The following is a 264,220-nucleotide window of genomic DNA, read 5'->3' as shown; positions in this document are numbered from 1 at the left end:
GCATGGTCAAGACTCTGAGAAGGATGCTTGTGTCACTGATGTGTGTGATTGATACTGTGATTTTCGGGGGGACAAGAGAAGGCTATTGGAAAGAGGCATTAAATGGGCATTGCGTGACTCTACTCTTTGGCACAATGTAGCATTATTATATTTTCTCATGAATGGCAGTGTCCAGTGGTTTACGTGCAGCAAATTAAATGTTAATTTGAGATTTCCAATTAATTTTCAACTATATATAATAGCATACCTCTCAAAATAGTAACACAATGATCAAACAATACAGCTGTACAAGGATGAAAAATACTACAGTAATTAATTAGTATCTTAATGACAAAATATTGCCACTACAGATGATGAGCGAATGTATTGAAAGTCAAATTTGTGGACTTCACCACAGTTTTCCCCAAAATTTGATTCACAGCTGATAAAATTGAATTGTACTAGAAATTGCACGAAAAATATACGTGGAGGAAAGGAGAGAGAGACCCGCTTACCATAAGAGCTTATACTTTACGGAAGAGAGAGAGGACCCCACGGACCATAAGAGCTTACAGTCTACAGACAGGCGAGAGATAGAGGACCCCTCTGACCATAAGAGCTTATAGTCTACAGGGGAGAGAGAGAGGACCCAACTGACCATAAGAGCTTAGACTGTATAGAGGAGAGGACCCCGCTGACTATAGGAGCTTACACTCTAAAGCAGAGAGAGACAGGACCTCATTGACCATAGGAGCCTATCCTCTATAGGAGGGAGAGAGAGAGGACCCCGCTGACAATAAAAGCTTACACTCTACCGGAGAGAGAGGGCCCCACTGACCATAAGAGCTTACAGTACACTCTACAGGAGTCCATATGGACAGAAAAATAAAAGAGTAAAAGCTCTGGAAAGTAAGGGATGAAAAAATGGAAACACAAAAACGGAAATTGGCCACGGCGTGAAGGGGTTAAATATGCAAATAGCCTCTTCAGAAGGAAGATGACTCGATCCCTGGTGCCATCTATTGGATGTCCCAATCCTAAAAATCAATATCGACCTTTTAAGGAGTCTTGCCACATTACTTAGGATAAGAAGAAACATTACTTCTTAGTAAAGAATCAGAAGCCTCGTTAGATGGTAGTATACCCCCTCTCGCCTATCTCGCATTGACTCAAAGAATTTGCCCCTATGATGGAGAAACTGCTTATTACATGGAAATCTTCTCCATATTTTTTGAAGCTGCCCTAAAATCAAAGGTCTTTGGAAACAAGTATCGATATATATTGGTTCTCTTCTTAAGAAGCGCTTCCAATTAACTCCACATGCCACTCTTCTCTTAATTGACCTGGAAGAGTTCGATCCTTCAATACTATTTGTTATCATTCATATTTTCCTGGTGGTTAGGAATTCCCTGGCATTGTATTGGAAAAGAATAGACGTACCAAAATTTTCAGACATTTTGGAAAAAGTATCATTACACTACTCATTAGAGTCATGCTTTGCTATTATTAACGGTAACTTAAAAAAAACTCTAAGAAATGGGATAAATGGAAATCAATTTCCGCTATTGCCTAAACCTAAGACATATTTTGGCGTTCAAACTGATTCTTGACACTTAGAGTCAATGTCTGGCTGATAGACATTACTTGCCGATCTGGTCAACACATAATTTTTGTATATTTTTTTTCCTGGTTTTCCTCAATATACTGGTCATTAAGAACTACCAAATCATAGCTTTAATTCCGTATTCAAATGTGATTGAATTGGGTATCTTTGACGTTTTCTACTTTTTATTGTCATCTTCCTCCTCTTTCGCTTCCCTTCGCCCCCTCCAATTTTAAGTCATGTGGCTCATTAAAAAGTCGATATTGACTTTTAGGATTGCTTAGGCTGCTTTCACACATCAGTTTTTTGCTGTCAGTCACAATCCGGCGAATTTTGAAAAAACGGATCTAGCAAAAGTTGCCACTGGTTCCGATTTTTTCTCATAGACGGATTAGTGATGGATTGTGATGGATGGCCTCATGTTTAATCCATTTTTCGCCGGATCCGTCAAAAATTGTTTATCCGGTGGCCAGAGAAAACGGACATAGTAATGTTTTTTGTGTCCGTCGAAAAACCAGAATGGAAGACTATGGCGCCGGATCTGTCAAATGACGTAATTCGGCGACGGAATCTGTTTTTTATTAACTGGGCATGCTCCAATTTTTTTAGGATCCAATCAGCTGGATCAGCTAGTCAGATCCGGCAAAGAAACGGATCCATTGCATCAGTTTTTCACAATCTGCGACGGATTTGTTTTTTTCAAAATTTGACGGAATGTGACTGATGGCAAAAAACTGATGTGTGAAAGCAGAATAATTCCAAAAGGAGACTCTAGAGGTCAAGAGCTCTTCTCCTCTAAAGAGGCAATTTGCATAAAAATTTGTACAGAAACCCATCTACAGTACATTGGAAGTTGTTGGGACAGTAAATAAATACTAAACTTTCTTTCGAAGATGCCAAGACATGATACCGTATTGCCGATTGGGCATTTTAATTTTTGCTCTTGACTCCCTTCTTTTTTACGTACACCCTTTGACTACAGATATGATATCTTTATAATTCCCCTTTCTTCTCGAGTCAGTCAGTGGTTCCCATTAGCTGTAACTTTCTATGTCTCATGTCTGTAAAATTCATATAATGGCACAGATCGTTCTCTTTCTTTTGCTCTCTTGACACATTCAGGTCTATTTAAAAGTTTTCCTTTGAAACTCGCTTGACTCCTACTATACTTCACATTTCATTTATCCCCAATTTATATTTCTCATAGGTGATCTACAAAACAATGCCATTTCGTTCATGAATCTTTTATCCAACTTGTTAGACCTGACGATCCAGATACAAGAATATCCAATAATGGAAAAAATATATTTTCTCGAAATATATAAAAAAATATTTAAATTCTCTCTATTCTATACACTGAACAGCGGGCTGTGAGAAATGGCAATCTATCTCATTGCCAGACTTGTTTGAAGCTGTAGTCTTTAGAGGTTTTTTTTTTGTCTGTTGGAAAGGGCTGAAGTCCTGCTGTGGTACTTTCGCTGTCACAAGTGCCAGAAAAATCAATTGTCACTCTAGCATTGTGTGAGCATATTTGATCTTGCGGTCATGTGGCACATTCTTAAATCCAGTAACGATAGGACAGAGATGGCCAGTTTTATATCTAGTAAAGCAAAGCTGTGTTTTATAAAGGAAGTTGTTTTGAAGGTGGTGAGATAAACGGATCGATAAATAGATAGGTAGTAACATATACAAACAGAAGTAAAGAAAGATGGAGAGATAGAAGAAAAGAGCAAATCCATTCTCAGGACCCTGGCCCAGCCGGTAGGTAAGTATTCAGTGCCTGATGGATGGAAGTCTTCTGTACCGCCTCCTATCTCTGACATCTCCGGTTCTTCTTTTGATTAGCTGGCTGGGTGGGTTGTTGTCTTTCATCCTCAATCATAATGACACGCCAGACAAGCTAATAAAAAGAGTAGCCCGGCATGCTGCCAGGTAAGAGGTGGTTTGCAGGGCTTCTCTCCAGTGTCCATGGAACACTGACCTGATCCATTGTACGAGGGTCCTACAGATTTATTCCCTTATGTCTGATAGATGCAAAGAAGGATAGCACATGAGATAGAACTTTGATCTATTTCCTAATTCCTAACTATTCAACAACATCTGAGAGAATCCCGTAAAAAATAAAGGCCACCTGGACTCCTGAATGCCCTCCTACTGCAGAAAACAGTATCTCCGAAAGGTTTCTTTAAGCTGACCAAAGTGTTGGCCAAAGTGTTTAGGATTAACTGCTTAGGTGGATCCTCAAAGCCTCAGGTCACATTGGTGAGTCAAGCAGGAAGGCATATGGGAAGCCAGTGCTTGCCACAGGATAGATGCAGTGGAACCCAGCAGGGATAGAAGCAAGTTAAAGCACAGTGTTCACAAAAGATGGAGTATACCAAACGAAAGCCTTGAGAGTCAATCTTAAGACACAGGTGTGTCCTAATGGGCCTTAAATAAGATTAGGAAGATGACGTCACTGAGCTACACTGGGCAACCTACAAAACTGGATGTGGAGCACAACAGATGGCACAGGATCAAGGTGAAGGAAGCAGGGCCCAGGATACCTGGAACAGGTGTGTAACACAACGATTTGTTCAGCAGCCAGCTATCCTTTCTAACTCCCAATGTTTGCCTAAATGGGGAGAAAGGAGATAGTCATTGCCAGACACTGCTGACAAAGACTTATCTTCTCTGAAAGTAAATGGTTTGGGCACTAAAATGGCAATTGCTCGATACTTCTCTCTCCAACATTATCTGTCCATCAAGGAAGAGCCAGAAGGTCTCCATACATAGCAGATGGTTGGCCGGTATTGTTGAAATTGTCACAATTGGTTGATTTTCGTCTAATGTGTATGGAGACTTTTGGTCCTTTATCGTAAGTAGCTGCCAGTTTTGTTGAAATTGTCACAATTGGTTGATTTTCGTCTAATGTGTATGGAGACTTTTGGTCCTTTATCGTAAGTAGCTGCCAGTTTTGTTGAAATTGTCACAATTGGTTGATTTTTCTCTAATGTGTATGGAGACTTTTGGACCTTTATCGTAAGTAGCTGCCAGTTTTGTTGAAATTGTCGCAATTGGTTAATTTTGTCTAATGTGTACGGAGACTTTTGGTCCCTTATCGTAAGTAGCTGCCAGTTTTGTTGAAATTGTCGCAATTGGTTGATTTTTCTCTAATGTGTATGGAGACTTTTGGACCTTTATCGTAAGTAGCTGCCAGTTTTGTTGAAATTGTCGCAATTGGTTAATTTTGTCTAATGTGTACGGAGACTTTTGGTCCCTTATCGTAAGTAGCTGCCAGTTTTGTTGAAATTGTCGCAATTGGTTGATTTTCGTCTAATGTGTATGGAGACTTTTGGACCTTTATCGTAAGTAGCCAAACTTTTGGCAACTAACACTCGGAGCACATACTTTGCCCGACCCCGAGCTACGCCATCATAGTATAGCCTTTTATATAGCTAAGGAAACCATATTATGAGTCGTCTATACATCTTTAAAAATATAACCCAAGTCAAGTGCATAAGGGCTGATATTGAAATGACCTTCAAATTATTTATTGTGGCTATAAAGAGCCGGCCATTGTGTGAAACGGTTGTGCGCACTGTGGCGGTTAGAGCAAACATATGTCACTTCCGAAATTCGCCACGGGCGACAATAATATCTAAACAGGATACAATGTATCTCTTCACCTGCTTCCAGCTGTCGGAAGCATAAATTACCGGCGCTGTTTATGTGTGTGCAGCATTTTCTTAGGAGCACGTTAATGCAAAGTGGAATAAAAATGATATATTATTGTATTCGCTGAGCACATTAAAGTAGTAAATTAAGTTACCATGGATATTAGCTACAACGGGGAATAAAAAAGCATTCTGTTTTTGTAATTTCATTTCTAAAATACGGCTTTATGTTTTCTATTCATTCTTCACCAAATACTATGTAATTGATTAGCACTTCAAACCTCGCCTAATATGTCTAATAGCAAAACCACAGGCAAGTGTCTCGATCTTGGAGCTAATGTAATAGAAAGGTATTAATTAAAAACCAGTAAAATAATTCAGGTATGAGATCTTTTATCCGCTATGCTTCAGAGCTGAGGCTTTGGGATAAAGGTTTTTTTTTTTACTAGAATTTGGAAGCTGTTTCTACAATCTGCTAAAGCTCATTTACAGCTACTCTTGAGATACAGCCAGGTTTTCTTCTAAAAATGTATAGTTTTACCGGGAAAATTAATTGCTTCTTGAGTATAATCGGTTGAGTTCAAAAAGAGGTGAGGGAGTCAGTCCCACAATCCACAAATATTAATATACGGTGAGTAAACCATTTTTTTTTTTCAATCTGTGACTCCTTTTCGATCAGGCCAGACTTGGATACGGACAACTGGCTCTTCGACGCTATTCACACACACCAGCCTTTCTCAATATTTCAACAAAAAACTGCAACAACAACTTTAAAGTTAGACTTTTAAAACAAATCTGTCAACACTTTTTTTTGTTATGTAATCAGAGAGCATCATGATGTACAGGCAGAGAGCCTGATTTCAGGGATGTGTCACTTACTGGGCTGCTTGTTGAAGTGTTGATAGAATCCCTGTTTTCTCTGCTGTACATCCAGCAGTGGTCAGAATGCTGAGCTGTATATAACCCCGCCCACACCCCTGATTGGTTCATTCCTGTGTATACTGTCAGCAAGCTGCCAATCAGTGGTGTAGGCGGAGTTACACAGATTAGCCTGACTTCCTGGCATGTGACACTTAGTCCTGTAATGATAATCTCCAGCTGATAAAACACTGATTATATTGAAACTACAGCACATAGTCTAATAAGTAACATGTCTGGAATCAGGCTATCTGCCCCTATATTAATCTGCTCTGAGATTAAATAGCAAACTCCTGATGACAGATTTCTTTAATTAGCCAACAATGTCATCTATAACCAGGCTGCAGGTAGACCCTTCCGTTCAAATAGCAACACGGTATGATAACAACCAATGGCACCCATGACCTTGAGCTAAGCCTGTCATATCTATAGCTATTATCTCTGAATATGACTAAATTATATCTAAATGTCTAAATTACTAAATGTTCTGGCATGCCATTTCTTGTAAAACAACAAGGCATACTCCCCAATTTCACACCTCTGATTGTCAGCCCAACTGACTCTGTTACTCTGTTACTCCTCCTCACCACTTGTTCCAAGACACTTACTGCCTCTTCTATTGTAGCCTCCATCTCAGAGAGTATGCTTCTTAGACAAATTGGATCGATTTAATTTACTCTTTAACCCCTTTCCGACATCGGCGTCATAGTACACTGGTGTCAGACTCCCTCCCTTTGATGTGGACTCCGGCGCTGAGCCCACAACTTTTCCAGCACATGTCAGCCGTTCTAAACATCCTATGCCTATCTTCTGACCACATTCTCCTCCTGCTCTCCAGCCTAGGTTTCCTGCTCATTGGTCACCACCTGTTTTGGCATCTGGTAGTCACTCTAGGACACATGCATTTACTCTTAGTATCTTAGTGTGACAGCACAAACACAAGTTTATACTCCCCAGCCAAAGTCCAGCCAATCCAAGATACTTGAAGGACTTGGCTCATTGCATGGGAAATAAAGTTCTTTACGTTCAGCCATTCTAAGTCAAATTTCTGAGTTGTCTTTTATGTTACTGACTTGGTTTTACACACCTGTCCCAGGTATCCCTGTCTCCACCTCCTTCCTCTGGGTTGGCTGTCCTCTGTTGTGCTCCACATCAGGTTTTATAAGTGTTGTGGATCAATGACATCATCTCTCTAGATCCAATTAAGGGCTATTTAGAAACCCACATGTGTCTTGGGAATAGGACTCCTAGTCCTATGTTTGGTGTGCACCACCATCTTTGCTGTTGTGTTTTATGCTTGTTCTCGCATTCATCACTTCTGGGTGTTACTTCATTCGTCCTGCTAATTCTGAGATTCATGGTGAGTCTTTTCAGTGCTTGCTACCCACATGCCTTCCTGCTTGCTGCATCAACGACTGGAGCTTGTGTGCCCACCTGGACTAAAGTCTTAGATGATCCACTTCACATGGTGTGTCTTTTATCTAAATCTTGATTCCTGTTTGCTACTTGCCCAGACCATGCCTACTAATTTAGAAGAACTCCGCTTGCCTTGACCTCTTTGGCTGTCAACTGTTTCAAGAGAACGCCAACCTTAGCCGGTCTGACAAAATGTAATTGTTCTCCTTTTGGATTTATCTGGCTTATGGTTCGTATTTACAACGGTAATGGTGAAATGTGTCACACTCAAATATAGAGCTAAAGGAACCATCAGTTTGTGATTTTATCCAGTTGAAGCCATTTCTTTTCTTGCGCCATTTCACGGTGTATCAAAAGACACGATAAGGAAAGAACTATTTTGCAAAGCCATCAAATCTTCCAGCGCTTCGCCTGTACCTCTTAGAGCAAAGCTCCGAACTCTTGATAGATTTGCCACAATCTACAGCATCAACTTTTGATTAAGTTTCCAGTAATAATTATATGTTTTTGGTTTAATTCCAGCGGAGAATATAATGGGACTCGTTCCGACAAGACACAGGAAATTGTCCCAATAGAGACTCATTTGGAATCGGTCCACTCGCAATTACCACTGTGCAGTGCTGTGCAAGATTAAAAGCGCAGACAGTGTAATTTCCACCTTGTGTCCTGGGTTCTGCAGAGTTTCTACTCATCCAGGCTGTCCATCTGGGGAGCAAACAGCATGTACACTTTGATGAGAAACCCTGGCCAACCGACCAGCTGTGAAAAAAAATAGATTACACTTGTCATTTTTTTTTCCTCCGAGGTAATTTGCTGGGAGTAAAAAATATAATTTCTTTGAAGGTGTGTAGTTAAAAAGGAATCCTGGGGATGCATTTGATTTATATTTAAAAGTCCAACATACATTTTATTTGCCGAGGCTAATTTCTATAAGAAGTATGTGGCTTTTAAGGCAGTATCATACCTAGAATGCGGCATGATAAAAGCCAACGCTCTTTGAAACTCGGCACACACAAAAAAAAATAAAGGATTATTAAGTAAATGGGATTCTCCATGTGTGGGATACGCAGCGTGATGCCATAATAGATGTTTGACACACGGCTCTACAAACTGGATTGTGTGCTCTGCTTATTAAAGCTCAGTCGTCTGAAATACTTTGATAATGTTGAATAATACAAAGTGAGGAAGGAGGATGGCACCTTTCAGGCTGGGTTGCCTTGTCGGACTAGCAGGGGGGAGGCTGAGAAACTAGTGAGATCTGAGGCTTTGTATGAGGTCAGTAGAGCACAGAAGGTAGTCCGTCATTGCAAAGCTCATGGGAATCCGGTGTGACTATTGTAAAACTTCTCGTTCTGCAGTTAGAGCTCACTTTCCCTACAGTAAGTTAAGTTCTATGTTCAGGTCAATGAGTTTGCTGTTTATAACCTGTTGGAGGCAAATAACATGGAGGTTGACCAAGGCATGTAGATGTATTAATGCTTTACATACTGTTCACAATGCTGTCGTAACACCATATCTTGTCAACTAGACATGAGCGAATATATTCAAGTGAAATTGAATTCTACTCGACTTTCCCAAAAATCTGCATTCGACAAAATACAGATTTATTCGTAATTTCAGCAAAAGAGTGAGCGACTTTTTTTCTGAACTGTAAAGTGCCATCTAAACGTAGAACAGAAAAAAAATTTAAATACTAGCCATAAACTTACTTCTCCGGCTCCTTTGCTCCTCACCGTCACCCATCCATTCCTTGTAACACTTTCCAATTGCAGTTGCTCGTGTTTAGTTCCCTAAGCCTCTTATGCTAGGCCTGGGATTCCAGGGTTGCCCAAAAAACACCTCATAGGTAATTCAACGTGAACAGAGGTAATCCGAAGATGAGACAAAGATCGGATGGGTGACAAGTGAGGAGCGCAATTGCCAAAGAGGTGAATGGTTAGGTGAGTATAAATATATTTTTACATTTTTTTAGTATTATTATGATATTATTTTTATTATGCCCCAGGTTTGGATATACTAAGGGACATTTAAGTTGTTCAGAATAACTTCTCCACTATTCGAATTTCGGGAGCCGGAGAAAATTTGAGCAAACAGGAACATTCGAATTTTGCCTCGAATTTTGCCTTTGCCTCTATTGACAACTCTACTGGCATATCTGGGAAACTTCCATGAAAATAAGGAGAGCTTCCAGGTTCCTGGAAGAACTAACAAATCAGATGACCACCTAAACCCCCTAGAAACCTCTTGGACACAAAAATTTCCATTTGTTTTCTTGTGTCTGTTGTCTATTGCACTTTAAAGATGTTATGACCAACAGTGAATAAGCATTCACTGAGCATTTAGGGTTTTCCTGGAAAGTCAATCTCAATTAATATGGTTCTTTTCATCTCAATTTAGTCCAGGTGTTTTGGTGATATATTATATAGAGAGGGGACAGTCAGTCAATGTATGTGGGTTGGGGAGTCAGGATTCATAATTTATTTCTAAAATCTAATTTTTATTTTTTATATATTGTTTATGAAGATCATTAAAAAAAATCACAATATCAGAGAAAATTATCATGAAGGGAATTTTGAAATCAATTTTGCTTTTGGCTTCACTACCTTAATTTTCGCTGCATTTATCAGCGTGACAGTGTTTACTACGTTTGCTGGATCTTTAGATCCAATTTCACTCCAACCCCCTTCAATACTCGAGTAAAAAATTCAACCTTTTGGTGACTTTTTAAAAGTTGAAAAGTAAAAATCTGACTCAAGCCCATTTGCATAGCTAACCATACCCATGTTGCCTGACACATCTTACGCCCCTTGGGAATTTTGACAAAAGGGGTCATGACTACTAACTTCATACCGTATATAATGTTGAGATTTTTAGTAGGGAAGGAGTCAGCACTTAGTAGATCTGGTTTACTGCATTTTTCAAGGCTTTTTTCCTATTGGCTGGTCCAAACAAGATATATAGTACTCCCCAGGAGGGGCTAATCCTTCAGCAAGTGATCCAGCCTGCCTCATGTGCTGTTGGTGCTGATACTTCTGTGTTATGACTGTCGGTGCTCTCTTCATTGCTGGGTTGCAGTCCTGTCTAGCTTCCCAAGATGCCAGCTGGCTCCAGCGAGTGTTGGCTGACATGAGCTCCTGCTGCACATGCCGATATTCCATGCTGACCTTCCCACACCTCTTGCTCGACATAGTCTCTCATTCTCCCCCCCAGAATGGTCATTGTTTAGGATGCAGGGCTCCATCCTCTGAGACTGGTAATGTGTGCACCAATATAGCTGCAATGACCACGCCACGTTCAATTAGCAGAATTAATATCCCTAGTAAAGTCAAACATTTTATAGTTTTTTTTCCATAACCCAGTCCTGGTCGGGTCTGCTTGCAAATAAGACTCCCATTTTGTTGAACCCGGGGTGGAGTTGTGTTCAGACACAGACATCTTGAGCGTGATGATCATTGCCTGTTTCTCTCGAATTGATCCTGACATATTTATTTTGGATATACAGGCTGGCAAAGAACAAGTCCTTTACCTGCTTAGTGCCGGAAAAAAACTTTGCATAGACTTGTCCAAGTTTCTTGAGGCAGTTTGCTGCACCATTGGGCTTACAAATATGGTTTAAGCCACATGCACAACCAAAAATGGTCTCTTGTCATCACGGTAAACATTTTTACAGTTTTATCGATTATTTGTCAATCAAAATCAAAATTTTTCTACAAAAAAAGTTTGTCTCCAGAGATAAAACCTGTAGTGAACCCCCCAGCATCACCCCAAATTTGTGTTTTTACTTCGTAATTTAGATGATAGAGTCACTCTCGTTAAATCGTGGCAGGGAGTTTAGATTTGGGAAGTGACAGTTTTAAAAAATGGCAAGAGGGCTGGTAAAATCGGAAAATATTCTAACGAAATTTACATCTTTTTGATACCCAAAAACTAGCACAAAAGTCTTGTGTGTCCCTCTTTATCACTTGCCGCCCTCATGAGCAAAAAGAGAACTACCAGATCCATTTTAGATTCCGCCACGAAATTGAAGCCAAAAACTATGGGTCCAAATGAGAAATCATTCTCAAACTTTTGGAGCATCCAACGGTTCACAAATACAATATATGACAAAGCTATCCTCATGGCCAAACACTCTACACTAAAGCCTGAAAGTGTAAGTGTAGAATTTTCAATTAGTTATCTGTAAATGCTAGAGATTCTCATACTTTTGGTGTAAAGATTTCTTTTATAATGAAATTTACAATCCAGATATGACTCAAGCTCAGGTGAATATATATGGATCCAAAACTTCTAAAGTTAGACTTTCTTTTTACAACTCTCGCACCTTCGCATATCACTGCTGGCCTGTGAATTTAATATCATCACCACCATATTGGTTTGTGCCACTTTTCCTTATCTCTTCTCCTCCCTTTCATACATTCTCAGCTAAGCGAGACAGTTTTGGCAATGGCAGAAGATAATTATGCTGCTAACTTGTTATGTTGTTATAATACCATGTAGAGGGAGAAGTCTCAGAGCACAGCGCTTTTCGTTAAGGGTCATAGTTTTAAGCTTCCTTAACAGAGTACACGGAATAAACGTATCTGCACATTCCTCGCCTGCCATGGTAATGTGCTACACTGAAGCGCAGTCCTGCAGGCTTTTTTATTAACGTCAAATATGCTTCCAGCAGACATGCAAGATTCACCTCGGAAAAATCCTTGGAAATATCTAAGAAGTGGCAGAGGAAAGTTCACAGGTAAAGTACATCTGATGGCTTAAAAACAACTGGTAAATACAAGAATTTCCGTTTTATGAAGGCTAACTATACACCTACTATCAGGCAAAATGGTGTCATTCTGGCTGGGGTGATCCCTGTCAGATCCAGACCGAAGTCTGAGGAGGAAGGAAAGATGGACATGGAGCTGCGCCTGCAACCCATGCGGCAGCATCCTAAGAAAGGACAAGAAAGGAAATGTGCTGTAGTGAGTGAGAAAAGAAGTCATAGCAACAGGAGTGAAACATCAGTGGGAGACCAGCTAGAAGCAGGCTGCCTCCATCTGAAGCGCAGATCCGGTGGCCGGAACACCGAGGGAGTAATAAACTCTACGCTTTGCTTCAGAGACTGGCAGGGCAGTCAATTCCAAGTTGGCTGTCCGACCTAAACACCTAAGCAGATACGGTGGCAAATGTGGAGGAGGGGCATCTCTAGGGTCCCTATAAAATAGCCTCAGGCCATCACCGTCATACGGGTTTTGTCCTATCCATATGGGGGACAGAGAGAGAGAAGTAACAACAGTGAGGACCTTATGGTAGCTTATGCAAGTAGGGACCTACTACGTTACTGTGCACAAGGGGAAGGCTACTGATTTCCACCTGAATAAGGGGACTCTGGAATTGCTATCAGACCGCATCAGACCGGCCGGACCCTGCCTACCCTGTCATCCGGCACTCTGGACTGTGGATGCTGAAGCCTTCAGTAAAGGTAAAGAGACTGCACCCATTGTGTCCTCATTATTCACCATGCCTTACATCCTCCACCATCATCATCTACACTTCTGGGAAGCCCTGGGGATATACTTCACCTGTGGGAAGGTATACCATCTAGCTGCCATAACATCACCCCAGCGGACCCCTGAGCAGCGTCGGTCACCCTGACCGAATACCACAGGTGGCGTCATGAACACTACCGTTATCTACGAACTCTGCCTTTTATTGGGCGCCCCTCATAGGGCCACGGTCCGGGTCGGGCCACCGTGACATCCTCGCTGAGGGAACTGAAGGACCCGGTACCGAGTACCCCATTGCCCTTACGTGGGGGCAATCCATCTCTATGTCTGATACTAAAGATATAGAGTACATACATACCCACATTTACTTTATAAATTCATTACAACATCACAGCATGTTAAGGATTTGCTCACATTCGTACAGCGCTCCTTGCTGAGCACTGCGTTGGGGTTTCCATGTTAATCGCCAAATAATGGGATTCATAGAGATCCTCCAATGAATTCTTTCTGTAAAATGACTACCAATAATTGCAATATGCCATGTAGAGGTAACAGTGTGGTTTATTTTCAACTCATTTCGAAGTGTACTACTGGGGTGAACCCATGAGGGGAGGAGTTAGGTGGGCAAAATGTTCCTTTTGTTAGTGAGATAGGCAAGAATATTGAGAAGCAGAAGGACCTATGGTCCAAATGTATCTGACCGGCACTGAAACAGGTGTTTGTATGCAAAGAGGGGAGACCATATATTGGATCGAAAGCTCTGAAGGTACTTAGGACTAAGTGGCATATGGATTCCTTATCTCAGATAAGTGGGGGCCCACAGCAACAGCTATTTATACTAGATAAGAAGTGGTAAACAGAGATAAATCATGTAAAGAAGCCCCTGAAAGGGAAGATTAGCCCTTTGAATACTGCCTACCACCAAGTTTCACAATATGCCACAACATACGGTTTACACAGAAATCACAATACTTGGATGGAACACACTGTACATCTGGTATCCCATGGAGATGGCCACTCTGTGGGATATCACACTATGTCAAGCGGCAGCATGTAGTCTGCAGAGGCGTATCGCCAAAATAACAGCTGCACATACTCCCAGCCAGGATCCCCATTTTCAAGTAGCGTGGTGGCTGTACGACAATGACTGCTGCACCGCCAGTTACATTGCAAAAGCTCTAAAACCTCTATTTTGGAAGTCTACTAGTGTTATAGCTCATACAACCACACTAAATGAGCAGTACCACTTTATTTTATACATTTATACTCGGATAAAACCCTATTGAGCTTGAATTGTTCCCACAGCCTTTTCTAAGTATGTACATTGAGGCAGATGAAGAAGACAGACATTGCCGAAGCAAAGACCAAAAAGAGTCCAAAAACGAAATCCGGAAGGAAATCCTGATGCAGTGCTCAGCATGAACCCAGTCTATCAAAACCCTCAACATGCTGAAATCCACATCACAGCCACTTACCGTATAGACATATCCAAACAGAGTATTTCTCTATCTTTTTTCTCTCAGAGTTCATCATATTTATCCACTCATCTTAGGATATGTCAAACCAGAATAGAGGTAAGAATGGACACATCAAAGCATATATACCCCATATATGTACATATTCAATTTGTGAAAATGTCATAGCTTGGTTTCGGGACTACATCTGGTGACCCTTTGCTGGGTTGTCTTTTTTCCTTCTCTAGTGCACAGCTCAATTCGTCTCTGTCCAAATGCACATTTTTTTTGTCCTTCCTGTTTGACTGTGAGTCCTCCTTCCCAGCACCTTGTCACTTTCTTTTATGTTTTGGGGTCTGGGAGTTTTTTCATTTAGTCTTTTTATTATTTGTTTCTCTGTTTTTATCCCTGCCTATCCCTTGTGAATATGTTTATTTTCTTACCTTGGGTTCTCATACAGTATCTCCTTACACATTCTCATTTCCTTTCGTAGGATTTGGGTTGTGGCCGCCCCATGGCCCTCCCTTTCTAGCTCCTCATGAGGTACGAGAAATCCTTTGACGGCATTTTAGGGTGCCATGTCCGAGGAGGTGCTTTTTGGTTGTCTGGTAAGGGACTTTCTTAGCCTGTACAAGGACAGGTTGTCTCTTTTTGTACGATGCCAAAATTCCTTAAGAGGTGCCCAACATGAATTTGGAGCATCCTATTAGTGGTCTACGCTTCCATGCGCCTCACCTGAAATGCTACTCCAGTCAAACAGTCAAAGACTGTAGTAACATTTTTGGTGTAAGAAATGCCAACATTTTGTGGAATTTAACAAGCAGGTGGGTGTAGTCGCACCCAGTCCCATCTGGTTCCTTCCCAGCGCCACCTATTTTGGTGGCGCTGCTTCAAATAAACACCAAAAGTTGCAACATTTTTCTGGCTTAAAAGCTTTTATGAACTGTTGTTTCTATGGTTGTTTAGTACTGCTGAGACTTGATGTACTATTTGGCTTAGGCTCAAATATTTAAGTATCAGAAAGGAGAATATTGCTTAAAGGGGTTGTCCACTACTAGGACAACCCCTTCTTGAACTAAATATGTGGCCTCAATAAAATAAAAAAAAACCTATACTCCCCTTCCGTGCAGGCTATCGGTGCCAAACATTTAGTTCAAGAAGGGGGTGTCCTAGTAGAGGACTACCCCATTAAGGCCTTATGAGCCTTTGATATTTTAGTCCTGTTTAGTTCTATCTTTTCCTTTATATAGCTTTATTATTCATGAGCATCTCTCTTTTTTCTAAGTTTCTTTGTATTTGATATGCACCGACTTACAGCATCATAAAGTAAGTATAAACTGGACAATATACAGTATGTAAAAGTCCTCTAATGGCTCCCTGCCCCCATATAAAAGGCTTTTTTTTATATAACAACGCACTTACCTTATTGTAAATGCGGTTTGAACAGCATGTCGGTATAGAAGGTTCATTTAAAAATATAACTTTGCTTTTGGTTGTTAGTTGAGAAGTTTGGCTCCTTGTTTCCTCCCTACCGAGTGAATACATTGAGAGGTTTTGCCATAAGTTTTAATTAGGAATTGAATACATTTTGTACTTTTATTTTTGCACGTTTGGCTGTAAAATGAGTTTGAAGAAAAGATCATGCTGATTTTCCTACTAAAATATTTCTACTTACGCTGCTCGAGCTCAATTTTGCTTAAAACAAAAATGATGTACGTAAGAAAAATGTTGGCATTAATGTATATAATCTGATCATCCCGGTGTATTCAATAGACAAGATGGTGCTCAATTAACCTGACACTTGTCATCTGTGGCTCACCTGTGCTAGAAAGAGACAGGTTTGGAGGATCTGCAAAAAATACATAATAATAATAATAATAATAATAATATTACAGAAGTCCAGCTTCTTTATAGTCTGCCAGACATGCAATTGTGATTGGATTCAACTACTAAGATCTGATTGGTCGGATGTTCTTACTGATGACCAATCACATTCCGGCAAGGCTCCTCACCAGACTCTATCCCTCCCCTGAGCAAACCAAAAAAAGGAAAATGGACTAGAAATTCGGATTTTTACTATAGAATTATTTATACAGGTTAGGAAATTGTATCGCAAGGCAATGTCTGTCATATCTGTTAAACATGGGTAATTACAGAGAGACTATAATAAGGTTGTGGCATCAAGACAATACTTTTTTTGGCCTTTTTAGGATTTGCATAGAAGGGTATTTTCAGTTTGGACCTTTCTTTACCACTCCGAAGAGAAAGCTGTTTGGAAGATGGTTCTAATGTCTTTTTTCTATATTACTGGCAACTAAGTTGATTTCATGTTTAAACTTTTCTTCTTTGATTCTTCTCAAACTGTATGAACGTATAGTATGTGCCTAAGGCTGCGTTCACCTTTGCGTTGTTGGGTGCAGCGTCGTCGACGCAACCAACAACACAAAACACAACGCTGCGTTTTTTTGACGCATGCGTTGCCATAAACTAGTAATGTTCTTGAATTTTGGCGCAGGGAAAACGCTACAAGTAGCGTCTTCCGCGCCCTGTCTGGTGTGTCAAATGGATGCATGCGTCGTAAAACACAATACAACGCATACCGACGCATGTCCATGCGCCCCCATGTTAAAGATAGGGGCGCATGACGCATGCGTCGACTACGCTGCGCCCAACAACGCAAATGTGAACGTAGCCTAAGGAGGTCCCCAAATGGTGTTAGGTCACTTGAAATTTGCAATTCTTGTAGTACCCAAAGGTCTCCAACTCTTTACTTGAATTGCTAATACAAAATGAAGATCCTGTAGTAATTGCTCTGCCAAAATAAATTCAAGCTTGAGGAGGCTAATTTGCATATTCCAGGTGCCTTCTGGGAAAAGCGAAGTCTCCCTAAGCTAGAAGATCGTTGGGTACAGCCGGGACCAGCTGCTTGGAAAGCATCGCCAAACCAGGGATTCAAGCTTGAGGAGGCTAATTTGCATATTTCAGGTGCCTTCTGGGAAAAGCGAAGTCTCCCTAAGCTAGAAGATCGTTGGCTACAGCCGGGACCAGCTGCTTGGAAAGCATCGCCAAACCAGGGATTCAAGCTTGAGGAGGCTAATTTGCATATTCCAGGTGCCTTCTGGGAAAAGCGAAGTCTCCCTAAGCTAGAAGATCGTTGGGTACTGCCGGGACCAGCTGCTTGGAAAGCATCGCCAAACCAGGGATTCAAGCTTGAGGAGGCTAATTTGCATATTCCAGGTGCCTTCTGGGAAAAGCGAAGTCTCCCTAAGCTAGAAGATCGTTGGGTACAGCCGGGACCAGCTGCTTGGAAAGCATCGCCAAACCAGGGATTCAAGCTTGAGGAGGCTAATTTGCATATTCCAGGTGCCTTCTGGGAAAAGCGAAGTCTCCCTAAGCTAGAAGATCGTTGGGTACAGCCGGGACCAGCTGCTTGGAAAGCATCGCCAAACCAGGGATTCAAGCTTGAGGAGGCTAATTTGCATATTCCAGGTGCCTTCTGGGAAAAGCGAAGTCTCCCTAAGCTAGAAGATCGTTGGGTACAGCCGGGACCAGCTGCTTGGAAAGCATCGCCAAACCAGGGATTCAAGCTTGAGGAGGCTAATTTGCATATTCCAGGTGCCTTCTGGGAAAAGCGAAGTCTCCCTAAGCTAGAAGATCGTTGGGTACAGCCGGGACCAGCTGCTTGGAAAGCATCGCCAAACCAGGGATTCAAGCTTGAGGAGGCTAATTTGCATATTCCAGGTGCCTTCTGGGAAAAGCGAAGTCTCCCTAAGCTAGAAGATCGTTGGGTACAGCCGGGACCAGCTGCTTGGAAAGCATCGCCAAACCAGGGATTCAAGCTTGAGGAGGCTAATTTGCATATTCCAGGTGCCTTCTGGGAAAAGCGAAGTCTCCCTAAGCTAGAAGATCGTTGGGTACAGCCGGGACCAGCTGCTTGGAAAGCATCGCCAAACCAGGAATTCAAGCTTGAGGAGGCTAATTTGCATATTCCAGGTGCCTTCTGGGAAAAGCGAAGTCTCCCTAAGCTAGAAGATCGTTGGGTACAGCCGGGACCAGCTGCTTGGAAAGCATCGCCAAACCAGGGATTCAAGCTTGAGGAGGCTAATTTGCATATTCCAGGTGCCTTCTGGGAAAAGCGAAGTCTCCCTAAGCTAGAAGATCGTTGGGTACAGCCGGGACCAGCTGCTTGGAAAGCATCACCAAACCGGGGATTCAAGCATGAGGAGGCTAATTTGCATATTCAGGTGCCTCTTGGGAAAAGCGAAGTCTCCCTAAGCTAGAAGATCGTTGGGTACAGCCGGGACCAGCTGCTTGGAAAGCATCACCAAACCGGGGATTCAAGCTTGAGGAGGCTAATTTGCATATTCCAGGTGCCTTCTGGGAAAAGCGAAGTCTCCCTAAGCTAGAAGATCGTTGGGTACAGCCGGGACCAGCTGCTTGGAAAGCATCACCAAACCGGGGATTCAAGCTTGAGGAGGCTAATTTGCATATTCCAGGTGCCTTCTGGGAAAAGCGAAGTCTCCCTAAGCTAGAAGATCGTTGGGTACAGCCGGGACCAGCTGCTTGGAAAGCATCGCCAAACCGGGGATTCAAGCTTGAGGAGGCTAATTTGCATATTCCAGGTGCCTTCTGGGAAAAGCGAAGTCTCCCTAAGCTAGAAGATCGTTGGGTACAGCCGGGTCCAGCTGCTTGGAAAGCATCGCCAAACCGGGGATTCAAGCTTGAGGAGGCTAACTTGCATATTCCAGGTGCCTTCTGGGAAAAGCGAAGTCTCCCTAAGCTAGAAGATCGTTGGGTACAGCCGGGACCAGCTGCTTGGAAAGCATCGCCAAACCGGGGATTCAAGCTTGAGGAGGCTAACTTGCATATTCCAGGTGCCTTCTGGGAAAAGCGAAGTCTCCCTAAGCTAGAAGATCGTTGGGTACAGCCGGGACCAGCTGCTTGGAAAGCATCACCAAACCGGGGATTCAAGCTTGAGGAGGCTAATTTGCATATTCCAGGTGCCTTCTGGGAAAAGCGAAGTCTCCCTAAGCTAGAAGATCGTTGGGTACAGCCGGGACCAGCTGCTTGGAAAGCATCGCCAAACCGGGGATTCAAGCTTGAGGAGGCTAATTTGCATATTCCAGGTGCCTTCTGGGAAAAGCGAAGTCTCCCTAAGCTAGAAGATCGTTGGGTACAGCCGGGACCAGCTGCTTGGAAAGCATCGCCAAACCGGGGATTCAAGCTTGAGGAGGCTAATTTGCATATTCCAGGTGCCTTCTGGGAAAAGCGAGGTCTCCCTAAGCTAGAAGATCGTTGGGTACAGCCGGGACCAGCTGCTTGGAAAGCATCACCAAACCGGGGATTCAAGCTTGAGGAGGCTAATTTGCATATTCCAGGTGCCTTCTGGGAAAAGCGAGGTCTCCCTAAGCTAGAAGATCGTTGGGTACAGCCGGGACCAGCTGCTTGGAAAGCATCGCCAAACCGGGGATTCAAGCTTGAGGAGGCTAATTTGCATATTCCAGGTGCCTTCTGGGAAAAGCGAGGTCTCCCTAAGCTAGAAGATCGTTGGGTACAGCCGGGACCAGCTGCTTGGAAAGCATCGCCAAACCGGGGATTCAAGCTTGAGGAGGCTAATTTGCATATTCCAGGTGCCTTCTGGGAAAAGCGAGGTCTCCCTAAGCTAGAAGATCGTTGGGTACAGCCGGGACCAGCTGCTTGGAAAGCATCGCCAAACCGGGGATTCAAGCTTGAGGAGGCTAATTTGCATATTCCAGGTGCCTTCTGGGAAAAGCGAAGTCTCCCTAAGCCAGAAGATCGTTGGGTACAGCCGGGACCAGCTGCTTGGAAAGCATCACCAAACCGGGGATTCAAGCTTGAGGAGGCTAATTTGCATATTCCAGGTGCCTTCTGGGAAAAGCGAAGTCTCCCTAAGCTAGAAGATCGTTGGGTACAGCCGGGACCAGCTGCTTGGAAAGCATCACCAAACCGGGGATTCAAGCTTGAGGAGGCTAATTTGCATATTCCAGGTGCCTTCTGGGAAAAGCGAAGTCTCCCTAAGCTAGAAGATCGTTGGGTACAGCCGGGACCAGCTGCTTGGAAAGCATCACCAAACCGGGGATTCAAGCTTGAGGAGGCTAATTTGCATATTCCAGGTGCCTTCTGGGAAAAGCGAAGTCTCCCTAAGCTAGAAGATCGTTGGGTACAGCCGGGACCAGCTGCTTGGAAAGCATCACCAAACCGGGGATTCAAGCTTGAGGAGGCTAATTTGCATATTCCAGGTGCCTTCTGGGAAAAGCGAAGTCTCCCTAAGCTAGAAGATCGTTGGGTACAGCCGGGACCAGCTGCTTGGAAAGCATCACCAAACCGGGGATTCAAGCTTGAGGAGGCTAATTTGCATATTCCAGGTGCCTTCTGGGAAAAGCGAAGTCTCCCTAAGCTAGAAGATCGTTGGGTACAGCCGGGACCAGCTGCTTGGAAAGCATCACCAAACCGGGGATTCAAGCTTGAGGAGGCTAATTTGCATATTCCAGGTGCCTTCTGGGAAAAGCGAAGTCTCCCTAAGCTAGAAGATCGTTGGGTACAGCCGGGACCAGCTGCTTGGAAAGCATCACCAAACCGGGGATTCAAGCTTGAGGAGGCTAATTTGCATATTCCAGGTGCCTTCTGGGAAAAGCGAAGTCTCCCTAAGCTAGAAGATCGTTGGGTACAGCCGGGACCAGCTGCTTGGAAAGCATCACCAAACCGGGGATTCAAGCTTGAGGAGGCTAGTTTGCATATTCCAGGTGCCTTCTGGGAAAAGCGAAGTCTCCCTAAGCTAGAAGATCGTTGGGTACAGCCGGGACCAGCTGCTTGGAAAGCATCACCAAACCGGGGATTCAAGCTTGAGGAGGCTAGTTTGCATATTCCAGGTGCCTTCTGGGAAAAGCGAAGTCTCCCTAAGCTAGAAGACCGTTGGGTACAGCCGGGACCAGCTGCTTGGAAAGCATCACCAAAGCGGGGATTCAAGCTTGAGGAGGCTAGTTTGCATATTCCAGGTGCCTTCTGGGAAAAGCGAAGTCTCCCTAAGCTAGAAGATCGTTGGGTACAGCCGGGACCAGCTGCTTGGAAAGCATCACCAAAGCGGGGATTCAAGCTTGAGGAGGCTAGTTTGCATATTCCAGGTGCCTTCTGGGAAAAGCGAAGTCTCCCTAAGCTAGAAGATCGTTGGGTACAGCCGGGACCAGCTGCTTGGAAAGCATCACCAAAGCGGGGATTCAAGCTTGAGGAGGCTAGTTTGCATATTCCAGGTGCCTTCTGGGAAAAGCGAAGTCTCCCTAAGCTAGAAGATCGTTGGGTACAGCCGGGACCAGCTGCTTGGAAAGCATCACCAAAGCGAGGATTCAAGCTTGAGGAGGCTAGTTTGCATATTCCAGGTGCCTTCTGGGAAAAGCGAAGTCTCCCTAAGCTAGAAGATCGTTGGGTACAGCCGGGACCAGCTGCTTGGAAGGCATCACCAAACCGGGGATTCAAGCTTGAGGAGGCTAGTTTGCATATTCCAGGTGCCTTCTGGGAAAAGCGAAGTCTCCCTAAGCTAGAAGATCGTTGGGTACAGCCGGGACCAGCTGCTTGGAAGGCATCACCAAACCGGGGATTCAAGCTTGAGGAGGCTAGTTTGCATATTCCAGGTGCCTTCTGGGAAAAGCGAAGTCTCCCTAAGCTAGAAGATCGTTGGGTACAGCCGGGACCAGCTGCTTGGAAAGCATCACCAAAGCGAGGATTCAAGCTTGAGGAGGCTAGTTTGCATATTCCAGGTGCCTTCTGGGAAAAGCGAAGTCTTCCTAAGCTAGAAGATCGTTGGGTACAGCCGGGACCAGCTGCTTGGAAGGCATCACCAAACCGGGGATTCAAGCTTGAGGAGGCTAGTTTGCATATTCCAGGTGCCTTCTGGGAAAAGCGAAGTCTCCCTAAGCTAGAAGATCGTTGGGTACAGCCGGGACCAGCTGCTTGGAAAGCATCACCAAACCGGGGATTCAAGCTTGAGGAGGCTAGTTTGCATATTCCAGGTGCCTTCTGGGAAAAGCGAAGTCTCCCTAAGCTAGAAGATCGTTGGGTACAGCCGGGACCAGCTGCTTGGAAAGCATCACCAAACCGGGGATTCAAGCTTGAGGAGGCTAGTTTGCATATTCCAGGTGCCTTCTGGGAAAAGCGAAGTCTCCCTAAGCTAGAAGGTCGTTGGGTACAGCCGGGACCAGCTGCTTGGAAAGCATCACCAAACCGGGGATTCAAGCTTGAGGAGGCTAATTTGCATATTCCAGGTGCCTTCTGGGAAAAGCGAAGTCTCCCTAAGCTAGAAGATCGTTGGGTACAGCCGGGACCAGCTGCTTGGAAAGCATCACCAAACCGGGGATTCAAGCTTGAGGAGGCTAATTTGCATATTCCAGGTGCCTTCTGGGAAAAGCGAGGTCTCCCTAAGCTAGAAGATCGTTGGGTACAGCCGGGACCAGCTGCTTGGAAAGCATCACCAAACCGGGGATTCAAGCTTGAGGAGGCTAATTTGCATATTCCAGGTGCCTTCTGGGAAAAGCGAAGTCTCCCTAAGCTAGAAGATCGTTGGGTACAGCCGGGACCAGCTGCTTGGAAAGCATCACGAAACCGGGGATTCAAGCTTGAGGAGGCTAATTTGCATATTCCAGGTGCCTTCTGGGAAAAGCGAAGTCTCCCTAAGCTAGAAGATCGTTGGGTACAGCCGGGACCAGCTGCTTGGAAAGCATCACCAAACCGGGGATTCAAGCTTGAGGAGGCTAATTTGCATATTCCAGGTGCCTTCTGGGAAAAGCGAAGTCTCCCTAAGCTAGAAGATCGTTGGGTACAGCCGGGACCAGCTGCTTGGAAAGCATCACCAAACCGGGGATTCAAGCTTGAGGAGGCTAATTTGCATATTCCAGGTGCCTTCTGGGAAAAGCGAAGTCTCCCTAAGCTAGAAGATCGTTGGGTACAGCCGGGACCAGCTGCTTGGAAAGCATCACCAAACCGGGGATTCAAGCTTGAGGAGGCTAATTTGCATATTCCAGGTGCCTTCTGGGAAAAGCGAAGTCTCCCTAAGCTAGAAGATCGTTGGGTACAGCCGGGACCAGCTGCTTGGAAAGCATCACCAAACCGGGGATTCAAGCTTGAGGAGGCTAATTTGCATATTCCAGGTGCCTTCTGGGAAAAGCGAAGTCTCCCTAAGCTAGAAGATCGTTGGGTACAGCCGGGACCAGCTGCTTGGAAAGCATCACCAAACCGGGGATTCAAGCTTGAGGAGGCTAATTTGCATATTCCAGGTGCCTTCTGGGAAAAGCGGAGTCTCCCTAAGCTAGAAGATCGTTGGGTACAGCCGGGACCAGCTGCTTGGATAGCATCACCAAACCGGGGATTCAAGCTTGAGGAGGCTAATTTGCATATTCCAGGTGCCTTCTGGGAAAAGCGAAGTCTCCCTAAGCTAGAAGATCGTTGGGTACAGCCGGGACCAGCTGCTTGGAAAGCATCACCAAACCGGGGATTCAAGCTTGAGGAGGCTAATTTGCATATTCCAGGTGCCTTCTGGGAAAAGCGAAGTCTCCCTAAGCTAGAAGATCGTTGGGTACAGCCGGGACCAGCTGCTTGGATAGCATCACCAAACCGGGGATTCAAGCTTGAGGAGGCTAATTTGCATATTCCAGGTGCCTTCTGGGAAAAGCGAAGTCTCCCTAAGCTAGAAGATCGTTGGGTACAGCCGGGACCAGCTGCTTGGAAAGCATCACCAAACCGGGGATTCAAGCTTGAGGAGGCTAATTTGCATATTCCAGGTGCCTTCTGGGAAAAGCGAAGTCTCCCTAAGCTAGAAGATCGTTGGGTACAGCCGGGACCAGCTGCTTGGAAAGCATCACCAAACCGGGGATTCAAGCTTGAGGAGGCTAATTTGCATATTCCAGGTGCCTTCTGGGAAAAGCGAAGTCTCCCTAAGCTAGAAGATCGTTGGGTACAGCCGGGACCAGCTGCTTGGAAAGCATCACCAAACCGGGGATTCAAGCTTGAGGAGGCTAATTTGCATATTCCAGGTGCCTTCTGGGAAAAGCGAAGTCTCCCTAAGCTAGAAGATCGTTGGGTACAGCCGGGACCAGCTGCTTGGAAAGCATCACGAAACCGGGGATTCAAGCTTGAGGAGGCTAATTTGCATATTCCAGGTGCCTTCTGGGAAAAGCGAAGTCTCCCTAAGCTAGAAGATCGTTGGGTACAGCCGGGACCAGCTGCTTGGAAATCATCACCAAACCGGGGATTCAAGCTTGAGGAGGCTAATTTGCATATTCCAGGTGCCTTCTGGGAAAAGCGAAGTCTCCCTAAGCTAGAAGATCGTTGGGTACAGCCGGGACCAGCTGCTTGGAAAGCATCACCAAACGAATTTTTGCCTGTAGGATATTTTTGCAAGAGAGCTTGGCTGAGTAGATTACACAAGAAGGAAAACACACAGCAAGTCAGCAGGATCTAGGAGCAACATGGCAGATGTGACAACCTACATGGTGAGCTGCAGCATGTGCTACATGTTCACAGATCGACCAGAAGAAGAATTAAATTTCACCTGTCAGAAGTGTAGACTAGTGGCCCTTTTAGAAGAAAAGGTGCGGGGTCTGGAAGAAAGAATAGCAACTTTGAAACTCATCAAAGAGAATGAAGACTTTCTAGACAGAACAGAAGCATCTCTACTGGTCACAGAAGGTGAAAAAAGTGTCAGAGAACCTCCAAAAGCAGATGAGTGGAAGCATGTGACCAAAAGAAGCAAGAAGACCATGGAGAAATCACCAACCACACAACTGAAGAACCGATATCAAATCTTTGTAGAGGATGAAGATGGCACACCTAAGGATGAAGCAATACCAGCAAGCAAAAAAGAAAAGGGCACACAGCAACAAGTGACAACAAAAAGTACAGCCAAGAAGCAACGAAGAGTGGTGGTGGGAGACTCACTACTGAGAGGCACAGAAGCAGCCATCTGCAGACCGGACATAACTGCAAGAGAAGTATGCTGCCTTCCAGGTGCGATGATCAAGGATGTGACCGATAGGATACCAAAGCTCTTCAGCTCCAAGGACGTCCACCCATTTCTTCTGATACATGTTGGCACCAATGACACAGCAAGGAAGGACCTACCGACAATCTACAAAGACTTTGAAGAGTTGGGGAAGAAAGTAAAGGAACTGGATGCACAGGTAGTTTTTTCTTCTATCCTTCCAGTAGACGGGCATGGCACCAGGAGATGGAACAGGATCCTTGATGCAAACAACTGGCTAAGACGATGGTGCAGACAACAAGGATTCGGATTCCTGGACCACGGTGTGAATTACTGGTACGATGGACTCCTCGCCAGAGACGGACTACACCTCAACAAACCTGGGAAACACACATTCGCCAGAAGACTCGCTACACTCATCAGGAGGGCGTTAAACTAGAAGAAGAGGGGACGGGAAGAAAAACATTAGACTTGAACAAAGAAGACCCAGGAAAACATACTCAGATGGGAGGTAAGAACATTTCTAAAACAATCCACAGCGAGGAGATTGGAACAAAACAAAATCCTCTAAACTGCATGCTCGCAAACGCCAGAAGCCTGACAAACAAGATGGAAGAACTAGAAACAGAAATATCTACAGGTAACTTTGACATAGTGGGAATAACCGAGACATGGTTAGATGAAAGCTATGACTGGGCAGTTAACTTACAGGGTTACAGTCTGTTTAGAAAGGATCGTAAAAATCGGAGAGGAGGAGGGGTTTGTCTCTATGTAAAGCCTTGTCTAAAGTCCACTTTAAGGGAGGATATTAGCGAAGGAAATGAGGATGTCGAGTCCATATGGGTCGAAATTCATGGAGGGAAAAATGGTAACAAAATTCTCATTGGGGTCTGTTACAAACCCCCAAATATAACAGAAACCATGGAAAGTCTACTTCTAAAGCAGATAGATGAAGCTGCAACCCATAATGAGGTCCTGGTTATGGGGGACTTTAACTACCCGGATATTAACTGGGAAACAGAAACCTGTGAAACCCATAAAGGCAACAGGTTTCTGCTAATAACCAAGAAAAATTATCTTTCACAATTGGTGCAGAATCCAACCAGAGGAGCAGCACTTTTAGACCTAATACTATCTAATAGACCTGACAGAATAACAAATCTGCAGGTGGTTGGGCATCTAGGAAATAGCGACCACAATATTGTGCAGTTTCACCTGTCTTTCACTAGGGGGACTTGTCAGGGAGTCACAAAAACACTGAACTTTACAGATAATAAATGGGAAATGTTTAAGAACATCCTAAATAGGCACTGTAAGCGGTTTATACCTTGTGGGAATAAAAGGACTAGAAATAGGAAAAACCCAATGTGGCTAAACAAAGAAGTAAGACAGGCAATTAACAGTAAAAAGAAAGCATTTGCACTACTAAAGCAAGATGGCACCATTGAAGCTCTAAAAAACTATAGGGAGAAAAATACTTTATCTAAAAAATTAATTAAAGCTGCCAAAAAGGAAACAGAGAAGCACATTGCTAAGGAGAGTAAAACTAATCCCAAACTGTTCTTCAACTATATCAATAGTAAAAGAATAAAAACTGAAAATGTAGACCCCTTAAAAAATAGTGAGGAAAGAATGGTTGTAGATGACGAGGAAAAAGCTAACATATTAAACACCTTCTTCTCCACGGTATTCACGGTGGAAAATGAAATGCTAGGTGAAATCCCAAGAAACAATGAAAACCCTATATTAAGGGTCACCAATCTAACCCAAGAAGAGGTGCGAAACCGGCTAAATAAGATTAAAATAGATAAATCTCCAGGTCCGGATGGCATACACCCACGAGTACTAAGAGAACTAAGTAATGTAATAGATAAACCATTATTTCTTATTTTTAGGGACTCTATAGCGACAGGGTCTGTTCCGCAGGACTGGCGCATAGCAAATGTGGTGCCAATATTCAAAAAGGGCTCTAAAAGTGAACCTGGAAATTATAGGCCAGTAAGTCTAACCTCTATTGTTGGTAAAATATTTGAAGGGTTTCTGAGGGATGTTATTCTGGATTATCTCAATGAGAATAACTCTTTAACTCCATATCAGCATGGGTTTAAGAGAAATCGCTCCTGTCAAACCAATCTAATCAGTTTTTATGAAGAGGTAAGCTATAGGCTGGACCACGGTGAGTCATTGGACGTGGTATATCTCGATTTTTCCAAAGCGTTTGATACTGTGCCGCACAAGAGGTTGGTACACAAAATGAGAATGCTTGGTCTGGGGGAAAATGTGTGTAAATGGGTTAGTAACTGGCTTAGTGATAGAAAGCAGAGGGTGGTTATAAATGGTATAGTCTCTAACTGGGTCGCTGTGACAAGTGGGGTACCGCAGGGGTCAGTATTGGGACCTGTTCTCTTCAACATATTCATTAATGATCTGGTAGAAGGTTTACACAGTAAAATATCGATATTTGCAGATGATACAAAACTATGTAAAGCAGATAATACAAGAGAAGATAGTATTCTGCTACAGATGGATCTGGATAAGTTGGAAACTTGGGCTGAAAGGTGGCAGATGAGGTTTAACAATGATAAATGTAAGGTTATACACATGGGAAGAAGGAATCAATATCACCATTACACACTGAATGGGAAACCACTGGGTAAATCTGACATGGAGAAGGACTTGGGGATCCTAGTTAATGATAAACTTACCTGGAGCAGCCAGTGCCAGGCAGCAGCTGCCAAAGCAAACAGGATCATGGGGTGCATTAAAAGAGGTCTGGATACACATGATGAGAGCATTATACTGCCTCTGTACAAATCCCTAGTTAGACCGCACATGGAGTACTGTGTCCAGTTTTGGGCACCGGTGCTCAGGAAGGATATAATGGAACTAGAGAGAGTACAAAGGAGGGCAACAAAATTAATAAAGGGGATGGGAGAACTACAATACCCAGATAGATTAGCGAAATTAGGATTATTTAGTCTAGAAAAAAGACGACTGAGGGGCGATCTAATAACCATGTATAAGTATATAAGGGGACAATACAAATATCTCGCTGAGGATCTGTTTATACCAAGGAAGGTGACGGGCACAAGGGGGCATTCTTTGCGTCTGGAGGAGAGAAGGTTTTTCCACCAACATAGAAGAGGATTCTTTACTGTTAGGGCAGTGAGAATCTGGAATTGCTTGCCTGAGGAGGTGGTGATGGCGAACTCAGTCGAGGGGTTCAAGAGAGGCCTGGATGTCTTCCTGGAGCAGAACAATATTATATCATACAATTATTAGGTTCTGTAGAAGGACGTAGATCTGGGGATTTATTATGATGGAATATAGGCTGAACTGGATGGACAAATGTCTTTTTTCAGCCTTACTAACTATGTTACTATGTTACTATGTTATTCTGGAATGCTGTAGATAAGCCCCTGATGAATCCTAAAAGATGAGAAAAAGAGGTTAGATTATACTCACCTGGGCGGCGGTCCGGGGCCTCCCATCTTCATAGGATAATGTCCTCTTCTGGTCTTCACGCTGCGGCTCCGGCGCAGGCGTACTTTGTCTGCCCTGTTGAGGGCAAAGTACTGCAGTGCACAGGCGCCGGGAAAGGTCAGAGAGGCCCGGCGCCTGCGCACTGCAGTACTTTGCTCTGCCCTCAAAAGGGCAGACAAAGTACACCTGCGCCAAAGCGCAGTGTGAAGACCAGAAGAGGACGTCATCTGATGAAGATAGGAGGCACCAGACCGGACCGCGACACCCATCGGACCGGACCAGCAGCGAGAACGCCCCTGGGTGAGTATAATCTAACCTCTTTTTCTCATCTTTTAGGATACATCGGGGGCTTATCTACAGCATTCCAGAATGCTGTACATAAGCCCTTGATGCTGGTGGGCTTACCTCACCTTCGATTTTTGGGGGTGACAGGTTCCCTTTAAGTACTCGAATGGCAGCTCAGGAAAACAAATTTAAAAGCATAGAGTCCCAGTATGGAAAGGCCTTTCAGGACTTAAGTGCTCAGATGGTGACACGTGTGGCCTTACCCCCTGGGCAACCGCAGGCAGTCAGTCCATCTAAGCTGCCACTATTTTGATACAATGGCGATCACAACAAATTTTGTGGTTTTGTAAATCTGTGTATGTTGTATTTTGATGTGCATGCCAACTGCTTTCATACCGATCGATATAAGGATGTATGCAATGTATCATCATGTTATTTACATCACGAGCCCTCACCTGGGCAAATCCAATGATCGAGCCACGTGATCCACGTCTAAATGTATTCGATGATTTTTTGGCTGCTATGGCATTAATGTTTGATGACCCTAACCACCACGCACCTGCTGAGACCACCTTATTGTCTTTACGCCAGGGTAAACGTTCAGTTATTGAATATGCCACTGATTTTAGAAGGCTAGCCGTGGATACTAATTGGGATTGTTATGCTCAATTGCCTATTTTCAGGAGAGGTCTGTATAGCGTTATAAAGGATGAGCTAGCCCGTTCTGAGTCACCACAAGAGCTAGAAATGTTTATTCAACATTGTGTACGCATAGACATTCACCTTACTGAGCATAGACAGGAGAACCTGGAGGTATTAAATTGTATGTCTAACTTTTCCCTTTCTCCCAAGGAACCTGCAAATAAAACAACTCGGGAGACAGAAGTGGTGCCTATGCAGATTGACTCGGCGCAGAGGCATGAGAGTAATGAACGCCGGGAGCGCCGCCTGTGGGAAAGTCTATGCTTCTATTGCGGCCAATCTGACCACTTCCTAAGCAACTGTCCCAAGCGGCCTAACAAAGTGTTAGCAGCGGTAGGGGAATATATTAACTGTGACGATGACTCAGATGTCTCTGAATTTAGCCTGCCCTTGAATGCTATATTCCATTCTCTCTCTATGACTACTCATTCCAGGGAGCAGAAGGAAAAGAAGTCTCACTGTTCACTCCCTATTAAGATGTTATGTTCTGGACAGTGGATCTCTAGTGCAGCCATGATTGACTCTGGCGCAGGGGGAAATTTTATAGATATTGCATTTGCCAAGGAACACGGTATAGAAATTATGTATAGAGCCTCTCCAATCGCCATGGAGATGGTGGATGGGTCACCTTTAATCTCTGGGCCTGTTGATCAGGAGACCATACATCTTGCCATTTTGTTGGAGCCAGATGACCGTCAGCAGCAGCTTTCTTTTTTATTAATCTCTTCTCCTCATTTTCCTGTGATTCTATGCATTCCTTGGCTGCATTCACAGAATCCAACTATCAACTGGGAGACCAAAGAAATTACATTTCCAAAAAGGAGCGATTCAGCAACAACAGAAACTGCTCCGAAGTCCCTTGATTCGGACCCTCCTGAACCGGTATTCACTTTACCCTCTGTGTATAAGGAATTCTCTGACATCTGTAATAAGAAGAAAGCAGATGAGCTTCCTCCACATAGGCATTATGATTGTCCTATTGAATTGCTTCCAGGGGCAGCTATTCCTTTTAGCAACGCACAGGTGCATCTCACAAAATTAGAATATCATCAAAAAGTTAATTTTTTCAGTTCTTCAATATAAAAAGTGAAATTCATGTATTTACTTACTGTCAGTCAACTACCTGTGTTAGTATCCTTACATTTTTAGAACAGTTGTGGTCTAACAAGCTGATATTTGTGCCACCTGAGTCTAGCTGAGTAAAAAAGCAGTTTGAGCTGTTGCATGAGGTATCAGTGCTCCCAGCACACCAGGCCTACACCAGTCCCTCATCCACCTTGTCTTAATTTAAATTCAAAGCGCTAAACACTGGCTCAGACCCTGATACCTCATGCATGGCCTATGGCTGACTGCTGCTGTGCCATTATCAAATTTCTACAGTGGGTCAATTGATGCAACTTTTCCTGGTGTCTGCCCCTAATTTTGGGAACTGTTTGGACTCCAAGTTGGGTCTCCTTCATGTGTGTTGCCTAAATTTGGCAGACCTCTCAGAGCAACAGGCCTACACCTGTTACTCATCCACCTGCTACTGATCAATGTTTCAACTAGAAATGCTGGTCCAAGCCATGTCCCATGTATCCATGCTGCGCAATTATACTATTTGTACTCTGGATCAATTGATGCCACTTTTCCTGGTGTCTGCCCCTAATTTGAGCTGTTTGTCAAGCTTTTTGGACCCTCTTAACGTGTTGTATATACGTTTGGTTTAGTCTCCCATTGAACTCAGTGGCATTCAGGAATGTTCGGCGCACCGTTTAACAAAAGGTTTGCACATCTCTATTAATCGCATCCTACTCTGGGCTGATTTGCATTCCAAATTCAGCCATTCAAGTGAATGAGTATAACCATCATGAACCCACTGCACCACGGGCCGGGCTTACCCTGGAGAGGCATGGCTAAGCGGCTACCTGGTTTTCACTAGAGCCACTGATGGTTGAGTTAGGCTTGAACTGCAGGTAGCCACCAGTTACCACTCCAGCACAGTCCCCAGTACTGCAGTAGCTGACTCCTAGGGTCAGGATCGTAGACACAGACTCTGATTCACTGGCAGGACAGGATTCGGAATCACTTGAAGAATGGATATCGGAGACTGTTCAGACAGAACAGAATGAGGTTCAGACAGAACAGGATGTTCAGATGGAATGGACTCAGGGCTTAGACAAGACAGGTTCTGGAATGCTAGCAGAAGATACAGTTGCAGGTTCAGACAGGATGGGTTCAGGACTCAGGTTCAGATTCTGGTAGAACAAGCTTAGGAACAGGTTCAGGTTCAGACAGGACTGGCTTTGGAACAGGTTTAGACAGGACGGTTCAGGATCAGTGACCTGGCAACAGACTTATGGGGACAAACACTAACTAGAAACTAAAGTTGCCCAGGTACCTCCCTAAAGGGGAGGGTGTCTTAAGTACCTGATGCCTTCCAGCTTTAGGGTGGGGACATTTCCGGAGTGTGCACACTGCCTCTTTAAGAAGCCGGGAGCACGCATGCCCTAAGCGTGCTGGCGGGAGACCTGCCCGATGTGCTCAGGCCCTGGGAGCAGGAAGCCGTGGCAGGGAACAGAGCAGAAGGAACAACAGAGTGGCTAAGGTGTTGACCACATCGTCATCCCTGCCGGGAGGACAAGGTGAAGTCAAGCAGGGACGCTGACATTACAATGAGTCCATGAAAATACCAAACAGCATATGAAGGCTTTCCTAAAAAGCAAGGATCCCCATTATTATGGAGAACATATGGATTCTGACAATGATGTTAAAGATGAATAAAAACATGGTGCCTTTTTTCTGATCATGTAGTTTACCACAAAATCCAAAATGTGTTACATACAGATTTTGATGCAGTCTTGTCTCAAACATGCTAGGGATTACACCTATTACATTGCAAACAGTGATATACAAATCCATATTTTATACATGATGATTTTGCATAAGCTTCAATATGACCAAATCGACAGTTGTAAAATACGCCATGTGAGAATCGATCATAATAGCGAGATAACCATAACCTGACAACCCTCTATTTAAAGAGGACCTATCATTAGATTAAAAGCAGCCAGTTTTTGTACTTATTTTATTCCCGCTGTCTGTTGTCCCTGTCTCCTTAAAGGGACTGTCAGCACAGAATACCTGTTCAAACCAAGTACAGTCACTCAGTGCATTATGGGGTAGCCGAACATTTAAGTACATCTTTCAACCTGCTTGTTTTCCATGTATTTCCACCCTCCCTTGCTTTATTGGGCCAACTGATGGATGGAGATAGATGAAAAAGTCGGTCAGAAGCTGCACTTAAATGATTGGCCCCACCTTGATGAACCGATTTGTATCTACACTAAACCAGCCCTCATGGACATGACCCCAGTAATACAGACATGAAAAAGTCACTTAAGGAACATTAGCAAACAAAATAACACTTGTTTTTTTATGTCATTTGAAGTTAATGAAGATATATATGCATTTATCCATGTAAACATATATCTGCTGGATGATAATGCTATGGTAATAAATAGTGTATTGCCTGTTTTTCTTATAAAATGTTATTATAAAAAATCCTGTTTAATAATTGTGGGTCGGGATTGTTCAAAAGACAGGTACACAAGTAATAGCTGTACATTCATCATTTACAGACTTGTGTCTTCAGCAGAACAAAAAATCACCATGTTTACAGCTCTGCAATTTCCAAAGGCATCTTGAGGATTCAGTAGTTGGTAATTATGCAGAAAACTTAATTAGTAGGATGCTGCTAATTAGTAATAAGATGGTGTTCACTGGAGATATAGCTGTAGGAGAAAGAAAGAAAATAATGAAATGATGCCATTTTTATCATGTATTCAATTAATTTTGATGAAGCTTGAAAATAGCTTTATTATTAACTAACTAATTAACACACAGTGTGTACTCTCTCATAATGACAAACCCTTATATACAGAGAATGCTTGAATCTACTGCACCCATAGAATGGTGCACAGAACTCCTGTACAGGTCTTTTAATGATTGTGCACATTGCATGATAACATTTCCAGTGTGCGATGTAATTTAAAGGGGCTTACTCTCTAAATACAGTAATGAGCTGTTCATAAAATAGAAGATAAATGTAGGGTTGCAGAGAGTACAACCACTGGGACCCTCACTTGTCGCAAGAACAAGGAGTCGTAGTGCACATGTATGACCAATGTGTCATTCGCTTCCATGGGATTGAAATGTTTTACCTTTGGTTCTCAGATATCAAACACTTTGTTGCCATTTGCTTTGTATCCAGAATTGAGGGTTAGGCCGGTGTCGCACTTGAAACTTGCATCAATACTCGGCACTGCCACCGGCACTCGAGACCGGAGTCTGCGGCTGCATGTATTTCTATGCAGCTGAATGCTCCGGTCCCGAGTGCCGGTGGCAGTGCCGGGTATTGATGAGAGGTTCTCGCATTACATTTGCAAGTGTGACGCCTGCCTTAAACATCGAATTTTATATTCAGTAGGTCAGAGGCTGTCATATAGTCGTGATCAAACATTTTGAGACAGATACAATTTTTACTTTACACAAACTTTGCTGCTTCAGTGTTTAGATCTTTCCATCAGATGTTTCTATGATTACTGATATACAATTATGAGCATTTCATAAGTTGTAACACTTTTATTGGCAAATACATCAAGTTTATGAAAAGACTATATTTACATAGTTGGCCCTGACTTTCAGACTTCTGCAATCTGTCCTGGTATGCTGGATATCCGCTTCTGGGCCAAATCCTGGCTGATGGCAACTCATTCTTGTCTAATCAGTACTTGGAATTTTTCATTTTCTGTGTTTTTTTTTTGGCCATCTGCTTTTTGTGGATTGACCAAATGTTCTCAATTGGGATTGATCCCATCTAAGAATCCTCCAAAAGCAACTTGTCCCAACGATCCAGGAGCAATTTGGTGATGAACAATGCTTATTCCTTCATGATGGAACACCATGTCACAAGGTAAAAGTCATCGCTATGTAGCTTGGTGAACAAATCATTGAAATATTGGGTCCATGACCAGGAAACTCCCAGATCTCAATCCCATTGAGATCGTGGGGTGAAATCCCCCAAAAAGGGTTTAGAGACGAAAAAAAACACAGAAATTGGGATAAGCTGCAAGCACCCATTAGGCAAGAATAAGTTACCACTGGTCAAGATTTAGCCCAGAAGCTTGAAAAATAAGGGTCACCACTGTAAATAATGGATTTTTCCAGAAACTTGAAGTATTTGTCAATGAAAGCTTAAAAACTTGTGAAATGCTTATAATTGTACTTAAGAAAAAATAGAAACATCTGACTAAAATGTCTAAAACCATTTAGGCAGAGAACTTTATGAGAGCCAAAGTTTGTGTCAGTCTCAATACATTTGGCCTTGACTGTACATTACACAAATGTCTTACCTTTACTAGATGAGCACTGGGAGCCCTCTACAGAGTCAATGTAATTTCTGCCTAGCCACTGCTCATATGTTTTCTTCTCTCTGACAGGGACAATCTTTTGGGTAGAGTCTTTAAAGATTAGATCCATTTTATTATATTTTGAAGAGTTAAACATTTTAAAAACAGAACTACTGTCACTCCCATAATAATCCTGTAATAAAAATAAAACCATCAGACAAAGTAATAAAGTCAGTAGTTAAGATGTATTCTGATGTTGAATATTTAAACCAGACCTTCCACTGGATTTTTTTTTAAATTTAAACCGAGTATCTTCTCCAAAAGATGCAGCTCCATTGATACTGGAACATTTTTTTTTCTTTGCCCCTCCGTTCCAGTTTTATGCCTTGCGGAAATAAAGAAGCAACTCTTCCCTTCAACCAACTGGGCGTATACCACAGAACTTCTCTTTGTGCGTTTTTTTTTTTCCTCCTGTGATGCTGGCCAATCAAAACATGACTCTGCCCACAGAGTTCTGTAGTAAATGCCCAGTTGGTTGAGGGGTGAATTTGCATCTTTATTACCAAGAGCCTAACTTTTAGCAGAGAAGAAAAGGAAAACTGTTCCAGAGTCATCAGAGCAGCATCAATTGGAGGAGATGCTCTGTTTAAAATGTAAAAAAATCCTGTAAACGGTCCCTTTGAACAGCAAAAATTGACTCATCTTTTGTCAAGGAAAGTGTCACCAACTGTTATCAAATATTCTAACCACTCCAATCAGCAAATTGTGAGTTTCCATCTAACAACCTGGGTACATTTTACAAGAATAACTTACAAGAATTACAAAATATAGTTCTGGTGACAATCCATACCTGAGCCTTGTCCAGAAGGCCAAACAATGCATGTATATTCATCTGTGGATGTACCATAACCGCATGTGCCGGGACCTGAGCCCAGTTACAGTCCGCATACTGAGTCACCTCTGCCCTGGCACCATTCAGGCACAGCAACTGGAAATCAGAAGAATTTAACTTGGATGCCCATTTTTTATCATTGTTTCCTAAAAATAAAAGTGTATCATTAATTGAACTGTGTCAACAGAAAATTACCTATTTTTTTAAATTAGGTTTTATTTTATACATACTTATACAAATTTTTTAGATTTTTTTTCTTTAATTTTCCATATCACTGTCCAAATATAAAAAAAAATCATAGCTGTTCCAATTTTCTGATGACTTTCTGTATAATTTTCTCTATGACTTATGCTATATTTCCTGTTCTGTACAGAAAACTTTTCATTTTTTCAATAGTATCAGCATCATGACAGACAGGATTTCCATGAGATGTAATACCTTTATATACAGCGGATAACATGGTATTCACCATTCACTATAAGCGATGTGGTGATATTTCAGCTCACCTCTACCTCTCCCTTCACAATGACCTTTGCCCAGATTAGATCATGTTTAGAGGAGAAGCTCAAAAATCTTCTATATAAAAGTTAGGATATGAGTCAGTATATTGCTGCATATATCCGCGTGCCCAGCGTGCAATAGAAATCTGAAATTAGGTCTACGGGTCTAAGAAAAATACAAGATTTTGTATATTTTTCTTAAAAGAGATAGCAATATGAGATATCTAAATTGAAAAAAAAATAATTTAAAACCCTGTCTTAATAAATCATATTCTTATTAAAGGGGTTGTACTAAGTTTGGAAGTTATCTTCTATCCATAGGAGAGGGAATAATTTTGAGATTGCTGGGAGTCTAACCACTGATACCCTCACCAATCTCGAGAACCAGGGCTCTGAGGAGGCCCATGTGAATGGTGCGGTGTTCAATCATGTGCACCTCTGCGCCATTCATTTCTAATGGGAGTGCTGAATACTAGCCAAACACTGCACTCAGCTAACTCTGGCGGTTCCATAGAGAAAGAATGGAGCCGAGGTGTGCATGACCGACCACAGCTCCATTCACAGGAAGCCCCAGTTCTCAGAATCAGTAGGCATCCCAGTAGTTTGGACCTACAGCAATCAGGAATTTACCCCTATCCCATGCGTAGGCAATAACATGAACTTGATTGCACAAGGGTATACTGTGAGTTTTAAATTTGTGTCAGTAAACTAAGGAAATATGTAAGTAACTAAATCATCACTTGTGATCACCTCTCCATGATAATAACTTACATCTTGATCTATGGTATATGCAGTTATGATTTAATAGTGACCCCTGATGAAGCTGTGAACACAGCGATACGCGTTGGACCTCTAGCTCACATGCTTTATCCCTCAGGGTCGAATGGCTGATTTACTCGTGTTTATTTTTGCCTTTTTGAGTTGATGTTGTACCTTGCAGGTATTCTTTGCATAATTTGTATTATCTGTCCAGCACTTTTTTTTGGTATGTGTTATTGACATGCAGTTCTCTTCTGAGTTATTTTCCATTATTGTTTTATATATCATCCTACAATATACGTGGGGTAACAGGCTTTATTGCTGTCATGTGTGAGCTACCTCCTTGTCTAATGTCTAATACCACAGGTGGCAAAACGTGTTGATACACATACTACTGTGTGTTTTTAAGTATTTTAATGATTATTTGTGTCTTTTCTATTAACTTTTTGTGAATTAAGCATTCTTTGACATATTAAAGGGACTCTGTCACCTGAATTTGGCGGGACTGGTTTTGGGTCATATGGGCGGAGTTTTCGGGTGTTTGATTCACCCTTTCCATACCCGCTGGCTGCATGCTGGCTGCAATATTGGATTGAAGTTCATTCTCTGTCCTCCATAGTACACACCTGCGCAAAGCAATCTTGCCTTGTGCAGGCATGTACTATGGAGGACAGAGAATGAACTTCAATCAAATATTGCAGCCAGCATGCAGCCAGCGGGTAAGGAAAGGGTGAATCAAACACCGGAAAACTCCGCCCATATGACCCAAAACCAGTCCTGCCAAATTCAGGTGACAGGTTCCCTTTAAGAGGTACAGTTACTAATTTTGTGCATACACTTTTTTCTTATTTTGTTATATTGTAGTTTATTGTACATTTTTATTAACACATTTTTATTATTTATGTGCGACTACCAGCCTACTGTTGTGTACATGATTTAATAGTGTGTGATTGTAGAAAAAACAACTACAATTCTAGAGAAATTTACAGATACATTTGTAATTTTTAGGCTCTGCTGCATTTTTATGGATATGCACCACTTTCAGGTGATCTTGGAACAAGTGATCCCTGACACTTCCCAGTAATTACATTGGACGCCAGGTACAGGTGAGATGATATATACCCTATTTATAGCACTCATTTTGAAGTAAAGGTGCCATGCAACCTGAAAAATAAGAGTAAAAAAATGCCCCACACCATGGATGATCTCTCATCTATAAAAGTCTTTCTTAATTTAGTCACCAAGGAGATATTGGAGATCAAGACTACACAGAATAGACACAATCTATCTACACATCAGATGTCAGCACTGTTCTCCCTTGAGAAGTATCCTCTTATTACTATCAAACCCTCACACAAATAAGGTAATATAGTAATTATGGACACAGATCACTGTTGTGACATGTGTCTTACCCTTCTAGGGGATCAATCTGCATATGGCATACTACCCAGAAATCCAGTGCCATCATCGACTGAGGAGAGGACTTGTCCTGACTTCTTCTTGAAGCAAGGAGGAACAACCTCACTGACGAAGAAGAATTTGACTACATGATCCCCAAACATCCAGCTCTGGCCACCTTCTACGCCCTTCCAATGTTACATAAGATCTCATCCTAAATCAAAGGTAGACCCACAGAATAAGGCATACATAGTGTGGGACATAGGGTGGGGATTTTTGTCTTTGCCTTTCTCTCCTACATTAGGGACACTATGGAACTCCTTAATAGGCTGGAAGGTGACCCAGTTGAGGAAGGGGTGTAGCTGGCGGGCTTTGATGTTGAGGCGCTCTATTCATCGATCTCCCATAACAAGGGGATCGAGGAGTGTGAATATTTTATATCTGCCTAAGAGATCGACAGTTTTGTACACATAACAACTTTGTACTTAAAGGGGTTGTCCTCTACTAGGACAACCTATTCTTGATCTAAAGGTTTGGTCCCAATAAAATAAAAAAGTTTATACTCACCTCCCATGCCAGTACCATTCCAGCGGTGTCCGCTCTCGCTCTCCCCAAGGCTCCCGTGCTGTTGTTGGGACGCATGACCCCAGCGCCCAATTAGTGCTGGCATCACTGTCCCCACCTTTTGACGAACCGAACATGAAAAGGAAGTTTGGGCTGCAGCTGATCTCTGACTTCTTTTTCATGTTCAATTCGACAGAAAGCGAAGATAGTAACACCAGCGCTGATTGTGTCCTGGGCTCATGTATCACAACAACCACATGGGAGCCTCGGGTAGAGAGCGATTGCTGACACTGCGGGAACAGCGCCGGTACTGGGGGTGAGTATAAGCTTTTTTATTTTATTGGGGCCAAGCATTGGGTATGAGAAGGGGCTGCAGAAGTAGTGGATAACTTCTTTAAACTCCTCAATTTTGTCCTCATTAACAACTTTTTTGCTTTTGTCGGGATGGTCCACCATCAGTTCAGGGGCACAGCTATGGGGATCCCCCATGCTCCCAGTTATGCTAATTTGTTCCTGGGTTGGTGGGAAGACACTGAAGATACTAACAGCTATACTACACATATTGTTTTATGGTCCAGATTAATTGACAATGTTTTTTTCTGTGGTGTGGTCCACGTGACAGCTTCCTTGAATTTGTACAAACTCTCAATGCTAACTCCATTAGGTTATAGTTTAGCTGTGAGACTGATGCACTTAAGATACCCTTTCTTGATCTAATGATCACAAAGGCAAAGAGTGGATTACTCTACACCAATATATATCAGAAATCAACATCGACCAATACACTCCTTAGGTGGGATAGTCATCACCCACATTCACTTAAAAGGGGCATCCCAAAAGGCCAATACTTTGGGTTAAGACCAAATTGTTATGATAAAAGGGGCTTGGGATCTAAAAGTCTTGGTATCTAAGACAAAGGCTTTTAATGAGGGGCTAGCGAGACCGTGTACATATAGAGAAACTTACCATCATTCCTACCTCAAGCAAAAAAGAGAAGAACTCCTTATACCTAGGGCAAAAACTGGGACACAAAACAGAAGCATCCACTCAATCACTACCTATGATAATGAGGCCCCATCGAGTTAGGGACATCCTTGAAAATTATTGGGACATACTGAAGATAGATAAAGATATCTGTGACCACAATGCGACATGATCATCCCCTATGATCACATTTCACTAGAAAATTGATCCATTGGGTATCTCGTTGTTCATTGTCATTTCATTCCACCACCTAAAGTAGAACATGGCTCCCTCTTAGACCAGGGGATTGTGACAAAATGTAGCAGTTGTGTGGTATGTCCACATTTAGAGACAGGCAACACCTTCTCCAGTGAAGTTACGCAGGAATGTTTCTCCATCAAGGACTTAATTTATCGTAAAACTAAGGGAGTTCTCTATAAACCTACCTGTGAAAAGGAATACATTGGGAAGACAATACAGGAATTTTGGAGGAGAGTGGTAGAACATTTGGGGGATATTCAAAATAATATAGATACACCCATTGCTAGACACATCAATCAAGAACACGGTGGTAATATTAGGGCCATCAAATTTATAGACATTGAGAGAGGGCACAACTTTGACAAGCTCTTATTTCAGTGGGAGATGAAATGGATCTTTCGTCTCAGTACCTCAATCCCCATGGATTCAATCAGCAGCTTAATTTTTGCTGTTTTTTTTAGTACATTTATCAATATTCACTGTCCTCATTCATTTATTTTTATCCTGCCATTGCCACCTTGTCTTTTTGTCTTTCCCTATACCCTATATGTCCTCTGAATCCCAGGATACACTATTATTGGGCAAAGTAAGTGTTTTGTTTAATTTCTTTTTTTCTGTATTATTTTTTGATCTTATGCTATCTGCTAAATCCCTGCTAAACCATTATTGAGCTTTTTACGTATACAGTTAAATCCTCAGGTATCTTATGGCCATGACAGAGTCATTACTCAACTTACAAAGCTGGACTATGAAACCAAGTGTTTGGTACAACATTATTTAGTGGTTGGCAACATTCATTGCTATGACACATTTTCCCTCTTTCACGGCCCCTAACGATCGCGTCAATACTCTGGCCACGCCCAGATTTTGGGGGTTTTCCATGTAACCTATGATGAGACAGGAGAGGGGCGATATTCAGAGCTAACCCAGCTATTGGATAATGCGTCACCGAGCGAGTCATAGTCACACGTTCCCATGGACACGCGGTGCTCTCATGTTATTCTGAATTCATCATCCTATAGTACAGCGTGGCACTGAGCGCGTCATAGTGACGCTTTCCTCTGGCCTCATGTGATCTGGAGACACGTGATCCCTGATACTTCCAACAGTCACGTTCTGCTATACCTTTCTGCACCTTGTCTATGTTTGGTCACATTCAATATATTGTGTTCCTATTGCAGACATACCCATTTTTAAATAGTTAATAAAAGTTAGGTTTCATATTCTGCTTTATACATATTTTCTCTCCTAGCTTTTGAGAGGTTAACATCAGAAAGACAAAGGTAATAGCAGCGCCAGATCATCAACTTACATTTCCTGCAGAGCAGCGGCTGGGAATTCAAAGTTTCTTATTGATCACTAAATTTATTAACATAAGGCTAAGTTGTCACGAGCATTTAAAAAATGGACCCCTTTCCTCATTTGTTATCTGTATGCAATCCGTTTTATATATCAGCAATATTTTCCAGATCAAATATAGTTCCAATGTTGAAGAATTGCAATGTATCCAAAAAAATTGGATACTATACAATTGATCCATATGAAATTTGATAATTTTTCGCACCCATTGTCTTGAACAGGCAAGTGTCATCTGACACACAGAAGAAACTAGTGCATGTTGTGACATTTTTCACATGAAGATTCATTCAGCGAAAAAAAAAAAAAGCTCATTTGCGCTGCCCCATTGAACAATCGAAGTGCGGTCCGTGTGCTCCTTGTTTGTTTACAGCCAAATTTGGACTGAAAATACGGTTGTGTAAACTTGGCCTTGTTCAGATATAAGTAGCAAGCAGACATACCGGATGTGAGCCTATGATAGAGGCGATGGAGGAGGGAAGAGCTTTGTCTCTAGCTCCTATCTCCTGCACCTTTTCATATATTGTTATGAATGGAAATTGCCATCTGTTATCTCTATGTAACAATCTGTCTTCACTGAATGCAGATTTACCTCGGGAATTGGGAAATCTGAGAATAAATGATCAGTTCTGGAGGAGAAAGAAGCAGATTTCTCTGATGAGATAAATTACAAAATTGCTTATTTTTATGAGTATTATATAATTATGAAATAAAAATTTAAACAGCGGTTACCGTTTAAAAGCATGAGTTTGGAGCTGAAAAAATATAATTGTTTGCAATTTGACTTAATTAAAAATGTATACGTCGTATAGCTGTTACAGGCTTTTTGTTTGCCTGCATATTCAACTTTGATTTGGTTTGTGGTCATAAGCCAGTTGTAAACAGCTATAAAATAGGACAGATATGAAAAGTTTTATAACAGTTAGAAACTCTCCCATTGGAGTGACAACGAGAAGTTCACAGACGAATTCTCAGTTAACTCTTAATGCAGTCAGTAACAGAAAGTGCAACACAAAGGCCATAGAAAATAAAGGGAACCTGTCATCAGAAATAACGCTGTTAACCTTCAGATATACAGTTAATCTGAAGGTTAACAGAGTTATTATTATGCCCTCCTCCTGCATGCAGCTGAATGCAGCAGGGAAAAAATTATCTTTATTCTCCCTGCCAGCATTCGGTATCCAGTCATGGGGGCGGCGGCAGCGCGGGTTTAATCATCACTTTGAATATACAGAGCGGCTGCTGTATCCACACCCCTGGCCCAGACTTACAGCCGGCCGCAATATAGAGCCAGTGTCAGGGCATCCATGACTGAACACCGAATGCTGGTGGTGAGAAAAAAGATACATTTTCTTCTAGCTGAATTCGGCTGCGTGCAGGTGGCGGACAACATGATAACGCTACTAACCTGCAGATTCACCCCATATCTGCACGTTAACAGTGTTATTTATGGTAACAGGTTCCCTTTAAATGGTGCCAGGTTTTTATTTCAATGAAGCACAATTATAAAAATTAATTTTAGCCAAAATGTATGCATTTAAGTAAGAAAAACAATTGTTTCCAGAGATGGACTAAGCTAATTATTTTATCATTTCAACTCCAGGTAAATTGTTTAATAAACCTGATTGAGTTGAGCTGCCCTAATTGGAGGGTATGGAGCTATATACTTTTCTTGCACTGGGGACCCTGGTGCATCTCTTGGACAGTGATAATAACATTATGTTAGAGATTTCAGAGTTAAACAATTTGTGAATCTTGTAAGTCTCCGATCAGGAACTTGGCTGTTTCTTAGCATTCTAGTGATGTTTGGGGCTTGGAAATTTCATTAAGGCAAAAATTGGCAAATAGGCCCGAGTGCAGTAACTATGGTCAGAAAGGCTAGCATGCTGTACTCATCCACTACTAATAACTATAATGTCAGACTTGGAGACAGTTGCAAGACATACCGTCAGTATTCTCAAAAACCGTGCTATGCTTCACAAATGCCACTTCTCCTTTCTCAACCAGACACCTGCAGTAACATAGAAAAGAATATCAAACTAATATTCAGCATTTGTTACAAGAACATAGTCATATTTACAAGTGCTTCTCACAAAAATTAGATAATCAAAAAGTTAATTTTATTTCTGTTCTTCAATACAAAAAGTGAAAATCATATATTATATAGAGTCATTTACAAACAGAGTGATCTATTTCAAGTGTTTATTTCTGTTAAAGTCTTTATCTCAGTAAATTAGAATAATTAACAAAAAAACATCTGCAAAGGCTTCCTAAGCATTTAAAAAGATCCTTTAGTCTGTTTCAGTAGGCTCCACAATCATGGGGAAGACTGCTGACTTGACAGATGTCCAGAAGGCAGTCATTGACACACTCCACAAGGAGGGTAAGCCACAAATGGTCATTGCTAAAGAAGCTGGCTGTTCACAGAGTGCTGTATCCATGCATATTAATGGAAAGTTGAGTGGAAGTAAAAAGTGTGGTAGAGTAAGGATACAGCAGCCACGTAGGATGCAGTAACGGAACGTAGTCAGAGCAAGGGTTATCAGGGAATGTAAATTCTACAGTGGATACTCCACGCAAGAAGAAGTAGAGGGAAATTTTCTGAATACAAATTACTGCAACTTGGAACACGGTAGTAAAACAAGCAACTGAGACAATACGTTCAGAGGAAAAAGACTTATCAATCCGACGCAGTCCTCAGTGTATTCCCTATGTGCAAATGGTGGCGCCAAGGCAATGGTGCTGTGGAAATTCGGCATTGTCCTGGAGAGGATGGCATCTTGGGTCCTGTTGTGGGTGATGTTTCCTCATGGTCCTGATGCCGGCTTTGGGTCCGGAAGGAGAAGGAATACACAAGGCAATATCTCTGTCCTGCACAGCGGTTTCCCCTATGTGGGGTCTGTTTAGAACTTTAACAGGATAAAGTTCACAATGGGTGTTATGACTCTCTGGTCTGTGTGGGCGCGAGGCTATGTCCCACACACGGGCCCTTTGTCTCACTGTCAGCGGTGTCAACGGTGTCAGCGGTGTCAGCGATATCGGTACATAGCTCTGATGACAGTCTCCATTTATTGCCCTCTGGCCTTCAAGTTCTAGGCCTGCTCTCTCACAGATACTCTGTGTTAGGAGCACCTACACTGACCTCTTGCGCACTGCACATACCCGTCGTAACTGTCAGATTACGTGCTCGCTGCAATTCCCTCAGCTTAGCCACGCCCCCTTATCTCAACTGCCGGGAACAGTCCAGGGCCTTAAGCTTTCCCCCTTGCAACATAAGTGACAGCCCCAACAGTTCCGGACCCGTCACAGAGGAAGCACGCCTAGCTGGGTTCTTCTCCTTACATTAGAAAAATGTGCGCAAGCAACCAGGATATCCACAGCCTAGAAAGTATTGTTCAGAAAAGACCATTCAAAAATTTGGGGGAGATTCATAACGCATGGACTGCTGCTGGAGTCATAGCTTCAAAAGCCACCACACACATACATATTCATGACAAGGGCTACAAGTGTCACATTCCTTGTGTCAAGCCACTCATGACCAATAGACAATGCCAGAAGCATCTTACCTGGGCCAAGAAGAAAAAGAAAGTAAATTTTGCATTTCATTTAGAAATCAAGGTCCTAGAGTCTGGAGGAAGAGTGGAGAGGCACACAATCCAAGCTGCTTGAGGTCTAATGTGAAGTTTCCACAATCAGTGATGGTTTGGAGAGCCATGTCATCTACTGCTGTAGGTCCACTGTGTTTTCTCAAGACCAAAGTTAGCACAGCTGTCTACCAGGAAATGTTAGAGCACTTCATGTGTTGTGATAGGCAATTCAGTATCACAATGGACATAGCGGTCAGAGCACATACAGTGACCTGACAATAACCCAAAATAATAGAACGAGCTCTGAGACGTGGGAACTCTGCAGACCGCAATCCCTAATCCTCTCCAAACAACACTAGAGGCAGCCGTGGATTGCGCCTAACTCTACCTATGCAACTCGGCACAGCCTGAAAAACTAACTAGCCTGAAGATAGAAAATAAGCCTACCTTGCCTCAGAGAAATACCCCAAAGGAAAAGGCAGCCCCCCACATATAATGACTGTGAGTTAAGATGAAAAGACAAACGTAGGGATGAAATAGATTCAGCAAAGTGAGGCCCGACTTTCTTAACAGAGCGAGGATAGGAAAGATAACTTTGCGGTCTACACAAAACCCTAAATAAAACCACGCAAAGGGGGCAAAAAGACCCTCCGTACCGAACTAACGGCACGGAGGTACACCCTTTGCGTCCCAGAGCTTCCAGCAAAACAATTAGACAAGCTGGACAGAAAAAATAGCAAACAAATAGCAAAGAAGAACTTAGCTATGCAGAGCAGCAGGCCACAGGAATGATCCAGGGAAAAACAAGTCCAACACTGGAACATTGACAGGAAGCATGGATCAAAGCATTAGGTGGAGTTAAGTAGAGAAGCACCTAACGACCTCACCAGATCACCTGAGGGAGGAAACTCAGAAGCCGCAGTACCACTTTCCTCCACAAACGGAAGCTCCCATAGAGAATCAGCCGAAGTACCACTTGTGACCACAGGAGGGAGCTCTGCCACAGAATTCACAACATTCATGCTTCCCACTGCTAACAAGCTTTTTGGAGATGGAAATTTCATTCTCCAGCAGTACTTGGCACCTGTCCACACTGCCAAAAGTACCAATACTTGGTTTACAAACAACAGTATCACTGTGCTTGATTGGCCAGCAAACTCAACTGACCTTAACCCCATAGAGAATCTATGGGCTATTTGTCAAGAGGAAGATGAGAGACACCAGACCCAACAAGGCTGATCACGTCCATGCCACAGCATTTTGATGCAGCAAAAGGAGCCCCGACCAAGTATTGAGTGCATTTACGGAACATACATTTCAGTAGGCCAACATTTCGGATTTTAAAATCATTTATCAAGCTGGTGTTATAAAGTATTCTAATTTACTGAGGTAATGACTTTTGGGCTTTCATTGGCTGTAAGTCATAATCATCAACATTAACAGAAATAAACACTTGAAATAGATCACTCTGTTTATAATGACTATATAATATATGAGTTTCACTTTTTGTATTGAAGAATTGAAATAAATTAACTTTTTGATGATATTCTAATTTTGTGTGAAGTACTTGTATATACAGTACATATGTTAAAGAATGGATTAGAATGAGCCTGTCTTATGTTGCCAGAAAGTCTTTTAGAGGAGACAATGCAAAAGGGTATAGCAGCACCAGACCATATACTTAGTGATCAGGCAGAGGGCTGATATTATAGTAAATATAATATAATTGATATCCTAGAAGACAGTGATGTTCATAAGCTGTGCAGAGTGGTGAAGGGAGAATTGTTCTACAGATTTTGATTCAGATTTATAGACAGAGCCATGCATAATTGCATGACAATAACTCTGCTATATGTTATAATTCTAATTTTTTTTAAAAGTACGGTACTAGGCGACCTCATTAGAAAAGCAATAAGGTGAATATATTTTCCAGATTTATTTTGGGTTAATCTACATTTTATCTTATTCATTTGTAAGGTCTTTTAAGTGTATTTATATGTAGGACTACAGTGTCCTAGCTTCCAGCAATGCTCCAGAATATGATAGCTCATCACTAATAAGCTGTCAAAGCAACATCTTAGCATGCAGTAAAGCAGATTTAATTTTTTTATTTTAACTCCAGAGCAAAAATGAATTACTTTTCTTCATAAAAGATAAATACATTAGATAGATAGATAGATAGATAGATAGATGATACATTTATTTTTACCTAAAAGCCCCTGAATATCCATAGTATTGTTCATTGATGTTGTTTTCACATTTGTTGCTCCCAAGTCCATTGCCATTGCAGAGATTGCACAGTTTGGATGGAAACCCTTTTCCGATTGCCCCTGGCACACAACTTTCAGAAAAAAACTCACTAACAGCTTTATTAAAAGGGGAAGAAAAAAAGAGGTTACTATTATTAATTAGTCATGTGTGATATATTAATTGTGATAGCTAAGAACTGTAGAAAGAAGTCCTGAGACTCACTGAAAGCTGCCGTGCATTGACTGCATCAATCAGATGTGTAACTCATGTGCAAGGAGCTATGTGCTGCCCATAGACATTACTATTTTGTCAGTAAACTTTGTCATTTTGAGTGGGATAAACTAAAATTCGTATCTATTCAAAGAACAAAAGAGGATCAGCTGTTTTTGCATTGTTTGGCCCATCTTTTCTTGTTCCCAAAGGGCGGAGGGGCACAGGAGGTATATGGCAGATGCTGATGGCTCGTCGTGCTCTCCATAGTGTGGAAGGCATATTATAGAACATGTTCACTACCAGAGATAGACATGATGCTGTAGATTCATGAAATGACACATTGGAGTTTCTTCGTGCACCCACCTTTGGCAATTTTACAGCCTTCTGGTCTGATCATACGCTTTTTAGTCAGAAGACCTATTGGGATATTCCATCCCGCTGATCGCATATATCCTGTATGACAGGACTTTCTGCCCTTTAGTTCATGAAAAGTAAAGGAATCCTGGGAGTTTTTCTTAACCACAGCCACTGCATAGTAGTTGTCAGACGTGTCATACTCTAAGCGGATAAAGGTGATAGAAAGCAAGATCAGGTTGGTTTTAAAAGCCAAGCAATATTATATTCTGTGTCCTCCTAAGGCCTGTTCGCATGTAACAATAATCTTTTTGGTCATAATGGTGCTGCTGGAAATGCCCATAATATACCGTACTTAGAATTATTTTTCAAGCCACTGATATTCGCTAGTGAGAAAAAGTGTCACAAGCATTAGACAATCTGGAGCTTACAGATGGCAGATTTGTATTCTTATATTACATATTATATATGTTATATAAATAATATATCTCCAGAATAAAACTTAGGATCATAATAGATGTCACTTCCTGAAACCATGGACACACTGTTGTAACTATATATAGATAATAAGACCTTGAACAACAAGCAAAATTGAATCCCCTAGACTACACATGTCAAACTATGACCTGTGGGCCAAATCTGACCTGCAGGGTGAGTGCATTCGGCCCACGATTCCGGATGGGGCAGGCCACCCGCCCAGCATCGCACTTTCCACTGTATTGGCATGCGGATACAAATGATAGCAAAGAGGGAGCATTAGCCGATGCTCTTTCCTCCATCATTCTCCTTCTGTGTATGATGTCTCAGCTCAGCCGGCATGATTACATCACTACAATGCACCCGCTGTGACCAGCAGTTCAGATCAATCACTAGTGAGGCCAGAGCAGCAGGGTAGCAGGGAGAGGTGAGTCATTTATTTTAAATGTGGGCCATTTTATACTGTATGGAGGACTACGTGGGGCTATTATACTGTATAGAAGGCAGTGCAGAACCCATTATACTGTATGGAGGACTATGTGGGGCCATTATACTGTTTGGAAGGCAATGGAGGACCTATTTTATTGTAAGGAAGAGTATGTGAGGCCCATTACACTGTATGGAGGACTATGTTAGGACATTATACTGTATACAAGGCAATGCAGGGCCCATTATACTGTATAGAGGACTATGTGGGACCCATTATACTGCATGCACGACTATATGGGGCCATTATACTGCATGGAAAGCAATGGAGGGCCCATTTTACTGTTTGGAGTACAAAAGAGTCTCAGTGGGCCCCTTTAACACATACCACAATTCATGATGCACAGATAAGGCAGAGAAATATACTTACATTACATGAGTGATATCTATTGTAAATTCTACTATACCATACATATAGTATAATCATCCCATAGTCTTCCATATAATATAATGCGCCCCATAGTCCTCCATATTCCTTCATACAGTATAATGCACCTCCATATATAGTGCACAGCCCATAGTCATCCATGTGGTAGTATGGACATCGTGTATTCACTGTTTTTTTTTCTTTTAAAGTACTCACCTCCCATTCTCTCCCCATCACACGGTGTCCTCTTCTGAAGCTGGTGGGAGTGCATGACTGCCATACACACCCAGTCACATGCATGTTGACGTCACCTGCTTTGATTGGCCAGCAGCAGGTATTGCCGCACACGGATCTGTGCGCTGCAATACACTTCAGCTGAATGTGCATCTGAGGGCAAAAAACGGATGAAACGTGTGGCCATCAGGCGCAATCCAGCGCTAATATAACTCTATGAGAAAAAACTGATCCAGCAGAAAAAAAATTGATCGTTTTTTTTTCAAAACTTGTCAGATTGCGCCTGATGGCCACACGTTTCATCCGTTTTTTCCCGGATCCATTAAAAAAGCTGTTTCCGCCGGACGGAAAACACATACAGAGGAATGGTTTTTCTGTCTGGCGAAAAAACGCACAGCGATGGATCCGGCAAAAAACGGATGAAATGTGTGGCCAAAAAACGGATCCAGCAGAAAAAAAACAGATCCTTTTTTTCAAAACTCGCTGGATTGCATCTGATGGCCACACGTTTAAACCGTTTTTTCCGGATCCATCAAAAAAGCTGTTTCCGCCGGACGGAAAGCACATACAGAGGAACGGTTTTTCTGTCCGGCGAAAAAATGCACAGCGACGGATAAAAAAATAGATAAAACGTGTGGCCATCAGGCGTAATCCGGCACTAATACAAAGCTATGAGAAAAAACGGAGCCAGCAGAAAAAAAACGGATCTTTTTTTTCAAAACTCACTGGATTGCGCCTGACGGCAAAAACCTGATGTGTGAAATTAGCCAGATAGGTATATGGATAGAAACATCTATGTATCTATAGATATATCTATAAATAATTAAAAAAAAGCAGGCAGCACTCCATATCATTTGAAGAATTTGTACAGGATTTATTGAACCCACATGTCTGGGCAACGTTTCGGCTCCAAATGAGCCTTTCTCAAGCCTATAGATAGATAGATATATCGATAGATAGGCCGATGTTGATAAATCAACATAAAGAAAAAAACGGGAAAAAAACAGCGTGGGCTCCCGCACAATTTTCTGCGCCAGAGGGGGAAAGCCGACAGCCGGGGGCCAATATTTGTAGCCTGGGAAGGGGTTAATACCCATGGCCCCTCCCAGGCTATGAATATCAGCCCGCAGCTGTCTGCGTAGCCTTTACTGGCTATTAAAATAGGGGGACCCCCCAAAAAATGACGTGAGCTCCCCCTATATTTTATAGCCAGAAAGGCTACGCAGACAGCTGCGGGCTGATATTCATAGCCCAGAGAGGGGTCATGGATATTGCTCCCCCCCCCCCGGCTACAAATACCAGTCTGCAGCTGCCCCAGAAATGGCGCATCTGTAAGATATGCCAATTCCGGCACTTAGCCCCTCTCTTCCCACTCCTGTGTAGCGGTGGGATATGGGGTAATAAGGGGTTAATGTCACCTTGCTATTGGAAGGTGACATTAAGCCGGGTTAATAATGGAGAGGCGTCAATAAGACGCCTATCCATTATTAATCCTAGAGTAGTGAAAGAGTTAAAACAAAAAAAGACACAGCCAGAAAAAAGTATTTTATTATTCTTAATTTAACCATACTTACCATACTTCAGCGCCTGCAAAAAACGTAAAATAATAAACCGTATACTACCTGTCTGCTGTGGTCCAATTAATAACAAGTGTCACACGACGATCTCCCCGATAGAACAGTGATGTCAGGTGATGTCACTGCTCTATAGGACCCTCAGTGACACACTGACAGGAGACAATGGCTCCTGCAGTGCATCACTGAGGTTACTATAGTTCAGAGTCTCACTTTATGGCAAAAGCTGCGTGGGAACTTTCACATACAGCAATGCCAAAAGTGAGACAAGGCACTATTTTTTTACAGCGGCGGAGGAATACAGTGCGGAAGGATGCCTTCCTCCCGTCATTGTATTCCTGGAGCTCCTAGAGAGCGGTCGCATCAGCTGATGCTGCCGTTCTCCACGGGAGATCGTCATGGGACACTCGTGGATTTCTGCGGATCAGGAAGTATAGTGTTTGTTTGTTATTTTAATATTTTTTACAGATGACACTGGCTTCAGGGAACAAAGTGACAATTGATGGTGAATATGTGCTCTATGTTATATGTACTGTATGTCTGTATGTATGCATTGTATGTAATGTATGAATGTATTGTATGTAGTATGTATGTAGTATGTTGTATGTATGTAGTATGTTGTATGTATGTATGTATGTTGTATGTATGTATGTTGTATGTATGTAGTATGTATGTTGTATGTATGGAGTATATATGTATGTATGTAGTATGTACAGTATGTAGTATGTATGTATGCATGTAGTATGTATGTAGTATGTATGTTGTATGTATGTATGTATGTAGTATGCTGTATGTATGTTGTATGTATGTAGTATGTACATTATGTAGTATGTATGTGTGTAGTATGTATGTAGTATGCATGTAGTATGTATGTAGTATGTATGTAGTATGTATGTTGTATGTAGCATGTATGTAGTGTGTATGTAGTATGTATGTAGTATGTTGTATGTAGTATGTATGTATGTAGTATGTATGTTGTATGTATGTTGTATGTATGTAGTATTTATTTTTTTTACATTCAACACATTAGCCGGATGATGGGACTACTACTGCCCCATCATTGGCTAATGTGTTAATCACTGTCATTGTAACAGGGATAGCCCGATAGGACTTGTAGTCCCATCGGACGATGCCTGCACACAGATGCAAAGACCCCCGGCAGGCCCGCACAGGCCCCCCGCAGGCCCGCACAGCCCCCCGAGAGGCCCGTATAGGCCCCAGCAGCCCCAAACAGACCCCCGAGAGGCCCGTACAGACCCCCGGCAGGCCCACACAGACCCTGAGAGGCCCATACAGGCCCCGGCAGGCCCGCACAGATCCCCGGCAGGCCCGCACAGATCCCCGAGAGGCCCGTACAGATCCCCGGCAGGCCCGCACAGACCCCGAGAGGCCCGTACAGACCCCCAGCAGGTCCGCACAGACCCCCGAGAGGCCCGTACAGGCCCCAGCAGGCCCGCACAGACCCCGCCCACACACACAGACACGCACAGTCTCCACGCACGCACCGCCCACACTCTTCCTTTCTCCCAAACTGGGTGTACAAGGAAAGAAAGGGTTTATTTTAATTCCGATATTTTTGTCCCTTTGACTTGCATTGGTTTCCGGTTTTGGAATCGGCGATACCCGATAATTTTTGGGTATCGGTCCGATCCAATCCGATCCGATATTTCCGGATATCGGATGGTATCGCTCAACACTACTCATGAGTAATATCCATTCAGTTCAGGTTTAGTCTCCAATATGATTCCAAGTAAAGCTAAGACTAGACAACTGCAATGTATCTATAATATAACGCTGGGAGCGTCACTCTGTCCGAAGCCTTTATAGACTGCGCAAGCGCCGGCGCAGTCTGGACCCCACAGAGTGACGCTCCCGGGAGATCGCGGTATGGGTAAACACTGAACGCACACCGCGATCTCCACCGGAGAGGCAGGGACCGTGGACGCGCCAGGAGAGTAAGTATTATATTCACCTGTCCCCCGTTCCAGCGCTGCGTGCGGCTCCGTGTTCCGGGTCCTCTGCCTGTGACGTTCAGTTCAGAGGGCACGATGACGCGCTTAATGCGCGCCGCCCTCTGACTGAACAGTCACAGCCAGAGGAGCCGGAACACGGAGCGGCACGCAGCGCTGGATCACGGCCAGGTGAATATAGCAAGTGCTGGGGAGCCTGAGTTAGTGGCGACTCCGGCACCTGACCCCCACAGCGTGCCGGTGTCCCCGCCTGCTCAGGCCCCCAGCAACGATAGGTGAATATGTTTTTTTTTTTTTTTATATATCGCAGCAGCATACGGGGCATATACAATGGAGCATCTTATGGGGGCCATCAACCATAATGGAGCAGTGTACGGGGGCATATACAATGGAGCATCTTATGGGGCCATCAACCATAATGGAGCAGTGTACGGGGGCATATAATATGGAGCATCTTATGGGGGCCATCAACCATAATGGAGCAGTGTACGGGGGCATATACTATGGAGCATCTTATGGGGGTCATCAACCATAATGGAGCAGTGTACGGGGGCATATACTATGGAGTATCTTATGGGGCCATCAACCATAATGGAGCAGTGTACGGGGGCATATACTATGGAGCATCTTATGGGTGCCATAAACCTTTATGGAGCAGTGTACGGGGCATATACTATGGAGCATCTTATGGGGGCCATAAACCTTTATGGAGCAGTGTACGGGGCATATACTATGGGGCATCTTATGGGGGCCATAAACCTTTATGTAGCAGTGTACGGGGCATATACTATGGAGCATCTTATGGGGGCCATAAACCTTTATGGAGCAGCGTATGGGGCATATAAATGAGAGCAGCAAATTACAGAACGGTGGCGCAGGATGGGAACAGCACTTGACAGAACGGGGGCGCAGGATGGGAGCAGCACATGATAGAATAGGGCAGCACATGACAGAACGGGGGTGCAGGATGGCAGTAGCACATGACAGAACGGGGGCGCAGGATGGAAGCAGCACATGACAGAACGGGAGTGCAGGATGGGAGCAGCACATGACAGAACGGGGGTGCAGGATGAAAGCAGCACATGAAAGAACGGGGGCACAGGATGGGAGCAGCACATGACAGATCGGGGGTGCAGGATGGAAGCAGCACATGACAGAACGGGGGCGCAGGATGGGAGCAGCACATGACAGGATGGGGGTGCAGGATGGGAGCAGCACATGATAGAATAGGGCAGCACATGACAGAACGGGGGCGCAGGATGGCAGCAGCACATGACAGAATGGGGGTGCAGGATGGGAGCAGCACATGACAGAACGGGGGTGCAGGATGGAAGCAGCACATGACAGAACGGGGGCGCAGGATGGGAGCAGCACATGACAGGATGGGGCGCAGGATGGGAGCAGCAAATGACAGAATGGAGGCGCAGGATGGGTGCAGCACATGTCAGAATGGAGGCGCAGGATGGGTGTAGCACATGTCAGAATGGAGGCGCAGGATGGGTGTAGCACATGTCAGAATGGAGGCGCAGGATGGGTGCAGCACATGTCAGAATGGGGGCGCAGGATGGGAGCAGCACATGTCAGAATGGGGGCGCTGGATGGGAGCAGCACGTGACAGAATGGGGGCGCAGGATGGGTGCAGCACATGACAGGATGGGGACGCAGGATGGAGCAGCACATACCAGGATTGAGACCATATACCAATATAAATGCTCGCCACCCGGGCATAGAACGGGTTCAATAGCTAGTATACTATATTCACTGAATGCATTTGTATTTAATGTTCATGGTTACAAATGAATCCACTCTATATAGACAAGAGATGGAGCCTAAGATATCCATCTGTACATTCTGATTGTATCTAAGGCTTACCAGAATAACTCTCTGCAGCTGCTGGCACCAGCCCATATGTTTTCCCAGCTGTGTAAATGTCTCCTCCATCCAGTGTTACTGCATCAGCATCTTTTTGCTGAATGGTAAAGCAGAGAGCAATAGTTATTATTCCATCAGTAGTTATTAACTTATTGATGAGGGGAAATTAGAGTAGTGATGGAGAGATAAAAGTTCACATAGGAATTATAATTTTGTCGCTAGATGCTTTTAATTACTCTTATTGTTTCTCCCAAAGTGACTGCCAACAATTTTTCTAATTCTGCTCCCAGAAAACTGACATTGTATAAAGGATTGCTCACACGAGTATATAACACGCTCTGATGTTATATCAGATAGCACTCCGCCCAATGTTATACTATCGGTCAGTGCAGATTTGCGATTTATTTTCTTATGCCGATTCAGCATGTGAAAATAATCACAGCATGCTGCTAGAGCATCCGATAATTGGATCACAAGCGCCCATGTAAATCTGTCTATGGGTGCATGTGAAACATTGGACTGCACTCAGATGTTATCCAAGTACAGTCCGACACCGTGGACTCAGACAATGGACAAGATGGAGAAATTAAGTTATCCATCTTCTCCGCACCTGTGCTGCGATTCTCATGTGAGAGATCAGATCACACTCAGATGACACTCGGCTCACATTCTGACAGAGTTTGAGCCGAGTATCATTAGCATATCGGCCCGATTCTCTCACATGAGAGAACTGATGGCCGCGCGACCCCACCCTAAGGCTAAATATGCACATTGATGCTGTCATGTGTCAAGTAGTCTTCAAAAATTGGGGGAAAAAAATACAACTTTTTAAAATTGTGGTAAAAAATGCACCACAGTTGCAATATGTGGACCCAGTCTTTGGTGACGTTCACACATATGTATATTCTTGGCTGCACTCTATAATAAAAATGCCTACTACAGTGGGGCAAAAAAGTATTTAGTCAGTCAGCAATAGTGCAAGTTCCACCACTTAAAAAGATGAGAGGCGTCTGTAATTTACATCATAGGTAGACCTCAACTATGGGAGACAAACTGAGAAAAAAAAATCCAGAAAATCACATTGTCTGTTTTTTTAACATTTTATTTGCATATTATGGTGGAAAATAAGTATTTGGTCAGAAACAAACAATCAAGATTTCTGGCTCTCACAGACCTGTAACTTCTTCTTTAAGAGTCTCCTCTTTCCTCCACTCATTACCTGTAGTAATGGCACCTGTTTAAACTTGTTATCAGTATAAAAAGACACCTGTGCACACCCTCAAACAGTCTGACTCCAAACTCCACTATGGTGAAGACCAAAGAGCTGTCAAAGGACACCAGAAACAAAATTGTAGCCCTGCACCAGGCTGGGAAGACTGAATCTGCAATAGCCAACCAGCTTGGAGTGAAGAAATCAACAGTAGGAGCAATAATTAGAAAATGGAAGACATACAAGACCACTGATAATCTCCCTCAATCTGGGGCTCCACGCAAAATCCCACCCCGTGGGGTCAGAATAATCACAAGAACGGTGAGCAAAAATCCCAGAACCACGCGGGGGGACCTAGTGAATGAACTGCAGAGAGCTGGGACCAATGTAACAAGGCCTACCATAAGTAACACACTACGCCACCATGGACTCAGATCCTGCAGTGCCAGACGTGTCCCACTGCTTAAGCCAGTACATGTCCGGGCCCGTCTGAAGTTTGCTAGAGAGCATTTGGATGATCCAGAGGAGTTTTGGGAGAATGTCCTATGGTCTGATGAAACCAAACTGGAATTGTTTGGTAGAAACACAACTTGTCGTGTTTGGAGGAAAAAGAATACTGAGTTGCATCCATCAAACACCATACCTACTGTAAAGCATGGTGGTGGAAACATCATGTTTTTGGGCTGTTTCTCTGCAAAGGGGCCAGGACGACTGATCCGGGTACATGAAAGAATGAATGGGGCCATGTATCGTGAGATTTTGAGTGCAAACCTCCTTCCATCAGCAAGGGCATTGAAGATGAAATGTGGCTGGGTCTTTCAACATGACAATGATCCAAAGCACACCACCAGGGCAACGAAGGAGTGGCTTCGTAAGAAGCATTTCAAGGTCCTGGAGTGGCCTAGCCAGTCTCCAGATCTCAACCCTATAGAAAACCTTTGGAGGGAGTTGAAAGTCCGTGTTGCTAAGCGAAAAGCCAAAAACATCACTGCTCTAGAGGAGATCTGCATGGAGGAATGGGCCAACATACCAACAACAGTGTGTGGCAACCTTGTGAAGACTTACAGAAAACGTTTGACCTCTGTCATTGCCAACAAAGGATATATTGCAAAGTATTGAGATGAAATTTTGTTTCTGACCAAATACTTATTTTCCACCATAATATGCAAATAAAATGTTAAAAAAACAGACAATGTGATTTTCTGGATTTTTTTTTCTCAGTTTGTCTCCCATAGTTGAGGTCTACCTATGATGTAAATTACAGACGCCTCTCATCTTTTTAAGTGGTGGAACTTGCACTATTGCTGACTGACTAAATACTTTTTTGCCCCACTGTATATAGTTCTACCTCCATTCAATAGAGACTTTATCTTTTTAGAAGAGTAGAAGGACAATGGTTTACCTAATGGGACAACCCCAATAGTATATGCGTCATCATGCTGCAGTATATACTGTTAGAAAATGCACGAATAATAAGTTGCCCTTATTCTATGTGGCCCAGGATTTGATATACATGAGATGCTAACCTGGATCATTCGCATGCACTCTTCATGGCTTGCTGCAGAGACACACTGAATTGATGGATACAACGTCTCGTTTCTAAATGCTTTAGCCATATCAGCACATTTCCAGACTTCTTCTATGTTAAAGGTACACCAGCGAAAAGATTTTGGTAGCTCTTAAATATATAAGTACATAAAATAATGACAGATCACATATTGGTGGATGATTTTTAGCATTAATCGGTTATTTTACACTTTGAAAAACTATTTCTGATGATTTTTTTGTATTTATAATGTATTCTTTTGCTCCAAGTGCAAACTTGGCATAATACATTTCCTTGCAGTACTTCAATTGTAGTACCCACAGTATCACCATAAAAATCACGTCACGTCAAGAACCTACATATTTGTCAGCCTCAGTGCCTACATACCAGCGCTAGCCACGTTTCACTCCTAGGGTATGTTCACAATGAATCTGTTTCTGGCCGTCAAAAACATCCAGTTTTTAAGCAGAAAACACTTCAGGAATCACTTCTTTTCTCTAAAGTTTTGAAAACCTAAAGTGTCATTTTCCAGCATTTTGGTTGATTCCGAGTGTTTTTTCAACTTTTTTCCACCAGTGTTTTTTTGTAGATAAGAGGAGAAATTATCCAGCTGAAGGCGGAGGTGGTTCACACTTTGTGAGACTTTATTAGACAACTGAAGCGATTAATCGTTCTTTAAAAAAGTCTTTGCATAGCAAACACCTGGCACACCAGTAGGGAGGATCAACGCGTTTCAACTATGAAGTCTTACTCATGATCTGAGTAAGACTTCATAGTTGAAACGCGTTGATCCTCCCTACTGGTGTTTTTTAAAGAACGATTTATCGCTTCAGTTGTCTCATAGAGTCTCACAAAGTGTGAACCACCTCCGCCTTCAGCTGGATAATTTCTCCTCTTATCTCCATTTGCTGTGGGCACTCACCCCTATCCGTGCTGGGCATTGGCAGGTCTGTGGATTCCTTCTAAGACCGGTAAGCTGACTACATTTTTTTTCCAGTGTTTTTTTGTGTTTTAAACAGTCTTCTTTGGCATTTTTTTCCTGCCATTTTGCAGACATTTGTTTAAATCCTTTAAAAAATGACAAAAACACTAGTGTTTGTTGAAGCAAAAATGCCAACAAAACACTCCAAAAAATGCCAGGGTGTTTTCCTATTTCTACTTCTATTGTAAAGTATGGAGCATCTTCTCAGCAGAAAATGCCTGAAGAATGGCCAGCTCATGTCTTTTAAACGTTCGGCATCTTATTCTGGAGCAATTTCACTGGCAGTTTTTTCTTCACTTTTGTCGTGGCTCCATCGGCAGCGTTTTAGTTATATTTTCACCACTTCAGGGTTTTTGAGCCTTAAAGCAGTTACAAGATGTAGCACAAGATGTTGTTTCTACATTGCTGTGCATTATCTTTATTTTTTGCACCAGCTTCATGGCACTTTTTAAGGCGGGTTCCAGGCACATACCCTCAGGATATAACCTCATGATATAAGAACTCCTTCAAAATCTCTTCAAAGAAGCAGCATTTCCTGAAGCAGTTTTCACTTGAAAACCCGTTGTCTTTGAAAGCCTCAAGTAAATTCCATGTGCACATACAGGAGCATAACAATCATGGTCGCAAAGTGTGTGACCCCAATTGGGTCCATGAAGTCAGGGGGCCTGCCAACACCAGTGCTGTCTTCTTCTGAAAATGCATCCTTGCCAGGATGGAGGACATTAATAAAGGATAAGGGCCTACGAGGAAAACATTATCACAGGATAGGGGATAGGACGAAGGACATTATTACAGGATAGGGGCCAGGAAGGTGGACACTATTAAAGAAAGGGGGCAGGACAGGGAACATAATTACAGGGGCCCACACATCTGACCAACATGCTGGTTGTGGGCCTAAGTCCAAATTTTGCATCAGGGCCCCTAGGACTCTAGTTACGCCACTGTGCACATAGCCATATAGGTACAAGCCATTCTTCCTTCTTGCCACAAGTGCCAGTGCATTTGACAGTAGGGGACTGTTCGGAGATGCAAGATTAATAATTGTGAACAGAATTCTGAACCAAGTTTGAAAAATTACTCAAATTTATAATTTATTAGGGTCCTAGGTTCAAATCCCACATCTAAAAGGAGCTTGTATGTCCTCCCCGTGTTTGGGTGGGTTTCCTTTAGGTTCTCCAGTTTCCTCCCACATTTCAAACACATGCTAATATGGAAATTAGATTGCGAGCCCTAATGGTGACAGTGATGATGATGTCTGTAAAGCGATGTGTGAATTAATAGCGCTATATAAATGAGTAAAATAAGTAAATATTCAATATTTTAAAACCTGTTTACTAACCTAATCATGCCCATACAATTAATTTACAATCACCATAGGCACATACATGCACACACTCGCTGATACTTATAAGGATGCACACTTGCCAGTCACAATCAGTGCCCTACCAAGAAAGCCCCCATTAAGGTCACAGCTGCAATGCCCACATAGAATAACAACAACATATTTCAGTAGCTGCATCTTTAAAATAAGGGAAAAAAAACATTCCAAGCCATAAAATATCACTTTACTATCTCTGTAATAAAGTGGTAGACTTTGGGCTACCATTAAATATAAATGACATTTTCCTTACTGTCAGCGTCACAGTCTAATCCTGTCATTGCTTGAAGAAACTCATCTCCGAGCCAGGAGTGATAGGTCTGGTTAGAGATCATCCGTAGTTCTGTCGTGGCATCTCTGAACAGTAAGTTGCTGGCATTGTAAGCGGTAGAGTCGAACATTTGGAAGCTGGAGCTGGGGCTGTTGTACTTTTGCTAAAAAGAGAAGAAAATTAAATGTTATATTACAAAACATAGGAAGTCGGTATCTAAGTTTACGTATCCCATTGGGTACCTATAATGACTTATTACATGTCATTGAATGCTGGTGAGTACAAGACTATGAAGTTTCATAATGAAGAAAAAACCTCTGTCGGCCAGTCTGAGATCAATACCATCCAGAAGAAATGCAATTATGTAAAAGCAGAAAATGGCATGCACTATCCAGTAACCTTTGGAGAACAAAGGTCTATCTCTAATGACTTGCTTGTTCTGCTCTTCTGCGTATTCCTAAGGGATGCTATCTAAGTTTCCATCGATCTAGCCTTCCTTCAAAGATGTTTTACGAAGCATATATTAAATATCTATGAGGTCACTATCTACACTGGTCATTTTTCATGTAGTCTAATATTTATTTTCTATTTACAGCACTGAAAACATTTGGCAAGACGTTTCTACTTAGACATCAGAGGGTCCATTGCTCGAACGTTTCTCCACTACACAGAAAAGAGAAAGCTGTAAACAGGCCCATTCAAGCAAGGAGCTTCTCCAACTGCGAGGCTCTCCCTAATCTGTGGGGAGGCAGTGTCCACAGAAATACTTATTCACTTCACTGTGGCTTCTCTGGCAGAAGAAACCTCTAGTGTCATACAATAGTTCACGTACTTTGTACTTATTTTTACATTAGAGTTCAGGAAAACAAAGAAAATCTGAATTGAGTTGTTTTTTGTTTCGGCTTTTTTTCATACACCTTTTAGTGCCTCTCAAGCATCATCTTTGGTTATGTGATGAGGCACCAAAGGATAAAGGTTTAGAAGCCATGGTGTAGCAGAACTACAAGTGCTTCTCACTAAATTGGAATATCTTCAAAAAGTTCATTTATTTCATTTCATCAATACAAAAAGTGAAACTCATATATTATATAAAGTCATTACAGAGTGATCTATTTCAAGTGTTTATTTCTGTTAATGTTGATGATTACAGCTTACAGCCAATGAAAACCCAAAAGTCATTATCTCAGTAAATTAGAATAATTAATAAAAAAAACACCTGCAAAGGCTTCCTAAGCATTTAAAAAGGTCCATTAGACTGATTCAGTAGGCTCTACAATCATGGAGAAGACTGCTGACTTGACAGATGTCCAGAAGGCAGTCATTGACACAATCCACAAGGAGGCTAAGCCACAAAAGGTCATTGCTAAACTGCAGGACAGCCGCGAGACATGCAGGTGCGGGGACTTGAACATATTTTCTGAGCACGCCGAAGTCAGTCGGTTAGCACCCAAGTATGCTCAGATAACACTTTATCCGAGCACGTTCGCTCATCACTAATAAAAGGGTGTCAGATATTCACATAGTCCCATAAAATTTCATTTATTTCAGAGGTGCACAAACTGCAGATATACCGTAAATGCTTTAACAAAAATGCTTGTTTGACCAGTTAACCATGTGTGAGTAGCCACACACAGAAGAGTAATGGCAAGCAGCTGACAAGCAGGGACTGGCAGGTACTAATGGTCCACTGCACAGACATCTCTGGGTGCCTCATACATCAGTAGAATGGCATCTCTTAACTAGTCTGACACTGTAGAATAGAGTATGTGAATTAGATAGGTCACCTTCTGTGCCTGTGAACAAGACCAGAGGGTGCTACTGTGATCGGGCCATTGTGAGAGAGGCCCACCAACGCCAGCACCAATTTCACCTGGATGTGGACCCTAGGACGTATATTCAGATGAAATGTATTGTGACCATCCGGCTCCTTGCACTGCAATACAAGCTGCCAATCAATGGCCTACAGCAAATATTGGCTTGTTGCCTGTGCCGGGGGACCAAAGTCAGCTGACAGTTTCTGCGCTGACTATAGAGGAGAACACAGCATGTTGTGGGAGTGGGTGAAAGTAAGAATAATCATTTGTTTCTTTTAAAATATGCTTGTAAAGAAGGGAATGGGCCAGAATGAGAGCATTATACCAGGAAGGTGCTGTGGATGGAGGACATTGTTAAAGGATCGGGCCTAGGATAGGGGCATTATTACTGGAAGGGTCCAGGACGAGGGCACAATTAATGGAAGGGGCAAGAATGGGGACATTATTACTGGAAGGGGCCCAGGATGGGGAACATTATTACAGAAAGAAGACAGTATTAGGGAAATTATTATAGCATGGAGCCATGTCTGGGGGCATTATTATATGGAGGGCTAACACGCTTATCTTTATAGGATCTCACAGGCTACAAGGACTCATACATCTGACAAACATGCAGGTGGGCGTCCAGGTCCACATTTTGGAGTGAGGTCCATCGAACTCTAGCTACACCCCTGCCTGTGACTCTGTCCACTGTAGTCTACAGGAGATATAAAACGTTAGGCAGTAAGCAAAAATCCTCAAGTAATGTGTGTTGATGACTTTTTCCTCATTATTCACACATTTTTTTTACAAAAAAGTGGATTTTACAACAAAATATATGAAACAAATTAATTCATATTGATTTTAATGGTAAATGCTCAAAATAATGTGAAAAAACAGCTGTATGAGCACCACAGGAGCTTTTTCTCATTAAAATCAATAGTAAGCTAATTCAGAGTATTTAAAGGGATTTGTATGTGATTTTTGGTGCAGAATCTAATTAATTTTCAGTGCTGCCATTGGAATTGGTTTAGTATGACAATGTGGCCCTGGACAAAAAAGGTGTGCACCCCTGATGTTCATGATATATATCACTGGTGTCTTATATCTGATGTTATATATTTGACATATTAAAGGATTTTCTGATTATATTCGGTATGTTAAAGGATTTTTTTTTCGACTTTCATATAATGTTAGTTTTCTTTCTTTCTCCAATCCATCTAAACATTTATCAATTGACTGAGATTTACGCCATGTGAATATGTCCCAATCTAAGTAAACTGACTTGTCAAAAGCTTAGCGAATGGTGCATTTAGACAAGTAGATAATCCTTGAATTAATGTTTGTGGGAATTTATTCCAAAATATCTACTTGTGTAAATATCATGACAATTAACAACTTAGTAAAATGCTGATTTGTCAGGTAATCAGGTCATTCATGCCGCCAAAAAAGATCATTGCTAAACTAGGGTCACATGATAGTATTTTACCGCATCTGAGAGAATCGGCAGATTATGCTTATCAGAGATCGATCACAGTGTGAGCATAGTGTGAGCCGATTTTCTCGGATGAAGAGAAGATGTGGGGCAAAAATGTCTCCATCTTCTCCATTCTGTCACTCAGATGTTATACGAGTGCGGTCCGATTTATTCCATGGATTCACTGACTTGCATGACTGAGTGCAATTCGAACATCGGATGCAATCAAGCATGCTGGGATGTTTTCCTCCGACAAACACTGAGGAAAAATTAGAAATGTGCACAGTCCCATGAATAACATTGGTCCATATGTGACCCCGATGTATTGTCAGATTGCACTCGGATTGAAAACACGGTCTGGATGAGCCCTTAATAGTAGCACATTGCCGCGAGTAAACAGGAGATGTGCTACTTATGATATGATGCTGTATCTATTGGGACAAATTCGTATTAGGAATCGTTCTGTCCCCATTATTGTTCTTTGGCCTGAGTAATCAGAATGGTAATCAATCACTAAATTACTTGTTCTATAGTTGAAGGCGCTAGTTAAGATGCATTGGTGGGTCGAAATGACAACACCTAAATGCACCATTAGAATCGCTGTCCACTCCCCTGACCCACCTGGCCTTCATGTAGCATCTTGTAAATGAGAGATCCATCCACGTCAGGTCTGACCACAACTGCATGAGCTGGTACCCTGGCAAGGTTACACCTTTTCCATTCAGTGACATCGGCACGCGTACCATCCCGGCACAGCAGCTGATAATCTGAGGACAAGATATTCTTTGCCCAAGAAGCGGAATTTTTTCCTAAATTGTATGATTAACATAGCATTAATTCATATATATAAATACAGTTCTATAAATCCAACATATGCTTCTTAACAAATATTGTAATTTTATCTATTCAAATAAATACTTCAGTTATTAAAATGGAAGTAATGTATTCCAGAACAGCTGCCATATTTGTTTCATTAATTGCCAATTATTTTCAAATAAACCTGTTATCAAGCGGATCTGGCTGGTCAGTTTTAGAAAATATTTGTATTCACCATAATGTTAAAAAATCTATGTTTTTTAGAACTTCGTGCTGTGTCATTCCATTGTTATTCCTGGTAAAAATTGATAAATAATTTGACACCAAGACAAATGAATTTCCCATGTGGAAGAGGCGTCCTAAGGGTATGTTCACACGTTCCTGATTTCCATCCTTTTTTTTTCAGGACTGTTTTTTAAAAAACTGCAGCTCTTGGCAGAAAACGCAGGTCCTTTTTTTGGTCCTTTTTTTGTCCTTTTTTGATGCGTTTTTTGATGCGTTTTTTTATCCTTTTTTTGATCCTTTTTTTAATGCAGTTTTCTATGCAGAGTCTGTGTGTTTTCTAGGAAGTTTTTTAGGGTTAAATGGCTGAAAAGACCCTAACCCTACCCCTAACCCTAACCCTACCCCTAACCCTACCCCTAACCCTACCCCTACCCCTAACCCTATTCTAACCTTAGTGGAAAACAAAAAAATCTTAATTTTTTTTTATTGTCCCTACCTATGGGGGTGACAAAGGGGGGGGTGTCATTTACTATTTTTTTTTATTTTGATCACTGAGATAGATTATATCTCAGTGATCAAAATGCACTTTGGAACGAATCTGCCGGCCGGCAGATTCGGCGGGCGCACTGCGCATGCGCCCGCCATTTTGCAAGATGGCGGCGCCCAGGGAGAAGACGGCCGGATGGACACCGGGATGCCGGGTAAGTATAGGGGGGAGATTAGGGCACGGGGGGGGGCATCGGAGCACTGGGGGTGGGCATCGGAGCACGGGGCGGTGGGATTGGAGCACGGGGGGGCGGGATCGGAGCACGGGGGGGCAGCCACACTCCGCCCACGCACTTCCGCCCGCTTCCCCGCACTTCCTGCTGCAGCGGTTCTGCACCACAAACCGCAGTAAAACCTGCAGATATTTTTTTCATCTGCGGGTTTTACTGCGGGTTTGACCTCACAATGGAGGTCAATGGGTGCAGAACCGCTGCGGCTCCGAAAAAAGAAGTGACATGGTACTTCTTTTTTCCCGCAGCTATTCAGCGCGGCTTTTTTTTTTATTTTCCGCATTGTGGGCACAGCAGTTCCTGTTTTCCATAGGGTACAATGTAATGTACCCTGCATGGAAAACAGCTGCGGACCTGCAGTGGGAAAATCGCAGCAATTCCGCATGAAAAAAAGGATCGTGTGAACATGGCCTAAGAGGTTACTGGATAACCCAGTTTTAACCCCTTTCCAACATGTGCCATTACAGTACTAATCTAATCAGTCTAATCAGTGCTTATACTGTCACACTTAGGCCATGTTCACACGATCCTTTTTTTCATGCGGAATTGCCGCGATTTTCCCGCTGCGGGTCCGCAGCTGTTTTCCATGCAGGGTACATTACATTGTACCCTATGGAAAACAGGAACTGCTGTGCCCACAATGCGGAAAATAAAAAAAAAAGCCGCGCTGAATAGCTGCGGGAAAAAAGAAGTACCATGTCACTTCTTTTTTCGGAGCCGCAGCGGTTCTGCACCCATTGACCTCCATTGTGAGGTCAAACCCGCAGTAAAACCCGCAGATGAAAAAAATATCTGCGGGTTTTACTGCGGTTTGTGGTGCAGAACCGCTGCAGCAGGAAGTGCGGGGAAGCGGGTGGAAGTGCGTGGGCGGAGTGTGGCTGCCCCCCCGTGCTCCGATCCCGCCCCCTGAGCTCCAATCCCACCGCCCCGTGCTCCGATGCCCCCCCCCAGTGCTCCGATGCCCCCCCGTGCCCTAATCTCCCCCCTATACTTACCCGGCGTCCCGGTGTCCGTCCGGCCATCTTCTCCCTGGGCGCCGCCATCTTGCAAAATGGCGGGCGCATGCGCAGCGCGCCTGCCGAATCTGCCGGCCGGCAGATTCGTTCCAAAGTGCATTTTGATCACTGAGATACAATCTATCTCAGTGATCAAAATAAAAAAAAATAGTAAATGACACACCCCCCCTTTGTCACCCCCATAGGTAGGGACAATAAAAAAAAATTAAGAATTTTTTTTTTCCACTAAGGTTAGAATAGGGTTAGGGGTAGGGTTAGGGGTAGGGTTAGGGTTAGGGGTAGGGTTAGGGGTAGGGTTAGGGGTAGGGTTAGGGTTAGGGGTAGGGTTAGGGTCTTTTCAGCCATTTTAACCCTAAAAAACTTCCTAGAAAACACACAGACTCTGCATAGAAAACTGCATAAAAAAAGGATCAAAAAAAGGATCAAAAAACGCATCAATAAAGGACAAAAAAAGGACCAAAAAAAGGACCTGCGTTTTCTGCCAAGAGCTGCAGTTTTTTAAAAAACAGTCCTGAAAAAAAAAGGATGGAAATCAGGAACGTGTGAACATACCCTTAGGCTACGTTCACATTTGCGTTGTTGGGCGCAGCTTCGGCGAGCATACCGACGCATGCATCATGCGCCCCTATCTTTAACATGGGGGGCGCATGGACATGCGCCGGTATGCGTTGTACTGCGTTTTACGACGCATGCGTCATATAGACGCACAAGACAGGGCGCAGAGGACGCTACTTGTAGCGTTTTCCCTGCACCGAAATTCCTGATCTGTAGGATCTTATGACAACGCATGCGTCGCAAAACGCTGCGTTGTGTACATGCGTTGTTGGTTGCGTCGCGTCGTGTCGCCGACGCTGCGCCCAACAACGCAAATGTGAACATAGCCTTACCAGAAGAAAACCATCATTAATTGACTGCCCACCACACCTGTGTCCTTTAGATGCAAATTTAATATACTGTAGTCTCAGAAATTAAAAAATACGTACCATCTGAATTGTCCAGCACGGTGCTATGCTTTACAAAAGCCACATCCCCTTCATCCACCAGACACCTGAAAAAGTAAACGAGATCATCAGAATTCTATCATCTTCGGTAAATATTCCAGTCCACTTTTTTCTTGTTAAGTGGAACTTTGACTTACAATGTTTACCATGGGCAACAATGTAATCAGTGAATCACTTTTTCAGGTATAACCCACAGGACTAACACAGAGCTAATTTTATTAAATCATTAACATCAAAGGCTCCTGACAATCGCAACCTCACTGTCCACTTCTCTGTAATAAAAAAAAAATGTCTAACTATTCCAATACTTTTAAAAAATATTCTCTCTTAAAGGATACCTGTCAGGTAGGATATGGAGTTAATCTACGGTTTAATAGCATTAGGATAGAGCCCATCCACTATGCTGAAAATGTGGCACCAAGGAGAAAATATTTTTTTTCCACCTGGGAGCCACCAACTTTCAGTCCTAAAAGTGTGGCTACAGATAATACTCGGTATATGGGAGCGGCGGCTCACTTTGACTTCCGATCTTGCAGTGCATCAGTACAGTGAGCAGTGACTGTATTTGCTCCGGGCACACCTGGATGGCTGAAAGACAACAGCTCCTGGTAGGAGTTAAGTTAATTTTCTTCCAGGTGCCACACTTTCAGTAATATGGCTGGGCAACTTGTAGATTAACCCTATATCTGTAGGTCAATAGTGTTATCCAATGAAACTGTACCCTTTCAATTGTAAAACATTAGTCTGTGCATACCTAAAGGCTCCATTGTAGTCCTGGTACTTATCTTGTCCACATTGGTTTCCATTGTTGCTATTTCCCTTGCACAGATCACATAGAGAGGGGTATTTTAATTCATCGACTCCAGGTACACAACTTTTAGAAAAGTAATCGCTCACTCCTACAGGCCGAAATAACACACAAAACCCAAGAAAGGAAAAAAAATAAAATAAGCATAGACCCTACAAGTAATTGAGTAAATAGTAATGGTACATGTTAAAGACATAGGGTACTAAATTAATGCTATTTTGATTTATAAAAAAGCATAAAAGCCATCTCATCACATCAAAAATAATAGTACAATATTCAGAAGGTATAGAAATCACAGCGCATGGCATGCAGATCTTAAGCTTGAACATATAGTATAATACAGATCAAACATGGACAATGGGTCAAACTTTGACAACATTTGCGAATGTCTAAGATAAGTAACTTGTGAGTCAAGCAATTTCTTATATTTGGGAAATGCAAGTGTTTTTCTAAAGACCAACTTTCTAATGGCCAACATAGAAGTCATATTTTCAGACTCCTTGATGTATAGTTTTATTTTTATTCTTACCCTTTGGGATGTCACAGACTACAGCAGACATGCGTCCACTATCAATAAAATAGCCAACTGGCACATTCCATCCTGAAGTCTTCTCATAGCCAGTGTGACAGGACCTGGCGCCTTTTAGTGTATTTATTGTGAAGTTAGAGCTCTTCTTGACTACAGCCACAGCATAATAGGAGGTCCCCGCACCTGTAGGTAACATTATCTACACATGACTCTTAACAAAAGAAAACACTGTGATAAAAAAAAATGTTAGTTCTTTATACCTTATACAGAAGCCGGATAAGTCTAGATCTCTACAGGTACACTGTGTCTGAATATATATATACATATACTAGGTGTTTCCAGCCAGCTAACGCTCGGCACGCTCATTGCTATCTGATTAACGCTGCTGGTGATTAAACTAAAGTAAATAATGACAACATTCAATAGCGCTTACGCAGGTGGTAAATTAACTGAAAATAAAGTTAATAACAATAATAATCATTAAAAATCTGAATAATACTAATAATAAATTTTATTCACAGTGCAAAATCAAAAACAAACTGGATTCAGTAAGATGTGCGTTTTTTTATTCATTCCAGCATCTAAACAAATTTCATAACGAAACATAAATTAAGTTAAAATTTCTCTGTAAACACAATTAAATGTATAGTCATTTTCAAAGATCTTTCCTTGACTTCTACCAGGTACAATTTAATGTGTGGGGAAGGGATTATGTGTGGTAATGTGGTGGAGGGGATTATGTGTGGTAATGTAGTGGGGGGGGCGGGATTATGTGTGGTGATGTAGTGGGGGGGCGGGATTATGTGTGGTAATGTGGTGCGGGGGCGGGATTGTGTGTGGTAATGTAGTGGGGGGGCGGGATTATGTGTGGTTGTGTGGTGGGGGGATTATGTGTGATAATGTGGTAGGGGGGAGGGATTATGTGTGGTGATGTGGTAGGGGGCGGGATTATGTGTGGTGATGTGGTGGGGGGATTATGTGTGGTGATGTGGTGGGGGGCGGGATTATCTGTGGTAGTGTGGTGGGGGGATTATGTGTGGTAATGTGGTGGGGGGGCGGGAATATGTGTGGTGATGTGGTGGGGGCGGGATTATGTGTGGTGATGTGGTGGGGGCGGGATTATGTGTGGTAATGTGGTGGGGGGGCGGGATTATGAGTGGTAATGTGGTGGGGGACGGGATTATGTGTGGTAATGTGGTGGGAGGCGGGATTATGTGTGGTGATGTGGTGGGGCAGGATTATGTGTGGTAATGTGGTGGGGGCGGGATTATGTGTGGTTATGTGGTGGGGGCGGGATTATGTGTGGTAATGTGGTGGGGGGCGGGATTATGTGTGGTAATGTGGTTGGGGGGATTATGTGTGGTAATGTGGTGGGGGGTGGGATTATGTGTGGTGATGTGGTGGGGGGCGGTATTATGTGTAGTAATGTGGTGGGGGGCCGGATTATGTGCGGTAATGTGGTGGGGGGTGGGATTATGTGTGGTGATGTGGTGGGATGGGATTATGTGTGGTAATATGGTGGGGGGGCGGGATTATGTGTGGTAATATGGTGGGGGGCAGGATTATTTGTGGTAATGTGGTGGGGGCGGGATTATTTGTGGTAATGTGGGGGGCAGGATTGTGTGGTAATGTGGTGGGGGCGGGATTATCTGTGGTGATGTGGTGGGGGTGGGATTATGCGTGGTGATGGGGGGGCTGAATTATGCGTGGTGATATGGTGGGGGCGGGATTATGTGTGGTGATGTGTTGGGGGCGGGATTATGTGTGGTGATGGGTGGGGGGTGGGATTATGTGTGGTGATGAAGTGGGGAGCGGGATTATGTGTGGTGATGGAGTGGGGGCGAGATTATGTGTGGTGATGTGGTGGGGGGCGGGATTGTGTGTGGTGATGGGGTGGGGGAGGAATTATGTGTGGTGATGTGTTGTGGGTGGGATTATGTGATGATGTGGTGGGTGCAGGATTATGTGTGGTGATGTGGTGGGGGTGGAGCTACTGTGCATGAGGCGGGATTAGCAAGTGTGATGAGGTGGGGGCGGGATTATGTGTGGTAATGTGGTGGGGGGCAGGATTATCTGTGGTGATGGGGTAGGGGCGGGATTATGTGTGGTGATGTGTTGGGGGGCAGGATTATGCGTGGTGATGGGGTGGGGGCAGGATTGTGTGTGGTAATATGGTGGAGGGGCGGAATTATGTGTGGTGATGTGTTGCGGTGGGATTATGTGGTGATGTGGTGGGGGGCATGATTATGTGTGGTGATGTGTTGGGGGGTGGGATTATGTGGTGATGTGGTGGGGCGGAGCTACTGTGCAAGGGGCGGGATTAGTGAGTGTGATGTGGGGGGCGGGATTATCTGTGGTGATGTGGTGGGGGGCGGGATTATGTGTGGTAATGTGGGGGGGCGGGATTATCTGTGGTAATGTGAGGGGGGTGGGATTGTGTGGTAATGGGGTGGGGGGGATTGTGTGGTAATGTGTTGGGGGGGCGGGATTATGTGTGGTAATATGGTGGGGGGCCGGATTATGTATGGTAATATGGTGGGGGCAGGATTATCTGTGGTAATGTGGTGGGGGCGGGATTATGTGTGGTAATGTGGTGGGGGGTGGGATTGTGTGGTAATGTGGTGGGAGGGATTATCTGTGGTAATGTGGTGGGGGGGCGGGATTATGGGTGGTGATGGGGTGGGGGGGTGGGATTATGGGTGGTGATGGGGTGGGGGGGCGGGACTATGGGTGGTGATGGGGTGGGGGGGGCGGGATTATGGGTGGTGATGGGGTGGGGGGGCGGGATTATGGGTGGTGATGGGGTGGTGGGGCTAAATTATGGGTGGTGATGGGGTGGGGGTGGGATTATGGGTGGTGATGGGGTGGGGGTGGGATTATGGGTGGTGATGGGGTGGGGGGTGGGATTATGGGTGGTGATGGCGTTGGGGGGGCGGGATTATGGGTGGTGATGGGGTGGGGGGGCCGGTATTGTGTGTGGTGATGTGGTGGCGGCGGGATTGTGTGTGGTGATGTGTTGGGGGGCGGGATTATATGTGGTGATGTGGTGGGGGGTGGGATTATGTATGGTAATGGAGTGGAGGGTGGGATTATGTGTGGTGATGTGGTGGGGGGCGGGATTATGTGTGGTAATGGGGTGGGGGCTTGATTGTGTGTGGTAATGGGGTGGGGGGCGAGATTATGTGTGGTGATGTGTTGGGGCGGGATTGTGTGTGGTGATGTGGTGGGAGGTGGAGCTACTTTGCAGGGGGCAGGATTAGCGAATAATCACGATGCCTCTTATATATATAGATACAGACACTGCTCAAAAAAAAGGGAGCACTAAAATCCCACATCCTAGATATCGCTGAATGAAATATTCCAGTTCTGTAAATCTTTATTCATTACATAGAAGAATGTGTTGAGAACAATAAAACCTAACAATTATCAATGTAAATCACATCTAATATCCCACAGAAGTCTGGAGTTGGAATGATGCTCAAAATCAAAGTGGAAAATGAAGTTACAGGCTGATCCACCTTCAGTGGAAATGCCTCAAGACAAGGAAATGATGCTCAGTAGTGTGTGTGGCCTACACATGCCTGTATGAACTCCCTACAACCCCTGGGCATGCTCCTGATGAGGCAGCGGATGGTCTCCTGAGGGATCTCCTCCCAGACCTGGACTAAAGCATCCGCCAACTTCTGGACAGTCTGTGGTGCCGTTGGTGGATGGTGCGAGACATGATGTCCCAGATGTGTTCAATTGGATTCAGGTCTGGGGAACGGGCAGGCCAGTCCATAGCTTCAATGCCTTCATCCTGCAGGAACTGCTGACACACTCCAGCCACAGGAGGTCTGGCATTGTCCTGCATTATGAGGAACCCAGGGCCAACAGCACCAGCATATGCTCTCACAAGGAGTCTGAGGGTCTCATCTCGGTACCTAATGGCAGTCAGGCTACCTCTGGCGAGCACATGGAGGGCTATGCGGCCCTCTAAAGAAATGCCACCCCACACCATTACTGACCCACTGCCAAACCGGTCATGCTGAAGGATGTTGCAGGCAGCAGATCGCTCTCCATGGTGTCTCCAGACTCTGTCACATCTGTCACATGCGCTCAGTGTGAACCTGCTTTCATCTGTGAAGAGCACAGGGCGCCAGTGGCGAATTTGCCTATTGTTCTGTGGCAAATGCCAAGTGCCCTGCACGGTGTTGGGCTGTGAGCTCAATGCCCATCTGTGGACGTTGGGCACTCAGACCATACTCATGGAGTCGGTTTCTAACTTTGTGCAGACACATGCACATTTGTGGCCTGCTGGAGGTCATTTTGCAGGGCTCTGGCAGTGCTCCTCCTGTTCCTCCATGCACAAAGGCTGAGGTAGCGGTTCTGCTGCTGGGTTGTTGCCCTTCTACAGCCCCCTCCACATCTCCTGGTGTACTGGCTGGTCTCCTGGTAGCGCTTCCAGCCTCTGGACACTATGCTGACAGACACAGCACAACTTCTTGCCACAGCTTGCATTGATGTGCTATCCTGGATGAGCTGCACTACCTGAGCTACTTGTGTGGGTTGTAGAGTCTGTCTCATGCTACCTCGAGTGTGAAAGCACAACCAACATTCAAAAGTGACCAAAACATCAGCCAGAAAGCATTGGTACTGAGATGTGGTCTGTGGTCCCCACCTGCAGAACCACTCCTTTATTGAGTGTGTCTTGATAATTGCCTATAATTTCTATCTATTGGCTATTCCAATTGCACAACAGCATGTGAAATTGATTGTCAAACAGTGTTGCTTCCAAAGTGGACAGTTTGATCTCACAGAAATTTGATTTACTTGGAGCTATATTCTGTTGTTTAAGTGTTCCCCTTATTTTTTTTTAGCAGTGTATAATATATATATATATATATATATATATATATATATATATATATATATATATACATACTTCAGTCAGACACCCCGTACCTGTAGAGATCTAGACTTAACAGGCTTATATAGTAATGGCCAAAAGTATTAACACCCCTGCAATTCTGTCAGATAATACTCATTTTCTTCCTGAAAATGATTGCAAACACAAATTATTTGGTATTATTATCTTCATTTAATTTGTTTTAAATGAAAAAACACAAAAAGTATTGTCCTAAAGCCAAATTGGTTATAATTCCACACCAAACATAAAAAAGGGGGTGGACAAAAATATTGGCACTGTTCGAAAAATCATGTGATGCTTCTCTAATTTGTTTAATTAACAGCACCTGTAACTTACATGTGGCACCTAACAGGTGTTGGCAATAACTAAATCACACTTGCAGCCAGTTGACATGGATTAAAGTTGACTCAACATCTGTCCTGTGTCCTTGTGTGTACCACATTGAGCATGGAGAAAAGAAAGAAGACCAAAGAACTGTTTGAAGACTTGAGAAACCAAATTGTGAGGAAGCATGAGCAATCTCAAGGCTACAAGTTCATCTCCAAAGACCTGAATGTTCCTGTGTCTACCATGCGCAGTGTCATCAAGAAGTTTAAAGCCCATGGCACTGTGGCTAACCTCCCTAGATGTGGTCGAAAAAGAAAAATTGACAAGAGATTTCAACGCAAGATTGTGCGGATGTTGGATAAAGAACCTCGACTAACATCCAAACAAGTTCAAGCTGCCCTGCAGTCCGAGGGTACAACAGTGTCAACCCGTACTATCCGTCGGCGTCTGAATGAAAAGGGACTGTAAGGTAGGAGACCCAGGAAGAATCCACTTCTTAGCCCGAGATATAAAAAAGCCAGGCTGGAGTTTGCCAAAACTTACCTAAAAAAGCCTAAAACGTTTTGGAAGAATGTTCTCTGGTCAGATGAGACAAAAGTAGAGCTTTTTGGGCAAAGGCATCAACATAGAGTTTACAGGAGAAAAAAAGAGGCATTCAAAGAAAAGAACACGGTCCCTACAGTCAAACATGGCAGAGGATCCCTGATGTTTTGGGGTTGCTTTGCTGTCTCTGGCACTGGGCTGCTTGACCGTGTGCATGGCATTATGAAGTCTGAAGACTACCAACAAATTTTGCAGCATAATGTAGGGCCCAGTGTGAGAAAGCTGGGTCTCCCTTAGAGGTCATGGGTCTTCCAGCAGGACAATGACCCAAAACACACTTAAAAAAGCACTAGAAAATAGTTTGAGAGAAAGCACTGGAGACTTCTAAGGTGGCCAGCAATGAGTCCTGACTGAATCCCATAGAACACCTGTGGAGAGATCTAAAAATGGCAGTTTGGAGAAGGCACCCTTCAAATATCAGGGACCTGGAGCAGTTTGCCAAAGAAGAATAGTCTAAAATTCCAGCAGAGCATTGTAAGAAACTCATTGATGGTTACCGGAAGCGGTTGGTCGCAGTTATTTTGGCTAAAGGTTGTGCAACCAAGTATTAGGCTGAGGGTGCCAATACTTTTGTCTGGCCCATTTTTGGAGTTTTGTGTGAAATGATCAATTTTTTGCTTTTTGCTTCATTCTCTTTTGTGTTTTTTCTTTTAAGACAAATTAAATGAAGATAATAATACCAAAGAATTTGTGTTTGCAATCATTTTCAGGAAGAAAATGAATATTATCTGACAGAATTGCAGGGGTGTCAATACTTTTGGCCATGACTGTATATGTATTAATATGTTGTGACACTAACCTTGGTCATATACTTCTCCAACCACTGGCTTTAGGTCATACCACCTTCCAGCTTTATATGTGAGAATACCACTGAGAGTTACAGCATCTGCCTTATTATCCTGTATGAAGATATAAAATAAGGGTGAGACACACCTTATGTGGGGTGCAGGAATATTCAGTTTTCAACTTTTGCTTTTACAATCTGTTCGGTCAATGTGACACTAAAGGACCCCATACACATTGGACTATTGTCGGCCCACACTGACGATATTGACAAGATTAGGAAAGTTTAATGTGTATTGGGGAGTTAAGGATCTGGCACGTCCAATTTTGGACTGCGGCTCCTTAGGTTCTTCTGACGGCGACTCTCACAGGAGCGCTAGATAAGTGATCCTGTGTATGTGAGAGACAACCAAAACAGTTGAATACCAAACAATTTGCCAAATCATTATTCAGTCAGCAGCTATCTAATGTGTATGATGGGCTTAAAGGGAGTCTGTCACCTGGGTTTTGCTATGTAATCTGAGAGCGGCATAATGAGGAGTAGCGAACCTGATTCCAGTGATGTGTCACTTGCTGGTCAGCATGCTGTCACTTTGAAACAATTACTGTTTTCTTTGCATATCTAGCAGTGCTCAGAATCCTGAGCCATGTGTAACCCCACCCACATCATTGATTGGCAGCTATTTTTGTACAGTGCATATTGACAGAAAGATGCTAATCAGTGATAGGGGCTGGGTTACACAAAGCAGTTCACTAGGATGCACAAGACACGTAGCCCTGTAGTAATAATCTCCTGCTAGTATAACACTGATTTTATTGAAACAGTAACACACAGCCCAGTAAGTGACACATTGCTGGAATCAGAGTCTCAGCCCCTGTATCACGGCTGAACAACATGCGTCCCATGAAGGGTTTGTTGCAGCCACCGGATCTGTCCAGGAGATACCAGCACCCTTCTTTCCTTCTTCCCATATTCAAATGTATTTGCATCTTTCACACTTGAATACATTTGAACACTTGAAAGCCAGGACTGGAGCAGAGGAACATTCATCAGCCCCAGGCCACGACGTGCAGCATTGTGATGACATCAGCTCCACACTGACAGTGTAGGTGTCAGGCATCGGTAAGCCCTCCATGGAGAAGCTGAAGATTAAATGTCCTGTTATTTCAGATAAGTGTGTCAGGGGGATTGGAGGGTTGTGTTACAACTAGGGCGCATACTATGGCAATGGGGGACATTATGAGGTAATTTGGTGCATTATGGGATCAGGGCCGCCATAAGGGCAGTACTGCCCTTAGTGTTGTATGGGGCCCATTGAGCAGATGCAAAAAGGGGCTGTTAAGCGCCGGGATTTTCCCACTGCACGGGGTAGATCCCAAGCCTTGTCTGCCTCTGCGGTCTCCCATTCTGCTTCGGCCGCAGTGGGAGCTGATCAGCAAAGACGTCGGTCTCAGCGTCTTGCCCAGACTCATGCTGTTCGCTTTGTTACTGCTGGCTCCCCAGCCAAAGCTATAGTAACTAGCAATAGGCAGCGGCGAACAGGCGTTCCTGAGGCTAAGTCCAGAAATCACCCGACTGAGCATGCTCTTGATGTAGCGACCTCTCATTGGTGGTTGGTCATCAGCTGCCCGGGTGACATGGCAGTTCTGTATTGGTTCACGAGCAAGGTTCTGTCAGACTGGACTTGAGCAGGAACGTATAAAAGGTTTCCTGGTGTGCACGTCAGCGTGCTAAGATCATTTATATCATATGTGTGTGGAACATAATGGTAGTGTGGACTTGTCTGTGTGTGCTCAGGACAGGGGTATAGCCTTTGGAATTCTGGCACCTCCGGAGAGGAGTTTGGGTGAATTCAGGGCAGGCATATAGCCTTTAGAATTCCGGCACCACTGGAGAGGAGTTTGTGTGCGTGCACATGCTGTAATTGTGTTCAGTACTTGTTCCCTTGCCCCTGTGAGGGTTGCGTTCTCCTGGTTAACAGGGATCATGTTTAGCGCCATGCCTGCTCTGTTACTGCGTGCGAGTGACACAGCTCTACTGCAGAGTATCTTTTCCATTACTGTGTGCGAGTTACACAGCTCTATTGCAGAGCATCTAGTCTGTTGCTGAGTGCGAGTGACACAGCCTTTTGATCTACATTCTGAATGACGTTTAACTCAGTGCGAGCCAGCTATCGCTCGCTGTGTGTTCCACCATTGTTCACATTAGCTGCAGTTTTCCATCTCTGCACGGTGGACCCAGGGTTGCGATCGCACTTCATCATAATTTGCATTTAGTGCGATCAGTCAACAGGGGGTCTGGGTCCAGGCCCTCCCCCCTCTTTTGCTTCTGCTCACTGTGCCCCAAGGTGTGATAACATGCTGTGCGCCATCTCACCACCATGGGCAGTGCACATCTCTATGCAGGGAGATTTCCTGGTTTTGCACAACTGTCAAAACAGAACGGCTGCGCAGCTCCAGGGCTCCCTTCACCTCTTCTGTGACTCTCTAGTGATGGCACTTAGGCCGGCATCTACGCACGCCACTTGCCAGGATAGCAGAAGTGGAGCTGTGCTTGCAGAGGATCGTCTCAGAGGTAAATATGAAAAACTTTTTTTAATAAAAGGAATAACAATAAATAATATTAAAATAAAATGAATATTAATAAATCATAATAATTAAATGGGTGTGGGGATGGAGCGCAAATGATGTTGAATTGAGACTGGGGATGGGGAACTGTAAATGATTATGAATTGAGACTCATGGTTGGGGCACAGCAAATAATGATGAATTGAGACTGGTGGGTGGGGGAGAGCAAATGATTAAGAATTGAGACTGGAGGATGGGGGAAAGCAAATGAATTGAGACTGGGGGATGGGATACAGCAAATAATGATGAATTGAGACTGGGCGATGGGTAACATTAAATGATTATTCATTTAGACTGGGGTTGGGGGGAAAGTAAATGATGAATTGAGAATTATAAATTTACACTATGGGATGGAAAAAAAATGATTATGAACTGAAACTTGGGGATGGGGTACTGTCTTAGGACAGGGAAAGAGAGGACCTTTTGTGGAGCCTTAGGCAGCAAGGGACTTGCCTTTCAGTGCAAGAAGGAAGGCTTACAACCTCACCTGAAATGGGGATCCATAATCGCTTCCAGGCTGACCGAAGCTTACCAACACTGGTTGTTACTGGTACCCTGGATTATGGCCGTGAATCACCAGTAAACAGATAAAGTTACATTAACACAATAACCTTGTGTCCTCTGATTATTTCTGGCACCACACTATCCCTGCCAAATACACCCTGGGGACCCAGCTTCATCTGTGGGAAGCCATACCATCCTTGCTGCAGTGCAATCACTCCCCAGAGGACCCCTTAAAAGAGTGTCGGTTACCTCTGACTGAATACCACAGGTGGTGACACGAACAAACTTTATTTCAAATAACCCCTTTAAAGACCTTCCTTTTAATTTGGACAACCAGGGCCACAGACCGGGTCGCTGCCACCGTGACCACCCCTTTATTGAAGACCGGACTCGGTACCCAGCACCCCTAGGCCATGGCAGGCGCTCCAGGTGCAGCAAATAATGGTGAATTGAGAGTGGGATTGGGGGCAGCAAATGATTATGAATTGAGACTGAGGGATGGGCAACAGCATATAACGATTAATTGAGACTGGGGGCGGAGTACAGCAAATGAATGATTATGAATTGAGACTGGGGGGATGGGGTACAGCACAGTAGCTCAGTGGGTAGCACTGAGCTGGGGTCCTGGGTTCAAATCCCACCAAGGACATCTGCTATGAGTTTGTATGTTCTCCCCGTGTTTGTGTGGATTCCAAAGACATAGGGAATTTAGATTGTGAGCCCCATTGGAGACAGTGATGATAATGTATGTAAAGTGGTGCGGAATAAGATAGCGCTATATAAGTGAATCACCCCCGTAGGGCAGTGGGGTACTCGGTACCGGGTCCTTCGGTTCTCAAGGGGGATGTCACGGTGGCTGACCCGGTCCGTGGCCCTCGGGAGGTCCGTTAATCAAAGGGAAAGTTCTTTAAAGGGGAAAGGTTCGTGACGCCACCTGTGGTATTCGGTCAGGGTGACCGACGCTGCTTTGGGGTCCACTGGGGTGATGTTATGGCAGCTGGATGGTATACCTTCCCACAGGTGAAGTGTATCCCCAGGGCTTCCCAGTGTGTAGACGGTGGATGGTGTGAGGCGCAGTGAAGAATGAGGACACAAGCTTGCAGTCTCTTTACCTTTACTGAAGGCTTCAACGTCCATAGTCCAGAGCACCAGATCACAGGGTAGGCAGAGTCCAGCCGGTCTGAAGGCAAATCCAGAGTCCCCTTATCCAAGTGGAAATCAGTAGCCTTCCTCTAGTGCCTGGATGTTGTAGTACCTTACTGCTGAGCTTCTCATAAGGTCCTCACAACTGTTGTTGGTGTTATGTCTTTCTCTCTGTCCCCCAGATGGATAGGAACAACCCGTATGACTGATGGCCTGAGGCTTTTTACAAGGACTCTAGCACGCCCAGCCCCCACAAGTTGCCACCGTGCCTCCCGGGTATGGGTGCGGATCAGAAATGTGCAATTAACTGTCCTTGCCAATATCTGGAGCAAGGCATGGAGACGATTGCTCCCTCGGTGTTCCGGCTACCGGATCCTGCGCCTCAGAAGGAGGAAGCCTTTTGCAGGGCAGAACTCCTTCTGGTTTCCTCTCCTTTTGCTATGACTTAGTTTCTCACCCTATACAATACAATTCTCTTTCGTGTCCTTCCTTAGGATGTTGCTGCACGCCGGGCCGACGCAGCTCCATGGCCTTCTGTCTAGGCCTCTGACAGGATCCCACCCCTGTCAGGGACCCTCTCTCTCAGCAGCTATTAGGTGTTCTTCCTCTCTCTCTGTCTGCATGACAGGTGCTGCCTGGGTGAAGCTCAGTCAGCTTCTGCCTAACTTCCTATCCAGACTACCAGTTTTACCTAATTGTGAAGAGTGCCCTAATAAATAGGAGCATATTTCCCCCTGGTGGGCTGGAGTGTGAAGTGTGTTGTGTGGATTGTGATACCTGGTAAAGTGATCTCCTTTATTGCCTTCAGACATAATATCACTCCCCCCTAGTGGAAGAATGACATTACTGCAACGACCAGGACCCTGGGGCGCTGCACTAGCAAAATATAATAAATAAATAAATAATACAGCAAATGATTATGAATTGAGACTGGGGTACGGGGTACCGCAAATGATTATGAATTGAGGCTTGGGGATGGGGTACACCCCACATACTTTCACACCCTTGCAGAAATCTTAAACACCTTGGCCTACATTCATTCTCTGAATCCCTCCTCCCTCTCACAGACATAAGTTCCATACACAATGCGGATGACGCTGCCGCTCTTTATAACACCACAATAGCTGTAGCTTTGGAATCTGCTGCCCCACTGACACATAACAAAGCTCGCAAAATCAACTGGCACACCAGCCTGACCAAAGAACTGAGGCGAGCTTCCAGGGCTGCTGAGCGCAGGTGGAAAAGATCCCACTCCAACGAGCACTTCATCACATTCAAACAGCCCCTCACTACTTTCAAGACCACACTCGCCACAGCTAAACAAACCTACTTCTCATCTCTCATATCCTCTCTGTCTCACAACCCTAAACAGTTATTCAACACCTTCAATTCTCTCCTCTGTCCCCCAGCACCTCCTCCCTCCCCACTTATCTCCGCTGAAGACTTTGCCTCATTTTTCAAGCAAAAGATTGATAGCATCAGAGACAGTTTGGGTCAACAACCCCCAGAGCCCTTCCTCCTGACTTCCCAGCCCTCCAACTCCAAAACCAACTTCTCCACCATTACAGAAGATCAACTCTCCAATCTACTCTCAAGATCGCATCTCACCACCTGTGCACTTGACCCGCTCTCATCCCACCTCATCCCAAACCTCACCACAGTCTTCATCCCAACCCTAACCCATCTTTTCAACCTATCACTAACAACTGGTGTTTTCCCCTCAAGCTTTAAACATGCCTCCATCACACCTATCCTCAAAAAGCTCTCTCCTGACCCATCCTCTGTATCTAGCTATCGCCCTATATCACTTCTCCCTTATGCCTCCAAACTACTGGAACAACACGTTTCCCTTGAACTGTCCTCCCATCTCTCTTCTTGCTCCCTCTTTGACCGCTTACAATCTGGCTTCCGGTCACACCATTCCACTGAAACTGCCCTAACTAAGGTCACCAATGACCTCTTAACCGCCAAGAGCAAGCCACACTACTCTGTCCTCCTCCTCCTCGACCTGTCGGCTGCCTTTGACACAGTGGACCATTCCCTATTATTACAGACCCTCTCATCCCTTGGCATCACAGACTTGGCCCTATCCTGGATCTCATCATACCTAACATTCCGGACATTCAGTGTTTCCTACTCACACACCACCTCCTCACCTCATTCGGCCTTACTAACTATGTTTCGGCCTTACTAACTATGTTTCGGCCTTACTAACTATGTTACTATCAATATTGTATCATACAATTAGGTTCTGTAGAAGGACGTAGATCTGGGGATTTATTATGATGGAATATAGGCTGAACTGGATGGACAAATGTCTTTTTTCGGCCTTACTAACTATGTTACTATGTTACTATGTTACCTCGCCCCCTATCTGTCAGAGTCCCACAAAGTTCAGGCCTTGGGCCCTTGCTCTTCTCCATTTACACCTTTGGCCTGGGACGGCTCATAGAATCTCATGGCTTTCAGTATCACCTCTATGCTGATGATACACAGATCTACATCTCTGGACCAGATATCACCTCCCTACTAACCAGAATCCCTCAATGTCTGTCCACTATTTCATCCTTCTTCTCCGCTAGATTTCTGAAACTTAACATGGACAAAACAGAATTCATCATCTTTCCCCCATCCCACACTACCCCCCCCCCCAACGAACCTATCCATTACAGTAAATGGCTGCCCACTCTCCCCTTTCCCACAAGCTCACTGCCTCCAGGTAATCCTTGACGCTGATCTCTCCTTCAAACCACATATCCAAGCCCTTTCCACTTCCTGCCGACTTCAACTCAAAAATATTTCACGAATCCGTTCATTCCTCGACCAAGAATCTGCAAAAACCCTAGTCCATGCCCTCATCATCTCCCGCCTTGACTACTGCAACCTCCTGCTCTGTGGCCTCCCCTCTAACACTCTCGCACCCCTCCAATCTATTCTAAACTCTGCTGCCTGACTAATCCACCTGTCCCCCCGCTATTCCCGGCTTCTCCCCTCTGTCAATCCCTTCACTGGCTCCCCATTGCCCAGAGACTCCACTACAAAACCCTAACCATGACATACAAAGCCATCCACAACCTGTCACCTCCATACATCTGTGACCTCGTCTCCCGGTACTTACCTACACGCAACCTCCGATCCTCACAAGATCTCCTTCTCTACTCCCTTCTTATCTCCTCTTCCGACAATCGTATACAAGATTTCTCTCGCGTATCACCCCTACTCTGGAACCCTCTACCACAACACATCAGACTCTTGCCTACCATTGAAACCTTCAAAAAGAACCTGAAGACCCACCTCTTCCGACAAGCCTACAACCTGCAGTAACCACCGATCGACCAAACCGCTGCATGACCAGCTCTATCCTCACCTACTGTATTCTCACCCATCCCTTGTAGATTGTGAGCCTTCGCGGGCAGGGTCCTCACTCATCCTGTACCAGTTATGACTTGTGTTGTTTAAGATTATTGTACTTGTTTTTATTATGTATACCCCTCCTCACATGTAAAGCGCCATGGAATAAATGGCGCTATAACAATAAATAATAATAATAATAAAAAATGATGAATTGAGAATGGGGGATGGGGTACAGCAAATGACTATGAATTGAGACTCGAGGGGGTGGGGAACAGCAATTGATTATGAATTGAGACTGGGAGTGGGTACAGCAAATTATGATTTGAAACTAGTGGGTGGGGGACAGCAAATGATTATGAATTGAAACTGAGCTTGGGCACAGCAAACGATTGTGAATTGATACTGGGGGTGGGGTATAACAAATGAATATGTGGTCTGGTCATACAACAAATGATTATGAATTGAGATTGGTGTGGGGGACAGTAAATTATTATGAACTGAAACTTTGTGGTGAGGAACAATAAATAGTAATAACTTGAGGGTGGCGGAGAGCAAATGATGATGAATTGAGAGTAGTTCTGTTACTCTGCAGGGCGGCACTATGTCGCTTTTTTCCATCTGACACTGTAAAAGTTGGGGAAAAAGTGAGGAATGTGCTCTGGAAGCAGTGTTCTAGATAATTGTGTGTTATTTTGTACAGAGACAAATCCTGGCAGCAAGAAGTGATGGCGGTCTGCGCTGCATGAAGAAAAGTGAAGATGAAGGACTTCAACTAGAGATGTTACTAGTGAGTCAGTGTGTTACCTGTACACTTACGCTATAAAATATATACAGGGCCCTGTGTATAATGTCACTGGTGATCCCTGTATTACCTGTACACTTACTATGTGTAGAGTGCTCCTGTGTATAATGTCACTGGTGATCACTGTATTACCTGTACCATGACACTATATCTAGATCTCCTGTGTACAATGTCACTGGTGATCACTGTATTACCTGTACAATGACTCTATATACAGATCCCCTGTGTTCAATGTCACCGGTGATCACTGTATTACCTGTACACTGTCACTACAGTATATATAGAGCTCCTGTCTGCAATGCCATTGGTGAGTCAGTGTGTTACTTGCACACTGACACTATACACTGTATACTACATACAGAGATCCTGTGCATAATGTCACTTGTGAGCCACTGTATTACCTTTACACTGACAGTATACACTGTATACTTTGCACAGAGATCCTGTGAATAATGGCACTTATGGCAATATTAGTATTGTGGTTTTTTTTAATTTATGATCAGTATTGTAGTATTCAGTCACTATGTGGCAGTAATATGTGGTCTGGTCAATCTGTGCCAGTATTTGTTCCCTGGATGTGGTATTGTTCAGTCTCTATGTGGTGGTAATATGTGATCTAATCATGGTGTGGTGGTATTTGCTCCATGTATGTGGTATTATTTGTTCTCTATGTGGTGGTAATGCGTGGTCCGGCCATGGTGTGATGGTATTTTTTTCTTGCATGTTGTATAATTCAGCCTATATGAGGAGGTGGTATGTGGTCTGGTCACGGTGTGTCGGTATTTGTTCCTTGTATGTGGAATTATTCCTTCTCTATGTGGTGGTAATATGTGATCTGGTCATGGTGTGGTGGTATTTGTTCGTTGTATGTGGTATTATTCAGTCTCTATGTGTAGAGTAGAGTAGGGCCCTACCAAAACAATTGTGGCATGCTTAAGAAATATTTTGACCAAAACAAAAGCTGATGGTCATGTATGTGATATGGTGTATGATGGGAACTGTTAATGTTTGATTGCTGAGGACATGGTGCAGAAATGTAGTTTTTCCAAGAGTGAGCGGTGGGACTGTAAAAGGTTCGGGGTGTGGAGGCGGAGCTGAGATGGATCCTGAAAATATTGCCAGTATGGGGCCCTGAAATTTCTGGTGGCAGCCCTGTATGGGGCAATGGGTGTGGAGGGGATTGTGTAAGGGGGCATAGTGTAGGGAGAGCTAGTGAAGTGGTGGGACTTCACTGCAGTTTGTGAGAGACATCATGGAAAGAGGCTGTGTGGGTGGATATTATGGAGAGGGACAGTATCTGGGGGCACATTATGGAGAGGGGCTGTGTGGGGGATATTATAGAGCGTGGTGCAGTGTGGGGGATTTTATGAAGAGGGTGCACAGTGGGGAATATTATAGCGAGAGGATATTAAGGAGAGGGGAAGAGTTGGGGTTATATTGTGTAGGAAGCCCAGTGAGGGCCAATTTATTCAGGGGCACAGCATGGGAGATATTTTTATCTATGGGGCAGTATAATGATACATCATAAGATGGGGGATCTTATGAAAAGGGTGCAGAGTGGGGGATATTATAGCGAGAGGATATTAAGGAGAGGGGAAGAGTTGGGGTTATATTGTGTAGGAAGCCCAGTGAGGGCCAATTTATTCAGGGGCACAGCATGGGAGATATTTTTATCTATGGGGCAGTATAATGATACATCATAAGATGGGGGATCTTATGAAAAGGGTGCAGAGTGGGGGATATTATAGCGAGAGGATATTAAGGAGAGGGGAAGAGTTGGGGTTATATTGTGTAGGAAGCCCAGTGAGGGCCAATTTATTCAGGGGCACAGCATGGGAGATATTTTTATCTATGGGGCAGTATAATGATACATCATAAGATGGGGGATCTTATGAAAAGGGTGCAGAGTGGGGGATATTATAGCGAGAGGATATTAAGGAGAGGGGAAGAGTTGGGGTTATATTGTTTAGGAAGCCCAGTGAGGGCCAATTTATTCAGGGGCACAGCATGGGAGATATTTTTATCTATGGGGCAGTATAATGATACTTTTATTTTTAAGGTCACCGTGTTGAGATGTGCTGCTTAAGATGGAGAAGAGCAAAGTCTGGAGAAAAGAGCTGTGGGCATGAAGTCTCATCATGGTGTCTGTACTGCAGTTCAGAAAAAATGTCACCTATAAGGTTCCTGGATGTAATTGTTTATTTGTGATACTGCCTGTGTTTCATCAGTACTGTGGTTCCTGTATTGTCCTCAGTCTGATGATGACTGGGAACAACAACTTCAAATATCTACTTACCATTGTTAAGGACATACTGTGAATTTTAAATTTTTGCAATACAAATATTTAGGGGGCTGACCTGCGAATGCAATTGATGACTGTACTAAGCTTGGTGCTGCATACATGTACTCATGGGGGTTCTTTCTCTGCATTCATTTATGGATGGTATATCTGGTGCTGCACCCATGGTGCTTCTGGTGCTGCATTTATATGCTGACAGCATTTCCGGCACTGCATTCATGTACTGATAGTGGTTCTGGTTCTGTTTTCATCTACTGACAGTGATTTTGATGCTGCATTCATGTATTGATGGTGGTTCAGGTGCTGCATTCATGTACTGATGGTGGTTCTGCCTTCGTATTCATGTGCTGGTGGTGGTTCTGATCTTGTACACATGTAGCATGCTTCTTGGCTACATTAAAACTTGAAAATTCTCAAAATGTAGACATTTGAGATTATGAGGACAATTTGGCGAGTTTCTTCTCCAAAAACTCTGTAATTTTGCGTGTTCATAGTGATTTTTTTGGGAGCAGAAACTCTCCAAATTCTCCTTATATACTCAAAAGTTGGTTCTGGTGTTGTATTAATGTACTGATGGTGGTACTGGTGATATAGTCATATAGCTACCAATTGAAAATTTTTTGCAGCCCTTGGGATTGGTTCACCATAGCAATGTGGCCCTTGGACCAAAAAATGTTGTGCACTCCTGCCCTACATCATGTTGCTCTCAAATTACAGAGCAAAGAATGCTGGCAGATTACCTTTAAGAGAGAACGTTAAGGCTATGTGCCCACATTGCGGATTCGTGTGTGGATTTTTCCGCACCGTTTTTGAAAAATCCTCAAGTAAAACGCACTGTGGATTTCACCTGCGTTTTTACACCTGTGGATTCCTATTGAAGAGCAGGTGTAAAATGCTGCGGAATCCGCGCAAAGAATTGACATGCCGCAGAAAATACAACGCAGTGTTTCCGCATGGTATTTTCCGCACCATGGGCACTGCGGATCTGGTTTTCCATAGGTTTACATGGTACTGTAAACTAGATGGAAAACTGCTGCGAATCCGCAGCATCAAATATGCTGCGGATCCGCAGGCAAATCCGTAACGTGTGCACATACCCTAAATGTACTATGAGTATAGCAAGCCATCAACAGGACAGGTTTTCATTCTCTGGAAGTGAACAATTAAACTTACAATGTGATGACTGTAAGTAGATATGTTGAAACTCTGGCCACTTTCAGGTAATGTGAAAGTAATGTCAAGGTGTTTTCATGAAGATTTCCACACACCTGCACATTTTTTACACAGTTTAACTGTGACGTGCCGCTGACACAGGATAAAGAAGGCACAATCTTTGCTTCAGAGAAGGATGCTCTCATGTCACTGCATTTTTTGTACTCCGCTTCAGAGACTGTACACCATCGGATATCACTCAGGCAAAAAACTGCAAAAAAAACATTGTGTCAGATTTACATGACAAAACCTAATATTTGTATTATTTTTTTAAATAAATTTGCCTTAATATTAGAACATCGTCAAGTCATTAATCCCGTCCATCGGTGCCCTTGTCATAGCGAGGATCCAATTACAGCTTACAGTTGTAATCACAGCCGGGGATCGGCTAATGATCCCCTTGCCTGTCATTACGCTCCTCATATGAACGCATAGCAGATCGTGATTTCTACTATGAAGTGAAATTCAGTGAAATTTTTTTTTAAAAATATGAAAAAAATTAAAAAGTAAGTTCAAATAATCCCCCTTTTATTGCCCCATTAAAAATATAATTATTAAGAAAAATAGACATATTTGGTATCACTGCATTTATAAAAGTTGGATCTATCAAAATATAAAATAAATTAATCTGATAGGTAAACTGCGTCATGAGGAAAAAAAATCAAAATGCCAGGATTACATTTTTTGGCTACCGTAACATTGCAATAAAATGCAATAAGACGTGATCAAAACATTGTATCTACCCTAAAATGGAATCAATGAAAATATCAGATCAGGGCGCAAACAATAAGCCATCACACAGTCCCATATCCCAAAAATGAAACTGCTACAGATCTCAGAATACGGTGAAATTTTTTTTTCTTACAAATTAAAAAAAAAAATGTCACCACTTACAGAAAACAAAAACCTATACATTTGATATCTGCGTACTAACCCAGAGAATCATATTTGTAGGTCAGTTTAGCAATGGAATTAAAATGGTAAATAAAAAAAACAATTGTGGAATTGCAATTTTTTAACAATTTCAGCGTACTTGGAATTTTTCCCACTTTCCACTGCATCATATGATAAAATGAATGGTGCCATTCAAAAGTACAACTTGGCCCTCAAAAAACAAGCCCTCATATGGCTATAGAGATGGAAAAGTAAAAGAAAGTTATTGTTTCCCAGAAATAAGCTGTCACCATGCTTGACTGGCAATAGCCCTCTCATTGAGAAAGCTGGAGCAGTAACTAGGCCAAACAAGCATTCCATATGTACAAGGAGAGCTGGCCAATATGTCTACCGGCCAAACAATCATCTGAACCATTGTTTGGTTGACAGGAATCTATTATGTATGGCGGCCTTCAGAGTCTGTTCACACATCAGCATTAAATTTGACATGTGGGCTGACACTCAGATTTCTACAGTGTATGTGGGTTATAAATAATCTAGAGAGTATATAACTGGTGTAGAAAGTTCAACTTGATGGACCCACTGTCTGTCTTTTTTTACTATTAGGCTACTTTCACACTAGCGTCGTGCGACGCACGTCGCAATGCGACGTTCCGACGCATACTGTGAATGCGCCGCACAACGGGGGCAGCGGATGCAGTTTTTCAACGCATCCGCTGCCCCATTCTGAGCTGCGGGGAGGAGGGGGCTGAGTTCCGGCCGCGCATGCGCTGTCGGAAATGGCGGACACGACGCACCAAAAAACATTACATGCAACGTTTTTTGGTTTCTACGGTGCGATGCAACACGACGCAACCGTCGCACGACGGTTGTGACGTGTCGCAATGCGTCGCTAATAGTAACATAGTAACATAGTTAGTAAGGCCGAAAAAAGACATTTGTCCATCCAGTTCAGCCTATATTCCATCATAATAAATCCCCAGATCTACGTCCTTCTACAGAACCTAATAATTGTATGATACAATATTGTTCTGCTCCAGGAAGACATCCATGCCTCTCTTGAACCCCTCGACTGAGTTCGCCATCACCACCTCCTCAGGCAAGCAATTCCAGATTCTTACTGCCCTAACAGTAAAGAATCCTCTTCTATGTTGGTGGAAAAACCTTCTCTCCTCCAGACGCAAAGAATGCCCTCTTGTGCCGTCACCTTCCTTGGTATAAACAGATCCTCAGCGAGATATTTGTATTGTCCCCTTATATACTTATACATGGTTATTAGATCGCCCCTCAGTCGTCTTTTTTCTAGACTAAATAATCCTAATTTCACTAATCTATCTGGGTATTGTAGTTCTCCCATCCCCTTTATTAATTTTGTTGCCCTCCTTTGTACTCTCTCTAGTTCCATTATATCCTTCCTGAGCACCGGTGCCCAAAACTGGACACAGTACTCCATGTGCGGTCTAACTAGGGATTTGTACAGAGGCAGTATAATGCTCTCATCATGTGTATCCAGACCTCTCTTAATGCACCCCATGATCCTGTTTGCCTTGGCAGCTGCTGCCTGGCACTGGCTGCTCCAGGTAAGTTTATCATTAACTAGGATCCCCAAGTCCTTCTCCCTGTCAGATTTACCCAGTGGTTTCCCGTTCAGTGTGTAATGGTGATATTGATTCCGTCTTCCCATGCGTATAACCTTACATTTATCATTGCTAAACCTCATCTGCCACCTTTCAGCCCAAGTTTCCAACTTATCCAGATCCATCTGTAGCAGAATAATATCTTCTCTTGTATTAACTGCTTTACATAGTTTTGTATCATCTGCAAATATCGATATTTTACTGTGTAAACCTTCTACCAGATCATTAATGAATATGTTGAAGAGAACAGGTCCCAATACTGACCCCTGCGGTACCCCACTGGTCACAGCGACCCAGTTAGAGACTATACCATTTATAACCACCCTCTGCTTTCTATCACTAAGCCAGTTACTAACCCATTTACACACATTTTCCCCCAGACCAAGCATTCTCATTTTATGTACCAACCTCTTCTGCGGCACGGTATCAAACGCTTTGGAAAAATCGAGATATACTACGTCCAATGACTCACCGTGGTCCAGCCTATAGCTTACCTCTTCATAAAAACTGATTAGATTGGTTTGACAGGAGCGATTTCTCATAAACCCATGCTGATATGGAGTTAAACAGTTATTCTCATTGAGAAAATCCAGAATAACATCCTTCAGAAATGTTAGTCTATGGAGAAAAAACACATCCTGCAAGCAATTTTGCAGGATGCGTTTTTTCAACAAAACGACGCATTGCGACGTGCGTTGTACGACGCTAGTGTGAAAGTAGCCTTAGTGATGAGTGAACATGCTCGGATGCTGAGTGATTTCGACGTGCTCAAACAATATGTTTGAGTCCTTGCGCCTAGGGTTGAGCGAAACGGATCGTTCATTTTCAAAAGTCGCCGACTTTTGGCAAAGTCGGGTTTCATGAAACCCGATCCGACCCCTGTGCGGGGTCGGCCATGCGGTACGCGACTTTCGCGCCAAAGTCGCGTTTCAATGACGCGAAAAGCGCCATTTCTCAGCCAATGAAGGTAAACGCAGAGTGTGGGCAGCGTGATGACATAGGTCCTGGTCCCCACCATCTTAGAGAAGGGCATTGCAGTGATTGGCTTGCTGTCTGCGGCGTCACAGGGGCTATAAAGGGGCGTTCCCGCCGACCGCCATGTTACTGCTGCTGATCTGAGCTTAGGGAGAGGTTGCTGCCGCTTCGTCAGAAGCAGGGATAGCGTTAGGCAGGGTCCATTAACCACCAAACCGCTTGTGCTGTAGCGATTTCCACTGCCCAACACCACCTTCGGTGTGCAGGGACAGTGGAAGCTACATTTTTTTTTTTTTTTCCCCTCAGCGCTGTAGCTCATTGGGCTGCCCTAGAAGGCTCCCTGATAGCTGCATTGCTGTGTGTACGCCGCTGTGCAAACCAACTGCTTTTTTCAAAGCACAAATCCTCTTGTTCCTTCCTTTCTGCACAGCTATCTTTTTGGTTTGTACACACTTTTTATTTAATTTGTGCATCAGTCCACTCCTTATTGCTGCCTGCCATACCTGGCTGAGATTACTGCAGGGAGATAGTAATTGAAGGACACTCCCTGTTTTCTTTTATTTTTTTGTGGGAGATTAAGATTGACATTTCTGCTAGAGTGCCATCCCTGTCTGTGTCATCTCTCACTCAGTGGGCCATAGAAAGCCTATTTATTTTTTTGCTTGATTTGGGTTATAAAATCTACCTGAAAAAATCACTACATCAATCAGTGGGAGAAAAATATTGGCCTCAGGGCTTGTGTGGCACTCTTGACTCCTGTGTGTGCCATCTCTCAGTCAGTGGGCCATAGAAAGCCTATTTATTTTTTTGCTTGATTTTGGTTCTAAAATCTACCTGAAAAAATTACTACATCAATCAGTGGGAGAAAAATATTGGCCTCAGGGCTTGTGTGCCACTCCTGACTCCTGTGTGCATCATCACTCACTCAGTGGGCCATAGAAAGCCCTTTTTTTTTTTTTTGCTTTATTTGGGTTCTAAATTCTACCTGAAAAAATCAATAAATCAATCAGTGGGAGATTAATATTGGCCTTTGGGCTTGTGTGCCAGTCCTAAGCGTGCCATCTCTCTCTCTCAGATAGTGGGCCATAGAAAGCCTATTTATTATTTTTTTTATTGGGTTTATAAATTTTCCCTGGAACAAAAAAAAAAAAGTGGGAGATTAATATTGGCCTCTGGGCTTGTGTGCCAGTCCTGAGCGTGCCATCTCTCTCACAAATAGTGGGCCATAGAAAGCCTATTTATTTATTTTTTTTTGGTTTTATAAATTCTCCCTGAAAAAAAAAAGGGAGATTAATATTGGCCTTTGGGCTTGTGTGCCAGTCCTAAGCGTGCCATCTCTCTCTCTCAGATAGTGGGCCATAGAAAGCCTATTTATTATTTTTTTTATTGGGTTTATAAATTTTCCCTGAAAAAAAATAAAAAGTGGGAGATTAATATTGGCCTCTGGGCTTGTGTGCCAGTCCTGAGCGTGCCATCTCTCTCACAAATAGTGGGCCATAGAAAGCCTATTTATGTTTTTGGTTGATTTGGGTTCTAAATTCTACCTGAAAAAATCAATAAATCAATCAGTGGGAGATAAATATTGGCCTCTGGGCTTGTGTGCCACTCCTGACTCCTGTGTGCGTCATCTCTCACTCAGTGGGCCATAGAAAGCCTATTTTTTGTTTTATTTGTTTTCTAAATTTTCCCTGAAAAAATCATTTTATTTTATTTGGTTTCTAAATTCTTCCTGAAAAAATCATTTTATTCTATTATTTTTTTTTCCTAAAGTCTCCCTGAAAAAAAAAAAAAAAAATCTGTGGGAGATTAATATTGCCCTTTCTGCTTGTGTGCCAGTCTTGACTCCTGGGTGTGCCATCTCTCTCTCTCTCTCCAATTGTGGGCCATAGAAAGCCTATTATTTTTTTAGCTTGATTTGGGTTCCAAAATCTACCTGAAAAAATCACTACATCAATCATTGGGAGAACAATATTGGCCTCTGGGCTTGTGTGCCACTCCTGACTCCTGTGTGCGTCATCTTTCACTCCGTGGGCCATAGAAAGCCTTTTTTTGTTTTATTTGTTTTCTAAATTCTCCCTGAAAAAATCATTTTATTTTATTTGGTTTCTAAATTCTTCCTGAAAAAATCATTTTATTCTATTATTTTTTTTTCCTAAAGTCTCCCTGAAAAAAAAAAAAAAAAAACAAATCAGTGGGAGATTAATATTGCCCTTTCTGCTTGTGTGCCAGTCTTGACTCCTGGGTGTGCCATCTCTCTCTCTCTCTCCAATTGTGGGCCATAGAAAGCCTATTATTTTTTTTGCTTGATTTGGGTTCCAAAATCTACCTGAAAAAATCACTACATCAATCAGTGGGAGATAAATATTGGCCTCTGGGCTTGTGTGCCACTCCTGACTCCTGTGTGCGTCATCTCTCACTCAGTGGGCCATAGAAAGCCTTTTTTTGTTTTATTTGTTTTCTAAATTCTCCCTGAAAAAATCATTTTATTTTATTTGGTTTCTAAATTCTTCCTGAAAAAATCATTTTATTCTATTATTTTTTTTTACTAAAGTCTCCCTGAAAAAAAAAAAAAAACAAATCAGTGGGAGATTAATATTGCCCTTTCTGCTTGTGTGCCAGTCTTGACTCCTGGGTGTGCCATCTCTCTCTCTCTCTCCAATTGTGGGCCATAGAAAGCCTATTATTTTTTTAGCTTGATTTGGGTTCCAAAATCTACCTGAAAAAATCACTACATCAATCAGTGGGAGATAAATATTGGCCTCTGGGCTTGTGTGCCACTCTTGACTCCTGTGTGCGTGATCTCTCACTCAGTGGGCCATAGAAAGCCTTTTTTTGTTTTATTTGTTTTCTAAATTCTCCCTGAAAAAATCATTTTATTTTATTTGGTTTCTAAATTCTTCCTGAAAAAATCATTTTATTCTATTATTTTTTTTTCCTAAAGTCTCCCTTAAAAAAAAAAAAAAAACAAATCAGTGGAGATTAATATTTACATTTGTGCTTCAGTGACAGTCCTGAGTGTGTGGCATCTCTCTCATTTGTTGCCACCAACAACAGAGTGTGTAACATTGTGCCTGATTTTCATTGTGGTCTCACTCACCTGTAAAGGGGTAGCTAAATCATACTGAAGTTATAGCTCACCGTGTAAGTTGTGTGACAGCAACAAATACCGTTAGTTTGTTTACGTTTTTAAAACAATGAGGAAGTCTGGTGGAAGAAGTCGTGGCCGGGGGCGTTCATTGTCAGCTGGTAATGAGGGTAGTGGTGGAGCATCAGCTGGTCGTGGGAAAAAAAATATTGCACCTAAGTCTGGAGCTGTGGAGCCAGGTTCGTCGTCTGGCTACACAAGGCCTCGAACGCTCCCTTTTCTGGGAGTAGGAAAACCGCTTTTAAAGCCGGAGCAGCAAGAGCAAGTTTTGGCTTATCTTGCTGACTCAGCCTCTAGCTCTTTTGCCTCCTCTCGTGAAACTGGTAAATGTCAAAGCAGCGCGTCGTTAGTGGATGTTCACGGTCAGGGACAAGTCGCTTCCTTGTCCTCTTCAGCAACGGGTTACTCCATGGAGCTCTTTACACATACCGTCCCTGGCTTAGAAAGTGAAGCAGTTACCAGTCCATGCCCATTACAAGTTGAATCTGACATGGAGTGCACTGATGCACAGCCACAGCCAGACTACTATGCTGGTCCTTTGACTCAGACCACAACATTGCCCTCGCAGGGTAATGATCAAGAATCAGACCCTGATGAGACTATGTTGCCCCATCACGAACGCTATACCACCGACCGACACGGTGACACAGACGAAGTTGCACACAAGCTACAAGAAGAGGTAATAGATGACCCAGTTCTTGACCCCGATTGGCAGCCATTGGGGGAACAGGGTGCAGGCGGCAGCAGTTCTGAAGCGGAGGAAGAGGGGCCGCAGCAGGCATCAACATCGCAACAGGTTCCATCTGCCGGGCCCGTATCTTGTCCAAAACGCGTGGCAAAGCCAAAACCTGTTGGAGGACAGCGTGGCCATCCGGTTAAAGCTCAGTCTGCAATGCCTGAAAAGGTATCCGATGCTAGAAAGAGTGCAGTCTGGCATTTTTTAAAACAACATCCAATTGATCAGCGCAAAGTCATCTGTCAAAAATGTTCAACTACCTTAAGCAGAGGACAGAATCTGAAAAGTCTCAATACAAGTTGCATGCATAGACATTTAACCACCATGCATTTGCAAGCGTTGTCTAACTACCAAACGTCCCTTAAGGTTGTAGCACCCTCGGCCAATGAAGCTAGTCAGCAACGCAACATCCCTTCCGGCAGTGTAGGGCCACCATTTTCCGCACCACCTGCAGTATCTGTGCAGGTTTCTTTGCCAGGCCAAAGCAGTCAGGGTCAGGGAATCACCAGTTTCGTAGTAGGAAACACTGCATCTAGGGCACCGGCGGCAACAATACCATCTCCCACCGTCTCTCAGTCTGCCATGTCCACCGGCACCCCCGCTAGTTCCACGATCTCCAGCTCTCCAGTCCAGCTCACCCTACATGAGACTATGGTTAGAAAAAGGAAGTACTTAGCCTCGCATCCGCGTACACAGGGTTTGAATGCCCACATAGCTAGACTAATCTCGTTAGAGATGATGCCCTACCGGTTAGTTGAAAGCAAAGCTTTCAAAGCCCTGATGGACTACGCTGTACCACGCTACGAGCTACCCAGTCGACACTTTTTTTCCAGAAAAGACATCCCAGCCCTCCACCAGCATGTTAAAGAGCGCATCGTCCATGCACTCAGGCAATCTGTGAGCACAAAGGTGCACCTGACAACAGATGCATGGACCAGTAGGCATGGCCAGGGACGTTACGTGTCCATCACGGCACACTGGGTGAATGTTGTGGATGCAGGGTCCACAGGGGACAGCAAGTTTGGGACAGTTCTGCCTAGCCCACGGTCTAGGAAACAGTTGGCTGTAGCCGTTCGCACCCCCTCCTCCTCCTCTTCGTCCTCCTGCAGAAGCGAGAGCTCGTCCACAGACCGCAGTCGCACAACCACTCCATCCGCAGCTGCCACTGTTGCACACCAGGTCTCCCATTATGGGGCAGCTACTGGCAAACGTCAGCAGGCTGTATTGGCTATGAAGTGTTTGGGCGACAACAGACACACCGCGGAAGTTCTGTCCGAGTTCTTGCAGAAAGAAACGCAGTCGTGGCTGGGCACTGTAGATCTTGAGGCAGGCAAGGTAGTGAGTGATAACGGAAGGAATTTCATGGCTGCCATCTCCCTTTCCCAACTGAAACACATTCCTTGCCTGGCTCACACCTTAAACCTGGTGGTGCAGTGCTTCCTGAAAAGTTATCCGGGGTTATCCGACCTGCTCCTCAAAGTGCGTGGACTTTGCTCACATATCCGCCGTTCGCCCGTACACTCCAGCCGTATGCAGACCTATCAGCGTTCTTTGAACCTTCCCCAGCATTGCCTAATCATAGACGTTGCAACAAGGTGGAACTCAACACTGCACATGCTTCAGAGACTGTGCGAACAGAGGCGGGCTGTTATGTTTTTGTGGGAGGATACACATACACGGGCAGGCAGTAGGATGGCAGACATGGAGTTGTCAGGTGTGCAGTGGTCGAAGATTCAAGACATGTGTCAAGTCCTTCAGTGTTTTGAGGAATGCACACGGCTGGTTAGTGCAGACAACGCGATAATAAGCATGAGCATCCCCCTAATGCGTCTGCTGATGCAAAGTTTGACGCACATAAAGGATCAGGCGTCTGCAGCTGAGGAAGAGGAAAGCCTTGATGACAGTCAGCCATTGTCTGGCCAGGGCAGTGTACAGGACGAGTTAGCGGGCGAAGAGGAGGAGGAGGACGAGGAGGATGATGGGTATGATTATATTTTTAATGAGGAAGCTTTTCCGGGTCCACTGGAAATTGGTGGCGCGGCAAGGCCGGGTTCTGGTTTTTGGAGGGACACAAGTGACGTGGATTTGCCTGAAACTGCCCCTCAACCAAGCACAACCGCAGATTTGAGAACTGGAACTTTGGCCCACATGGCGGATTATGCCTTACGTATCCTCAAAAGGGACACACGCATAACTAAAATGATGAACGATGACGATTACTGGTTGGCCTGCCTCCTTGATCCTCGCTATAAAGGCAAATTGCAAAATATAATGCCACATGAGAACTTGGAACTAATATTAGCAACCAAACAATCAACTCTTGTTGACCGTTTGCTTCTGGCATTCCCTGCACACAGCGCCCGTGATCGTTCTCACACGAGCTGCAGGGGCCAGCAGACCAGAGGAGTTAGAGGGGCAGAAATCAGAAGTGGCGTTGGCCAGAGGGGTTTTCTGACCAGGTTGTGGAGTGATTTTGCTATGACCGCAGACAGGACAGGTACTGCAGCATCAATTCAAAGTGACAGGAGACAACATTTGTCCAGTATGGTTACAAACTATTTTTCATCCCTTATCGATGTTCTCCCTCAACCGTCATTCCCATTTGATTACTGGGCATCAAAATTAGACACCTGGCCAGAATTGGCAGAATATGCATTGCAGGAGCTTGCCCGGCAGCTAGTGTCCTATCAGAAAGAGTATTCAGTGCTGCAGGTTCAATACTAACAGAAAAAAGGACTCGTCTGGCTACCCAAAATGTAGATGATCTAACCTTCATTAAAATGAACCACAACTGGATTTCGAAATCTTTTGCCCCACCTTGCCCGGCTGACACCTAGCTTTCCTATGAAAAGGTCTTGCCTGTGGACTATTCTGAATGTTTTTTCCAATCTCGTAATTTTCTGCACCTGATTGTCCAGCATACGACATGTTTACACCTCACTAAATGGCCAAACTCCCCACACGGGGCCGTGGTATCGACACTTGGCGACAGCACCCGTGAGAGTGCTGTTTGTCTGAAGAGGTGGATGTGCCCGCTTTTGGTCGACGGCATTGCCACTGGGTCCCTCCTAGTACAATAAAGTGTCTCTGGCGGTGGTGGTGCGCAACCAACGTCAGACACACCGTTGTAATATGAGGGGCCCTGGGCCTGTACCGCCGGCCACAAGACAGTTCCCCCCCCAGCTCAAACAGTGCTCTACCACTTGCAAAATTATCTCACAGCTCCACCAATGTTTAGTGTATGCGCTGACATCCTTCAATGCCTGCCACTGACAATACCATTGTATTGACATTTTTGTTATGTTAGGCCTTCGAAGCCTGTCTGCGGTCACTCCTTCCACTATGCCTCCACTGACCACACCACTGCTGCCCGTGTACCCCTGGAACCAATTTAAAATTGCCTACAGCCATGTGTTATTATTTTAGGCCTTCGATGCCTGTCTGCGGTCACTCCTTCCACTAGGCCTCCACTGACCACACCACTGCTGCCCGTGTACCCCTGGAACCAATTTAAAATTGCCTACAGCCAGCCCAATATTTTTATTTTAGGCCTTCGATGCCTGTCTGCGGTCACTCCTTCCACTAGGCCTCCACTGACCACACCACTGCTGCCCGTGTACCCCTGGAATCAATTTAAAATTGCCTACAGCCAGCCCAATTTTTTTATTTTAGGCCTTCGATGCCTGTCTGCGGTCCGTTCTTTCTACTACTACTACACTGACCAGGCCACTGCTGCCCATGTACCCCTGGAACCAATTTAAAATTGCCTACAGCCATGTGTTATTATTTTAGGCCTTCGATGCCTGTCTGCGGTCACTCCTTCCACTAGGCCTCCACTGACCACACCACTGCTGCCCGTGTACCCCTGGAACCAATTTAAAATTGCCTACAGCCAGCCCAATTTTTTTATTTTAGGCCTTTGATGCCTGTCTGCGGTCCGTTCTTTCTACTACTACTACACTGACCAGGCCACTGCTGCCCGTGTACCCCTGGAACCAATTTAAAATTGCCTACAGCCATGTGTTATTATTTTAGGCCTTCGATGCCTGTCTGCGGTCACTCCTTCCACTAGGCCTCCACTGACCACAGCACTGCTGCCCATGTACCCCTGGAACCAATTTAAAATTGCCTACAGCCAGCCCAATTTTTTTATTTTAGGCCTTCGATGCCTGTCTGCGGTCACTCCTTCCACTATGCCTCCACTGACCACACCACTGCTGCCCGTGTACCCCTGGAACCAATTTAAAATTGCCTACAGCCAGCCCAATTTTTTTATTTTAGGCCTTCGATGCCTGTCTGCGGTCACTCCTTCCACTAGGCCTCCACTGACCACATCACTGCTGCCCGTGTACCCCTGGAACCCATTTAAAATTGCCTACAGCCATGTGTTATTATTTTAGGCCTTCGATGCCTGTCTGCGGTCACTCCTTCCACTAGGCCTCCACTGACCACACCACTGCTGCCCGTGTACCCCTGGAACCAATTTAAAATTGCCTACAGCCATGTGTTATTATTTTAGGCCTTCGATGCCTGTCTGCGGTCACTCCTTCCACTAGGCCTCCACTGACCACACCACTGCTGCCCGTGTACTCCTGGAACCTATTTATAATTGCATAGAGCATCCTTTTTTTAATAGTAGGCGTACAAAGTCTGTCTACGGTTCACTATTGAAATTGTCCTCCACTGCCCAGAGCACTGCAGCTTGTGTACCCCTGTAACTTTTTTCTGCTGCAGTGAGCCACATTTTTGGTTTGAGTCCTACTACCTGTGTCTGTCTGCGCCACTCAATTCAGCTGTGTTCCTTTGAAAAAAGCTGAGCGTCAATAGTCTTGTTTTCAGCCTCTAGGAATTTTAAAACTGCATTGGGTGTACAACTTTGGTAGGGCCTACTAACGGTGTCTGCCTCCCCAAGGTGTTCCCCAGGTTTCCTCTCCATTGCTTCAATCTTCATGCTCTCGTTTAGTAGTTGTTGGAAACTACGCTGCATTAGGCCTACAAATTGGGTATGGGGTGTATAGAGATGGTGTGTTCCACTCCAAGGTGTTCCCCAGGTTTCCTCTCCATTGCTTCGATCTTCATGCTCTCGTTTAGTAGTTGTTGGAAACTACGCCGCATTAGGCCTACAAATTGGGTATGGGGTGTAGAGAGATGGTGTGTTCCACTCCAAGGTGTTCTACAGGTTGCCTTTCCTGAACTTCTATCTTCAGGCTCTCATTAAATTGTAGTTAAATGGAACAACTGCATTTGGTGTACTAGTTGGTTTGGGGCCTACTATCGGTGTCTGCCACTCCTTGCTGTTCTCCTGGTTTCCTGTCCTGAAATTCCATTTTCAGGCTCTTGTTAAGTAGTTGTTAATGTTAGACTGCATTTGGCCTACTAGTTGGGTTTGGTGCCTACTATCGGTGTCTGCCACTCCTTGCTGTTCTCCTCAACTGAACAAAGCTGGGCCGCCTGTTTACTACGGTTGCCAATTTTGAACTGCATGTCGACTACTTACTGATTTGGGCCTACTCTCTGTGTCAGCCTCTCATTCCAGTTGTCCTCCACTGCAATGCCCCCTGGTTAGTCCTGTGTTACCAATTTTGAACTGCATTTAGCCCACTTTATTCTTTGGGCCTATATCTGTGTTTCCTCCTCATCCTGCCCATTGCCCAGCCAGTGATAGATGAGTCTGCTGGTACATTGACCCATAACGCAAAATTCCCCGTGCACGCTACACAGCAAGATTGTGACCCTGCTGAAAGTCAGGTTCCTCTTCCCGCATACCATACCACCTTACACGGGGACAAAGAGGAAGGTGCAGATGAAAGTGCAGGTTCCTTCATCAGGTGGGGGGAGGAATACAAGTTGGTGACGTCACTGGCACAGGGCCTCTCATAGTACGCAAAAGTGTTGCTGCCGGTGGGAGGCGCCCCCGCCGTGCAAACACACCGCTGTACTTTGAGGGGCCCTCTGCCAGTGCCAATGCCAACGAGTGGGCCCCCCCTGCTTGCTCAGGATCACAGCACTTGCAAAGTTTAAATACTTACCTCTCCCTGCTCCACTGCCGTGACGTGGTCCAGATTTACTGGGCCCACTAATTACTTGAACCAGCCCTACCCCCCACAACTTTAGCCAAATGACCCCCAATTTCAAATGCCTTCCAATTATTATAAGGTAAATTACGATTGACAAGCTTCTTTAACAAGAATGGATGTTTTTGCCATTAAAATGGGCAGTGTAGGTGTTTTCCTGGCCTCCACTCACTGCCGACTATGCTCCCCCATTGACTTGCATTGGGTTTCGTGTTTCGGGCGATACCCGACTTATTGCGATAATCGGCCGATTCCACTCGACTCGACTTCTAAGATAGTCGGGTTTCGCGAAACACGGCTCGACTCTAAAAAGGTCAAGGTCGCTCAACCCTAGTGACAGTGTGCATATTTGATCTTCATCACTCAGCTATCTGCAGTGAAATAGAATAGCTGCAGACTTTTCTTCTCAGCCTGTGAAACCCTTTAAAATTCTTCCCTCTGCAAGATATCTATAATTCACAGTAAGAATCTTTTACAGGAAAATACAAGGAAGCCTATTTTTTATAATAAATTGCAGCATGACGTTGAATATGTTAATAGAATGAAATGGACTATACAGTTTGCTGTGTAATTTCTCCTGAGTACACAGATACTCCATATGTGGTGGACTGTTATGACCTGGTGGTTAGGAGCACCCGGAATGACCTGATAATTAAACCTCATACAGGACGAACTCTGGGATGTGGGAGCTCTGCTGACCGCAAGCCCTAATCCTATCACACACACTAAAAATAGCCGTGGAGCGCTCCTGACCAGACCTAGGTGCCTCGTCACAGCCTAAGAACTATCTAGCCCTAGAGATGGAAAATAAAGCCTACCTTGCCTCAAAGAAATTCCCCAAAGGTAAAGGAAGCCCCCCACATATATTGACTGTGAGTAAGATGAAAGTCACAAACGCAGAGATGAAACAGGTTTCAGCAAAGGGAGGCCAGACTTACTAAATAGACAGAGGATAGGAAAGGTAACTTTGCGATCAGCACAAAAACCTACAAAAGACCACGCAGAGTGTGCAAAAAAGACCTCCGCACCGACTCACGGTGCGGAGGGGCCACTCTGCATCCCAGAGCTTCCAGCTAGCAAGACAAAATCATGAAAACCAGCTGGACAAGAAAACAGAGAACAAAATAAGACTATAAGGAACTTGGCTTCTGCAGGAGAAGGCAGGTCACCAGAGATATCCAGGAGCGAACTGAACGAATGCAAAAACATTGACAGCTGGCGTGGAGTAACGATCTGAGAGGAGTTAAATAGAGCAGCCAACCAAAGGATAACCCACGTCACCTGTGTAAGGAACCTCAGAAGCAGCAGCTTCACTCAAAGCCACCAGAGGGAGCCCATAGACAGGACTCGCCGAAGTACCATTCACGACCACAGGAGGGAGTTCGACAACAGAATTCACAACAGTGGACAAATTGCAGGGTTCAGAAGGGAAAGAGCACCATTTGACTTTTTGAGTATAAAATTGTCTGGAACAGATGGTGAACGCCATGTTGTGTTTGGAGAGCCCCTGATGTGCCTAAACCCTAGAAACTCACTCACTGAGATGCTTTACCAGGTAGACACAGTAACCGTACTGGTGGTAGTTCACCTGTTAGTTTATTATGGACAGCATAAACTTCAGCAGGGTTCAGGAAAAATAAACAGAGCCTTTCTGGCATAACGGTAAACCAAAGGTAAAGTTTAAACAGAATCATTGCCCTGCAGGCTTCACTGCAAGTAACACACACAGCATCCTTAGCTCCTTCGGGAGCTAGGTGGGACTTCCACCTCTCCCAAAACACGACATCCCCTGACTCTCATGGCCAGGCTTTTAACACCTCATGTGATGTGTTATGAACTGGTGATTCAGAACCACAATGGACCTAGTGGTTAAGAGCACACAAAGTGACCTGATAGTTACTAATAACATAGGACGAGCTCTGAGACGTGGGAACTCTGCTGACCGCAATCCCTAATCCTATCATACCACACTAGAGGTAGCCGTGGAGCACTCCTGACCAGACCTAGGCGCCTCGGGCACAGCCTGAGAAACTAGCTAGCCCTGAAGATAGAAAAATAAGCCTACCTTGCCTCAGAGAAATTCCCCAAAGGAAAAGGCAGCCCCCCACATATAATGACTGTGAGTAAAGATGAAAATACAAACACAGAGATGAAATAGATTTTAGCGTGAGGCCCGACTGAATAGACCGAGGATAGGAAAGATAGCTTTGCGGTCAGCACAAAAACCTACAAACAACCACGCAGAGGGCGCAAAAAGACCCTCCGCACCGACTAACGGTACGGAGGTGCTCCCTCTGCGTCTCAGAGCTTCCAGCAAGCAAGAAAAACCAATATAGCAAGCTGGACAGAAAATATAGCAAACAAAAGTAACACAAGCAAAACTTAGCTTATGCAGGGCAGACAGGCCACAAGAACGATCCAGGAGAAAGCAAGACCAATACTGGAACATTGACTGGAGGCAAGGAACAAAGAACTAGGTGGAGTTAAATAGAGCAGCACCTAACGACTTAACCTTGTCACCTGAGGAAGGAAACTCAGAAGCCGCAGCCCCACTCACATCCACCAGAGGAAGCTCATAGACACAACCAGCCGAAGTACCACTCATGACCACAGGAGGGAGCTTGACCACAGAATTCACAACAGTACCCCCCCTTGAGGAGGGGTCACCGAACCCTCACCAGAGCCCCCAGGCCGACCAGGATGAGCCAAATGAAAGGCACGAACCAGATCGGCAGCATGAACATCAGAGGCAAAGACCCAGGAATTATCTTCCTGACCATAACCCTTCCACTTAACCAGGTGCTGGAGTTTCCGTCTCGAAATACGAGAATCCAAAATCTTCTCCACTATATACTCCAACTCCCCCTCAACCAAAACCGGGGCAGGAGGATCAACGGATGGAACCACAGGTGCCACGTATCTCCGCAACAATGACCTATGGAATACATTATGGATGGAAAAAGAAGCTGGAAGGGTCAAACGAAAAGACATAGTAACATAGTTAGTAAGGCCGAAAAAAGACATTTGTCCATCCAGTTCAGCCTATATTCCGTCATAATAAATCCCCAGATCTACGTCCTTTTACAGAACCTAATAATTGTATGATACAATATTGTTCTGCTCCAGGAAGACATCCAGGCCTCTCTTGAACCCCTCGACTGAGTTCGCCATCACCACCTCCTCAGGCAAGCAATTCCAGATTCTCACTGCCCTAACAGTAAAGAATCCTCTTCTATGTTGGTGGAAAAACCTTCTCTCCTCCAGACGCAAAGAATGCCCCCTTGTGCCCGTCACCTTCCTTGGTATAAACAGATCCTCAGCGAGATATTTGTATTGTCCCCTTACAAATATCTATATTAAGAACCTCAGAAATCCTATACGGACCAATGAAACGAGGCTTAAACTTAAGAGAGGAAACTTTCATAGGAATATAACGAGATGACAACCAAACCAAATCCCCAACACGAAGTCGGGGACCCACACAGCGCCTGCGGTTAGCGAAACGTTGAGCCTTCTCCTGGGACAATGTCAAATTGTCCACTACATGAGTCCAAATCTGCTGCAACCTATCCACCACAGTATCCACACCAGGACAGTCTGAAGACTCAACCTGCCCTGAAGAGAAACGAGGATGGAAACCAGAATTGCAAGAAAACGGCGAAACCAAAGTAGCCGAGCTGGCCCGATTATTAAGGGCGAACTCAGCCAAAGGCAAAAAGGACACCCAATCATCCTGATCAGCAGAAACAAAACATCTCAGATATGTTTCCAAGGTCTGATTGGTTCGTTCAGTCTGGCCATTTGTCTGAGGATGGAAAGCCGAGGAAAAAGACAAATCAATGCCCATCCTAGCACAAAAGGCTCGCCAAAACCTCAAAACAAACTGGGAACCTCTGTCAGAAACGATGTTCTCCGGAATGCCATGTAAAAGAACCACATGCTGGAAGAACAATGGCACCAAATCAGAGGAGGAAGGCAATTTAGACAAGGGTACCAAATGGACCATCTTAGAGAAGCGATCACAAACCACCCAAATGACCGACATTTTTTGAGAGACGGGGAGATCCGAAATAAAATCCATAGAGATATGTGTCCAGGGTCTCTTCGGGACTGGCAAGGGCAAAAGCAACCCACTGGCACGAGAACAGCAGGGCTTAGCCCGAGCACAAATCCCACAGGACTGCACAAACGAACGCACATCCCGCGACAGAGACGGCCACCAAAAGGATCTAGCCACCAAATCTCTGGTACCAAAGATTCCAGGATGACCAGCCAACACCGAACAATGAACCTCAGAGATAACTCTACTCGTCCATTTATCAGGGACAAACAGTTTCTCCACTGGGCAACGGTCAGGTCTATTAGCCTGAAATTTTTGCAGCACCCGCCGCAAATCAGGGGAGATGGCAGACAAAATTACCCCCTCTTTGAGAATACCCGCCGGCTCAGGCAAACCCGGAGAGTCGGGCACAAAACTCCTAGACAGGGCATCCGCCTTCACATTTTTAGAGCCCTGAAGGTACGAAACCACAAAGTCAAAACGGGAGAAAAACAGCGACCAACGAGCCTGTCTAGGATTCAACCGTTTGGCAGACTCGAGATAAGTCAAGTTTTTGTGAGCAGTCAAGACCACCACGCGATGCTTAGCTCCTTCAAGCCAATGACGCCACTCCTCGAATGCCCACTTCATGGCCAGCAACTCTCGATTGCCAACATCATAATTACGCTCAGCAGGCGAAAACTTCCTGGAAAAGAAGGCGCATGGTTTCATCACCGAGCCATCAGAACTTCTTTGCGACAAAACAGCCCCTGCATCAACCTCGACCTGGAACGGGAGCGAAACATCTGGTTGGCACAACACAGGGGCAGAAGAAAAACGACGCTTCAACTCCTGAAAAGCTTCCACAGCAGCAGAAGACCAATTGACCACATCAGCACCCTTCTTGGTTAAATCAGTCAACGGTTTAGCAATGCTAGAAAAATTATTGATGAAGCGACGATAAAAATTAGCAAAGCCCAGGAACTTTTGCAGACTCTTCAGAGATGTCAGCTGAGTCCAATCATAAATGGCCTGAACTTTAACAGGGTCCTTCTCGATAGTAGAAGGGGAAAAAATGAAACCCAAAAATGAAACCTTCTGAACACCAAAGAGACACTTTGACCCCTTCACAAACAAAGAATTCGCACGCAGGACCTGGAACACCATTCTGACCTGCTTCACGTGAGACTCCCAATCATCCGAGAAGACCAAAATATCATCCAAGTATACAATCAGGAATTTATCCAGGTACTCTCGGAAGATGTCATGCATAAAGGGCTGAAACACTGATGGAGCATTAGAAAGCCCGAATGGAATAACCAGGTACTCAAAATGGCCCTCGGGCGTATTAAATGCTGTTTTCCATTCATCGCCCTGTTTAATACGCACAAGATTATACACACCACGAAGATCTATCTTGGTGAATTAACTAGCCCCCTTAATCCGAGCAAACAAATCAGACAGCAGCGGCAAGGGGTAAATTTGACTGTGATTTTATTTAGAAGGCGGTAATCAATACAAGGTCTCAGCGAACCATCCTTCTTGGCCACAAAAAAGAACCCTGCTCCCAATGGCGACGACGGGCGAATATGACCCTTCTCCAAGGATTCCTTTACGTAACTCCGCATAGCGGCGTGCTCAGGCACAGACAAATTAAACAGTCGACCTTTAGGAAACTTACTACCAGGAATCAAATTGATAGCACAATCGCAATCCCTATGGGGAGGTAGGGCACTGGACTTGGGCTCATCAAATACATCCCGGTAATCCGACAAGAACTCTGGGACCTCAGAAGGGGTGGATGATGAAATAGACAGAAATGGAACATCACCATGTACCCCCTGACAACCCCAGCTGGACACAGACATTGATTTCCAATCCAATACTGGGTTATGGACTTGTAGCCATGGCAACCCCAACACGACCACATCATGCAGATTATGCAACACCAAAAAGCGAATATCCCCCTGATGCGCAGGAGCCATGCACATGGTCAGTTGGGTCCAGTACTGAGGCTTATTCTTGGCCAAAGGCGTAGCATCAATTCCTCTCAATGGAATAGGATACTGCAAGGGCTCCAAGAAAAACCCACAGCGCCTAGCAAACTCCAAGTCCATCAAGTTCAGGGCAGCGCCTTTATCCACAAATGCCATGACAGAATAGGATGACAAAGAGCAGATCAAAGTAACGGACAAAAGAAATTTCGACTGTACCGTACCAATGGTGGCAGACCTAGTGAACCGCTTAGTGCGCTTAGGACAATCGGAGATAGCATGAGTGGAATCACCACAGTAAAAACACAGCCCATTCTGACGTCTGTGTTCTTGCCGTTCAGCTCTGGTCAAAGTCCTATCGCACTGCATAGGCTCAGGTTTATGCTCAGATAATACCGCCAAATGGTGCACAGTTTTACGCTCACGCAAGCGTCAACCGATCTGAATGGCCAAAGACAGACTCATTCAGACCAGCAGGCATAGGAAATCCCACCATGACATCCTTAAAGGCTTCAGAGAGACCCTTTCCGAAAATTGCTGCCAGCGCACATTCATTCCATTGAGTGAGCACAGACCACTTCCTAAACTTCTGACAATATATCTCTACCTCATCCTGACCCTGACACAGAGCCAGCAAATTTTTCTCTGCCTGATCCACTGAATTAGGTTCATCATAAAGCAATCCGAGCGCCAGAAAAAACGCATCAATATTACATAATGCAAGATCTCCTGGCGCAAGGGAAAATGCCCAGTCTTGAGGGTCGCCACGTAATAAATAATGATCTTAACTTGTTGAACTGGGTCACCAGAGGAGCGGGGTTTCAAAGCCAGAAACAGTTTACAATTATTTTTAAAACTCAGAAACTTAGCTCTATCTCCAGAAAACAAATCAGGAATAGGAATTCTTGGTTCTAACATAGAATTCTGAACCACAAAGTCTTGAATATTTTGTACTCTTGCAGTGAGATGATCCACACAAGAAGACAGACCTTTAATGTCCATCACTACACCTGTGTCCTGAACCACCCAAATGTCTAGGGGAAAAGAAAGACAAAACACAGTGCAGAGAAAAAAAATGGTCTCAGAACTTCTCTTTTCCCTCTATTGAGAAGCATTAGTACTTTGGGCCTCCAGTACTGTTATGAACTGGTGATTCAGAACCACAATGGACCTAGTGGTTAAGAGCACACAAAGTGACCTGATAGTTACTTATAACATAGGACGAGCTCTGAGACGTGGGAACTCTGCTGACCGCAATCCCTAATCCTATCATACCACACTAGAGGTAGCCGTGGAGCGCTCCTGACCAGACCTAGGCGCCTCCGGCACAGCCTGAGAAACTAGCTAGCCCTGAAGATAGAAAAATAAGCCTACCTTGCCTCAGAAAAATTCCCCAAAGGAAAAGGCAGCCCCCCACATATAATGACTGTGAGTAAAGATGAAAATACAAACACAGAGATGAAATAGATTTTAGCAAAGTGAGGCCCGACTTACTGAATAGACCAAGGATAGGTAAGATATCTTTGCGGTCAGCACAAAAACCTACAAACAACCATGCAGAGGGCGCAAAAAGACCCTCCGCACCGACTAACGGTACGGAGGTGCTCCCTCTGTGTCTCAGAGCTTCCAGCAAGCAAGAAAAACCAATATAACAAGCTGGACAGAAAATATAGCAAACAAAAGTAACACAAGCAAAACTTAGCTTATGCAGGGCAGACAGGCCACAAGAACGATCCAGGAGAAAGCAAGACCAATACTGGAACATTGACTGGAGGCAAGGAACAAAGAACTAGGTGGAGTTAAATAGAGCAGCACCTAACGACTTAACCTCGTCACCTGAGGAAGGAAACTCAGAAGCCGCAGCCCCACTCACATCCACCAGAGGAAGCTCATAGACAGAACCAGCCGAAGTACCACTCATGACCACAGGAGGGAGCTTGACCACAGAATTCACAACAGTGATGATCATATGACCCTGATATCACACAGGTCCTGTCAGGACTCTGCAGGTGGAGATACAGTGGCCCTTCTCCCACCCACTCTATGGAGGTCCAGCCTATAACATAACTTAACCCTCTCAACACATAGCATGCTGGAGGAAAACTATTCTGGTTTCTCATCACTGAAGCTGATATATGCAGTGACACATATGTCCCTTCATACACTGTGCCAGCGATCCTGTCACACACCCCCACAAGTGAACCCCTTTTGGAGACTACACCCCTTAAGGACTTTATCTACAGGTGTGGTGAGCACCATGAACCCACAGGTGCTTCACAGAATTTTATAACATTGAGCCATTAAAATGGAAAAGTACATTTCCACAAAAATGTTTTAGTCCCAATGTTTTTCATTTTCACAAGGGTAACAGGACAAAATGGATCATACAATTTGTTGTGCAATTTTTCCTGAATACACAGATATCTCATATGTGAATGAAAACTACTGAACGCCCTCCCCGTAGTTAATCTATGGGGGGTCGCATGATAACACAGCCACCAATGGTATTTTTATGGTTAAAGTTGAATTCTCCTCATTACATTTGTTCTGTCAGAAAAAGCTATTAATAGCTATGTAAGCTGTGCTGTGCACCAGCAGGTTAATTCTGTTTTTTTCTGGTTTTTCCTTACTGTCATTCCCGGTTTTTTTCTGGTTGACAAGTACTGAACTGAAGGAATTCCTGGCTATAAAAACAGCTGCTCTGAGCCATTATCACCAGTTTACCTCAGAAGATTGAAGATAGAGGATCTACAGATGAAATCGCTGGTTCAACAGCTGTTGCGGAAGGCTGAAGATGAGGGTGGTATTGAATGGTTGCAGAGCTGTTTAGCTACAAAACCTGCTATAAGACCTACCTCCTCTCCGGAGGTTTCTACAGCTCCTGCTCCACGATCTCCGCTCTCCTCTGATGCCCCGCACAAGTCGCCGCTTCCGCCGCGTCCATGCCGCAGCTCTGGAAGGAACCAGCGGCCCAGAAAATCCTACTCACCACCGCCATCTTCGCGCCCGGCTGACGCGTCGCAGGAAGTGCATAGCCGAAGTCGGAGGTCATCGCGCCAGAGGTCTCGCAGCCCATCGCGCGATTCTACAGCTGATCATCAGGTGGCGCTGCCGGCGTCATCATCCGCGGCCGGTAATTCGACTCCCTGTCACAGCCTGCCGGAAGTCCGGCGGGCAGAGAGGCGCCAAGACCAGCGCATCTAGCCACCGTATCCTTAAAAGAGTTGCGGTGGCCCAGGGAATCCCGGAGACAGCGTCACAGCCAAGGCACAGAGCATCGGTAAGAGAGGTGAGCGCATCCTACGCTGCAGCGGCATCATGGAGATCTACATCTCCAGTTTCCGATCAGGAGGAGGATATTCAATCTCATAACCAGCCACATTCACCCACTCCAGTTGGCTTGAGTGCCGAAGTCACCATGGATCAAGAGGCCATCCAGCATGACGGGGGTGAGATGCTAAATGTGCCCCTGTCTGTCTCTGTCCTCAATATTAAGTCCATAGTAAGGGAGGCGATCAATGAGTATATGTCCAGCAGTGTTCCTGCGCCTGTTAGCACTGTGACTGCCTCATCTAATGATGCTGGCAGCGAGAGATTTATTATTAAACCTGGGCTGCCTGAAGTATTTTTAAAGGAGTCGCTCACATGTGAAGTTTCCCCACTGGGGTTTCATTTAAGCCCAACAATAAAAGAGCAGATTTGGAAAAGGGACTATGTCAATATCTTTTCCTTTTTACCATCTGTAAAAGAACAGCAGCATAAATACGACAAGAGGGAGGATAATGATGACAAGAAAAAGCCTATTAATGTTAAATCATTCAATAATTGGCTGCAAGCATTCTCTATCTATGCTGCTGTTCTGGGGGAAAAATTTCCTAACTTATGTTCAGGCCTTTTTCAGCATGTAGACTCTATTTTGGAAGCTTATAGGAATTTTGGGGGTATGGCTTGGCTCCAGTATGATGAGTCTTTCAGACAGAAGCTAGCCATGTACCCTGATCTTTCATGGGGTAAGAAGGATATAGGGTTGTGGATCAATTTAATGTTACCTCAGAAATTCTCATCATCCAGGCAGCCTGTGAATCCCCCTGCCAAAAAAGGGATATGCTTTGCATTCAACGAGGGTAATTGTAAGTGGGCTCTTAATTGCCGCTTTCGGCACGAATGCTCATTTTGTGGGGGCAACAACTCCATGTCAAAGTGCTACAAGAAGCAGTTTCAATCTGGACAGCAAGTGTGATCTAAGGAATCTATTTCAAAAAGCAGTGACTCCAGTGAAAGTGCGAAACAATGTCCCTTGGTTAGAGGTGTACCCAGATCAACGGATTAGCTCTGAGATTTTTCACGGGTTTTTATATGGGTTTTTTGTACCTCAATTTAAAGGAGTTGGTTGCTCTGTGGTTCGTAATTTACCATCCGCTTTTGAGTTTCCTCTAGTCGTTAAAGAAAAGATCTTAAAGGAGTTGGAATCGAGTAGAGTTGCTGGCCCCTTTAATTCACCTCCTTTCTCTAATTTTAGGATCTCCCCCCTCGGTGTAGTTCCCAAAAAGGAGCCAGGCTCCTTTAGATTGATACACCACTTGTCATTTCCCAGAGGCTCTTCTCTGAATGACGAGGCTGACTCTAACATCTGTTCTGTGAAATATTCTTCTTTTGACGAAGCAGTAAAGATTTTACAAAGGTTTGGCACCCATGCTCTGATGGCTAAATCAGACATAAAATCTGCCTGACGGTTTTAACTCCCTCGGTTTTGCTTTTAATTGTAACAACTCTGCTGGCATCACAGCATGGCCTCACATCTCTCACACAATCTTACCCACTGCTCCAGGCCATGATGTGCTTTCTCTTTAATGCCAGCTCCATGTTCTGTGTCTCTGCTCTCTGCATGCCTCATGGCTATGTGTATAGGGGGCCGGCGCCTGAACTCTCTGGTTCTTATAGGAATCAGGTGCATCTGTCTAATCAGTTTCTGACCAATTACCAAGAGGCCTCCTGTATATAGTGCAGCTCCACCCTGTGGTCTGGGACTGTGCAATGTGTTAGCTCAGTTAGTGTTTAGCTGCTGAGTTTGCCTGGCCTTGCTCTGAGTTACTCCCTCTGAGCTTTTCTCTGTGCTATTGCCTTGATCTTGTTGTCCGCCCTCCAGGAGGCAGAATATCCTGGTCCCTGTGTCTTTGTCCCTGTGTCTTGTTCCATTGCCTTGTCTGTACTTTGTCTTTTTTTGGTCTCCCTGTCTGTGGCTTCATTCCCTGCTTTGTCTTTCCTTGTGTTCTCAGTTTGCTTACACTCCGCACTCTTGCGGCTCTGCACTCAGACCTTGCTTCGCACTCTCTGGCTTTGCTCTGTGGCTCCGCTCTTTGCGGTTCTATCTGGCTCCGCTCTTTGCGGTTCTATCTGGCTCCGCTCTTTGCGGTTCTATCTGGCTCCGCCTCCTGTTTCTACACTTGGCTCCGTCTCTGCTCTTGGCTCCGCCTCCAGCGTCTCCGCTCTTGGCTCCGCCTCCAGCGTCTCTGCTCTTGGCTCTGCCTCCAGCGTCTCCGCTCTTGGCTCCACCTCCAGCGTCTCCGCTCTTGGCTCCGCCTCCAGCGTCCACGCTCTTGGCTCCGCCTCTAGCGTCTCCGCTCTTGGCTCCGCTTCCAGCGTCTCCGCTCTTGGCTCCGCCTCCAGCGTCTTCGCTTTTGGCTCCGCCTCCAGCGTTTCTGCTCTTGGCTCCGCCTCCAGCATCTCCGCCCTTGGCTCCGCCTCTTGCGGCTCCGCCCTTGGCTCTGCCTTCTCTTCTCTTAGTTCCACCTTCTACTTGTTACTTGGTCCTCCTGTCCGAACAGGTTCCAACCTGTTTCTCATACCTGCCTGCAGACCGGTCCCTACCGGTTCTTCCTATGTTCCAGCTGTACCCGCCTGCCTACCAGAGAGCCAGCCGTGTCCGCCTGCCCGCCAGTGTCTCTGTTGTACCCGTCTGCCTGCCTGTGTCCCAGCCATGCCCGCCTGTCAGCCAGAGTGCCAGCCGTGCCCGCTCCGTTCCTTAGTGGGATCAGCAGCCACAGCCAGACATCACCCTGGAGTGGCACCTGGTAGCTTCCTATTGCACAAGTCTGACCTCACCATCAGAGGCTCCAGCGAACACCTAGGAAGCTACTTAGTTACGTCCCTTCCAGGGAAGTTTGGTCTGTGGTCCAGTGGGGCCACACCCCCGTATGCCCGCGCCAACCAGTCTGGGCGCGTGCGTGACATTAATAACAAATTATTTTTTGATAGCTGCCTCCCTATGGGGTTTTCGTTGTCTTGTTACTATTTTGAATTGTTTTCTTCCTTTTTACATTGGGTAGTTGAGTTTTCTTTTGCAGATGGGGGGGGGGGTTCTTCATTATCTAGATGACTTTTTGTTTGTCGGCCTGAGGGATTCCAATATCTGTTTTTTGTTACTGCTCAGGTTTAGGAATATTTGTCATAAGTTTGGTGTCCCTATCGCTGAAGAAAAAACAGTTTCTCCTTGCACCTCTTTAGAGTTTCTCGGTATTCATATTGATTCTGCTAACATGTCTTGCTCCCTTCCAAAGGATAAAATTTCTAAGCTTTGCTCTCTGATTGATAATTTCTTATCAAGAGACAAGGTTACCCTTAAGGAGCTCCAGTCCTTGTTGGGTATGTTAAATTTCGCTTTGAAAATTATCCCCATGGGCAAGGTCTTTTCTAAACATCTTTACGATCTTACATCAGGTCATTCTTCTCCTCACGCCCATTTACGTTTGGGCAGCGGAGTCAAGGACGACTTACGTATTTGGTTGCAATTTTTGTTAGAGTTTAAAGGAAAAAATCTTTGGCAAGCCCCTTTCATGTTTTCTGATGAAATTGGCTTGTCATATTTTACTGACGAACAATTAGGCCTAGGATTAACATTTGATTCTAACTGGGCCTTTGAAACCTGGCCTGAGTCTTGGGTTCTTAATAGAGACTTCCCGCTTTATTGGATCTATTTTCTATTTTTTTAGCCATTCATTTTTGGGGTTCCTATCTTTCCAACAGGCGCATTACCTTTCGCTCTGAGAAGCAAAATTTGGTTTTCATGCTAAATACCCTTTCTTCTAAGAATAAGTTTGCTGCGACAATACTTAGGCATCTGACACTTACTTGTTTGAAATTAAACATTTGGTTAAAGGCTGTTTTTTCATCCCATACGTTTAAAGATAATGCAGAATTTGTTTGTCATCGCCAGGCGTCACAAGCTTTGGATCACACTCCAGAAGGGGACAAAAGAAGATTAATTTGTCCTCAGCACTTATGGGATTTAATTCAAGTATAATTAAATTTTTTTGTAGAAAATTCTTTAGCGAACAAAACTTGGGCTGACTATTCAGCTGCTTGGAGCTTATGGGTAAAATTTTGTCATTGCAATAATTATTCTTTTGTCGATTGTGACCCTTTTATGGCTTTGCGTTTCGCAGAGCATTTAGTTAAAAATGGATTATCCTATTCGGCTCTAGCAAAAAATTTTGTCTTTCTTTTTGAAACTTTTCGGTTAGAAAGCGCTATCTGAGTTTTTTGTTGTCAAACAATTTTTAAAGGGTTTTAGAAGGGCTAATTTTCAACCAGATGGTCGCCGCCCTATTTCGGTCCAACTCTTGAGAGACATTTGTATGTCTCTTCCATCAGTTTGTACGGATCTTTTTGAAGCGTCTCTTTTTTCTACAGCCTTTTCATTTGCATTTTTTGCGGCTTTGCGAGTGAGTGAGCTAGTTTCCCTCAAGAAATCTTTTCCGTCGGGTTTGTTCTTGGACCACGTTCAGTTGCGTAATCATAATTTAGTTATTTTTATTAAAAAATCTAAAACAGACCAACTAGGCCGTGGGTCATCTGTAAGATTGAATTCCATTTCAGATTAAACCATCTGCCCTGTTTACAACGCTTACAATTGGTCGGGTATTCGGCCCGGTTTGGATGGCCCATTTTTTATTCATAAAAATGGCGACCCTGCAACTGTATTCCAATTTAATTTTGTCCTTAAGAAATGTTTGAAACATTTAGGTTTAGAGAAACTTAATTTTTCTTCACATTCCTTTCGCATTGGAGCAGCCACAGAAGCTGCCAGGTTGGGCCTTAGTGAATCTCGTATAAGAAGAATTGGGAGATGGGAGTCTAATCGTTTTAAATTGTATATTTGTCCTGATCTATGCCTTCATTAACATCTTATTCATTCCTTAGGTGTTATCACTGTCTGGATCATCGGACACTCATTTATTTATTGGGCCGAGAAGAGGGAAATCGTCAGGTGTTACACAGAAAATTTAGGCTTTAACAAATCCTTTTTACAGATTTTTTGGCATAGCACTAGAGGAATGTTATGGTAGAACTTGATTCCTGAGCTTCATAAGTTAGCCGAGACCAGACCACATCCGAACTTGGTAATTTTTCATCTAGGTGGTAACGACCTTGGAAAAATTAACACGCTTGATTTTTTGTCTTTCATTAAAAGGGACTTATGTTTATTAAGAATGGAATTTTTTAACACTACTTTAGTTTTTTCGGAAATTATCCCCAGGTTTATATGGCTTCATGAGAATACTCGGTTTTTGGAGCGAATTAGAAAAAGGGTAAATCGGAACATTCAGAAATTCATGCCATTAATCCAAGGTTTCTCTTTTAGGCATGTCAATTTGGAAGATGTGATTCCAGGGATGTTTAGGAGAGATTGGGTACACCTCTCCGAGATTGGCCTGGATATCTTTAATTTGGATCTCCAGGCCATTATTGAGAATTGGCTGGGGCGTTTTGGGAGGGCCACACCATTTTAAGGCATGGCGTTTTGGAAAATCGCCCAGTGTTGGGTGGATTGGATTTTTAATGGTGAAATTTAATTCAGTTGATGAATTATTATTTAATTCTGGTTGGTTATTTATTAATAATTTATTCTTCATGTTACTCAAAAATAAATGCCATGGCCAATTTTTATTCCAAACTAAATCTGGTGTGTTTGTCTTATTATTTTCGAATGGTGGGGCTTGTGTTACCATGTTTGGGAACATGGCAGGGCTCAAAAGGGAAAGAGCACCATTTGACTTCTGGAGCAAATTGGCTGGAATAGATAGCGGATGCTATGTCACATTTGCAGAGCCCCTTATGTGATTAGCCAGTTTAAACCTACACCTGTTGAAAATTTCCTCTATGGATGTAGTGTGCAGACAAGTGATTAGACAACTTTATTCTTTGGGTCGGTGCGCTTCCAGATTTATATAATTTATATAATTTTTTTAGATTTATATAATTTTTTTAGGCTTTGCTGCTGTCACACACTAAAAAAACTTTTTTTTTTACATAAAAGTTTTTGCATCACCATATTTTGAGAACTATAATTTTTTATATCTGCCAACATAGTCATGTTGTTTTCTGCAGGACGAGTTTTTATTTGTACCATTTTTGGGCACGTAATATTTTTTCATCCCAGCAATTCAGGAATTTTTTTAATGCCGTTCACCATGTGGTAAAAATGATAAGACAACTTTATTCTTCGGGTCAGAATGGTTACAGCGATACCACATTTAGAATTTTTTTTTTTTAATGTTTTGTCATTTCTACATAATAAAAACAATTTTATAGAAAAAATATTGTTTTTGCATTGCTGTATTCTGAGACCTATAGCTTTTTTATTTTTACCCTGATGGAGCTGTATGTTAGTGATAAGTGAGCATACTTGCCACTACTCGGTACTCGCCTGAGCATCTTACTGCTCTAGATGCTCGAAGCTCGCTGAATATTTCCGGGGTTGCTCGGTGGGAGCTCGGGTCCCCTCCTTGCATGTTTGGTGCTCTTTAGAGAGCCAATGAACATGCAGGGATTGGCTGCCACACACTCTAATGCCGCAGCCATGTTGGTTGTGGCATTACAGTGATTAGCTGGTCGCACAGCGTCATCAAGTCTATATCAGACCTGGCACCGCCCGGCTCATCACAGTCTACTCCGGAATTAGGCAGTGTAGGGAGAGGTGCTGCTGAGCTAGGGATTTGCTTGTTTCTTAGTTAGGCCGGGATCACACATGCAAGAAACACGTCTGTGTCTCGCATGTGAAATCCAAGCTCTGGCGTCGGCACTCCAGAGCGGAGCGTGCGGCCGCATAGCAACACATGGAGCCGCACGCTCCGCTCTGGAGTGCCGGCGCCAGAGCTTGGATTTAACATGCGAGACACGGACGTGTTTCTCGCATGTGTGATCCCGGCCTTAGTGTGGGTATATCACAATATATTATACACATATCCATATCAATAAACAGTCCTTCTGAGGACTAATCCAGCTGCATAGATATCAGTGAAAGGCAGACAGTGTATGTGGCAGACGGCAGTGTATGTGCAGCGCCCCAGAGTCTTGGTCGTTGCAGTAATGTTATTCTTCCACCAGGGGGAGTGATGTTACGTCTGAAGGCAATGAAGGAGATCTTCTGTCCAGGTATCACAACCACAATACACACTTCACACTCCAGGGGGAGCCATGCTTCTATCTATTAGTGCATTCCTCACAATTAGGTAAAACTGGGGGTCTGGACAGAAAGTTAGTGAGAACGAGGAGAGGAGAGCAGATGGAAGTCTGTGGGAGAACGAGGGTTCACGGAGCTGTGCCTGCCCCACGTGCGGCAGCATCCCAAGAAAGAGACATTGAAAGGAATTGTGTTGCAGTGAGTGAGAAACGAAGTCATAGCAAAAGGAGAGGAACATCAGGGGGAGACCAGCTAGAAGCAGGCTGCCTCCTTCTGAAGCGCAGTAACCGGTAGCCAGAACACCGAGGGAGCAAGGATCTCTATGCTTTACTTCAGAGACTGACAGGACAGTTGATTCCATGTTGGCTGCCTGACCATATACCCAGGAGGCACGGTGGCAACTTGTGGGGGGCCGGGGCATCTCTAGGGTCCCTATAAAAAGCCTTAGGCCACCAGTCATACGGGTTTGCCCTATCCGTCAGGGGGACAGAGAGGAAGAGACTTAACACCTACAATAGTTGTGAGGACCTCACCGAGTTGCTCAGCAGGGAGGGAATACAACACTCAGGCACTAGAGGAAGGCTATTGAATTCCACCTGGATAAGGGGACTCTGGATTTGCCTTCAGACCGGCCGGACTCTGCCTACCCTGTGGTCCCTACCCTAGACTGTGGATGCTGAAGCCTTCAGTAAAGGTAAAGAGACTGCAACCTTGTGTCCTCGTTATTCACTGTGCCTTACAGCATCCACCATTCACCATCTACACTCTGGGAAGCCCTGGGGACATTCTTCACCTGTGGGAAGGTATACCATCTAGCTGGCATAACATCACCCCAGCAGACCCCTAAGCAGCGTCGGTCAGCCTGACCAAATACCACAGGTGGTGTCACGAACATTATCCCTTTAAAGACGTTTCCCCATTTACAACGGACTTTCCCCTAGGGCCACGGACCGGGTCAGCCACCATGACATCCCTAACGAGAACCGAAGGGCCCGGATCCGAGTACCCCACTGCTCTATTGGGGGGCGATCCATATATAGCAAGATGGTCCATTACAGTTCTATCTGCTCCTGCTGCTTTTACAGATATTTGTAGACATAGCCCCAGGTATCAGGGTCCAGGAATAATTTTTTTGGATCTTAATCCTGATTATTTGCTTAAAAAGTAATCCAGAGAACACCATTTTTCTGCTCCATTTGCTTGTTGGCACTGCAGAATACATCCAGATTCTTTCCATATTACAGCATTAAAAATCCATCTATTTAAAAGTGTGGTTTGTCTGTCACACGAATCACATTTAAATGAGCTCAAAATTCTGCCATTTCTGGCCTCCATTAAAATTTTGTTGCAGTGTGTTAGCGAAGTTATTGACACCAGTTTGCTGTGATGCCCGTAAAAAAAAAATTGTTATACAGTATGTTCATGTATACCCCCAGGGGTAAATGTTTGTCAGCCCATACACTTAGTGCATGGGCATTACAAGTCTTGGAAACCCGCTCCTTTCTAATGGAAACATTTTCTTATGAGGCCCTCCGCCACGTTTCTTCCAAGGGGCATTGGAGTGCCTCCAAATTTTTGGTAGCCCTTGCATTCCCTGCATAGGAAAACACTATGGGAAACCCACTTCCGGATAATGGGAACATTGTTTTCAGGAGGCCTTCTGACCTCTACGTCTCTTCCCAGGGGCATTGGAGTTCCTCCAAATTTTGGGCAGCCATTGCTTCACTGCATAGGTAAACACTATGGGAGACCCACTTCCTAATAATGGGAACATTTTTTTCATGAGGCCCTCCTCTACGTCACTTCCAAGGGGCATTGGAGTAGGTCCAAATTTTTGGCAGCCCTTGCATTCACTGCCTGGGCAAACAGTATTGGAGACCCACTTCCTAAGAATGGGAACATTGTTGGGGTGCTTCCAAATTTTGGGCAGCCCTGCCACTCACTGCATATGCAATAACAGTATAGGAGACCCACTGTTTAATAATGGGAACAACAAAGCATAGCCGGCTGATGGCTCTCTAAGAATAGTGAGGGCCGACTGCTGGCCCTTTAAGGGTATGTTTCCACGTGGCGTATTCCGAATGCTATGGATGCAGTGGACACCCACCCTGTCCAAAGCGCTGCCGGCTTTTGTATGTGCGGTGATTCAATGAACACATGCGGAATCACCGCATCCTATACATAGAACGGTGCTATTTATCTTGCAGAGACTGTGCATCTCCGCAAGATAAATAGACATGCTGCGGTCTATAAAGACACGCTGCATGTGCGAATATGCGGGTTTGCCACCTGCGTCTTTGTATGCATAGTGGATATGAGATTTCATAAAATCCCATCCCCTATGCTGTAACAGCTGGACGCTGTGGACTGGACGCAGCGTCCATTCCGCAGCCGATACGGCACGTGGAAACATACCCTAAGAATAGTAAAGGCCGCCTGATGCCCCTATAAAAATAGGCTTTGTGACTTTCAGAGTCCCTCCTTCATAAATGAAGCAGGATGTGTCTGATGAAGTGTCACACACCACATGGCCAGATAAGGTTGTAAAATATTAAAATGACATTTCCCAGTGAATGCTTTTGTCTTGGCTGAAAGCAATGCTAAAGTTCAAAAACGCATCAAAAATGCTAAGTGTGAATATAGCTCAACGTGTGGAGGAGCATTTTTGTTTTTGGTTATTTATTTTGCCTTATACACAAGTCATTACCCTGGAAAGGACCAGTAGTAGCAGTGACCTGGGAGTCAGAAATGCTGTTCCCATGTCATTTGAACACTGTTCCCCTCAATTTCCGCAATTTCTAGTCCCTCTGCAGACCGCCGGGGGGCCTCTGGAAAAATGCTCGAGTTTGCCATAGACTTACATTGGGCTCGTTGCTCGGGTAGAGCACCCGAGCATTCTAATTTGCTCAACCCGAGCAACGAGCACCTTAAGGTGCTCAACCCGAGCAACGAGCATTTTAATGCTTGCCCATCACTACTATATGTACTTTTTTTGTGGGACAAGATGATGTTTTCAGTGATAACATTATTATTTACATTCGTCTTTTTGATCGAGTTTCATTCCACTTTTTTTTCGGTGGTATAATGAACAAACATAGTTTTTGCCACATTTTTTATTTATTTTTTAGCAATGTTCACAGTAACTGGTGTGACACTTTTATAGATCCTGTCACTCTGGCTATTTCAGCACCTCCCACCAGTCACATGCTGTGATTGGTCAGTCAAATCATCTCTAGCCATGCCGGTCAGCTGTCAGTGACCTCTGTCGGCACGGAGCTGTCACTGTGTGTTTTCACACAGTGACAGTTAAAGTATATGATGGGTATAGCATGTCATGATGTGAGAACTGACACCTGCTCATGAAGTACTATACCTGTCATTTGGGGTTAAAGTGAACTCACTCTGCAGGTTCTCTGGAATAAATTCTGTTCCAGAGTTTCATACTGAATTTGTCTAAGTTTTTTGGGAAGCATGATTTACAAAAGTTATTCTCAAAACAATACACTCTCCCCTATACGCAGAATTTTAGTGAAACTGCGGAACTGTATTTAACAATGAGGAATGAGGATCATTATAACGAAATTAAATATTTTCAACACAATTAAGGCAAGAAGACATTATCAGAGCCATTTTGTGCTCAATAGTTTGGAGGGAACATAAACAAATAAAAATAAAATAAAATTGCACCACATTTGTGTTTTGGACCTACTTCTAATACTAATCCAAAATGTTAACCAAAACCCTGAGTGTAAAATGGATCTACATAATGGTACTATTAAGCTGGCAGAGATATAACCAGGGCACAGCAATACTTCAACACAATAATTCAACACATGGATATAGGCTACAGATAAAATACCAGTAGATGTATATGACATGCACAAAGAAAACAGTCAGAGCTGAGAGACTTCATCATGGCTCAGTCCATATAATAGGCTGTTGATGACAAGTTGGGGGGGGGGGGGTGGAATGGCAGCTGAAGATTATGCAGAAATATATAGACAACACATCATTGTTCCATGAAAAACAGGTTTCTTTTATTTTCTATCAGTACACACCATGAAGTCTGAACTATAAGGAGATCAAGTAAATTCCAGGTGTGGTGCTCCTCTTAGATTTTTTAGTTTTGATATGTTTAAAAACCAACAAAACCACCAAACCAATATAAAATGACTTACATATGCTTTATATTGTATGTGGGTAAAATGGCCTATTAATATAATATAAACCATACTATTCAGGATCCATCTTTCACTCTCATACCTACATGGGACTTCTCATAGCCACATAAACATACAGTTAGGGCCAGAAATATTTGGACAGTGACACAAGTTTTGTTATTTTAGCTGTTTACAAAAACATGTTCAGAAATACAATTATATATATAATATGGGCTGAAAGTGCACACTCCCAGCTGCAATATGATAGTTTCCACATCCAAATCGGAGAAAGGGTTTAGGAATCATAGCTCTGTAATGCATAGCGTCCTCTTTTTCAAGGGACCAAAAGTAATTGGACAATGGACTCTAAGGGCTGCAATTAACTCTGAAGGCATCTCCCTCGTTAACCTGTAATCAATGAAGTAGTTAAAAGGTCAGGGGTGGATTCCAGGTGTGTGGTTTTGCATTTGGAAGCTGTTGCTGTGAGCAGACAACATGTGGTCAAAGGAACTCTCAATTGAGGTGAAGCAGAACATCCTGAGGCTGAAAAAAAAGAAAAAATCCATCAGAGAGATAGCAGACATGCTTGGAGTAGCAAAATCAACAGTTGGGTACATTCTGAGAAAAAAGGAATTGACTGGTGAGCTTGGGAACTGAAAAAGGCCTGGGCGTCCACGGATGACAACAGTGGTGGATGATCGCCGCATACTTAATTTGGTGAAGAAGAACCCGTTCACAACATCAACTGAAGTCCAGAACACTCTCAGTGAAGTAGGTGTATCTGTCTCTAAGTCAACAGTAAAGAGAAGACTCCATGACAGTAAATACAAAGGGTTCACATCTAGATGCAAACCATTCATCAATACCAAAAATAGACAGGCCAGAGTTAAATTTGCAGAAAAACACCTCAAGAAGCCAGCTCAGTTCTGGAAAAGTATTCTATGGACAGATGAGACAAAGATCAACCTGTACCAGAATGATGGGAAGAAAAAAGTTTGGAGAAGAAAGGGAACGGCACATGATCCAAGGCACACCACATCCTCTGTAAAACATGGTGGAGGCAACATGATGGCATGGGCATGCATGGCTTTCAATGGCACTGGGTCACTTGTGTTTATTGATGACATAAGAGCAGACAAGAGTAGCCGGATGAATTCTGAAGTGTACCGGGATATACTTTCAGCCCAGATTCAGCCAAATGCTGCAAAGTTGATTGGACGGCGCTTCATAGTACAGATGGACAATGACCCCAAGCATACAGCCAAAGCTACCCAGGAGTTCATGAGTGCCAAAAAGTGGAACATTCTGCAATGGCCAAGTCAATCTCCAGATCTAAACCCAATTGAGCATGCATTTCACTTGCTCAAATCCAGACTTAAGACGGAAAGACCCACAAACAAGCAAGACCTGAAGGCTGCGGCTGTAAAGGCCTGGCAAAGCATTAAGAAGGAGGAAACCCAGCGTTTGGTGATGTCCATGGGTTCCAGACTTAAGGCAGTGATTGCCTCCAAAGGATTTGCAACAAAATATTGAAAATAAAAATATTTTGTTTGGGTTATGTTTATTTGTCCAATTACTTTTGACCTCCTAAAATGTGGAGTGTTTGTAAAGAAATGTGTACAATTCCTACATTTTCTATCAGATATTTTTGTTCAACCCTTCAAATTAAACGTTACAATCTGCACTTGAATTCTGTTGTAGAGGTTTCATTTCAAATCCAATGTGGTGGCATGCAGAGCCCAACTCGCGAAAATTGTGTCACTGTCCAAATATTTCTGGCCCTAACTGTATATAAGATCATTTAAAAAGTCTATACACTTTTGTTAAAATGCCATTTTTTGTCATGTAAACAAATCATACCAACAAGAATCATTTCAGAACTTTGTCCACATTTAATGTTACCCTTAATCTGTGCAAATCCATTGACAAAAAACTGAAATAATTTTGAGGAAAATGAAAATAAGAAAACTATATTAAAGTGACTGCATAAGTGTAAGCACCCTCCTATAATTGGCGATGTGGTTATGTATAGAATTAGCCAATGACATTTAAACTTATATTAAATAGTAGTTAGTAGACAAATTATTCTGATTAGCGCCATATAAAAATTAGCTGTAATTGTTGGATTTTCCTCACATTGCATGTAGAGCTTACAATACAGCAAAGGGATATCATTGTTGAAAATTATCAGGGGAAGGGTACAAAAGATATACCGTAGAACTCTGTGAACATGGTTATCAAGAAGTGGATTAAATTTGGCCTAACAGTGACATTACCTAAGACTGGACGTCTTTTCAAAATCGATGAAAAGTAAAAAAAAAAAAGCTTTTTGAAACATTTTGAAAAAAATATATCAAGTCTGCCAAAAGAGTGTGGTAAAACATGTTATGGTCTGTTGAGATCAAGATTGAACTTTTTGGCAATTATTCCAAAAAGTATGTTTAGTGGAAAGCCAACACTGCGCATATCCAAAAACACCATACCCACAGTGAAGCATAGTGGAGGCAGCATTATATTTTGGGGCTGTTTTTCAGCAGTTGGAACTGGAAATTAGTCAAAACGGAAGCTAAAAAGTTGAAGAGGAATTTAATTTTTAAATAATGTTAATCATACCCCCATATCAACAAAAGAATGGATTTGCAAGAGAAAGATCAAAGTTTTAGAATGGCCCAGGTAGAGAACAGACCTGAATCCAATTGACAATCTGTGAGTTGACCTTAAGTGGACTGTAGAAAGGAGACACACTCGCAATCTGAGAGATTTGGAATGCTACTACATGGAAGAGTGTTACACACTTGTCCCTAGTCTGGATTCTGCTCTATCTGTCTGGTCTATACAACTTCTCATGCTCCACGTTGGGCTTTGCAGGTGGCCTGGCATGCTTCCATGTAAGGAACTGCCTGGGCCTATTTAAGGGCTTCCAAAACAAACAGGCCTTGATATTGAATCTGAGAATATACTTGAATTTTGTGTGCACAGCAACCTGGCTGCAGGAAATCTCCTCTACACCAGCAGCTTGTAATGCTTTTCCTACTTGTCCGCAGCTTCTAGTGACTCTGAAGTTCTGTTGGCTACCTGTCCCATGGTTTCCTGGATCCCTTCCCTGTGTCTTCCTGCAGTTTTAAGGACATCTTCCTGGCTGCGTGTGGCTTCTTTAGTTGCTGACTCTCCCATTAATCCCGAGTGTTATATGCTACCGCTCTGTGGTTTCCTGCACTGCACCTGCTTGTGTGTGGTTTCCTAACATCTTCCGCTTCCCTGTGGTTTCCTGCACTCCACCTGCTTGCGATTTCCTACTATCTTCCACCTTCCTTAGTATTCCTGCATTCCTCCTGCATGCTTGTGTTCTACTGACCTCTTCCACCGTTACAGCATCCCACCTGTCTACCTGCAGTTTCCAGTCCCTATACTCACCATCCTGCTGCACCAGCACCTCTGGCCTATGTGCCCACCTGGACCTTGGGCTTAGAGGATCCATCTCACTCACTTAGCCCCTTGAACTTCACATAACTAAGAGTGGGAAAAGATTGCCAATTCTAGATGTAGATGACTGAATGCAATCATAAATTCAAAGTATTAGTTTAAGGTGATATTAAAGGTAGAAAAAGTTCTGAAATAATCATTATATGCCTCAATATCAGGAGGCCCACAGTCTATTTCTCACCACGCTAGTGGTGTCTCTAACACCAGGCCTTCCCTACGCAGTTATTGGCACTGTGGGGAGCACCCATACTATTGGGATAGTCTTAAGAAAAAATATTACTAATTGTAGCACTCTATTATAGTTACTTTTGGGAGCATTATGGAATAGCTGAAGCGATGGCCGGGGGGACCACCACGGTGCAGGAAGACTACTGTACACAAGATGAGGTGCAAACAACAAAGGGTAGATTTATTGGAAGGCAAGGAATGAACTGGATGAGGAAGATGCAAACAGGGGTATGCAATGGCAAAAGATAATTTACAAGAGTTATATTCTTTAGCTTGTCCGTAAAATAGCACAGTGCTCAAACTGTTACAGACTCAATATATGTCACACAAGTACATGCAAACAATAAACAAAGAATGATGCTACTCCACGTATAACTTCCCTGGTCTTTACTAAACAGGCCTCACGGCTGCCGTGTTCTGACTATTGAAGCCTACACTAGGCCCTGACATGTGCACAAAACAGGAACAAACTCATGGTGATGTTGGGGACTCAGATCCAGTCCCGGGGGGTCCCATACAGTCTAGTACTCTGGTGAGCACGGCTTTATGCCAGCTCCGTGAAACGTGGTCTTCTTCTTGCTTCGGGGTCCTGGAGGTGCTCCTGGAAAGGGTAAATCCCTTTCTCGGTATCTTTGTGGCTCCTCGAACTAACACAAGGACAGCCACCCTCGCTGCACCCAGAAAAGTCTGTGAAATCTCACAAGTCCACTCCGTTACAGGCTGGGGGTCCTCTCTTGCAGCTATATCAGGACACAGTTCTCTCTTTTAGCTATAACACAAAGTTCTCTCTGCAGCAGCCTCAGCTCACACACGCTGTTCAGGCTCCACCCCTGCCATCTGCACAGTCCAATTGATTCACACAGGGGAGAAGCAGAACATTCCATCCTGCCAGACAAGGGGGTGCAGTCTCTTAAAGTAACAGCGTGTTCCTTACTGTCCATAACAGCACCACCCTCCTACATAGCAACAACACTATTAGAGATGCTTTGGTTGCTATAATTAGTTATATAGGCATAGTTACAGTCATGGGAAATATCTCATTATTTTTTGGGTCCTTTAGTTGGCATTAATATAGTCAGGGTCACAATCAGCTTGGCACATTTTTTTAAGTGGCCATTATGTTTGTGGCATTATCATTGTCACGGGAATTTTGTGCTTGGCAAAATTATTATTAGGAACATTTTGTGTTACACTAATTATTGTAGGGATCACTGTATGATACAAATATTTTCAGATAAAAATCCATATGGCACCAATATTTCTGAAAAACAATATTTTAGCCACTGGGTAGCACAGTGTGAAAAGTAATTTGAGTTACAGCAGTTTTGGGATTTGGGGCTAGAAAAGCAAAGAAACAAAGATGTATGTTCACTAAATTCTGCAGAGGTTTAATGTAGCCGAAAGAAGTGTTCATTGGTGTCTGGTCCTGATGAAGAAGAAAAAGAAAAACAGACCAACTTCAATAAAAGAAATTATCATCTGAGAGTAACTGTTGGGTGAGAACTGCAGACTGTGTACAACTGATATCTATATATATAATTGCCTATGGGGTACTTCCGTCTGTCTGTCGTGGAAATCCCGGGTCGCTGATTGGTCACATGTTATTGCCGCAATGCATTCTTGGGACCGGAGCGTCACGAGGAGAATCGTTCAACGCCTGGCCTAGATCCAGCGGCTGACAGAAGGTGAGTATATAACTATTTTTTATTTTAATTATTTTTTTAACAGGGATATGGTGCCCACATTGCTATATACTACGTGGGCTGTGTTATATACTTCGTGGGCTGTGTTATATACTGCATGGGCTGTAATATACTGTGTGGCCTGTGTTATATACTATGTCTTTGTGCTATATACTACGTGGCCTGTGCTATATACTACGTGGCTGTGCAATATACTGCGTGGCTGGGCAATATACTACTTGGCTGTTTTATATACTACGTGGGCTGTGTTATATACTACGTGGGCTGTGTTATATACTACATGGGCTGTGTTATATACTGCGTGGGCTGTGCTATATACTACATGGGCTGTGCTATATACTACGTGGCCTGTGCGATATACTACTATACATATTCTAGAATACCCGATGCGTTAGAATCGGGCCACCATCTAGTCTACCCATAACTGTTGGTTTTTGTTCACTGTTTTTTATTCCCTAGTAGCATGGAGATATTATTCAGTCACTTTGTGGCAGTATTATTTAGTGGTATTGTTGTAATAATTCCACGATTATCCTGTATTTAGAAAAGGGTAATAACATTTGTAACAATATGAAAAAAATAAAAATGTAGGAAAAATTATCTATATATATAATTGTCTAAGGGTTTTTCCGTCTGTCTGTCTGTCTTTCTGTCTGTCTGTCCTGGAAATCCCGCGTCTCTGATTGGTCGAGGCTGCCAGGCCTCGACCAATCAGCGACGGGCACAGTATCGACGTAGAAATCCCGCATCTCTGATTGGTCGAGGCCCCTAGGCCTCGACCAATCAGCGACGGGCACAGCGACGACGATGTCATAAAGGACGTAGACATCCTGCGTCTCTGATTCAGCGATGGGCACAGTATCGACGTAGATGTCATAATGGTTGCCATGGCGACGATGATGTCATAAAGGTTGCCTTGACCAATCAGCGACGGGCACAATCTGCCGCAAATTCTGGAATCATCATTGTCCATACACTACGGGGACATGCATATTCTAGAATATCCGATGCGTTAGAATCGGGCCACAATCTAGTGAATACGTATTTAGCTACTAAAATAGTTTTTCTGTACCAAAACAAAACAACAAAATACACAATTGGTATTGCCACATCTGGAAAGACCCGATTTATAAAAACTGTTCTATTATTTAACCTGTATGGTAAATACCGTATGACTCATCATACGAATAGAAACAATTGAATAAAAAGTGATCCAAAAGTTGTACCTTATATGAAAAAAATTATCTATCTGAAAACTTTATCATAATCCCCCAAAAATAAGACTTCATCTGACTGTCAACAAAAAATAAAGAAATTATAGCTATCAGAATATGGCGATGAAATTGTATTATTGTTTGTAAAAAAAAAAACAATTTCTAGTGTGCGAAAGAAACAAAATAGTGGTATCACTGTGATCATACTGACCTTAAAAATAAACTTTTTTTCAATCGCTTTTACCAAATAATTAAAAGGAGTAAAAATAAATAAACAAAAAAAATTTATGAATTGCTGACAAATTGTTTTTTGCTCACTCTGGCACCCAAAAATTGGAACACAAATAAATGATAAAAAAAAAAGAATTTCACCTCATCCTGCATAATACAAGATCTCACCTAGTTCTTTTGGCAGAAAAATAAAAAAGTTACAGCTTTCATAATATGGCATTTTTTATACAAAAAAAGTTAGCAAAAATTGTAAAATATAAATTATATAACTCTTGCATCACTGTCATTGTACTAATCTGAAGATTAAAGTCACCACTTTTACTGCATAGCGCGCAGCGTAAAACTGCGTAACAAAAAAATTATAGACAAAAGCTAAATTGCTGTTTCATTCTATTCATTCTATTTCTCAAAAATCCCCCCAAAAAATGTTAAAAAATGTTATGTACCCCAAAATGGCACCAATAAAAATTTCAACTCGTCCCTCAAAGAACAAATGCCTAATCAGATCTGTCCTCTGTCAACAGAAGAATAGATATTTTCCATGTTACAAGTAGCTCAAAGGTGCTGGAAAAGCAACAATACTCCCAAAAATTTGTTTTAAAAATCCACAGGTCCAAAGCCAAATGGCACTTTCTGAGCCATACAGCATTCCCAAGCCACTGTTTACATCAATATGATGTCATTGCTGCAGGCCGTACATCGCTTAGGTCAGACCACTGACCAGTTTTCAGCTGAGTGGTGACACAATGGTCCAGATTCATCAAAGTGTTTTTTACCAAAAATCTGATAAATTGCATATTTTTTGGGCAATCAAAAGTGTGGCCAAATTTGATCAATTTTAGCATTATCAAGGCAGTTTCATGCTGCTCCAGCTACATAGGTGGAGCTGACGCAGAACTGGAGCATAGCATAAACCTTGAAGAAAAAGTTTGTGTTAATGAATCAGGTGCCTATGACTCCAGCACGCTGACTCATCAAGACCGCCGTGAACAACACTATTCATCATTAGTCAGGGCATAAAATATTTGCATTTGAATTCTGCCACATCCATTTTGCATTAATTGATACAAAAGCCAGTGGGGTCAAATCATCACTACATGTAGAGGAGTTCCCTAAGTGTAAATTGCAAAAGGGTACAATTTTTAGGGTATTTCTGCCTCACCAGCAAAATAGACGAATTAGAACTAATGTTGTTGGAGCACAATTATGATATGGTGGGGATATCTGAAACATGGCTGGATGAGAGCCATGACTGGGCTGTTAACTTGCAGGGCTATAGCCTGTTCAGAAATGACTGTACAGATAAGCGAGGGGGTGGGGTGTGTCTATATGTAAAATTGTCCTTAAAACCCATCCTGCATGATAATATAGGTGAATTTAATGAAAGTGTAGAATCCCTGTGGGTGGAGATAAAGGGAGGGAGAAAAAATAATAAATTACTGATAGGGGTTTGTTATAAATCTCCAAAAATAATGGAAGCAATGGAGAATATCCTCGTAAAGCAAATAGATGAAGCTGCGACTCAAGGGGAAGTCATTATTATGGGGGACTTCAACTACCCTGAAATAGATTGGGGAACAGAAACCTGCAGTTCCAGCAAAGGTAATCGGTTTTTGACAACTCTGGGAGACAATTACCTTTCACAACTGGTCCAGGACCCAACAAGAAGGGGGGCACTGCTAGACCTAATATTAACCAACAGGCCAGACCGCATAGCAAATATGAGGGTTGGGGGTCACTTGGGAAATAGCGATCACAAAACAATAAGTTTTCATGTATCCTTTAAAAAGATGTGTAATAGAGGGGTTACAAGGACACTAAACTTCAGGAGGGCAAATTTCCAACGGATGAGAGAGGATCTTGGTGCAATTAACTGGGACGATATCCTGAGACACAAAAATACACAAAGAAAATGGGAGACGTTTATTAGCATCCTGGATAGGACCTGTGCACAGTATATACCGTATGGGAATAAACATACAAGAAATAGAAGGAAACTAATATGGCTATATAGAGCTGTAAGGGGCGCAATAAGTGACAAAAAGAAAGCATTTAGAGAATTAAAGGAAATAGGTAGTGAGGAGGCATTAAATAAATACAGAAAAATAAATAAATTCTGTAAAAAGCAAATCAAGGCAGCAAAGATTGAGACAGAGAGACTCATTGCCAGAGAGAGTAAAAATAATCCCAAAATATTCTTTAACTACATAAATAGTAAGAAACTAAAAAATGATAGTGCTGGCCCCCTTAAAAATAGTCTGGGTGAAATGGTGGATGAGGATGAGGAAAAAGCCAATATGCTAAATTACTTTTTTCATCAGTATTTACACAAGAAAATCCCATGGCAGACAAAATGACTAGTGATAAAAATTCCCAATTAAATGTCACCTGCTTAACCCAGCAGGAAGTGCGGCGGCGTCTAAAAATCACTAAAATTGACAAATCTCCGGGCCCGGATGGGATACACCCTCGAGTACTACAGGAATTAAGTACAGTCATTGATAGACCATTATTTTTAATCTTTAAAGACTCCATAATAACAGGGTCTGTACCACAGGACTAGCGTATAGCAAATGTGGTGCCAATATTCAAAAAGGGGACAAAAACTGAACTCGGAAACTATAGGCCAGTAAGCTTAACCTCTACTGTGGGTAAAATCCTGGAGGGCATTCTAAGGGATGCTATACTGGAGTATCTGAAGAGGAATAACCTCATGACCCAGTATTAGCACGGGTTTACTAGGGACCGTTCATGTCAGACTAATTTGATCAGTTTCTATGAAGAGGTAAGTTCCGGACTGGACCAAGGGAACTCAGTGGATGTAGTGTATATGGACTTTTCAAAAGCTTTTGATACGGTGCCACACAAAAGGTTGATACATAAAATGAGAATAATGGGGATAGGGGAAAATATGTGTAAGTGGGTTGAGAGCTGGCTCAGGGATAGGAAACAAAGGGTGGTTATTAATGGAGCACACTCGGACTGGGTAGCGGTTAGCAGTGGGGTACCACAGGGGTCAGTATTGGGCCCTCTTCTTTTTAACATATTTATTAATGACCTTGTAGGGGGCATTCAGAGTACAATTTCAATATTTGCAGCTGACACTAAACTCTGCAGGGTAATCAATACAGAGGAGGACAATTTTATGTTACAGGATGATTTATGTAAACTAGAAGCTTGGGCTGATAAATGGCAAATGAGCTTTAATGGGGATAATTGTAAGGTCTTGCACTTGGGTAGAAGTAATAAGATGTATAATTATGTGCTTAATTCTAAAACTCTGGGCAAAACCGTCAATGAAAAAGACCTGGGTGTATGGGTGGATGACAAATTCATATTCAGTGGCCAGTGTCAGGCAGCTGCTACAAAGGCAAATAAAATAATGGGATGCATTAAAAGAGGAATAGATGCTCATGAGGAGAATATAATTTTACCTCTATACAAGTCACTAGTTCGACCACACTTAGAATACTGTGCACAGTTCTGGTCTCCGGTGTATAAGAAAGACATAGCTGAACTAGAGCGGGTGCAGAGAAGAGCGACCAAGGTTATTAGAGGACTGGGGGGTCTGCAATACCAAGATAGGTTATTACACTTGGGGCTATTTAGTTTGGAAAAACGAAGACTAAGGGGTGATCTTATTTTAATGTATAAATATATGAGGGGACAGTACAAAGACCTTTCTGATGATCTTTTTAATCATAGTCCTGAGACAGGGACAAGGGGGCATCCTCTACGTTTGGAGGAAAAAAGGTTTAAGCATAATAATAGACGCGGATTCTTTACTGCAAGAGCAGTGAGACTATGGAATTCTCTGCCATATGATGTTGTAATGAGTGATTCATTACTTAAATTTAAGAGGGGACTGGATACATTTCTGGAAAAGTATAATGTTACAGGGTATATATACTAGATTCCTCGATAGGGCGTTGATCCAGGGAACTAGTCTGATTGCCGTATGTGGAGTCGGGAAGGAATTTTTTTCCCCATGGTGGAGCTTACTCTTTGCCACATGGGTTTTTTTTGCCTTCCTCTGGATCAACATGTTAGGGCATGTTAGGTTAGGCTATGGGTTGAACTAGATGGACTTATAGTCTTCCTTCAACCTTAATAACTATATATAAAGTTGAAACATTTCACGCTAAATCTACTTTTTGTTATAACAGTTGTAATTTTTAATTTTCAAAAAGTCAGTGGTAAAAAAATTAGGTAAACGCTCGTAGGGTAAAAATGCTCATCTGACCACAGTCAGTCAGTCAGCTCAAATTGCTTTATAAATTGTGGGGTTCTTTCAAATTACCCTTTTTGAAAATAAAAATTGGGGGCTAAAACAAAATTTTGGTTGAAAACACTTAATTTCTTTATTTCAACTATCCAGCATTATCAAATTCTGTGAAGCATGCGTGGGTTCAAAATGTTCACCAGACCCCTAGATGAATTTCTAGAGGAGTGTTTCTGAAATAGGGTCACTTTGGGGAGCTTTCTACTTTTCTGGCACGATGAGTGCTCTGCAGTTTGCACCCACAAACTAATCCAGACAAATTGACATTCCAAAAGCGATTCTTCCCTTTTGAACGCTGCCATGTGCCTGCCAAACAGTACTTTTTGACCGCTTATTTTTATTTTGCTCAAAAGAAATTGCTTTACAAATTGTAGCATCATTTTCTCTCATTATCCCTTAGAAAATTTTTAAAAAAATGAGGCTAAAGCTTCATTTTAGTGGAACAAAAACATAATATTTAATTTTTGCCTCCAAATTTTATAAACATTTGAGAAGCACCAATGGGTCTAAAAAGCTGACTACGTACCAAGATGAATTCCTTAAGACATGCAGTTTCTAAAATGGGGATACTTGTTGGAATGTTTCTGCAGTTTGAGTACCTTGGGGGTCTGGAAATGTAGCATGGCATCCATAATAAGTTCCAGCCAAAAATGCGCTCCAAAACTCAAATAGTGTCATTTGTTTGGAGCCCTGCTTTATGCCAAAACAGTAGTTTTCGTCCACATGTAGAATATCAGCATACTTAGTACAAATTAATTTCTTAATTGTGCAGTCTATTTTCCTCCTAAACTTGTGAAAATAAAAAATTTGGGGCTAAAGCAACAGTGAAGAAAAACTTGATTTTTCGTTTTCATCTCCCAATGCTAAAAATTTTTGTGAAGCACCTGTGGGTCCAAAAAGGTCACTACAAACCTAGATTAATTCCTTGAGGGGTGTAGTTTCCAAATTGGGGTCACTTGTGGTGGGTTTCTGTCATTTGCATCTTGGGAGCTACAGTATGTAAATGAAACATGGTGGCCACAGTCAATTCTAGCCAAAATTGTGCTCCAAAAGGAAAATACCACTCCTTCCATTCAGCACCCTGCCATGTGCCTAAACAATTGTTTCTGATCACATATGAAGTATCCAAGTACTCAGCACAAATTACTTTACATATTATGTATTCCATTTTCTCCTACTACCACTGTGAAAGAAAGAAAATGAGGGTCCACGGTCAATTGTAGCCAAAAGTAGACAGCTGCAACACATGCAGGGATTGCCTGTTTGCTTGCCTATCTCTGTATGTCTACCGTCGCAAAACGTTGTCTCGCCGCAGAGACCCAAAATGACACCTTATCCGAGCAAGTTCATTCATTGCTAATATCAATGCATTCAGTAGGAATTGTTTAAGAAATTTTTTAGTGCATTTTCTATCATTACAGCTTCTAAAAGGCGCATTAAGCATTAGCAACATTTTAGATAAAAGAATGTAATTTTTCACTTTTTTCTGTCCACTTTGCGTTAATTCCTGTGAAGCATCTTAATGGTTTTAATGGTTAAGGAACTTCCTGGAAGATGTTCTGAACATTTCACATGGTGCAGTTTTTAATATTGTATCACTTTTAGAGGTTTTCTTATATTTCTCTCAAAGTCCCTTCAGAGCTGAAAAAGTTTTAAAAAATTTATGTTAAAAAAAAAAATTGTTGCTAAACTTTTAACCCTTTTAACATCCTAACAAAGTAAAAAGGATGTTTAAAAATGATGCAGATGTAAATAATAAATATGGGAAATTGTATTTATTATCTGTATTGTGTGGTATGGCTATCTGTTATAAGGGCAGAAAAAAAGTTAAAAAATTGCAAACTTTTCAATATGTTTGCAACATTTCTGATATTTGCATAAATTTTTACTATTTAAATTTACTACTAACAAGAAGTACAATTTGTCATGAAAAAAAAGTTTTATATCACTGGGATTGGAAGAAGCATTCTAAAGTTATTACCACATAAACTGACACGTCAGAAGTGAAAAATGGTTCTCTGTCAGGAAGGTGGAAACTGGCTTTTGTGGTAAGGGGGTTGTTAGTAATTACTTATAAACTTAATAGAACTTGAAAACGCATCATTTCAAGAAAGCTTACAGCCTCACTGATCCCACCTCATTACAGCCTGCATTGACCTCTCTACCACCTCACTACAGTCTGCAATGACCCCGCTACCACCTCACTACAGCCTGCACTGACCCCACTACCACCTCACTAAAGCCTGCAATGACCCCACTACCACCTCACTACAGCCTGCACTGACCCCACTACCACCTCACTACAGCCTGCATTGACCTCTCTACCACCTCACTACAGTCTGCAATGACCCCACTACCACCTCACTACAGCCTGCACTGACCCCACTACCACCTCACTACAGCCTGCACTGACCCCACTACCACCTCACTACAGCCTGCAATGACCCCACTACCACCTCACTAGTCTGCAATGACCCCACTACCACCTCACTACAGCCTGCAATGACCCCGCTGCCACCTCACTACAGCCTGTACTGACTCCACTGCCACCTCACTACAGCCTGCAGTGACACTGTTACCACCTCACTACAGCCTGCAATAACCCCTCTACCACCTCACTACAGCCTGCAATGACCCCGCTACCACCTCACTACAGCCTGCAGTGACACTGTTACCACCTCACTACAGCCTGTACTGACCCTGCTGCCACTTCACTACAGCCTGTACTGACCCTGCTGCCACCTCACTACAGCCTGTACTGACCCTGCTGCCACCTCACTACAGCCTGCACTAACCCTGCTGCCACCTCACTACAGTCTGCAATGACCCCGCTACCACATCACTACAGCCTGCAATGATCCCGCTACCACCTCACTACAGCCTGCAGTGACACTGTTACCACCTCACTACAGCCTGTACTGACCCTGCTGCCACCTCACTACAGCCTGTACTGACCCTGCTGCCACCTCACTACAGCCTGCACTAACCCTGCTGCCACCTCACTACAGTCTGCAATGACCCCGCTACCACATCACTACAGCCTGCAATGACCCCACTACCATCTCACTACAGCCTGCAATTACCCCTCTACCACCTCACTACAGCCTGCAATGACCCCGCTACCACCTCATTACAGCCTGCAGTGACACTGTTACCACCTCACTACAGCCTGTACTGACCCTGCTGCACCTCACTACGGCCTGTACTGACCCTGCTGCCACCTCACTACAGCCTGCACTGACCCTGCTGCCACCTCACTACAGCCTGCACTGACTCCGCTGCCACCTCACTACAGCCTGCACTGACCCCGCTGCCACCTCACTACAGCCTGCACTGAGCCCGCTGCCACCTCACTACAGCCTGCACTGACCCCGCTGCCACCTCACTACAGCCTGCACTGACCCTGCTCCCACCTCACTATAGCCTGCAATGACCCTGCTACCACCTCACTACAGCCAGCACTGACCCCGCTGCCACCTCACTACAGCCTGCAATTACCCCTCTACCACCTCACTACAGCCTGCACTGACCCTGCTGCCACCTCACTACAGCCTGCACTGACCCCTCTGCCACCTCACTACAGCCTGCACTGACCCCGCTGCCACCTCACTACAGCCTGCACTGACCCCGCTGTCATCTCACTACAGCCTGCACTGACCCTGCTGCCCTCACTACAGCCTGCACTGACCCCGCTGCCACCTCACTACAGCCTGCACAGACCCCGCTGCCACCTCACTAAAGCCTGCACTGACCCCACTGCCACCTCATTACAGCCTGCACTGACCCTTCTACCACCTCACTACAGCCTTCAAAGAATCCGCTGCCACCTCACCACCACTAGAGCTGCCACAACCCCACAACCTACTGCCTCCTTCCCCATTACCCTGCTGTCACCTCACTACAGTCTGCACTGACACTGCTGCCACCTCACTACAGCCTACACTGACCCCGTTGCCACCTCACTACAGCCTGCACTTACCCCGCTGCCACCTCACTACAGCCTGCAATTACCACTCTACCACCTCTACCAGTCGATCGGGCAGATCCTCTGGGCCACCACTACAACCCCATATACAGGAAACAAGTGCATTCTCTAATTGTATCTAATACTTGTTTCTTTTGGCACAGTTACTATCCAGCTGGAGGTAGGACTATTAAGTCCATATTCTGTATACCTCCACGCTGTGTTTACCTATACTACATGCCACATGCTTCTACTCCTCTTTTGATAAATTGCATGTAGGTATATCCGTATGGGGTGTTGTTTGTACTTAAATGTATCTCTTTACAAGTATGTTTATTTTGTATTGTGGGCCCAGTTGTTATTCTGCCGACCCTATAGTTTTTTTTTAATCCCTTCCTTTTGTGTTTTCATAGTTGTTGTTACTAGGGTTGAGCGAAACGGGTCGTTCATTTTCAAAAGTCGCCGACTTTTGGCAAAGTCGGGTTTCATGAAACCCGATCCGACCCCTGTGCGGGGTCGGCCATGCGGTACGCGACTTTCGCGCCAAAGTCGCGTTTCAATGACGCGAAAAGCGCCATTTCTCAGCCAATGAAGGTAAACGCAGAGTGTGGGCAGCGTGATGACATAGGTCCTGGTCCCCACCATCTTAGAGAAGGGCATTGCAGTGATTGGCTTGCTGTCTGCGGCGTCACAGGGGCTATAAAGGGGCGTTCCCGCCGACCGCCATGTTACTGCTGCTGATCTGAGCTTAGGGAGAGGTTGCTGCCGCTTCGTCAGAAGCAGGGATAGCGTTAGGCAGGGTCCATTAACCACCAAACCGCTTGTGCTGTAGCGATTTCCACTGCCCAACACCACCTTCGGTGTGCAGGGACAGTGGAAGCTACATTTTTTTTTTTCCCCCTCAGCGCTGTAGCTCATTGGGCTGCCCTAGAAGGCTCCCTGATAGCTGCATTGCTGTGTGTACGCCGCTGTGCAAACCAACTGCTTTTTTCAAAGCACAAATCCTCTTGTTCCTTCCTTTCTGCACAGCTATCTTTTTGGTTTGTACACACTTTTTATTTAATTTGTGCATCAGTCCACTCCTTATTGCTGCCTGCCATACCTGGCTGAGATTACTGCAGGGAGATAGTAATTGAAGGACACTCCCTGTTTTTTTTTTTTTTTTTGTGGGAGATTAAGATTGACATTTCTGCTAGAGTGCCATCCCTGTCTGTGTCAACTCTCACTCAGTGGGCCATAGAAAGCCTATTTATTTTTTTGCTTGATTTGGGTTATAAAATCTACCTGAAAAAATCACTACATCAATCAGTGGGAGAAAAATATTGGCCTCAGGGCTTGTGTGCCACTCTTGACTCCTGTGTGCATCATCACTCACACAGTGGGCCATAGAAAGCCTATTTATTTTTTTGCTTGATTTTGGTTCTAAAATCTACCTGAAAAAATCACTACATCAATCAGTGGGAGAAAAATATTGGCCTCAGGGCTTGTGTGCCACTCCTGACTCCTGTGTGCATCATCACTCACTCAGTGGGCCTTAGAAAGCCCATTTTTTTTTTTTTTTGCTTTATTTGGGTTCTAAATTCTACCTGAAAAAATCAATAAATCAATCAGTGGGAGATTAATATTGGCCTTTGGGCTTGTGTGCCAGTCCTAAGCGTGCCATCTCTCTCTCTCAGATAGTGGGCCATAGAAAGCCTATTTATTTTTATTTTTTTTTATTGGGTTTATAAATTTTCCCTGGAAAAAAAAAAAAAAGTGGGAGATTAATATTGGCCTCTGGGCTTGTGTGCCAGTCCTGAGCGTGCCATCTCTCTCACAAATAGTGGGCCATAGAAAGCCTATTTATTTATTTTTTTTTTGTTTTATAAATTCTCCCTTAAAAAAAAAAGGGAGATTAATATTGGCCTTTGGGCTTGTGTGCCAGTCCTAAGCGTGCCATCTCTCTCTGTCTCTCAGATAGTGGGCCATAGAAAGCCTATTTATTATTTTTTTTATTGGGTTTATAAATTTTCCCTGGAACAAAAAAAAAAAAGTGGGAGATAAATATTGGCCTCTGGGCTTGTGTGCCACTCCTGACTCCTGTGTGCGTCATCTCTCACTCAGTGGGCCATAGAAAGCCTTTTTTTGTTTTATTTGTTTTCTAAATTCTCCCTGAAAAAATCATTTTATTTTCTTTGGTTTCTAAATTCTTCCTGAAAAAATCATTTTATTCTATTTTTTTTTTCCTAAAGTCTCCCTGAAAAAAAAAAAAAAAAAACAAATCAGTGGGAGATTAATATTGCCCTTTCTGCTTGTGTGCCAGTCTTGACTCCTGGGTGTGCCATCTCTCTCTCTCTCTCCAATTGTGGGCCATAGAAAGCCTATTATTTTTTTAGCTTGATTTGGGTTCCAAAATCTACCTGAAAAAATCACTACATCAATCAGTGGGAGATAAATATTGGCCTCTGGGCTTGTGTGCCACTCCTGACTCCTGTGTGCGTCATCTCTCACTCAGTGGGCCATAGAAAGCCTTTTTTTGTTTTATTTGTTTTCTAAATTCTCCCTGAAAAAATCATTTTATTTTATTTGGTTTCTAAATTCTTCCTGAAAAAATCATTTTATTCTATTTTTTTTTTCCTAAAGTCTCCCTGAAAAAAAACAAAAAAAAAACAAATCAGTGGGAGATTAATATTGCCCTTTCTGCTTGTGTGCCAGTCTTGACTCCTGGGTGTGCCATCTCTCTCTCTCTCTCCAATTGTGGGCCATAGAAAGCCTATTATTTTTTTTAGCTTGATTTGGGTTCCAAAATCTACCTGAAAAAATCACTACATCAATCAGTGGGAGATAAATATTGGCCTCTGGGCTTGTGTGCCACTCCTGACTCCTGTGTGCGTCATCTCTCACTCAGTGGGCCATAGAAAGCCTTTTTTTGTTTTATTTGTTTTCTAAATTCTCCCTGAAAAAATCATTTTATTCTATTTTTTTTTTTTCCTAAAGTCTCCCTTAAAAAAAAAAAAAAATCAAATCAGTGGGAGATTAATATTTACATTTGTGCTTCAGTGACAGTCCTGCGTGTGTGGCATCTCTCTCATTTGTTGCCACCAACAACAGAGTGTGTAACATTGTGCCTGATTTTCGTTGTGGTCTCACTCACCTGTAAAGGGGTAGCTAAATCATACTGAAGTTATAGCTCACCGTGTAATTTGTGTGACAGCAACAAATACCGTTAGTTTGTTTACCTTTTTAAAACAATGAGGAAGTATGGTGGAAGAGGTCGTGGCCGGGGGCGTTCATTGTCAGCTGGTAATGAGGGTAGTGGTAGTGGTGGAGCATCAGCTGGTCGTGGGAAAAAAAATATTGCACCTAAGTCTGGAGCTGTGGAGCCAGGTTCGTCGTCTGGCTACACAAGGCCTCGAACGCTCCCTTTTCTGGGAGTAGGAAAACCGCTTTTAAAGCCGGAGCAGCAAGAGCAAGTTTTGGCTTATCTTGCTGACTCAGCCTCTAGCTCTTTTGCCTCCTCTCGTGAAACTGGTAAATGTCAAAGCAGCGCGTCGTTAGTGGATGTTCACGGTCAGGGACAAGTCGCTTCCTTGTCCTCTTCAGCAAAAACAACAACAGAGAAGAATGCAGCAGGCGACACAACGGGTTACTCCATGGAGCTCTTTACACATACCGTCCCTGGCTTAGAAAGTGAAGCAGTTAACAGTCCATGCCCATTACAAGTTGAATCTGACATGGAGTGCACTGATGCACAGCCACAGCCAGACTACTATGCTGGTCCTTTGACTCAGACCACAACATTGCCCTCGCAGGGTAATGATCAAGAATCAGACCCTGATGAGACTATGTTGCCCCATCACGAACGCTATACCATCGACCGACACGGTGACACAGACGAAGTTGCACACGAGCTACAAGAAGAGGTAATAGATGACCCAGTTCTTGACCCCGATTGGCAGCCATTGGGGGAACAGGGTGCAGGCGGCAGCAGTTCTGAAGCGGAGGAGGAGGGGCCGCAGCAGGCATCAACATCGCAACAGGTTCCATCTGCCGGGCCCGTATCTTGCCCAAAACGCGTGGCAAAGCCAAAACCTGTTGGAGGACAGCGTGGCCATCCGGTTAAAGCTCAGTCTGCAATGCCTGAAAAGGTATCCGATGCTAGAAAGAGTGCAGTCTGGCATTTTTTTAAACAACATCCAATTGATCAGCGCAAAGTCATCTGTCAAAAATGTTCAACTACCTTAAGCAGAGGACAGAATCTGAAAAGTCTCAATACAAGTTGCATGCATAGACATTTAACCACCATGCATTTGCAAGCCTGGACTAACTACCAAACGTCCCTTAAGGTTGTAGCACCCTCGGCCAATGAAGCTAGTCAGCAACGCAACATCCCTTCCGGCAGTGTAGGGCCACCATTTTCCGCACCACCTGCAGTATCTGTGCAGGTTTCTTTGCCAGGCCAAAGCAGTCAGGGTCAGGGAATCACCAGTTTCGTAGTAGGAAACACTGCATCTAGGGCACCGGTGGCAACAATACCATCTCCCACCGTCTCTCAGTCTGCCATGTCCACCGGCACCCCCGCTAGTTCCACGATCTCCAGCTCTCCAGTCCAGCTCACCCTACATGAGACTATGGTTAGAAAAAGGAAGTACTTAGCCTCGCATCCGCGTACACAGGGTTTGAACGCACACATAGCTAGACTAATCTCGTTAGAGATGATGCCCTACCGGTTAGTTGAAAGCGAAGCTTTCAAAGCCCTGATGGACTACGCTGTACCACACTACGAGCTACCCAGTCGACACTTTTTTTCCAGAAAAGCCATCCCAGCCCTCCACCAGCATGTTAAAGAGCGCATCGTCCATGCACTCAGGCAATCTGTGAGCACAAAGGTGCACCTGACAACAGATGCATGGACCAGTAGGCATGGCCAGGGACGTTACGTGTCCATCACGGCACACTGGGTAAATGTGGTGGATGCAGGGTCCACAGGGGACAGCAAGTTTGGGACAGTTCTGCCTAGCCCACGGTCTAGGAAACAATTGGCTGTAGCCGTTCGCACCCCCTCCTCCTCCTCTTCGTCCTCCTGCAGAAGCGAGAGCTCGTCCACAGACCGCAGTCGCACAACCACTCCATCCGCAGCTGCCACTGTTGCACACTAGGTCTCCCATTATGGGGCAGCTACTGGCAAACGTCAGCAGGCTGTATTGGCTATGAAGTGTTTGGGCGACAACAGACACACCGCGGAAGTTCTGTCCGAGTTCTTGCAGAAAGAAACGCAGTCGTGGCTGGGCACTGTAGATCTTGAGGCAGGCAAGGTAGTGAGTGATAACGGAAGGAATTTCATGGCTGCCATCTCCCTTTCCCAACTGAAACACATTCCTTGCCTGGCTCACACCTTAAACCTGGTGGTGCAGTGCTTCCTGAAAAGTTATCCGGGGTTATCTGACCTGCTCCTCAAAGTGCGTGGACTTTGCTCACATATCCGCCGTTCGCCCGTACACTCCAGCCGTATGCAGACCTATCAGCGTTCTTTGAACCTTCCCCAGCATCGCCTAATCATAGACGTTGCAACAAGGTGGAACTCAACACTGCACATGCTTCAGAGACTGTGTGAACAGAGGCGGGCTGTTATGTTTTTGTGGGAGGATACACATACACGGGCAGGCAGTAGGATGGCAGACATGGAGTTGTCAGGTGTGCAGTGGTCGAAGATTCAAGACATGTGTCAAGTCCTTCAGTGTTTTGAGGAATGCACACGGCTGGTTAGTGCAGACAACGCCATAATAAGCATGAGCATCCCCCTAATGCGTCTGCTGATGCAAAGTTTGACGCACATAAAGGATCAGGCGTCTGCAGCTGAGGAAGAGGAAAGCCTTGATGACAGTCAGCCATTGTCTGGCCAGGGCAGTGTACAGGACGAGGTAGCGGGCGAAGAGGAGGAGGAGGACGAGGAGGATGATGGGGATGATTATATTTTTAATGAGGAAGCTTTTCCGGGGCCACTGGAAATTGGTGGCGCGGCAAGGCCGGGTTCTGGTTTTTTGAGGGACACAAGTGACGTGGATTTGCCTGAAACTGCCCCTCAACCAAGCACAACCGCAGATTTGAGAACTGGAACTTTGGCCCACATGGCGGATTATGCCTTACGTATCCTCAAAAGGGACACACGCATAACTAAAATGATGAATGATGACGATTACTGGTTGGCCTGCCTCCTTGATCCTCGCTATAAAGGCAAATTGCAAAATATAATGCCACATGAGAACTTGGAAATAATATTAGCAACCAAACAATCAACTCTTGTTGACCGTTTGCTTCTGGCATTCCCTGCACACAGCGCCCGTGATCGTTCTCACACGAGCTGCAGGGGCCAGCAGACCAGAGGAGTTAGAGGGGCAGAAATCAGAAGTGGTGTTGGCCAGAGGGGTTTTCTGACCAGGTTGTGGAGTGATTTTGCTATGAACGCAGACAGGACAGGTACTGCAGCATCAATTCAAAGTGACAGGAGACAACATTTGTCCAGTATGGTTACAAACTATTTTTCATCCCTTATCGATGTTCTCCCTCAACCGTCATTCCCATTTGATTACTGGGCATCAAAATTAGACACCTGGCCAGAATTGGCAGAATATGCATTGCAGGAGCTTGCTTGCCCGGCAGCTAGTGTCCTATCAGAAAGAGTATTCAGTGCTGCAGGTTCAATACTAACAGAAAAAAGGACTCGTCTGGCTACCCAAAATGTAGATGATCTAACCTTCATTAAAATGAACCACAACTGGATTTCGAAATCTTTTGCCCCACCTTGCCCGGCTGACACCTAGCTTTCCTATGAAAAGGTCTTGCCTGTGGACTATTCTGAATGCCTTTTCCAATCTCGTAATTTTCTGCACCTGATTGTCCAGCATACGACATGTTTACACCTCACTAAATGGCCAAACTCCCCACACGGGGCCGTGGTATCGACACTTGGCGACAGCACCCGTGAGAGTGCAGTTTGTCTGAAGAGGTGGGTGAGCCCGCTTTTGGTCGACGGCACTGCCACTGGGTCCCTCCTAGTACAATAAAGTGTCTCTGGCGGTGGTGGTGCGCACCCAACATCAGACACACCGTTGTAATATGAGGGGCCCTGGGCCTGTACCGCCGACCACAAGACAGTTTCCCCCCACCCCAGCTCAAACAGTGCTCTACCACTTGCAAAATTATCTCACAGCTCCACCAATGTTTAGTCTATGCGCTGACATCCTTCAATGCCTGCCACTGACAATACCATTGTATTGACATTTTTGTTATGTTAGGCCTTCGATGCCTGTCTGTGGTCACTCCTTCCACTAGGCCTCCACTGACCACACCACTGCTGCCCGTGTACGCCTGTAACCAATTTAAAATTGCCTACAGCCATGTGTTATTATTTTAGGCCTTCGATGCCTGTCTGCGGTGACTCCTTCCACTAGGCCTCCACTGACCACACCACTGCTGCCCGTGTACCCCTGTAACCAATTTAAAATTGCCTACAGCCATGTGTTATTATTTTAGGCCTTCGATGCCTGTCTGCGGTCACTCCTTCCACTAGGCCTCCACTGACCACACCACTGCTGCCCGTGTACCCCTGGAACCAATTTAAAATTGCCTACAGCCATGTGTTATTATTTTAGGCCTTCGATGCCTGTCTGCGGTCACTCCTTCCACTAGGCCTCCACTGACCACACCACTGCTGCCCGTGTACCCCTGGAACCAATTTAAAATTGCCTACAGCCATGTGTTATTATTTTAGGCCTTCGATGCCTGTCTGCGGTCACTCCTTCCACTAGGCCTCCACTGACCACACCACTGCTGCCCGTGTACCCCTGTAACCAATTTAAAATTGCCTACAGCCATGTGTTATTATTTTAGGCCTTCGATGCCTGTCTGCGGTGACTCCTTCCACTAGGCCTCCACTGACCACACCACTGCTGCTTGTGTACCCCTGTAACCAATTTAAAATTGCCTACAGCCATGTGTTATTATTTTAGGCCTTCGATGCCTGTCTGCGGTGACTCCTTCCACTAGGCCTCCACTGACCACACCACTGCTGCCCGTGTACCCCTGGAACCAATTTAAAATTGCCTACAGCCATGTGTTATTATTTTAGGCCTTCGATGCCTGTCTGCGGTGACTCCTTCCACTAGGCCTCCACTGACCACACCACTGCTGCCCGTGTACCCCTGGAACCAATTTAAAATTGCCTACAGCCATGTGTTATTATTTTAGGCCTTCGATGCCTGTCTGCGGTCACTCCTTCCACTAGGCCTCCACTGACCACACCACTGCTGCCCGTGTACCCCTGGAACCAATTTAAAATTGCCTACAGCCATGTGTTATTATTTTAGGCCTTCGATGCCTGTCTGCGGTCACTCCTTCCACTAGGCCTCCACTGACCACACCACTGCTGCCCGTATACCCCTGGAACCAACATCAGAAAATATAAAAATAAGTATTTTGCTTATAAAAAAGAAAATACTGGAGAGATATCAAATGCAGACATTTTAACATTAAAAACAAACACATACAACAAAAATCTGGTACAGTACTAAAAATGGCCACCAGGTACAATAACTTTCTCCTGCAAGTAGTTAACTGAAAGGTTTTTTCAATTTTAAACACAGATATGGCATCCACCGAGTGTTGTCCTGTCGCGTCTTCTTTATATTATTGCCAAGAAGATGCAAAACAATGAAAATAATAAAATCATTATTTACCAAAAAAATAGAGTAAGTCAAAACCACATTGCAAATAAACATTCATTACAAATAAAGAAGCAGGGCGCGTCCGAGGGTGAGTATATACCTAATAAGAATATAATCACCCTCGGACGCGCCCTGCTTCTTTCCGACAGCCTTCCTTCCTAAGAATCAGCCCTTCCGTGGTGTAGAGAGAGGGTTTGTTACACTCCAAGGTGTTCCCCAGGTTGCCTTTCCTGAGCTTCGATCTTCCGGCTCTCGTTTAGTAGTTGTTGGAAACTACGCTGCATTGGGCCTACAAATTGGGTATGGGGTGTAGAGAGATGGTGTGTTCCACTCCAAGGTGTTCCCCAGGTTGCCTTTCCTGAGCTTCGATCTTCCGGCTCTCGTTTAGTAGTTGTTGGAAACTACGCTGCATTAGGCCTACAAATTGGGTATGGGGTGTAGAGAGATGGTGTGTTCCACTGTAGAGAGATGGTGTGTTCCACTCCAAGGTGTTCCCCAGGTTTCCTCGCCAATGCTTCGATCTTCATGCTCTCGTTTAGTAGTTGTTGGAAACTACGCTGCATTAGGCCTACAAATTGGGTATGGGGTGTAGAGAGATGGTGTGTTCCACTCCAAGGTGTTCCCCAGGTTTCCTCTCCATTGCTTCGATCTTCATGCTCTCGTTTACTAGTTGTTGGAAACTACGCTGCATTAGGCCTACAAATTGGGTATGGGGTGTAGAGAGATGGTGTGTTACACTCCAAGGTGTTCCCCAGGTTTCCTCTCCATTGCTTCGATCTTCCGGCTCTCGTTTAGTAGTTGTTGGAAACTACGCTGCATTAGGCCTACAAATTGGGTATGAGGTGTAGAGAGATGGTGTGTTACACTCCAAGGTGTTCCCCAGGTTTCCTCTCCATTGCTTCGATCTTCCGGCTCTCGTTTAGTAGTTGTTGGAAACTACGCTGCATTAGGCCTACAAATTGGGTATGGGGTGTAGAGAGATGGTGTGTTCCACTCCAAGGTGTTCCCCAGGTTGCCTTTCCTGAGCTTCGATCTTCCGGCTCTCGTTTAGTAGTTGTTGGAAACTACGCTGCATTAGGCCTACAAATTGGGTATGGGGTGTAGAGAGATGGTATGTTCCACTGTAGAGAGATGGTGTGTTCCACTCCAAGGTGTTCCCCAGGTTTCCTCGCCAATGCTTCGATCATCATGCTCTCGTTTAGTAGTTGTTGGAAACTACGCTGCATTAGGCCTACAAATTGGGTATGGGGTGTAGAGAGATGGTGTGTTCCACTCCAAGGTGTTCCCCAGGTTTCCTCTCCATTGCTTCGATCTTCATGCTCTCGTTTAGTAGTTGTTGGAAACTACGCTGCATTAGGCCTACAAATTGGGTATGGGGTGTAGAGAGATGGTGTGTTACACTCCAAGGTGTTCCCCAGGTTTCCTCTCCATTGCTTCGATCTTCCGGCTCTCGTTTAGTAGTTGTTGGAAACTACGCTGCATTAGGCCTACAAATTGGGTATGGGGTGTAGAGAGATGGTGTGTTACACTCCAAGGTGTTCCCCAGGTTTCCTCTCCATTGCTTCGATCTTCCGGCTCTCGTTTAGTAGTTGTTGGAAACTACACTGCATTAGGCCTACAAATTGGGTATGGGGTGTAGAGAGATGGTGTGTTCCACTCCAAGGTGTTCCCCAGGTTGCCTTTCCTGAGCTTCGATCTTCCGGCTCTCGTTTAGTAGTTGTTGGAAACTACGCTGCATTAGGCCTACAAATTGGGTATGGGGTGTAGAGAGATGGTGTGTTCCACTGTAGAGAGATGGTGTGTTCCACTCCAAGGTGTTCCCCAGGTTTCCTCGCCAATGCTTCGATCATCATGCTCTCGTTTAGTAGTTGCTGGAAACTACGCTGCATTAGGCCTACAAATTGGGTATGGGGTGTAGAGAGATGGTGTGTTCCACTCCAAGGTGTTCCCCAGGTTTCCTCGCCAATGCTTCGATCATCATGCTCTCGTTTAGTAGTTGTTGGAAACTACGCTGCATTAGACCTACAAATTGGGTATGGGGTGTAGAGAGATGGTGTGTTCCACTCCAAGGTGTTCTCCAGGTTGCCTTTCCTGAACTTCTATCTTCAGGCTCTCATTAAATTGTGGTTAAACGGAACAACTGCATTTGGCGTACTAGTTGGTTTGGGGCCTACTATCGGTGTCTGCCGCTCCTTACTGTTCTCCTGGTTTCCTGTCCTGAAATTCCGTTTTCAGGCGCTCGTTAAGTAGTTGTTAATGTTAGACTGCATTTGGCCTACTAGTTGGGTTGGGGCCTACTATCGGTGTCTGCCACTCCTTGCTGTTCTCCTCCACTGAACAAAGCTGTGCCGCCTGTTTACTACTGTTGCCAATTTTGAACTGCATTTCGACTACTTACTGATTTGGGCCTACTCTCTGTGTCAGCCTCTCATTCCAGTTGTCCTCCACTGCAATGCCCCCTGATTAGTCCTGTGTTACCAATTTTGAACTGCATTTAGCCCACTTTATTCTTTGGGCCTATATCTGTGTTTCCTCCTCATCCTGCCCATTGCCCAGCCAGTGATAGATGAGTCTGCTGGTACATTGACCCATAACGCAACATTTCCCGTGCACGCTACACTGCAAGATTGTGACCCTGCTGAAAGTCAGGTCCCCCTTCCCGCATACCATACCACCTTACACGGGGACAAACAGGAAGGTGCAGATGAAAGTGCAGGTTCCTTCATCAGGTGGGGGGAGGAATACTAGTTGGCGATGTCACTGGCACAGGGCCTCTCATGGTACGCAAAAGTGTTGCTGCCGGTGGGAGGCGCCCCCGCCGTGCAAACACACCGCTGTACTTTGAGGGGCCCTGTGCCAGTGCCAATGCCAACGAGTGGGCCCCCCCTGCTTGCTCAGGTTCACAGCACTTGCAAAGTTGAAATACTTACCTCTCCCTGCTCCACTGCCGTGACGTGGTCCAGATTTCCTGGGCCCACTAATTACTTGAACCAGCCCTACCCACCACAACTTTAGCCAAATGACCCCCAATTTCAAATGCCTTCCAATTATTATAAGGTAAATTACGCTTGACAAGCTTCATTAAGAAGAATGGATGGTTTTGACATTAAAATGGGCACTCTAGGTGTTTTCCTGGCCCCCACTCACTGCCGACTATGCTGCCCCATTGACTTGCATTGGGTTTCGTGTTTCGGTCGATCCCGACTTTACGTCATAATCGGCCGATTTCACTCGACCCGACTTTTGAGATAGTCGGGTTTCGCGAAACCCGGCTCGACTCTAAAAAGGTCAAGGTCGCTCAACTCTAGTTGTTACACCTCTTGAACAATGTATTTTTCAATAAAATGTATACTTTTTCTATATATACTTTGGACTGCTTCTTATCGTAAGGTGTTCAGCCTCTGTTTTTGTATGTCATAGCGACGATTGTCCATATTGAGTCCATAAAAATATTGGTTAATTACTATTTTTTATTCTTTTGCAAATTTACTTCAAATGTAACCTGTCATGATCCAGTTCTGAGATTATGTTCAGCTCTCTTGTCTCTGGACTGGTCATGTGGGAGTTAATCCTCTCTGCCTCACCCTGGAGCTGGCTGTGCTATTTAAGTCCTCTGCAGCCTGGGGGCCAGTGTCAGCTATAGTTCATGCTACACTGTTTGAGCTCCTGACCTGATCCGTTATAGTGTTCCTGTTTGCCTCTGACTGCCTGCACCCGTTTATGACTTGTTCTGACCTTTGGCCTGTACCCCGACTCCGTCTCCGTCTCACGTTTTGGTTACCACGTTCCCGGTAGGTTCTGACGTCTTGCTTGTCCCCGACGATTCTCTGCTCGCCCCTTCTGTACCACGCCGCTATCTCCGTGTATGACCTTGGCTTGTTTCATGTCCCTTTCATTACCTGTGACACCTGTGTTGTTGCTCAGTTTTGCTGCGCTGTGTGTGCAGCCTCCTTTCCTTAGCCAGCACCCCCTGGTGGAGGTTGCTCTATATTGCACTGCAGCAGCACATTACATAACCAATGTTTTTCATTAGCTATTGTCACCTCAATACAGCCTGCACTGACCCCGCTGCCACCTCACTACAGCCTGCAATGACCCATCTACCACCTCACTACAGCCTGCAATGACACTGCTACCACCTCACTACAGCCTGCACTAACCCCGCTGCTACTTCACTACAGCCTGCACTGACCTCACTGCCACCTTACTACAGCCTGCACTGACCCTGCTGCCACCTCACTACAGCCTGCACTGACCCTGATGCCACCTCAATACAGCCTGCACTGACCCCGCTGCCACCTCACTACAGCCTGTACTGACCCTGCTGCCACCTCAATACAGCCTGCACTGACCCCGCTGACACTTCACCACAGCCTGCACTGACCCTGCTGCCACCTCACTACAGCCTGCACTGACCCCGCTGCCACCTCACTACAGCCTGCACTGACCCCGCTGCCACCTCAATACAGCCTGCACTGACCCCGCTGCCACCTCACTGCAGCCTGCACAGACCCCACTGCCACCTCACTACAGCCTGCACTGACCCCGCTGCCACCTCACTACAGCCTGCACTGACCCTTCTACCACCTCACTACAGCCTGCACTGACCCCGCTGCCACCTCACTACAGCCTGCACAGACCCCACTGCCACCTCACTACAGCCTGCACTGACCCCGCTGACACCTCATTACAGCCTGCACTGACCCTTCTACCACCTCACTACAGCCTTCAAAGAATCCGCTGCCACCTCACCACCACCAGAGCTGCCACAACCCCACAACCTACTGCCTCCTTCCCCATTACCCTGTAGACTGTAAGCTCGTAACTGCAGGACCCTCTCCCATCTGTACCAGTCTGTCATTGTTAGTTTGTTCACTGTAATTTATGTTTGTACTTTGTATGTAAGCCCATCTCATGTACAGCATCATGGAATCAATGGTGCTCTAAAAATAAATAGTAATAAAAAAAAGTTTGATTTATTTTTGTTGCAAATCTGCAATAAAAGAATAGAAAAAAATGAATAAGTTTATTGAAATCATGGCTGGTATCAGGCAACATCCAGACTTTGAACAGTGACTTTGTTAATGAAGTAGTGTGTAAGATTTCTACATGCTCAGCAATGTGCACAAAGTACACTGCTGTCCACATTCTTGCATAAGATCTAGGAGTATATATCACCAGGGCATGATTGCATCTCATATACATTATGATTTTCTTTCCTATATTCATGAGCAGTTCAATTTCACCTAATTCTGATAATACAATATTTTGGCTAAACAACTTGGAAATACCTTGGCATTTTCATAATTGTACATCTACAAATGTAGGTGTGGTCTTGTTCACAAACCTTGGGAAATACATGCAAGAAACATGGAATATTCCTGAAACACATATTGGTTATTTCTGATGCCGAATCCCACACGTTAGAAATGTCAGGCAGGAAAGTGGCCTTGTAACCATAGCAACGAATCTGCATTCAGCTTTCATCAGACTCACTAGGACTTTTTAGTAGAAATAGAAACCCAACTTACTACACTCTGACTTGAAACCTTTTCTTTTACGGTTCTTCACTGATCAACAATTTGTTGTCCTTTATAAAGATTATGTTATCTTTTCATCATTCTCATGTTATCAATCAAATTCTATTAACTGTTATTAATATCTTTAGTATAATAGATAAAATCTGCCTTTGCTAAAGGGATTGTCCCATCAGAATGGACCCTTCTTAAAATGAAGATAAATTTTAAATGGTAGTGGACATAAGAGACTTTTTCCAGCGGTTCTCCACTGTGACTCAGAGATGAGAACGCCTTTGTAAAGTCCGTATTTATAAAAAATTGGAAATTTCATATAGGTCTCCAATACATCAAATAGCAAGTGGGGTTATCAGTAGGTGCTGTCCCCTGAAATGTAAGTCCAGAATCCTTCTCCAATATCGATAAAATATTTATTCCAATAATAATGAACAATGCATCTCAATATCAGCCTCTTCTTCAAATATCTGTACAAAAAGTTGTTGATGTTTGTAACACTAATGCTGGCACCAGGAGCGTACACAGACAGCATTGGCCCCCTGTGCAGGAAATGTGTCTGGGCCCCCCTCCTTTTAAGGCGACAAAGCTAAATATATATATATATATATATATACACTGCTCAAAAAAATAAAGGGAACACTAAAATCCCACATCCTAGATATCAGTGAATGAAATATTCCAGTTGTAAATCTTTATTCATTACATAGTGGAATGTGTTGAGAACAATAAAACCTAAAAATTATCAATGTAAATCACAACTAATATCCCACGGAGGTCTGGAGTTGGAATGATGCTCAAAATCAAAGTGGAAAATGATGTTACAGGCTGATCCAACCTCAGTGGAAATGTCTCAAGACACGGAAATGATGCTCAGTAGTGTGTGTGGCCTCCTCGTGTGTGTATGACCTCCCTACAATGCCTGGGCATGCTCCTGATGAGGCGGCGAATGGTCTTCTGAGGTATCTCCTCCCAGACCTTTACTAAAGCATCCGCCAACTCCTGGACAGTCTGTGGTGCAACGTGACATTGGTGGATGGTGCGAGACATAATGTCCCAGATGTGTTCAATCGGATTCAGGTCTGGGGAACGGGCAGGCCAGTCCATAGCTTCAATGCCTTCAGCTTGCAGGAGCTGCTGACACACTCCAGCCACGAGGTCTGGTATTGTCCTGCATTAGGAGGAACCCAGGGCCAACCGAACGAGCATATGGTCTCACATGGGGTCTGAGGTTCTCATCTCGGTACCTAATGGCAGTCAGGCTACCGCTGGTAAGCACATGGAGGGCTGTGCGGCCCTCCAAAGAAATGCTACCCCACACCATTACTGACCCACTACCAAACCGGTCAAGCTGAAGGATGTTGCAGGCAGCAGATCACTCTCCACGGCGCCTCCAGACTCTGTCACATCTGTCACATGTGCTCAGTATGAACCTGCTTTCATCTATGAAGAGCATAGGGCACCAGTGGCGAATTTGCAAATCCTGGTGTTCGGTGGCAAATGCCAAGTGTCCTGCACGGTATTTGGCGGTGAGCACAATCCCCATCTGAGGATGTCGGGCACTCAGACCATCCTCTTGGAGTTGGTTTCTAACCGTTTGTGCAGACACATGCACATTTGTGGCCTGCTGGAGGTCATATTGCAGGGCTCTGGCAGTGCTCCTCCTGTTCCTCCTTGCACAAAGGCTGAGGTAGCGGTCCTGCTGCTGGGTTGATGCCCTCCTACGGCCCCCTCCACATCTCCTGGTGTACTGGCCTGTCTCCTGGTAGCGCCTCCAGCCTCTGGACACTACGCTGACAGACACAGCAAACCTTCTTGCCACAGCTCGCATGATGTGCAATCCTGGATGAGCTGCACTACCTGAGCCACTTGTATGTGTTGTAGAGTCCGTCTCATTCTACCACGAGTGTGAAAGCACAACCAACATTCAAAAGTGACCAAAACATCAGCCAAAAAGCCTTGGTACTGAGATCTGGTCTGTGGTCCCCACCTGCAGAACCACTCCTTTATTGAGTGTGTCTCGATAATTTCCAGTAATTTCCATCTGTTGTCTATTACATTTGCACAACAGCGTGTGAAATTGATTGTCATTGTTGCTTCCTAAGTGGACAGTTTGATTTCACAGAAGTTTGATTTACTTGGAGTTATATTCTGTTGTTTAAGTGTTCCCTTTAATTTTTTGAGTGGTGTATATATATATATATATATATATATAGCCACACACACATACATGTGTATATTACATAGTCTCCTTTATTATGTACTAGCTGAAGAGCCTGGCGTTGCCTGGGCATAACTAACTGTGGATTGTTATAACAAATCATGATGATTATCCTCCATCCCATAGTCCCGTGCCAATATAGCCATCATGCATATCCTCCATTCCATAGTCCCGTGCCATATACCCATCATACACATCCTTCATCCAATAGTCCCGTGCCCATATACCCATCATACATATCCTCCATCCCATAGTCCCATGCCCATATACCCATCACACATCCTCCATCCCATAGTTCTGTGCCCTTATACCCATCATACATATCCTCTATCCCACAGTCCTGTGCCCATCTACCCATCACACATCCTCCATCCCATAGTCCCATACCCATATACCCATCATACACATCCTCTATCCCATAGTCCCGTGCCCATATACCCATCACACATCCTCTATCCCATAGTTTTGTGCCCATATACCCATTATGACACAATCTTCGCCATGGGAACCATTCTGACATCATCGCCACCATGGCAACCATTATGACAGACCATCACTATTACAACCCATTATGACATCATCGTCACTATAGCAACCATTATGACATCACCGTCCCCATTGCATCCTATTATGACATCATCATCGCCATAGCAACCATTATGACATCACATTCCCCATGGCAACCTTTATGATATCATCGTCACCATGGCAACCATTATGACATTATTGTTGATACACACATACACTCATTTTTATATTTATATTATGTACTAGATTGTGGCCCGATTCTAATGCATCGGGTATTCTAGAATATGCATGTCCCCGTAGTATATGGACAATGATGATTCCAGAATTGGCGGCAGACTGTGCCCGTCGCTGATTGGTCGAGGCAACCTTTATGACATCATCGTCGCCATGGCAACCATTATCGTCGCTGTGCCCGTTGCTGATTGGTCGAGGCTGCGGGATGTCTACGTCCTTTATGGCGGCCTCGACCAATCAGAGACGCGGGATTTCCAGGACAGACAGACAGACAGACAGAAAGACAGACAGAAAGACAGACAGAAAGACAGACAGACGGAAAAACCCTTAGACAATTATATATATAGATATTGCCATCCTTTATTATACAGTGCCCTCTCTTGTTATGTACAGCACTGTCCCTTACATATTGGATTTTTTAGAGCCCTGTTTTTTATTATACAGTATACCATCCTGTCTTGTAAGCTGCATAATGCAATGATGGCTGATGGAGCATGGGAATGCTTCTTTTCTAAAGGAGGAGCTGATGGACTGGTAGTCTGGTCACTTGGTCCTCCATCAGTAGTCATTTTATATCTAACAAGAGAGGGGACTATGTAATAAAAGAGGCCTCTGTGAATAACAAAAATAACAACAATACACTATGTAAGAAGCAGAACTGTACATAACAGCAGAGGAAGCTATATAATAAGAAACAACACCATATTTAACTAGAGAGGATGGTACCTAATAAGGGATGGTGCTATACATAACAAAAGAGGAAACTATATAACTTTGGATGGTGTTATACATAATAAGTGAGTACACTATACACTAAGGGACTGTGCTATACATAAGTGAGTACATTATTTACTAAGGGACTGTACTATACATAATAAGTGAGTACACTTTATACTAAGGGACTGTGTTAGATGTAATAATCAATAATAATGTCTTACTCTACCTCCTCATGTTCCTAAATCCATTATAAACCCCCCTTCCTCCCATTCCAATCCCCCACCCCTCAATGTCCTCCTCCCTCCACATCCCATTATTGCCCTCTCTCCAACCCCCATGATTGCCCTCTTCATCACCTCCATCATTGCTTTCTCCCCACCACTCCATTATTGCCCATTCCACCACCTCCATCATTGCCTCCTCCCAACCACCCCCTTCATTGTCCTTTCCAATGCCACGATCATTGCCTTCGCCCCCTCCACCCCATCATTACCCATTTCACCACCTCCATCATTTCCTTCTCCCCCACCACCCCATCATTACCCATGCCACCACCTCCATCATTGCCTCCTCCCCACCACACCATCATTGTCCTAGTTAATAGGTGCGGGCAGATCGCGATTCTGCCTGCGCCTATTACGGGCACATGTCAGCTGTTCAAAACAGCTGACATGTCCCGGCTTTGATGCGGGCTCACCGCCGAGCCCTGCATCAAAGCAGGGGATCTGACCTCGGACGTACTATCCCATCCGAGGTCAGAAAGGGGTTAAGAAACCCCCATTACTAACCACAAATTTAAATGAAAAAACAAACACCTGAGGGCTGGTGTTATTTGTCTTTGAGGGGGCAAATATCCATGGCCCCTTTCTAGGCTATTAATATCAGCAGCTGTCTGTTTATCCTTTGCTGGCTATTAAAAATAGGGGGGACCCCATTTAATTTTTTTGGGGGCCCCCTTGTCAATGACCAGTAATGGCTAAGTAGACAGCTGTGAGCTGATAACTTGGGAAGGCTCAATATATTTAATCCCCCTTCCCAGACTATAAACAGCAGCCCCCAGCTGTCAGCTTTCCCTCAGCCGGTTAAGAAAAATTATTTTATTTATTAGCTAAATACACTTACAGTAAGTTACACACGCACTGTACTGATTATATATCTCAATGACATTTTTCTATCATCTATTTGTAAGTAGTTGGAAAACTAGCTTGGAATGACAGAGAATTACTGTATGTAAAATCTGATGTTAAAAACGCATTACATATGGATTGCATACACATGTCATATAGATGCTAGGTGATTAAATATATGCATCCTTGAATGGCATACGGATGCAAAGTGCAAAAAAAAACACATGACACTCGCCTGACACTCTCCAGCTTTTCTGGATTTGAATCTCAGCTACTTTATATACGCAGATGTGAGCATAAACTAAATCCGAGTTCCTGGTCCTTGTGTGGCCAGTTCCTGAACCTGAACCCCTGATCCTTGAGTGGCCAGGGTCCAAGCCTGAAATCCTTGTCTTTGTGTGGTCAGGGTGTGAACCTGGATCCCTGGTCCTTGTGTGGCCAAGCAAAACCCAAGATAAAAACATTAAAAGCAGATATCCTGGAGTAAATAAACAGCAGTAGTGCATGAAAATAATATAGGGTGCTTAGGTAACATAATTTTGATCAAAAAAATCTAAAAGCCATCCCACCTCGTCACGGTGACCCTATTCAGGACAGTCCTATCCTCTTATATTAAAACCTTACAATTTGTCAAGTGACATGCATATAGATAAGGGCTCAGAAGGACAAATTTGGCTAGTAAACAAATAGAACCTAACTCAAAATATATACGGAATCCTAGACCAACTCAAAAAACCTAAAACTAACAAGGATACCTAAAATATAACCTTTATTAATACTCACTAAAAAAGTACTCTTTCCATAGACTGCAAAAATAGAACAAACATATAATTATGTACCTGTAGGGCCCTAGGGAGTACCTACACTGAGACCTACCTAGCAGTGGAGGTTGGCACCCTAAGTTACTGCGGTAGGTGCCCCCACTCAACGTCGACTCACCCTAGGGAATCCCTAGAAGACCCTAAATAGGGAACCCTAGAAAAAACCTAGAAAATCCCTGACGGAAGTCCTGCCTGGCAGTGAAGGTAGGCACCCTAATGTGAAGCGGTAGGCGACCCCACTCCACGTCGACTGACCCTAGAAGCCCTAAAAAGTCCCTAAATAGGGATAGTATAAAGAAAATGTCCCAAAAACAAACCCAAGCACCCCAAAAAAAAAAAGAAGGAGAAATACCTTAAACAAATAACAAATATAGCGAGAAAAAAAATATATATAAATCGGAAAAATATAGAAAAAAAAAATATATACAATAAGAAAAAGAATATGCAATGAGTCTTTTGCTACTGCATAAATATGCGTTTATTTTGTATAATAGACAATTATGTCTATAGCAGTGTCTGCCTGCAAAAGATTCAAAAAAATAGGGTGAATGAGAAGATACTAGTATTGTTCAGATTCAATAAATAAGTGCGATTTTTCTGGGTTAAGGAGTACGATACTTGAGGTTTAGTCAAATGCTAAAATATAAGAACATGGTCACCCGCTATACAAAAAGTCAACCATATAGTATACTAACATCAGAAACCTCAGTTACGCAGCAAGATACAGCAACCAGAAAACCAGATATATAACTCCTTCCACCCAAATGAAAAATATATATGCTTGATAGAGATTGCCCGTTTATCACATTGAAACAGTGCTTTAGGATAAGTACCAACAGATTGCTCGTAATATTATTGTCGTTTCAGTACACATTTCAAAAGAGCAGGTACTGTTATTGTTTCAATATATGTTACAAAGTGACAGGTCCACCATAACCCACCAAACCGAAGCCCCCACAGGTACAGTAAATAGTCGGGCAGGACACAATGATCCCCCTCATAAGACAGCAAAAAAGAAACAGAGAGCATTCAATACTCATCTGCAGGTCCGTGGTGGATATGAAGCAATGTTAGATAGATCCAGGTAACACGGGTCCGTGGTGGGTATACGGCTTCATCAGATGGATCCGGACATCTAATCAAGCAAAAGACAGCAGAGCAGCTCTTATCTTTATAATACCCCTGATGAACCCCTGTTCCGTCCATATGGGGGGGAAACGCGTCGGGCATTGGTCGGGGAGACTGCTGTCTTTTGCTTGATTAGATGTCCGGATCCATCTGATGAAGCCGTATACCCACCACGGACCCGTGTTACCTGGATCTATCTAACATTGCTTCATATCACTGGGGAATGATCAGGACCTTTTTTTGGTCGCTGATCACCCGCTGTCATCGCTGGATCGGCGTGTGTGACGCCGATCCAGCGATGTGTTCACTTGTAACCAGGGTAAATATTGTGTTACTAAGTGCAGGGCCGTGCTTAGTAACCTGATATTTACCCTGGTTACCATTGTAAAAAAAAAAAAAAAAAAACAGTACATACTCACATTCTGATGTCTGTCACGTCCCCCGGCATCCACAGGGTTAAAACTGCTTTCGGCAGGAGCGCTGCTAATGCACGCGCTCCGGCCGAGAGCTTCCCTGCACTGACTGTCAGTGCCGGCCGTAAAGCAGAGCACAACGGGTGACGTCACCGCTGTTACTGCCGGCGCTGACAGTCAGTGCAGGGAAGCTACTCTGCAGCAGCGCGTGCTTTAGCAGCGCTCTTGCCGAAAGCAGTTTTAACCCTGTGGACGCCGGGGGACGTGACAGACATCAGAATGTGAGTATGTACTGTTTTTTTTTTTACTTTTACAATGGTTACCAGGGTAAATATCGGGTTACTAAGCGCGGCCCTGCACTTAGTAACCCGATGTTTACCCTGGTCACCCGGGTGCTGCAGGGGGACTTCGGCCGAAGTCTTTCCCCTGATCGTTGATCGCTGTAGAGAGCCGTCTGTGTGACAGCTCCCCAGCGACCACACAACGACTTACCAACGATCACGGCCAGGTCGTATCGCTGGTCGTGATTGTTGGAAAATCGTTTAGTGTAACGGTACCTTAAGAAGAGATGGTCTCCAGGTGGTGACTTTTAGGAGTAATGCCGCACAGAAGAAAAAATAGGAAGAAGAGATAAATATGGTAAACAGGAGATGGGATTAAACTATCAGATAGAGAGGTGATTGAAGCTGGTGGGAGGTTGCTTGATGTTGGAATATTGCATGGGGTTAGAGTAAGAACATTTGTATGTAAGTATACTATATATAGGGAACAACTGCACAAAGCTTTGGTGTGTTTTCTATGGGGAAGTTTTGTCTGTCATTAAACTGATAATGGGGGGGCTCGGAGTGTCATTACTATGGGGTGAAGAGGCGCTGAATGTGGATCACGACCATCTCTCAGCACTGAATGTAGATCTCAAGGCAAGAAAAATTGAGGACCACTGCTTGAACCCTTGCTAAGATCTGCCATACATTTATGGCACATATCAGGTCAAGGAGCTGAGCCCGCACCATACTCAACAAATAATTACTGTCATATACTGCCTGAATAGCAGCACTTAAAGCTAAGCTCTGATTTATGCTGTTAACTCATTGAATACAGCTTAATTTTTTATGTTTTAGCATTTGGTATTGCTTGCTATTAAAATGTACAATTATTTAGCCAATATGGTAAACTGCCCCCTAAAAAAATAAAAAAAATGCAATAAAAAGCGCTAAAAACATTGTATATACCCCAAAATGGTATCAATATAACATAAGTTACAAGAAGTTACAAGACTCAGAAAATGTTTACAAAAGCGCTTCATTTTTTCCCCACTGAAAAAAACAACTATACAAGTTTGAAAACACCATAATTATACTGACTTGGAGAATCATATTGCCAGGCTATTTTTTTTTTTTTTTGCCACAAAATTAATGCTGTAAAAATCAAAATCCCAAAAGCAATGGCAAAATTGTAGAATTTTTTTTTAACCCTTATTTCACTTAGAATTTTTATTCTGTTTTCCTGTACATTGTATGGTACAATTAATAATTTTATTCAAAACTACAACTCGTCCTGCAAAAAAACATGCCCCAATATAGCTATGTGAATGGAAAAATAAAAACTTATGACTCGTGATTAAGAAAGGAAAGACAAAGGAAAGCACAAAAATGAAAAGTGCCCTTGGTGTGAAGGGGTTCATTTCATCATTGTGATGTGTAGCATTTGCCTTGTACAGCTCTTATCATTTGCATATTTCTTAATAAAAACTATTGAAAGGGATTGTTCAGATGAGTTGTTCAAAAAGTAAGCTAGTAATCACCCATTGTTAATGATTAGATGAAGCATAATTATAGTGTGGCTGCTTCTGTTAATCATTGCTCAACCTGTTGAAACATTATCTGAAAGTGCTATAGATTAGTATGACAATGATGACTGAGTGCTTCCACACTCTTACAACAGCTTTTTATTGACTTAATTGCACATGATGAAATTACCATATATTTACTACATATAGGACATGTCTATACAAAAAAACTACATTCTTAGGCCACATGCACACGTTCAGTATTTGGTCAGTATGTTACATCAGTATTTGTAAGCCAAAACCAGGAGTGGGTGATAAATACAGAAGTGGTGACTTGTTTCTATAAGGCTGGGTTCCCATTGCGTTATGGGATCGCGTTTAACGGACAGCGTTGCATGGCGAAATTAACGCCGTGCAACGCATCCGTTAGCGCGCCCATTCAAGGCAATGGGAACGCGCAGCACTAGCGCGTGCCATGTTCGGCACGTGCTAGCGACGCGCCGGTGTTTCCTGCTCGCAGCGTCCGAGGCGCGCCCACGGTCCGTTCCCCGCTCTCGCAGATCGGGGATCTGCGAGAGCGGGGACGTTACTGCGACCTCAGGACGCGGCCCCATAAAAACATTGCGTTAGCGCAACCCGCTAGCGCTAGCGCTAAACGGGTTGCACTAACGCAATGTGAACCTAGCCTTATACTTTTCCTCTGATTGTTCCACTCCTGGTTTTGGCTTACAAATACTGATGTAAAGTCCTTCTATATTATTTCAAATCCCTATTTTCCAGTGATTACTTTGTATCTCCGTTCATACTGCACCCCCACACACAAATTATACACCATTTGAAAGGTAAACTTGAACCCTTCAGCAAGAAAATAGCCAAACAAACCATACATCCACGATGTGATCACAAAATACATTTTCAACATTAATTTTCATAAAACTGCAGTAAGGAAAAATGACCTGTAGGTGGCACCACACTACCCCAAAGCACAATACCACGAGGCTGAAACAAATCCTAACATTTGCCTTGGGGGCTTTCCAGCTTGTCGAACTCCTTGCCCAGTCAATTTCAGGCAGGTATATATATATATATATATATATATATATAAAATATTTGCTACATATGTGGAAGTAGAATTAAAGTAAAACTTTACCTGTTTAAGACTTCAGCTTTAAAACAAGATATAAATGAATGCAGCCTAAAAGGGACTGGACAGGTTCTGAACCATCACATTTTCTGTATTATTGGACAGTCATTGAAAAGTCTATCTTCCTTCTAAGGTTGCAGCTTATTCGTGACCTGGAGTCACCACTGGTTCCAAGTAAAAAACTGCAGTGTTGACATAACTCAGACTGTACATTGTTTCCCGATGGGAGAGATTGGTGGAAACAACCTTGAAAAAATTGAAAAAAAAATCCAACAGTAGGAGAAAAAAAGGTAAAATAATCTGCAGATATTACCTTTTTTTTTAAAGGGATATTCCCAATTATTATACAATGGTGTAAATACGCTCAGTTATGGGGTCAATTCTCCTTCATCATTTTTACTGTCAAAGTGGCACTGCTGTACAGTGAGCTGCTCCGTTCACATACATAGGGCTGTGTGGCACTTCCCTACATTGCAGATAGATGGCAGTGCTGCTGTGGAGGGGTAGAAAATGCTGATGCCCCTGTTCTTTTGCAAGGTCCTGACAATCAGACCCCTTCTGATCAGTAAGTAAAGTACCATTATGTTTAATATTGGGGGATCTCCTTTAGGCTGGAGTCACACACAACGTATAAAAAAAAAATCGATCCGTTTTACTCGGACGAGAATCGCAGAAATGTTCCCTGAACAGTGATCCGTATGTCATCCGTGTGCAGTGCAAGGATGCGATTTTCATGCATGTAAGTATCCGTGTGACAACCGTATGGCGAAATTTTCTCGCCGGCTTGCAAAATGGACATATAATGGATCCATGGGCTCAAATATTTGTGAAAACATATACAGTTAGGTCCATATGTATTTGGACAGAGACAGCATTTTTCTAACTTTGGTTATAGACATTACCACAATGAATTTTAAACAAAACAATTCAGATACAGTTGAAGTTCAGACTTACAGCTTTCATTTGAGGGTATCCACATTAAAATTGGATGAAGGGTTTAGGCGTTTCAGCTCCTTAACATGTGCCACCCTGTTTTTAAAGGGACCAAAAGTAATTGGACAATTGACTCCAAGGCTATTTCATGGACAGGTGTGGGCAATCCCTTCTTTATGTCATTCTCAATTAAGCAGATAAAATGTCTGGAGTTGATTTGAGGTGTGGTGCTTGAATTTGGAAGGTTTTGCTGTGAAGTAAACATGCGGTCAAAGGAGCTCTCCATGCAGGTGAAACAAGCCATCCTTAAGCTTTGAAAACAGGCAAAAACCAACAGAGAAATTGGTACAATATTAGGAGTGGCATAATCTACAGTTTGGTACATCCTGAGAAAGAAAGAAAGCACTGCTGAACTCCTCAATGCAAAAAGACCTGTGCGCCCACGGAAGACAACAGTGGTGGATGATCGCAGAATAATCTCCATGGTGAAAAGAAACCCCTTCACAACAGCCAACCAAGTGACCAACACTCTCCAGGAGGTCGGCGTATCAATATCCAGATCTACCATAAAGAGAAGACTGCATGAAAGTAAATACAGAGGGTTCACTGCACGGTGCAAGCCACTCATAAGCATCAAGAATAAAAAGGCTAGACTAGACTTTGCTAAAAAACATCTAAAAAGCCAGCACAGTTCTGGAAGAACATTCTTTGGACAGATGAAACCAAGATCAACCTCTACCAGAATGATGGAGAGAGAAAAGTATGGCAAAGGCGTGGTACAGCTCATGATCCAAAGCATACCACATCATCTGTAAAACACAGAGGAGGCAGTGTGATGGTTTGGGCATGCATGGCTGCCAGTGGCACTGGGTCACTAGTGTTTATTGATGATGTGACACAGGACAGAAGCAGCTGAATGAATTCTGAGGTATTCAGAGCCATACTGTGTGCTCAGATCCAGCCAAATGCAGCCAAACTGATTGGTCGTCGTTTCATACTACAGATGGACAATGACCCAAAACGTAAAGCCAAAGCAACCCAGAAGTTTATTAAAGCAAAGAAGTGGAATATTCTTGAATGGCCAAGTCAATCACCTGACCTCAACCCAATTGAGCATGCATTTCACTTGTTAAAGACTAAACTTCAGACAGAAAGGCACACAAACAAACAGCAACTGAAAACCACCGCAGTGAAGGCCTGGCAGAGCATCAAAAAGGAGGAAACACAGCATCTGGTGATGTCCATGAGTTCAAGACTTCAGGCAGTCATTGCCAACAAAGGATTTTCAACCAAGTACTAAAAATGAACATTTTATTTAAAATTATTTAATCTGTCCAATTACTTTTGGTCCCTTTAAAAACAGGGTGGCACATGTTAACCCCTTCCCGACCTGTGACACAGCGTATGCGTCATGAAAGTCGGTGCCAATCCGACCTGTGACGCATATGCTGTGTCACAGAAAGATCGCGTCCCTGCAGATCGGGTGAAAGGGTTAACTCCCATTTCACCCGATCTGCAGGGACAGGGGGAGTGGTAGTTTAGCCCAGGGGGGGTGGCTTCACCCCCTCGTGGGTACGATCGCTCTGATTGGCTGTTGAAAGTGAAACTGCCAATCAGAGCGATTTGTAATATTTCACCTAAAAAAATGGTGAAATATTACAATCCAGCCATGGCCGATGCTGCAATATCATCGGCCATGGCTGGAAATACTAATGTGCCCCCACCCCACCCCACCGATCGCCCCCCCAGCCCCCCGATCTGTGGCCCGCTCCCCTCCGTCCTGTGCTCCGCTCCCCCGTCCTCCTGTCCGCTCCCCCCGTGCTCCAATCACACCCCCCCGTGCTCCAATCAAACCCCCCCGCACTCCGATCCCCCCCGTGCTCCGATCCACCCCCCCTGCACACCGATCCACCCCCCCTGCACACCGATCCACCCGCCCGCACACCGATCACTCTCCCCCATGCTCCGATCCCTCCCCCCCGTGCTCCGACGCCCCCCCGTGCCCTGATCTCCCCCCCTGTGCCCTGATCTCCCCCCCTTATACTTACCGATCCTGGCGGGGTCCGTCCGTCTTCTCCCCGAGCGCCGCCATGTTCCAAAATGGCGGGCGCATGCGCAGTGCGCCCGCCGAATCTGCCGGCCGGCAGATTCGTTCCAATGTGAATTTTGATCACTGTGATATAATCTATCACAGTGGTCAAAATAAAAAAACAGTAAATGACCCCCCCCCATTTGTCCCCCATAGATAGGGACAATAATAAAATAAAGAATTTTTTTTTTTTTCCACTAAGGTTGGAGTTAGAACTAGGGTTAGGGTTAGGGGTAGGGTTAGGGGTAGGGGTAGGGTTAGGGGTAGGGTTAGGGGTAGGGGTAGGGTTAGGGGTAGGGGTAGGGTTAGGGGTAGGGTTAGGGGTAGGGGTAGGGGTAGGGTTACGGTTAGGGTTTCGGTATGTGCACACGTATTCTGGTCCTCTGCGGATTTTTCCGCAGCGGATTTGATAAATCCGCAGTGCTAAACCGCTGCGGATTTATGGCAGATTTACCGCGGTTTTTCTGCGCATTTCACTGCGGTTTTACAACTGCGATTTTCTATTGCAGCAGTTGTAAAACCGCTGTGGAATCCGCAGAAAGAAGTGACATGCTGCGGAATGTAAACCGCTGCGTTTCCGTGCAGTTTTTCCGCAGCATGTGTACAGCGATTTTTGTTTCCCATAAGTTTACATTGAAATGTAAACTCATGGGAAACTGCTGCGGATCCGCAGCGTTTTCCGAAGCGTGTGCACATACCTTTAGAATTAGGCTATGTGCACACGGTGCGGATTTGGCTGCGGATCCGCAGCAGTGTTCCATCAGGTTTACAGTACCATGTAAACCTATGGAAAACCAAATCCGCTGTGCCCATGGTGCGGAAAATACCGCACGGAAACGCTGCGTTGTATTTTCCGCAGCATGTCAATTCTTTGTGCGGATTCCGCAGCGTTTTACACCTATTCCTCAATAGGAATCCGCAGGTGAAATCCGCACAAAAAACACTGGAAATCCGCAGAAAATCCGCAGGTAAAACGCAGTGCCTTTTACCCGCGGATTTTTCAAAAATGGTGCGGAAAAATCTCACACGAATCCGCAACGTGGGTACATAGCCTTAGGGTTAGGGTTGGGTTGGAATTAGGGTTGTGGTTAGGGTTAGGGGTGTGTTGGGGTTAGGGTTGTGGTTAGGGGTGTGTTGCGGTTAGGGTTGTGGTTAGGGTTACAGCTACAGTTGGGATAAGGGTTAGGGGTGTGTTGGCGTTAGAATTGAGGGGTTTCCACTGTTTAGGCACATCAGGGGGTCTCCAAACGCAACATGGCGCCACCATTGATTCCAGCCAATCTTTTATTCAAAAAGTCAAATGGTGCTCCTTCCCTTCCGAGCCCCGACGTGTGCCCAAACAGTGGTTTACCCCCACATATGGGGTATCAGTGTACTCAGGACAAACTGGGCAACAATTACTGGGGTCCAATTTCTCCTGTTACCCTTGAGAAAATAAAAAATTGCTTGCTAAAACATCATTTTTGAGGAAAGAAAAATGATTTTTTATTTTCACGGCTCTGCGTTGTAAACGTCTGTGAAGCACTTGGGGGTTCAAAGTGCTCACCACATATCTAGATAAGTTCCTTGGGGGGTCTAGTTTCCAAAATGGGGTCACTTGTGGGGGGTTTCTACTGTTTAGGCACACCAGGGGCTCTGCAAACGCAACGTGACGCCCGCAGACCATTCCATCAAAGTCTGCATTTCAAAACGTCACTACTTGACTTCCGAGCCCCGACATGTGCCCAAACAGTGGTTTACCCCCACATATGGGGTATCAGCGTACTCAGGACAAACTGGGCAACAATTACTGGGGTCCAATTTCTCCTGTTACCCTTGAGAAAATAAAAAATTGCTTGCTAAAACATCATTTTTGAGGAAAGAAAAATGATTTTTTATTTTCACGGCTCTGCGTTGTAAACGTCTGTGAAGCACTTGGGGGTTCAAAGTGCTCACCACATATCTAGATAAGTTCCTTGGGGGGTCTAGTTTCCAAAATGGGGTCACTTGTGGGGGGTTTCTACTGTTTAGGCACACCAGGGGCTCTGCAAACGCAACGTGACGCCCGCAGACCATTCCATCAAAGTCTGCATTTCAAAACGTCACTACTTGACTTCCGAGCCCCGACATGTGCCCAAACAGTGGTTTACCCCCACATATGGGGTATCAGCGTACTCAGGACAAACTGGGCAACAATTACTGGGGTCCAATTTCTCCTGTTACCCTTGAGAAAATAAAAAATTGCTTGCTAAAACATCATTTTTGAGGAAAGAAAAATGATTTTTTATTTTCACGGCTCTGCGTTGTAAACGTCTGTGAAGCACTTGGGGGTTCAAAGTGCTCACCACATATCTAGATAAGTTCCTTGGGGGGTCTAGTTTCCAAAATGGGGTCACTTGTGGGGGGTTTCTACTGTTTAGGCACACCAGGGGCTCTGCAAACGCAACGTGACGCCCGCAGACCATTCCATCAAAGTCTGCATTTCAAAAGTCACTACTTCCCTTCTGAGCCCCGACGTGTGCCCAAACAGTGGTTTACCCCCACATATGGGGTATCAGCGTACTCAGGAGAAACTGGACAACAACTTTTGGGATCCAATTTCTCCTGTAACCCTTGGGAAAATAAAAAATTCTGGGCTAAAAAATTATTTTTGAGGAAAGAAAACGTATTTATTATTTTCACTGCTCTGTGTTATAAACTTCTGTGAAGCACTTGGGGGTTCAAAGTGCTCACCTCACATCTAGATAAGTTCCTTTCGGGGTCTAGTTTCTAAAATGGGGTCACTTGTGGGGGGTTTCTACTGTTTAGCCACATCAGGGGCTCTGCAAACGCAACGTAACGCCCGCAGAGCATTCCATCAAAGTCTGCATTTCAAAATGTCACTACTTGACTTCCGAGCCCCGACATGTGCCCAAACTGTGGTTTACCCCCACATATGGGGTATCAGCGTACTCAGGAGAAACTGTACAACAACTTTTGGGGTCAAATTTCTCCTGTTACCCTTGGGAAAATAATAAATTGCAGGCTAAAAAATCATTTTAGAGAAAATAAAATTTTTATTTTATTTTCATGGCTCTGCGTTATAAACTTCTGTGAAGCACTTGGAAGTTCAAAGTCCTCACCACACATCTAGATTAGTTCCTTTGGGGGTCTAGTTTCCAAAATGGGGTCATATGTGGGGGATCTCCAATGTTTAGGCACACAGGGGCTCTCCAAACGTGACATGGTGTCCGCTAATGATTGGAGCTAATTTTCCATTTAAAAAGCCAATTGGCGTGCCTTCCCTTCCGAGCCCTGCCGTGCGCCCAAACAGTGGTTTACCCCCACATATGGGGTATCAGCGTACTCAGGACAAACTGGACAACAACATTTGCGGTCCAATTTCTCCTATTACCCTTGGCAAAATAGGAAATTCCAGGCTAAAAATCATTTTTGAGGAAAAATAAATTATTTTTTATTTTCATGGCTCTGCATTATAAACTTCTGTGAAGCACCTGGGGGTTTAAAGTGCTCAATATGCATCTAGATAAGTTCCTTGGGGGGTCTAGTTTCCAAAATGGGGTCACTTGTGGGGGAGCTCCAATGCATAGGCACACAGGGGCTCTCCAAACGCGACATGGTGTCCGCTAACAATTGGAGCTAATTTTCCATTCAAAAAGTCAAATGGCGCGCCTTCCCTTCCGAGCCCTGCCGTGTGCCCAAACAGTGGTTTACCCCCACATATGAGGTATCGGCGTACTCGGGAGAAATTGCCCAACAAATTTTAGGATTCATTTTATCCTATTGCCCATGTGAAAATGAAAAACTGAGGCGAAAAGAATTTTTTTGTGAAAAAAAAAGTACTTTTTCATTTTTACAGATCAATTTGTGAAGCACCTGAGGGTTTAAAGTGCTCAATATGCATCTAGATAAGTTCCTTGGGGGGTCTAGTTTCCAAAATGGGGTCATTTGTGGGGGAGCTCCAATGTTTAGGCACACGGGGGCTCTCCAAACACGACATGGTGTCCGCTAACGATGGAGATAATTTTTCATTCAAAAAGTCAAATGGCGCTCCTTCCCTTCCGAACCTTACCATGTGCCCAAACAGTGGTTTACCCCCACATGTGAGGTATCGGCGTACTCGGGAGAAATTGCCCAACAAATTTTAGGATCCATTTTATCCTGTTGCCCATGTGAAAATGAAAAAAATTGAGGCTAAAAGAATTTTTTTGTGAAAAAAAAGTACTTTTTCATTTTTACGGATCAATTTGTGAAGCCCCCGGGGGTTCAAAGTTCTCACTATGCATCTAGATAAGTTCATTGGGGCGTCTAGTTTCCAAAATGGGGTCACGTGTGGGGAAGCTCCAATTTTTAGGCACACGGGGGCTCTCCAAACGTGACATGGTGTCCGCTAAAGAGTGGAGCCAATTTTTCATTCAAAAAGTCAAATGGCGCTCCTTCCCTTCCAAGCCCTGCCGTGCGCCCAAACAGTGGTTTACCCCCACATATGAGGTATCAGCGTACTCAGGACAAATTGGACAACAACTTTCGTGGTTCAGTTTCTCCTTGTACCATTGGGAAAATAAAAAAAATGTTGCTAAAAGATAATTTTTGTGACTAAAAAGTTAAATGTTCATTTTTTCCTTCCATGTTGCTTCTGCTGCTGTGAAGCACCTGAAGGGTTAAAAAACTTCTTGAATGTGGTTTTGAGCACCTTGAGGGGTGCATTTTTTAGAATGGTGTCACTTTTGGGTATTTTCAGCCATATAGACCCCTCAAACTGACTTCACATGTGAGGTGGTCCCTAAAAAAAATGGTTTTGTAAATTTCGTTGTAAAAATGAGAAATTGCTGGTCAAATTTTAACTCTTATAACTTCCTAGCAAAAAAAAATTTTGTTTCCAAAATTGTGCTGGTGTAAAGTAGACATGTGGGAAATGTTATTTATTAACTATTTTGTGTCACATAACTCTCTGGATTAACAGAATAAAAATTCAAAATGTGAAAATTGCGAAATTTTCAAAATTTTCGCCAAATTTCCGTTTTTATCACAAATAAACGCAGAATTTATTGACCTAAATTTACCACTAACATGAAGCCCAATATGTCACGAAAAAACAATCTCAGAACCGCTAGGATCCGTTGAAGCGTTCCTGAGTTATTACCTCATAAAGGGACACTGGTCAGAATTGCAAAAAACGGCCAGGTCATTAAGGTCAAAATAGGCTGGGTCATGAAGGGGTTAAGGAGCTGAAACTACTAATCCCTTCATCCAATTTTAATGTGGATACCCTCAAATGAAAGCTGAAAGTCTGAACTTCAACTGCATCTGAATTGTTTTGTTTAAAATTCATTGTGGTAATGTCTACAGCCAAAATTAGAAAAATGTTGTCTCTGTCCAAATATATATGGACCTAACTGTATACAGCTTATATATATATATATATAAATATATATATATATAATATAACGCTGGGAGCGTCACTCTGTCCGAAGCCTATATAGACTGCGCAAGCGCAAGCGCCGGCGCAGTCTGGCTCCCACAGAGTGACGCTCCCAGGAGATCGCGGTATGCGTAAACACTGAACGCACACCGCGATCTCCACCGGAGAGGCAGGGACTGCCAGGAGAGTAAGTATATTCACCTGTCCCCCGTTCCACCGCTGCGCACTGCCATCTTCCCGGTCCTCGGCCTGTGACCTTCAGTTCAGAGGGCGCGATGATGCGCTTAATGCGCGCCGGCACCGCCCTCTGACTGAACGGGACAGACAGGTGAGTATAGCAAGTGCTGGGGGGCCTGAGCTGGCGGCGATACCGGAACCTGACCCCCACAGCGTGCCGGTGTCCCGGCCTGCTCAGGCCCCCCAGCACTCCCCCCAGCACTCGGCGCCCAGCGACCATAGGCGAGTATGGTTTTTTTTTTTATATATGGCAGCAGCATATGGGGCATACACTGTGGAGCATCTTATGGGGGCCATCAACCATAATGGAGCATCTTATGGGGGGCATATAATACAATGGAGCATCTTATGGGGGGCATATAATACAATGGATCATCTTATGGGGGGCATATAATACAATGGAGCATCTTATGGGGGGTGTTGTGAATTCCGCTCTTGGGCTCCCTCCGGTGGTTGTAAGTGACACTTTTGTGAGTTCTGCTCCTGGGCTCCCTCTTGTGGTTTCAAGTGGTATGGCTGCTCCTTGGAGTTAGCTGTCAGCAGCTGCTTTCACTGATCGTCTTTTCTGCTCAGCTATTTATGCCTGCTCTGTCCTTCAGCTAGTGCCACTTGTAAATGGTTCCTGGTTGGATTCACATCTCTTTTGGATTTCCCTGTTATCCTGACGAGTTCAGCAAAGCTAAGTTTTTTGCTTGCTCTTTTCTGTTCACAGATTGTGGACTTATCCGTTCTGTGCTTTCTTTGTTTATCCAGCGTTATCAGTATGAATTGATTCTGTCTTGCTGGAAGCTCTGGGAAGCAGATTTACCTGTTATGAACAGGTAATTCATAACCACAATGGACCTTGAAGTTCAGAGCACACAAAGTGACCTGACAATTACCAAAAACATAGGACGAGCTCTGAGACGTGGGAACTCTGCTGACCGCAATCCCTAATCCTATCCAACCACACTAGAGGTAGCCGTGGAGCGCTCCTGACCAGTCCTATGCGCCTCGAGCACAGCCTGAGCAACTAGCTAGCCCTAAGAAAGAAAAATAAGCCTAGCTTGCCTCAGAGAAATACCCCAAAGGAAAAGGCAGCCCCCCACATATAATGACTGTGAGTTGAGATGAAAATACAAACGCAGAGATGAAATACATTTAGCAAAGTGAGGCCCAACTTACTGAACAGACCGAAGATAGGAAAGATTGCTTTGCGGTCAACACAAAACCCTACAAACAACCACGCAGAGGGGGCAAAAAGACCCTCCGCACCGACTAACGGTATGGAGGTGCTCCCTCTGCGTCCCAGAGCTTCCAGCAAGCAAGAAAAACCAAAACGAGGGTGGAACCCAGAATTGCAGAAAAACGGCGAAACCAAAGTAGCCGAGCTGGCCCGATTATTAAGGGCGAACTCAGCCAAAGGCAAAAAGGACACCCAATCATCCTGATCAGCAGAAACAAAACATCTCAGATATGTTTCCAAGGTCTGATTGGTTCGTTCAGTCTGGCCATTTGTCTGAGGATGGAAAGCCGAGGAAAAAGACAAATCAATGCCCATCCTAGCACAAAAGGCTCGCCAAAACCTCGAAACAAACTGGGAACCTCTGTCAGAAACGATGTTCTCTGGAATGCCATGTAAACGAACCACATGCTGGAAAAACAATGGCACCAAATCAGAGGAGGAAGGCAATTTAGACAAGGGCACCAAATGGACCATCTTAGAGAAGCGATCACAAACCACACAAATGACCGACATTCTTTGAGAGACGGGGAGATCCGAAATAAAATCCATAGAGATATGTGTCCAAGGCCGCTTCGGGACCGGCAAGGGCAAAAGCAACCCACTGGCACGAGAACAGCAGAGCTTAGCCCGAGCACAAATCCCACAGGACTGCACGAAAGAACGCACATCCCGCGACAGAGACGGCCACCAAAAGGATCTAGCCACCAAATCTCTGGTACCAAAAATTCCAGGATGACCAGCCAACACCGAACAATGAATCTCAGAGATAACTTTATTCGTCCACCTATCAGGGACAAACAGTTTCTCCGCTGGGCAACGGTCAGGTCTATTAGCCTGAAATTTTTGCAGCACCCGCCGCAAATCAGGGGAGATGGCAGACAAAATTACCCCCTCTTTGAGAACACCCGCCGGCTCAGGCAAACCCGGAGAATCGGGCACAAAACTCCTAGACAGGGCATCCGCCTTCACATTTTTAGAGCCCGGAAGGTACGAAACCACAAAGTCAAAACGGGAGAAAAACAGCGACCAACGAGCCTGTCTAGGATTCAACCGTTTGGCAGACTCGAGATAAGTCAGGTTCTTATGATCAGTCAAGACCACCACGCGATGCTTAGCTCCTTCAAGCCAATGACGCCACTCCTCGAATGCCCACTTCATGGCTAGCAACTCTCGATTGCCAACATCATAATTTCGCTCAGCAGGCGAAAATTTCCTGGAAAAGAAGGCGCATGGTTTCATCACCGAGCAATCAGAACTTCTCTGCGACAAAACAGCCCCTGCTCCAATTTCAGAAGCATCAACCTCGACCTGGAACGGAAGCGAAACATCTGGTTGGCACAACACAGGGGCAGAAGAAAACCGACGCTTCAACTCCTGAAAAGCTTCCACAGCAGCAGAAGACCAATTGACCACATCAGCACCCTTCTTGGTTAAATCAGTCAACGGTTTAGCAATACTAGAAAAATTATTGATGAAGCGACGATAAAAATTAGCAAAGCCCAGGAACTTCTGCAGACTCTTCAGAGATGTTGGCTGAGTCCAATCATAAATGGCCTGAACTTTAACAGGGTCCATCTCGATAGTAGAAGGAGAAAAAATGAACCCCAAAAATGAAACCTTCTGAACACCAAAGAGACACTTTGACCCCTTCACAAACAAAGAATTAGCACGCAGGACCTGGAACACCATTCTGACCTGCTTCACATGAGACTCCCAATCATCCGAGAAGACCAAAATATCATCCAAGTATACAATCAGGAATTTATCCAGGTACTCTCGGAAGATGTCATGCATAAAGGACTGAAACACTGATGGAGCATTAGAAAGCCCGAATGGCATAACCAGGTACTCAAAATGGCCTTTGGGCGTATTAAATGCTGTTTTCCATTTATCGCCCCGTTTAATACGCACAAGATTATATGCACCACGAAGATCTATCTTGGTGAACCAACTAGCCCCCTTAATCCGAGCAAACAAATCAGACAGCAGTGGCAAGGGGTACTGAAATTTGACCGTAATTTTATTTAGAAGGCGGTAATCAATACAAGGTCTCAGCGAACCATCCTTCTTGGCCACAAAAAAGAACCCCGCTCCCAATGGCGACGATGACGGGCGAATATGACCCTTCTCCAAAGACTCCTTCACGTAACTCCGCATAGCGGCGTGCTCAGGTACAGATAAATTAAACAGTCGACCCTTAGGAAACTTACTACCAGGAATCAAATCGATAGCATAATCACAATCCCTATGCGGAGGTAGGGCATTGGACTTGGGCTCATCGAATACATCCCGGTAATCAGACAAGAACTCTGGGACCTCAGAAGGGGTGGATGATGAGATAGACAGAAATGGAACATCACCATGTACCCCCTGACAACCCCAGCTGGACACAGACATAGATTTCCAATCTAATACTGGGTTATGGACTTGTAGCCATGGCAACCCCAACACGACCACATCATGCAGATTATGCAACACCAGAAAGCGAATATCTTCCTGGTGCGCAGGAGCCATGCACATGGTCAGCTGGGTCCAATACTGAGGCTTATTCTTGGCCAAAGGCGTAGCATCAATTCCTCTCAATGGAATAGGACACTGCAAGGGCTCCAAGACAAACCCACAGCGCCTAGCAAACTCCAAGTCCATCAAATTCAGGGCAGCGCCTGAATCCACAAATGCCATGACAGAATAGGAAGACAAAGAGCAGATCAAAGTAACGGACAAAAGAAATTTCGACTGTACCGTACTAATGGTGGCAGACCTAGCGAACCGCTTAGTGCGCTTAGGACAATCGGAGATAGCATGAGTGGAATCACCACAGTAGAAACACAGCCCATTCTGACGTCTGTGTTCTTGCCTTTCAGCTCTGGTCAAAGTCCTATCGCACTGCATAGGCTCAGGTTTATGCTCAGATAATACCGCCAAATGGTGCACAGATTTACGCTCACGCAAGCGTCGACCGATCTGAATGGCCAAAGACATAGACTCATTCAGACCAGCAGGCATAGGAAATCCCACCATGACATCCTTAAGGGCTTCAGAGAGACCCTTTCTGAAAATAGCTGCCAGCGCACATTCATTCCATTGAGTGAGCACGGACCACTTTCTAAACTTCTGACAATAAATCTCTATCTCATCCTGACCCTGACACAGAGCCAGCAAATTTTTCTCTGCCTGATCCACTGAATTAGGTTCATCGTACAGCAATCCGAGCGCCAGAAAAAATGCATCAATATTACATAATGCAGGATCTCCTGGCGCAAGGGAAAATGCCCAGTCTTGAGGGTCGCCACGTAATAAAGAAATAATGATCTTAACTTGTTGAACTGGGTCACCAGAGGAGCGGGGTTTCAAAGCCAGAAATAGTTTACAATTATTTTTAAAATTCAAAAACTTAGCTCTATCTCCAGAAAAAAACTCAGGAATAGGAATTTTAGGTTCTAACATAGGATTCTGAACCACTAAATCTTGAATATTCTGTACATTTATAGCGAGATTATCCATCAAAGAGAACAGACCCTGAATGTCCATGTCCACACCTGTGTTCTGAACCACCCTGATGTAAAGGGGAAAAGAAAGACAGAACACAGTGCAAAGAAAAAAAAAATGGTCTCAGAACTTCTCTTTTCCCTCTATTGAGAAGCATTAGTACTTTGGGCCTCCAGTACTGTTATGAACAGGTAATTCAGAACCACAATGGACCTTGAAGTTCAGAGCACACAAAGTGACCTGACAATTACCAAAAACATAGGACGAGCTCTGAGACGTGGGAACTCTGCTGACCGCAATCCCTAATCCTATCCAACCACACTAGAGGTAGCCGTGGAGCGCTCCTGACCAGTCCTATGCGCCTCGAGCACAGCCTGAGAAACTAGCTAGCCCTAAGAAAGAAAAATAAGCCTAGCTTGCCTCAGAGAAATACCCCAAAGGAAAAGGCAGCCCCCCACATATAATGACTGTGAGTTGAGATGAAAATACAAACGCAGAGATTAAATAGATTTAGCAAAGTGAGGCCCAACTTACTGAACAGACCGAAGATAGGAAAGATTCCTTTGCGGTCAACACAAAACCCTACCAACAACCACGCAGAGGGGGCAAAAAGACCCTCTGCACCGACTAACGGTACGGAGGTGCTCCCTCTGCGTCCCAGAGCTTCCAGCAAGCAAGAAAAACCAATATAGCAAGCTGGACAGAAAAAATAGCAAACAAAAATAACACAAGCAAAACTTAGCTTATGCAGGATAGACAGGCCACAGGAACGATCCAGGAGAAAGCAAGACCAATACTAGAACATTGACTGGAGGCCAGGATCAAAGCACTAGGTGGAGTTAAATAGAGCAGCACCTAACGACTTAACCTCATCACCTGAGGAAGGAAACTCAGAAGCCGCAGTACCACTCTCATCCACCAAAGGAAGCTCATAGACAGAACCAGCCGAAGTACCACTCACGACCACAGGAGGGAGCTTGGCCACAGAATTCACAACATTTACCCTCCACACCTTTAGTCAGGTGTGGAGATTTTTAGTAAACTCTGCGTGGATTTTTGTAGTGTTTTATACTGACCGCACAGTATTCCATCCTGTCCTATCTATCAAGCTAGACTGGCCTCCTGTGCTCATCCTGGTTTCATTCTGTGTAAGTCTTTTCCCTCTCCACTCACAGTCATTATTTGTGGGGGGCTAATCTATCCTTTGGGGATTTTCTCTGAGGCAAGATAGCTTTCCTGCTTCTTTCTTTAGGGGTAGTTAGCTCTTAGGCTGTGACAAGATGCCTAGGGAGAGTTAGGAGCATCCCACGGCTACTTCTAGTGTTGTGTTGAGCTTAGGGACTGCGGTCAGTACAGTTACCACTTCCTTCAGAGCTCATTCCATGTTGCTCCTAAACCACCGTGTCATAACAGTACAAGTGGCCAAAAATGAATTAAATGCATCTCAAAAGAAGGAAAAGAAAGTTCTGAACAATTTTTTTTTCTTGGCTCTATTTTGTCTTTTTTTTCCTCTTGACATTTGGGTGGTGCAGGATTTGTGCTCTGGCATGGATGTTCAGGGTTTGTTTTCTCATGTGGATCAACTTGCTGCAAGAGTACAGAATATCCAGGACTATGTTGTCCAGACTCCGGCTTTAGAGCCTAGAATTCCTACTCCTGATTTGTTTTTTGGGGACAGATCCAAGTTTTTGAACTTTAAAAATAACTGCAAATTGTTTTTTGCTTTGAAACCCCGTTCTTCAGGTGATCCCATTCAGCAAGTAAAAATCATCATATCCTTGCTGCGTGGTGACCCTCAAGACTGGGCCTTTTCTCTTGAAACAGGGGATCCGGCATTATTGAATGTAGACGCATTTTTTCAAGCGCTCGGATTATTGTATGACGAACCTAATTCTGTGGATCATGCAGAAAAAACCCTGTTGGCCTTGTGTCAAGGTCAGGAAGCGGCAGAATTATACTGCCAGAAATTTAGAAAATGGTCTGTGCTCACTAAATGGAATGAGGAGGCTCTGGCTGCTATTTTCAGAAAAGGACTTTCTGAAGCCCTTAAAGATCTTATTGTGGGCTTTCCTACGCCTGCCGGTTTGAGCGAATCTATGTCTCTAGCCATTCAGATTGATCGGCGTCTGCGCGAGCACAAAGCTGTGCACCATATGGCAGTGTCCTCGGAGCAGAGTCCTGAACCTATGCAATGTGATAGGATTTTGACTAGAACAGAACGGCAGGAATTCAGACGTCAGAATAGGCTGTGCTTTTACTGTGGCGATTCTTCTCATGTTATCTCTGATTGCCCTAAGCGTACTAAGAGAGTCGCTAGGTCTGTTACCATTAGTACTATACAGCCTAAATTTCTCTTATCTGTGACCCTGATTTGCTCATTGTCGTCCTTTTCTGTCATGGCGTTTGTGGATTCAGGCGCTGCCCTGAACTTAATGGACTTAGAATTCGCCAGGCGCTGTGGTTTTTCCTTGCAGCCTTTGCAGAGCCCTATTCCTTTGAGGGGTATTGATGCTACACCCTTGGCCAAGGATAAACCTCAGTACTGGACGCAGATGACTATGTACATGGCCCCAGCACATCAGGAAGATTGCCGTTTTCTGGTGTTGCATAACCTGCATGATGTTGTTGTACTGGGTTTTCCATGGTTACAGGAACATAATCCGGTGCTGGATTGGAAAACTATGACTGTGACTAGTTGGGGTTGTCAAGGGGTACATAGTGACGTTCCTTTGATGTCAATTTCCTCTTCCCCCTCTTCTGATGTCCCTGAGTTTTTGTCGGATTTCCAGGATGTATTTGATGAGCCCAAGTCCAGTTCCCTTCCACCGCACAGGGACTATGATTGTGCTATTAACTTGATTCCTGGTTGCAAGTTCCCTAAGGGCCGACTTTTCATTCTGTCTGTGCCAGAGCATGCCGCCATGCGGAGTTATGTTAAGGAGTCTTTGGAGAAGGGGCATATTCGGCCCTCTTCGTCACCATTGGGAGCGGGTTTCTTTTTTGTTGCTAAGAAGGATGGCTCCTTGAGACCCTGTATTGATTATCGTCTTCTTAATAAGATCACGGTTAAATTCCAATACCCCTTGCCCCTGCTTACTGATTTGTTTGCTCAGATTAAGGGGGCTAGTTGGTTTACTAAGATTGATCTCCGAGGGGCATATAATCTTGTTCGCATTAAACAGGGTGACGAATGGAAAACTGCATTTAATACGCCCGAAGGCCATTTTGAATACCTTGTGATGCCATTTGGGCTCTCTAATGCTCCATCTGTGTTCCAGTCTTTCATGCATGATATTTTCCGCAATTATCTTGATAAATTCATGGTCGTATATTTGGATGATATTTTGATTTTTTCCGATGATTGGGAGTCTCATGTGCAGCAGGTCAGGATGGTGTTCCAGATCCTTCGTGATAATGCTTTGTTTGTGAAGGGGTCTAAGTGCCTATTCGGAGTTCAGAAGGTCTCTTTTTTGGGTTTTATTTTTTCTCCCTCGTCTATAGAAATGGATCCTGTTAAGGTCCAAGCTATTCATGACTGGATTCAACCCACATCTGTGAAGGGCCTTCAAAAATTTTTGGGCTTTGCTAATTTCTATCGCCGTTTCATTGCCAACTTTTCCAGTGTGGTTAAGCCCCTTACTGATTTGACGAAGAAAGACGCTGATGTGACGAATTGGTCCTCTGCGGCTGTTGAGGCCTTTCAGGAGCTTAAACGCCGATTTACTTCTGCCCCTGTGTTGCGTCAGCCGGATGTTTCTCTTCCTTTTCAGGTTGAGGTCGACGCTTCTGAGATTGGGGCAGGGGCCGTTTTGTCTCAGAGGGAGTCTGATGGTTCTTTGATGAAACCGTGTGCCTTTTTTTCCAGAAAATTTTCGCCTGGGGAACGCAATTATGATGTCAGCAATCGGGAGTTGTTGGCTATGAAGTGGGCGTTTGAGGAGTGGCGACATTGGCTTGAGGGAGCTAAGCACCGCGTTGTGGTCTTGACTGATCATAAGAATCTGGTTTACCTCGAGTCGGCCAAGCGGCTGAATCCTAGACAGGCTCGATGGTCTCTGTTTTTCTCCCGTTTTGATTTTGTGGTCTCGTATCTTCCGGGATCTAAGAATGTTAAGGCTGATGCCCTCTCTAGGAGTTTTTCGCCTGATTCCCCTGGAGTCCTTGAGCCGGTTGGCATTCTTAAGGAAGGGGTGATTCTTTCTGCCATCTCCCCTGATTTGCAGCGGGTGCTTCAGGAATTTCAGGCTGATAGGCCTGACCGCTGTCCTGTGGGGAAGCTGTTTGTTCCTGATAGATGGACGAGTAAGGTGATTTCTGAGGTTCATTGTTCTGTGTTGGCTGGTCATCCTGGGATTTTTGGTACCAGAGATTTGGTTGCTAGGTCCTTTTGGTGGCCTTCCTTGTCGCGCGATGTCCGTGCTTTTGTGCAGTCCTGTTGGACTTGCGCCCGAGCCAAGCCTTGCTGTTCCCGCGCTAGTGGGTTGCTTTTGCCTTTGCCGGTCCCTGAGAGGCCCTGGACACATATTTCCATGGATTTTATTTTGGATCTTCCTGTTTCCCAGAAGATGTCTGTTATCTGGGTTGTTTGTGACTGGTTCTCTAAAATGGTCCATCTGGTACCTTTGCCGAAGTTGCCTTCCTCCTCAGATCTGGTTCCATTGTTTTTTCAGCATGTGGTTCGTTTGCATGGCATTCCGGAAAATATTGTGTCTGACAGAGGTTCTCAGTTTGTCTCTAGATTTTGGCGGGCCTTTTGTGCTTTCTTCGGCGTTTCATCCTCAGACTAATGGCCAAACTGAGCGAACTAATCAGACTTTGGAGACCTATTTGAGATGCTTTGTGTCTGCTGATCAGGATGATTGGGTGTCTTTCTTGCCGTTGGCTGAGTTTGCCCTTAATAATCGGGCTAGTTCGGCTACTTTGGTTTCACCTTTCTTTTGTAATTTTGGTTTTCATCCTCGCTTTTCTTCTGAGCAGGTTGAGCCTTCTGATTGTCCTGGTGTTGATTCTGTGGTGGACAGGCTGCAGCAGATTTGGACTCATGTGGTGGACAATTTGACGTTGTCTCAGGAAAGGGCTCAACGTTTTGCTAACCGCCATCGGTGTGTTGGTCCCCGGCTTTGTGTGGGGGATTTGGTTTGGTTATCTTCTCGTCATGTTCCTATGAAGGTTTCGTCCCCTAAGTTTAAGCCTCGGTTTATTGGTCCTTATAAAATTTCTGAAATTATTAATCCGCTGTCTTTTCGTTTGGCCCTTCCAGCCTCTTTTGCCATTCATAATGTTTTCCATAGATTTTTGTTGCGGAGATATGTGGTGCCCGTTGTTCCCTCGGTTGACCCTCCTGCCCCGGTGTTGGTTGAGGGAGAGTTGGAATATGAGGTTGAGAAGATTTTGGATTCTCGTTTTTCGAGGCGGAGGCTTCAGTATCTTGTCAAGTGGAAGGGTTATGGTCAGGAGGATAATTCTTGGGTTGTTGCCTCCGATGTCCATGCCACCAATTTGGTTCGTGCTATTCACTTGGCTCGTCCTGATCGGCCTGGGGGCTCTGGTGAGGGTTCGGTGACCCCTCCTCAAGGGGGGGGTACTGTTGTGAATTCCGCTCTTGGGCTCCCTCCGGTGGTTGTAAGTGACACTTTTGTGAGTTCTGCTCTTGGGCTCCCTCTTGTGGTTTCAAGTGGTATGGCTGGTCCTTGAAGTTAGCTGTCAGCAGCTGCTTTCACTGATCGTCTTTTCTGCTCGGCTATTTATGCCTGCTCTGTCCTTCAGCTAGTGCCACTTGTAAATGGTTCCTGGTTGGATTCACATCTCTTTTGGATTTCCCTGTTATCCTGACCAGTTCAGCAAAGCTAAGTTTTTTGCTTGCTCTTTTCTGTTCACAGATTGTGGACTTATCCGTTCTGTGCTTTCTTTGTTTATCCAGCGTTATCAGTATGAATTGATTCTGTCTTGCTGGAAGCTCTGGGAAGCAGATTTACCCTCCACACCTTTAGTCAGGTGTGGAGATTTTTAGTAAACTCTGCGTGGATTTTTGTAGTGTTTTATACTGACCGCACAGTATTCCATCCTGTCCTATCTATCAAGCTAGACTGGCCTTCTGTGCTCATCCTGGTTTCATTCTGTGTATGTCTTTTCCCTCTCCACTCACAGTCATTATTTGTGGGGGGCTAATCTATTCTTTGGGGATTTTCTCTGAGGCAAGATAGCTTTCCTGCTTCTTTCTTTAGGGGTAGTTAGCTCTTAGGCTGTGACAAGATGCCTAGGGAGAGTTAGGAGCATCCCATGGCTACTTCTAGTGTTGTGTTGAGCTTAGGGACTGCGGTCAGTACAGTTACCACTTCCTTCAGAGCTCGTTCCATGTTGCTCCTAAACCACCGTGTCATAACAGGGGGGCATATAATACAATGGAGCATCTTATGGGGCCATCAACCATAATGGAGCAGTGTACGGGGGCATATATTATGGAGCATCTTATCGGGGCCATAAACCTTTATGGAGTAGTGTACAGGGGCATACAAACTGGAGCGTCTTATGGGGGCCATAAACCTTTATGGAGCAGTGTACGGGGGCATACACACTGGAGCGTCTTATGGGGGCCATAAACCTTTATGGAGCAGTGTACGGAGGCATACACTATGGAGCATCTTATGGGGGCCATCAACCTTTATGGAGCAGTGTACGGGGGGCATACACTATGGAGCATGTTATGGGGGCCATAAACCTTTTTGGAGCAGTGTACGGGGGGCATACACTATGGAGCATCTTATGGGGGCAATAAACCATAATGGAACAGCTTATGGGGCATATGGATGGGAGAAGCAAATTAAAGAATGGTGGCGCAGGATGGGAGCAGCACATGACAGAACGGGGGTGCAGGATGGAAGCAACACATGACAGAACGGGCGCAGGATGGGAGCAGCACGACAGAACAGGGGCACAGGATGGGAGCAGCACATGACAGAACGGGGGCACAGGATGGGAGCAGCACATGACAGGATGGGGGCGCAGGATGGGAGCAGCAAATGACAGAATGGAGGCGCAGGATGGGTGCAGAACATGTCAGAATGGAGGCGCAGGATGGGTGCAGCACATGTCAGAATGGGGGCGCAGGATGGGAGCAGCACATGTCACAATGGGGGCGCAGGATGGGAGCAGCACATGACAGAATGGGGGCGCAGGATGGGTGCAATACATGACAGAATGGGGGCGCAAGATGGGTGCAACACATGGCAGGATGGGGGCGCAGGATGGGTGCAGCACATGACAGGATGGGGACGCAGGATGGAGCAGCACATGTCAGAATGGGGACGCAGGATGGAGCACACATGTCAGAATGGGGACGCAGGATGGAGCAGCACATGTCAGAATGGGGACGCAGGATGGAGCAGCACATGTCAGAATGGGGACGCAGGATGGAGCACACATGTCAGAATGGGGACGCATGATGGAGCAGCACATGTCAGAATGGGGACGCAGGATGGAGCACACATGTCAGAATGGGGACGCAGGCTGGAGCAGCACATGTCAGAATGGGGGCGCAGGATGGGAGCAGCACATGTCAGAATGGGGGCGCAGGATGGGTGCAGCACATGACAGGATGGGGACGCAGGATGGAGCAGCTCATGACAGGATGGGGACGCAGGATGGAGCAGCACATACCAGGATGGAGACCATATACCAATATAGATGCTCGCCACCCGGGCGTAGAACGGGTTCAGTAGCTAGTATATATATATGTCAGTGAGACACATACTGTTAGGGCTAGCGAAACGCACCGAGAAAATAGAGATGTTTATTAAAAATGGTGCGTTCGCAGCCCGGCGTCCACCGTGCAGGAGGAACCTGCTGCTAGCGAATGGCGGCACTGTTTGGTGGTATAGACTAGCTCTGTTACTCCACAGAGTAGCCGTGAAAGGGAACCACTGCACCCTGTTAGCCTCACAGGAGCACAAGCTTACTGCCAAGCTGATAGCAGTCAGTGGTTATGCAACATGCAATCTCCTCACCGGAGAAGCCGGTATTCTAGGGGCTTATTTCAGCCGGGTCCCTGAACACACTCATACAATCTCCTCACCGGAGGTGCCGGTATTCTAGGGGCTTATTTCAGCCGGGTCCCTGAACACACTCATGCATAACCACACTGGCGCAAAGCACATATATGAATTGACTCTAGTGCATGGCCGTGCAGCCATGCGAGCCTTATGTAGCTGCAGCAAGTAAAAGACCTTCCTAGAAGGACCAATGAGAGACTGCCATACCTGAGCATGTGACCCTAAATCTCCACTGAGAGATCTTGCCTTGGGCATGCTCAGTGTGTGCAAAGCAGGACTTAGTCCTAGCACTTAAAGGACCTTCCTGAAAGGACCAATGGACTTAGCTGCAGTATCTGACCATGTGACCATCGATCTCCACTGAGAGATCTTACTCAGGGCATGCTCAGAACGAGAAAAGCAGGACTTAGTCCCAGAAGCGTCTGCTCGCCGCTGCCCAGCACTGACTTCAATGGCAGAAGCCGGAAAAGCAGCAGTAACTCTTTGTACAGAGTGGGACTGAGCAAGATGCTGGGACCGACATCTCTGCTGAGCAGGCTCCACTGCGGCAGGAGATGAATGGGAGACCGCAGTGGAGATGGCCCGAGATTCCCCCTGTGCAGAGGCGGGAACTTGACCCCTAACACATACCTCTCTGTGTTCATCATCTCATTAAATACATTTACATTTGGCCAGCTTGATTTTCCTGAAATTGTCTACACCCCGACAATCAATGTGCGAAAATTTTGCATGGGCCAACTACTACTGACTAAATACTGGACATGTGATCGAGGCCTTAGAGTTGTTTTATATGGCAACAGATAAGCTTTGTTCACATTAAAATTAAGCCTTCTGTTTATATCAAAGGTAATGAAACTGTAAAGCATATATTAGATGATGAAGACAGGCATACTTCATGGAGTTAGCCCAGAGTCAGAAAAGATGGAAATGAGGTTCCTGTAGTTTTGGATGTAAAAAATGTTCTCCATGCTGCACTATTCTTACCATTAGAAGTGAAAAAAAACAAACGAGGAACAATAATGTAAGATCCTAGACAAACAACAAAACCATAAGGAACAAGGATCACTAAATAAAACTTTTAATAAACTTAAAGTTAATGAACAGGGTAGAATTACAATGTATCCTAATAAGCCCTAGTAAACCACTGAGCTGAAAACTGCCTGTCAGTGGAGGTTGGCACCCTAAGTTTCTGCAGTTGGCGCCCCCACTCCTCGACGGCTCTCTCTGATATCCCTAATAATACCCATGAAAAAACACAAAAAAAACAGTGAAAAATAAATTTCAAAAAAAGTGAGCAATCATAGCATGGGATCCCATTAGTGGCCGTTAATGGGATCCCATGCTATGATTGTGCACTATTTTTAGTGGGAAAATGAGATGAGTTCTTTGAGTATATTACTATTACACCTTGTTTACCCACACTGTTACAATAATTGTGATACCATCATTCTCTATCATATACATTTTGTGACAATCTGACTGCACTCTGATGTAATCTGAGCGCAGTCCTATAGTGACCGTGAGGACGAAAGAACCGGACAGAGAGTGGACCCTCTGGGTCACGGTACTGATACACCCAGGGGCGAGCGAACCCGAGATGACAACCCCTATACAGGGATAGTTGGGGAGCAGGCCCAAGGGGAACAATACCGCAACAGCTGGCACCAAGAGGGGCGGCTCTGGAAAGGTCAGAAGGGAAGGACGGAAGTGGAGGAGAAATCCTGGGAATGAAAGTAAAAGGGAGAGGGGAGGAAGGGACGAACCAAGGGAGACAGGCTGGGAAAACGGAGGGAAGACAGGAGGAGAATGAGCCTGAGAAAACGGACCAGACCGGAGCAGAAAAGGATCTGAACCAGACAGGGCCAAACGAAGGTACAAACTGCACACAACAATCAGGCACCTCCATTATGGAGGCGAGGCCTGATATAGCCCAAAGAAGTACCTGATTGGAGGAGACAGGAGCAGGGAGGGTCCGAAATGGTTAACTGGAGGAAGAAATGCACGCCCGCGTCCTAAGGCACATGTGTGGAGCAGGTACAGGACGGGAGGGAAGAGCAGCGCGCACCCCACGCCGAAATCCCCGAGCAGCAGGAAGAGGACGCGGGGAACCGGCGCGACACTGAGAGCGGCGAGGAGAAATGGAGAGAGCGGGACTGATAGGAGAAGCGGCCGCAGCGTCAGAGGAGGCCGGTATGACAGTACCCCCCCTCCTAAGACTCCCCCCTCTGAGACTGGCTGTGAATCTTCTCAGAATCCGTGGAGCATTAACGTTCTCCCTAGGCTCCCACGACCTCTCCTCAGGACCAAACCCCTTCCAATCAATAAGATAGAAGACCCTTCCTCTAACCCTCTTCATGGCCAGAATATCCTTTACTTCAAAATCATTGTCAATGCTAAAGGGCTGAGGGGAGTCCATGGGTGCAGGAGAGAATCGATTAAGAATTAGAGGTTTCAAGAGCGAGACATGGAAGACGTTAGGGACTCGGAGAGAAGCCGGCAATCTCAATCTATAGGCCACGTTGTTAATACGTCCCAAAATCTCGAAGGGACCGATGTATCGAGGACCCAACTTGTAGGAAGGAATCTTCAAGCGAATGTGTTTAGTCGAAAGCCAGACCTTGTCACCAGGATGATACGGCGGAAGATCCCTCCTCCTTTTGTCGGCATGTCTCTTCATCTGGGCTGCAGTCCGAACGAGAGCCTCCTTGGTCTCTCTCCAAATTTGGGAAAATTCAGAAGGAAATGCGTCTGCTGCAGGCACTCCAGAAGGGGAAGACATAGGAAGAGGTATTCCCGGGTTCAGACCAGAAACCACAAAGAATGGAGATTTAGAAGTTGCCCCACTAGGATGATTATTATTGGCAAACTCAGCCCAAGGAAGAAGAGTTACCCAGTCATCATGATGAGCGTTGGTAAAATTGCGGAGGTAGGAGGTCAAGATTTGATTTATCCGTTCCACTTGCCCGTTGGTCTGAGGATGATCGGCGGAGGAGAAATCCAGCGAAATGCCCAAGAGCTTACAAAGTGCTCTCCAGAACTTGGAGGTAAATTGGACCCCTCAATCCGACACAATTCGCTGAGGAAGTCCATGTAATCTGAAGATCTGATGGATGAAAATTCTTGCCAATTCTGGAGCCGAGGGTAATCCAGGCAATGGAACGAAATGGGCCATCTTGGAGAACCGATCCACCACTACCAGGATGGTTGTGCATCCAGAGGAACGAGGCAAATCTGTAACGAAATCCATAGCTATTTGTTGCCAAGGGGCCTCGGGGACAGGTAACGGATGTAGGAGACCAGAAGGTAGCTCTCTAGGTACTTTGTTTTTAGCACAAGTCGTGCAGGAGGCCACAAAATCCGAAGTATCTTGTCGGAGAGACGGCCACCAATAGTACCGGGAGAGAAGAGCGAGAGTCTTCTTGGTGACGACATGTCCAGCAACTTTGGAAGAATGTCCCCAATGCAATACCTCTGTCCTTTTGTCACACGGGACAAAAGTTCTGCCAGGGGGAACAGAGAGCAGGTTAGAGGGAGCCACCATGATGATTTTGGCAGGATCAATAATATGTGAAGGACCTTCTTCTGTCTCGGGAGATTGCAAGGATCGGGAAAGTGCATCCGCTTTAGAATTCTTATCTCTGGGTCGAAAATGAAGCTTAAAATCAAAACGAGAAAAGAACAAAGACCATCTGGCCTGTCTGGAATTAAGTCTTTGGGCGGATTGAATGTAAGCCAAGTTTTTGTGGTCTGTGAAAATTTTAAAGGGATGAATGGCCCCTTCCAAGAGATAACGCCACTTCTGTAGAGCCATCTTTAGAGCTAGTAATTCTCGATCTCCAATTGAATAATTGCATTCCGCGGGCGAAAATGACTTCGAGAAGAACCCACAAGGAACCAGACGACCGGAGAGAGATCTTTGGGAGAGAGTTGCCCCAGCACCCGAAGAGGAGGCATCCACTTCAAGGATGAAAGGCCTGCTGGCCACAGGCCGATGAAGAACAGGAGCAGATGTGAAGGCCCTTTTTAGGGAGAGAAAGGCGTCTTCTGCCTCCGGAGGCCAAACATTGTGAGCCGCTCCTTTCCGGGTAAGAGCGGCGAGAGGCTTGGTCACAGAAGAGAAATGCGGAATGAATTGTCTATAGTAGTTAGCGAAGCCCAAAAATCGTTGGATGGCCTTCACTCCAATAGGACGAGGCCACTTAAGTACAGCAGATAGTTTCTCAGGATCCATCTCCAACCCCATGTCAGAAATAATATATCCCAAGAAAGGCAAAGAAGTCTGTTCAAACAAATACTTCTCGATCTTTGCGAAGAGGCGATTCTCCCGAAGACGCTGTAGAACCAAACGAACACTTCTTCTGTGAGAGGACAAGTCGGGTGAAAAAATAAGGATGTCGTCAAGATACCCCACCACACAAGAATACAGTAGATCACGGAAGATCTCATTCACAAATTCCTGGAAGACCGCTGGAGCGTTACAGAGACCAAAGGGCATGACCAGGTATTCATAGTGGCCATCCCGGGTGTTGAAGGCAGTCTTCCACTCGTCTCCAGCGCGAATTCGGATCAAATTATAGGCTCCGCGTAAATCTAGTTTGGAGAAAATTCGGGCTCCTCTCAGTCGGTCGAAGAGTTCAGAAATCAGCGGTAGGGGATACCTATTCTTGACTGTGATGGCATTCAGACCTCGGTAGTCTATGCATGGCCGAAGGGATCCATCTTTCTTCCGAACGAAGAAAAAACCGGCTCCAGCTGGAGAAGAGGACTTCCGGATGAAACCCTTGGCTAAATTCTCTCGGATGTATTCTGACATGGAGAAGGTCTCTGCCGGAGATAACGGATAGGTTCTTCCCTTGGGAAGGGTAGATCCAGGAATTAACTTGATAGGGCAGTCATAGGCTCGGTGTGGAGGAAGAGACTCCGCCTCCTTTTTATCAAAGACATCGGCAAACGAGAGATAGGCAGAGGGAAGACTAGGAAGATTGACGGGTGCTTGGGGAAGACCTGGACGGGAGACGGACAGCAGACAACGTTCATGACAACCATGACCCCAGCGGAGTATCTCTCCAGAGCGCCAATCAAGAACTGGCTCGTGCGACCTGAGCCAGGGTAGACCCAGGAGCAGAGCGTGAGAAAGATTAGGCAGAACATAAAATGCTATCCTCTCCTGGTGTAGAGCTCCAATCTGCATGTCCAACTCGAGAGTGACCATCTTGATGGAAACAGTTAGGGGTCTGCCATCCACTGCAGAAATAAAACGCGCAAGAGTAACCACAGGTATCCGAAATTTGTTCACCTCCTCCTGCCGAATGAAATTACCAGCGGCACCCGAGTCCACATACGCCTCCACAGACCTACGCTCAAGACCTACAGAAATCAAAGCTGAAATACTTAGGGGTAGAGAGGAATTTGAATCACCTAGGAAGGCCTCTCTTACCTGGCCTAGGTGGAGGAGTTTCCCGGCCTCTCTGGACAGGAACGCAGGAAATGATTTACCCCTCCGCAATAAAGACACAAGCCCTGCGCCAACCTCTCCCTGCGACGCTGCTCCGACAACCTAACTCGATCCACCTCCATAGGTTCAGGAGCGGAAGGAGCAGAGGACTTGACCAAGGAGGAACCAGGCACCCAATTAGTTCTAAAGGATCTCCTCTCCCTGACTAATTCTCGAGAGCGCTCCTGGAAACGTAAATCAATACGTGTGGCCAGGGATATAAGGTCCCCCAGGATAGTAGGGGTATCCCGACCTGCGAGCTCATCCTTAATCTTGGACGAGAGCCCTCTCCAAAAAGCCCCTACCAGTGCCTCGTTATTCCACCCAAGCTCAGAAGAAAGTGTCCGGAAGCGGATGGCGTATTGTCCAACAGTAAGGTTCCCCTGTTGAAGATTAAAGAGGGATTCAGTGGTAGATGCCACCCGACCTGGCTCATCAAAGACATTACGAAATGTGTCCAGAAAAATCTGTATACTGGCAACTACCGGATCATCCCGCTCCCATAAGGGGTTAACCCAGGACAGAGCTTCTCCCTCGAGATGGGACACAATAAAGGCCACCTTAGCACGATCAGAGGGATATTGCTGGGGTAGGAGCTCGAAGTGTAGACGGCACTGGTTCAAAAAACCCCGACACAATTTGGGATCGCCGCTGTATCGAGGGGACTTTTCCAAACGAGGAGGAGGAAGGGGTACAGGATCTCGATTAGAGGCAGACTGAAGAGAGTGAAGGCGGTCGTCGACCGATGCCATGTAAGTAAGAATATGGGACTGGGTATCTCGCTGCTGTGCGAGCTCCTGCTGGAGTCCCACCAGCAGAGGGGCGTTACCAGGATCCGAAGTCTGTAGGGCGGTTAAACGAGAGTCCATAGACTTCATAACAGACATAATACGGGTCTGATTCTCCCGTAAGAACAACAACTCCTTCTGGGTTGCTGCGGAGGCACCAGCGGGGTCCATGGCCTGATTGTACTGTGACAATCTGACTGCACTCTGATGTAATCTGAGCGCAGTCCTATAGTGACCGTGAGGACGGAAGACTGAGACAATCTGACTGCACTCTGATGAAATCTGAGCGCAGTCCTATAGTGACCGTGAGGACGAAAGAACCGGACAGAGAGTGGACCCTCTGGGTCACGGTACTGATACACCCAGGGGCGAGCGAACCCGAGATGACAACCCCTATACAGGGATAGTTGGGGAGCAGGCCCGAGGGGAACAATACCGCAACAGCTGGCACCAAGAGGGGCGGCTCTGGAAAGGTCAGGAGGGAAGGACGGAAGTGGAGGAGAAATCCTGGGAATGAAAGTAAAAGGGAGAGGGGAGGAAGGGACGAACCAAGGGAGACAGGCTGGGAAAACGGAGGGAAGACAGGAGGAGAATGAGCCTGAGAAATCGGACCAGACCGGAGCAGAAAAGGATCTGAACCAGACAGGGCCAAACGAAGGTACAAACTGCACACAACAATCAGGCACCTCCATTATGGAGGCGAGGCCTGATATAGCCCAAAGAAGTACCTGATTGGAGGAGACAGGAGCAGGGAGGGTCCGAAATGGTTAACTGGAGGAAGAAGTGCACGCCCGCGTCCTAAGGCGCATGTGTGGAGCAGGTACAGGACGGGAGGGAATAGGAGCGCTGTTGTGAATTCTGTGGCCAAGCTCCCTCCTGTGGTCGTGAGTGGTACTTCGGCTGGTTCTGTCTATGAGCTTCCTTTGGTGGATGAGAGTGGTACTGCGGCTTCTGAGTTTCCTTCCTCAGGTGATGAGGTTAAGTCGTTAGGTGCTGCTCTATTTAACTCCACCTAGTGCTTTGATCCTGGCCTCCAGTCAATGTTCTAGTATTGGTCTTGCTTCCTCCTGGATCGTTCCTGTGGCCTGTCTATCCTGCATAAGCTAAGTTTTGCTTGTGTTATTTTTGTTTGCTATTTTTTCTGTCCAGCTTGCTATATTGGTTTTTCTTGCTTGCTGGAAGCTCTGGGACGCAGAGGGAGCACCTCCGTACCGTTAGTCGGTGCGGAGGGTCTTTTTGCCCCCTCTGCGTGGTTGTTGGTAGGGTTTTGTGTTGATCGCAAAGCAATCTTTCCTATCTTCGGTCTGTTCAGTAAGTTGGGCCTCACTTTGCTAAATCTATTTCATCTCTGCGTTTGTATTTTCATCTCAACTCACAGTCATTATATGTGGGGGGCTGCCTTTTCCTTTGGGGAATTTCTCTGAGGCAAGGTAGGCTTATTTTTCTTTCTTAGGGCTAGCTAGTTGCTCAAGCTGTGCTCGAGGCACATAGGACTGGTCAGGAGCGCTCCACGGCTACCTCTAGTGTGGTTGGATAGGATTAGGGATTGCGGTCAGCAGAGTTCCCACGTCTCAGAGCTTGTCCTATGTTTTTGGTAATTGTCAGGTCACTTTGTGTGCTCTGAACTTCAAGGTCCATTGTGGTTCGGAATTACCTGTTCATAACAGAGCGCGCACCCCACGCCGAAATCCCCGAGCAGCAGGAAGAGGACGCGGGGAACCGGCGCGACACTGAGAGCGGCGAGGAGAAATGGAGAGAGCGGGACTGATAGGAGAAGCGGCCGCAGCGTCAGAGGAGGCCGGTATGACACATTTCAATATGCTAAAAATTTAATTTATATATATAGCATATTTATCTATGTCCCTTATAATATTGGAATTGTCATGAATGAAGACATTTAACATTGTTTATTTAATTTTTTTATTTTTTTGAATTTTATTTTATTTATTTTATGTTTTTGCAGAACTGTTTAGACAATCTATCTTGACAACCATATACCTAACTAGCATTTCTTATTATGTCTTTTTGACAAGAGTGGAATAATTAGGGCCAAAAAGATTGTCAAAAGGTAATGATAGCATTGTACAAAATGTATGGTAAGAGAAAAAAATGGCAATCGACAATGTAGTGTAAGAGAAAAATAAAATAACATGGTGAAGAATATGGGAGCTAATGGCAGTGGCGCCATCAGCACTACTTTCACCAGCCAAACACAGACCATGATTGGCCTACTTTGCCTCCGGCAAGCTTATTACTGGGGAGGAGGGCATTATGAGTATATGGCACTTCACTAGTTTCAGTCACAGTAGGATAATGTTATCTCTAACAGCAAAACCGTCAGTTTGTATCAGTGTTCTGCAGAGTTTGCCTGATCACAAATGACTTAGGCTAGGGTCACATTGCGTTAGTGCAATCCGTTTAGCGCTAGCGGATTGCGCTAACGCAATGTTTTTAACGGATCTGCGAGAGTGGGGAACGGACCGCGGGCAATCAGCGTCCGCGGCGCGCCAGGAAACACCGGCGCGTCGCTAGCGCGTGCCGAACATGGCACGCGCTAGTGCTGCGCGTTCCCATTGCCGTGAATGGGCGCGCTAACGGACGCGTTGCACGGCGTTAATTTCGCCGTGCAACGCTGTCCGTTAGCGCGTTCCCATTAACGCAATGGGAACCTAGCCTAAGAAGGATACATTTTTTAACCTCTTATTAATTATTTATAAACAAACATGATAAATCTGTCTGTGCACTGTTATTAAGGAGGCTATTACTGGGTTACTGTTTCTATGGTGAGGTCACTTTGATATCACTAAGACTTTGATTTCAAAAGATTGAAAGGGGTTGGATACAGTCTTAGGTGACCTCAGAGGGTTAGAAATATACTTTCAGGACAACTGAAGACCTGCAACTAAATTAGTTGTAAACTGAATTTTTTATAAAAAAAAATCTACTAAACCTTGCGAATTTTAAAAAATTTGAACATCTCTAGTGTGAAGACAGTGTGTATCTTAATTAACCAGATGACTATTTTTAGAAAGCCAGAAAGAATAGACTGTTATCTATATGTTGACTTTTGAATTTAAGCAATTTATTTCTGTTTGGTCAAGAAAGCAGACTTTTGCTTGTGTAAGCCTGTAATATTGACTTGTAAGTTGACATTTGATATAACATATTGTGCTCTTATCCTTCATGACTAGTGATGTTTACTGTTATGCTAATTATGCATTGTGTAGGCCAGATAGTTTTTTGACTTAAAAAACAGAGGAGGAAAAACTATGCAAATAGATTAAATAATCAAGGAATGCTAGTTGATCTCATCTCCATTCTTACCCATTATGTAAATACTGAATGAAGGACACTTGTTAAGTATAAAATAGGTTACATCCCTCTGTACAGAGAGACTGAGAGTCAGCCAGAGATTCAGCCTCCATCCAAAGGACCAGAGACAGCACAGCAGTCAAGGCATCATGGCTTCATAACAAGAGACACGGACATATCATTCTACAGAATGCTGGCGTAGGGGACCTCAGCCCCAGTTGGAAGAATACAGATCTTCTCCATTGACCATTGCTGAACCATGGATATGTTTGTGAAAGCCAGGAATGGGACCCACCAGTCGCCTGGCTCCATGAAGATGTTCAGAGACCCCAGGTTGTGACCCTTGGGTCAACTGACTTTGTACCTCAATGGACTGTTATCTTCCCAACCATTTTTGAACTAAAGTAGAAGTGTGACGCTAGTTACCACTCATGGACAGGCCATAAGGCAGAAGAGTCAGATGTTCCGAGGTCAATACAGAGAGAGTGCGTAGATAACCAAGGGAAAAGACGAATGCGTAAGTCAGGAAACAGTCCAGGGTCAATAAGAAGAGATAGCGGATCAAAAGCTGAAGGACAAAACAAAAGGATAGTCAGAACACGGTCCAAAGGGTCAGGCAGCAGAAGATCAGAACTCAGATCAACAGAATCAGGCTAACACCAAGAAGCACAAACTACGTATAGCAGGGATCAGGGGCAGACAGCTCAGTTAAGTAGCTATGGGATCACCCCAGAACACTGAACACCTAGAGAAAGAGCTGCACGTCCCAGTCACAGACTGGACAGCAGAGCTGTCAATCAAAGCACCAACCGCCCAGTAAGCCCATTATAGTATTGGACAGCCAAGCTGTCAGTCAAGACACAGCTGTTAGCAAGAGAGTTTCCATAGAACAGCATAGTAATCATTCACTGAGCAGAGGAATCGTGACAAGAAGTGAAACATGCTAACAAGTGACACACACTGGTGGGTCTAGATTTCCATGTATGGTCTATCATGAATTGTGTGCATGTGATTTTCTTATGTGCAGAATATGTTTCTTCATATAGTTGACAGCAATATAAGCATGGATACTGTCATTTATAGGTAGATCTAATGAATTTTGTAAAAGGATCACAAATCAACCGAGCCTGCATTAAAAGTCTTGTGTGAAATTATTTTGCGTACATACTGTGATATACAGCAACAATTATTACTACTTTAACAAAAAACTGTTGTATGTACTGTTTACTGAGAGAATTGATGGAATAAAACAAGCCATTACATCACAGTACAGATTTAATCTGACGAAGCTGTGCTTATAGTGTAATGTATGTTGAGCATTTTCTGCTGGTTGAAGATGGTACGCTATTATCTATACAATCAAATGATAGGTAATGGGTCATTGTATTGGTGGTTGTTATTACTATCGTGTTACATCTGAATGCCTTACTATCTGGATTCTTACTATTCCTTTTCGATCATCGTATACTGTACTCTAGTTTCCTATAAACGTCTGTCTATGGTTTCATATTTATATTTATTAAATATCTTCTTATGAAATTCAATTTCATGGATTTGAGTCTATAGTTATTGGAACTCGGGAATTACTATATACTGATCTATGTATAATTGCCTTTTGCATAACATTTTTTGTTTACTTTTTATAGCATTATATTGCTACATAATTTACCTTACTTAATCCTTCCCCCTTCTCTTTTTACCTATGGGGCATGTATAATGATGCCTATAGAGCCTTTTCTATCTACCATTTTACATATATTACTCTTTACTGTAATTTATATTTTCTACTAAAGTATACATTTCAAATATATCTAGGCTGCGTCTTTCTCTTTGGTTTTATATATCTAAACATACACACACACACACACACACACACACACACACACACACACACACACATACAGTTGCTTCCTAAAAAGAATATTATCAAAAAGTTAATTTATTTCAGTTCTTCAATACAAAAAGTGAAACTCATATATTATATAGAGTCATTACAGTGTTCTGTTTCAAGTTTTTATTTCTGTTAATGTTGATGATTATGGCTTACATCCAATGAAAACCCAAAAGTCATTATCTCTATAAATTAGAATACTTTATAAACCCAGCTTGAAAAATGATTTTAAAATCCGAAATATTGGCCTACTGAAATTTATATTCAGTAAATGCACTCAATACTTGGTTGGGGCTCCTTTTGCATGAATTATTGCATCAATGCAGCGTGGCATGGAGGCGATCAGTCTGTGGCACTGCTGAGGTGTTATGGAAGCCCAGGTTGTTTTGATAGCAGATTTCGGCTCATCTGCATTGTTGGGTCTGGTGTCTCTCATCTTCCTCTTGACAATATCCCATAGATTCTTTATGGGGTTAAGGTCAGGTGAGTTTGCTGGCCAATCAAGCACAGTGATACTGTTCTTTTTAAAACCAGGTATTGGTACTTTTGGCAGTGTGGACAGGTGTCATGTCCTGCTGAAGAATGAAATTTCCATCTCCAAAAAGCTTGTTGGCAGAGGGAAGCATGAAGTGCTCTAAAATTTGCTGGTAGACGGCTGCGCTGACTTTGGTCTTGATAAAACATAGTGGACCTACACCAGCAGATGACATGGCTCTCCAAACCATCACTGATTGTGGAGACTTCACACTAGACCTCAAGCAGCTTGGATTGTGTGCCTCTCCACTCTTCCTCCAGACTCTGGGACCTTGATTTCCAAATGAAATGCAAAATTTACTTTAATCTGAAAACACCTTGGACCACTGAGCAACAGTCCAGTTCTTTTTCTCCTTGGTCCAGGTAAGACGCTTCTGGTGTTGTTTATTGGCCATGAGTAGCTTGACACAAGGAATGTGAGTGACACTTGTAGCCCATGTCCTGCATACGTCTCTCTGTGGTGGCTCTTGAAGCAATGACTCCAGCAGCAGTCCCCTCCTTGTGAATCTCCCCCAAAGTTTTGAATATCCTTTTCTTAACAATCCTTTCAAGGCTGCAGTTATCCCAGTTGCTTGTGCACTTTTTTCTACCACACTTTTTCCTTCCACTCAACTTTCCATTAATATGCTTGGATACAGCACTCTGTGAACAGCCAGCATCTTTAGCAATGATCTTTTGTGACTTACCCTCCTTGTGGAGTGTGTCAATGACTGTTGACATCTGTCAAATGAGCAGTTTTCTCCGTGATTGTGGAGCCTACTGAAAGACCTTTTTAAATGCTTAGGAAGCCTTTGCAGGTGTTTTTTGTTAATTATTCTAATTTACTGAGATAATGACTTTTGGGTTTTCATTGGTTGTAAGCCATTATTATCAACATTATCATCAACATTTCACTCTTTGTATTGAAGAACTGAAATAAATTATCCTTTTGATAGTATTCTAATTTTGTAAGAAGCACCTGTTTATATATTTATTTCTTCATATAGTTGACATCAATATACGCACAGATACTTTCCTTTATAGGTAGATTTCTTCATTTTTGGAAAAGAACCACAAATCAACAGTGCCTTCACTACAAACTTAGTATGAAATATTTCCTGGCACATACAGCAGCAACTGTTACTACTTGAACAAAAAACTATAGCATGTACTGTTTATAGGAGGGATTGATGGAAAAAAAAACAAGCCATTACATCACAGCACAGATTTATAATGTACAGTCTATACATTCCAAGGACATGTGTTTAAAATCCACATCTAAACTTTGCTGTGATGGAATTCAAATTAACTTCTAAATACCTTAATAGTTGGTTAAAAACACTGATTTCAGTGTGAACCACTGAATATTTAATGTCTGTACTGGTTACCTAATGCTGCCAAACTTCTCCCTATTTCACTGTATGGAGGTGTATTTGGAATTCTACATTCTCAATACCTTGTGTGTTTATCCTCAATTACTGAACTGAATCTATTTATGCTATTGAGATAATATGTTTTACTGCTGATCGATTTAAGTTTGTAGTGGGAATTCATGACACAGTAGGGAAGATTTACTAAAGTACCGGTATGTGCCAGATTTGAAAATTGTGTTAGACAGTTTTGAAATGTTAAGAAAAGGAGCATGGCTTAAGATGCATCAAATATGGATCTACAATAAGCCAACCAAGACATTGTATTAGGAAGGGAAGTGTTTAATATGTTTAGCAAGATCTGTGAAATCAATCACATAGCTTGAGCCTCAGTGGTAAATTTGGTGTATCTTCTGCTTGCCAGGTCTACTGTTGTGGACAAAAGTATTGACGTGGATACAAATTTTGATTTCTCAAATTATGCTGCTTTAGTTTTTATAGTGGCAATTTGCATTAACTCTAAATTACTGTTATGATTGATCAGATGAATTAAGTCATTCTTTGGCCATTTCAATTATCTTAAAGGATGAATCAGGTTACAAGTTCCAGCAATCACAAAAAAAATTACACAAAAAAAATATCTCCAATGATTTTAAGCCCTGCCACAAAATGACTTGCTTACATAATTTCAATGATCTTATTATCTTAAGTACTAACAAGGACAAGGCAACTTAACTATTATGCTTACTTATATAGCGCCATCATATTCCTTTAACCCCTTTGCCCCGAAGCATGTTTCAACTTCTTGACCAAACCAATTTTTACAATTCTGACCACTGTCAGTTTATGAGGTCATAACTCTAGAACGCTTCAATGGATCCCACTGATTCTGAGACTGTTTTCTTGTGACATATTGTACTTCATGATAATTGTACAATTTATTTGGTACAACTTGTTATTATTTGTGAAAAAATTGTAAATTTGGTGAAAGTTTTGAAAATTTAGCAATTTTCAAACTTTTAATTTTTACGCCCTTAAATCAGAGTCATATCGCACAAAATAGTTAATAAATAACGTTTCCCATATGTTTACTTTACATCAGCACAATATTTGAAACATAATTTTTTTTGGTTACGAAGTTATAAGGCTTAAAAGTTAACCAGCAATTTCTCAAAATTTGCAAAACCATTTTTTTAGGGACTACCTCACAGTTGAAATGACTTTGAGAGGCCTATATAACATGACACAAAATACCCAAATGACACCATTCTAAAAACTGCACCCCCCAAGGTGCTCAAAACCACATTCAAAAAGTTTATTAACCCTTTAGGTGCTTCACAGGAATTTTTGTAATGTGGAAGGAAAAAATAAACATTTACTTTTCTTTCACAAAAATGTTCCTATAGACCTAATTTTTATTTTACTTTCGCAAGCGTAATAGTTGAAAACGGACCATACATTTTGTTTTGCAATTTGTCTTGAGCATTCCAATACTCCATATACAGTATGTGGTAAATCTACAGTATGGGCACATGGCAGGGCTCGGAAGGGAAGGAGCGCCATATGAGTTTATGAATGTAAAATTTGCTGGAATAATTAGGGAATGCCATGTCACGTTTAGAGAGCCACTGATGTGCCTAAACAGTGGAAATCCCCCCCCACAAGTGACACCATTTTGGAAACTAGACCGCTTAGAGAACTTATGTAGATGTGCATTCAGCACATTGAATCCACAGGTGCTTCACAGAAGTTTATAATGCTAATCCGTGAAAATAAAAAAAAATCACATTTTTTACAGATAAATCTCTTTTAGCTCCACATTTTGCATTTTAATAAGGGTAACAGGAGAAATTGCTCCAAATAATTTGTTGTGCAATTTCTCCTGAGTACGCACATACACAATATGGGAGAAAAACAACTGTTTGGGCGCACGGCAGGGCTTGGAGAGGAAGGAGCGGCATTTGACTTTTTGAATGTAAAATTTGCCAGAATAATTAACGGATGCAATGTCGCATTTGGAGAGCCCCTAATGTGCCTAAACAGTGGAAACCCACAACAAATGAAACCATTTTGGAAACTAAACGCCTTTGAGAACTTATCTAGATGTGTATTGAGTACCTTGAACCCACAGGTGCTTCACAGAAGTTTGTAACTTTAAGCCGTGAAAATAAAAAAAATCGCATATTTCCCACAAAAATCTTTTTTAGGTCCAAATTTTGTATTTTCAGAAGGGTAACAGGAGAAAATAGACCCCAAAATTTGTTGTGCAATTGCTCCTGAGCTCTCCGATAGCCCATATGTCATCAGAAAACTACTTTTGAGGTACAGTGCAAAGCTCAGAAGGGAGGAAACGCCATATTACAGTGCAGATTTTGCTGCACTTGTTTGACGGTGCCATGTTACATTGGCAGAGCCCCTAAGGTGTCAACACAGCAGAATCCCCCATATGTTACAAACTAAACCTCTCAATGAATTCATCTAGTAGCTCAGTGATTATACTGCCACCACAGGTGTGTCACAGACTTTTATACCATTGAGGAGTGAAGATAAAATAATTTACATTTTTACCACCAAGATTGTGTTTTAGCCCCAAGTTTTGCATTTTCATACTGGGAAATGAGTAAAATGTGGAAGGAAAAAATAAACATTTACTTTTCTTTCACAAAAATGTTCCTATAGACCTAATTTTTATTTTACTTTCGCAAGCGTAATAGTTGAAAACGGACCATACATTTTGTTTTGCAATTTGTCTTGAGCATTCCAATACTCCATATACAGTGGGGCAAAAAAGTATTTAGTCAGTCAGCAATAGTGCAAGTTCCACCACTTAAAAAGATGAGAGGCGTCTGTAATTTACATCATAGGTAGACCTCAACTATGGGAGACAAACTGAGAAAAAAAAATCCAGAAAATCACATTGTCTGTTTTTTTAACATTTTATTTGCATATTATGGTGGAAAATAAGTATTTGGTCAGAAACAAACAATCAAGATTTCTGGCTCTCACAGACATGTAACTTCTTCTTTAAGAGTCTCCTCTTTCCTCCACTCATTACCTGTAGTAATGGCACCTGTTTAAACTTGTTATCAGTATAAAAAGACACCTGTGCACACCCTCAAACAGTCTGACTCCAAACTCCACTATGGTGAAGACCAAAGAGCTGTCAAAGGACACCAGAAACAAAATTGTAGCCCTGCACCAGGCTGGGAAGACTGAATCTGCAATAGCCAACCAGCTTGGAGTGAAGAAATCAACAGTGGGAGCAATAATTAGAAATGGAAGACATACAAGACCACTGATAATCTCCCTCGATCTGGCGCTCCACGCAAAATCCCACCCCGTGGGGTCAGAATGATCACAAGAACGGTGAGCAAAAATCCCAGAACCACGCGGGGGGACCTAGTGAATGAACTGCAGAGAGCTGGGACGAATGTAACAAGGCCTACCATAAGTAACACACTACGCCACCATGGACTCAGATCCTGCAGTGCCAGACGTGTCCCACTGCTTAAGCCAGTACATGTCCGGGCCCGTCTGAAGTTTGCTAGAGAGCATTTGGATGATCCAGAGGAGTTTTGGGAGAATGTCCTATGGTCTGATGAAACCAAACTGGAACTGTTTGGTAGAAACACAACTTGTCGTGTTTGGAGGAAAAAGAATACTGAGTTGCATCCATCAAACACCATACCTACTGTAAAGCATGGTGGTAGAAACATCATGCTTTGGGGATGTTTCTCTGCAAAGGGGCCAGGACGACTGATCCGGGTACATGAAAGAATGAATGGGGCCATGTATCGTGAGATTTTGAGTGTGAACCTCCTTCCATCAGCAAGGGCATTGAAGATGAAACGTGGCTGGGTCTTTCAACATGACAATGATCCAAAGCACACCGCCAGGGCAACGAAGGAGTGGCTTCGTAAGAAGCATTTCAAGGTCCTGGAGTGGCCTAGCCAGTCTCCAGATCTCAACCCTATAGAAAACCTTTGGAGGGAGTTGAAAGTCCGTGTTGCCAAGCGAAAAGCCAAAAACATCACTGCTCTAGAGGAGATCTGCATGGCGGAATGGGCCAACATACCAACAACAGTGTGTGGCAACCTTGTGAAGACTTACAGAAAACGTTTGACCTCTGTCATTGCCAACAAAGGATATATTACAAAGTATGGAGATGAAATTTTGTTTCTGACCAAATACTTATTTTCCACCGTAATATGCAAATAAATTGTTAAAAAAACAGACAATGTGATTTTCTGGATTTTTTTTTCTCAGTTTGTCTCCCATAGTTGAGGTCTACCTATGATGTAAATTACAGACGCCTCTCATCTTTTTAAGTGGTGGAACTTGCACTATTGCTGACTGACTAAATACTTTTTTGCCCCACTGTATGTGGTAAATCTACAGTATGGGCACATGGCAGGGCTCGGAAGGGAAGGAGCGCCATATGAGTTTATGAATGTAAAATTTGCTGGAATAATTAGGGAATGCCATGTCACGTTTAGAGAGCCACTGATGTGCCTAAACAGTGGAAATCCCCCCCCACAAGTGACACCATTTTGGAAACTAGACCGCTTAGAGAACTTATGTAGATGTGCATTCAGCACATTGAATCCACAGGTGCTTCACAGAAGTTTATAATGCTAATCCGTGAAAATAAAAAAAAATCACATTTTTTACAGATAAATCTCTTTTAGCTCCACATTTTGCATTTTAATAAGGGTAACAGGAGAAATTGCTCCAAATAATTTGTTGTGCAATTTCTCCTGAGTGCGCACATACACAATATGGGAGAAAAACAACTGTTTGGGCGCACGGCAGGGCTTGGAGAGGAAGGAGCGGCATTTGACTTTTTGAATGTAAAATTTGCCAGAATAATTAACGGATGCAATTTCGCATTTGGAGAGCCCCTAATGTGCCTAAACAGTGGAAACCCACAACAAATGAAACCATTTTGGAAACTAAACGCCTTTGAGAACTTATCTAGATGTGTATTGAGTACCTTGAACCCACAGGTGCTTCACAGAAGTTTGTAACTTTAAGCCGTGAAAATAAAAAAAATTGCATATTTCCCACAAAAATCTTTTTTAGGTCCAAATTTTGTATTTTCAGAAGGGTAACAGGAGAAAATAGACCCCAAAATTTGTTGTGCAATTGCTCCTGAGCTCTCCGATAGCCCATATGTCATCAGAAAACTACTTTTGAGGTACAGTGCAAAGCTCAGAAGGGAGGAAACACCATATTACAGTGCAGATTTTGCTGCACTTGTTTGACGGTGCCATGTTACATTGGCAGAGCCCCTAAGGTGTCAACACAGCAGAATCCCCCATATGTTACAAACTAAACCTCTCAATGAATTCATCTAGTAGCTCAGTGATTATACTGCCACCACAGGTGTGTCACAGACTTTTATACCATTGAGGAGTGAAGATAAAATAATTTACATTTTTACCACCAAGATTGTGTTTTAGCCCCAAGTTTTGCATTTTCATAATGGGAAATGAGTAAAAATGGCACCAAAATTTGTCCCACAACTTCTACCAAATGTGGCAATACCCCATATGTGCCTGTGCAGTACTACATACTTTGCCATACAGACTCCAGAAGGACGGAACGCTATTTGCCTCCTGGAACGCAGATCTTCCTAGAATAGTTTGCAGATTACATATAAAGAGCCCCTAAGTGCTAGAAAAGCTGAATGCCCCATCAAGTGACCCCATTTTGGAAATTATAACCCTTTGGGAATTTATCTACAGATGTAGTGATGATTTTGACTCCATGAGCGTTTTCCAGAAACAGGCAGTAGTTGATGTTGCTGAGTAAAAATTGCAAACTGCCATTGTAGAGACCAGTACATTATGCCCAGCTCATGCTTCTGGAGACACGAACCTATAAATTAGGCAGGTTCTCATCACTACAGTAATGCCAAACGGGCATAGTATATAACGCAGCCCACACAGTATATAACACTGCCCACATAGTATATAACACTGCCCACGTAGTATGTAGCAGCCATGTAGTATATAACGCAGCCCACACAGTATATAACACTGCCCACATAGTATATAACACTGCCCACGTAGTACATAGCAGCCATGTAGTATATAACGCAGCCCACGCAGTATGTAACACAGCCCATGTAGTATATAGCAATGTGGGCACTATATGCGTGGTTAAAAAAGACTTAAAATAAAAAATAAACATATACCGTATATACTCGAGTATAAGCCGAGATTTTCGCCCAAATTTTTGGGCTGAAAGTGCCCCTCTCGGCTTATACTCGAGTCAAGGTGGGTGGCAGGGTCTGCGGGTGAGGGCGCTGAGGCATACTTACCTGCTTCCAGCGATCCTGGCGCTCCCCCTGCCGTCCCACGGTCTTCGGTGCTGCAGTTCTTCCACTGTTCAGCGGTCACGTGGGACCGCTCATTAGAGAAATGAATAAGCGGCTCCACCTCCCATAGGGGTAGAGCCACATATTCATTTCTCTAATCAGCGGTAACGGTGACCGCTGATAGAGGAAGAAGCTGCGGCACCGAAGACCAGCTGTGCGGGAGAAGGAGCCGGACACCGGGACCAGGTAAGTATCGCATATTTACCTGTCCCCGTTCCAGCCGCCGGGCGCCGCTCCATCTTCCCGGCGTCTATCTGCACTGACTGTGCAGAACAGAGGGCGCGATGACGCATATAGTGTGCGCGGCGCCCTCTGCCTGATCAGTCAGAGCGGAGAGACGCCGGGACCGGACGCCGGGAGCTGCAAGCAAGAAAGGGGAGTATGGCATTTTTTTTTATTGCAGCAGCAGCAGCAGCGGCACAGATTTATGTGGAGCATCTATGAAGAAATATGAACGGTGCAGAGCACTATATGGCAGAGCTATGGGGCAATATGAACGGTGCAGAGCACTATGTGGCACAGCTATGGGGAAATATGAACGGTGCAGAGCACTATATGGCAGAGCTATGGGGCAATATGAACGGTGCAGAGCACTATATGGCAGAGCTATGGGGAAATATGAACGGTGCAGAGCACTATATGGCAGAGCTATGGGGCAATATGAACGGTGCAGAGCACTATATGGCACAGCTATGGGGAAATATGAACGGTGCAGAGCACTATATGGCAGAGCTATGGGGCAATATGAGCGGTGCAGAGCACTATATGGCACAGCGATGGGGAAATATGAACGGTGCAGAGCACTATATGGCAGAGCTATGGGGCAATATGAACGGTGCAGAGCACTATATGGCACAGCTATGGGGCAATAATGAACATGCAGAGCACTATATGGCACAGCTATGGGGCAAGAATGATCTATTTTTATTTTTGAAATTCACCGGTAAATGCTGCATTTCCGCCCTAGGCTTATACTCGAGCCAATAAGTTTTCCCAGTTTTTTTGTGGCAAAATTAGGGGGGTCAGCTTATACTCGGGTCGGCTTATACTCGAGTATGTACGGTACTCACCTTCCGAAGGCCCTTTGAAGTCCTGGCACCTGTGTGGGGTGCACGCGGCAGCTTCCGGTCCCAGGGTTGGTATGAGCGCAGGACCTGTGATGACATCGCGGCCACATAACTGTGATGTCATGGTAGGTCCTTCTCGCATAGCATCCTTAGCACCGGAACCTGCCGCTTGCACTGCCGAGGACAGCGCCACGTCGGAGGGTGAGAATAACCTTTTTCTTTTATTATTATTATTTTTAACATTAGATCGTTTTACTATTGATGCTGCATACGCAGCATCAATAGTAAAAAGTTGGTCACACAGGGTTAATAGCTGCGTTAGTGGAGTGCGTTACACCGCAGCATAACGCGGTCCATTAACGCTGCCATTAACCCTGTGTGAGGGCTGACTGGAGGGGAGTATGGAGTAGGCACTGACTGCGGGGAGAAAGGAGTGGCCATTTTGCCGCCAGACTGTGCCCGTCGCTGATTGGTCGTGGCAATGGTCGTGGGCATTTTGCCAAGACCAATCAGCGACTTGGATTTCCATGACAGACAGAGGCCACGACCAATGAATATCCGTGACAGACAGACAGACAGAAAGAAAGAAAGACAGACAGACAGACGGAAGTGACCCTTAGACAATTATATAGTAGACTAGATGGCAGCCCGATTCTAAAGAATCGGGAGTCTAGAATCCATATATACTTTATTTATTCAAATGTAAGAATAATACAATTAATAAATAATAGTAAGAAAGAACAAAAAATGGCTGCACTCACCAGCTCTTGACAATTCTTGTTATTTAAGGTACAGTTACACAGGATCCATGAACATGCTTATGAGGGGAGGGATGAAAGACATCAGACGACAACTTTGCGTGTTGTGGCAAATGCCACAACAACGGTTCTTTTGTATCTCTCCTCTGTACTCTTGTTAGCACGCTGTTTGCGCTTACGTGCGGCATCGGCGGCTTTTCGCTTTGCATCATTACCATACTTTATATCAGACCTGATCTTACGTGCGCCATCAGCAGCTTTGGGCTCTGTGTCATTAGTATACTTAACAGTATCCAGGCACTTGCATCTATCCTCTGTACTCTTGTTAACACGCTGTTTGCGCTTACGTCCGGCATCGGCGGCTTTTCGCTCTGCATCATTACCATACTTTATATCAGACCTGATCTTACGTGCGCCATCATAAGCTTTGGACTCTATGTCATTAGTATACTTAACAGTGTCCATGCGCTTGCATCTATCCTCTGTACTCTTGTTAGCACGCTGTTTGCGCTTACGTGCGGCATCGGCGTCTTTTTGCTCTGCATTATTAGTATACTTTCTATCAGACCTAATCTTACGTGCGCCATCAGCAGCTTTGGGCTCTGTGTCATTAGTATCCTTACTATTAGAGCTCATGTTGGCTAAGCTAAACAGCTTTAAGCGTGGTGGTGGCAAACAACAGGTTAATAAGAGGCAGTGTCAGGTAGTAGGAAAATAGCCAGTTAATAATAGGCAATAGTTCTTTGCAGGAATGCAGATATTAATAAATAGGCAGTTTATATTGCAGAGAAATTGCTGGGCAATAATGGACAATGTCCTTATGTGGCAAATAATAGAGCAATATACCCAATGTGGCAAAGAAGAGGTTAATAAACGGCAGTCTCTCAGTATAACAGTCAGTGAATAATAGGCAGTATATGGAGAAAACACCAAACAAAAGTTCAAAATTGGTGTGAAAATGTCACTGAACCACTTCACAACTAAATATATATAGTTTTGGTAAATGGTATTATCATTTTTTTGACGAAATTCGGCAGGAGCTTGAAGAGCAACGTCACTGGGCCCGCCTCCACGCAGTAGAAACTTGCTGTGAGGTAAAAATTCAAAAATCACACCAAAATGGCGGGCGGAGTGTGTCACAGTACGGCACGTTTCTGATTGGTCGCTCGCAGCAGGCGGCAACCAATCAGACACTGGACACTGTTGACGTCACTTATCTCTGGACATTAGCTCCGGACATTAGCTCCGGACATTATCTCCGCACATTAGCTCCGGACATTAGCTCCGGACAAAGCCACGGAAGTTGGCACAAATTGCAGGAAGTAGTATTCTAGGCAATTAATCTCCGGACATTAGCTCTGGACATTAGCTCTGGACATTAGCTCCGGACATTAGCTCCGGACAAAGCCACGGAAGTTGGCACAAATTGCAGGAAGTAGTATTCTAGGCAATTATATATTAGATGGATATATCTATCTATAGATATATTTATAGATATATCTATAGATACAAAGATGTATCTATCCATATATCTGGCTGCTTTCACACATCAGGTTTTTGCCGTCAGGCATAATCCGGCGAGTTTTGAAAAAAACTGATCCGTTTTTTTCCGCCGGATCCATTTTTTTCTCATAGAGTTGTATTAGCGCCGAATTGCACCTGATGGCCACATGTTTCATCCGTTTTTTTGCTGGATCTGTCAAAAAAGTTGTTTGCGCCGGACGGAAAACACATACAGAGGAATGGTTTTTCTGTCAGGCGAAAAAACGAACAGCGATGGATCCGGCGAAAAACGTATGAAACTGAGATGTGAAATTATGAATCCGGCCTCCGAATCCGTTTTTTCATGCATGTTTCCATTCAAATCATGCACCTTTTCCGTTTATTTATTTCCAAAAACTGCATCAAAACCACGCAAAAACGCACCAAAAACTGCATCAAAACTGCACCAAAACTGCATCAAAACGGCACCAAAAACTGCACCAAAACCGCACCAAAAACTGTATCAAAACTGCACTAATACAACTCTACGAGAAAAAAAATGGATCTGGCGGAAAAAAACGAATCCGTTTTTTTCAAAACTCGCCGGATTGTGCCTGATGTGTGAAAGCAGCCAGATATATGGATAGAAACATCTATGTATCTATAGATATATCTATCTATAAATATATCTATAGATAGATATACCCATAGATATATAATAGATAGGCCAATGATTCTAAGGCTACTTTCATACTTGCGTTTTTAGCAATCCGTCGCAATCCGTCGTTTTGGGAAAAAAACGGATCCTGCAAATGTGCTCGCAGGATTCGTTTTTTACCCATAGACTTGTATTAGCGACGTCGTGCAACGGATCCGTCGTGTTTTGGCAGACCGCAGGCACAAAAAAAATTCAAGTGAACTTTTTTTGTCCATCGCGTCCGCTATTTTCTACCGCGCATGCGCGGCCAAAACTCCGCCCCCTCCTCCCCGAACTTCAGAATGGGCAGCAGATGCGTTGAAAAACTGCATCCGCTGCCCACGTCGTGCACAAATTTCACAACGTGCGTCGGTACGTCAGCCCGACGCATAGCGACGGACCCGTAACGATGCAAGTGTGAAAGAGGCCTTAATGAGCGTTTAATTTTTTTAAACAATGGAAAAAAGTGGAGTGTGCTCCCGCGCAATTTTCTGTGCCAGAGGGGGAAAGCCGATGGCCGGGGGCCAATATTTGTAGCCTGGGAAGGGGGTAATACCCATGGCCCCTCCCAGGCTATGAATATCAGCCCGCAGCTGTCTGCGTAGCCTTCACTGGCTATTAAAATAGGGGGACCCCTCCAAAAAATTACGTGGGGCCCCCCTATATTTTATAGCCAGAAAGGCTATGCAGACAGCTGCAGGCTGATATTCATAGCCTCAGGGCTAGAGTCTCAGTGGGCACCCCCTTTAACACATACCACAATTCATGATCGCATATAAACACAGCCATGTAGTATATAACACAGCCCACGTAGTATATAGCACAGCCACATAGCATATAACACAGCCATGTAGTATATAACAGCCCACGTAGCATATAACACATTCACGTATTATATAGCACAACCCATATAGTATATAGCACAGCCACATAGTATATAACACGGCCCACGTAGTTTATAGAACAGCCATCTAGTATGTAGCATAGCCCACATAGCATATAACAGCCGACGTAGTATATAACACGGTCCATGCAGTATATAGAACAGCCTTGTAGTATATAGAGACATTTGCCCCATATAGTGCTGCACAAACGTTATGGCCCCATAGATGCTCCATGCAGACACTTGCCCCATATAGCGCTGCACAAATGTTATGGCCCCATACAGACACTTGCCCCATATAGTGCTGCACAAACATTATGGCCCCATACAGACACTTGCCCCATATAGTGCTGCACAAACGTTATTGCCCCATAAGATGCTCCATACAGACACTTGCCCCATTTGCTGCTGCTGCGATAAAAAAAAAAAAATCACATACTCACCTCTCCGTCGCTCAGGCCCCCGGCACTTTCAGTATTCATCTGTCCTCGTTCCAGCCGCCGCTCCATTTTCATCAGCGTCTTCTGCACTGACGCTCAGGAAGAGGGCGCGCACTAACCACGTCACCACACTCTCTGACCTCAGCGTCACTGCAGAGGACGTGGAAGACAGAGCGGCGGCTGGAACGAGGAGCAGGTGAATATCGTGCAGCGCAGCGCTCCCCTCCCCGTTATACTCACCTGCTCCTGGCGCTGTGCAGTCCCTGCTTCCCGGCACCGGCAGCTTCTTCTTGTATTGAGCGGTCACCGTTACCGCTCATTACAGTAATGAATATGCGGCTCCACCTCCCATAAGGGTGGAGCCACATATTTATTACTGTAATGAGCGGTACCATGTGACCGCTCAGTACAGGAAGAAGCTGGGGAGCCGGGGACCTGCAGGGACCGCGCCAGCCGCCAGGAGTAGGTGAGTATAATTAGACCCGCTCCCCCTCCCCTGCCGAGTCAGCTCCGTGATGTGCCGCTAGCTGAGGGCCCCTGGGGGAGCGGTGGTCCTAGGCACTGGCAGCTGCCTGCCCCTAATGCCGGCCTTGAATGGGCCTCCCTGTCTTGCCAGGGCCCCGGCACTTGCCCGGGTATGCCGGGAGCTGATGCCGGCCCTGCATAGCCTCGAGAGGGGCCATGGATATTAGCCCCCCAGCTACAAATACCAGTCCGCAGCCACCCCAGAAATGGCGCATCTGTAAGATGCACCAATTTCGGCACTTAGCCCCTCTCTTCCCACTCCCGTGTAGCAGTGGGATATGAGGTATAAGGGGTTAATGTCACCTTGCTATTGTAAGGTGACATTAAGCCGGGTCAATAATGGAGAGGCGACAATAAGACACCTATCCATTATTAATCCAATAGTAGGAAAGGGTTAAAAAAAATAAAGACACAGCCAGAAAAAAGTATAAAAGTATGTTAACATTCTTCATTTAACCATACTTACCATACTTCAGCGCCTGCAAAAAAACGTAAAATAATAAACCGTATAAGTAGTGTAGCATCGGGTGGTTTCGTCAAACTCAATCTGACAGGTGCCCCGCCCCTATCAAAGTGTATCAAAGTGTGTAACCCCTCCCCTCCCCTTGTCTGACGGCTGGTATCCAGCTGTCCCTCCTTGTTTGATTCCCCCTTTTGATATAGTTTAATATAGTTTAATTTGTTGTAGTTTTGATATTATTCCCGTATTTTGTGGAATAACACATGTTTATAATTATAGCCTAGTCGTGTATTTATTTTACACGTGGTTTATAACACCTTTCTCATTTGTTTTATAATAGATTTTATACGTATCCCCGAGTTTGATTCTGTAAGCTTTTGTTTTATTCACAGTGTATTCATATAGTGGAGAACTTAACCCCTTCCCGACCCATGACGCCACGTAGGCGTCATGAAAGTCGGTGCCATTCCGACCCATGACGCCTATGCGGCGTCATGGAAAGATCGCGTCCCTGCAGATCGGGTGAAAGGGTTAACTCCCATTTCACCCGATCTGCAGGGACAGGGGGAGTGGTAGTTTAGCCCAGGGGGGGTGGCTTCACCCCCTCGTGGCTACGATCGCTCTGATTGGCTGTTGAAAGTGAAACTGCCAATCAGAGCGATTTGTAATATTTCACCCATTATAACGGGTGAAATATTACAATCCAGCCATGGCCGATGCTGAAATATCATCGGCCATGGCTGGAAATACTAGTGTGCCCCCACCCCACCCCTCCGATCGCCCCCCCACGCCCCCGATTTGGCCGGTACACTGCTCCGGCTCCCCTCCGTCCAGTGCTCCGCTCCCCCCCGTGCTCGTGTCCGCTCCCCCCGTGCTCCAATCACCCCCCCGTGCTCCAATCACCCCCCCTGCACTCCGATCCACCCCCCCCGTGCTCCGTTCCACCCCCCCGTGCTCCGTTCCAGCCCCCCCGTGCTCCGTTCCACGCCCCCCGCGCTCCGTTCCACCCCTCCCGCGCTCCGATTACCCCCCCGTGCTCCGATCCCCCCCCCCCGTAGTCCCCCCCACCCTATCATACTTACCGATCCAGCCGTGGTCCCGTCCGTCTTCTCCCGGGCGCCGCCATCTTCCAAAATGGCGGGCGCATGCGCAGTGCGCCCGCCGAATCTGCCGGCCGGCAGATTCGTTCCAAAGTGCATTTTGATCACTGAGATATAATCTATCTCAGTGATCAAAATAAAAAAAATAATAAATGACCCCCCCCCCTTTGTCACCCCCATAGGTAGGGACAATAAAAAAATAAAGAAATTTTTTTTTTTCCACTAATGTTAGAATAGGGTTAGGGTTAGGGGTAGGGTTAGGGGTAGGGTTAGGGCTAGGGGTAGGGTTAGGGGTAGGGTTAGGGGTAGGGTTAGGGTTAGGGTTAAGGTTAGGGCTAGGGTTAGGGTTAGGAATGTGCACACGTATTCTGGTCCTCTGCGGATTTTTCCGCTGCGGATTTGATAAATCCGCAGTGCTAAACCGCTGCGGATTTATGGCGGATTTACCGCGTTTTTTTCTGCGCATTTCACTGCGGTTTTACAATTGCGATTTTCTATTGGAGCAGTTGTAAAACCGCTGCGGAATCCGCACAAAGAAGTGACATGCTGCGGAATGTAAACCGCTGCGTTTCCGTGCAGTTTTTCCGCAGCATGTGTACAGCGATTTTTGTTTCCCATAGGTTTACATTGAACTGTAAACTCATGGGAAACTGCTGCGGATCCGCAGCGTTTTCCGCAGCGTGTGCACATACCTTTAGAATTAGGCTATGTGCACACGGTGCGGATTTGGCTGCGGATTCGCAGCAGTGTTCCATCAGGTTTACAGCACCATCTAAACATATGAAAAACCAAATCCGCTGTGCCCATGGTGCGGAAAATACCGCGCGGGAACGCTGCGTTGTATTTTCCGCAGCATGTCAATTCTTTGTGCGGATTCCGCAGCGTTTTACACCTGTTCCTCAATAGGAATCCGCAGGTGAAATCCGCACAAAAAACACTGGAAATCCGCGGAAAATCCGCAGGTAAAACACAGTGCCTTTTACCCGCAGATTTTTCAAAAATGGTGCGGAAATATCTCACACGAATCTGCAACGTGGGCACATAGCCTTAGGGTTAGGGTTGGAATTAGGGTTGTGGTTAGGGTTAGGGGTGTGTTGGGGTTAGTGTTGTGGTTAGGGGTGTGTTGGGGTTAGGGTTGTGATTAGGATTATGGCTACAGTTGGGATTAGGGTTAGGGGTGTGTTGGGGTTAGTGTTGGAGTTAGAATTGAGGGGTTACCACTGTTTAGGCACATCAGGGGTCTCCAAACGCAACATGGCGCCACCATTGATTCCAGCCAATCTCGTATTCAAAAAGTCAAATGGTGCTCCCTCACTTCCGAGCCCTGACGTGTGCCCAAACAGTGGTTTACCCCCACATATGGGGTACCAGCATACTCAGGACAAACTGCGCAACAATTACTGGGGTCCAATTTCTCCTGTTACCCTTGTGAATCTAAAAAAATGCTTGCTAAAACATAATTTTTGAGGAAAGAAAAATGATTTTTTATTTTCACGGCTCTGCGTTGTAAACGTCTGTGAAGCACTTGGGGGTTCAAAGTGCTCACCACATATCTAGATAAGTTCCTTGGGGGGTCTAGTTTCTAAAATGGGGTCACTTGTGGGGGGTTTCTACTGTTTAGGCACACCAGGGGCTCTGCAAACGCAACGTGACACCCGCAGACCATTCCATCAAAGTCTGCATTTCAAAAGTCACTACTTCCCTTCTGAGCCCCGACGTGTGCCCAAACAGTGGTTTACCCCCACATATGGGGTATCAGCATACTCAGGAGAAACTGGACAACAACTTTTGGGGTCCAATTTCTCCTGTAACCCTTGGGAAAATAAAAAATTCTGGGCTAAATAATTATTTTTGAGGAAAGAAAACGTATTTATTATTTTCACGGCTCTGCATTATAAACTTCTATGAAGCACTTGGGGGTTCAAAGTGCTCACCACACATCTAGATAAGTTCCTTTCAGGGTCTAGTTTCCAAAATGGGGTCACTTGTGGGGGGTTTCTACTGTTTAGGCACATCAGGGGCTCTGCAAACGCAACGTGACGCCCGCAGAGCATTCCATCAAAGTCTGCATTTCAAAACGTCACTACTTCAATTCCGAGCCCCGGCATGTGCCCAAACAGTAGTTTACCCCCACATATGGGGTATCACCGTACTCAGGAGAAACTGGACAACAAATATTGGGGTCAAATTTCTCCTGTTACCCTTGGGAAAATTAAAAAATTCTGGGCTAAATAATTATTTTTGAGGAAAGAAAACGTATTTATTATTTTCACGGCTCTGCATTATAAACTTCTATGAAGCACTTGGGGGTTCAAAGTGCTCACCACACATCTAGATAAGTTCCTTTGGGGGTCTAGTTTCCAAAATGGGGTCACTTGTGGGGGGTTTCTACTGTTAAGCCACATCAGGGGCTCTGCAAACGCAACGTGACGCCCACAGAGCATTCCATCAAAGTCTGCATTTCAAAACGTCACTACTTCACTTCCGAGCCCCGGCATGTGCCCAAACAGTGATTTACCCCCACATATGGGGTATCAGCGTACTCAGGAGAAACTGGACAACAACTTTTGGGGTCAAATTTCTCCTGTTACCCTTGGGAAAATAAAAAATTGCAGGCTAAAAGATCATTTTTGAGAAAATAATTTTTTTTTTTATTTTCATGGCTCTGCGTTATAAACTTCTGTGAAGCACTTGGGGGTTCAAAGTCCTCACCACACATCTAGATTAGTTCCTTTGGGGGTCTAGTTTCTAAAATGGTGTCATTTCTGGGGGATCTCCAATGTTTAGGCACACAGGGGCTCTCCAAACGTGACATGGTGTCCGCTAATGATTGGAGCTAATTTTCCATTTAAAAAGCCAAATGGCGTGCCATCCCTTCCGAGCCCTGCCGTGCGCCCAAACAGTGGTTTACCCCCACATATGGGGTATCAGCGTACTCAGGACAAACTGGACAACAATATTTAGGGTCCAATTTCTCCTATTATCCTTGGCAAAATAGGAAATTCCAGGCTAAAAAATCATTTTTGAGGAAAGAAAAATTATTTTTTATTTTCATGGCTCTGCGTTATAAACTTCTGTGAAGCACCTGGGGGTTCAAAGTGCTCAATATGCATCTAGATAAGTTCCTTGGGGGGTCTAGTTTCCAAAATGGGGTCACTTGTGGGGGAGCTCCAATGTTTAGGCACACAGGGACTCTCCAAACGCGACATGGTGTCCGCTAACAATTGGAGCTAATTTTCCATTCAAAAAGTCAAATGGCGCGCCTTCTCTTCCGAGCCCTGCCGAGTGCCCAAACAGTGGTTTACCCCCACATATGAGGTATCGGCGTACTCGGGAGAAATTGCCCAACAAATTTTATGATCCATTTTATCCTACTGCCCATGTGAAAATGAAAAAATTGAGGCGAAAAGAATTTTTTTGTGAAAAAAAATTACTTTTTCATTTTTACAGATCAATTTGTGAAGCACCTGAGGGTTTAAAGTGCTCACTAGGCATCTAAATTAGTTCCTTGGGGGGTCTAGTTTCCAAAATGGGGTCACTTGTGGGGGAGCGCCAATGTTTAGGCACACAGGAGCTATCCAAACGCGACATGGTGTCCGCTAACGATGGAAATAATTTTTCATTCAAAAAGTCAAATGGCGCTCCTTCCCTTCCGAGCCTTACCATGTGCCCAAACAGTGGTTTACCTCCACATGTGAGGTATTGGTGTACTCAGGAGAAATTGCCCAACACATTTTAGGATCCATTTTATCCTGTTGCCCATGTGAAAATGAAAAAATTGAGGCTAAAAGAATTTTTTTGTGAAAAAAAAGTACTTTTTCATTTTTACGGATCAATTTGTGAAGCACCTGGGGGTTCAAAGTGCTCACTATGCATCTAGATAAGTTCCTTGGGGCGTCTAGTTTCCAAAATGGGGTCACTTGTGGGGGAGCTCCAATTTTTAGGCACACGGGGGCTCTCCAAACGTGACATGGTGTCCGCTAAAGAGTGGAGCCAATTTTTGATTCAAAAAGTCAAATGGCGCTCCTTCCCTTCCAAGCCCTGCCGTGCGCCAAAACAGTGGTTTACCCCCACATATGAGGTATCAGCGTACTCAGGACAAATTGGACAACAACGTTCGTGGTTCAGTTTCTCCTTTTACCATTGGGAAAATAAAAAAATTGTTGCTAAAAGATAATTTTTGTGACTAAAAAGTTAAATGTTCATTTTTTCCTTCCATGTTGCTTCTGCTGCTGTGAAGCACCTGAAGGGTTAATAAACTTCTTGAATGTGGTTTTGAGTACCTTGAGGGGTGCAGTTTTTAGAATGGTGTCACTTTTGGGTATTTTCAGCCATATAGACCCCTCAAACTGACTTCAAATGTGAGGTGGTCCCTAAAAAAAATGGTTTTGTAAATTTCGTTGTAAAAATGACAAATCGCTGGTCGAATTTTAACCCTTATAACTTCCTAACAAAAAAAAATTTTGTTTCCAAAATTGTGCTGATGTAAAGTAAACATGTGGGAAATGTTATTTATTAACTATTTTGTGTCACATATCTCTCTGGTTTAACAGAATAAAAATTCAAAATGTGAAAATTGCGAAATTTTCAAAATTTTCGCCAAATTTCCGTGTTTATCACAAATAAATGCAGAATTTATTGACCTAAATTTACCACTAACATGAAGCCCAATATGTCACGAAAAAACAATCTCAGAACCGCTAGGATCCGTTGAAGCGTTCCTGAGTTATTACCTCATAAAGGGACACTGGTCAGAATTGCAAAAAACGGCAAGGTCTTTAAGGTCAAAATAGGCTGGGTCTTGAAGGGGTTAAAGCTGTTTATATGTGTCTCTACTGAACACTATGGTGAACATTAACTATATGTTTAGGTTAACTGCGGTTCAGAGGTTCATAACACCTAGGTCAATTGTTGTTGTATTTGCGTACCCAATAAATGTTTATTTTCACAAGCAGAAGAGGCAGCTTTTCTGTTTGTACATGTATTGTACCTGAAGGTTATTGCGGGTCATGTGCCCAGGCATTGGATTTTATAACGCCGAATGTTTGATATTTGCTTTCTCTTTTTTGTGTCCTGAAGATGGCATCTGAGAAGTTATTTAGCTGTTATCTGTGGGGCATTGTAAGTTGTGTTTATTCACATTGTAGCAGATTTTCCCCTTGTGGCTGCCTTATATACACAGAAGCGATATGCACCAATGTCAATCTGAGAAGTTATTTGTTATCTACTGAGGGCATTGTAAGTTGTGTTTATTCACAGTGTAGCAGATTTTCTCCTTGTGGCTGCCTTATATACACAGAAGCGATATGCACCAATGTCACAACACAAGTTATAATATGACCCAATGTTACAACACAAGTAAAACCAAAGACACGATATTGTAAAAAATTTAAAAAGATTTATTTCTCACAATAAAACAGCATCTCAAATTTTAAGTTAGCTAACAGCATGATGCTGACAAATGCATCTTTGCGGAATCTGATAACGACACGATGAACAAAGGACTGCGTCTGAAAATCTTGATGTCACAAAACCTGATACGGTGCGATCATTATTCTGCAAGTCAGACGTGAAGTGCTGTAAAACCTTCTTAAATGGAAAGCCTTGCGCTAAATGGTATAATACATATATGCAATAATGACCGCATACACGGCTATACAAATCTTGAATTTGTGCGCTCTGATAACAATAAGAATAACAATTCTTGTTCAGGAATGTCACAAAAGCGCGTGGAAAGATAATATTATCCGCATGGAGGCCGTAACTGTCAAAAAATATGCCCGTCTTATCGTCGCAGAGTACGATTAATATCCAGTGGCGACCAGCTTGATTCGCCGGGTCTGTATTCACAATATATATCTCGCGGGTCTCTGAGTCACTCTTTCTTCCGGAAGCAAATCACACGGAAACACACCGGCGAATATGCGGTCTGTATAATTATCGGACCGCGCTACAACTGTAAGCTGCAGACTGTCCATCGCTGCTTAATTAAAATCGTACAAGATCTCTCGCCTGTTATTAATTTCCAGAATGGTGTGGTTGACTGCAAAGACAATCATATTTATCGTGTGGGGTGTTGCTATCGCAAAGCGGACTTCAGCACGCAGATTACCTGTTTAAATGAGCGAGAAATGGCCTCCAGGCTCTTGATCAGGCGATAAATCAAAAGCAAATAGCGTGAAGCCAGCCATAAATTCTTCACGATCTATCGCCATGGCACAATCAGCCTTTTGCTTGCCCGATATATGGGCAAGCGCCATATATTCTCTGATGGCTAAATCAGCATTAAAATTAGGATTATAAGGCCTCGCGGGTATCTGCTGACCATCCAGATATAATGCCGCGTGGTTGACGTGGTAGTGGTGAAAGTCCAACGGGTTTTTTGTATAAGAACCGCTGAAGCCCTCATTATCTACAAACCCCAATATAACAGTTTTTGGTATCTGTCCTAGGAAGAGGTTCTCGTGGTTCGTGATCCGTGTCCCTGCGGCGATGCTGTACACTTTCAGGCATGTTCGGTCAACAGCGTACTTGGCTGTAGCGGCTAGGAGGGCCTGGCTGTGGCCGATTCGGACAGCCGGTGATACCTGCACTCTTTTCACATAGAGAGCCGCCTGCGAGATTTGTACCTTCAGCGGCTCGGCTTCTGCGGACATGAGGCAGAAAGTATCCTTATTTCTTGACAGCTTAACCTTAAGGTCAAGGCCGTTCAATATTAACTTTGGCTGGTTAAATATATCCCCAAAAATGGGTCCCAAAAGGTTGATGGGTTTTGAGCGAGAGGCGGCACTGGCTCTTTTGATAAATCCCGCATTTGCACCATCCAGGCGCCTGTCATTATGATGCCCCGCAGTGTCTTTATAGAACAAACCGGCTGTAAATTGTGATGCCAGCGTCTGTGAACTGTAATTTAAAAGGGTCTCTATGTACGCTCTATAGCTGTAGAGATTGTCCGATTGTGAGATAAGTCGGTCTCCCAGAGTAATATCGACCTAGTTAAAAAGAGTGGCTAGAGGGTAGTTTATGAGCGCCACACGCGCACCATCGGCGATGGCCGTATTATCCTGCTTCACGATGCGACAGCTTATGTACAGCAGCGTGTTGTTCAGATCATAATAATAATCACCGCTACCAGATATGTAAAACTCCAACGGTCCATTGTCTGACAGAGCAGCAACCGGCTGTACTTCTACAAATAGAGATTTCTCGATACTTGTTTGAGTCGGTGGTACGGCAAAAATATCCAGTTCAGATTTTGCGCACTCTACAGAAGCGTCATGCAGGAAAGCCATGGTAACTGATTAGAAGATGTCGTCCGCAGAGCGTCTTACTCGTTTCTGACGGGGCCGTCTCTTGGATGTAGTTTTATTCATGAGCATCGGCGGTAAAGGAGGGCAAACGCGCCGCTTTCTTTTTTTGGCTTTTTTAGCGACATAGATTATCCCAGATCCATCTTGCTGGGTTGGTGTATTTATCCTTTTCATAAGGGCCGTCGATGCTGATGTCACGGCATCTGCAGCGATGTTCCGGGCAGCCGTCCGAACGTGTGGTTTTACTAATTCTAAGCCTTTTCTGAAAAGCGGCACGGCGCGACGAAATAAGCCTTTAAATAGTCCTGCCAGTCCAGAGCCATACATGTACTCGCTCCCGCGGAACCCCTCTAGTCCGTCCCCCGACTGGGCAGTATAGTAGCGGGCATAAACAGCAGGATCTCCATACACCCTTTGAGACAACATTTTATCGTGTCAATGCTGGCGAGGTCTAAAATGTAATCGCACTATACACTTGCCGTATCTGAATTTAACCGGCGTGCCCTGGTCCGACATGACTGTAATGTTTATGGAGTCAAAGTGTTGCTTGCACAGCGGTATGTAATCGGGCCGTGAGTAGCGCACCGTGACAATATCATTATCATCGCCGCTAACTTCTACGGTTCGTAGCAGTTGGACGTAACTGTCACCTACAAGTTGATGTTGAATTATATCAGTGTATACAAAAAGCGAATAAAAACCAGCCTTTGAATCGGGGTAAAAGCGGCGATTCCACGGCATTAAAGCAACGGGGGAGTCATCGACGGTCTGCAGTCCGAAAATAAATTTTAGCTTAGTACCCAGAGCAAACTGTATAGGGGATGGGTCGGTCAGGATCACCTCGCCGCGTAGTTCATCATACCGTATTCTGTAGGCAGGCGTAGATAAATACAGCGCTTCTATTCAGGCATTGACCGCGCCAACTAGCTTAGGAATGGACGAGTAAAATCCTGATTTTATGTGATACTGTACTAACGGTTCGCCGTGTTTAGCCGCGTAGAAGCTCCCTTCAAAAGCATCAAACGTGTTCCACGTATGGGGGTACTGTATTTCCGTTAACGCCATCTCATAATCTGCCGAAAGATGAACGGCCCGCGCTAACTTGGTATTGTACTCAGATATTGTGATTTCAGGGTAGATTTTAATTGACGAATTACTGGGTAATGTCACGAAAAATGAGCCCGCTTCCATGGTTATATATCTGTCAACTCCGAGGCCGGGATCCAACTATTGAATTTTTCGGGGTAGCCCAGCCATTTGACAAAGCAGTGACTCACACCCCTGACACGTTTTTTTCTCAAAATTTTTTCTACTCTGTAGACACGATCCTCATCCATAGGTATTTTTTGCAGCTCTTCCTTATAAAATGACCCCTCTACAGGCTCCCCGGCTAAATCACTGATTTTATAAAGGGGTTTATGAAATTTATTGGAGACGGCGGTAATTAAAAAAATCTCTTCGCTGTATGTCTTCTCATAGCCCTTACAGAAGGGCGATTTATAGCGCGATATTCTCACATGAGAGCCAACCGTTAAAGACGGTTTAATCGGTTTATTAGTAATAGTAGAACTGTAAATATTGTGCCAGATTTGCATCACGTTTCTCTCTGACACAGACGCGGGACTACAGCGGATCGTTGAGTGGTACGTATGGTTGTAGCTATGCAGTAAATCCGGTAAAATATCAATATACCTAAAGGTATTATGATGCGTAAGATAGCGCCACATACGGGTTTTTAATGTGCGATTAAAACGCTCGACCATAGCGGCTTTTACATCATTGTTTGTAAAAAAGTGATGAATATTGTGCGTATTACATAGTTGCTTGAGTGATGAATTTATAAATTCTTTGCCGCGATCCGTCTGCAGTTTCTTCGGTATGCGCTTATCATTTTGAAATATTAATTCGAACGATCTGGCGACACTAGCGCCTGTCTTGTTTGTCAAGGCCACGCACCATGCGTATCTCGATAGAACATCAATCACCGTCAGGATGTATTTGACATTATCATTTTCCCTTGAATAGTCAATTAAACTTACGAGATCCGCCTGCCACTGCGCATCAATGGCCGAGACGTAAATTTTATTTGTCAAAAAGCGTTTTCTAGCAGGCTTGTGTAGCGTGTAGGTGTCTTGCTTATTCAACCAAGCAATAACATCAGATTTCTTTATGCCGCGTGCTCTTGCAGATCTAAATAATTTGTCAATACCCGAGAATGATCCGGGTGCCTGGCTTGTAAAATATTGTTTTTCTAATATGGCATCATACGATTTAGACGTCATGATTGATTAAAATGATTGTGGCTCGTTAATCAACAGCCTGCTTCTTTCAGAAATTCAGCTGTATAAAAATTCCTGTTTTAATCCGGCTATATCATGCGTGAGTTAATGCATGCATTAATTGCATGTATGGTTGTGTTCTGGGTGTTAACAGAAGGCGTGTGATGGGCGTAACTGGGTGTGTTTCTGGGTGTTAACAGGTGAGCTGATTTCTGACACTCAGGATAAATACAGCTGACTGTCCCACTACAGTACATCAGACATTCACCAGAAGTCCGACTAGACTAAAAAAAGCAGAGCTATTCTACATAGTTACATAGTTACATAGTTATTAAGGTTGAAGGAAGACTATATGTCCATCTAGTTCAACCCATAGCCTAACCTAACATGTTGGTCCAGAGGAAGGCAAAAAAACCCCATGTGCAAAGAGTAAGCTCCACATTGGGGAAAAAAATTCCTTCCCGACTCCACATACGGCAATCAGACTAGTTCCCTGGATCAACGCCCTATCAAGGAATCTAGTATATATACCCTGTAACATTATACTTTTCCAGAAAGGTATCCAGTCCCCTCTTAAATTTAAGTAATGAATCACTCATTACAACATCACACGGCAGAGAGTTCCATAGTCTCACTGCTCTTACAGTAAAGAATCCGTGTCTGTTATTATGCTTAAACCTTTTTTCCTCCAACCGCAGAGGATGCCCCCTTGTCCCTGTTTCAGGTCTATGATTAAAAAGATCATCAGAAAGGTCTTTGTACTGTCCCCTCATATATTTATACATTAAAATGAGATCACCCCTTAGTCTTCGTTTTTCCAAACTAAATAGCCCCAAGTGTAATAACCTATCTTGGTATTGCAGACCCCCCAGTCCTCTAATAACCTTGGTCGCTCTTCTCTGCACCCGCTCCAGTTCAGCTATGTCTTTCTTATATACCGGAGACCAGAACTGTGCACAGTATTCTAAGTGTGGTCGAACTAGTGACTTGTATAGAGGTAAAATTATATTCTCCTCATGAGCATCTATGCCTCTTTTAATGCATCCCATTATTTTATTTGCCTTTGTAGCAGCTGCCTGACACTGGCCACTGAATTTAAGTTTGTCATCCACCCATACACCCAGGTCTTTTTCATTGACGGTTTTGCCCAGAGTTTTAGAATTAAGCACATAATTATACATCTTATTACTTCTACCCAAGTGCATGACCTTACATTTATCCCCATTAAAGCTCATTTGCCATTTATCAGCCCAAGCTTCTAGTTTACATAAATCATCCTGTAATATAAAATTGTCCTCCTCTGTATTGATTACCCTGCAGAGTTTAGTGTCATCTGCAAATATTGAAATTCTACTCTGAATGCCCCCTACAAGGTCATTAATAAATATGTTAAAAAGAAGAGGGCCCAATACTGACCCCTGTGGTACCCCACTGCTAACCGCTACCCAGTCCGAGTGTGCTCCATTAATAACCACCCTTTGTTTCCTATCCCTGAGCCAGCTCTCAACCCACTTGCACATATTTTCCCCTATCCCCATTATTCTCATTTTATGTATCAACCTTTTGTGTGGCACCGTATCAAAAGCTTTTGAAAAGTCCATATACACTACATCCACTGGGTTCCCTTGGTCCAATCCGGAACTTACCTCTTCATAGAAACTGATCAAATTAGTCTGACATGAACGGTCCCTAGTAAACCCGTGCTGATACTGGGTCATGAGGTTATTCCTCTTCAGATACTCCAGTATAGCGTCCCTTAGAATGCCCTCCAGGATTTTACCCACAGTAGAGGTTAAGCTTACTGGCCTATAGTTTCCGAGTTCAGTTTTTGTTCCCTTTTTGAATATTGGCACCACATTTGCTATACGCCAGTCCTGTGGCACAGACCCTGTTATTATGGAGTCTTTAAAGATTAAAAATAATGGTCTATCAATGACTGTACTTAATTCCTGCAGTACTCGAGGGTGTATCCCATCCGGGCCCGGAGATTTGTCAATTTTAGTGATTTTTAGACGCCGCCGCACTTCCTGCTGGGTTAAGCAGGTGACATTTAATTGGGAATTTTTATCACTAAATGTAAGTATATATGCCAGTTGTCTTATTATTCGCAAATGCTTAATTATATTTAACTATGCATCTCTAAACCATAATTAAGGGTGTTATTTGTTTAATAAGTTAGTGTTATACTGGAGGATAGCTGCATATTTAGTATCGTTGTATAATATAGTTTTACTGCATAAAACATATTCTGTGGTACATAATTAATATAGAAAGACTTATCCGCGGGCAACTATTATAACATAATTTGTGTAATACAGTAGTTAATAACTGTTAATACGCCCTAACTAGCGCCTGCAGCGCTTACTTACTACATGTGTTTTGTTTAACATAGACATATTTATAGTCATATTTATACAGTAGCGGTATATTTAGTGGGGCTGTGTAATATAGTTTTACCGCATAAATCATATTTGTGGCGCATAATTAATATAGAAAGACTTAGCCGTATTACCCATGATTTGCTTAGTATAAGAATATTTATACACGGGTCGCAGTTTTATTTGGTGTGTATATAAATGAGCTTGACGAGTGGTGGTGTGCGGTTAATATAGATTGCGCAAAAAATTTACACAGATAATTTATTTTAGATGGAATCCCAACATTTTTCGGCTTTTTCCAGTCAAGTTGCGGATTCGGTATTCGGTATGTTTCATGATTTATATACATGTATCTGTTAGTGGCCCATTCTAAGTAAGGATTGTTTTATATATTATCTTTATATTGTTTATTCTTTCTTGTTTAAGATGAATTAATCAGGACCATCCCCGATAATCTAGATGAATTTACCAGGAACACCCCCGATGCTGTAGATGAATTTATCAGCAACTACAGCGATGATTTTTAAACGGCTTCAGCGTGCCTACTCTGGAGTGTGATACACCTGGTGCTGAGTATAGTAACACTAATGCAGGTGTCGCTGCTGTGTGGGATTTGACTCAGGGCATCATAGGTGCGTTGTGTGACTGCTGTGTATGTATGTGTGTGTGTGTATATAGCTTTTAAGTATTTAGACGTGTAAATATATATATTAATTCTTTACAGATGTCGACATGTTTCCAGAACCAACCACCACGGAACACAAGCAGCCGCCTGTTGAGGAACTGATGTACCAGACCCCCACGCCGAGAAACAGCCCTGATTCTAGAGCACCTAAAAAACAGCTCGGACCGGCGGGCAAAAATGGGAAAGGTGAGAATCGTATGAAAAGTTTTTTGCACAACCGCTCTGCGAAAATCCACCACGCCTCTACTAAGGCCTGTATCTTTATTTATAGCTTGTAAACTGAAGCCTAGAAGAATTTTCACAAAAGAGAATATACCGGAGCTAATGGAGAGCCTCGCAGAAGCTGCAGAAGACGCCACGGCAATCATTCACCACACATCGCTATCCCGTAAGTGTATATTTTGGTATACATGCACAGTCTCTGTACAGTCAATGATACACGTGCTTCACCATTGAGATCCATGGCCCCCACATATCTGACACATGTATAATCTATCCTGCAGCTAAGCGCAGCGGCCTGCGACGGTCTCGCACATATCTGACACACGTATAATCTTTCCTGCAGCTATGCGCAGCGGCCTGCGACGGTCTCGCACATATCTGACACATGTATAATCTTTCCTATAGCTAAGCGCAAAGTCATGAGAAAAACACCTCCAGCACCTCTACAGCCGCTACAGATCACTGAGAATGGCACAGCACCAGCGTGGTCGGCGATACAGACGGCTAATGCCGCTGTTAGAGCATATCCGCTATCACCGATCTGCGTGGTTCAGGACGCAGGAAACCCTGTACCGTCGGACCATCATGAAATACCCCATTCAAGTACCGGACAGCCATCGACAATCCGTGTGAATGACCCCGCGCTACTATATCCAGAAGTGCTCGAGGCACCCCGAAAACATAAGCAGAAAACAAAACATGTTACAGAGCCACCAACCGCATCCTGCGCCGTGGGTGCAACAGCCACGATGACTCGTGAAGAGTATGATCGCGAGATTGACCAGCTCGCTGATGGTAAGCAACCATCCGTAGAACCGCTCATTATACGTATGTCCCACACTATGCAACTGTCAGCGCCATGTGTAACGGGGCCTGCTAATGCTTCTGGGGCAGGACCCTCAGGACCCTCTAATTTGGGTGACATATCTCATGTCTGTGTATCTAACTCTGTTAATGTTAAGAAACGGTCAAAGAGGTCGCGGCCGGCTGATGTTAAGGGGTGTAAAGAGCTTAAGGTGTGTAAAAAGCCACGGATTCATGCGCCAGCTACAGATCTGCAGCATGAATCCCGCAGCTGGGGCCCCGTTGAAATGCTTGTATTTCAGGAACACATCGTCCGCTACTTACGCTACAAACGCTGGGTCCCCAAAATAATGTTTTTTTGCGATACTTTTGAAAAATTATTATCAACACAAAGCCCAACACAGGCTAATAAGTCCGAACTATACGCACTTCGGAGCCTGTTGCTGGATGGCGAGATAACAACTACAGCGACCCCATTATGACTAGATATGGTCGGCTACAGCATGCATAAACCACCTAAACTAACACTACCCAGGTATAATAGGGCTAGAGTTATAAAGAGGGCTCTAAAATTGTTGGTCAGCGCTAGACGGGCGCTATGCTCTAGGAGCCGTCGTGGTGACATGTGTCCTGCAATGCCTCTACAGTCACCACAGACGTCGTCACAAGAGTCAGAACAACACTCACATAGTCCAGGCAGCTCTGCAGATGCCGCACATGCATCTACACAAAATTCACAAGCCGCAGGCGCTGACGCTGCTGGTAATGTGCGGCGCCCCGATCATACAGTATTTTTGCAACACATCCATCATCATGAAAGAGCCCTCCGCAATTTCAATGGTCATATACATACAGATCATTTTAGATTTGTAAATTTGGAGCGTGTACGATCATTTGAAGAGGGCTTGAATATTGTTCATGAAGGCATTCAGGCATTACTGGATAGAATCATCAGGGACATTGAACCTGGCGACTTTGTACAGTTAAGGTTTGATGCCGGCGATACTTTAGACCCTATTTTCACTACAAAACAAACCCGTGAAGATTTTAATTCCGAATCTTTTTTAAATGCTGTTGCCAGCGCACTTCAAAGTAACAATGAATGCATATCATCCAATTCGCTAAAGCTAGTCGTCACCATCATTAAAAACCGACGCGGTGGTGTAAAACAAAAAAGGCGCTTGAAATCTATAGCGAGCAGTCAGATCATTAAACAAAAGAGACAATGGCTGCATGATTTTAACAATTACACGACAAATCTGTGTTTGGCTACTAGTGTGTGCGCCCTGATGGACGACACGGATGTCACTGATGGTGTTTTACTGAGCCGCTCTAAAAACATACACGCAGCACTGGGCATCCCTCATGATCAATTAGTGAGTTTTAGCGACATCCCTGCATTTGAAAAATATTTGCGGGTCACCATTAAAGTACTGTACTATAGTCAGGGCGATTGGCGTTACTTTCAGAGCGGTAATACACCTAATGGCAAAACAGTATTCATATTGTTCCATGATAATCACTACTACGGGATCAAAAATATGAAGGGTTTTATCGGTGCTGATTACTTTTGTGAGCTCTGCAATTCAGTGTTTGACCACAAAAACAAACACGCCTGCCAGTATTTTTGTAAAACCTGTCAGAGAGAGAATTGTGAAGAAAGCGGGCCCGACCAGCAACCCAGATGTCCTGTTTGCAGAGTTTATTGCCGCTCGAGCGTGTGCTTAGATTATCACAAACAATTGGGATTAGACGACCCGGCATTCTGCAGACTTAAAACATTTTGTGATAAATGCAACCGTTTTGTCCCCAGAAATAGCGAAACAGAGCATAAATGTAATGGTTTGCGCTGTCCTGTATGTCGCAGACATATAAATAAATTCGATGCCCATCTTTGTTACATGCGGAAGTATGTAGCACAGGATGAGTCAGATTGTTATATCTTTTATGATTTTGAATGTATGCAGGAGACAGGCACACACGTCCCGAATTACATTTATGCTACAACGCTGTATGGCCACCCCTCCTGGGAGTTTGAGGGTGATACCTGTACACATGACTTTGTACAGTTCTTTACAAGCGGTAAATTTTCAGATCATACATTTATTGCCCACAATGGTGGAAGATATGATGCATACTTTATTGTTAAGGAACTGATTTCTGAAAAACTACAAGTACAGTTGATAACCCAAGGTGGCCGTCTCTTGTGTGTGTCGCTACCCGATTTGTCTATAAGGTTCATAGACTCTCTAAATTTTATCCCCATGAAACTCAGTAAATTACCACAGGCCATGGGCTTTTCAGGCGGCAAAGGACATTTTCCACACTTTTTCAATACCAGAGAAAACCAAAACTATGTAGGCCCCATACCTGATGTAAAATATTATGGGGTGGAGTACATGTCACCTGGTGAGAAGGTAGAGTTCCTGGAGTGGTATGAGACACAGGTAAATACAACTTTTGACTTCAAGGCCGAGCTAAAATCTTATTGCAAACAAGATGTTGAAATTTTGAGACACGCCTGCGAGATCTATAGAGAGCGTATTATGCAGATGACTCAGAAAAATGTTAAAAAATACTGTAAGCGTCAAAAGCAAAGGATTGTAGTGAGCAGATGTGTTGATCCTTTTCAGCTCATCACCCTGGCCTCGGTGTGTATGACAATGTATCGGTTTAAATTTCTTCCAAAAAAGACAATCGCCATTTTACCTGGTGATAATTATCACAAGGCAAAAAAGCGCTACTCGACACCCGCTATACAGTGACTCATGTATGTAGCCCACTCTGAGAACATCGACATACAGCATGCTTTGAGAGGCGGTGAAAAACAGGTCGGGAAGTATTTTCTAGATGGCTATGCCTATGTTAGCGGCCAGCACATAGCCTTTGAATTTCAGGGGTGTTTTTACCACGGCTGTCCCGTGTGCTATAATGAAAATGACACAAAAGTGCGTTTATACAAAGCGCCGACTATTAGACGATTAGACGATTTCACAACATTACCTTTTGGGTATTAGTCGAGTATTGTGATGGATACGCGTCTGCAGCACCCTTTCTCTTGCATTCTAGCAGGCCCGTCTAATTCTGGAAAGAGCTATTTTGTAAAACAGCTGCTATATAATATTGAAGCTAATTTTTCTCAGAAACCTGATAATATTGTATGGTTTTATTCGTGTTGGCAAAAACTATATGATGAAATCTCTCTCTCTTTTCCCCACGCCAGATTTGTGGAGGGTCTGCCGAATACATTCGTAGATGACGAATTATTCCCACCGGAGAAGGTGAATTTGGCGATTGTTGATGATCTCATGGAGAGTGCTAGTGAGAATTGTGAGATAGAAAAAGCCTTTACCAAGTATGTGCACCACAGAAATCTCAGCATTTTCTACCTGGTGCAAAACATATTTTGTCAGGGCAAGAAAAGCCGTACGATAAATTTAAACACAAAGTACATGGTGCTTTTTAACAACCCCCGAGATAAATTACAAATTTTAACTCTAGCTCGTCAGATGTATCCCGGAAAAACACGTTTTTTCCTAGAAGCTTTTGAGGATGCCACGCGGGATCCTTACGGGTATTTGCTTGTAGATTTGAGAGCTAATACTCCTGAGGATCTGCGTTTAAGGACTGGGTTGTTTCCACCCGCGTTGCCCGCTGTCTATGTTCAGAAGAAAAACACTTCTAAAAAGTGAATTTTACCCGGTATCAGACATTCTACGCTGTGGTCGTTGTGATGTAAAGATGTCTGAGAGGCTCCGGCGTAACTGGGCTCTCTTAAAAACCCTAGTGAAAGCAACCCCCGCTGTCAGAAAGTCTATTTTGCGCGATGCAAGCAATGATTTAATTACAGCCATAGGCGAGATTGCTTTAAATATCTTAAAAGGCAGGATTCCGCTGAAAGAGCGCCAGAAAGGTATATTAAAGAAGTGGCGTAAAGCTATAAGAACCCTGAGCGACAGGTCTCAGCCCATAAAGAAAAAGAAGCGCCTACTAAAACAGGCCGGCGGGTTTATCGGTCCTCTTTTAGCTTTTGCAATCCCAATAATAACAAGCCTGATCGCCGGAAGATAATGGAGCATGCAACGAAAATGTATCTAGTCCCCAAACAGGAGCTAGACAAACTAAGACCCGGTACTACAGATAACATACGCGACAGTGTTATTCGGCGCCTTGATGGTGAGATTAGCGACATTTTACAGCGTCGTGACATTCCCGATGATGTGAAAATTAAAATGTATAGCTCTGTGCTACAACGCTACTTGGTACATGCGTGCCACAGCTCAAAAGAAGTAACGGCTTTAAATCTCGTTAGCCCTCCTGATCCTGGTCAGCAGCAATTGCCAAATACCGACTCTGATAAAAATCATACCGACTCTGATAAAAATCATGAGATCGCTGAAATTGTCAGCCATATAAACCAGAGATATAAAAAGAATGCTGAATTTTTACTAAACAGGCTGCTGCAGAATAATAATGTCACAGCATGGAATAATAATGCTGAATTTATTTTCAAAGGATCCGTAATACCAGGGTCTAACTTACTGGATTTGGTACGTAGTACAACACAGAGCCATGCTCTGAACAGTAGAAATTTACCACCGGGTTGGGATTCATTTATGCAGGCTATGGCCGAACTAAATATGCCGTCTACAGTTGTGGGTAACACCGCTACTAGGAAGCTTTTAGATGAATTAAAAATTACCAACAGTGAGACACGCTCTGTATCTACACCGCTGAAGTTAGCGGCGGTTCCCCGTACAATTCAATCTTTACATTCCCCGTCATTAGGTACCACACGTGGAACTCTGCTACCTAAAAAAAGGTCTCTACCGATGCTGCAAACCATGTGGCTCACGATGTAAAGAATGTACTGGCTAAAATGCTGTACTCGCCTTGTAACTCTATATTAATTATTTTGTAAGAAGTGTAATGATGAATGTTCATTGTACTATTTTAATGTTTTTACTTTTTATATTCTGTATGAATTTTTATAGTATTGAAATGTCTTTGAGATGCTGTTTTATTGTGAGAAATAAATCTTTTTAAATTTTTTACAATATCGTGTCTTTGGTTTTACTTGTGTTGTAACATTGGGTCATATTATAACTTGTGTTGTGACATTGGTGCATATCGCTTCTGTGTATATAAGGCAGCCACAAGGAGAAAATCTGCTACACTGTGAATAAACACAGCTTACAATGCCCCACAGATAACAGCTAAATAACTTCTCAGATGCCATCTTCAGGACACAAAAAAGAGAAAGCAAATATCAAACATTCGGCGTTATAAAATCCAATGCCTGGGCACATGACCCGCAATAACCTTCAGGTACAATACATGTACAAACAGAAAAGCTGCCTCTTCTGCTTGTGAAAATAAACATTTATTGGGTACGCAAATACAACAACAATTGACCTAGGTGTTATGAACCTCTGAACCGCAGTTAACCTAAACATTTAGGTAATGTTCACCATTTAGTTAGTGTTCACCATTTACAAAAACAAATAGACAGCTTTAAGTTCTCCACTATATGAATACACTGCAAATACCCACAGCAGATTCTCTGTTTGTGAAAATAAACATTTAGTTAATGTTCACCATAGTGTTCAGTAGAGACACATATAAACAGCTTTAAGTTCTCCACTATATGAATACACTGTGAATAAAACAAAAGCTTACAGAATCAAACTCGGGGATACGTATAAAATCTATTATAAAACAAATGAGAAAGGTGTTATAAACCACGTGTAAAATAAATACACGACTAGGCTATAATTATAAACATGTGTTATTCCACAAAATACGGGAATAATATCAAAACTACAACAAATTAAACTATATTAAACTATATCAAAAGGGGGAATCAAACAAGGAGGGACAGCTGGATACCAGCCGTCAGACAAGGGGAGGGGAGGGGTTACACACTTTGATACACTTTGATAGGGGCGGGGCACCTGTCAGATTGAGTTTGACGAAACCACCCGATGCTACACTACTCGTATACTACCTGTCTGCGATAGTCCAATTAATAACGAGTGTCCCACGACGATCTTCCCTATAGAACAGTGACATCGGGTGATGTCACTGCTCTATAGGACCCTCAGTGACACACTCACAGGAAACAATGGCTCCTGCAGTGCATCACTGAGAGATTACTATAGTTCAGAGTCTCACTTTATGGCAAAAGCTGCGTGGGAACTTTCTCACACAGCAATGCCAAAAGTGAGACTAGGGACTATTTTTTTACAGCTGCGTAGGAATACAGTGTGGAAGGATACCTTCCTCCTGTCATTGTATTCCTGGAGCCCCTAGAGAGCGGTCGCATCATCTGAAGCTGCCGTTCTCCACGGGAGATCATCATGGGACACTCGTGGATTTCTGCGGATCAGGGAGTATAGTGTTCGTTTGTTATTTTCATATTTTTTACAGATGACACTGGCTTCAGGGAACAAAGTGACAATTGATGGTGAGTATGTACTCTATGTTATATGTACTGTATATCTGTATGTATGTATTATATGTAATGTATGAATGTATTGTATATAGTATGTATGTTGTATGTATTATGTATGTATGTAGGATGTATGTAGTATGTATGTATGTAGTATGTATGTAGTATATATGTATGTAGTATATATGTAGTATGTATGTGTGTATGTAGTATGTATGTTGTATGTATGTAGTATGTATGTAATATGTTGTATGTATGTAGTATGTATGTAGTATATATGTATGTAGTATATATGTAGTATGTTGTATGTATGTTGTATGTACGTATGTATGTAGTATGCATGTTGTATGTATGTAGCATATATGTAGTATGTATGTATGTTGTATGTATGTAGTATGTAGTATGTAGTATGTATGTAGTATGTATGCTGTATGTATGTAGTATGTTGCATGTGGTATATATGTATGTATGTACGTATGTACAGTAGTATGTATGTTGTATGTATGAAGTATGTAGTATGTATGTTGCATGTATGTAGTATGTATGTATGTAGTATGTATGTAGTATGTTGTATGTATGTAGTCTGTATGTAGTATGTATGTTGTATTGATGTTGTATGTATGTAGTATGTATGTTTGTGTTTGTTTTTTTTATATTCAACACATTAGCCAGATGATGGGACTACTACTGTCCCATCATTGGCTAATGTGTCAATCACTGTCACTGTAGCAGGCATAGCCCGATGGGACTTATAGTCCCATCGGACGATGCCTGCACACACCCGCACAGAGCCCCGAGTGTTGTGAATTCTGTGGCCAAGCTCCCTCCTGTGGTCGTGAGTGGTACTTCGGCTGGTTCTGTCTATGAGCTTCCTTTGGTGGATGAGAGTGGTACTGCGGCTTCTGAGTTTCCTTCCTCAGGTGATGAGGTTAAGTCGTTAGGTGCTGCTCTATTTAACTCCACCTAGTGCTTTGATCCTGGCCTCCAGTCAACGTTCTAGTATTGGTCTTGCCTTCTCCTGGATCGTTCCTGTGGCCTGTCTATCCTGCATAAGCTAAGTTTTGCTTGTGTTATTTTTGTTTGCTATTTTTTCTGTCCAGCTTGCTATGTTGGTTTTTCTTGCTTGCTGGAAGCTCTGGGACGCAGAGGGAGCACCTCCATACCGTTAGTCGGTGCGGAGGGTCTTTTTGCCCCCTCTGCGTGGTTGTTTGTAGGGTTTTGTGTTGACCGGAAAGCAATCTTTCCTATCTTCGGTCTGTTCAGTAAGTTAGGCCTCACTTTGCTAAATCTATTTCATCTCTGCGTTTGTATTTTCATCTCAACTCACAGTCATTATATGTGGGGGGCTTCCTTTTCCTTTGTGATATTTCTCTGAGGCAAGGTAGGCTTATTTTTCTTTCTTAGGGCTAGCTAGTTTTGCAGGCTGTGCTCGAGGCGCATAGGTCTGGTCAGGAGCGCTCCACGGCTACCTTTAGTGTGGTTGGATAGGATTAGGGATCGCGGTCAGCAGAGTGCCCACGTCTCAGAGCTCGTCCTGTTATGAAAGGCAATTCAGTATCACAATGGACATGGAGGTCAGAGCACATACAGTGATCTGACAATAACCCAAAATAATAGAACGAGCTCTGAGACGTGGGAACTCTGCAGACCGCAATCCCTGATCCTCTCCAAACACAACTAGAGGCAGCCATGGATTGCGCCTAACGCTACCTATGCAACTCGGCACAGCCTGAGAAACTAACTAGCCTGAAGATAGAAAAAATAAGCCTACCTTGCCTCAGAGAAATACCCCAAAGGAAAAGGCAGCCCCCCACATATAATGACTGTGAGTAAGATGAAAAGACAAACGTAGGGATGAAATAGATTCAGCAAAGTGAGGCCCGATATTCTAGACAGAACGAGGATAGGAAAGATAACTTTGCGGTCTACACAAAACCCTAAAGAAAACCACGCAAAGGGGCAAAAAGACCCTCCGTACCGAACTAACGGCACGGAGGTACACCCCTTGCGTCCCAGAGCTTCCAGCAAAACAAATAAACAAGCTGGACAGAAAAAATAGCAACAAATAGCAAAGAAGCACTTAGCTATGCAGAGCAGCAGGCCACAGGAATGATCCAGAGAAACACAAGTCCAACACTGGAACATTGACAGGAAGCATGAATCAAAGCATTAGGTGGGGTTAAGTAGAGAAGCACCTAACGACCTCACCAGATCACCTGAGGAAGGAAACTCAGAAGCAGCAGTACCAGTTTCCTCCAGAAACGGAAGCTCCCAGAGAGAATCAGCCGAAGTACCACTTGTGACCACAGGAGGGAGCTCTGCCACAGAATTCACAACAGTACCCCCCCCCCTTGAGGAGGGGTCACCGAACCCTCACCAGAGCCCCCAGGCCGACCAGGATGAGCCACATGAAAGGCACAAACAAGATCGGGAGCATGGACATCAGAGGCAAAAACCCAGGAATTATCCTCCTGAGCATAACCCTTCCATGTAACCAGATACTGGAGTTTCCGTCTTGAAACACGAGAATCCAAAATCTTCTCCACAATATACTCTTATTCCCCCTCCACCAAAACCGGGGCAGGAGGGTCAACAGATGGAACCATAGGTGCCACGTATCTCCGCAACAATGACCTATGGAATACGTTATGTATGGAAAAAGAATCTGGGAGGGTCAGACGAAAAGACACAGGATTAATAACCTCAGAAATCCTATAAGGACCAATGAAACGAGGTTTAAACTTTGGAGAGGAAACCTTCATAGGAATATGACGAGAAGATAACCAAACCAGATCCCCAACACGAAGTCGGGGACCCACACGGCGTCTGCGATTAGCGAAACGTTGAGCCTTCTCCTGGGACAAGGTCAAATTGTCCACTACATGAGTCCAAATCTGCTGCAACCTGTCCACCACAGTATCCACACCAGGACAGTCCGAAGACTCAACCTGTCCTGAAGAGAAACGAGGATGGAACCCAGAATTGCAGAAAAATGGCGAAACCAAGGTAGCCGAGCTGGCCCGATTATTAAGGGCGAACTCAGCCAAAGGCAAAAAGGACACCCAGTCATCCTGATCGGCAGAAACAAGGCATCTCAGATAGGTTTCCAAGGTCTGATTGGTTCGTTCGGTCTGGCCATTAGTCTGAGGATGAAAAGCCGAGGAAAAAGACAAGTCAATGCCCATCCTATCACAAAAGGCTCGCCACAACCTCGAAACAAACTGGGAACCTCTGTCAGAAACGATATTCTCTGGAATGCCATGCAAACGAACCACATGCTGGAAGAACAATGGCACCAAATCAGAGGAGGAAGGCAACTTGGACAAGGGTACCAGATGGACCATCTTAGAAAAGCGATCACAGACCACCCAAATGACTGACATCTTTTGAGAGACGGGAAGATCTGAAATAAAATCCATAGAGATATGTGTCCAAGGTCTCTTAGGGACCGGCAAGGGCAAAAGCAACCCACTGGCACGAGAAAAGCAGGGCTTAGCCCGAGCACAAATCCCACAGGACTGCACAAAAGAACGCACATCCCGCGACAGAGATGGCCACCAAAAGGATCTAGCCACTAACTCTCTGGTACCAAAGATTCCAGGATGACCAGCCAACACCGAACAATGAACCTCAGAGATCACTTTATTTGTCCACCTATCCGGGACAAACAGTTTCTCCGCTGGACAACGATCAGGTTTATTAGCCTGAAATTTTTGCAGCACCCGCCGCAAATCAGGGGAGATGGCAGACACAATTACTCCTTCCTTGAGGATACCCGCCGGCTCAGATAAACCCGGAGAGTCGGGCACAAAACTCCTAGACAGAGCATCCGCCTTCACATTTTTAGAGCCCGGAAGGTACGAAATCACAAAGTCAAAACGGGCGAAAAACAGCGACCAACGAGCCTGTCTAGGATTCAAACGCTTAGCAGACTCGAGATAAGTCAGGTTCTTATGATCAGTCAATACCACCACGCGATGCTTAGCTCCTTCAAGCCAATGACGCCACTCCTCGAATGCTCACTTCATGGCCAGCAACTCTCGGTTGCCCACATCATAATTCTGCTCAGCAGGCGAAAACTTCCTGGAAAAAAAAGCGCATGGTTTCATCACTGAACAATCAGAACCTCTCTGCGACAAAACAGCCCCTGCTCCAATCTCAGAAGCATCAACCTCGACCTGGAACGGAAGAGAAACATCAGGTTGACACAACACAGGGGCAGAAGAAAAACGACGCTTCAACTCTTGAAAAGCTTCCACAGCAGCAGAAGACCAATTGACCAAATCAGCACCCTTCTTGGTCAAATCGGTCAATGGTTTGGCAATACTAGAAAAATTGCAGATGAAGCGACGATAAAAATTAGCAAAGCCCAGGAACTTTTGCAGACTTTTCAGAGATGTCGGCTGAGTCCAATCATGGATGGCTTGGACCTTAACAGGATCCATCTCGATAGTAGAAGGGGAAAAGATGAACCCCAAAAATGAAACCTTATGCACACCAAAGAGACACTTTGATCCCTTCACAAACAAAGAATTAGCACGCAGGACCTGAAAAACCGTTCTGACCTGTTTCACATGAGACTCCCAATCATCCGAGAAGATCAAAATGTCATCCAAGTACACAATCAGGAATTTATCCAGGTACTCTCGGAAGATGTCATGCATAAAGGACTGAAACACTGATGGAGCATTGGCAAGTCCGAATGGCATCACTAGATACTCAAAATGACCCTCGGGCGTATTAAATGCAGTTTTCCATTCATCGCCTCGCCTGATTCGCACCAGATTATACGCACCACGAAGATCAATCTTGGTGAACCAACTAGCCCCCTTAATCCGAGCAAACAAATCAGATAACAAAGGCAAGGGGTACTGAAATTTAACAGTGATCTTATTAAGAAGGCGATAATCTATACAAGGTCTCAGCGAACCATCCTTTTTGGCTACAAAAAAGAACCCTGCTCCTAATGGCGACGATGACGGGCGAATATGCCCCTTCTCCAGGGATTCCTTCACATAACTGCGCATAGCGGTGTGCTCAGGCACGGATAAATTAAACAGTCGACCTTTTGGGAATTTACCACCAGGAATCAAATTGATAGCACAATCACAATCCCTATGCGGAGGTAGGGTATCGGACTTGGGCTCATCAAATACATCCCGGTAATCAGACAAGAACTCTGGAACCTCAGAAGGGGTGGATGACGAAATTGACAAAAATGGAACATCACCATGTACCCCGTGACAACCCCAGCTGGATACCGACATGGATCATGCAGATTATGCAACACCAGAAAGCGAATATCCTCCTGATGTGCAGGAGCCATGCACATGGTCAGCTGGGTCCAGTATTGAGGCTTATTCTTGGCCAAAGGCGTAGCATCAATACCTCTCAATGGAATAGGACACTGCAAGGGCTCCAAGAAAACCCCACAACGCTTAGCATATTCCAAGTCCATCAAATTCAGAGCAGCGCCTGAATCCACAAACGCCATGACAGAATATGATGACAAAGAGCAGATCAAGGTAACGGACAGAAGAAATTTTGACTGTACCGTACCAATGGTGGCAGACCTAGCGAACCGCTTAGTGCGCTTAGGACAATCAGAGATAGAATGAGTGGAACCACCACAGTAGAAACACAGCCCATTCAGACGTCTGTGTTCTTGCCGTTCAACTCTGGTCAAAGTCCTATCGCACTGCATAGGCTAAGGTTTAAGCTCAGGTAATACCGCCAAATGGTGCACAGATTTACGCTCACGCAAGCGTCGACCGATCTGAATAGCCAAAGACATAGACTCATTCAAACCAGCAGGCATAGGAAATTGTTATGTCTGCTAATGAAAGGTGTAATGAAGGCAATCCAGAGACACAGTGTGCCTAGCGATCAGAGCGCACACAGTGATCTGACAAATACCCAAAAACAAAAGAACGAGCTCTGAGACGTGGAAACTCTGTAGACTGCACACCTGATCCTATCCTAAACACAACTAAAAGTGGCTGTGGATTGCGCCTAACCACTACCTATGCAACTCGGCACAGCCTAAGTAACTAGCTAGCCTGAAGATAGAAAAATAGGCCTGACTTGCCCCCAGAGAAATACCCCAAAGGAAAAGGCAGCCCCCCACATATAATGACTGTGAGTAAGATGAAAAGACAAAACGTAGGGATGAAATAGATTCAGCAAAGTGGGGCCCGATATTCTTAGACAGAGCGAGGACAGTAAGCGAACTTTGCAGTCTACAAAAAACCCTAAAGCAAAACCCACGCAAAGGGGGACAAAAAAGACCCACCGTGCCGGACTAACGGCACGGCGGTACACCCTTTGCGTCTCAGAGCTTCCAGCAAAACAAAAGACAAGCTGGACAGAAAAAAGGCAACAAAATAGCAAAAAAGCACTTAGCTATACAGAGCAGCAGGTCACAGGAACAATCAGGAGAAGCTCAGATCCAACACTGGAACATTGACTAGGAGCAAGGATAGCAGCATCAGGTGGAGTTAAGTAACGAAGCAGCTAACGAGCTCACCAGAACACCTGAGGAAGGAAGCTCAGAAGCTGCAGTACCACTTGTGACCACAGGAGTGAATTCAGCCACAGAATTCACAACAGGAAATCCCACCATGACATCCTTAAGGGCTTCAGAGAGACCCTTTCTGAACATAGCTGCCAGCGCAGATTCATTCCATTGAGTGAGCACTGACCATTTTCTAAATTTCTGGCAATATACTTCTATCTCATCCTGACCCTGACAAAGAGCCAGCAAATTCTTTTCTGCTTGATCCACTGAATTAGGCTCATCGTACAGCAATCCGAGCGCCAGGAAAAACGCATTGATATTACTTAATGCAGGATCTCCTGGCGCAAGAGAAAATGCCCAGTCCTGAGGGTCGCCGCGCAAAAAAAGAAATAATAATCAAAACCTGTTGAACTGGATCACCAGAGGAACGAGGTTTCAAGGCCAGAAATAACTTACAATTATTTTTGAAACTCAGAAACTTAGTTCTATCTCCAAAAAACAAATCAGGAATAGGAATTCTTGGTTCTAACATAGATTTCTGATCAATAGTGTCTTGAATCTTTTGTACTCTTGCCGAGAGCTGATCCACAAATGAAGACAGACTTCTAATGTCCATCGCTACACCTGTGTACTGAACCACCCAAATGTCTAGGGGAAAAAAAAGACAAAACACAAAGCCAAGAAAAAAAAATGGTCTCAGAACTTCTTTTTTCCCTCTATTGAGAATCATTAGTACTTTTGGCTTCCTGTTCTGTTATGAAAGGCAATTCAGTATCACAATGGACATGGAGGTCAGAGCACATACAGTGATCTGACAATAACCCAAAATAATAGAACGAGCTCTGAGACGTGGGAACTCTGCAGACCGCAATCCCTGATCCTCTCCAAACACAACTAGAGGCAGCCGTGGATTGCGCCTAACGCTACCTATGCAACTCGGCACAGCCTGAGAAACTAACTAGCCTGAAGATAGAAAAAATAAGCCTACCTTGCCTCAGAGAAATACCCCAAAGGAAAAGGCAGCCCCCCACATATAATGACTGTGAGTAAGATGAAAAGACAAACGTAGGGATGAAATAGATTCAGCAAAGTGAGGCCCGATATTCTAGACAGAACGAGGATAGGAAAGATAACTTTGCGGTCTACACAAAACCCTAAAGAAAACCACGCAAAGGGGCAAAAAGACCCTCCGTACCGAACTAACGGCACGGAGGTACACCCTTTGCGTCCCAGAGCTTCCAGCAAAACAAATAAACAAGCTGGACAGAAAAAATAGCAACAAATAGCAAAGAAGCACTTAGCTATGCAGAGCAGCAGGCTACAGGAATGATCCAGAGAAACACAAGTCCAACACTGGAACATTGACAGGAAGCATGAATCAAAGCATTAGGTGGGGTTAAGTAGAGAAGCACCTAACGATCTCACCAGATCACCTGAGGAAGGAAACTCAGAAGCAGCAGTACCAGTTTCCTCCACAAACGGAAGCTCCCAGAGAGAATCAGCCGAAGTACCACTTGTGACCACAGGAGGGAGCTCTGCCACAGAATTCACAACATCGTCCTATGTTTTTGGTAATTGTCAGGTCACTTTGTGTGCTCTGAACTTCAAGGTCCATTGTGGTTCTGAATTACCTGTTCACAACACCCGAGAGACCCGTACAGGCCCCCGGCAGCACGCACAGACCCCCGATAGGCCCGTACAGATCCCCGGCAGGCCCGCACAGACCCCGAGAGGCCCGTACAGACCCCCGGCAGGCCCGCACAGACCCCGAGAGGCCCGTACAGACCCCCGGCAGCATGCACAGACTCCCGAGAGGCCCGTACAGACCCCCGGGAGGCCTGCACAGACCCCCGAGAGGTCCGCACAGACACGGCCCGCACACACAGACACGCAGTTTTCGCCACGCACCGCCCACCACCGACATCATTTCAGCAGCCAATCACAGCCATGCCATTAGTTAACATGGATAACATGCCTAACAGGATGTGCCCACACTTCTTAGGATCCTCATTGGCTGAAGTGAATAAAACTGGCTCATTGCATTAAGGGAACTTCCGATTCCGGTATTCGATATTGTAAAAATTTCGGAACTCAGTATCGGAACTCCGATACAGCGAATATCGGCCGATACCCGATATTTGCAGTATCGGAATGCTCAACACTAGTGCTGAGGTAAGAGGAGGTTGCTCGCACTGCTGTCTATCCTGTCTGATCTAATCATACAGATACCAGGAGTGCTGAGGTAAGAGGAGGAGGCAGCTCCCACTATCGCTCACCATGTCTTTCTGATCTAATACTGGAGATACCAGCATTCCTGAGAAAATATATTTGGTGAGTACACTAGAGACACATTTTTCATTTTATGTAGGTTGTCATGCACATAATTTACAATATTAACAACTTTATTAGTAAAGTGTATCTTTGAATGGACATGTTTGCCTATTTTAAGACCTTTTAGAAATATCTACAATTGCTGTAATAGCACAGATAAATCTGTTCCAGAATAAAATTAGATCTGTTCTGCTTTACTTGTAATGAATCAAATTAAATCCAACAGTCAAACATTTATATAGACATTTTAAATACAATTTATATACACTTAGTTGACTTTTTTGTTTTGATTAATCTCAGGAATATTTCTAATCTACTAATCACTAATTGCCACCCATCATGAAAAATTACTAAACTAACATCTCTGAATATGGTGAAAATCCTTCCTATAATCTATCAATCTTTACAATGCAAATAGATCATTAACTTTTACAGGTAAGAAGAGCCTGGGGTCAGGAACATGCTTTACCCTGTGCTAAATAATCTTCATGTTATATATAAAATTATAACATTGAGCCATAAGTAATTTTTTTCATGAATATTTTACCCCTCTAATCTGCAGAAAAAAATTACATTTTTTGTGTGGAAGATCAAAACTATATCCATGAGATCTCCTGTTTATATTATGCTCCATTCCAAGCCTATGTTGTCAATCCGGCTAAAAAATCCCTGCGCTACCTGTGCCATTCTTTCAGTAAAGTATTCATTCAGTAAAATGATAGACACTACCGAAGTCAATCTGGTTTGCGTAGAGCCAATGGTGTCCAGCTTGTAGGGGATCTGTTTAAAGACCTTATTTTTGTATTTCTGTTCCTATAGAAGATAGCAACAGAGCCAAAATTTGAGCAAACAATCCACATCTAATATATCCCATGGGCATGTAGCCTAAAAGAAGAATGTGAAAGTGATACTCACTTTTCTGGAAGAAGCAAAAAACGAGAAATAAACTTTTCCAGATCATTTTCCCTGGAGCTCCAGCTGACAACCACTCCAAGTTGCTTGCAAGAAAGAGACTGATCTATTGTAGGCATCTCCTCTTATGAAAAGGTGTTTGGTGATCATGACTGCTCCCTGCTGGCAAGGTTCCACATCCAGGAGTGTTTGACTAAAGGGCAAAGGGGCTGGCAGATGGAAAACACTAGGGAAAAATGTCTGAAGTCATCACAGTTTTCCACACGTAGAGCAACCGTTTCATAACTCCCTCAATAAAATGCTTGTAATAATTTACAGCACATATGCAAGAAAAACTTTCATGTCATGTAATTCGTCAACCAATTACACATATAATAAATACAGTATATATTTATATTATTGTAATATGTATGTTGTCGTTAAAAAAATTATATGCACAGTTCCAATCAAAGTAAAATAATACTGTGATTAAATTCCACAGAGAATCCGCAAGAAATTTATTTTACATTTGAAAAAAGTATGGAAACCAAAGAATCGAGGAGTCTGGATCTTGATTTAAAAGAAAATATTGGTGAGTAAAAGAATTTCCTTGTAGATTATTTTGTGTGCTTGTGTATATTGTGCTGTATTGACAGTTTGTTGTCAAATGCATTTAGCAAAAGGAAAATATCTTTTGTAGATAGGACAGTATTTTATATCAGAATTGGATCTGTGTTTTCTATGTGTAAGAGTATTGGAGCAAAGAGTTTAGACTTTTGGGAAGTTTGTAGTGTAAGGTCTAGTTTTTAGTTCGTTCACTTTGTAATTTGTTTTGTAAAGTATTTGCAGTTTGTTGCTGAAAATGGAGTTTGTGGAAAAGTTTGTGAAGAAGTACACCTCGGCTGTTTACCATGTCAGTGTCGATAAATCTTTGGAAGTCCAGTACAATGACTTGATAGCCCAACGTAAAATCTTTAATAATAAGTTGAATAGTAAAGTGCTGAGCAAGAATTTGAAAAAGGAAAAGTTAAGCAATGAAATTTCATTGTTGCTGAAGATGAAAGAGTTGACTGAATTGAAAGAAGCAAATTGGTGGAAGAAAAGGCTACAAGTGAAGGAGGACATAGACAAAATTAATGATTCTGTTATTGGAATTTCTGACAAAACAACTAGTAAAATACATGGTTTGCAATCAGATGTAAATGAATTAGCTGTGGGAAATAGACAGTTGGAAGAACAATTGAAGGAGTGTATACTTCCAATGCAGCTCAGGTTTATTATTTAGAACTGAAAAATAGTCAAATGGAGAAGTTAATTGCAACACTGGAGAGTCAACTGGATAAAGTTAATTGTCAATTGCTTTACAAAGAGCAATGTATCCAGTCTCGTACATCAAAGAAATGCAGCACTGAGACAGTCAATGTATGTACTCTTTCTAATAAGGGTACAATGGATGCCGTATATAGATCTCCATTGATTGATAATTCTCCATTGCTCACTATTTCTGAGAAGCTTCATCTGTGTCAACTTCTTGGTAAATTTGAGTCACATGTTTCTCCAGTCATTCTGTCCAATAGATTTGAACATGTTGTCCAACAGTATAATCTGAACAATAAAAATGCTTGGTCTCTATTACCAGTTTGGCTTCCAGAGCCAATTGCAGCCCAACTAAAAACAGAACAAATGGGTGATAGTTGTAATGGTGCAGAGATAAGAAGGAAGGAATTACAACACATCATAGGTGGACAAAATATTGGAGGTGAAAATGCCCTAGCAATGACCAGATTCAGGCAATATGATGATCCTTTGCTCTTTTATAATAATTATCTGTCCCTATATAGGACTGTTTACAACTGTCTAGAAATGTCTCAGGATGACATCCCTCAATGTCTATCCGCTATTTCATCCTTCTTCTCCGCTAGATTTCTGAAACTTAACATGGACAAAACAGAATTCATTGTCTTTCCACCATCTCAGACGACCCCCCCAACGAACCTATCCATTACAGTAAACGGCTGCCCACTCTCCCCAGTCACACAAGCTCGCTGTCTTGGGGTAATCCTTGACACTGATCTCTCCTACTGATCTCAAACCGCATATCCAAGCCCTTTCCACTTCCTGCCGCCTTCAGCTCAAAAATATTTCACGGATCCGTACATTCATAAACCAAGAATCTGCAAAAACCCTAGTCCATGCCCTCATCATCTCCCACCTCGACTACTGTAACCTCCAGCTCTATGGCCTCCCCTCTAACACTCTCGCACCCCTCCAATCTATTCTAAACTCTGCTGCCCGACTAATCCACCTGTCTGCCTGCTATTCCCCGGCCTCTCTCTTCTGTCAATCCCTTCACTGGCTCCCCATTACCCAGAGACTCCAGTACAAAAGCCTAACCATGACATACAAAGCCATCCACAACCTGTCTCCTCCATATATCTGTGACCTCGTCTCCCGGTACTTTCCTGCACGCAACCTCCAATCCTCACAAGATCTCCTTCTCTACTCCTCTCTTATCTCCTCTTCCCACAATCGCATACAAGATTTCTCTCGCGCATCACCCCTACTCTGGAACTCTCTACCACAACATATGAGACTCTCACCTACCATCGAAACCTTCAAAAAGAACCTGAAGATCTACCTGTTCTGGCAAGCCTACCACCTGCAGTAACCACCAATCGACCAAACCCCTGCACGACCAGCTCTATCCTCACCCATCCCTAGTAGATTGTGAGCCTTCATGGGCAGGGTCCTCTCTCCTCCTGTACCAGTTGTGACTTGTATTGTTCAAGATTATTGTACCTGTTTTTATTATGTATACCCTTCCTCACATGTAAAGCACCATGGAATAAATGGCGCTATAATAAATAATAATAATAATAATAAAAATGATGCTAATTTCCTATGTTCAATTGCAAATCATTGTAATGTAGATTACACCACAATAATGACTCTAAGGAATACTAGCTCCTATGAAAACTTTGTGAATATACTTAGGGACTGGTGTAATGAGTCTAAAAAGCAAGATGAACTGTCAGGAAATGTATCTGCTATATACAGACCCAGGAGGCGAGGATATGTTAGGTATTGTTATAAATGTGGTCAACCAGGACACATTAAACGGTATTGTAATACACCTAACATGTACTCAGAAGGAAAAAGTCATTCATTGCACCAAGAAATTGATAGTGTTGAGCAGGGGTGGGCAATTAATTTTGCCATGGGGCCGCATGAGAAATTTGGATGGTTTTAGAGGGCCAGACTAATATAATTAACTAATTTTTACCCAATACTGTAGTATACATATGCTATATTTTCATGAACAAACAGTATGTTAAACAATGCAGAGATTATCCAGGCCCCATAATGTCCAGATTTCATTAGTGCCCCCATAATGTCCAGATTTCATTTGTGCCCCCATAATGTCCAGATTTCATTCATTAGTGCCCCCATAATGTCCAGATTTCATTAGTGCAGATAATAACCCAGTGCACAAGTATAGAGGAGCAGATAACTCAGAGCACAAGTACAGAGGAGCAGATAACTCAGAGCACAAGTACTGAGGAGCATATAACCCAGAGCACAAGTACAGAGGAGCAGATAATAACCCAGAGCACAAGTACTGAGGAGCAGATAATAACCCAGAGCACAAGTACTGAGGAGCAGATAATAAGCCAGAGCACAAGTACAGAGGAGCAGATAACTCAGAGCACAAGTACTGAGGAGCAGATAACCCAGAGCACAAGTACAGAGGAGCAGATAACTCAGAGCACAAGTACTGAGGAGCAGATAACCCAGAGCACAAGTACAGAGGAGCAGATAATAACCCAGAGCACAAGTACTGAGGAGCAGATAACCCAGAGCACAAGTACAGAGGAGCAGATAACTCAGAGCACAAGTACAGGGGAGCAGATAACCCAGAGCACAAGTACAGAGGAGCAGATAATAACCCAGAGCACAAGTACTGAGGAGCAGATAATAACCCAGAGCACAAGTACTGAGGAGCAGATAACCCAGAGCACAAGTACTGAGGAGCAGATAACCCAGAGCACAAGTACAGAGGAGCAGATAACTCAGAGCACAAGTACTGAGGAGCAGATAACCCATAGCACAAGTACTGAGGAGCAGATAACCCAGAGCACAAGTACTGAGGAGCAGATAATAACCCAGAGCACAAGTACTGAGGAGCAGATAACCCAGAGCACAAGTACAGAGGAGCAGATAACTCAGAGCACAAGTACTGAGGAGCAGATAACCCAGAGCACAAGTACAGAGGAGCAGATAACTCAGAGCACAAGTACTGAGGAGCAGATAACCCAGAGCACAAGTACAGAGGAGCAGATAATAACCCAGAGCACAAGTACTGAGGAGCAGATAATAAGCCAGAGCACAAGTACAGAGGAGCAGATAACTCAGAGCACAAGTACTGAGGAGCAGATAACCCAGAGCACAAGTACTGAGGAGCAGATAACCCAGAGCACAAGTACAGAGGAGCAGATAACTCAGAGCACAAGTACTGAGGAGCAGATAACCCAGAGCACAAGTACTGAGGAGCAGATAACCCAGAGCCCAAGTACAGCGGAGCAGATGACCCAGTGCGCAAGTACTGAGGAGCAGATTACCCAGAGCCCTTACCACCGACCACCGGCACCGTCCGACTCCACAAGTGACCTCAGTACAGCGCTGCAGTGCCACACAGAACACCGGCGCAACGGAGCAGAGCAGCAGCATGTGTCACGCTGAGGGACGTCACCTGCTGCTGGCGCTTCCCTGATGCGGAAGTGCCAGCGGCGGTCAGCGCCTCTCAGCGGACAGGAGTTTGAATGCAGGGCGCACAGGCGCAGGCGTGGCTGAAGGGAAGGGGAGCCGAGCGGTGCCTCGGGCGGCAAGGGAAGGGGAGCCGAGCGGTGCCTGGGGAGGCGGGCGGCAAGGGAAGGGGAGCCGAGCGGTGCCTGGGGCGGTGGGCGGCAAGGGAAGGGGAGCCGAGCGGTGCCTGGGGTGGCGGGCGGCGGGCCGTTTACAACCGTCAGGCGGGCCGGATGCGGCCCGCGGGCCGCATCTTGCCCAGGTCTGGTGTTGAGGCTGAAGAGGAAAGTATCTCCTATAACACAGAGTTCAAAGAGACATGTGATGAGTGTTGTGAATTCAGCTTTTGGGCTCCCTCCGGTGGTTGTAGAGGGTAATGCAGTTGTGCCTGGATTGCAGGAGTGGACATGTGTATCTACTAATTGCAGGACTGACTGGGGTATATAGCTTTGCAGGATCCTTTAGTCGGTGCCAGTTGTCCATTGTTCTTGAAGGATTCACTTCCCTGCTGGTCTCTCCAGTTTGCTGTGTTTTTCTACAAAGATAAGTCCTGGCTTTGTTTTTGCTGTCCACCTGCAGTGGACCTTATAGTTCTGTGCATTTTCATGTTTTTGTCTTGTCCAGCTTGGTCTGTGAAGGATTTTTTGCAGCCTAGCTATTTCTCTGGAGATGCAGATATACCCCCCATGTCTTTAGTCAGATGTGGTGATCTGTATTTTCTGCGGTGGATATTTTCTAGTGTTTTTATACTGACCGCATAGTACTCTGTTCTATTCTTTCTTTTTAGCTAGTATGGCCTCCTATGCTAAAATCTGATTTCATATCTGCGTATGTTATTTCCCTCTCCTCTCACAGTCAGTATTTGTGGGGGGGCTATCTATCCTTTGGGGATTTTCTCTGAGGCAAGATAGGTTTCCTGTTTCTGTCTTTAGGGGTAGTTAGATCTTAGGCTGTGCCGAGGGGTCTAGGGAGTGTTAGGTACCCCCCACGGCTACTTTTAGTTGCGCTGCTAGGTTCAGGGTTTGCGGTCAGTACAGGGACCACCTTCTCCAGAGTACGTCTCATGCTGCTCCAAGGCCACCAGATCATAACATTACAACTGGCCAACAATGAGTTAATTGCATCTCAGAAGAAGGGTGGAAAGATTTTGAACCATTTTTTTTTCCTTAGCCTGTTTGGTCTGTTCCTCCCTCTTTACCTCTGGGTGGCTACGGAGTCTACTATTAACATGAATGTTCAGGAGTTAGTTTCTCGGGTGGATCAGCTTGCTGCTAGGGTACAGGGTATTTCAGATTTCATTGTTCAGACTCCTGCCTTAGAAACTAAGATTCCCACTCCTGATTTATTCTTTGGTGACAGATCCAAGTTTTTGAGTTTCAAAAATAACTGTAAACTGTTTTTTGCATTAAGACCCCGGTCTTCTGGTGATCCTATTCAGCAGGTTAAAATCATCATATCTCTGCTGCGTGGTGACCCACAGGATTGGGCATTTTCCCTGGAATCTGGCAATCCTGCTTTGCTTAATGTTGATTTGTTCTTTCAGGCATTGGGGTTGTTGTATGATGAGCCTAATTCTGTGGATCAGGCTGAGAAAATCTTGTTAGCCCTGTGTCAAGGTCAAGAGGCGGCAGAATTGTATTGCCAGAAATTTAGAAAATGGTCTGTACTGACTAAATGGAATGAAGATGCCTTGGCGGCAATTTTCAGAAAGGGTCTTTCTGAATCCGTTAAAGATGTTATGGTGGGGTTCCCCACGCCTGCTGGTCTGAGTGATTCTATGTCTCTGGCCATTCAGATTGATCGGCGCTTGCGGGAGCGCAGAATTGTGCACACTGTGGCGTTGTCCTCTGAGCGGAGCCCTGAGCCTATGCAGTGTGATAGGATTTTTGTCTAGAGCTGAACGTCAAACATTCAGGCGTCAGAATAGGTTGTGTTTTTACTGCGGCGATTCTGCTCATGTTATTTCTGATTGCCTTAAGCGTACTAAGAGAATCGCTAGTTCTGTTGCCATCAGTACTATACAACCTAAAATTCTGTTATCTGTGACCTTGATCTGCTCATTATCATCATTTTCTGTCATGGCATTTGTGGATTCAGGCGCCGCTCTGAACTTAATGGACTTAGAATTTGCCAGATGTTGTGGTTTTCCCTTGCAGCCTTTGCAGAACCCTATTCCTTTGAGGGGCATTGATGCTACACCATTGGCTAAAAATAAACCTCAGTTTTGGACACAGCTGACCATGCGCATGGCGCCAGCCCATCAGGAAGATTGTCGTTTTCTGGTGTTGCATAATTTGCATATGATATTTTGCTGGGTTTTCCATGGTTGCAGCTACATAATCCGGTGTTGGATTGGAAATCCATGTCTGTGACTAGTTGGGGTTGTCAGGGGGTTCATGATCAGGTTCCTTTGATGTCAAACTCCTCTTCCCCCTCTTCTGAAGTTCCTGAGTTTTTGTCTGACTTCCAGGATGTATTCGATGAGCCCAAATCCAGTTCCCTTCCACCGCATAGGGACTATGATTGTGCTATTGACTTGATTCCAGGTTGTAAGTTCCCTAAGGGTCGACTTTTCAACCTCTCTGTGCCTGAACATACCGCCATGCGGAGCTATATTAAGGAGTCTTTGGAGAAAGGGCATATTCGGCCATCTTCTTCACCGTTGGAAGCGGGGTTCTTATTTGTTACCAAGAAGGATGGCTCCTTGAGACCCTGTATTGATTATCGCCTCTTGAATAAGATCACGGTCAAATTTCAATACCCCTTGCCTTTGCTTACTGATTTGTTTGCTAGGATTAAGGGGGCTAGCTGGTTTACTAAGATTGACCTTCGAGGGGCATATAATCTTATTCGTATCAAACAGGGTGACGAATGGAAAACTGCATTTAATACGCCTGAAGGCCATTTTGAATACCTTGTGATGCCATTCGGACTCTCTAATGCCCCATCTGTGTTCCAATCCTTCATGCATGATATCTTTCGGAGTTATCTTGATAAATTCATGGTTGTATATTTGGATGATATTTTGATTTTTTCCAATGATTGGGAGTCTCATGTGAAACAGGTCAGGATGGTATTTCAGATCCTCCGTAATAATGCTCTATTTGTGAAGGGGTCAAAGTGCCTCTTTGGAGTGCAGAAGGTTTCTTTTTTGGGTTTCATTTTTTCTCCCTCATCTATAGAAATGGATCCGGTTAAGGTTCAGGCCATTCATGATTGGATTCAGCCCACATCTGTGAAGAGCCTTCAGAAATTCTTGGGCTTTGCTAATTTTTATTGTCGTTTCATTGCCAACTTCTCCAGTGTGGTTAAACCTCTGACCGATTTGACCAAGAAAGGCGCTGATGTGACAAATTGGTCCTCCGCGGCTGTTTCTGCCTTTCAGGAGCTTAAACGCCGATTTACTTCTGCCCCGGTGTTGCGTCAGCCGGATGTTTCTCTTCCATTTCAGGTTGAGGTTGACGCATCTGAGATTGGGGCAGGGGCCGTTTTGTCTCAGACGAATTCTGATGGTTCCTTGATGAAACTGTGTGCCTTCTTTTCTCGGAAGTTTTCACCTGCGGAACGCAATTATGATGTCGGCAATCGGGAGTTGTTGGCTATGAAGTGGGCATTTGAGGAGTGGCGACATTGGCTTGAGGGGGCCAAGCACCGTATTGTGGTCCTGACCGATCATAAGAATCTGATTTACCTCGAGTCTGCCAAACGGCTGAATCCTAGACAGGCTCGATGGTCCCTGTTTTTCTCCCGTTTTGATTTTATGGTCTCGTACATTCCTGGTACTAAGAATGTTAAGGCGGATGCCCTCTCTAGGAGTTTTTTTCCTGGTTCCCCTGGGGTTCTTGAGCCGGTCGGCATTTTGAAGGAAGGGGTGATTCTTTCTGCCATCTCCCCTGATTTGCGATGGGTTCTTCAGGAATTTCCTGTGGGCAAACTGTTTGTTCCTGATAGATGGACTAGTAAAGTGATTTCTGAGGTTCATTGTTCTGTGTTGGCTGGCCATCCTGGGATTTTTGGTACCAGAGATTTGGTTGGTAGGTCCTTTTGGTGGCCTTCTTTGTCACGGGATGTGCATTCTTTTGTGCAGTCCTGTGGGATTTGTGCACGGGCTAAGACTTGCTGTTCCCGCGCTAGTGGGTTGCTTTTGCCATTGCCGGTCCCTGAGAGACCTTGGACGCATATTTCTATGGATTTTATTTCCGATCTTCCTGTTTCCCAAAGAATGTCGGTTATCTGGGTTGTCTGTGACCGATTTTCTAAGATGGTTCATTTGGTGCCTTTGCCTAAATTGCCTTCTTCTTCTGATTTGGTTCCGTTGTTTTTTCAGCATGTGGTACGTTTGCATGGTATTCCGGAGAATATTGTGTCCGACAGAGGTTCCCAGTTTGTTTCTAGGTTTTGGCGGGCCTTTTGTGCCAAGCTGGGCATTGATTTGTCTTTTTCCTCTGCATTTCATCCTCAGACAAATGGCCAGACTGAGCAAACTAATCAGACCTTGGAGACCTATTTGAGATGCTTCGTGTCTGCTGATCAGGATGATTGGGTGGCTTTTTTGCCATTGGCCGAGTTTGCCCTTAATAATCGGGCTAGTTCAGCTACTTTGGTTTCGCCTTTTTTTTGTAATTTTGGTTTTCATCCTCGTTTTTCTTCTGGGCAGGTTGAGCCTTCTGACCTTCCTGGTGTGGATTCTGTGGTCGACAGGTTGCAGCAGATTTGGGCTTATGTGGTGGACAATTTGGTGCTGTCTCAGGAGGAGGCTCAGCGTTTTGCTAACCGTCGTCGGTGTCTTGGTTCCCGGCTTCGGGTTGGTGATCTGGTTTGGTTATCTTCCCGTCATGTTCCTATGAAGGTTTCTTCTCCTAAGTTTAAGCCTCGATTTATTGGTCCTTATAGGATTTCTGAGATTATTAATCCGGTGTCCTTTCGCCTGGCGCTTCCAGCCTCGTTTGCTATTAATAATGTCTTCCATAAATCTTTGTTGCGGAAATATGTGGAGCCCGTTGTTCCCTCTGTTGATCCTCCGGCCCCTGTATTGGTCGATGGGGAGTTGGAATATGTTGTTGAGAAGATTTTGGATTCTCATTTTTCGAGGTGGAAGCTTCAGTACCTTGTCAAGTGGAAGGGTTATGGCCAGGAGCATAATTCTTGGGTTTCTGCCTCTGATGTCCACGCCGTTGATTTGGTTCGTGCCTTTCATCGGGCTCATCCTGATCGGCCTGGGGGCTCTGGTGAGGGTTCGGTGACCCCTCCTAAAGGGGGGGTACTGTTGTGAATTCAGCTTTTGGGCTCCCTCCGGTGGTTGTAGAGGGTAATGCAGTTGTACCTGGATTGCAGGAGTGGACATGTGTATCTACTAATTGCAGGACTGACTGGGGTATATAGCTTTGCAGGATCCTTTAGTCGGTGCCAGTTGTCCATTGTTCTTGAAGGATTCACTTCCCTACTGGTCTCTCCAGTTTGCTGTGTTTTTCTACAAAGATAAGTCCTGGCTTTGTTTTTGCTGTCCACCTGCAGTGGACCTTATAGTTCTGTGCATTTTCATGTTTTTGTCTTGTCCAGCTTGGTCTGTGAAGGATTTTTTTGCAGCCTAGCTATTTCTCTGGAGATGCAGATATACCCCCCATGTCTTTAGTCATATGTGGTGATCCGTATTTTCTGCGGTGGATATTTTCTAGTGTTTTATACTGACCGCATAGTACTCTGTTCTACTCTTTCTTTTTAGCTAGTATGGCCTCCTATGCTAAAATCTGATTTCATATCTGCGTATGTTATTTCCCTCTCCTCTCACAGTCAATATTTGTGGGGGGCTATCTATCCTTTGGGGATTTTCTCTGAGGCAAGATAGGTTTCCTGTTTCTGTCTTTAGGGGTAGTTAGATCTTAGGCTGTGCCGAGGGGTCTAGGGAGTGTTAGGTACCCCCCATGGCTACTTTTAGTTGCGCTGCTAGGTTCAGGGTTTGCGGTCAGTACAGGGACCACCTTCTCCAGAGTACGTCTCATGCTGCTCCAAGGCCACCAGATCATAACAGACGAGATAGGTAATGTAGAAATTGACCCTGATACAAATGCACCAAAACCAGAAACATTGCGGAGCCCAAATGACAAAATTAAGACAGAAAAACGTCAGATGATGTCACATAATAAACAATAAAAGGAAGGTGCTAATATCCCTATGATCGATCCATGGGTATCTCTACCATTCTGGTTATTTTGGAGTTGGTCACATATTGCCCTACCACTGTTGCTAAACTGCCCAGCACCATGTGCCAATATGGTTGGGTAAACATAGAGAGACTTTGGCTGCCATGTTAGATGTGAATCAATTAGCATATGGATAATGGACAGGATAAAGTTATGTTTTGTGTATGGTTTGAATTTGTGTTCTAATTATGTCTGTGTTTCTTTTTAGACTGGAGACCATGTATCACGTGATATTAAAGCAAGGAGATTAACCAATGTGTTTTGTTCAACAGGTCATATACAGCACTGTATCCATAGATGAAACAGGTTATTTCTCTGTAATAATTAACTATATGAATGCATTCATAAGGCCAAATTTAAATCCACTTGGTTTAGACAATGAGCTCAAAGTTAAAGGTTCAAGTAATTGTTTGCAAACAATTAAACGAGTAGTCATCCCATTGCGATGACTGTGTATTGTATTTACCTAATGCATGATTGTTGTGTATGTATGTTCTTTATCTTGTTTCACAGGTAATAGTCTTCAATCAGGACCTGAAGTTGGATGGTTAATTTACAGGATAGTGCCAACTAGTGCAAAGCTGAGGTTTCTATATAAAATCTGCAGATCCAGCTTGACCACTTTGTTCATCTTTAAGGTATGTGCACACGTCAGGATTTCTTGCAGAAATTTTCCTAACAAAAACCGGACATTTCTGCCAGAAATCCGCATGCGTTTTTCCACATTTTTTCCGCGGTTTTGAAGCGTTTTTGGTGCGTTTTTTCCAAATGCATAGAATAGCGGGAAAAACGCCAAAAATCCACAAAATTAATGAACATGCTGCTTTTTTTTTTTTTACCATGATGCGTTTTTTTCGTGGAAAAAAAATGCATCATGTGCACAAAACATGCAGAATGCATTCTAAATGATAGGATGCATAATGTATGCGTTTTTAATGAGTTTTTATAGCGTTTTTATCATGAAAAAATGCAAAAAACGCGAAAAAACCTGAACGTGTGCGCATACCCTTAGTCATCATGAGACAGATAAAGTTGAGTTGCCCTAATTGTTTTACGTTTGTCTCTTTTATGTCTTCCTGTGCAATGCATTGAATCACAGTATTATTATTTTTTTCTTTTAAATATTCTTGCTGCTCAGAATTTTTTTTTTTTAAACATCCCTAACCATTATTTTGAAATTTTTCTTACCTCACATTCAAATTCTAATTTTTTTCTCCCTTTCTTTTTGTTTTGTACCAAGTTTTGGTATCAAAGGGGCGTAAGTGTAACAATTGCCATGCAATGCCATAAATGAAATGGTGTTAGAATTTTTGTAATTAAAATTTTATTTTTGGAATTTATTTACACAAGTTATTTATTTATTCTTGTAAAAGAAACAATATATAGATTATAACTGCTAAGAGTCTGATACTGATCTTGTTCTTTATTTCCAGGATCTATGATGGAGCATAAATTTACATCCTGGATGAGCTATGATTTGATGGCAATTTGATTCATAAACAACTTTTATGGAACATCTTCTTGACATGGATTAACCTGTATCTAAAAACTCGTGGAAGGCCATGTTTTAACCGGGCATTGGATACCCCTTATCTATTGATACCGTGTGCAGCAGCATGAGTCGCATGTGATATATTGTTGTAAACTATTCATGTTCTGAATTTATTAGATATATTCAAAGCAGAAGTAGATTATCTCAAAGTATGACTAGCAAACATCATGATCAAAATGAATTAAAGGAGGCTACCCATCTATTGGAAAACAATGCTAAGGGTTATTGGTGGAAGGTAATATTTCCTCATTCAAATGCAGCAAATGCCATTCGATTATCAAATCTCAGAAAGACAAGCACCATTATCAATGAATTGTTTGACAAATTAAAAACCTTTAACAATGATGATAACATTTATGAATTGACTTCCAGCATCATGTGTAAAGGAGAAATAAAAAGAAATCATCCTTAACAAGATGAAGAAATTCACACGAGATAACATTATCTTGGATAACACACCAACAAAAATTACCTCTGACCAATGTGAAATGCATAACACCAGTGTAACATCCAGATTTATCACACTGGATGAGCTGGATAACTGCACTCCCACACATAATTCAATAAATTTATCTACAGCCTTCTCTACGTTACAGTAACAGTAACACAATACACACCAGTTTCCACACATACTACTAATCGCTATGTACGTATGAATTCCCCACAAGTGTCAGAACCTCCCTATGTTTCATCTACCAATGAGGGAAATTCTCCCCTCCCGAACTCTCCAAACTTGGAAACCATCGAGCTTTCTACCCAAAATAAATTCTCCCAATTATCATTGCTGGTCGAGGAATCAAGTAATATAGAGGAGTGGGAGGAATCCACCCCCTCTACTAGCAATAACCAGAAATCATCTTCTCATGGGGCAACTATTAAATATATTCAACCAAACCGAAATCCATTGAGAGTTCCAAATGCATCAAACAAACCACTAACGCTCCCAATCACAAAAAAATACCACACAAATCCACTGGCAATATCAATGCCAGCAATAGAAACAACATTAAAGCAAAAATCCACCCCTCAATCAATCAGGATTTTTTCCAGGTAAGAAGTTCAAAACCAAAAGAGGTAAAAGGGGTGGGAAATTCACCAAAAAGAAAGCAATAAATAGCTCTAACAATCAGAAAATCCTCAACCTGAGTTCACACCAACTAACCTCTAATGAGGAATCCCTTCTACTCAAAGGCCTAAAATTTGCTACAACCTCCACCGCCAAACCATTTAACCTTTATATAAGTGTTAAAAAAATTTCTCCGCAATTTAGCTCTAAAAAAGTATTTTATAAAGAAAAACAACACCAATTCTGGTACTCAGTATTCTACTCTAAGTACAACCACAATGAACTATATCCACACCAATTTATCGTTACCATCCACCTTTAACCCTATTCAAGAATATTCAAACTCCTTTAAAGCATTTAAATGCATGGTCACAAAGGATATCAAAAAAGCATACAATAGAACTCCAAAATACACTCCTTGTAATTTAAACCCCCAGGAGAAAAAGGCCATAATTGAGCTTCAAGAAAATAACAAAATCATAATCCATCCCGCGGATAAAGGAGGCGGGATAGTGGTCGTGGACAGCGTAATATACAACAATGAGTCACTAAGACTCCTGGATGACACCATCACATATACTAAAATCAATTCAGACCCCACTGCACATTACTTAGCCAGATTAAATACATTAGCCAATGCCGGCAAATCATCAGGCATCCTTACTAAGAATTTCAATTTATCAATAATAAAACCCCAAGCATGGCAATTTTCTACCATATTCCCAAGATAAACAAAAACATAACCAATACTCCTGGCAGACCAATTATCTCCGGCATCAATTGCCTAACTGCCAATTTATCATGGTATGTGGATTCTCATTTACAAAAATGCATGCCTCTAATACCAGCAAACCTCAAAGACACCAATCACACTTTACAAATTTTGGATAAAATGAAATGGGAACAAAATTTCATCTTAGGTACGCTTGACATAAAATCTCTATATACAGTCAAGGACCATGGTAAAGGGTGTCAAGCAGCGGATTTCTACTTACATTTATTGAAGCCCTATAAAGAACTGCAAATTGAATTCATCATAAAAAGTATTGAATTTATATTAAGGCAGAATTATTTCAAGTACGGCAACCAACATTACCTCCAAACGCACGGGACCGCGATGCAAACATTTATGTAGGCAAGTGGGAACATGACCAGATCTATGTAAGAGGTAAACTACGTGCAGGACTAGTCCTGGGCCTCGGTTTATAGATGACATTCTTTTCATTTGGAATGGCCCTTCGACTACCTTAAAATCTTTCATCTTCAACATAAATAATAATGACTACGGGTTGGAATTTACACCCACCACTAGTAGAACTAATGTCAATTTCTTGGACCTATCCATCTATGTAGACAATGATAGACTATCTACAAAATGTTACCGCTAAGATATTGATTCAAATAGTTTCATACACATAACCAGCTGTCACCTACCTAGCGGGCTCACGTCGATCCCTAAGGGACAATTCATTTACAAACATTGGCCAATCCTGCAGGGTGACAAGTATATTGGTAACCTATTACCACACCAACCCAAATTTGCATATAAAGCTCAGAATTTGGGTTTAATACTTGCTCCAACAACTAAACCATTAACCACAAATAAAAACCAAAATACCAAACAACCATTACCTAAAACTACGGGCTTTATATCATGCGGCAAATGCCTCTGTTGCCAGCACACTAAATGTGGCAGAAAAACCCATACTTCCTTTAAAGATGCGGATGGCACTCACCAATACCAAATCAGGTCAGCTATTACTTGTGAATCTTCGGGGGTTATCTACATCCTGATATGCCCATGCAACAAGATCTATGTGGGTCGCACTAAAAGACGACTGAGGGTCCGCATTAAGGAACATTTAGATAATATCAGGAAAGCGTTCAAAGGTCATCCTCTTTCATTTTTCGTGAAAACCACAATAACTCTTGTTCAGGGATCATTTTTTATGGCATCCAACTAGTCCCTCCAAATTGGAGGGGGGGCGACTACATTATCCCCTTAATCCCATATGACGTAGTATCCCGTCAAGGTGATCTGGGACTTAATTCCCAGTGATGGGATAGTACATCATACGCGATCGGCCGCGCTCACGGGGGAAGTGCGGCCGATCGCGGCCGGGTGTCAGTTGCCTATCGCAGCTGACATCCGGCACTATGTGCCAGGAGCGGTCACGGACCACTCCCGGCACATTAACCCCCGGCACACCACGATCAAACATGATCGCGGTGTGCCGGCGGTACAGGGAAGCATCGCGCAGGTAGGGGGCTCACTGCGGGCTTCCCTGAGACCCCCGCAGCAACGCGATGTGGAGGTGTGTTATGATCAGGTGGCCTTGGAGCAGCATGAAATCACCTTTGCTGGAGCAGTGGTAACTTTACTGACCGCAACCCCTGATCCTATCACTGCAACTAGAAGTAGCCGTGGGGTGTGCCTAACCAGACCTAGACACCTCAACACAGCCTAATGACTAAATATCCCTAAAGATGGAAATAGGAAAACTCTCTTGCCTCAGAGTAGACCCCCAAAGGATAGGTAGCCCCCCACAAATAATGACTGTGAGTAGGAGAGGAATAGACACACGCAGACAGAAAACAGGGATAAGCAAAGGAGGCCACTTCTACCTAGATAGGAAAGGAAAGAACAGGATACTATGCGGTCAGCATAAAACACTACAAAATATCCACAGCAGAAAAATACAAAAACTCCACCACCTAACTAAAGATGTGGAGAGTATATCTGCGACTCCAGCGAATCCAACTAGACTGAGAAAAACATCAGGCACAGTCTAGCAGGAATAAAATAGAAACAAGATAAGCACAGAAAATAAACACACAGCAGTGTGTCTAAAAAATGAAGAAAACACTTATCTTAGCTAAATTGGCAGCAAGCAGGAGGGGCCAGGCAGAGGACCAACACTTCCATAGGAACCTTGACTACTGGCAAGGACTAATAAGTCCTGCACAGCTAAATACCCCAGTCCGAGCTGCAATTAGCAGAAACACCTGTCCAAGACTGCTGCTCTGGAACAACCGCAAAACCATCAACAACCACCGGAGGGAGCCCAAGAGCAGAATTCACAACAGAGGTGAAATCAGTCAAGGGTTTAACCACGCTGGAAAAATTAGCAATGAAACGGCGATAAAAATTAGCAAAACCCAAAAATTTCTGAAGGCTCTTCACGGATGTGGGCTGAATCCAATCATGAATGGCCTGAACCTTAACCGGATCCATCTCTACAGACGAGGGAGAAAAAACAAAGCCCAAAAAGGAAACCTTCTGCACCCCAAAAAGACACTTAGACCCTTTCACAAACAAGGCATTGTCACGAAGGATCTGAAATACCATCCTGACCTGCTGCACATGAGACTCCCAATCATCGGAAAAAATCAAAATATTGTCCAAATATACAATCAGGAATTTATCAAGATAATCCCGGAAGATATCATGCATGAAGGACTGAAAAACAGATGGAGCATTAGAGAGTCCGAATGGCATCACAAGGTATTCAAAATGGCCCTCGGGCGTGTTAAACGCAGTTTTCCATTCATCACCCTGCTTAATACGAACAAGATTATAAGCCCCCCGAAGTTCAATCTTAGGAAACCAACTAGCTCCCTTAATCCTAGCAAACAAATCGGAAAGCAAAGGTAAAGGATATTGAAACTTGACCATGATCTTATTCAAGAGGCGATAATCAATACAGGGTCTTAAGGAACCATCTTTTTTAGCAACAAAAAAGAACCCCGCTCCCAACGGTGAAGAAGATGGCCGAATATGCCCTTTCTCCAAAGACTCCTTAATATAGCTCCGCATGGCGGTATGTTCAGGTACAGACAGGTTGAAAAGTCGTCCCTTAGGAAACTTACAGCCTGGAATCAAGTCAATAGCACAATCGCAGTCCCTGTGTGGTGGAAGGAAACTGGACTTGGGCTCATCGAATACATCCTGAAAATCAGACAAAAACTCTGGAATTTCAGAAGAGGGAGAAGGGGTGATAGACATCAGAGGAACATCATTATGAACCCCCTAACAACCCCAACTAGTCACAGACATGGACTTCCAATCCAAAACAGGATTATGTACTTGCAACCATGGAAAACCCAGCACGATAGCATCATGCAAATTATGCAACACCAGAAATCGACAATCTTCCTGATGGGCTGGCGCCATGCGCATGGTCACCTGTGTCCAAAACTGGGGCTTATTTTTAGCCAAGGGTGTAGCATCAATGCCCCTTAAAGGAATAGGGTTCTGCAAAGGCTGCAAGGGAAAACCACAATGCCTGGCAAACTCAAAATCCATTAAGTTCAAGGCGGCGCCTGAATCCACAAACGCCATGACAGAAAATGATGACAATGAACAGATCAAGGACACAGATAACAGAAATTTAGGTTGTACAGTACTGATGGTAAATGAACTGGCGATCCTCTTGGTCCGCTTAGGGCAGACAGAAATGACATGGGAAGCGTCGCCACAATAATAACACAACCTATTCTGACGTCTGAAACCTTGTCGTTCCTTTCTAGACAGAATCCTATCACACTGCATTGGCTCAGGAATTTGCTCTGAGGATAACGCCATAGCGCGCACAGTTCTGCGCTCCCGCAAGCGCCGATCAATCTGAATGGCCAGAGACATAGAATCACTCAGATTGGAGGGTGTGGGAAAACCCACCATAACATCTTTAACGGATTCAGAAAGACCCTTTCTGAAAATTGCCGCCAAAGCATCATTATTCCATTTAGTCAATACAGACCATTTTCTGAATTTCTGACAATACAATTCTGCCGTCTCTTGACCCTGAGACAGGGCCAACAAGGTCTTCTCAGCTTGATCCACCGAATTAGGTTCATCATACAGTAATCCTAACGCCTGAAAGAAGGAGTCTACATTAAGCAAAGCAGGATCCCCAGATTCCAGGGAAAATGCCCAATCCTGTGGATCACCACGCAGCAGGGAAATGATGATTTTAACTTGAATGGAATCACCGGAGGATCGAGGTTTCAATGCAAAAAACAGTTTACAGTTGTTTTTAAAACTCAAAAATTTGGACCTGTCACCAAAAAACAAATCAGGTGTAGGTATCTTCGGTTCTAAAGCAGGAGTCTGAACGATGTAATCAGAAATATCCTGTACTCTAGCGGGTGTGCCTAACCAGACCTAGACACCTCGACACAGCCTAAGGACTAAATATCCCTAAAGATGGAAATAGGAAAACTCTCTTGCCTCCGAGTAGACCCCCAAAGGATAGGTAGCCCCCCACAAATAATGACTGAGTAGGAGGGGAAAAGATACACGCAGACAGAAAACAGGGATAAGCAAAGGAGGCCACTTCTACCTAGATAGGAAAGGAAAGAACAGGATACTATGCGGTCAGCATAAAACACTACAAAATATCCACAGCAGAAAAATACAAAAACGTCACCACCTAACTAAAGATGTGGAGAGTATATCTGCGACTCCAGCGAATCCAACTAGACTGAGAAAAACATCAGGCACAGTCTAGCAGGAACAAAATAGAAACAAGATAAGCACAGAAAATAAACACACAGCAGTGTGTCTAAAAAATGAAGAAGCACGGGCGTTGAAGCGCTACAGTCGGCGCGAAACGGCCGTTGTCTTTCCCTGCTCACCTCCTCGTCTTTCCTGCTCCCCCGTGCCGTCAGCATGTTATCTGCACTGTAAGTGTTTCTAATAAAGAATCCGGACCAAGCAACCTTCGGTGAGTGCTGCCGCATTTTTCTTCTATATGTCAACCAATAAAACTGTCCCACTAGTTAACCCCTTCAGTAAACACCGTAAGAAAAAAAAGAGGCAAAAAACGCTTTATTATCATACCGCCGTACAAAAAGTGGAATAACACACGATCAAAAAGACAGATATAAATAACCATGGTACCGCTGAAAACGTCATCTTGTCCCGCAAAAAACGAGCCACTATACAGCATCATCAGCAAAAAAACAAAAAATTTATAGTCCTGAGAAGAAAGCGATGCCAAAATAATTATTTTTTCTATAAAATAAATTTTATCGTATAAAAGCGCCAAAACATAAAAAAATGATATACATAAGATATCGCTGTAATCGTACTGACCCGAAGAATAAAACTGCTTTATCCATTTTACCAAATGCGGAACGGTATAAACGCCCCCCCCACCCCAAAAGAAATTCATGAATAGCTGGTTTTTGGTCATTCTGCCTCACAAAAATCAGAATAAAAAGCGATCAAAAAATGTCACATGCCCGAACATGTTACCAATAAAAACATCAACTCGTCCCGCAAAAAACAAGACCTCACATGACTCTGTGGACCAAAATATGGAAAAATTATAGGTCTTAAAATGTGGAGAGGCAAAAACTTTTTTGCTATAAAAAGCATCTTTTAGTGTGTGACAGCTGCCAATCATAAAAATCCGCTATAAAAGTAAATCAAACCCCCCTTCATCACCCCCTTAGTTAAGGAAAAATAATAAAATTAAAAAAAATGTATTAATTTCCATTTTCCCGTTCGGGTTAGGGCTAGGGTTAGGATTGGGACAAGGGTTGGAGCTAAAGTCAGGGTTAGGGTTGGGGCTAAAGTTAGGGTTAGGGTTGGGGCTAAAGTTAGGGTTAGGGTTGGGGGCTAACGTTAGGGTTAGTTAGCCCTGAGGAAGAAAACAGTTGTTTTTGAAACGCGTCGGTTTGTTCTGGTCCTTACCATGATCCGTACTGAGCTCCTTAGTCACGTGGGACGGTCACCTGATTCACCACGTCACACAGGTCCTAGACGCGCCGTGCACACCGTTTGCACACTACGGCGCTGCCGACCTGAGATGGTGCATCTCCATACCCTCTTGGACTTTGGTACTCGGAGTAGCTGCCACCGGCCGGGGCAGCTCTCCGGAACTCTTATCGTTAAAGATTCCAGCTTTATCATCCAGCGTTACCGAGGACTCCTGGACAGTACGACAGGTGACTCATCTGGACTCCTATAGGTATTTACTTTTAGTTCATCTAGTTCACTCTAATTATCAATATTAGTGGCCCATCCTAGTTTTATGTACAGAGAAGGTATAAGCGTGTATTTCGCTCTGTGACACGCCTCACTATTTTATTACGTATATGGTGGCAGGCATATACTCACACACACCAGTTCCTGTGCCTTCCTTCTGAATATTGTGCAAGTGGTTCAAAGATTTATATTGGGCTTTACCAGCGCGATTTTTTCCTAGATTTTAAATTTAAAAAAATGTATTTATTTCCATTTTCCCGTTAGGGTTAGAGCTAGGGTTAGGGTTGGGGCTAGGGTTGGAGCTAAAGTCAGGGTTAGGGTTGGGGCTAAAGTTAGGGTTAGGGCTAATGTTAGGGTTAGGGTTGGGGGCTAACGTTAGGGTTAGGGTTTGGGCTAAAGTTAGGGTTAGGGTTGGGGCTAAAGTTAGGGTTGGGGCTACAGTAAATTAGGGTTAGGGTTGGGGCTAAAGTTAGGGTTAGGGTTTGGATTACAATTACAGTTGGGATTAGGGTTTGGATTAGAGTTAGGGGTGTGTCAGGGTTAGGGGTGTGGTTAGGGTTACTTTTGGGATTAGGGTTAGGAGTATGTTTGGAATAGGGTTTCAGTTAGAATTGGGGGGTTTCCACTGTTTAGGTACATCAGGGGCTCTCCAAATGCGACATGGCGTCCGATCTCAATTCCAGCTAATTCTGGGTTGAAAAAGTAAAACAGTGCTCCTTCCCTTCCGAGCTCTCCCGTGCGCCCAAACAGGGGTTTATCCCAACATATGGGGTGTCAGCATACTCGGGACAAATTGGACAACTTTTGGGGTCCAAGTTCTCTTGTTACCCTTGGGAAAATAAAAATTTGGGGGGCTAAAAATAATTTTTGTGGGAAAAAAGATTTTTTATTTTCACGGCTCTGCGTTGTAAACTGTAGTGAAACACTTGGGGGTTCAAAGTTCTCACAACACATCTAGATAAGTTCCTTGGGGGGTCTAGTTTCCAATATGGGGGTCACTTGTGGGGGGTTTCTACTGTTTGGGTACATCAGGGGCTCTGCAAATGCAACATGACGCCAGCAGACCAATCCATCTAAGTCTGCATTCCAAATGGCGCTCCTTACTTTCTGAGCTCTGCCATGCGCCAAAACAGTGGTCCCCCCACATATTGGGTATCAGCGTACTCAGGACAAATTGTACAACAACTTTTTGGGTCCAATTTATCATGTTACCCTTGTGTAAATACAAAACTGAGGGCTAATAAATAATTTTTGTGAAAAAAATATATATATTTTCACGGCTCTGCGTTATCAACTGTAGTGAAACACTTGGGGGTTCAAAGCTCTCAAAACACATCTAGATAAGTTCCTTAGGGGGTCTACTTTCCAAAATGGTGTCACTTGTGGGGAGTTTCAATGTTTAGGCACATCAGGGGCTCTCCAAATGCGACATGGTGTCCCATCTCAATTCCAGTCAATTTTGCATTGAAAAGTCAAACGGCGCTCCTTCCCTTCCAAGCTCTGCCATGCGCCCAAACAGTCGTTTACCCCCACATATCGGGTATCAGCATACTCAGGACAAATTGCACAACAACTTTTGGGGTCCAATTTCTTCTCTTACCCTTGGGAAAATAAAAAATTGGGGGCGAAAAGATAATTTTTGTGAAAAAATATGATTTTTTATTTTTACGGCTCTGCATTATAAACTTCTGTGAAGCACTTGTTGGTAGGGTTGAGCGAAATGGTTTGGACAATTTCAAAAGTCGCCGACTTTTGGCAAACTCGGGTTTCATGAAACCCGACCCGATCCTAGTGTGGGATCGGCCATGCGGTCGGCGATCTTCGCACCAAAGTCGGGTTTCATATGACGCGTTCAGCGCCATTTTTATATATATATATATGTCATTGAGACACATATATATATTTATATTTACTTCAGCGCGATATAGCAGAAAAGCCGGTAATTCAATTGCCGGCTTTTCATTTCTCCTTCCTAAACCCGACGTGATATGAGACATGGTTTACATACAGTAAACCATGTCATATTCCCATTTTTTTTGCATATTACATACTACTAATGTTAGTAGTGTGTATGTGCAAAATTTGGGCGCTGTAGCTATTAAATTTAAGAGTTAAATCGCGGAAAAAATTGGCGTGGGCTCCCGCGCAATTTTCTCCGCTAGAGTGGTAAAGCCAGTGACTGAGGGCAGATATTAATAGCCTAGAGAGGGTCCATGGTTATTGGCCCCCCCCTGGCTAAAAACATTTGCCCCCAGACACCCCAGAAAAGGAACTTTTCTGAATATTTTCCCAGGCTCGAGGTCATATGAGGACATCCAGCAGAGGGCGCATCACCACGAATGAAGGTAACTACAGGTCATTGACCTACTTTCCATTCATTCACTGGGGTTTTACTGGCATGAGCACAGCTGCATTAGCAGAGCTCCTGCCTGTAAAATATTTTAACCCCTTCAGATGGATTTACATCGTGGGACGTGACAGATCATCGGAAGGTATGGGATATTATTGGTTTATTATTTTTAATTTGTTACAGGTCGAGGGTCTTCAGGTGGATTGAGAGTGGAATAAAATATCACAACAACCTGTGTGTTTATTTCATTAAAATACTTTGCAATATTGTGTGTTTTTTTAACCATTTCATACTATTCGATTAATAATGGATAGGTGTCATAATTGACACCTTTCCATTATTAATCTGGCTTAATGTCACCTTACAATAGCAAGGTGACATTAACCCTTCATTACCCCATATCCCACCGCTACACGGGAGTGGGAAGAGAGTGGCCAAGTGCCAGAATAGGCGCATCTTCCAGATGTGCCTTTTCTTGGGTGGCTGGGGGCAGATGTTTTTAGCCAGGGGGGCCAATAACCGTGGACCCTCTCTAGGCTATTAATATCTGCCCTCAGTCACTGGCTTTACCATTCTGGCGGAGAAAATTGCGCGGGAGCCCACGCCAATTTTTTCCGCGATTTAACCCTTAAATTTAATAGGTACAGCGCCAAAATTTTGCACATACACACTACTAACATTAGTAATGTGGAATATGCAAATAAAAGGGGATATGAGATGGTTTACTGTATGTAAACCATGTTTCATATCATGTCGGATTTAGGAAGAAGATAGCAAAAGCCGGCAATTGAATTACCGGCTTTAAAGCTATCTAGCGCTGTATGAAATAATAATATATATACATATATGTGTCTCACTGACATATATATATATATATATATATATATATATATATATATATATACCTATTCTATGTGTACACATTTATTCTACCTATTCTATTGTAAGCTGTCAGTGTGATTTTACTGTACACCGCACTAAATTACTGGCTTTTCTCTCTAACATCGCTGCGCATTTCTCGCAAGTCACACTGCTGGTCCCTGTGTAATCCGTATTTTTCTGGCTTCCATAGACTTTCATTGGCGATTTTTTTGCGCAATACGGTGACAAACGCAGCATGCTGCAATTTTCTACGGCCGTAGAAAGCCGTATAATACGGATCAGTAAAATACGGCAGATAGGAGCAGGGGCATAGAGAATAATTGGGCCGTGTGTAATGCGTGTTTTACGGACGTATTTTATGCGCTTTTACCCCACATATGGGGTATCGGCGTACTTAGGACAAATTGCACAACAACTTTTGTGGTCTAATTTCTTCTCTTACCCTTGGGAAAATAAAAAATTGGGGGCGAAAGTTCATTTTTGTGAAAAATTATGATTTTTTATTTTTACGGCGCTG

At 44.0% G+C, this 264,220-nt stretch overlaps 1 protein-coding gene across 1 annotated transcript; it reads right to left on the bottom strand.

Annotated features, from left to right (window-relative positions):
• Nucleotides 1–32,750: 32,750 nt before the first annotated feature.
• Nucleotides 32,751–239,996, bottom strand: MELTF (melanotransferrin). Its single transcript, XM_069727220.1, has 16 exons — nt 239,881–239,996; nt 87,885–88,039; nt 75,903–76,002; nt 69,265–69,447; nt 68,682–68,826; nt 67,910–67,974; nt 64,715–64,902; nt 60,806–60,986; nt 58,173–58,324; nt 55,437–55,533; nt 48,466–48,660; nt 47,849–48,005; nt 43,999–44,063; nt 36,210–36,397; nt 35,363–35,552; nt 32,751–33,742 (listed from the first exon to the last, which is right to left on the bottom strand). Exons 1-16 carry the CDS (start codon nt 239,924–239,926, stop codon nt 33,675–33,677), a joined length of 2,175 nt encoding a protein of 724 aa, XP_069583321.1. The 5' UTR covers nt 239,927–239,996; the 3' UTR covers nt 32,751–33,674.
• Between the last annotated feature and the right edge of the window lie 24,224 nt (nt 239,997–264,220).

Source organism: Ranitomeya imitator, chromosome 5 (genome assembly GCF_032444005.1).
Source record: "Ranitomeya imitator isolate aRanImi1 chromosome 5, aRanImi1.pri, whole genome shotgun sequence".
NCBI classification, from domain to species: domain Eukaryota; kingdom Metazoa; phylum Chordata; class Amphibia; order Anura; family Dendrobatidae; genus Ranitomeya; species Ranitomeya imitator.
The sequence above is the reverse complement of the archived record's forward strand: the minus strand, read 5'-3'. Positions and strand labels throughout refer to the sequence as shown.

Excerpts from the sequence above, each read along its gene's own strand:
- MELTF (XM_069727220.1), bottom strand. The coding sequence starts at position 239,926 with ATGATCTGGAAAAGTTTATTTCTCGTTTTTTGCTTCTTCCAGAAAA. Across the intron at positions 67,975-68,681 it reads GACTACAATGGAGCCTTTAG|GTGTCTGGTGGATGAAGGGG; the intron begins GTATGCACAGAC and ends TTACTTTTTCAG. Across the intron at positions 55,534-58,172 it reads AGTGCATGCGAATGATCCAG|CAAAAAGATGCTGATGCAGT; the intron begins GTTAGCATCTCA and ends TTTACCATTCAG.